Raw genomic sequence first — 288358 nt, 5'->3', positions numbered from 1 at the left:
CAGTTAAGCCATGTTTTGACAGGAACGCCACAGACCCCTTGCATGTCAAGAAAATGCTTGTCTGACTTATAAAGTCCTATTTCAACAAGCCATTCCATTGTTCCATCAAACTGGGGGGAGGAAAAAAAAGGTAAAGCAAACAAGGTACACTTTTGCCCCATCTTTAAAAGAGAAATCCACCCCACACACCCAGCGCTGATTCAGGCAAAACACCAGCTTGGGAGTTCAGTGAATTATCACCTTTTTAGCAGAGCTGAAAAAAATCCTTTCCCTCTTGTATGAGTTGCCCTAGTCCTGCAAGGGCTGGACCTGGCCAAAGAGCTCCAGGGCAAGAGAATCCCTGGGGAGGGAGCCCCCATGCAGGGACAAAGCCACCAAAGGACCACAGCTTCTCCTAGCTCCCCATCTGCATCCAAATGTGGCTTGGGAGTGGGAGGGAAAGAGGGAGGGAAGGGAGGGTGTTTTTTAAGTAATAAATGAATAAATAAGGAATAAAACAAACTTTGCCAAGGGCCACAAGTCAAAAAAACCCAAAGCAAGCTGGAGGGTTATGAAATCCAGGAAGAATATGGGAGCGCTTCCTCCACTGTTTGCATTACAAGCAGCACCCAAAAAAGTTCACACCTGTGCTGGGAACCTTGCCTAAAAAAAGCCCAGCCAAGTATTTGAAACAAACATATTTTCAGACTTTTCTAACCCCAAGGCATTTTCACAGGGATTGCCAAGACTCCGAGTCAAAGCATGGAGAGGAGAACAAACAAAACAGCCCTCAGCCAAGCCCGGCTCGTCTGCCTCGTGCAAAGCCACCCCAGTGGGATGACCGCATCTCGGGATGGGAGCCGGGTCATGCCGGGGACGGGTTTCCTAAAGAAAAGGCTCCTCCAGCGTCCCAGTCCCACCTCCTGCTGTGGGCGTTGTAGGGAGGACTGTTATCAGTTCAGGATCTCCAGGAGGAAGGGAAGAGCACCCTGATTTCAACTGTCTCTGAAGCTGAGTAGGACTAGATAACAACATTGCACAACGTTACCATAAAATGTAAAACCAGGCTTGAAATGATGAGTTGCGAGTTAAGCGAGCGTGCTGCGTTCAGGGAGGTAATCTGCTCACTTTTCAGTGAGGTTTGACAGTAGCTTAGTAACTGCATGTCACCAAAATATTGATAGGGTTTCCAATCTGGCAGAGCCCGCGTACTGCATGGAGACCAACTGTATCAACAAACAAAGCAACCCCTCCGTGCTGCTCTCTGTTTAGTTAAGCGCATCTTCCTAAAAGAAATAGAAAGGTAATTCCTTGGCTATTTATAGACCAATTTACAGCACGAGTCACCGCAAACATCCCACTTGCTCTTGTCGCATCCTGCAGATGCCTGGGCTGTGTTTTTGCAGTCCACCTTGCTCAGCGTGTATGGGTGGCTCCTGCCAAGCGGTAGCCAGACACCCGAGCAGACACAGACAATTAGCAGCATCCCTAGTCGGACAGCTGGACTTTCTGTGTGGTCCTGCTCTTCAAAGCATGGAGACTCAAGCCCAGACCCATGCGGCGTGTAGGAAACGCTCGCAGGTGGTTTGTTGAGAAGACAAACCTCCCCGCCGGCCATCCTGCGAGGAGCTGGACCACGCTGAAAGCTGCTCTGTGCATTTTCTGCCTCAGTCAGGGAAGGCACAAGGAAGGGGAGCTGGCCCTCCCTGCCATCACTCATTCTGCCAGATGTGGGGTCAGACATCCAAGTCGACTTGGCCCCACAACAAATGCTGCCTGTGGAGGACCACAGAGGTTCCTGTGCCAGGCAAACCAACAGCTCTGGCAGATAAAACCTCAGTTCAAAGCGATCCCTGTGATGTGTCGATGGATGGCAGAGCTGTCAGGGCTGGATGTGGGCTCCCATATGCCTGTCGGGGAGGCTTTAGGTTCAGATCTGTCCTCCTGGGGTGTCACCAAGAGCCTCATGGTCCTTTGCAGAGGCTGCTGGCCTCATCACATCAGCACTGCCCACAGGCGCTCTTGGTGGGGATAAATCAGTCACGTTGGCCCCATTCCCCCCAACGGGCAATGCTAAGGTGAGAAAAGACTACTGTCATTACTGATTTGGGGCTTCTTTTTAACACAGGACACCAGGCTCCCTGGGTAAAATCAATGCTTAAGTTACAACCTTAGGATTTAAGGTCAGAGAACTGGAAAAGACCTCTGAATCCAGTTTCCTGACATCACAAAGGAGCTCATAAAATCTCTTTCAAAAGCCAGAAAAGCTCCTTTTAGAATACCAGAGGGTTTTAGCTGTCATTATTCATACCAGGCTTGTAGGAGAAGAAGGTTTCTGAAGGCAGAGCTCAGGCCACCAGCATTCCCCTTTGCTTACAGGGCCTGGATGCCACTGCTGAGGTCCGGGAAAGACGAATGCAGTCAGGGTCATAGCGATCCCTGTTGCTGGGAAAACTCTTTCAGGAAATTTGGAGTTTCACTGCAATGTTTTAGGGGTATTCATGTTAAGGAGAAAAGTAAATATTTCAAAACCTCCAAAAGAAAGTGAGACAGGCAGATTCTGGGCTTGGTAAGCCAACAAACAGCTCTTGCTCCTGGGGATGGCTTGTGTCAGCCAAAGAGCTGTCTCAAGATCTGAGGGTGAATAGCGGAGAAGTAAACATCCTCATCTCCGGCTATGTCAGGGAAGAGACAGTAATATACCACTACACCTCCAGTTTCTAGTTATTCAGGGTAAGGGTTCAAAGACCTTGCTTGAATTAACCAAATCTGTTAGCATCCAGACCCCATCTTCTCCTTTGGGCATGCAAAACCTGAACTCCTAAAAGGGAAGGCACTTAGAGACAACATGGGGATTAAAGGCACTTTACAGATGCTCCCTTGCAGGGCAGACCTGCTCCCACACTAGCCCTGCAGTTTTCAAGGGAGAAGATGACTGCAGTCTGTTGCTGAGCTTCATCCCACCAGCCTGGCCTGTCCTGGCCAGCTGTGTGAGTGGTCGACATAGTGCTCTCCACTGCTGGTGGCATCTAAAGCAACACGAGTTGTGGGCCAAATGATGCCAACATAGGTCTGACTCCACATCTGTACCAATGATACCATCCCGGGGCAGCTCCCTGCACCCAGCGTCTGCTCTTTTTCTCTCTCTGCAAAGTGAAATGTGATTGCATGTTTGTGACTGCTGCACCCTCGCCGGAGTCTCAACAGCTCTGCTAGTGTCTGGGCTCCTGAGGGAATAAACAGAGTGGGGAGAAAGAGCCAAAACACCAGGGGAAACAAGAGAGGAGACCGGGAGCTGCCAAAAAAGACTCCCTCCTGCTTGTTCAGACAAAGCTTGTCTCGCAGCCAAAAGTGGCAGAAAAATGCTGCCCTATAAAAGCAGGCAGGGAGCAAGTAAAGCAGGAGATGCCCCTCACTGCCGGCTAGACACTGGGGTTTGCATGCCAGGGCAGCAGGGCTGGCTCTGGTAAACCAGGCTGCTGGGGAATGGGTGCAGTAGGCACCAGGTCCTTCTGTGGGTGCGTAGCTGGGAGGGTGAGTTGCACCCTGTTGTGAATAATGGAAAGGAGGAGCAGTGAGAGATACCCAACCATCTGTCTTCTTAAAATGCCCCTCCTGACATTAAAGCAGAGAGGGAGCTTTAATAAACAGTCCTTTTTTAAAAGCTTCTGTCTCCATCTTTTCTGGATTAAACTGTGCCGTCTGTCTCCAATCTAAATGTTAAATCGAATCGGCTACAACGTGTCTGCAGAAGCCCCAAGTGGAGCCTGGGATACTGTCTGGGTTTGAAAATACTCCGTTTGAGAATCCCACAAGGTTCGAAGCTCTTAAAGCAGAGCCCACCAGAGTTGCTGATAGACGTCCCTCTCCTTCCTGCGGGCTTTTGGCTTGCTGCTGAGCTGGGACGCAGCAGAGGATTTGACGATAGTCCAGTATTTTGGAGAAGACAGGGTGGCCGAGCAGAGGAGGCGCGCAGCTGCAAGTCAGGAGACCCAGACTGAGCTACCAGCTCCATGACTCTGGACGTGTTGTGTCCTTTCTCCATTTATTGATGACAGCATGATAAAGCCTTTTGCAAAATCAATCATCTTAAAACAATAAAACCCATAAAACAGACCAAACATCTTGCTTCCAAACACATCAGCATTAGTGACTTCAGATCTCTATCAGCTGTAAGTGCGACTTTATTATGATAAAGTAGGCTCTATCAGTCCAATACTCTTAGCAAAGGCTACTTTAATGGGCTGGAGTTTATTTTCCTGGACTACCACACACAGTCTCCACTGAAGAAAACAGAGAGGACTTGATGGGACTCAAGAGTACACATATAATTCTTTGCAACTTTAAAACTGATTTAATGTTTGCACATATGTAACGCTCCTGGATGTTTTTAATTCTGAGAAGTTGCTCAGAGGATTGTGCTTAGAACGTCCAGAGGAAAGTTTTATGTGGGTAATTAAAACACAGAGCCAACCCACCCTAAGCAGCACAGTGACACTGCTTTGCAAAGACTGAACTAAGTATTATTTGGTCTTGGTGGCTATTGCCTTTTCTGTGTTTGGCACCCCAGCATCCAAGCCCATAACAAAGTCAACTTCAACTCCAAGAGTCCAATTTTCCTGCCAGCTGTTATTAAACAATGACCTGATTATTTCCCACTGCATCTTTTTTTCTTTTTCTTCTGCCTTTTTTATTTTCCCTGCATGGGAATGTAAAGCTCAGTTTCTACAAATACTCATGCCAATGACATCCTGGCTTCAATGCTTGCATGCTGCATGCTGCTGCCAGTAAAACCTGATGGACTGAGTATCAGTGAAAAGTGGATACAAAGGATCCCAACTCAGGCAAATTCATGGTAAAATCTCAATGAATATTCATGACATTTTTGTGGCATTCAGCCATCATCAGCATTTTGGAATTCTTTCATCAGTATTGCAGCCAGTTGTGGGGAAGGCGAAAAGTTTTGCTCTTCACACAGAAGTTATCAACCCTTCACTGCTAAATTAGGACCAACACAAATTTACTCCAAATGCTTTGCAACACTTAGCACAGCCTGTAAACATCCTAAACACAACCCTCAATCCCAGACGTGCCCTCCAGTCATCCCTGATCTGCTTTATCCCTGCAGTCTCAAAACACAGGGCAAACACCAACCTCTTCAAATAATTTCAGATCCACGGACTCCTCTGCTGAAGACCAAATGGCAAGTGGGGCACTGCCTTTCTCACAGAGGTTTTACCTCTGCACAACCACCTCAGGTTTGGAGAGCACCTGGCACAGGGCAGAGAGCCTGAGCTCAGCCAGGTCCTCTGGGTGCTGCTAGAAGGCATGCCACTAACAATATTTTCTCTCATCAGCAAAAGTTTTAACAAAATCTGTGGATATTTCTACTTTATTCATGGGAGCCTTGCTGACTCTGAAAGAGAAAGTCTGCTGTGGGTGAAGAGCAAACACATTTCCCTCTGTCAGCTTCAGTCACCTGAAATACCATCTCCAAAGAAACATCTTCATCAAGACAGATAGTATTTACTTTCTGAAGTGAACATGACAATAAAATACATCTAAGCACACTGTAAAAATGAAATAGTACGTCTGTTGCATCACGGCTACCACACTGCCAGGGTTTGTTGGATCCACAAAGCTTTAGCAGGAAAGGCTCTTAAAATTCAGTCAGCTTGTGATTCTGCAAGACGCTGGGTCTTGTCCCTAAAATGCGTCATTTCCGTGTGAAAATTTGGCTTACAGGAGGTTAATAGACCAGCCACTGCTGCAAGCAAGTGATGGTGTCTCTGCACACCACCACCTCAGTGTTCTCCTACATGGATGTGAGGACACTCTTTGAGGTTGGTCCCAAAGACGGTGCTCAGTTATAATTATCACAGCTCTGGCTTGGAGCTTGCTGGGGCTCACACAGACCCACAAAAAGGCTGGCAACAACCCACCAGGCAGACTCCTCTTTGCTGGAGGATGAAGGAAAGACTGGAGAGTCTCGAACAGCTTCTGAAACTTCACCAGTCAATTGAAACTTCACCAGTCAATGGCCGGGCACACTGAAGGATTCAGTGACCCTTCCCAGGTACAAGGTGTTGGCAATGCTTGTCTGCACCAGATATTTACATAGTCCCAAACCAACAGGAGGGCAGTGGTGCCCAGTGAAGGATGTCAGCAGGAGCAAGGGCCTCAGCACCAAACACCTGAACACAGCTGGGAAGCACCAACTCTTTTTGGGGTCATAATTTGAGTTTTATTTCCGGTTGCTGACTTCACTGAGTGCTCTAGCTGACCTTAAATTCAGTCCAAAACCCACTGAAGCCTTTTTCCAGTCTCCTTTGTGGGACGTGATATACTTGTGCTAGTAAAACTGAACGCAAATGGCTTCGGTCTGACCTGATATAGCTCTTCTGGGACCAGTCTGTCTTGGCCAAAGAAAAGACAAATATTCACTCTGCTCACAAAACAAGACAAAGCTGCAAAAAGTTGTTCGACAGCTTTTTGTCATACAGAGGCACTTTCAGAGTTGTCAGGACATGAAAGAAAGCACTATTAAATAATATTTGACTTGAGTATTATGTCACATGAAGTAAACATCATCTGTTGCCCTGATGGCTTGCTTCGGGTTGGAAAACAACCACTGCTGCCAAGGCACCCAGGCAACTTTCTAAAACAGGCTCTTGCCCAAGCGCTCGGAGCAAAGTTTTTCCGGCTCCATGTTGCAGCCGAGCCCTGGCAGAGCCAACCTCCTGGCTGTGGACGGATGGACGGATGCAAAGGACGCCTGAGCAGCCTCAAATCCCATTGGACTCAGCGGGATGAGCAGAGCTGCATCCCACTTGCACCTCAATTCCCAGCCCTGGGAAGAGACGCAGACCTCCATGGGCAGCCGTTGAGGCGGGGGCCTGGTTTCCAGCTATGGGACAAGCCCAACCTGTCGCTCAGATGGAGACCACAGACCTGTAGCCATGGGAAATATGGTGCCCAGTATGCAAAGCCACAGGGAAAGGTAGAGGAGGTGTGCAGAGACTTTGGCTGCAGCAAGGGTCAAGTTTATTCAATGTCATTAGTAGAGAAATGAAATCAGCAGAGGAGCCACTCCAAAAATTTACCCTGGAAACAAAATTGCTTTAAGGGAGGAAAAGGATGAAGGGGGAAGAGTCAAAACTAGAAAGTGACATTTTTCTTGGGAGAGAAATACAACCTGATGCATCAAGGAGAAATTAATTCCAGCCCAGGAAAAGAATCCTTAGGAGGAAGAGCTGCTGTAAAGAGCAGTCTGGGGTGTGCAGAAAAGTTTTTTGTCTCCCTCTAAGAACATTCCCATCCAGGAGATACCAAGAGGTGCAGAAGGGCAGACACCATCCCCCTCGTGTCAGCTCTTTCCTCTCTACAGCACAAAGAGAAAATGTGAGCATGGTCTGCATGGTTACATGGACAAGCCCTTGAGAAAATCAGTCCCTAGACAGTGCGATGAGCAGCATGGTCACCCAAGAAACACCCAAAACATTACAAATTATTATGGCACCTTCGATTCAGGACATAAGAGCACCTGGAAAAAACAGTTTTCTTGGAAAAATTCCAGCAAAGTGCTGTTGAAGTGACTCCACTCTGGGGAGGTCTTGCACATGTAGACTTACTCCTGCATGAAGAATTCACAGTCTTGGAACATGCACAGTTCCCCCAGAGATCCCTGCACCCCAGGATTGCTCAGGGAAGCTGTTAAAATTCTGAGCCGAGCCCAAGACAATGGGGTTGGCTCAGGAATTGCTATGATTTTTACAGAGTGAAATTTGATAGATTACCAAGATTTATTCTGTTTATTTTTTAAGGAAAATGTTTTATGAAACCCAAAATTATTTTGCTAATGAAAATAAAAAAGCCACTTACAGAAGGCTTTGTGAGCCACCAGATAGACAAATGTTACTAAGCACAGTGTTTAAACTGGGATTAGACACAAACATTAAATAGCAAGAGGCAACACAACCTCTAACATGGGAAGTCCCCAAGCCATCAATTGCCATGAATCAAAATGATGCCAAGGCTGGTTTCAGGGCACTCTTGCCTTGTCCTGAGACTGTTTCTCTCAGCATCTGCTCCATGGTCCCAAAAACAAGGCAGGGCTACCTTTTGGTCTGACCCAGAGGAATGGTCCTAACCTACACGCAAACATCCGCCACATACAGGACTCCATTTTGCAGTTGGATTCCAAACATCTCCTGGAGATACTGGGGCTCTTGCCTTTGGATTAAGTACAAAGGCCTGGTGGAGATTTACAAATAAATGTCTTAAAGATAAACGCATGGAGTTTTTGTAGGAAAAGATGTTCTTGCAGGAAGTGAAGAAAAAGCAAATGTGAGCTAATCAGGGCAAAGACAGAACAAATGAGTTCATGGCCAAAAACCCCCTAAATTCATTGCCATAAAAGATAAAAATTGAATGAGTAATGAGAGCACAGCTCTGTCACAGCAGGAGGAAAACTGGATAAAAATGCAGAGGTCTTTTCACCAAGCAAATATCTTGTACAGGAGTAAAAAGGGAAAAATATAAGAAATACAATTATCCATCAAGTGCTTAGCCGATATTCTCTTGGTGTCCTGTATATAAATACAATTTAACACTTTGGGAATACAAAGGGAGGATTGTGCATGTGACCTGACGAACACGTGACGGACATTAGTAATGGAAATTGAAGTCTTCCCAGCCAGGCAGACATGCCCCAGGAAGGGGCCATGCTGTTACTAACGAGGAAAGGGGAGAGCAGGAAAACAGAAAGACGAGCAAAGGAAGTCATCAGTGAAGTTGGGCAAACTAAAAAAAAAAAAAAAATCTCTTAAATTATGTCTGGCCACTCTCCTTGGTGCCTTTGGGCTGGTCCAGAGAGGCCTGGGAAGTCTGAGCATCTCTCCTAGATGTGCTTAAATAGGGCAGGTTGATACCAAACCACACTCCAGAGGGGCTGTCCCAGCTGGGGTCAGCCTCTGCTGGGGCGCAGCCTGCCCTTGCAGCAGACCCCGCACACAGGTGACTTCACATCTGCACTCTTAGATGGTTTTATGGGAAATAACATTTTTAAGGAAGGTAAGGAGAAGCGAGCAGCTGCTAACCACAGCAGAGATGAAGCAAATGGGATGTTGGCCAAGCCAAGGCCAGAGCTGTGTGTCACTAATGTCTGCTAACGCTTCCCCAGATAACAAAAGCGTAGCTTGGTTGCTGCTGGGCTGCCCCAGTGGCCCCCAGCCCCATCTGCCAGTGGGAGACTGTATACAGTCCAAAAGCAAGGAGAAAATCACACGCCTGAAGATATTCTTCTCCATTCATTCATTTGTACAGCCTCCCCAGCACAGTAAATGACTTCCCCAGGTGTATTTTATGTAGCACTTTTCAGTGGTTACAGTTGTCAGATGCTTTCCATGACAAGACACTGGTTTTTCAATTGCAGTTGCCAAAGTCCAACTATTTGGGCTTAAATTTTCCAAGGGAGCATCTGCTTTAGTCTAGATTTTGGGGGGAAAACATCACTTGAAATATGTCTCGTGTTTCATAGAATTAGCTCATGGAAAATAGGGTTGTTTTGTCTACGTTTAATGAAAAAAAAAAAAAAAAAAAAAAAAAAAAGAAAAGAATCCTCTCTGTTTTGCAAAGCAACGTAACATTTCCATACAATAGAGTGAAACATTAAAGTTTGCCGGAGGAGAGAGGCGTTTGCAAGTTCAAAGCCGTAAGGAAAGCATCGCTGCTGGGGAGGTTGAGTAGCTGCCAGGACATTTCCCCCACTGCTCCAAACAGAGATCTGCCATCAGACAGATCCACTCCCAGGACAAACCCAGAACCCCACTGGGACCCAGGGCACATCCTCCTTGGAGCAGTCGCTAGATCCTTGCTGGATGGAGCAATTGCACATGTCTGCATGTGCATATGTGAGGCTCTCCTATTGATGCTTGGCCTGAGCACGGGCTTTTTCGCGGGGCAAATGCAACGTGGTCACGTCTGGAGAGCGCTGCGGAGGCATTTTCAGGCAGGCTAGTCCAAGATGCAGCTGTGATTACATCATTCATTAATTTGTGGTAGAGACAAGTATCCCATAACTCAAGACCAAGAGAGATTTCTAGTGCTTTGACACTAGAGATTAAACAGAAATAAACACATGAGTATCAGTAAAAGTGACTGCAAAATACCAGAAAGGGTAAGTGGTTAAGAACAGATAAAAATCAGTTATGTTAGCCTATATCAAGGATTTAACTGGAAGGAGGAGAAGGGGATGTAGACACCATGACAAATTGACAAGTTCTTCACTGTTTATGAATAAAGGATGCATTTAAGAGAATGAAGAGCATTTTTAGAGAGGGAAGGTGTGGGCAGGAGTATAGTTGTGTATAGTCCATTAAGCTGAGCGTGCTACATTTTAGACTTGTCTATCTTGAAAAATGTCTCCAAGGTATCTTGGTAGCATGTGTTGTTAAACCTAACAGGTTAGTTAATACCTTATTGTCCAAAGCACTCTTAAAGAGACAATGGTGTTTGCACTAGACTCAGTAGCTGTCTCCAAGGCACACATGTATCACTAATGAAATCCTACTGCTTTCTAAATGTTTTGGAAAAAATATACAAAAAAAGGCCCATAAACAAGGACAGTAGCAGTAGATACATTCTTCTGAATCTTTATAGCCTGTTTGGGAACAGTTACATATGGGGTCTGTCATGCACTCCACAAGGGATCGAAGCCTACGTAAAGCAGCGCCAAAACCTTGCAGAACCCCAGCATTCAAGGGATGGAAAAACCTCCATCCCTTTAGCAGGATCCCTGGGACCATAACAGCACTGCCCTGGCAACTGTGCCCAGCAGGATCTGCTAACTCCAACCCCCCACCCTGCTCTGCCCTTCACCCACTTCTTTGGCTTTTTAAGAGCAGAATTTTCAGATGTACTTGGTAATGACCCAACTGTTGTCTGTTTGCATCAGCATTGGGGTGTACCATGCACTTGGAAATAACATCTCCGTAAGCTATGTATCAAACCGAGGATGCCACACCACTGTTTTAGTAACGGAGCCAAGAAAATCAAGAGTTTTTAAGTCAATGAGTAACTAAATAAAATAACTTAAAAATACCTATTAATCTTAAACCAAAAGGAATGTTTCAGGAAAACACTCACCTCTCCTCCCTACCCTTTGAAAAACTTCAAATAAAGTCTTCAACACATAACATCATTTTTCTTGATTCAAAAATAAAATAGTCTGCTTCACTTTTCAGTTACTCAGACTTCTTTTTAACAAACTTTTCTGGTTTTGAAATTTCCTTTTAAAGCTGGCCTAAAATACACTCAAATCTGAAGGATGACAAAACAAAGCATGAGGATTTTTAAAAAGCAAAGATCCAACAAGTTCAGTCTCAGTTCACAAGACTTCCAGACCTTCCAAAACCTTCTTTTAAAAACAAATGTGTCCTTCCCTTCAATGATTCACCTGCCCCTTTGCAGCGTGTTATATGTAACATGACAATAACAAGGCTCAGAGAAGATGCTCAGGCACATCCATGTGGGCACTGTTCAGGTCTGTCTTGAGTCTACAGGACAACATCTTCTTGCTGAAGGACACTTGGTGACACAGGAGCACCCACAGCAGTGCCATGAGTGACTGCCAGCCTTGACATCCTGCAACTTGCCTTAACCAAGACAGCAGTTACCTATAAGCAGAACCACATGCTTAAAAAACCCTCCAGCATTATGCAAAAAACATAAATGCACATAGGCCTGAGGAGTTTCACTGAACAAATTGGGCATATTTGCATGACTGAACTTCTGCAAATTTTTCTATGAGTGTCAAAGAAATGCCAAGAAGTATCTGTTTGATAGGAAAGAGCTCCTTTGCTTGCAGTACCATGGGCTCCACATCCTGAAGAGCTCAGAAAGGATCAGGCTGCAGGGAGGACAGGGACGATTCCCTGGGCTGTTTTTAAAGGGTATTTAAAAAATATGGCCAGCACGTGGAAAAAAATTGGGACCGGCTTTCATAAAAAAGGTTTTGTTCTATCTGTTCAAGTGAAGATATTTATGGTGTCTGCTGTGTCATTCCAGATTTGTCATGGGCCATTAAATATCCACCTGGATATTGCATCATTTAACTACTGGAATGCGTAAGCATTTCTGCTGCTCGTGAAAGAGCAACTATTAGCTGTGTAGAGCATAAGTGCTCTGCTATACTTTAACAAATAAATCAGAAAGTAGAGCAGATAATACAACTGTGTTCAGTTGTGGTAGACTGACAGTTATATGTATTTATTTTTTTAACTGATCATGACAAGAATGTGAGTAGGAGCTGTATATATTATTTCTGGCCTTCCCTTGAGTTTGTTAATCTTCTCTGGGTGTCAGCAACATTTTGGAGATCCATCTGAGGGGGTCCCTTCTCAAACCAGACCCTGCACAAACATGGTCAGAAGGCACCTCCTGCAGCTTCATGCACAGGCAGATGCCTGCTATGGACAGCAAAAAAGCCCATCTTGCTTCAAAAACATGTTTCAAGCTCTGTGCATCTGAAGGTGGAAAGCCATCGCTCAGTCAATTGGCTCTGACCTGTCAAGATCTGGAACAGGATTCTGAAACAGGGTCTCAAATTCTGCTTTTGTGCATGAAATGTCCACAGAAAACCCTAACCTTTTTTGACAACCACAATGCCTCAGAGATGTGTCCGGCCTTAGACTCGCCCCTTGCTGATCCAGCTGCTTCACACTTGTGTTCAAGAACCGCCCACCTCTACTAAGTGTGACTGGTGATGCATGTTGTCCTCCAAGGGGGACTTTTGGGAGACATGCAATGTTACTATGAACACCAGAGCAGTATTTAAAGTGAGATAAGACTCATGGTTACACAAGGCATTGTAATGGATATTTCCTCAAGAGAAAGCATCTGGTGACTTCTCTCATGACTACAGCCTTCTTTGGTGGTCCTGGTTTATCCAAGATTGAAAAAAGGTTTTAATGTCTCATACTGAACTGATGGAAACAAGGTAGCTGTAGTTGTACTGCAGTTGGATGTTGGCACATGATGTACAAATCCAGCCCATGGGGACAGTGCTGGAAAGGGATGACCCTGCCAAATCTAGAGGGTTTAAAATATATTTATTTCTTTCCAGTCCTCAGTGGGGATGGTGGAAAGGAACCTAAGCCCTCTCCAAAATCAAAATATAGATGTAAAGTGTTATTAGAAAAATAAAGTGCTTTCAGTGAGAGAGAATTAGCCAGGCTCAGGGGGAGCTGGAGTGCAGATTTTGGGGCTTACTCTCCCAGGGCAGCCTGTGAGCTGAGCACCCTGCTTGAGGGCCAGCAGCCCTATGGCCTTTAGCCACAGCACACGTCATCTCACAGAGTCCCCGGGGGATGTAGATATTGGGAGCATGTCAAAAAGGTCAGAAAATCTGGCAGGTCTCTGCCCAGATGACATCAGTTTTGGAAGAGCTTTGTAGGAATCAAAATCCTGCTGGGGAGAAAGCAAATGTCTGCAAATCTGCAACTGCAGGGGAAGGAGAAACTCTTTCTGCAGCAGGGTTTATGGGTTGCTCTGCAAGCCACTCAGCATGACCAGGCTCCATCAGATACCCATTTAATGCCTCCTGGTTGTCACTGGAGCAGCAGCTGCAAAGGTGCAGGCTGGTCCCAGGTAAGATGTTCATAGAATCATAGAATGGTTTGGGTTGGAAAGGACCTTAAAGATCACCTAGTTCCAACCCCCCTGCCATGGGCAGGGACACCTTCCACTAGCCCAGGTTGCTCAAAGCCCCGTCCAACCTGGCCTTGAACCCTTCCAGGGAGGGGGCAGCCACAGCTTCTCTGGGCAACCTGTGCCAGGGCCTCACCACCCTCACAGGGAAGAATTTCTTCCTAATATCTAATCCAAATCTACCCTCTCTCAGTTTAAACTCCTTACCCCTCATCCTATCCCTACACCCCTGATAAAGAGTCCCTCCCCCCTTTCCTGTAGCCCCCTTTAAGTACTGGGAGGCCGCTCTAAGGTCTCCCCAGAGCCTTCTCTTCTCCAGGCTGAACACCCCCAACTCTCTCAGCCTGTCCTCACAGGGGAGGCGCTCCAGCCCCCTGATCATCTTCGTGGCCTCCTCTCAAAGCAGGTCCATGTCTTTCTTATGTTGGGAGCCCCAGAGCTGGATGCAGTACTCCAGGTGGGGTCTCACGAGAGCAAAGTAGAGGGGCAGAATCACGTCCCTTGACCTGCTGGCCACGGTTCCTCCCTCCCAGAGCCACAGGAGGTTTTCTTTTGTAATTCCAAGGGATTGGACCCTAACTCTGCCATGTTTTCTCTAATAAGATAATCGTGACAGAGGCCCCCACCCTCCTCCTCTGATACCAGCAGCATGGAGCAGTGAGCAGGCAGAGGAAGGAAACTGAGCCAAATCAAGCTCCCTTGCAGAACAATTTTATCAGCAATTTCAAAGCCGCTCTACCCTTCCCAAGTCCAGAAGAGGCAGGTGCTCACAGTTTACAGTAAACCACAAGAGAATTGTGCAACTCTTACTGTACTGGGCCATATGGATAGAAAATATCCCTCCAGGACAAACATATTTTAAACAAACTCATCCTCAAGACACACTCTAGGATTAGGAGAAAGCAGGTCCTATAAAGTAAGCTCTGTGGCACTCGTTTTTGGAGGGGATGGGGAAATTGTTTTCCTTGGCATTTCCCATCCCTTTTTGCCTCAGCTGCAGACAGGAGGAAAGCAAAACACACGTGGTCCCCAGCACGGTGGTGGGGAGAGGAGAGGGAGAGTTTGCAGACTGGGGTTGTCCTTAGGATGCCATAGTGCTCTGGGGAGCCTCTCCAGTGTCACCCAGCACAAAACCAGCAGCTCACCGCAATCAACCAGAGCAAGGAGCACCAAGGTCTGCCTTTAAAAATAGATACTACAATGCACAGGAAAGGAAAGCCTTGGCAAAACATGCAAGCAGTCTGTTGATGCAAGGCAAAGAACAGGCAAACAAATAATGACACCAAATAGAAAAATCCCATCGTAAAAAAACTATTGTCTCACTACTGCTTTGCCCACTTAGACTATTATCTGACTTTCTCCATCTGACTTTCTCCAACAACCACTAAAGCCCACAGGGTGCTTAAAAGTAGTTATTCCTTTAGTTTAAGTATAGCAACACTCCACATGGCCAGTCATTACAGAGAAAGCAGGAACACTGACAGCAGGAACCATCATAGAGCAACCTGTCCTGATAGCTAAACATCAGCAGACAGCAACAGATAAAAGTCAGGCTGATATTTGCTTTGCTTCTTTCCCAGATCAAGATCTGACTAGTAACAGCTGCCTACTTTATGGCTGTCTCTTTTTATTACTTTATTCCCCTCCATGCCCCCCAAAAAAAGGGGAAAAAAAAAAAAAAGAATGGCTAAAATTTATGGCTAGAAGAAACCGATTACTGTTGGCAAGTGAAATGAAGGGATCAATTGTTCCATACGGCAAAAGCCAAAGAACTCAGGGCTCTATTCACAAGAAAAGACTGATGTGCTAAAGGGCATGGAAATGCCACTTTTATTGTGTGGTGGAGAATTTTCACATTTGAATCCAAATTCCATAGGAAAGCGTGGTATGCAAGAGACCCAGCTACAAGGGCTGGCCAGACGGCATGTGTGAGCAGAGAGCATGTGCGCGGGGAAAGCATAATACCCTGAGCACAAAGGTTCTGTGTTCATGTCCTCCCGGCACAATGTTGGGCTTTCACACAGGCAGGGAATTATGTGCAAAATGCCTGGAAGTCAGCACCAAATGTGCTCTGAAACAGGCAAAGCCAGAGCAATGTTCTCCCCTTTCCCAGCATGGACTGTTAGGTCCATTGCTGGTGGTGCAAGAAAACTTGGTCAAACTCATGAGAATCCCTGTTTTAAGGGTGGGAAAATAAAACCCTCATGTTTCTGTGCTGCAGGAGAAGGAGCAGCAATTCCCAAGCTGAGCAGGATGGGGCCACATGCCCATGGATGGAAGCGGGAATGTGGGGCAGGGTGAGCACAGGCATCAGTTACGGCATGTCAGGAGAAGTCACAGGAGGTAGGACAGAAAGAAATATGAGACCCTTGGCTCAAGGACAGACGTGCAAAATGTTTATGTGTTTGTACAGTGGGGCATGTTGATAGAGCAGTTAAGCGTGATGGATCCGAAGAAGCCAAATCAAGCGGTTTTTTTTGGACGTGCATCAAAGGCAGCTCCCGATGGGGAAGCGGAGGGTTCGAGGCACGGCGCTAACCCACCAGCATGCCTTGGCCACCTCAACTCCGCGTGTCACACTCACTGGGGTGCTGTCCCCAAAGGCTGTTGGTGCTGGGTGCCACACAGAAAGCAGGAACAGTTGACTTCTGCTCGACACAGGGGACAACTATTAATTACCAGATGATTTGATGCGTTCCTGTAGATGGCTGTACAACAGCAGAGTGCCAGATAGGAATTTTGCTTTGCAGTTTTCTCAAGCAGAAAATGGGAGTTGGACCCAAATTTAATAAAGCCTCCAGTGACAGCTAGGTACCTCACTCCCCAAAAGGCCTTGGAAATCACAACCCTTGTTCAATTAAGAGAAGAAAAAAAACCCAAAACCACAACTTTTCAGAACAGCCAAGTACGAATTCTTCTAAAGCAAACGCCAGTGTCAAGATTTCCCAGGTTTTGTTTTGGGATGCTCTGTCCACGGGCATCTGAAACTCAGGGCACACAACTGTTTATGCATTTAGAAGGAGGCTCACGGCTAAATTTGGGCAAAGGTTTGTGAACTGGAGGAGGGAAAAAAGGCACTGGGAATGACTTCAGCCTGTGCTAGCGCAGACCCGAAGATCGGGTTAGCAGCACAACTCCCATCTGGGGCTGGCGCAGTGGGAGCGGGCGGTATCGATGGCTCTCTGGACGGCTGACAGCACAGATGTACTGCAGCTTAGCCTGTGACTAATTTTAACAAGCTGCTTGCACAGTTACAAAAGGCAGATCTGTTGGCATTTTTACTTTCAACCACCTGGTCTTGACAAACATTTTCTGCAAATAGCACATATGTCACGAGGCTGGACTTGGGAGACATGCAAGGCAGGGAGGAGTTTAAATCCCAAGGACGGAGGCAGGGGCTGGAATTGCTCATGGCCAGGATGTGCCACCAAACAGCACAGGTCAACGTAACCAGCAGCGGTCAACGGACTGAGAGAAGACAATGTTCATAGGAAAAGGTGAAACTTTTATAGGACAAACGATGCAGTTGGACAGGTCAATTGCTCATGATGGACACTGTGCCTTCTCCAGGCATGGGCTGAAGTGGGAAAACCCAGAGTGCACTGCTTTCTGTCCATCCCTATTAAATGCCAGAATGAAAGACACAGCTCGAGAGGGAAAAAGCCCAGAAGATGATGCAGGTTTGACCCTTTGAAAGAGAACATACTGAACAGTTTTCATAAAAGGTTTCTCTTTAAAATAGCTTCTTCTGTGCTTTAGCCAGCCAGGGAGGACACAGCTACAGAGATATGGTGCTTTCAGGGGTAATCCTGGATCAGTTCAAACTTTCAAGCTGGATGCCACTGGGCACTGCTGCGCTCCCTTGGGCAAGGCTGCTCTTTTTCCATGAGATCCAGAGCACAGGCTGCTCTGAGGAACCTAAACATTCAGCAACGATGGCCACAATTGTCCTTTTCTCATCCCACAGTAACATCCACCACCAAAATTTAGAGAGGAAGGACTGGCATGAATTAGTGTTAGAAATTAATGTAGCCAAATTCAAGCATCATGACTAAGCACAAAGATAACAAAGGAGCTACTAACGCAGTCACCATCCCTTGACATCTTCACTGGCAGGCCATTATGGAATAAGAGTTATTGGGCTTATCGCCAGGGTGACTGGGTAAATCAAATGATTCATGAAATGTAAACTTCCAGTTGTTGATCTTGTGATACTCTGCCCTTAAAACTAATCCAGCTGTTCACAGAAGTTTCTTCTGATTTCCTGGAGCCTGGCATAATGAGGGAGATGAAGTGCAGGAGAATTCGAGAGGATAAGGTCAAACTGGTGAGGCCATGTCTTGACTCGACTAATTCATAGGTCTCTTTTTGCAGATGGGGGTGGTGAGGGATTGCTAAAAAGCTGGTCTTTCATCAGACGAGGGAAGGGAGGAGGACACCAAATGGTGCAGAAACTATCACAATGAAATCACATTTTCTGCCTTTTAGGAGGATGAAGCTGGTTCTTTCTCTCTGCATCTAGAATGGTCAGGCGAGGAGGGGTGGAGAAGTGGGACAGCCCTGGAAAGCTGCAGACCCATTCTCCTGTTAAAACGTGTCCTGGCTCACAAAGCTGAAGTGTTGTTCCAGCTTGGTTTTGGGCTACACTAGAGCCACTTGAAAACTTCAGAATAAACCAAAAAATAAAACAAACAACAATCCAAGAGCTTATGTGTCAGATCAGTTGAAATGCTGGGTCTCTCCTCCCCAGAAAGTGTTTCATATTTTTACTGCAGTGTTACCAAGATGGGTCTCCACTGACCTATTATATAAAGCTTATAGTCAAAACCAGACCATTACAAACTTTCTGCACACAGCCTCACCCCCAAAAAGGGTCAATCAGGAGTTTCAATCATTGGTAAAACACACACTTTCAATTGCCTACACGACACAGAAACTCTTCACTGCTTGCTTTAAATTAGTCGTGGGACAGCAGAGAGGTATGAGAAAGATTTGAAAAGATGGAGATTTAGTAAAAAGTAATAATTTATGTCTTCCAGAAAATGCAAGTCAAACCTTGCCTGTTCTGGCCCTTCAGCACTCCTGATGGGAACAGGATATGTGTTTAGCATATCTCCAAGGTATTCTCATATGAACATGACAACCGAGTGCCTACTGTGAGGACAGCTATAACAAATCACCCACATTCTTTTCAAGCCAACGCTGCAATTGTTCTTCTCGTCGGATCATCTGGCTTCAGTGTGGGCTCCCTTCAATTTCTAACACGGAAAGTATTTCCAATAGTTGACAGATGTCTTTCCTCGCTTTACACTCCTTTCTTACCCTCTTCAGTGTTAGCCTTACAGGAAATACCGAGTTAATTGGAAAGATTAGGGAAGGTCTCCTACAGCTATTGGAGGAGAAAGTGGGAGCAGACAGAATGCAGTAAAGGGAGAATAATTCCTTTAACATTCTATTTTAGTATTAAACTTTTAATATTAACAGCCAGAGGAAGGGAGGGCTCTAAAATTACGTTGGATGGTTGTTATCACTCAGCGCAAAGTAAAGTGATCTCTCTCATAATAATTTTAAACTAGTATTTTAATTCCTTGCCCACATATAGAAGACATTTTCCGAGAAGCAAGCATTTGTAAACAGTTACTAGAAATACTATTCGATCATGCTGTGCAATACTAGAGCGTATGGTCCAGCTCACTGGTTTATCCCACACACAGACCTCAGGTTTTTTGTTTATTAACTTCTCTCCTGTGGAAGATGCAATATTCATTCTCAGCAGAAAAAAAAAAAAAAAAAAAAAAAAAACCACACAGAGGAATTTTTGGAGTGTGGAGATAATGAAAATTTCTATAGAGATTGTCCCTCATGAGTTTATTGGATTTGGAAGGAGGCAGAGTTTGATGCCAAGACTTCTAAAGTCCTCCCAAAGGATCCAGGAGTGGGATCCAGGTTTTCACTCCACCTCCTCTCCCCAGTTTCATAGACAAAATTATCCTTACGCCAATACCAGTTTGATCTGCTCCAATCTACAGGCTGTATTCAAGTGTGAGTAGTTCTGAAGAATTTTCTTCCTGAAAGGAAACAAAAACCACCCTGTCCCAATTATTTTCCTAAGTGTACTGGAGCCATCCAAGCTGTTTGGACAGCAGGACCTACAGTCGTAACAGAGATATCTAAGCACCACTGAACTAAGTATATTACTCCTTTGGTAGTGCTGTTCTTGCAGTAAGACAAGCACTATCCTCCTCAAAAATAGACTTGTAATCAGAGGGAGAGGGGGGGAAAACGGACACCTCCATCCTGCTGAGACCACCTGCAAAATCCCTGCATGAGGAAAGTGTACCAAAGGAAAAAGCTCTGCATGAACAATGCTGAACATACAGCACTTAGCTCCTTAGGTCCAGTGCGAGAGGATGCAGAGATCGGACACAGCTGAAACATGGATGTATGAACAGATAATAAATTAAAAACAATAGTTTTGTGCTTAGACCTAGATGAGGAAGCATGGACAATTATCAAAGACATGGTAATTCAAGGTACAAGTCAGTGACAGTAACTGCAGGGCTCTACAGTATCCTGGCAGGAAATGGCTTCATTAAGGTGCAGGTCTCTGAGCTGTTACCACCATTACGACTGGTGGGGATAATTTGGGATAATTTTCAAGATCGGTATTATTTGTGTCATGCCAGTCAGCATTTATCCTGCAGGTCAAAACTCAGCACTCATTTAAAAGACATTTCAAAGCATTACCTGCCCTGGCATCTGGAAGTGCTTAGGCATGTGAACCTGTTTGCTATTTATGCTGTTTAACTGTTCCCATGTTAGAGTGTGATGGAAAGTTGGGCGCTAGCAAAGAAAACAGTGAAGTGCAAGACCCAGCGCCATTCCCAAGGCAACAGGATGTTAAAAAGTCCACTGGCAGCTTTGTTTGCTCTTTTGTTTCTCCTTAACCCATGCCTCAAGAGTCCTGGGGAGCAAGTAACAGGGCAATGGCAGGAAAATGAAGAGTAGCCACAACTTCAGATGACAAGGTGCTCCAATGACATCAGGATGAAGACTGCCAAGATCTGATGGGGAACAGGAGCATCCAGAAGGAAATCTGCAAGGAAGAAGGCCTTAATGAAGGATGCCTCAGCTGAGGACACTGAACAGATGGGGCTCAGAGAGGAAGATCTTCTGCCAGGAGCTATAAAGCCTGAAGAAAGCCTATGAGAATTGCAATGAAGGGCTGCAAGAATGCTTCAATAGCACTACTGCACTGCCAAAAAGAAGTCATACACCTGCAAGTCACAGAAAAACTACCCATGGCACATCCCAGGTAATTCTGACTTAAAGTTCAGTGCAGTTTTGTGTTACTAGATCATACCTCTACATGCCACGTGGTGACTGGCAGAAGGAGAGAGATAAATTACAGCAGAAGGCAGGCCATGATATGTAAAAGCTCCCAAACAGCCGTGTTCCAGAGAGAACGATCACCTTATGTAAACAAAGCAATAGGAGCCAAAGTTCAGTGCTGATAGAGGCAAAGCTGTACACGCCTGAAGGTGCTCACATCATTGCACAGGGCAGAAAGGGATCCATAGCATTAAAGCAGAAGGGACAGGGAAGACCTTAGCTGAACATATAGGCATGGTGAACAACATGCTTCAGTGAAAGTCCATCACGGAGAGCGATACGGAGATAAGCAGGGAAGTGCCACTCTGCTACAGGACACTCCATCCCTGGAGGATGCAGGGCAAGGAGGAGTTCAGGGAAGCTGAGCAAACACTGAGGCAAGAAAAGAGTTCTCCTCTGAAGAGCCAGTACAAGTTACCTTAAAAGGAAACAAAAAAGGAAGAGATAAAGGAATCCACTCTCTATTATTTGAAGAAAGCTGATGAGGAATTTCTCTTTTCCTTCTCCCATGACTCCAGAACTGCCAGAGCAAGATCAGTCCAGAGGGCAGCAAAATGCACAGTTTCATGCAACCTCATCACTGGGACGTGGAGGCCACTACCGTAAGAGGTCACTGAAACTGAAGCCCCCACTAACTTCAGGAGACAACTGCAAATGAGATGTGGATGAATATCCTGAATTATCACTCAGGCCCCGGGCTGGACACACATGCTACATCTTGGAATTATTATATAGAGCAGTTTCAGAGATGCTATGCACAGCTCTGCAAGCTGCAAAATTTTAGTGCCTTCCCCTACAGTGGCTCCCCTTTAGGGAAAGGGTAATGTGCTAGAGAAAAAGTGGCAACTTTTCTTCCTGTTCCACAATTACCCCAGCAGCAGGATCAGGCCCCCATCGCAAAGGCAAGGACAGGCAGCAGATGAGGCAGCACTCACCGCTACAGTTTAACGCTGCCTCAGTGACACACGTGCGGCCATGCGGCAACGTGAGGACAGACACCTGCCAGCTCCCAAAGCCAACAAATTCCTGAGCCAGCGGCAGGAAAACAAATAAATACAACAATGACTTGCCCCAACAGCAACTTGTGGAAGGAGTCCCAGCTTGTCTGAAGTATCAATAAATTGTTCTTCGGAAGAGGTTTATCTGCTCTGAGAACACCCACGCAAATATTCGGGGGCACGTATTTCTCCTTGGCTTTGCAGATATATTAAGACTTTGCCTTGTCACTGTCCCTAGGCACGCAGCCCACAGCAGTGCTCCCCTGCCAGTCTGCACCACTCTGCATGCCACAGTGTCCCCATGGGACCTTCCAGCCAAGGTGCCCATCATCCCACATCCAGATTATTTTCCAGCCTGTGAATGGATGTAAGGTGCAGCCACAGCCCAGAAAATCTTGCACTAGCCTGACCTTCATTCACATCATGACACCAGGCTAAAAAACCCTTCCATTTTCACCCTTTAATGCACATTAACATAATTCAAATTTCTAATGTGAAGCTCTCTGTTTTCTTGTTTCGCTCCCGTCGAGCACTCCACAGGGCAGTTGGTCACCATTTTTATTCACCAGGTCAGTTCTTTTGCTCTTGCTCTGCCAAGGCTTATACCCAAATCTCGATTTTCCTTTGAATCCCATCTTGTAATTACCATTGTTATCTAATTCTTTTTCAAGAGAAAGGAATGCCCCTAGGTCTTTAAATCAGCTCAGATTCGTGACCTGACTTTAAATACATTCAGCTGAAAGCCATTAGCAATTATTCAATTGCCTTTGCTGTAAAATGGCTTAAATTACTCAACTTTAGTCCATTATTTGAAGAAAAAATATCAATTAAACCTTCAGGTTTAGAGAACTTTCATTTATATGTTAGAGGCATTTAACAGTATTTTGATTCTAAATTTTTTCCACCAGCTTCAAGCAGAGGCCTTATTCAGAGCACAACTTTCCCTCATGAGAGTCCTGTCCCCATCTGAGATGACACTGGGTCCAAGTGCATCACAGACCTGAGATGATGCTGGGTCCAACAGCACGCTGGGGACCATGGCTGAACTGCCGGCTGCAGAGCACATAACCCTGGGTCCATGCCACGTGCCCTACCCCAGATCTGCGTGCCTCCAACGTACAAAACTCCTTCAGTTCAGTCATGCAGTGAGAGCCTTATCTAACGCCACTAAACACTTTGCCCCAGTGCTGTTGGCAGCACAGTTTGATCCAATGAAAAGAAGGGGGGGGGGGGGGGGGGGGAGAAAAAAAAAAAAAAGAAAGAAGGAGGAAAACAAAAAGAATAAGGGGAAAAAAAGAAGGAAAGAGTGAAATGAATGGTTCGGTGGTGGTGCTGACAAGAGCACCATTTCTGCATACACCCATCCTCCCTGCTGCCTTTTGGCAGTGAACAGGGTTCAATTTTCTTCCCTTCTGCCCTGAATTTGACTCTTCTTCAGGGCCTGGCATGTCAGAATACTCAGGCCCCAGCCATTAAAATCATCAGTCTTATACAGCACACCCATCTGGCACCGATCGCAAGAAAGAGTGGCTGTAAACTTAATGCAATCAATTTGATTTCAGGAATTCAGTTTTTAGTATCTCTAAGAAACCCTGTGCTGTCTTTCTTCTCTATAATCCAGAGGAACAGATATCAAAATTTGCCAAAAGAGGGAGCATTCCCTAAACGCTTGCAGACAGACCATCCCTTCTGGTGGAGGGTGCTCCGTTCCTGCCACCCCCATCCAGCCCAAAGCCTGTGAGGTTTTGCAACAGGGGGAGCTGACAAAAGCCAACAGACAGACACCATCGTGACTACATGTTCCAGCTTGTTAATATTGCAGGGCACCAGGTCATAGCCCCACTCAACGAGCGAAAAAACGAAGCAGGGTCTGCCCTCTCTAGTCAGGTATGAGGGGGCACGGACTGAGCTGGGACCACAGCATGTGTCTGACACCCTGATGGAGACATCCAGGCACAGGTTCACCCTTCGGGGGCAGTTGGGGCTGGGTACAGCTGCTCGGGGCAGCCAGGAGGCAACACGGGGTGGATGCAGGGCAGGGGACCACTGTCTACATGGGGCCACAAGCACCTTCTTTCAAAGAGCTGCTCTGAAACCATGCTGTTTAGATAGTAACTTCCCCCTGGATCCGACTTCAGTGCAGTCTGAAGGCAGAAATAGCCAGTACTCTGAATCAAAGCTGATGTTAAATCTCTTTTGAAATGGAAAAAGGAAAGATCAGGTATAATATCATTACTGATGCCATGAGTTATGTCCCTGCAGAGAAACTCTTGGCTTAAAAGTGTCTAATTCAAACACCAGGCCAAATTCAGATATAGCTTCTCAGTGGCACGGATCAAAGGACATTAAATGTTCAGAAATAAGGAGTGAAAGTTTGAAATGTGCAAAGCTCCCCCCACGCCATCCCGCTAACTCCATCTCAGATATTTTCTTAACAGCATTTTCTGGGGCTGACAGTCACTGCTGCAGAGGAGGCCAGCATGAATCCCTGCACCGCAGCGGTGGTTTGGCAGCTTTATGAAGTTTTACATCACTTTTGCAAAGAACACCATAGCTATAAAATTTGTAGTTTTCCTAAACCCCCAGAATCCATTTAATCAAAACAGTCCGGCGGCCGCACTAGGGCATTATGCAAGTGCATGGCTGCTTCTCCTTCGGCTGCCGGAGGAGGAATTTGCTGACAAGTCAAGATTAAACTTTCAGTTCCTTCTGCTCTCCCTAATCATTATGTGCTGTTAAGAAGAAATTTCAAGTTAATTAATTCAATCTCAGGAGAGGAAAATACATGTAGGATTTCTTTAACATGGTGCAGCTATGGAAGGGAAAGGCTGAGCCTGTTTACTACTCAGCAGAAAACAGTTCATATTCTTTGCAACTCCCTTCTCATCTTCCACTGCACACAGTGTTGTCATGGGGTAGCCTTGTTGGAAATCATTTCACTTGAAATTAATTTTGTAGCCCCTAAATGGATTTGCACCACCAAACCCCTTGATTTCTGAGCCATTTTTTATCGTGCATTTTGTTTTCTTCCTGGGAACTGCTTGTATTCACAGCCCGTAACTTGGCACGAGCAACAGGAGCCGCACCTCGCCTCCTTCCAGGCCACAAACTGGTAGGCAGGCGATACAACCCTATAAAACACAATTAACCTTTTCATTAAACAACAGCTCCCCAAGTGAAAACCAGGCTGTATTGAAAGGAATGAGACTGCTTTATGTTAACAGCGTGTCTCAAACCTTAAAATAAAATATTTGTGCTTACATAAATAGTTGGAAAGGTAAAAGTGTCATAACACTGGGTGTTTGTTATTGGAGCCGGAGCTTGCCTCCTGCCTGCAACAAAATGTCATAACAAAGCCTGCGTTGGGCTTGCTGCGTTTACTCCTCACTGCAGTTGTTTAAAAGTCAAAGACAATCCTGAGCTATAAACAGATTGCGTGATAGCTCACGCAAAGGCTCCTGTCAAAGCGGGGCTTATTTTAGCATGCTGCTAAAATAGGCCCCCAGATGGTGGTCCAGGTCCCAAAGTTGGGCCATGGTCTCAAGAGTGCCACAGACCCAGCACATCATCTCAGGTGGTGCAAAGCTTGCGGAGCTGCTGGGTCCACAGCATGGTTGGACCCAGCACCGTCTCAGATCCATAGCACGCTTGGACCCAGCAAAGCTTTACACCACCTGAGACAACACTGGGTCCATGGCATGCTTGGGACCATGGCTAGTCTGTCAGCTGCAGAGCACCCTGCTGTTCCCCAAAGCCTGCCCCAAAACACGATCCTCAATAGAAAGTTGACTGCAGACCAGCATGCCCTAAAATCTGCTTTTTACAGAGAACGTTTTCAGCCCCAATGCAAGCTAAGCCGGGCTTTCCAGCCCACCCGAGCCCAGGGGAGGCTGGAGGGAGACTTTTATCACACTTGGCCAACAGCAGCAGCTTCCCAGCTGCTCGCAGCACCAGAGGAGCCAGGGCTGAGAGCCGGGAGCGCTCATTGCAGCTCCTCCCTGCCAGCAGGGCCCACCTGCTACAGCAGGATGGTTTGGCAGCATTTCAGGCCTGAAGTCTATTGATCCCACAGCTAGGAGAGGTTTCAGCCACAGAGGAACTAATATAACTCAGGCATGCTGCAGAGGAGATCTGCAGGGTCTTTGTGGATGGTCAGTGTGTCCCCACACCTCTAAGGAAGAGGAACTGGGCAGCGATGGAGCACAAGGTGGACTGCACAGGGCTCCTATGATCAGCTTTGAAGCAGCTCTGCCCCGATGGCTGCTCCAAGGCAAGGACCATCCCCAGCACTTCACTGCCACCCGCCTGCCTCCACCGACAGCATGCAACCCCAGGCTCATAGATGCCTGTGCCATGTGCTTGGTGTCTGGCCCCTTGGTTTCTATGCTTTGACCCACCTTGGTCATTTAAAGCCTGGAAAAGAAGCAAGAAGAAATTTAGCACTATATAATCAAGCCAGGAAAACCCGGCGTGCCTTCTGACATGGTGTGACTGGGCAGAGGGCAGGTAAATTAAGATATCTATGACCAAGTGGACTGGCATCCTTTTTCTTTAAAAATGCCTTAGGTAACCTACAACTTATGACCTGCTTTGCTAGCACAGATAAGTACTGTTCTATATCTTGTGTAAGCTGCATGCAAGTGGACTTGGAGAGCAACTGGCATTTTCCATGAACCCCAAGACAAGGACAGCCCGCACGCCTGTGCCTCACCACACAGCAGAACCTGTCCCTAGGACTGTGCCTGACCAATACACTTCTGCAGCTGTGAACAGCCAAGAATTAACATTTAGCATAAAGCAGCATGATTCCCCTAGAACAGCTGTAGAAATACTTAGCCTAAATTAAATAAGCATTACCATAGCAGCTAGGTGCTTATTTACAAACGAAGAGCTGGAGGCTGCAGCCCGACCTGCTTGCCCCAGTCCCCACAGACCCCCAGAGCCAGGGCAGAAGGCTTGCAGGTTTTGTAAGGGGACTGGATGATGGATTGGAGGATCAGCGTTGTAGGCTGTACTGCCCTCTCCGTAGCTCTCCAGGGTCATTTAAAGGTGGGTGATGATTACCAGGTCCCCAAAGGTTAGGGGATCTTTCCCTTAAGGGCTGAGCCTGTGGCAGAAGCCACCCAGCTGCCCAGAGGCCAATGCTGTGAGTGGGGCTGATGTCTTCACACAAGCACCCCACGGAGAGGGAGGTTCTCCCTGAGCTGAGACATCTCTCTGTCACCCCCCAGAGACCCTCTCTCCTGGGCAAGGTGGCCACCCTTGTACCTGCACCCAGGACTGTCCCCTCTCCAGCTCCCTCTGACTTGGGGACCCCACTCTGCCCCAGCAGCTCCAGACCAACTCCGCCTCGCAGATACTTTCCCACGTCCTTTCCCCACTGGTGCCCTTGGCATATATTTTCAGAAGCAGGTGTCTATCCAGAGGCTCTTAAATCCACATAAAAGCCCCTTAAATCACCCAGTTTCCAGAACCCCTGCCCACTCAGCAATCTGCTCAAGTCCCCGGAGAGGCATCAATCCTGGGTAGCGAGGATCCGCGGTGGAGCGAGACCCCGCGGCTGCAATTCCTCCCTTCAGGAAAGCCCCTGTTTGATTATATGCCCAGTGTGCTCTGCAGCTGCCCCACGTAGACCTGTTTGTCAGCCCCCCCCCGCCTCATGTGGGGCCGGGGAGCTGCTGCAGACTCATCTCTGGATGGGATGAAGGCAAGCAAGAGCAGACATACAGCAGCAAGCAGAACATGGTTGCAAGACATCGGGGGAACAAGGCAAGGTTTCTGTTGCCCTCTCCCACCCCACAGGAATCCAGGATCACGCTGTTCTGACCAGGAGGGGACTCCACAGCTGTCCTCCCACAGGGCTTCCCTGGACCCAAAAACCTGCCTCACTGCAGCAGCTCTTCAAAGAGCTTCACTCCTCACTGCCTGCCTGGTGAAGAGCAGAGGAGCTGGGAGCCAGCGATCCCAGGCTCCAGGTCTTTATTAAAAGTCCCCGAGGGATGGAGGGAAACCTGGATGTGTGGGAACGCTGATGGGTGAAGGACTTTCCTCTTTACCAAGCTCAGCTCCCACCTCCCCATCTCATCACCTGGTGTCTTGAGATTTAGTCGGTGCGAGGCTTCTGGCACAGCATCCGGGGGGCTCGGGGGGGAGCCCCGGGGCAAATGCAGGTGCAGGTGGGCAACGCAGGTGGGGCCGGGGGGTGCCAGCAGCAGCCAGCCATCGCCAGTATCGTGCTGGAATCAAACCCTCTTCTGCGAAGCGCCTCGGCTCCAACGAGCTGGCACTCTCCTATGGAAAAAGTGTGCTTGGAAGCTCTCCAGCCATCGCTGCTCCAGAGAGTAACTGATAACCCTGCTGCCAGCCAGATACCCCAGGATCGTCCCTCTTCCTCCCCACTGGGGAGAACGTTTCAGACCCTATCCCTTCCCAGTCCAGCTTTTCAGTGCCTTCCATTTCTCAAAAGAAATTCCTGCACAGCCAGAAGATTTTACCACTTTGTTCTCAGAATATCATAATATTTTCTTTTTTAATTAAATCACATTCCCCATCTGCCTTGCATACATGTTCTGGGTAGTCTACTTTTGCCAAACATAAGGTCAACATCCATGCTACTAACTTTCTATAAAAGCACACTAACGCTAGAACACTGTTTTATCTAAAACCGATGTTTGTTCACAATTTTGACCGCACCCAGAGTAGGGCTATGTGACTTCACTGCCCCAGATTCCCATCAAGTGCCTTTTAATATGAGTACGCTCATTTAGCAGCGTACATTGTCCTGCTTTCTTCATTAGCAAACTCAAACCTCACAAGAATTAGAATATTTCTGTAACTACGATGAACTTTGGAAAGAGGTTGCTATGCTTGATTTGAGCTGCAAGGAAATGAGCAGAGATCTCCCAGACCTTAGTTTTAAAGTTCCAGAATTGACTGAAACCAAGAGAATTCAAAAGCAAAATGTTAAAGCAAGGGCATTAATAAGGGAAGCTGAAGAGGAGACAGCCAGGAAAAGCAAATCCCAACCTGCAGCATACAGACTGAAAAAAGAAAGTCTATAGAGTTGGCCTGAAAGACAAACCACCTAAATATAGATATAGCAGGGCTTCTGTGATAGATGCACTAAAAAAAAAAAAAAAAAAAAAAAAAGCTTCTTGTCCAGAGTTTCCAACCTTTTCCAAGGAAAGTTGTAACCTCCAACTCTCTCATTTCACAGAACTGAAGCACAAAGATTAATAATTCATACCAGCTTCCATCTATATCCTGCAGTATGGAAAGGACAGAAACGAGCACGCACTGGCCAGTGCATTACACAGGTCCAGAAACTCTATTTAATTCACAGGGGAAGGATTTTGGACAAGAGCTCACCCATTCACATGCTGCTGGGAAGCAGAGTGCTTTCCCTCCCCATCCTGAAGCTGAAGAAAAGTCTGCACTCAGCTATAAATCTGGACTAAGATCTGCAAGGCGAAATCAAGATAAGCATAAAGCAGAATGCCTGCAAGTATAAACTCATCTTCTTCAAAGCATTTCAGGCCCCAGCTGCAAATTGGTTTATTCCGAGAACAAATTGTTGCTCAACTACTTGGAAGCAGTCTTCACAAAACTTCAGGCTAAGCATCTTTGATTGAAAAGAACATAATATCAGTGATAAATAATATCACATGAGAACACAGGAGGAGGCCTCAACCTCCCCCAAAAGTGAGATAATTAACTGCAAGACATGTTCTATCACTTGCTGCTCCATACCAGCCAATAAATTGCCCAAGAGTCTTCCCCCTGGTATCATACAGAGTGTCCTTCTTCCTCTGAGCAACTCATAACAACCTTCCTCCACCAAGATAAACTCACACTAAAGAAGGACAAATAATTCTCTCTGTTAACAGAGGGTTCCCTGGCCCAGGAATTTGAGGTGAGCTTCAAGGATGCTCAGAAAAAAAAAAAAAAATCCTGTCAATATTAACTCTTTGCCAAGGAGAGCAGAGTCACATCTCAAGTACCTAGCTCCCTTTGGGAAAGGAGATGTTACACAAAGACAACTCGGGTCGTCTGCAAATTCATCTTCCTTGTGCAATTGGTGGCACTCTGGCTTCAGCTTCAGAAACATCAACAGCCTCCTGAGCACCTGCACAGGTTTGACTCCGCTTGGGCAAGAGGAGAGGTGGAGACCATGTTTCTTCTCCTATGGTCCTGCTTGGTGTTCTCCACTGGCATCATTTGAACATGTGTGTTTGGAGAATCATGGGGCTGTGCAGTCAGATGGCATGATACTCTCACAGGTTACTGTCTTATTTTTCCTTTTATTTTTTCCTACAGACTTAAAGAATTGCAAAAAGAATATTTTCCCTCCAATATTCTCAGGTTTTTAAGGTGAACAAACAAGTGTCAAACCTGTTCCTAAAAACCAGCCATCTCTTTCCTTCTCTTCCGTTCCACGTGGGGAAAGGTGCATGAGAAGGAGGGACAGACAGAATGAGGGAGGACCACAGGGGGTGAAGAAGGGTCAGCAGAAAGACGATGTGAAAAGGGAAGAAAATAAATAGAAACTCATGAGGTAAGACATCCCTCCCTTCATCACTAGACAGCTCAGCAGTGTCACAGATGACATGAGGAACAAGCCCAGCAGCCTCAACAAAATACCTTCCAGGTTGTGTTAAGACAAAAGACTTCCCCTGGAGCCCATCACACACTTGGGTTTACTGCCACGTTGGGTTGGTCAGAGGTGGTGGTCCTGCTTGAGGGGCTGCTCAGCCATACCCCTCCCCATCAGAGCAGAGCATAGAGCAGACACCTGTGCTAGCACAGAGCCAGCGAGGTCAGGTACCCCAGGCGCTCGCAGCAGGTCCATGCACCAGGGCTACCTGCACGCAGCTTGACATCCGAGTCAACACAGCTGGGCTTGGGCTGGTGACTCCTGGGCAGCAGAGGACTGTGCTGCGGGGGCTCGTCTTTCAGCAGATGTGCAAGATAAGCGGTTTGCAGACAGGACAGCAGCTGAATGAGCAGCCCCAAAAGACAAGGCCTTTCTTTGCCTTTTGCTGCTTGAAGTTTTTTAATTGAAGAAAATGTACGTGAGGCCATCTTTTTAGGGATCAGGCTATGGGAGCTCTCTGGCACAGCAGACCATCATCTCCCTGTAAGTACTTTGTTGCTTATTAGGGAAATGAGAGACACAATGGGGCTGCGAGGTCCACAACCCCTCTCCCCTCAGTGTCTGCATGAGGCTGGGGGGGCCACATCTGAGGAAGAGCATGCACCTGCACTGGATTACTCTTTTGCATGTTGACCTCATTTTGGCTCTCCTGCTCAGCGTTTGAAGTTCCTCTGCAGAATCAAATTTTGCAAGGCCCGTACCTGGGCAGAAAAATATATGTCCCGGGGGCACTTCCTTGGCTGTCCTGGCTTTCATTAACCAAGCTTCTCCACTGTCCTTTTTTCACACCCATTAAACAGCACCAAAGGGAGCTGGCAATACATTTTCCTTTGCCCTTCTCTTTTGTGCTCCTCCTTGATGAATGGCTAAAGCAGATGCACAGTTGTCTTTGAAGGCTCTGGCGGATGAGCATGTTGAATCAATGATGGATTGGACCAAATGAATCACAGTGTGGGAGAAAGCGCAAGGCAATGATTTCTGAGTGGCCTTCACATCTTTACACTTCAGAACTTGCTTTAAAAGCCTGTTTTCTTCTTTTTATCTGGTTCCAGTTTCTGCAGTGCCTTTGCATATGTTGAGGGAGGTAGGGGGGAAGGAGGGGAACCTTTACATATAAACAGAAGATTCCACTTCTCCATCAGACAATAATGAAGCATTGTCATTTAGGGAGTTCAAATAGCTGGGAAACCACTTCAAGGCCATGCAAAACAACTGGGTAGCATCAGAAAGAACAGCAGTTGGCAAACTGAGCAGTGGAGTTTAAAACTCCAGTATAGCAAACTAGCAAAAGAAACCACAGCTGGTTCAGTGGCCTACCTCCCCTTGCTGGGACATAAGAGCTGCTTCAGAAAGTAGCTTTAATGAAACAACATTTTTAGGATACGGTGAATTGCCAGAGATTACTGGATATATAACCACTGCTTCTCGCTCCCAACTGAAACCCTGCGTGCTCAGCCAAGTCCCGTGTGTCCCTCTCCACAGCGAGCGGGAAGTCTCCAATACCCATTCAGAGCATCAGTCATTTCTAGCTTGGCTGCTCTTGAGCCTTCCCTGTGACTAATGACACAACTGTGCTCATCAGATGGATGCTTTTTTCCCCACAGATACACCAGACTGATACAGGAAATCAAAGCCACTGATTTTGCAGTGCTGCTGGAAGAGCAGTGCCACCTTCCTGGGCACAGGAGAGAGGCAGAGTTTGTGGAAAAGGGAAGTCACCTTTTTGGGCTGACAGTGGACAAGAGGGAGAAAAACATGCACACACACACACACACACACATACACACTTTCAGGCTCAGACATCTGACAAAAATCCCAGCAAAACCCATACGCCAGGCTGGGTATTGGGTTTTTATGGTTAAGCAACGTGCCACACATATTCACCTCCAGATCTCCACCACGCTATTCTGCAAAGGCTTTTTGTGCCCAGATAACACTACCATGAGGAGGATGCTGGTGGCTGATCTCTGCCCGGGCAGAGGCCTTTCCACACACAAGCCTCTACGGGATCTGCTTTATGTTACAGCTCAGTACGATGCCGCATGTGGAAATACAAGTGGAAGCTTGTTCAGAGCGCAGAATTTGCAAAGCCTGTTCGCTTAACCAGAGCTAAACACGAGCCAAGGACAGCTTGGTTTGACTTCCTTTATTCTGGATACCCCACGTGAAGTGCTGTGGCTCCCACAGTAGCTCAGAGAGGCTGCGGCAGTGGTGTTGGTGCTGGAATAAACCCATCAGGGAGAGGTGTAGTTGGCACAGATGGGAGAAGGACAAACTCTAAGCTGCTCCCAAGGCCCTTCTCGAAGATTCAGTCTCAGCAGAAAGCAGAGAAAAAGCTGCCCGAGGCATATGAAGGGCTTATTCCTCCAGCATCCTCTTCCCAGTTCAGCTGCTCCTCACTCAGTTGCATTTGCATAGGAGCTGCCCACCCACCTACAGCACCAGCATCACCTGCACCCTGCTGTCTGCCTCCTCGCTAGCGGCACCAGGGAGGGACAAATCCCTCTGCTCCAGAGATAATGGACTTGGATGCATAAACTCCTCTGGAAGTTGCAGGCTTGCCCTGAGCAAGTCACTGCCCTGACTCCTGCTCCCAGCAAACTGAAACTGCCGACACTGCAGGCAGGAACACATCCAGCTGCAGCTTCCCAATAAATATTCAAAATCTCTGTGGCCTGGCAAACAGGGCTCTGGAAAATGCCTACTGCTCTTTACACAGGCAGCGATATTTATGAAGTGCTATGAGGTTTGGAAGTATTATTTTATCCACTGACAATGGAAGTAGGGATGAGCTGAAACACTATTTGCTTGAGAATTTTCCAGCGCAACACCAAGTTTATAATTAAAACAGTGGAAAGGGTTGTACGAGCCTGTCTGTGGCCAGAGGACGGTACTGCAGACACCACCACGAGCGGAAATGTGTGAAATAAAGGTGCTTAGGACAAAGGGAAGTCTGTTAAAGTAAGAAAAGCCTGAATAAACAGTTTTTTCCCCAATACCACTTTCAGCTTCATCCAGCCAGAGCTTAAAGATAAAAGAACAATGAGCTGCTGATTTTCCAGTGGTGGAAAGTCAGCCAATGGCTTCAGAAACACGTTTATTAAGCATTGCACTCGCACAACTAATCTAACAGGGACTCAGGCCCCACGAGGCCAACACAGTCAAGTGTTCACAGGAGTTAATTCTTCCTTGCTTTGCGAACCCCTTAAACATTTAAAGAGTAATTAAAGCCCTCCAGCTGGAAACCCCAGGAGCACCCTTCCCCTGGTAGCCCCGTAGACACAGAGACCGGTGTCAGGACGAGCCGAGGATGCTGCGAGCTGCGCGCTCCAGGTGAAGCCCTGTAAAACACAATATCCCCATCCCAAGGGAGCATTTACAGCCATCCCTGTCATGTTTGTCACCAGTTCTCGGCACTTTCAGATGCATATACTGTAACCCAGCGTGATGCAGCCTCTGCTCAGCAACGCCCCATGCATCTGCTGGGCTTCAGGGCAGCGGGTGCTTTGAAGTTTTGCTCCTCCAGCAAGAGCACCGGTTGGTATGAGAGCTCACATACTTATTAGGGGTGAAGATGATTAATTGCCTCTCCCCCCCTTCCCCTCCGAGGGGAGGCTCCTCAATGTTGTCTCACTGACAGTGATTTTTCAGGACCATATGGCACTTCCACATCCCATTAGTAACGCGCCTGCTGCACCCCGTCCGCTCCGCACCGAGTTTCATCTTTCACTGGGTTGGGGAACTTGAAATACCAAAGCTCTGGCTGAAAACTTCAAGGTCAGAAAGTTTAAGGGAAATATGTTTTGTGGAAAATTAAACTTCTTTTCTGCCATCAATGGTGCTAGAGTCACATGGCACCAGCACTGCTGTGGAGGGCCGCTGAATTCAGCCACCCAGAGAAGTGTCCAATATCCAAAAAGATCTTAAATGGGTGCGATGCTGAGATGCCTGAACAGAGACCCAGCTCTCCCTGGCCAAATGGGCTGGATTTTCTCTGTCTTTACAACGTATTTTCATACATGCAACTGAAAACCATCTTTTGGCTCTCCTCTCTGCCCCCATATTATGGGGCTTCCTCTGAGGCACACGGGGATATTTTTGCTCTTTCTGGGACTGGCAGAAATTGCAGGGAAGGTGCCCCCTGCTCCCTGGGGCTGTGAGCATCGGAACCTACAAACTTTCATGACCAGACATGGTATGGTGAGGCAGTGCCGAAGTGCACTATGCTGTGAATCTACAGCTGTATTAACAGGCAGATCTAGATTAAAATGGCATTAAGTTGTTCAGGTTGTTGCTTTTGGGTTGTTTGGTTTTTACTCTGTGCAGTTCATTGTTTCATGTCTCCAAGCCCCTCTAATGGTGCAGCACTGTGCTCACACCTGCTTGTAGCGGGTGCATTCATCTGACCACAGATATTATAGAGGGCACCTACGAGAGCCAATTCACAGCAAAAGCAATTCCCGTTCCCTGCTGCTCCTTGCCAGGGCCAGAGCACGCTTACAGGGACTTCTCCCAGCTCGTTTGCAGCAGAGCAAAGCACCCTTTGCAGCCAGGCACCTGCAGAGCAATAACGTGGGTGCTCTGGTCCTGGCAGCTGGTGCATGACAAAAACCAAACCCCCCAGGAGAGCAGGTTGTGCTCCAGCGAGCGCTGCAGCCCAGTGTGAGAAAACACACACGCTCAATCACTAATCCGCACTGCACGGCCCCCTTTGGCAGGCAGCGTGGAAAATGCCAGTGCTTGCAGATATGGTCTCTAAGGAGGACAGTTTCCATAACCTAAAGCAAAGCAGGAGAGGCTGCCCCAGAGCCCAGGGTGGCTGGGGGTCAGCACCCACCTCCCGATCAACCAGCAGCTCCCAGCAGCAGAGGACTGTGACACCCAGGTTCAAACCTGGCAGACACTTGCCCTGCAAGTATCTTGCTTGCTTATCGCACCTCTGGTTACTGTTTTTACTGGAGAAAGAGTCCAGCCAACTAAAAAAATAAATAAGTAGAAAAGCCAAGCAGAGAGCAGCTTCCAAATGACATTATTTTACTTGGTCATTTGGTTCCCATCACAGAAGGTAGTTGTTTTTTTTCCAGGGAAGAAGCAGTTCTTCACCTTGGCCCCATCCTCAGTCGCCCCTGCCCAGGAACTGGGCATTGCCATGGCCAGGAAGAGCCACCCACAGTGGCTGCCACCAGCTCTGGGACCCAGAGCAGCTCAGAGCAATTCTGCTACCCCAGGAAGCCCTGCAAGGACTGGGGACTGCTGTGCCCACACTGCCCCAAGGACAGGAGCTGGTATCTACACTGGGATTTCTGCCCTATGGGCACCGGGAGAGCCCATGGCTTCCTGCTCTGGTGGACAAGGACATGGGGTCCTTCTCCTGCCAGGCACCTGGCAATGGGCAGATGCCCCTCTGTCATGATGCTCCCGGTCCCTCCATGGGGGATGCTGGGAAAACCCTCCCCCAAAGACCTTCAGAGCCATGTAAGGGGAAAAGGAGAGAAAGAGGGTGAGGGGAAACCAGATCCCTGCTGAACTGCAGAAGATCCCCGCTGCCGAACCCCAGTGCCCACAGGACACATACCTTCCCCAGCCCCGCAAACATGCCAGCAGACCTTGCCGCTGTCTATCTAATGTATTCCATATGGAGCATGCACCTCCAAAACATTACTTAAAATGGAAATAAATCCTTCACAAGACCTCCGCATGACAGATACCACTTGATTGAATTGCCAAGCGAGGAACTTTTTATTTTAAGGAAAAATCTACAATTAACCTATTGTCACTCCACAGCAGGGGGAAGCAATAAACTGTGTATGTCTGCTTTCCAGCCAAGTCCGAAAGGTTTATCCACAAGCCCTTCTTAGCAAATCTCCTCTGCAAGTTCTTTTGATACCTTATGGATTTGTTAAACATTTCTAACATGAAAGCGAGCATATTATACACACTGCCCTGGCATAAATCACAGGTCTGATCCTCTGTATACACTGGCAATGGAAAGGGGACCTGAAAGGAGTAACAGGGTTCTAGGCTGCAAGGTGAATAATTGGAGAGGTTTCCCTCATCCCTCCATCCAGCACTAAATGCACACCAAGGTATTACGAGAAGCTGGTTCTCCCCCAGCCCCTCCAGTTTTATAAGTTTTACACCTGGGGAAAGAAGAATGAGCAATCACTGTTAGACATCAGCAAGGTGAGCATACAGGACATTTAAGAAGTGGAAAAACATCTGTTTAGTCCAGATAGAAACCAGATGGAGGGGAGGGGGGGGGGGGTGGTGAAGAATGAAGAAACAGTCAAGAGGAAAAACAGAAATGTGGTCAGGAAGAAGGCTGCAGGAGGAGAGAGGCTTCCAGGAGGCAAAAGTCTGAGACCTGCACGTTCCTTCTTAGGGTGGTGGGCAAACAGCAGGGCATGGCTCTTGCTCACAGGATCAGGGTCTGGTGGCCACTCAAAGCAGCTGATTTTGAAAACTCATATTCTGCCCGGCCACCCAGAACACCATGTGGCCACCAACACTAGGAATGTCTAAGCAAAAGTCTCACTGGTGGGAAGCATGATGGATGTGGGCTCATTTCCAGCCATCAAAGAGCCACAGACCTCTGTGGGGGTCTCCAGATTCCCATCTCTGCCATCCAAAATGCCCCAGTGGTGACTGGACCAAAGGCACTTCCTACAGGGGATGCAGAACATACTTTCTACTGCAAGTGCAGGATTTTTAAAAAAGTCATTTGGCACTATTCCCCAATCCTCTTTATCCTCACATTCACAACAGCAATCAAGTGCTTTTCTTCTGCCATAGCACAGCTTATTCTAGGGCTTTCAGAGACACCAGTGTGGAGCTTTTATGGGTGTAGTAGGGGCAGTAAATGAAAGTGATGCCTGTCAGACAGGGTACAGCAAGCAAAATCTAAAAGGGTATGGCACAAGGCCATGGCAAGGGCATGCAGACATTTTGGGAGATGGTTGTAGTGCCTTCAGGCAGAGAACAGCAAGTAACTTCAGCAAGAGGGCTGGAAATCTCCCTGAGCTGAACCACCAGGAGGCTGGGGAGAAACATCATTGCAACACCAGGGACATGTTATCTGTGGATGCATTTGCAATGCAGATGGCCAGGTTGGAAAGATTACTGAAACAAGACAGTGAGATGCACTGGAAGTCACCCCCAATCTAATAAGCTCTGTTACCTTCTGGGTTTGTGTCTGACTTTGCTCTCAGATTCCACTTAGACTGGCAGAGTGGATGCAAAGTGAAGGTAATATTTGTTTTAAAATGGAAAAGACCTCTCCAATAGTATCAAATGCTAGAACTGATGAGTAGTTTCCTCACTATACCATATATTCCCACAGCAAAAAATTGTCAAAACAAACTTTTCTGCAGGAAATGTTTAGTTTTGAGGCCATTTTGATCCATTATTTAAATCCAGTGTCCCATTTCAGGCAAGTGCCAAAATTGAATGTCCTTTTTTATGTCACTGTTCAAAATGCATCCATTCACAAAGTTGCAAGTAGAAAAAAGGATCAAAATAACCTTCCCCCTTACCCCCAAACAAAACCTAAGTGTTTGAACTTCGTCACTACGCAATCTAAGAATTACATTGTTCAAAGGTCTCTAAAATATTCCCAGTTGGGAAAACCATTTCCCATTGCATTTTAAAAGAAATGCATTACAAATGGCCTCAAGCTACCTCTTAGCCTGATGAGATATTTTGCATGAAATGACACCTCAAATGTCCATAAATCATTTGCAAAGAAGTGAGAGTAAATGAGCCCTGTTCTGACCAGGTCCTGCAAAGAATAAGATAGGAGCACAGGACTGGATGAGGTAGAAGAAAGGATTGGTGACTGAATCAGCCAAAAATAGGGAAGGGAGGAAGGGAGGAAGGGAGGAAGGGAGGAAGGGAGGAAGGGAGGAAGGGAGGAAGGGAGGAAGGGAGGAAGGGAGGAAGGGAGGAAGGGAGGAAGGGAGGAAGGGAGGAAGGGAGGAAGGGAGGAAGGGAGGAAGGGAGGAAGGGAGGAAGGGAGGAAGGGAGGAAGGGAGGAAGGGAGGAAGGGAGGAAGGGAGGAAGGGAGGAAGGGAGGAAGGGAGGAAGGGAGGAAGGGAGGAAGGGAGGAAGGGAGGAAGGGAGGAAAGATATAGAGGTACCCCAGAAGATAAGCAGACCATACCCATGCAAAACCTAATTCCAGATTGCTGCAGCTGACCGCTGGTGCCCCTGCAGGCAGGACACCCAGAGAGGTGGCATTTAGGCTGTACTTTTGGACCACAAGCTGGACAAATCTGAGTTCTCCAATTTTGCAGTATTGAACAGGAGCTCACCATACCCAACCAAAACATGTCCCTGCTCTTGTGCAGTCCTTCACTGCGGATGCAGTGCAGCTGTGCATCCATGCCTTCTTTATCAGAGGCAGAGCACTGACAATCTCTTCTCAGCCCTGCTGGCTATTTCCACAAAACCTATGGAAACCTAGTTGTCCTGGAGCCCGGCACACGTACAAAGCTGTTCTCCCGCCAGCTTCCTCTCCGGCCGGCTCCCAATTTGTCTGCAAACCACAAGTTTAATTGGAGTTGGCAAGTGTTTTGACTTCAAAAACGTCTGTAACACCTGGAAGACAACACTCAGGTTTAAGGGGGGAGGAAACGGGATGATATCCAAATGCTATTGTCACGCTCTCAGCTGCCTGCGCTGAGCTGTCTGCGCAAGAAGGAATGAGTAGCTGCAGGGTCTGGTGCGTGCAGGCAATACGCAGGCACGCACACAGCTCTGCTTTCCTCCTGCTTCATAGTGAAGCAGGCTTTTGAGGTCACTTTAAAGCTAGTTAAAAACCCCTTTTGAAAAAGAAATAAATAGACACACCCTATAACGTTTGTGGAAAATTAATTCCAAGAACTAGGAAGAGATGGTGATGTGCCATTCCTAGCCAAAACCAGACCATGAAGCAGACAAATGATCTAACAGCTAAGGGCAGCGGATGGGAAAGACTTCTGCTGAAGGATGCTGGGGTGGGGGGGGCTCCCCCCACGGGCTCCTCCAACATCCTTGCAAGCTAGACAGTCAGTCTGGATCAAATCCACGATGGTGTAAATCTGCACGCTCCATTATCCCGCAGGACGCAAGTTCCAGCTGCCCAGACACCAGTTTTATGGTCCTTCCCGTTACGGTTTGCAATGCTTTAGGAGAAGAGGCATGCAGAAGAGCCCGTCAGCTGTCATGGCTGGAGTTGTACCCTGGGAAGGTGTGCCGAGGGTCTGCCCTCCTGTTTTTTGCAAACTTTCTCTGAAAGACCTCAGTACCCACTGCTTGTTTGACATTTTGCAGGAAGAGAAGTAACGGAGCCAGCGCCCATCAGAGCTGCCCCAGGGTGCTGGTGTACCTGTGAGGGTAGAGTTGGACATCCAGTTTACTACCTTTTATGCAAGAAATGTTTATGGCCAAGTCTTGCTGAGTCTTTTAAAGACCAGCTTAGGAAGAAAAATTTATTGCCAGTGGCTTTTCCTTAGCAGAGGGTGGAGCAGATTTCTCCTCATTGTAGGTTCTTGCAATTCCAATCAGTGAAGCCCTGCTGGTTACTGTGGCCTTTCTCACCAGCAAGGTACAGCTGAAAACCCATTCCTCTCACACAGCTTTGGGGGTGACAAATATTAACCCTTAGAAGAGATCTAAAACAGGATGAAACTGCTATAATGCAGAAAAATTCTTCAGTGACACCATGTTTTATCACATTACGTAGACCTGAGAAGAACATAACCCCCATTTGTCAGCTTCCCCCACCAAGTTCCACCTTTTATTTTCAGATATTACATTGCTGAAAGCCCCACTCATTTTTTCAGAAGGTCAGTTTATCCTTATTTAATGGATATCTAGATAAAGAGCACACAAAGTTTCGAAGTCTGATACCAAAGAGGTGAATTGGCCATTTCTTTCATACAAACAATTTATCAAGCCTTTAATATCAGGCACTAACATATGAGAAATGTTAACAGAGAATGAATGTTTAAAAAAGTAAATGCTTTGCAAGGTGCTCCAACTACAGCCCCAGAGACCACTGTGATTCGTGTAACAGATTTCCTTCCCTTTCAGGGAACCAGTAACTTTTGCATCCTTGCTGCAAAAGGATACAGAGAGCTGCTGACATGTTCCTGGTACGAAAACAGCACAACTAGAAATCAAGTAATTGCTTTATTTTTACCCCATGCCTATACACATGGCATCCTGTTTTTTTTTTCCCCTTCCTTTATACATATACCTTTTTAGTTGTTCAGTATTATATTGAGGGGCTTTCTTAAACCTGGGCAAATTCTTCCGAGCCAGATTTTGGAAAAAATCCCATCTGGAAAATTTGAGTGATAATTAAGATTGTGACACTGGCATGATTGCCACGTGAAGGGATAGACAGTTTTGTTCATTAAAAAAAATATCTCAAGAACTTATGCAAGCAAGAGCAAGTATAACAAAAGCATGCACTGAGCTGTCTCCTATTAACAGCGCAGATCAAATGAGCCAGTGCAACTGCTTCTGCTTTGCCTAAATAAATGCCTGGATCAGTCATCAAAGTAGGATTGTTTTCCACAATACACTTCCTTGAGCAACCCAGATAGCCTTTGTTTTGGCCCCAGTAATGATGTAATGGGAAAAACTTACAGGCATTCTGTCAAAGCCATGTAGATTGCTCAAAATACTATTTCCCAAGGCTCCAGCTTCGCAGGTGCAGACTCAGCAGCCATCAAGACTTGCTATGATTAATGACTTTTTTCCAATGTGTTGCCTTACATTAATACAGCAAGCTAACTTTTATTAAATTATGGATGATCTATTAGAGGATTCTAATCACCTGCAGGCTGCCATATGTAAGGAAGCTGTTGAAACCTATGCAATCTGGGTATCTCAGAGACAGGCCAGTCTGAGCTTTGCACTAATATACACATTGTGGTACATACAGACCTCCTGTCTATATTGCATTCTGCCTGTTTGCCTTCTGCCCAGCTGCCAAAGGAAGACGTTTAGGAGAACTACTACTCCAGTCTCAAAGCCATCAGCCAGAGAGCCAAGAGAAACCATCAGTCCTTATGGAAAGCATCTGAAAATGCCCTCGGCATTGGAACCAGAAACCCTTCTGAGCACATCCAAGACTGGGCTCCGTGCAGAAGCAGAGAAGGTACGTGAAGTCCCGAGGAAACACCTTACACAGAGGCACCAGCTCAAACAATGCAGTAGCTCAGATAGAGTCACCCAGCCGTTGCTAGTCACAGCTGGAGGTGAACAACACAAAACAAGGTTGCACTTCATAAAATACTATTTAACAAGAGAAGCAATTTTCATTCACTTACCCCTCACTTTGTAGCTTAGGACCACCACAGATGTTCCAAGTGTCACAAGGCTCTACCATGCACTCCAAAACATCCAGCACACCCCAGAGACGCTCCCTTCTGCCTGAAACAAGGACAAGTTCTACAGTCAGGAACAAGGAGTCATCTGAAGCGCAGCTCTGGTATTTCTAGCAAAACAGCCAGCAAGGTCATCGTGTGAAAAAATAGTATCCGTTGCCTACCATTTCACCCTCAAGGGTCCCTTGAAAGATAAAAGCTTGAAGCAGTGTATGTGGTGCCTGGACATGAGATTGGCAGTGATAACTCACAGCTGATATTCTCCCCACAGGTGTAGTCCATCTGGAAAGGCCCAGCCAGGGAGCACCAGCTTACAGGCACCCATACACCGCATAAATGCTGGGGACAGCAGATTACCTCTGCTGCAGACAGCCCTGGTTCAAAGGGAAGGGCTACACAGCCAAGGTCTTATGTATCATTAGATGGTGCTGATGGAGCAGAAGGGAAGGTGCTCAACTCCCCTTCCTCCTCTTAACAAGCCTGTGCTTGCCTATGGCAGGGAGCCTGTGTGCAGGGCATGTGGCTATTTACTGCATTGCTGCCAGCTGGATTCAGTAACTGCAAAAACCTCTTCAAGAGTGTGGGGTAAGTAGGAAGAAAGAGTGGCCTTTTTTTCCTTTCTCCTTCCACCTTCTTACTTGGGCTTTCTGTTGGACATTGCCTGTTCTCTAAGCTGTCCTCACTCACCCACTCTCAGTGCCCTGGGAGTAGATGATGTTGCCCTAACTAGGTGAGGAGGTAGACATGGCTGGTTGATATGGGCTTATCTTCAAGGTGTCTGGTTATGGATCCTCCAAAGCAGAATAGAAGATGCTATTGCCCAGGGTAACCAGAAAAAGAGGCTCTGGCCAAGTGAGATGGAAGGGGAGTAATGTAGCCCTCTTGGAGAAAAATATGGAAGCTAAAGAGGAAAAGAAATTCAGCCAGGATTTTTTATCTTCTCTCTAGAGCAACACAGTTGTGAAGCTAAAAGCTCTATGTAGTTTCTTCTAATCCAAGAGATAAATTACATCATATTGGGGTGTTTTTTTATTTTTAAAAGTTGGGTGGCAGGGGGCATGAGGCAACTTGTGCCTTTTCAAACAGTGCTGTCTCCAGATCACAAGTCAATGGATTCAGACTCATTACTTCTGCGTGAGCTCTTGCATTACAGTGTGAATTACTGCCAAGTTGACGGAAACCTCATCTCAAAGGAAAAAGGAATATAATCCTCCTGGGATATAACAGAAACAGTCATTATGCATCCCTGCAACTTCCTGTGGTCGCTCACATCTTGTGGGAGATGGAGAAGGCATATGAGGAATGGGTGACAATGGAGACACACAGAGCTTATACAAATCCCAAATATCTACCACTGCATCTGTGGACAAAGTTGTCCAACTACTGCAATGCTGGTGTGATGATGCTAAAGACTCATTCATATGTCATGGCAAACTCTGAGAGAAGTTTGAGACAGTTCCCATCTACTTGTTTCCCCCCCTGTTTCTAATTAGTTATGGCATTGGCATAAAACAGGATCTGTGTCTATTAAGCCTTCATCTGCTCCTCCTTATTCCCACATGAAGCCATAATCCTTCATGTCATCCCAACTGTGCACTATGGAAGTGATTTAGGATGTTTCAAACCAGAGGATAATGACCTCAGGTATTAAATAGATAGAATAACTGTGGAGGAAACAACCCTTGTGTCACACATTGCTCGTAAGAAGCACATGCATTAGCAGAGGGAGACAGGGAGAGAAGCAGAGGAGAGGCTGATGTATCCACAGAAGAATTTGAAGAACAATCATGAGATTTTACACATGGCAGATGTCTAAGATATTTTAAGAGATTCTTCTCAGAGCCTCTAAGCCACAGCAGGGCCCTGCCACATATTTTGTTCTTCATATAATGATGTTGTGCCATTTGTATTGCACTATTGATGCACTCCTGGGTGGTACCAGCAGGACAAGAAGTGTGGTTAATAGTTGGCTTCAAGGGCCAAACAGAAATATCAGCCTGCAGTTCAGTCCCTAGCCAAGAACAAGGCACTCAAGAGCAAGGAAACAGACTTCTTTTCTAAACAAGGGATCAAAGTATGATGAAGCAGCGGACAATTCCTAATATCTTCCAGCCAGATGAAGCAACAAGAGGCAGTTTTGTAGTAACAGCCCATGGTAATCACACAGGCAGTAACTGAGTACCAATAAAAGTTGTCACAAGGTATCTTGCCCTATTTCCAGTGTGGATAAAGATCAAGTACAACAGTTGGAAAAAAACCTAGCTCTTACCTGCAAGGCAGTGCTTGCTTGCCAGATCCTTCCAAATTCTGGCTGCTGTGGTCATTCTGCAATCATCTTCCTTTCATTGTTACATGGGATCTGGACCTTTGAGAACAGCCATAACTTGTGCAACTTTCAGCTAAACTTGCCTTGAAAATATTTCCAGGCAGAGACCACCCTTGCTGATGGCGCCCTTCATCTGTAGTATGAAGTCTTGACAGTGAGCTATTAAATAAACACTCAGCTTAACTGCTTTTTGAGAGGGCACCCTCCTCTTACTCCATTTTGGCTTTTCCTTATCAACCTTCTGAGCCCACAGAGGTGTGGGTTGTTTTGGGAAGATGTGAGTTTCCTTCGTTTGCTGTGAAAGTCACTGGAAGTCAACAGCCATCAGCAAGAAAATACAAGCTTTATTCTGGAAACACTTTGGAGCCTGTCACTTTTATTAAGCGAGCTGGAGGCTCATTTTTCCACTTATATTGAGGCAAGAGTTTGCAGTAAAATAAAGCATTCACTGTTTTTCAGATGCACCTGAAGTCTCTTGCCCTTTTCAGAGGAGGCTTGTCCAGAATGAAGAAATAGGGATGTTTTGAATCAAGACTACCTGAAACAGAAGTGAAACTCCTCCTTCTCCAATATTTCTAAATCTTTTTCTAATACTCTCTGAGCAGGGGCAGGTGGCTCCTATTTTAGCTGTAGCTGGATTCCAGCTTCTTTGCTCCACTTGCATGATTTCATATAACACATTCCTCTGGGGCTGCAAGAACTTCACGCTTCCATCTCAGCCTAGAGGTGAAAGCAACAAAAAGAAGTTACACCATATAATTATAGTTATTATGCCAGTTAATAGAGCTCTTCATAGCATAAACACTATTAGCGCTAGTCACTGTCGGGAATAGCTGTGTCTCCAGCTCTGTTCTTGCTGTCGGAGGCTCGGCACAGATCTGAGTCCAAGCCCAGATCTGAAGAGCAAACCCTGATACCTGCCAGCTCACGCATGGGGCCAAATCTCTCCCTGGGCTTGGGGAAACTTCTGGATTTTGGATCTCGAGCATGATTAGGGGAGAGTAATGTCATGCTGAAATGTGTGATCCAAGCAGACAGACACTGTTCAAACTTCAGGTCTACCAGTTTTCTTCCTGCTCTTGGAGTTAGCCCATGGCTTTGTCTACAAAAACACGCTTTTAAGCAATTGAGTGTAAGCTCCGGGTTTGTGTACCACAGGTTTATGTTCAAACCCTCACTCTTATCACGCATTTTGCCTATCCAAATGGCAGGCAATCTTCTAGCACTAACAGTCCGTGTTCTCTCCCCCTTCTGTCTTGGCTTTAAGTTGTTGTCATGCTTTTCTGATAGTCTACTTTTAAAAGGATGAGATAAATACACAAACATTTATACAAAAGTTTTATAACAAGTCCTTTGGAAGGGGAAAAAAAGGATCAGAGGTGGCAATGTTGTGACAGAACATGGATTTAGTTAATTGGATCTACCTATTTGCACCATCTTTTGCTAACTGCCTGTGCCAGTCCCGGGCTGGGAAAGCAATTTAACTCATTGTCTGTGAAAAATGAAATGACAGCAGCTACTTGAGTGAACTTTCACATCAACGAAGCATGATCTTGATCAAAGACTTTATGTTCCTGGAGGACCAGAGTTCAAGCACCGGTCTCTAATTTTAACAGAAGAAAAGGCTTCTGTGTCATTGCAAGGCCAAATCTTCAGAGTTTGAACCCAAGCTACACTTTCATGTCAGCATTGTTAGTGACCCTATACTGAAGCTTGCCTTATCATCTCTTCCTTTAATTCTCACTGTCATATGCTGCGTCCTGCTAAGCTGAATTGGCTTCACCCATTATAGCAGTGAGAAGTGATGTTATCGTTATTCACTGCTGCTAGGCGCTTTTGGATCACGTCATACATCTTGCAGGTTGTTCCAACAAAACGAGCTCTGAGGAGCAGGGTTGGGATCCAAGAGAGACAGAGACCAGCTCTGGGTGGCAAGATGCCATAAAATTGCCCTTGCAGATCTGGTGTAACCAGATCAACTAATAAACCTCTGGAATGCTGATGCTTTAGTTGATCTGGTCATACCAGAGAAACCATCTCTTGCAACCCGGATGCTGGGAGCCAAACCATGCAGCTTGGCATGAGCAGCTAATACCAAAGACCACTGTTAACTAGTATAAATGTCACTGTTGCTGCACTGAGTAACTGCTGTGGTCTTGTACACTGTCCACCCAACACACCTCCTGTAACCTTTTTCAGTATTTGTCACCATAATAATATTGACTGACACGTCAGTGCACCAGGGTGACAATATAAGGGATTCTAGTCATAGGTATAGGACATTCTGCATACCTCAGCACCATCAGTGTTGGGTAGAAAGCCATCATGAGCATTATTAGAAGAAGAGAAACATTGTTATAGAGAGATTGGTAGCCCTGCAGATAGAAGCAGCAAGCTGGAGTGAAAGAAAATTGTCAAATGCAAGGATGGTCAACATGAGCTAAGGTCCACCCTTTTCTATTTCACTGCCTCTGACCTTCAGCCTGCCCCAGAAGAAGTCAAACACATCCCTCTCAAAGCCTGACAGCATTGCTACCATCCTCCATCCAGCATGTCACATCTGCTGGGGTACTCTGCAGCCTCACCAGGTCTCCTGTCTCCTGGGTCTTGCTCTGAAAGCCGAGACAGTAATGAAAAGTGACTGTAGATCCTAGGTGGTTAGAAGTTATTTAGAAGGTCTCCTTGCAAATCAAATTACAGAGATATACTTCTGAAGGAACCAGGAGACAGAAAATAAGTTCATGTTGAAGACGAAGGGTGCCCTGCATTCAGGGCTCGTGTGAGTTCCTGGCTGCACCCCAGGTGCGCAGGGTCACCTAAGGTGAGTCATCTGGGGCTCCGGTTCCCCAGCTGTAAAATAGGGATAATACTTCTGTTCTCACCTCAGTTTGTCTTCTCTGTTTAGATTTCAAGCTCCTCAGGGCTGTGTCTTGCTACATGTATGTACAGTTCCTAGCTTAATAGAGTCATGATCCAAACTGAAGCCTCCAGGCACTCCTGTATATTATATCATTACTAATTTCACAAGAGGTTGCAATCAAATTCCTTTATTGGGTAAAAAAAAAAAAAAAAATCCCAGAAAAGAATAAAGCAAGCTATTAAAAACAGAGGAACATTTTTGCTGAAGTGGAAATAATGCTACTTTGTCCCAAAATGTATAAAATATGTATTGCAATTAAATTCTCTATTGGCAAATTGCTCTACAATTAAAAAACACAGAAGCTTGAGTGAGGCAATTAGAATAATAGTAGAGTGTTAATTATAGCTTGATGGATTCTGCATGCTGTCAGCAATTACCTTCCAAGTGTGCACTTCTGAACCGACTCCAAATCCACAAAAAGACACCAGCAGAATTAGAAATATCTTCCTTGTTGGCATGCCTTGGCCATTTTAAAATTTGTTTTCATAAATACTTTTGTAAGCTATTTAATTAGATTTAATGAGGTTTGAGGAAGAAACATCCTCCATGCTGTACACAGACTCCTCTCTAGCAAAGGCAAGGACTTGGGTAGGAGGGAGAGCATGACTGTGAGAACAGTCTCATTTCTTATCAACTGCCCTCGCTGAAATATTTTCAGTGTACAGGACCTGTGCAAATGAGGCAATTTGTACCAAGATCCAGGAGAGCTTCTTGTAGATATCTAAAAAAGGTTATCTAAGGCTTTCAGATCTCTCTCTCCATGGGAAACCCCATGACCAGCCTCTTGTCAAGGGGCAGGGGAAGAGAGGAGGGGCTTTGGGGACGGGCGCTGCGATGGCAGTTGCGTGGTGCTATGCAGGAGCCCTACACTGAATGTGTGAGATGAAATCAGCAGGGTTTGAGGTCAGAGGTTACAAGAAAAATTAAAAAATGTTAAAAGCAATTAAAAAGCTTCAGTGTCAAATTTGAAAACACTGTAAAAGAACCAAAATTTTTTATTTTCATTATGCCTTCCATAAAGGGCCAGAGAAATCTGCTCCATAAAAGTGCCTTAAACTTTGGATTTCCCATATTGAAGAACTAAAGACATATTTTTAAATTGGCTATATATTTGTATAAAACTGCACTATTTTCTGTAATTCATCTACCCTTCCTACCCCAGGTTCCCTCCCCAGGGACAGGAGCTCTAGCTTTTAGTTTGCAAACAGCTTTCAAATAAATTAAGGGACTAAACATAAGGCATTCTCCTATTTTCTCTAGTTCTTGAATGCTGAAATAAGACCCCAAGCCACCATAATGTGAACTTTTTAATTTTTTTTCCCCCCTTAGCATAACAAAAGCCTAAACCCCCAGTTTTGCCTAGTGAAAGCCCTGTCTATAAATAAAGCTTATTGATTTTTCCCGGCAAGGTCTAGGGCTGGCCCACACCGCAGTATCTGCAGTGCGTGCACTGAAAGGTGTGCTTGTCACCGGGGACCCAGCACAAGGCTGTGCATGGCTGAGGGGGAGCAGCGGTCCTGGCCACGCTGCCGAGGGTCCCAATGCTGGTGAGCATCACCCGGGCTTGGCGCGCCAGGCGTTTGGTCCCCGGGAAGGTGTGACTCGGTGGGACGGGATGCCTGAAAGTCCTGGTCACCCCAGTGCTGAGTGGGGAGAAGCCTTTGCAGAGGCTGAGTTTTCCGGTTATCATTAATCTCTGCAACCCGATACATTCAAAGCTGTCCCAAAGGCCAAATAGTTGCTGCGCAGGTGGACTGTCAGGAGTAAACAGAGAAGAACAGGGAAACGCTTTGCCAGTAATAGCTAATGCTGCATCTTGTGGTGTACGGTCAAGGATTCAGGTGGGGGTTCTGAAATCATACACTCTTCATCCTGGCGCAAGATCTTGCCCCATCAATAAACGCAATTGCTACATTTCATATCATGTCATCTTCCAAAGCTAAATCTTCCTCCCGCAGGATTTTCAGGCAGAGCTTCCTCCCCTGAGCGCTCTGCGGGCCACATCTAAACTTGACCAAAGCCAGCTGGATGCTCTCCACTAAGCTCAGAAGCAGCCTCTAAATTCAGTCTTTAGAGCGTATTGATGCTCTAAGGTTAATTTTGCCCGTAATGATCTCGCTGCAGCTACCTAATGAGTCATTCGACCTGTTTGGGACTGTGTGCTCCCTCACATCTGGTGTGTGAGGGGCTTTCAAAAATAGGGGTAAATCTGGGAAGTAGGACCTGCTGCTTAGGTTTGGTGGATAATTAATCCACTCCTGCGACTGGCTCGTGGCGGGACACGCGTGTCCCTCGGGAGTGGGGCCCTGCAGCTGCTTCGTGCCGGGAAGGGAAGGGCATGTAGGGTTATGGGGCAGCCCCCAGGCCCTGGTTTTGCAGCAGATTGTTCACATCTAGGGGAGGGAGGTTTTTAAACCACTTTCCCCGCGGAGGAGCGGGGAGGGAGGGCGGAGGGAGCGGCCCCTTTAAGACGGGTAGTGCGGGGGGGGGGCGGTGGCCGCCCGCGTTCACACCTGGAGTGGGAAAGAGGGGCGGGCCCCGCGCCCCTGATTGACGGGCCGCCGGCATCAATAGGGCTCCGCGGCGCCGCGCCGGGGGCGGGGGGGAGCCCTCCCGGCCAATGGCGACGCGCGCGGGCCCGCCGGAGGCCGCCCGCCAGCCAATGGGCGGGCGCGCGGGGGGCGGCGCGGCTACATGTTGCGGTGTCGCCAACGTGGGTCCGCGGCGAGCGGCGCTCGGGCCGGGCGGGGAGCGGCGAGCGGCGGGGTCGGGCCGGCGGGAGCGGTGGCGGTCGTCAGCGGCTCTCAGCCCCGCGGGACCGCACCGAGGAGGGGGAGAGTTCCAGCGGCCGCCGGGCCGGAGCCGTGCGGCGTGAAAGAGGAGGCGCTTCCCGCGGCGGGGACGCGGACCCGACCCGCCCGGCGGTGCCCGCCCGCCCGCCCGGCGGCGGGTGGATGCCGGTGCCGTGACCGCCCCGCGCCGCCGGCGGCCGAGGCGATGCTGCGGGCGGCGGAGCGGCGCTGAGCGTTCGCCGGGGCCCCGCGGCGTTACCGCTGCGCTCCGCGCCGGGGCCGCTCCTGCCGCCTCCTCCCGCTTCGGACCTTCTCCGGTGCCGGATACAAAATGGCGGTGCCGTCACGGGCGGGCGGCGGGGCGGCGGCGGCGCTGCTGCTGCTGGGGCTGCTGGGCTCGGCCGCCGCCGACTGCCCCCCCGGCTGCGCCTGCGGCGGGGAGTCGCTGAGCTGCGGCGGGCTGGCGCTGCCCGCCGTGCCCCGGGACCTGCCCCGCTGGCCGCGGCACGTGTGAGTACCGGCGGGGGCTCCGCCGCGCTGGGGAGGGACCGGGGGGACGGGGCTGGGGGCGAAGCGGGGGTTTGGGCGGCCCCGCTCCGCCCGGGGTTGCGTGCCGGCGGCTGGGCGCGCCGGGGGAGCTTGTGAAACAACACCAAAAAAGAAACCCTCTAAACAAAAAAACCCCACAAAAGTCAGATTTGTTGTTTTTAAAGCAAAGCGATCTGTACCGCCTTGTGGGCGCCGAGCTACGCGGTGTGAAACTTCTCTCGTGATCTGGTGTCTCTCCTCGGGGTCCCGCCCGAGGCGGGGATGGAGGCGGCGGGTGCGATGCTGGTCCCGGGTGAGAGGAGCCCGGGGCTCCCTGCCTGGCCGGCCCCTCGCTGGGCTGGCTCTGCCTCCCCTCCCTAGCGGTGTCCCGGAGGAAGAAGAGCCGGGAGCGGGTTTGGTCCCCAGCGCTGGGAGCTGCTGGAGATAACGGCCGGCCTGGGCTGCCGAAGCCTTATTAGGACATCCATCCCCCGCCGGCCTGGGGCGCCAAACCGGGGCGCGCCCCAGCCCCGCACCCCGGCACCTGAGCGGGGACCCCATCGACCTGTGGAGCTGCCAACCCTTAAGGTGTGGAACCCGGTGAGGCGGCGAGCACGGGTCTAAACCGAGTCGTGGGGCTCTGTCGGTGCTCTTGCGGTGTTTCAAGAAAAACCAGGTGGTGTTTAGCAATAAAAGCTGCGTGCCTGGCTGCGATTCCCAGGGTACTTGTCTGTCTGTCAGAGTTACTAACCTGTATCACATGTCCTGGATGGCAGCTGAGCTTATAGCCCAGCACCTGGTGGTTAGTACAGCGCTGGGGCTTTTTTTTTCCCCTTAGGAGGTGGTTTTTTTTAAAGTGTTCAGGTACATGCCCAAGTGCGGGATGGTGTGGTTGTGATTTCCCATAAAGTGCAGCAGGTCAGCGCCAGCTGTGTAAGTGCTGCTCTGACCCGGTAAGATCTGAAATAGAACATCAGACACATAAAGTACAGGAGATTTGGAGGCAGAAGTGTGCTGGGCTTTGACAGCTCAATTCATTTGGCAGTGACAGTGCAGGAGGACTGAGAGTATGTGTGTGTGCTCATAAACTTGTAAAACTAAGTGTCCTCAACTATTAGCTAACCTTAGGGGAATAAGGATCCAGAAGGGGAAAGAGAAAAGTGTCTCAGTGCTTCTGTTGCTGGGCCTTTCTGCTGTTTGAACAGATTTATAGATTATTGAATCTATAAAACCCCTGGTTGTAATGGATACTCCTCGGCTTTGCCAGGAGAGAGAACGGTCACTGAAGTGTTGCTGGAGATCATCCAGCTCCTTAATAAGAAGAATTATTAGAGGTTTGTCAGGTTCTCCTGATATTATTCACTTTTGGCTGCAGAAGTGCCTTGTTTTACATGAAATTATCGGGTGTCATACAGAGAGGAGTGTGTGGCCTCTGCACTAAAACCCTGACTCATCCCGTTCACCTGTTGCTGTGTGTGCTGAAAGAGCCTTCCTTTGGCTTTGGGCACCTTTCAGAGCAAGTTTTAATTTTTCTCAGCACAATTCCAGCATCTCCATGTGCCTCTTTAAAATTTAACAACTTATCTTTGTCTGTGTGGAGAAATGCATTAATAGCCCAGTCTGAACAAATTTGTTGTTGTGTGTTTTTTTTCAAGAGTGCGAATACGCAGGAGTGTCTCTCATATGGAACAGATTTTTTTTGAGTGTCTTGAGTTCAGTTTAAATTTTATTGGTGAAGTAATAGCATGTATAAATCTAATGCTACAGACCTGTGGGCTGTTGGTCTTTTAACCACTTAGAATATGGTTTGTAACTTTGTAAATTTTAAACTAACCCAAGAATTGGCTAAAGTGGAAATTTGTGATGGCTTTCAATATCTGACAGTGCTAAATTAAGGGTGTTTTCCTTCTCTGTAGCCACTATAAAAAGCAGACATTTAAGCTATTGAGAATACTTCTGTTTTTAAAGTAATATTGTTTCTAATCACTAAAAATCACTTAAATTGCTTACTTCTGTTTAGATACACAAAGCCGAAGCATGTTTTTCATGCTTGGTAGGATTATAAATGGTCATTTCTGGTGCAGAGAGCTTCTAACCCGTTTTTTTAGTAGTTGTTTAATGTCTCTATAAAAGCACCATGTGCTGGAGAAAAGTTATCTCTACACAACTATCTCATTGCTTTTTGTTTTGTGGTTTTTTTTTTAACATGCCCTTTTAAAGGAACAGAAGGCAAATGTGAAGGTTTGCAGTGGCCCTGGGCTGACATAGGGGCGCAGCCTGGGGGTGCGGGTCCCCCGGCTGTAAACCAGGGTGAGATGGGTGATGTCGGAACTGTGCATCCCTCATCTCCATCAGTTCTGGGCAGGCTGTGTCTCTTGCCGAAGGAGTCTGCTTCCCCGGGGTGATAAGCTTGGGCATGTTCGATTGATAATAGGAGATGAGATAAATCCTGTTTTCAGTGACTTGTGGTGGCTGGGCTTTAACTTCATTAAAGGGCTATTGAAAAATCCCTCCTTAGCAGTTTATCTTTATTTCTAATGAGTGCCACAATGCTGAAGCAGTGCCTGGAGTCAGTTTTCAATCTGTTGAAGATACAGCTTTTGTTTGTAGGGTTGGAAATGTGGCTCGGCCACTGGGGAGGGTTCTGGAACAGACTTAATCGTGCTGCGTATTTTGTCAACAGGACTATCAGTACTGAGGAAAAGCTTTGGGATCTTTTGAAACTATTGTTATTTCTCTGGCACTAGAGCTTGGAGTTGTAATTTCTCTCCCTAGCTTTCAGAAGGCATAACTGATATGCAGAAGGGCTGGTGCGCTGCAGTCGCTCACAGTTAATGCAGCGTGGCACAGATGTGGTGGGTTTTTTCTTAAAAGCAACAGGCAGCTCAATAGTGCGTGCCAGTTGTGTAAGCGTGCAGGACTCTCTAGCTGAGCAGCCCTGCGTAGGGCACGTTGCAGCACTCTGTCATGACCTGTACCATCCTCACCGGAGCCACAGCACCCAGCCGCTGGGAGCTCTGCAGCTGTGAAAAGTCCCTGCTCCGTGGGGGGATGCTGGAGAGTCAAACTCTGCTGGGCAGCTGCTGTGCAGGACTCCTTTGCAGTGTCTCGCTTTGAAACTGCTGGAGATGCTTCATGGCTTTGGTGTTGAAGTCTGAAGTTTGTTTTTACGTTAGAGTGTAATATGTGGCATAAACTTTAGGGCCAAGCTTAACTACAAAGTGCTTCTTGCCCAGAAAAGCCAGGTGCTGGGCTGCAGTAGTATTGGTGACATGGCACATCCCCCCCATCCTCTGCTTCTGTCTCTCCGTGCATCTTAATTTTTGAGGAGTGGTAGAAGAGATTTTGCCTAGGCATCATGTGTGAGGGGCGGGGGGTGTGTGTGTGCTTTTTCCTTTCTAGTGATAGAGCAATAGTATTTTGGGTACAAATTGTAATGGTGAGAAGGCTTTGGGGCTGTGGAAGTGCAGTTGAATAGCTAATTCATTGCTGGTATGATCTGGAGGAATGAAAGGTTTTATTTTAAACAGATGTGTTGTGTGTGTTTGACCCAGATGGCTAGGGGAGGTTTTTTGGGTATTGGGGATCTGTGCACAGACCCTTCTGCCTCTGGGTCAGTGTGTGCCTGACACATCTGGGAACAAGGCAGAGTGTTCCAGTGCCCGGGAGAGCTGAACTAAGAGCTGCTCCCGGTTTCCCGGGGAGGCTCTGGGGTTTGGCTGTATGGATAAGCTGCCCTGAGGCATCAGCTGTGAGGATGTTGGCTGTCTGCACAGTGCTGCTGCTCTCGGGAGAGCTGGGGAAAGCGTCTGGATGCTTTTGAAAATCCTGTGGGTGCCTGTCAATGGTTTTAGGGCCTGGAAGTGCATTTGAACTAGGAGTCAGGAGCAGATTCCTGCTGTGCTCAAGTGTGTACGCACAGAAAGATTTTGTTGAATGCAATGAAAGGGAATGTTTCTGCTCAAAATTACCTATTAAATTTCTTGTTAAACTGGAGTTTTAATGTCTCAGGTCTTGGTGCTCTGCTCTTGTGTGTTAGGGTAGCTTCTTTGCTTGCTTGGTAGAGCAGAGTGGGGCTCTGCAGAAAGCTTGCTGTGCTGCTGCCTGTGTGCATGGTGCGCTCTGGAGATGGACATCAGCTGCTCTTGGATTCCAGAGTGACTTGTGCTCCTCTGCAGATGTTGGAAGAGAAGGTGGTGGTAGGGGACTCTCCTGAGGTGCTGAGAGGGGGGAGTGCTCCTGGCTCTTCCTCCCTGCATGCCCTGCTGAAATAATGGAACAAAGATTAAGTAATCGCCACTCTGGGCTCAGGGCAGCTGTGGAGCCCTCACTGTGTGCTGGCCACCCGGGGGGCCACGGGGCTTGGAGGGCTGGCTTGGGAGAGAGGTATGCAGGTTGGTACAGGTAGCCAGTCCCCCTCCCTCCTCCTGGGGAAAGGGAGTGAAAACCCAAAGAAATTCTGCAAAGCCAGCAGCGGTGGTGGTCCAAGGAAGGCTTCCTGCTCAAGCAGGACGGTGCTGGGAGCTGATGGTGCTTGTAAAAAAAATTCTTCTCAGTTTGCAATGGCACGCTTGGGTTTGGTGCTTCCTGGAGCGTGGTCCTCAGCGGTGGCCTTACTCAGAAAAGGTCTCGGGCCCTGGAGCTGTGGGATGGCTCTGCATCCTACAGGCTTGCAGTTGCTGCTCTGGAGCTTGGCCCAGGTGGGGTAACAGCAAAGCCTCTCCTTGCAAAGCAGTGCCTCTCTGGACCTGCTGCTTAGGCACAAATAGCTACATGTGCTTGCAAATAAATCCACTCTTCCTGTGTGAACATGTGTTGGTGGATTCTCTGACCACCCTCAGCATGCCGTGATATTTATTGGTGCATACTGGAGAACAGCAGTTAACAGCAAGTCCTTTGCAATTGCTGTCTGATTTTGCCACAGCTGGGGCAAAAATGATCTCAGACTAGGATTAGGAATACATGAGAGATTCATAATGAAGCCTGAAGGGAATAAAATATCCCCACCAAGAAGTGTTGCTGGTTTTTGCAGAAGCTTCAAGTGAAAGGCTCTAGGACCCCCTCAGCCTCCTCTGCATATTCCTCTCCTTTTGAGAAACTTCATGGCATTTAATCACTTTGAGGCTTTTCCTCTCCACAGTGACTGCAATTTGAAACGCAGGGGTCCCATACAAAAGGAGCAAGTGCTCAATGGGCTGTGTTAATATTCAGTGCCATTTACAATGGGTGCAGTTTGAAAAGGGGAGAATGGATGGTCTGGGAGCCGGGGGAGGAGGAGCTGCAGAGGGAAAATTCCCAGGGCAGGAGAGCGAGCGTCTCAGTAGGCAGCCGAAAAAACGAACACACCATCAATTGTTCTCTAGGAAAATCAACCATTATTATGTGTTAGATACAGCTTAATTATTTTTTTCTTTGCTTGTGCAAACTGTCTACAGTTCTGTGGGTGTAAGGTTTGGGGGTGGCTGAGCCTTGCAGGAGTTCCTACTTGGAATTTAAGTGATGAAGGAGCAACTGTGAGACTGATTGCTTTCTCCCTTCGCTTGGTGGCATCAAGAGGCTAGAGGTGGTAAACTGATATGTTTGGGAGCCCAGACACTTCAACAAAGTACTTCAGGTACTTAAATGCTTCCTTGAGCATGGGTGAGGTTTTACTTCCCTGATAGAAGTTAAGCTAGTGCTGGAGTGTTGTCTCTGATGAGGATTTAGGCAGATGCAGAAGCACTTTGCTGTGATGGACCTTTAGTTGGCGTGAGTCCCACCTGATGCAGGGAAATCCTGGAGTGCTGGAAGGATGTTCCCCAGTGTGCAGCTTCAGCAGAGCATGCTGGAAGGGTTCAAGGTGGCTTCATGCTGAGGCTCTCCCCCAGGTGCTGGGGAAACCCCTTCCTGACTGTGCATACACCTGGGCTCATGAATATATATATGCAGCTCCCACTGGCTCTGCAGGGTAGCTGGGAATTGTTGAGTGCCAGGAGGTCCTGGTCATGCCTGCCTTTGGTTTCTGGTTGCTTTGATCTCTTGAAGAGGGGTTAAAGTTGTGTCTTGAAGTTCTGAGTGGCTGCAAAATGGGATGATGGCTTTCATTCCTCAGTAGCCCACTCTGATAATTCCTGTATTGTTCCTGACTTGTATGTCAACCGCACCCAGAAACTCAATTAGGGCTCCAGGGCTTTTAATTGATCTTGTTGGCTTCCCTGCAAGACACCTTGGATTGAGTTAGCTCAGCCCATCAGCTTTTAACATAATCATTTTGTGCTGCTAACCTAATCACCCAGTGTGACTCCCCTTGTTTTGCAATGTGGAGCTAGATGGGATCATGTGGATGAATGGAGTAGAGATAATTTAAGCTAATGCTGCTGGGAAGAGCCATCTGCAGAAAATCCTGGCTCCAGGTTCATCACTCTGCTGTTCCAGGGTTGGGCAGAAATTAGCACCTCAGGGCAAGGGGAGTAATTTGACATAGGGCATGTCTTTGGTGAATAATCATAGCCCTCTGGTTGTGGTTTCATGCAGGCCTGGGAGGCTGGGCACCCACTAACAGCTCTCTCCTGAGGTCCCTTGCTGTTTTTTAGCGGCATGTGAAGGAAGGAGCAGTGTGTGAGGCTGCAGGAAGAAACAAAGGGTGAATAAACCCTCTTTTTCCATTTCCTGGTGTGTCCAGCTATTAAATGATGTACTACAAGGTAATTTTTTTTCTGCCATGCATAGGGGCCCAAGTCAAGGACCAGGATGCCGTTGTGCTAGCACACAACATGAAATACCTATTATTATTGTAGCTGAGTCATGCATTAATAGTTAACCAAGTCCTGCACTGCAGCCCAAATCCTCCAACCCCAGCCTCTTCCAGCTTCAGAGCAGGACTACAACATAAGTAATATGTTATGCTCCCTCATTATATTTTCAGCACATTGTTTCTCAAGCCACAACCATATAATTTTGGAGAAGCCTAGAAGCAGGCCCTGCTATTTTGGGGGCACCTCTCAAGGCCTGATGATGTGTTGCATCTAATTCCAGGAACATGGTTCATTTCTCCATGGTTGCATTTTCAGTTTGAGTAAGAATTGGAGGACAGGTCTCAAACTGTAGCCGTCTGCCTAGTTTTTATTAATGTTAACCATGCTGGATGTGCAGGCAGAATGTTATTTGCCCTTGTCATGGCAGTGGCTTTGCATGGGTTTCAGCAGGAAAAGTGTCAGAGACCCTCTTATGGTACAACAGCTTTACACAGAGCTACAGATTTTTAAAATGTATACTCCAGTGTCATGCACAAGTTGCATTTTAAAATGCATTAGCTTCCAAAGTTTTGTGTGCAAGAGAATTTGTCATGTTTTTTGGGGGGTTGATAGGTAGTCTTGATATCGCTGCTCATAATGAGGCAGTAACTTTTGGTTGTAAATCTTCCTGCGGTATCTTTTTTGGACTTTTGGACCCCCTGGGGCAATCTCATTAATTTTGGAAATCTGCAGAGGTGCAGTCTTAAATGCATTTCTTGTGAGCCCTAATGACCTATATGGGCAGTATATTGCAAATGTTTCCCTGTTGAAGGCACTGGTTTTTATTAGATGAATCCTTTCAGATTAAAAAACACACCCCTTGAGTTCAGTGGAAATTTGGCTGTGAAATCTTGAAATAAGATGCTTTTTTCCTAGACCACCTCCTCCAGCTGGCAGCTTGCTCCCTGCAGAAAGGCAGAACAAGCCCTCAGGTGCAAGAAGGAAATGAGAGATGCAAAATGTGAAGTTGGGGCTACACTTCCCCACACATAGGGACGTGGATCCATCCTCACCACCAGTGTCTCTCTCCCTGGTTGCCCAAAGCTTGTGCTTTTGGGATGCGCACCTGCCAGGGTGGGACCCTGTTGTCTTTCAGTGCTGTGAATACTACTCTGCCCTGGAGAGTTTACTATCAACACCAGCTACTAATGAGCCTCTTGCCAAATACTGCCCTGCAAGTTCAAAACACGGTTTGTCCAGCCAGCATAGACTGGGCTGTTTTATAACTGCACTTAAAGTCTGTTTTAGCCTGCCGTGTGCCAATATAAACACAGGTTTACTATGTTATCTATCATCTGAAAAACAGTTCTAAAAAGTATCGGCTGGCCAGTGGGCTGGTGCTTGCAGTGTGCACGGCAGTGCTTGGCTAGTGCCGTTTGATTGCCAATACGGAGGGGTACTGGGATTGAAGGTGTTCAACTGGATGAGCCCAGTTGGAAGATACTCAAATGGAGGTGGCAGGCAGGTTTACTGGGTGTTGTCTTCTGGTCGCTTTTGAGGATGCGATGCTGGAGGTGTCCTGCGTGCATAGGTGGCCCATTGGAAGGGCTTGATGTGGGTGATGTCTCTGTAGGAATGGGGTGGTGGAAGACCTCATGGATGGGGTGTGGGTTGTATCACAGGCAATAAAATGGCTATCGTAGGAAACAGCCTGGCTGGAGGCCCTGTGAAAAATTGCCCCCTAAATGTGTTCCAGTTGTCCAAACATTGGTGCCTCTCCTTCCTCCACAGCGTGCGCGGGGGGAGGCTGGAGCTAGCTCTCCTCCACCACTGCCTGGGGAGCAGCCTTTGCTTGCTTTTTACTGTGTCTCAGTTAGCTGCAGTCCACCCAGGTTTGGGAGCTGTGAAAAAGCACCAGAAGCCTTCCTTTAGCACAGACCTAAAAGATATTCTCTGGCAGCCTGGACAGCATGGGCTGTTTCTGCAGCAGCCCAGTCTGTGAGCAGGCAACCCAAGTTCAGCTCTTCCCCAGCACAAGGTGGTTGCTTTGAGTTGGAGCTGGAAGGTGCATAGAGTCATGGAGTTTCCTCCTTTCTCACTGGGATTTGCAGCCCCAAGGGGATGTGGGGATGGGGAGTACGGTAGGGGTGCGTGCATGGCCCATGTCAGCAGTGACCCCTCTGTCATTTGCAAAGGGTGAGGAGGTATCTCTTGATACGGGTGGCACCTAGATGTTCCTCAACCTCTTCCCTTTCTTATCTCCAGTCACTTCTTCACTCCCACACTTGTCTGGCGATGGCATGGGCAGTGCAGAAATGCCACGTGCTGCTGACATGGGGTGTTTGGCTGGTGCTCATCTCTCCGCTGCCTATGGTCTGGCCTTGCTGGTGAGCCAGGAGAGCATCCTGTGCTCTGTTTTTCTGTGTAACTCACCGTAAACCGTTGTCTCCTTCTGAACCAGGGGGCAGAGTCACATCCACACCTGTATTTCATTTGTTTTGGCAAAATGGGCAGACTTGTCCTGTTTTAGGACATTTAAACAAACCATATGATGTTTTATTTTGAAAGGTGTCATAATACTTTCTACTTTTCCTTTACTAAGCATATTTTTGTGCTGTTCCCATCTATATTAGTCTATAAACAACTCTGTTCCTCCTTTTTCTTCCTTAAACAAGTCTTCTAAGGCAGAAGTCTTGGCGTTGAAGCACATTTGGATTATTTCTAGAGTGGGGCACACATTCTGCATTAAATCAGGAAATAAGAGTGTATTTTTAGACTCCGATTTGGAAGCATTCGTAAGAGTTGTGCTGGTTTTATTGTTTCACATGGTTGTAAACCTCTGATACATATTTCTTCCCACTTTCTGACCTTTGTTATTGAGATGGTGACCACACAAAAGTTGTTGAGATCAATGAAGTTAAGGTGTTTGGGTTATCTCATAAGAGCAGATGAACTAACTGTTCCTGTTATAGTAGGTCAGAAAATGGTTTGATGAAGATAATAAAACGGTGCCTGCGCAAGATCCACCTCTGCTGTGTGAGTGAGCAAGGAGAAGTTTTCTGGTCTGGGAGGAGGTCTGTGGAGCTGAGGCTTCACCCCTGACTTCTGAGCGCTTTCATCTCCGGGGGTGTCACTTGGTTTGTTGCCTGTTGAACATGGAGCCAGCAGCCTGCGTCTCTGGTCTGCAGGGATGCACGCAGGACTCACTTCAGCTCCTGCAGTTTTAGTAAATGCATCTGTTTATCTCTGTGGGGCTGAGTCCAGCTCCCCAGTGAAGTTGCTTGGCTTTTGACTTCTTGGTGAGCTGAACCCCTCGACAAGCTGTGATTTTGTTCTTACTGACCTTACCAGCAGAGACGTGTACTGGTCTTTGAGTTAATCTCCTTGGACAGAAAGCTGTACAGATTGACAAAATGTGTTTGTCTTATACTGTCTACTTAAAACAACAGTTGGCTTTTCTCCCTTGTTTAATAATATCTCTGAGGCAGGTACTGCTTTTTACCCAGGTTTCCTGAGAAAGGAGGCTGTGTGATGGTGCATGTGTCCGTTCTCTCCCCCGGAGCTTTTGATGCTGTTGGCCAACTTCAGTTTGAGGAGTGAACTAAAATTTGACATGCCTACCTCTCTCATAGGCCGCAGGCTGGGGAGAGCGGCTGTATCTCTGCCAAGGTAAGGGAAGCAATGTGAGATTGTCCCATGAGACATCAAAGAATCTCTGTAGGGCAGAGCAGTGCCATTAAACCATCCCTGCAGGAAAAGAGGATAGCAGAGACCCAGCTGTGGGATGGCTCTGCTGAGTGCTAGCAGATCGGTTAAGGGCGGGTTCAGAGTCTTACTGGGGTGGTGCTGGCATTAGCTAATGTGCATAGGTAGGAGAAGAGGGTTTGGTGCTGGGTTACCCCATGCATTGTTCCTGTGAGCAGGGGGTGCTGTGGAGGCAGCACGTGAATCCTGACGTCTTTGGGGTCCAGCATGGTCATTTCCCTGTGTATAAAGTGGTGCCACCCATGCAGTGGGGGAGTGCCTCAGCCAAAGCAGCCAGCCCTTGTGACTGCCGTGGCCACAGCTGGGAATCATTTTTGGCGACTCGCTGCTGCTCTCTTGGAGCAGTGTTTCCAAGAAGAAGCAGCCTCTGTGGCCTGATGGGTGTTGAGCAATCTGCTGTGGGTGGGAAGCAGTGGCCGTGGGTGTCTGCATCTCTCTGCTCCCCAGCAGCACTGCAGCAGGACAGGGACGGCTGCCTGGGGCTCCTGCCTGCTCTGGCCACTCATGGGATCAGGGCTTTATAGCAAGTGTGGGGAGAAGGCAGCCATGCAGCTGGGCAGCATGCTTGGGAGATGCCAAATCACAGCCCAAGCTGTTTACTACAGCATTTCTCTCTCGTGGTTCCTAGCACTCATCTCAAGTGCTACCACTTTGTGGTCTGCTTAACAAGAGCCTGACGGGCTGTCCTTTCAGCTGGCAGGGACACTGAGACTGTGCTGTATCCTTCTGTGTGTCTCCCAGGCTTGCTCCAGCTCACAGGCTTTCCTTTTATTCAGCTGGCACAAGCTTTTTTCCAACACCTTTCCTGCACACCCCCCTGTGCACCCAGTCCTCAGGTGATGGTCCCTTTCAGGAGCCCTGGTGCTGCTGATGAGCCGGTGGTACGTGCAGGCTGCTGGCTGGGCTCCGGTTACTGCTGTTTACTTTATTTTCTTCACTCTCCAGCTGTGAATACTTGAGCCAGCTCAAAGGCGAGGTTTTCAAGCACCCTGTGTGCAAGTCGTAATGCTAGTGTGGGGCTTGCTGGGGAAGAGACTGTGTGATTAAGCCATTTAGGGTTGTCATAAATTTTAAGTCAAAACAACACAAATCCACTTTTTTTGGGGAGGACGAGGTGGCAGCTGAACATTTTTGGGGCTGCATGCTAATTAATGTTGCCTTGCTTGAGAGGCATGGCTAAAAAGAGGAATTCAGCACAGACTTATGGGCATGCACATTTGGAAACAAAATGGGGAAGTTTCCCTGTCCAACAATTTCCAATTGCTTCCTCTATGGTTTCCTGAGTAATTCTGACCGCTGGTTATAAAACAGTCTGCCTCGCCATTGCAGGATGCATCATCCCTCCAATCTTCCTTTGGCCCATCATCTCCCTGGGCGGCTCTGTCCCCTCCCTTCAGGCTCTGTGCTGTTTGTAGCTGGTGGCAGGAAAATTTCCGACCCCCGGGAAGGCAGTTTCCTGACACTGCTGTGTGATAGACAATAACAGCAATAGCCCTTGTGGGACTGGGGTGGGATTGGGAGTGGATTGAAAACGTGCCTTGAAATGTTTTGGGGAGGTTATGGTCTGTCACAGCTGAAAGGCCTCTTGATGGTTTTCCTGCTTGTTATGTTTGAAATGCAAAATCCCTCTTGGGATGACTCAGAGCCACCTGGCCATGCCTGCCCGAGAGAAAGAGAGCTGGTCCTTCTCCTGGCACTCCCAAGGTGTGGGGGAAAGGGTTGCAAAATGCCTGTTTAGGTCTGGGTCCAGGGAGAACAAAGGCAGAGGACAAGCCAGGCAGGAGCCCTCCAACACTGCTCCCTCTGCCAGGCCTAAAGCTGCTGGCTCCTTTGCTGTTGTCTGGCCACCTCCACTGAGGACTTTTGAGCCAAAGTGAACCGACCATATCCCCTCTGGATGTGTGTGTAATACTTGGTGTTTTTGGGGCAATATGTGGCTGTTTGCAGCAGGCTGAGCACGGGTCAGTGGTTGCTTCCCACCCTTGGTCTGCATTTGGCCCAGTGCTGTGATGCTGTGTCCTGCAGCCTTGCAATCAGGAGTCAGAAGCATCTGTCCAGCCTGCATCTTGCAGTATCTGTTGGGACTTGTTGGGGAGCAGGGCAGAAATGACAAGCTGATGGGGCAGCAGCATTGTCGGAGAAACTGGGCCTTGTTTTGGCAGCCACCAGCAGACTGCTGGCTTGGGGAGGACTCCTCAGCCTGAAAATGGTCCTGTAATTAAAGCAGTGAAGATCTCTCGCCTAATGTAAGCCTGTAAATATTAAGCTTCATGGATAAGCTAGAGCTCTAGTTTTCCCAATTTTGTGGAATGCAATGGGTATTTCCAGAGGACAACTCAAGTAGTGTCCCAGGAGTCACGCAAGGAGAAGACCAAGTATGAGCTTGCCCTTTGGTGCTTGTGGACAGGGAGGCATTGGGATGTGGGTGGATCCTGTCTGGGGGGAAGAGACTCTCTGCCCAGAGCTTTTTCACAGCGCAATCATCTCCGTAAAGGCCAAGAAAACTTGATCTGAAAGTCTGTTTTATTTATTCATTCCTAACTCCAGCCCTGTTTTGAGGGGAGCACATGGAGGCCATCAGCCTTGGTAGGCATGCAGGCTGTCCTGGCACAGCCACATTCCTGTGCTGGAAGAGCGTATTTGGCATGATATTTGAAATGCAGCAGAAAACCCACACTTCCTTCAGAGTTTCGACTCTTGCATTTTTTATCTTGGGCAGACTTTAAAGTTTTCTACAGCATTCAAGAGAACATTTGGTTTCCCCTTTACCCACATGTCAGCATTCCTGAACAAAGCAGCCTCAAGATTTGTGGAGCAGATTCTTGAAATGCTGCAAATGTTTTGAGCCAGAAGATGTTTCCAGAAACTGCCTGACCTAACAAAAAGTGTTGGTAGGATTTGGGCACAGCTTAGGGAAAACGAATAAGGCATTTTTATCGCTTTTTAAATTAACATTATTCCAACCAAAACCACCATCCCCAGTCTTGAGAGCTGTTGTGCTTTGCCACCTTGTTGCTGTTAAACCACAGCTGTGCTTACTTGAACAAACCAGATAAAGAAGATATGCATTTTAAAACTGAGGTTTGTTGCCCTTCTTCTGCACGGACTTCCCTGGTGATCTTAGCAATGTCATTTAAGGCTAGATCTGAAAAGGGGTTTAAGATACTTGAAGATGAACTTGGGTGAAAGGAAAGCAAGGGTGTATGGCAGCTTGTGTACCTGCAGGCACTGCACACTTGCTTAAGGCTCCTGGGGACGTTGTTCTGAACATGTCCAGAGGTGATTCAGTCTTGTGGTCACTAACACCCCATAGTTTACACCCCGCAGCACCCATGTGTTGCTGTCCTGGTCTGTTGTGGATGCTCCAAATGTACATTGACGATGTTTTTTGTGGAAAAGCTCAAAGGGAGCTGCTGCTTTTGTCCAGAAATATGGAAATGGAAGTGCTGCCTTTTTCCTGGAGCTGGGTGGCCAGCAATGGCATTTTGAATGGGGGATGTGACAGCAAACTTTGCTTACTGCCTTCCTGTTCTGATTGAAATGTGCTTTTGCTGGGGTTGGGGTTTAGCCATTAGATGTCTCTTTCCATGAGTGTTTTGTTACAGGCATGAACATGAGTGACTGGGGATGGGATGCAGAGTGTCATACCACCTGAGGCAGCGGAGGGGAGGTGTTGGGAGGCACAGGGTTCCTGTGCCTGGGACCATTGACCCATGTATCTCATAATGTTTCTGAAGGTGAAAGCAGCAACCCCAGTGCAGGCCCATTGCTATTTTGACCCAAACAGAAGTTTTGGTTTTGTTTGTTTTTTGCTAGCACATTTCTGGAGTGCTGGGATATTGTGGTATTAACATTTTCTCCTCAGAGAAGAGGTCTGACTTGGACTGAAATTGCTGATTGATTCCCTTTTTTTGCCCTCCCCCTCTTCCCGTTGAAGTCAAGAACCACTTCAAAGGCTCAGATGTGTTGGTGCCAGACGCCATGCAGTTATTGTTAGAAGAATCTGAAATATAATTGAAAACAAACCTTGTTCAGCCAGGCGTATCTGGCTGTAGGTTTTCACTCATGACAGAGATGGGTGCTCAGCCTCTTCTGCTAGATTTGGTGTCTACACACTTTTCATGGCATGTGAATTGTCCATGAATTCTCTTACATCTGGTAAATGTTTGTGGAATCGGGAAAGTGTGTGTTTGAAGGAGTTGTTTTTCCTACCTAGGAACCCACACTGACACTCAAAAGTTAACCAGCATATTTGTGGAATTCCTTGCAGTAATAAAACACATCAAACTGGTCTTGGCAGGCTGATTTCAATAGAGGTGCTCCAAGTCCAGGTTCCTCTGCTTGGCAAGCACAGAGTGGTCCTGCTTCCTTTTTAAGTGTTGTCTTTTCTGTGGGATATAGGGTATTGTTTGATGTAATATCGAAAACATTTGTAAAAGCATGGATAAGATAGATGTCAGCGTTCATTTTAGTTTTATTTGGTGTGAAAGCAGAGGTTGATGTAGTAGGCTTGTAATCCAGTCTGGTTAGTTCTCTTAGTGAAGTCCATGAAGTTGGAGGCTTCTAGAGGAGCCCAGCAGACTTCAGGTGCTTTGCATGTAGCAGCCCTTGCTTGCCTGATGCTGAGGATGAGCTGTTTGCAAACGTAATCTCATGGGGTGTGAAAACATGGTATGTGGTTGCAGAATGCACAGTGTATTTTAGGTTCCTGTTTCTTGTAGAATTTTCCCATACGTAATTTAGAAGAGTGTACCAGGTCTGTCTTGAATCAGAATTTGAGCTGCTCCTGTGCATGTTAACCCAGGGTATTGCTCTGGGATCCAGATGCCACCCCATGCTCTGTGTTAGTGCATGTGCTTCGTGTGACCTCACTTCATGGACATTGCTTTGTCCCTCCTTGTGCAGGTACCTGGATTGTGCCCTCCTTAGTGCTGGGGTGATGTCTGAGATGCTAAAGCCGAGAGCTGGGGAGCACAGCAGGGTGCAGGGGACTGCCTGCCTTTGGAGGTTACTGGTGTAGCCTAACTTGGAGAAATGGCTGCCTCTGAAATTTAATAGGCCCTTTGGCTGAATGAGGGTTACTGAATTTGGTGTTTCTTTTCCTTTTAATTTGCTTCCCCTACCAAAAGCACTAGCCCCATTGCATATGGCTGCCTGTCTGTTGTTTATTATCTCTGTTACACTGTGGTTTGTGCTCACACATGATATTTCTTTGGTTTCAGTACAGACTGAGCGGGTTGTCTGCCACTGGATCCAAAAAATGTAAACTATTTATAAATGAAAAATACTCTCCATTTTTAAAGTGCTGTGTTGTCCCCTCTCTCTCCAGCATGTGCACATTTGGCTGATCTCATGTAATCCCACTGATGTAAATCCAGATCTCTAACAATTTATGGGACTGGGGGCCACCTGGAGAAATTTTGGTGTGACCTTGTGCTCATGGGGGAGAACATGAAGCAATAGTGATAAAAAATAATGGAAAAATGTTATTTGGCTGTGTTGCATTCAGTGCAGATATGGGCCCAAACTTAGATGAACCTTCCTTCAGAGTTCAGGGATTCTTGATTTTGGTTTTCCAGTTGGGCTCATCTCCATCATAAGCAACTCATGAAAAATTGGGACAAACTTATGTAGCTTAAAATGACCTGAAACAACTGGAGTGCTTTTTTTAGTACTTCTTACAATTAAACTGTTTGTTCTGTCTTTTGAGCATGTACTTAGTTTTAGATTGAACTAACAGCCTATGTTTAGTCTCCCAGGGAAGAAAAATAAGATGGGATTTAGTAATGTATTAAGAAAGGCAGTGGTGGGGGTTTTTTGTGCCTGTTTGGAAAGCAGGGCAGGAGGTGAGGCTGGGTGGGCCGGGAGGGGACAGGCTGGACCAGGGGCTGCAATGGGCAAGCTCAGGGGCAGAAGAAGAGACACTGAAGTAGATACAGGGTGTTTAATTGAGGAGCTTGTTAGCCAACAGCTGATCACTTTTGTAGAAAACAACAGGGAACTTAAACTGAGTTTGTTTCTGGTTGGGATGAGCGGTGCAAACTGATGGCCTAGGAGTGATGGAGCTGGTAGGAGTGAGGGGTGTGGGGAGCAGAGCAGAAAGTGCTCCTGAAAGAGCAGAAATTATTTTGATCTATGGTCATATGGTTTTTATGTAACCACAGTGACAGTAAATGAGCAGGGCTGTACTGCTTCCTGCTAAAATCTGGGAGATTAGAGGATAGCTGAAAAAACAGGTGGGATTTTTGGGGAGGCTGTTCACAGCATCCCAGCTAGCCATTGTTCAAACAAAAATGATGGAAGCTTTCTCATCGCCGGTGCATTTAATAAGCAGCTTTTATCTTGTAGCTATGATTAGTTGGTCTGTAAATTGTGCAAAAATTTAGTAGTGTAACTGGGGTGTAAAGAGTAAAGCATAATGACAGTAAATCCAGTATAGTCTCCAAGTTTTTGTCTGGACACTATTTGCATTGATGATGATAATCCCTTGTTCTGCAAAACCCAGTTGGTCGGGATATAGGGTTTGGGTTTTTTAATTTTGGGTATTTAGGAGCACCTGAACATATTTGCACTTCTGTCCCCCACAAGACAGCACTTGCTGGAAAAGGCTGTTGCAGCCTAGCCAGGACTGTGGAACAAAGCCTTTAATGTACTGATTGCATATTAATGAACAGCCAAGCGGACGGGATGGTGCCAAAAAGCAGTGAGTGAGGAAGCCAACAATATCGGGGTGAACTTTGCACTCCGGAAAGTGTGAAGTGATGTTGGTGAAAGGAGTTTATTGCACAAGTGGAACACTGAGGTCCTCTTTGATGCCCAAATTTCTGTGCTAGTAAACTGAGGAAGAATAATCGGCCAGTGGAGCTTGGTGGGTTCCCATTAACCCATTCTGTGCCCCTTAAATGCTCCCCACTCTTAAGTGTGTTTTGGCGATAGCAGTGCTCACTCCTGAGTGTTTGGCGTGCAGTGGCTGGCATACGAAGCTGTAGTACCTCTCGGAGCGCATGGAGTTACTGTCCACATCTGGTTTGTATCACCTTCAGTGGGTTTTACTGCAACCTGTGGTGCTCCATCTGCACTCTTCTCCTTGCCCAGTTCTGTCCCGCAGCATTGGGCAAGTGAAATCCCAGCCTGGAAAAAGCTACAAAATGGGCTGGTGTATGTTTTAATTAATATAATGGCTACTGATACTGGTATGCTTTCCCTAGTATTTGGCAGAAATTGGATATCTTGGCTCTTGCCTCTTCATTAGCCAGGTTTTTTAATCCTGAGCTCATTACCAGTTCCCTGGGATGTGTTTTTAAAGGGCTCTCTGCCTGCTTGGAAGGGGAGGCTGGTCGGTGCCAGCCTCCTGCAGAGGCTTCACCGCAGAGCCCGAGACCTGCTGTGGGCGAGTGCCGGTGGTGGCATGTCCCCACGGGGCAGTTGGGGACGGACTGACAGTCGTGTGCAGTGGTTTGTCAATCGCCTCAATTATGTCTTTCTGCTCCGCAGCTCCCTCCAGGAATGCGCAGTATTTGGCGTGGGGGCTTCTGTCCGCTGTGCAGCCGGGGACTTTTCCATCAGGAACATTGGGAGTATTTAAGATGATCTTGCAAATATTTTAAATTTTTTTTTTTTTAATTGGCCCTAGGCCAATTTTTGGTTGTCTCTGATGCATAAAGTGGGTTTGAAAAAATGTTGTTGTTTCTCCCTCTCCCCCCATTTAAACATTTCAGGAATGTCAAGTCTTGTCAACCTTGGCTTTGCTGGGGGAAAAAAAAAAACCCAACAACCCTTGAGGAGCTTGGGGATGTGTTTTTTATGTGATCTCAAAACCCTGAGGGAAGGTACAGGAGGGGGGGAAAGAGCAGGTCTTTAACAAAAGCTTCCTTTATCCCAAATTTTAATGAGGCATTGCCATTAAACAGCAGCAATCGCACAAAAATTCAACCAATCTGTCTTGGTTCTCTGATGTTTGGCTCCTCCATTTATCTCATGCTCTCACTTTGCTGGTTCCTCCCTGTGGCCCTTTCAGTGTTCCAAGGAAGATAAACCCCAAATCTATAACATAAACCTCTTTGGAAATACAGACAGGCTAAGAGAAGACTTTTCATCAATTTTTTTCTGCTGTACTTACTTGTAATCGCCAGTAATCTGCATGGAAACAGGCACATGAAGTCTGGTTTTCTGAGGATTTTTGTTTCTGGGACTGACTGATGTTTTAATTGACTTCGGCAGAGTGTTCCTGATATCTCTGCATTGCGTTTGGGTACCACCCTCCTTCCCCACCTCGACTGTCTGTGGTGTATTTTGGGAGTGCGTGGGGCTGCCTGTTTACCATAGCAATGGGCCCAGGCAATCCCAAGCCAAGGCAAAGGCTTCGTGTTGGCCCCTGGCCACTCTGCTGCCCACCGCCTGCCCCTGGCTCTGCAGCATGGCAGGAGCTTTCTTGCCCTTCCCAGCCCTCTGGTCTCATCCCAGTTTTAGACTATTAGGACACACATCTGTGGCCCTGTCTTCCTTGGGAGCAAGGCTATAAACAAGTTTCCCCCCATTCCCAATTTTTGCATGATAAGCAGATCTGGTGGCTTTGGTGCATTTATCCTTTCTTAGTGGAGCAGTGGGAGAGATGCTTATGGTTTGCAGAGCCCCTCTTGCATTTTCCAGGCTGGTTTTTGTGGAATGCTGCAGTAGACACCTGCCCCCAGCTTTCCTCTGGCTTCTCCTAGTGCGATGGGGTCAGTGTGCCCTGTCACCACCACCAGCCACCCCTGTGGACGGACGCTTTTGGGGGACTGTTGGAGGTGGTGGGGAGCGTGCCGAGCTCTCTGAGCCCGCAGTTACACCTCAGCCCCACGCCTGCTGCCCTGCTGGACTTTGGAGCTGAGCTCTGAACTAGGAGGAGGGGGGAAACCCCGAAGAAGAAGGAGGAAATGTTTGTTTAATTCCTGACGTAGTGCAAGGTTCAGAGTGAGCAGATTGTGAAATGGCACAGAGTGGGGAATTGCTTTGCCTGTGGTTTACAGATAACATGTGCAAAACAGGCAGCCGATGTGGGGCTTGGGCTGCAGTGGCTGGGGGGGGAGTGCAGTGAGGTTTATTTGTTTGTGCAGTTTGTTTTTAATTTAAATAGCCTTTATAATCCCCCTCCCTCCGAATAGTAAGTGATTCCTTATTTATAAAAGCCTCCCCTTATTATTTGGCCTGAAATACAGGCTGTGCTCCAGGTTTTATGATGGGGATTAATTTTTTTAATGGGCTCAGGCAGGGGGTGGGCAGGCAGGGGGAACAGGCAGCTCAAGCCCCCCCTTTGTGTTTCCTCTGCTGTCGCGGGGCTTTGACTTCTCTCCGTGTGTACCCCGGCCCTGGGGCTGGCTGCCTGCTGCCCTTGTGGCTCTGCTGCTATAAATGAGGCAGCAGTGTGTTCCCAGCTGGAGTGGACGGGTAATTGCTCTGGGCAGGTTTATGGTGGTGAGGTGCGAAGTGCCTGCTGTCTGGCTGCCCCCCATGAAAACGTGTCTGCAGATGGGCTGGGAAGGGAGCGGCCAGGAGGGCAGCGTGGGAGAAGGGATGTTCCCTCGCTGTGGGAAAAGGAGAGCTGGTTAGGGAGAAAGCAGCGGTGTTATCCATCTCTGGAAGGAGGCAAGTCATGAGGTGAGGGGCTCTGAGTGCTTGAAGAAGCAGACTGGGATAGCAAAGTGCATCTCTGGAGTTTTGGACTCTGCTGTCAGGTGGGTTGATGGCACATGAGGGCATCTGTAAATGCCCAAGGTAAAGTTTAGCCGGTGTTCAGCATGCCATAACAAGAGAGCAGTTGGACTGCACCAGGTTGCTGATGCCCCTTTAGGTATGGGACAGTCAGTGAAATGCTTTCTGCCCTCCTCCATGGAGGTGTGTGGAGCATTGTAGAGGGCTTGCTTTTGCGGGCAGCCTTGCAGAGCTTTTCTTAAGTGGCTCGTTTGGGTGCTGTTTAACAGGCAAGGGTGCCTTATGGTAAGGTTTTATTTGATGCTATCCCATCCACTGCTGTTGTGCACATCGGCTGCCTCCTTACCTGCTGCTCTGTTGGTCAAATTTGCCTGATGGAGCCCCATGGGGTGAGTATAGGACAGCAGCAGGTGAATGGCAGAGGAATGGATTCACTGAGGACAATGCCCTTAATTTTAATAGCCAGTAAGAGTATTTTGGGTGTATGCTTTCCTAAAACCTCTTGTTAATGCTTCCTATTTGTCCTCCTCATGCAAACAGTTTTCCTGCTTCAGGCTGTCTGGGCTTAGTGTTTCCTAGAGACCTTCTCTCTGTGGGTTTAGAGGAGCTCTGTGTCTGCAGGCACACACATGCACACATTTGTCTTTGCCCAAGTCCTTCCCAGCCCGGAGTTGCACTGCTCTTACGTTACCTTGTGGGCCAGTGTCCAATTTTGAACACTGGAGAAGTATATGGTTTTGATTCTTTGTGCTGAAAACCAGCCTGCTTTTTCCCTAGCAGAACTGAGCAGAAAACTTCAGATACAGGTACGAGTTTCCAACTAATTTCATAAAGTTATTAGTAAAAAGGAATGGAACATTCTCAGCAGCAGCAACATTTTTAAAAAGTTTGCTTACAAGAAGTTTATTGATCTAGCAAATAGGCAGATAACACAAGCCTGGAGGTGTATGATAGTTAATGTATAACCATTAAATAGACTTATTTGGGCACTTTTTATGTGTTCGCATAGCAATTAAAGCTTATAAACCTGTGGAGAGTGTTTTTATGTGGAGTAAAATGAGAACCTTTATCCCAGAGAAGGTGTTCATGGAAAAGCTACAGTTTATATAATTGTATTCATGTGACTTGACGTAAGCGTGGGGCTGCAGGAAAAAAAAGCAACTAGAGCTAATTCCCAAGGCCGACTGCAGTATCGCTGTGTACTGGCTTCCCTCCCGGTGGCCTATTTGGTATACTGAAATCAGTGTCATTCCGTGGGGGACATTTTACTGTGAGCCTCCTGAACAGAGGGTTATGTCCTTACTCTAGACAGATTATTTTTTGGCTCTTGCCCTTATGTGGGTTTTTTTTGTCTTGGAGCAACTTTGGTGGTGTCAAATTTGCTGAAAAAAGCCCATAAAATGGTTTCCTGCTGGCTAACCTGATCAAGCAGTAAATGTGTCCTGCAGCTTTTGAGAAGCTCTGTCCTTGTTAAAGCAATTACATAGGAACCCAAGCTTTGTGGGAATGTGGAAAAGCCTTGGCTACTTTTACTTACCTTTTTCTTCCCCATACAGTGTATCTCATGGAAAGTGAAGACTGAGATGTTGGGGATTCAGTAGACGGAGTATATATGTAAGCTGTAGCTCCTCCTTTTTGACTACAAGAAATGAAGGCTGAAAACCAGACTTGTTTCAGGTCGCTGAAGCAACACCTTCTCCACACTGAGCATGTGGATGGTGGGGGAGAAAGGATGAAGGGCAGCCTGGCTCAGTTTGTGTGATTGTGATTGCAGAGCTCCAGGCAAATATTGACACCAGATTTCTTGGCAGACGGTCTGTTGCTGAGATGCCTTGGGAGTAAAAGATCATTCACTGATGCTTGCTGTTGCATGAAGCAGCCTCTCCAGTGATGGTAGAGGTGGTGAGTAATGGGGGGGGGAAGCTCAGTGAGTGTTAGTGGTGGAGCTGAGAAATGTGATGCTGGGGGGGGGGTGTGGGGGGGGTGTGTTTCACCCAGAAATACTATGGTATTGCATTATGAGGTCTCTAACAATTGGATGGACAGTCTGACAGATGGCAGAGAGAGATGGGACACCTTGGTATGTCTGCACTGCCAGTCTGGCACAGGTCTGAATGCAGGGGACACATGCATCTGCTCTGCTCTTTGCACCACAGGACAGCTGTTACTTTTTCACATCTTTAAAAAACAAAATAAAACCCAACTGCTAGCCACAGAAAAGGAAAATTGTAAAATTCTGTTTTCCATCAGCAGTTGGCTGCCTGGGCTTTGTGCCGTGGCAAGGGTGTTTTGCAGAGCATGTGTGAGATAACCTGCTTTCTCTGCTGTGGTTCTAGAGAATACACCAGAGGATTGTTAACATCAGCCAGATACCTCTGTAGTATGGCTTTGTAGCATAGTCTGGACAAAAGGTTAAATCAAGCAGTCATTTCTGCAGTGTTATTTCCTATACAACACTCTGGAGAAAGTTCAGTATCACTTAGTTAACTTTTGCAGAGCCATTTCCTGTAGGTTTTGTTAGAGAAAAGCTAGAGTATGTGTTTCTAGTTGCAGTAGAGTTATTTTCCCCTATAAAATGCACTACAACTTATTTTTACACCATTTTCATTGGTTTGCAAAAGGCTTTTGGGGGGGGGAGCCTGTGTTTGGAAGATTCGGAAAGTTTTTTATTTCATACTTTGCTTGCTGTGACAAATTGAGGAAAATGTGTTTTTTAATGTGGCGTTGCTGTAGTCGAGCCAGGCTTGGAATACAGAGTCTACATTAGCGTGTGCTCCCACACTGCCACGAGTCAGTGGCCTGTCTAGCCCAGGGTCTGACTTCTGACAAGGCCCAGTTTTAGGAAGGACTGAGAAAATTGTGCTGCTAACAACCAAGTTGTGACCTGCCTGAAGGAGAAAAAGTATCTCCTTGGTGGCTTCACAAATACGGTAGTGAGTTGCATGGGTGTTTCTTTTCTTCTCCTTGGACTTGTCCTCTTTCATCTCTCCCATAACCCCACCTGTGGGGTGCCTTGGGTTCTCCATCATGTTTCATCTCGGGATTTCTTCATTTTTCGTACATGAAGTGCTGCACTCCTTTTCCATTGCCATCTGTGCTCAGAGCAGCGATGCTTTACATGAGCCCTAAGGATTCTCTTTTTCTGATTACCATGAAATAGTGACATTTCTTCTCCTTATTCTCTTCATAGAGGTTAGTTTATCTACTCTCAAAAGGACATGGTTTGAATTCTCCAAGCAGTGAGTACACCTGTGGTGCTCTCCATGCAATAACAAACCTTGGGAGCACCTTCTGCATTCATGTTTTTCAAATAATTGCTTTTTGGAGTGCAAGGTGTTGGTGTGAAGCCAAGGTGCCTTTTGCCCCACGAGAGGTGCAGTGTGAGTAGTGGATGGTGAGCTCCTTGGCACGGCTCCTGGGCTTGCAAGGACCACTCGGAAGAGCAGAAGGGTATTTCTGTTCTTGGCTTAATTTGTAGTGTTAGTTTTTCTATTTGCAATGTAGCCAGGCGGCCACCCACGTGGAGTTTTGTTACGGGATTTTTATTTTTCAGAGGCTATCAGGCTGTTTTAAAATGGCATCTACATTATGTTATGCCTGAGTGAGATGGGCTCAAAGCAGGAGGGAAGGATTTGTCTGCCATGCAGAATTCATTGTTTGATGTGTCCTTCCTTCAGATGAAGGGGTTCCCTGTGCTTGAAGCTGAGACTGGAGCCTCCACTGGCATATGCACACCTGCTGGTGGGCAGAAACTAAGATAATTACAACAAAAAAATTTTGATCTCAAATGCCAAGTGGAGCAGTATGATTCCAGTAATAATAGTTAAAAGAAGATGAAATGAGCTTATCCAAATCCCTTCTGAATCCAGCAGTTTTGCAAGAGATTGGGTTGTTAATTGCTTCCTGTAGCAAAGGTGTAGGGGAAACGTCCCCTCTGCAACATGGAAAGGATAAAAATCTATAGAAGAGAAAGTTAGTTCCTTGATTCAACCTTAATAATGTCTACCCTCCTTTTGAATTAGCTGTGATGCTTTTAGCTGAGAAATTGCACAAATCTGAGAGAATTTGTTGAATAATAAGGCATCCACCCAGTGAAGTACACCATAGCCCTTTGAAGTAGATGAAAAAAACACTTTTCTGATCTGAAGGCAAAATGTGTGCTCAGCTTTGGCGCCTGACTGATGCTAATGTGGGGTTCGAGCTTAGCTCAAGTGTCCCAACAAGGAGTGTGGAGAGCAGGAGCTAGGGTGGGCTCATTAATTGTCTGCTTCACCTTTACTCTGCCCAGGGTCCCGTTTGCCCAGGACTCCTGAAAAGTTGAGACCTGAAGTGGAAAAAGCTGCAGCCACTGGAAGTAGGGGCTGCCTTTTAATCCTGGGAAGTCCTCAGATGTCAGACTTAGGAAGACCTGAGCTTCTTCGAAGAACTTTCTAAAATTTTATTTGCTATAACTTTTCTGAGTCTTTCTGCAGTTTGAGTGTACTAATAAAGAAGTCTGGCTTTGTGAGTGGAAGGAGTTGAAAAATAGCACCAATAAAAACTGTAAAGCTCTCAAACATTTTTAAAATAGTGCTTCTGTAAAAGATGTGGCATTATATGCTGGGACAGAGTGAAGAGCACTAGTAAAAAAATGTTTATTATACAGCTTAGTCATAAGCTGTACAGCTGTCCCAAACTCTCCTGATAAAGCCTTTTCTACCTGTATACATCACTATAGATGTACTGCCTCATGCATATGTAGTTGTGTACATGTTTATGTGTTTATAGCTGCATATGTGTCTATAAAGTCTCATAATGAAACAGCTGTGTACAAGTTATTTAAGCAAGAATATATGCTTATTTGTGACATTCTGCTGTATGTAAGGAACATGAAGATTGGCATGTAATGGAAAGCTGTAGATTTAACCATCCCCTTGACTACTTTGTGGCATTGTTTGGGCAGAGACTTGAGCACCAGCTTCATCTGCCTTGAAATCCTTGCTGGTATCCCACTGCTCTCCCAGTGGTAAACACCAGTACAGGTGTTACGCCAAAAATGTGAATGCTTGTTCTGATAGATGGTCCTGCTCTTAAGGTCGAGGCAGGAATAGAGCTTTCTATAGCACCTAGTAAAATAAAAGAGCCTCTTCTAGAGGAATGTCATAGTCTAGGTCATACTTAGTGTAATTACAGCGATCGCTTACATGCAGAATCAATGTAAGGAAAGTCTACCATGTCAAACAGTATCTTACCTGCTGGCTTTCTCCTGCTGGCAGGAGGTATGCTGTGGACCACCGTTTGGAAAATTCTGCATCACACCATTGCCTCTGTTCTGCTTCTCCAGTACTAGCCAAAGGAGATAATGCAGCTGTCTGCCATCAAGTGCTGTAGTTTGTGATAAGGTGAGGGTAGAGGAAGCCATCTCTGCTGTTTTCAGGCTGTGTGCAGGGAAAAGAAGTTTATCGAGGAAAATAGCTTTGCTTAGGACCTAAAATATGGAATAAATTAACTTGAAAGTCTCTTGGCTTTTCATTGTTAAGTGAAAGGTAGTTTTATGGTAGATTTATTTGCCTTGTTCTGCAGCAAATGCATTATATATAGCTTGGCTTTTATTTCTCTTGATCTAGGTGGAAATAGCTTCTTTTAAATGCAGCCTTTCCATCTTGAAGGTCAGTTAAAACGGGTTGGAGGTCAGATAAAATAAAAGGGACAGAACATTTGCTTCTTGGTGTGTCTATTTCTGTAATGTTATCAGTGCATGTGGTTTTATTTCTAGCATTTTGTTCCAGGGCTTCCTCTAAGACTGAACAAATTGAATCAGTTGGATGCAGTACAGCTTCCAATTTGGGGTTAGAAATCCATTAAATTGCTTGGTGCTTTATTGGCAATACGAAGTGCCTGGAATGAAAGTGCATTATGATTGGACATTGATTACTCAAAAAGAGAAAGGGTGGATGCCTGTGTAAACCACACACCTCCAGCCAGGATGGCCAGCTTAGGGTTTTTTTAGCTTAAAATGCTGCTCTTTTTTACAGAGAAGAACTATTTTTAAACTGAAAATGGGAGCTGTCTGCCATGTGTTTTTCTCACCTCTGGGGGATTAGAGCTGGCCCTGCAACGTGCAGTGCTGCCAGCCATTGACTGCCCCATAGGTAACTAGTCCTTTAACTGATGCTTTGCAGTTATATACATCATTCATTTCCACACACAGGATCTTTGGATTTGGTCAACCTCTCAATTTCAGTGCAGGGAGTGTCCTTGCTTGGGTGAATTTTAGACTAAGTTCATGGTGAGCATAGCAAGGAGTGCAGTGTTGTAATTCCACTTGGGCTGCTGCTAGGATCAGAAGGGGATTTCTTTCCACTGTAGAAGGCTGTAGAGTTGGCTGGGTGTTTTGTGAGACTGGGATTATTGCCACCAGGTGGGAAGAAGGCAGCTGAGCTGGGAGGGATGACCGCTGCCTCTGTCCTGGTCGGCTGCTTTGGCTCTGGTCAGTTAGCTTTGCAGCACATCTAATGAGATGGAGCTTCAAGTCAATGCATCTGCTGAGATTTTTCTTAGGTGACAGCACAGCAGATGCACTGGGTGGCTGGTGGGGAGCAGCCACTGGTGAAACAGCAGTGTAGCGTGGCCATCCTGGGCTGATGGAGAACAGGAGAGCAGTGGCTTTTCTTCGGAAATGCCTCTTGGCTTTCGCACTGATCCGCTGTGCAGGGGTGGGGTGTGGCACAGCCCCTCTGCGGTGTTAGAAAGCAGCATCAAGTGCAGGAGGGGCAAGAGCAAACTGGTGAGCCCCCACGTCCAAGCTGCAGGAAAAAATCTGCATGCTTTTTTCTAAGACAATTTTTTTATTTTCCCCCCAATTCCTTACCTGACTAGTCTGAACCAGTGCACAGATATTCCTTTGTGCTGCTTCCAAGTGAGTGTGTTTTTGGGGGGGAGATTGGTCCTTCCTGATTAACTATTAATAAGAACAACTGCAAGAAAATGAAGCACTGAGCAAACACCGCAGGAGCGGGTTGCCTGCCCTCTCCCCACCATTAATGATTGACCAGGCTCTGCTCCGATGTGGCTGGGCAATGCTGTGCCCCATGTTGCCACTGGCCAGGGCACAGCCGAGCCCTGCTTGCTGCAGGCTCCGCGAAGGGGCGATGCCAGATGCGTGCTGAAACTTCAGCGTCAGGGTTTGGTGCTCTCCCTTCCCAGCATGCAGTGTATGCAAACATGGTGCTGCTGGTTGGCACTGTGAAAGCTGTGCATGGTTATGTATTTATTGAATTAATATTTCTGATAAACTGTGGTATTGGAGCGGTGGAAGAATGTTTTCTCAGCTAGTTAAGCACTCTGAGCTTACCAGAAATGCTTGCGGACATGATTGAAACCACTTGCATCCCCGAATAGAGCAGAGCACATCACAATTTTGTGTTTTAGGAGAAAATGTATCTTAAAACATGGGTTATTGGATATTATTGAATGATTGTTGACCTTGGATGTTTTCTTAAATTGTGGAAACTTCTGAACAGTGCTCGGGGAGTTTCTGAATTGTCTCGCTTTTCCATCTCCACTTGACTTGTAACCCACAGTTGGATTTTGCAAAGTCATGTGGTGGGAGGGTTAAGCTGCCAGCAGTTGAACGTGTTGCTGTGGGTCTTTCCAAGCATCTAAAAAAGCCAAAGGTTTAACATGGTTTATCTGCTGTGAGTACTTGTGAAACATTGCATAACTTTCAGATGAAAATATTTACTTCGCAGAAGTAGCACTTTTTGAAACTGTAAATAGCACTTGATGCTGAGCTATCAATGTAGTTCTTGTTATCAGTTAATGGGGGCTTAGCAGTTGTTCTAAGGTAGACATGTACAGTAAATTATATAGTTGTTAATCCTCAATAAATTGGTTTAGTATGTTGAATACACAGTGGGGAACCTTAATTGAAAATGTTAGTAAAGAAGTCATGGCCTTTATTGATTTACTGAAGAAACACAGTGGTGATGGAAGCAGGAGCAATTTGTTTCACAAGTATTTTGTTTATGAGCTAGGCCTCCAGCTCTTGCTTCAGCAATTTAAGACACAGGGTGCTTTGCATGGTGGAGGCAAAATTGCCGAGAGAAATTTGCCATCAAATTAGAAAAAGGTGAGTTTGCTCTTACACAGTGGAGCAAACAACTTGCAGGGTTTTGGTTTTAGGATATATCTTTCTCATGACAGTAGGTATCACTTTAATTAAAACAATAAACCCAGAACAAACCCTATGGGTGTCTGGGCAGATGAAGGGTGGAGTTTTACTTGTGGGTTAAACTTCCACATCCTGCTTTTCTTTCCAACTTTTTACCTGTCACAGGTGGCAAACCAGGATTCCTTTATGTTAAATTAAATATGGTTATTTTTATTTAGATGTCTCTGCCCCCTTTGAAATGTGTTTTTGCTTTGAGGCAATCCTTGCAGCTGATGGCTCAGTGTGTTTTGGAGACGCTCAGTCTCCTTCAGGCAGTGCAGCTTAATAGAAGCAGCAAATAAAGTGAAAAATTGCTGCAATTAAATACTGCCTGCTCTAACCCTTGCAGCATCCCCTGTTGCCTGTGTACAATACTGCCTTTGACCAGGCTGTCTTACTAGGAGCAGAGGATCATGCAATCCTAATGGGAGGGTTTGTAGCCTCAGTAACTGCAGGCTCTGTGCCTGCAGCTAGTATTTTTTTCAGAAGCAGAGAAAGAATTGTTGAATACCTTGTCATTCATGCTTGCTTTGTCCTACCATCTTCTGTTGGTTCAGGTCCCTGCTGGCTGCTGGGAAAAGCTGTGCGTGTCCCCAGCCACGAGCGCTCCTGGGGCCGGTGGGGCACTGTGCGGAGACAAGGGCTCACAGTCCTCCCTCTGCCATTCAGGCCATTGGATGATTTTCAAATTACTTCACTTCTTGAAATCTCACTTTACATATTTTTGGAGCATGGAGCAGTTGAAGTGCTGAGAAAAGTCTTGTTGAGTGGACCAGGATTAAGCCCTGGTGAAATGAATATCCTCATGTCTCTCCTGATGCTGCAGAGGCATAGCAAGAGGTCCCTAAGTACCTGGGTTACGCAACTGCTTTGGATGTATATTGTGGTGTACTTGCATATGTGTGCGATTATGTAGATTAAGCTGAAGCTAATCTTTCTTTAAAAAAAAATGATTAAAACATTTGTGGTGTTTGGAGGAGATGGTCTTCCAAACAAAATTTAAAAAAAAGGCAGAAAACTCCACTTTAGTTTTGCTAAGGTTCTTAAAATAGGAGCAAATGGGATCCTAGGTTTTGTCAAAACACATTTGTGTAAACTGAACAGGGCCTAAAATAACCTGACACTGCCCTTTTTGAAGAGACAAAAAAGCCTGTAGGAGTTCCTTGTTGTAGATGTGGAAGCAGCAGCAGCGTAGTGTTACCCAATGCTCCTGCAAAGGACTTCTCTGCCCTTCCTCAGCCCCTGAGAGCGCGGTTGCCCTCCTGTGCTGCCTGTTGGAGCCAGGGAGCTGATAGTGATGGAGATACTTATGTTTGCAGCCTTGTGTGAGCAGACCAGCTCTGGTGGTTCCTTACCGGGCTTGTATGCGCAGGCGTCTTTTTGTGTCAGATGTGTGGTCTCTGCACGCTTGTGAGCGGAAACAGTTGTGAGCACAGAGTGGCAGAGCAGGAGGAAGGGCCAGGGCTGAAATTGTGTCCCTGAAAGTTACTTGAAGATAAGAAAAGATAATTCTCTAATCCCTTGAACCATATCAACCACATGCTAAATTAAATTGTAGTCCAGCACAATGCTTCTCAGTGATGTGGTTTTAATTAGTGTTCTTTGCATTAATGACTGCATGCATCTGCTGGAATTGGTGTGGTATTGATTCTTTGGTGATCATGCTACAGGAATTTCCTTTAGACGATATTGTTGGTCATGACTGAGAGTGATTCATGGTGCAGTTTTCTTGGTGTCTGGATGACCTCTCAAAGTTTGTCTTCACTGTCAAATTAGTTCATATTATGGCTTGAGGGTTGCCCTTAAGTTGACTCCCTTCTGCACATAAAGCCCCTTATGAGCAGGCTATTAACCCAAGCTAATATGATGCTGCTGCTAATTTGAGCTAGGGCATAAGTAAAGCCTGAGTGAGCACACTTGCTTAGCTGCTAACAGGACCTCTCAGTGATGGGGCATAGCTTCACCCACGTGGGTGCTGTTTGTCCTTCCCTTGTCCTGCAGAGTCCCCTTCTCTCCAGAGCACCTTGTCCCAGCTTGTTGCTCTTTCACCTCTCTGGTGCCCTGTGTTTTGTTGCTCTTGCCTCCTTTTAGGAGGTAACTCTTGCTGATGCTTGGTGTGGGACATTTCTGTGCCCCAGCAGTGTCCCTTCTCCTGTAAGCTGGGTGCTTTGTATAGGCAGGCAGGGCTCCTTGGGGTACGCTGTAAAAGAAATCACAAGGGGCTTGGCATATCGTGGCTTTTGTCACCCCAGAAACGTGAGCATCCCAGAGGTTGCGTAGCCCAGTCAGTCCAAGTACTGCTCAGCAGTGTGGGAGCTTGTGCTTGAGACTGGCTGAACTGCAAGACACAGTGTGGGTGCAGAACCGTTCAGTGCGTCCTTTAGCAAATACGGCTTTCGGTTCTTTGTCCTTCCTGACCGTAGGCCTGTTATAGCGAGTTTGGGAGCAATGGAATAGAGATGAGGGTGATGAGGGAGCTGAGGTGTATAAGAATCCGTGGTTTTCTACCAGTTTAGCAGGCCCATTCAAAGGAAACCCAGGAATGGCTGTGGTGGATTGGGTAAGTGATTTTCCCCAAGTCCCAGCTTTGGCTTCTGGCAGTGCATCAGCTACTAGAAAGGAATCTGCAGGAAACTTTGGTTGCACTCAGAGTCGTGGTCAACAGCTCGATGTCCAAGTGGAGAGCAGTGACAAGCAGCGTTCCTCAGGGGTCGGTGTTGCGACTGGAGCTGTTTAACATCTTTGTTGGTGACACGGACAGTGGGATCAAGGGACCCCCAGCAAGTTCCCTGACGACACCAAGCTGTGTGGTGCAGTCGACACGCTGGAGGGAAGGGATGTGCCATCCAGAGGGACCTGGACAGGCTGGAGGGTTGGGACGTGCAAACCTCATGAAGTTCAACAAGGCCAAGGACAAGGTCCTGCACATGGGTTGGGGCAGTCCCAAGCACAAATCCAGGCTGGGCAAGGAGTGGATTGAGAGCAGCCCTGCGGAGAAGGACTTGAGGGTATCAGCGGATGGAAAACTGACCATGAGCCAGCAATGTGCGCTCACAGCCCAGAAAGCCACCCGTGTGCTGGGCTACGTCAAGAGAAGTGTGGCCAGCAGGTCAAGGGAGGGGATTCTCCCCCTCTGCTCTGCTCTCATGAGACCCCCCACTGCAGTGCTGTGTCCAGCTCTGGGGGCACCAACATCAGAAAGGCATGGACCTGCTTGAGCAGGTCCAGAGGAGGCCACAAAGATGACCAGGGGTCTGGAGCACCTCCCCTGTGAGGACAGGCTGAGAGAGTTGGGGGTGTTCAGCCTGGAGAAGAGAAGGCTCTGGGGAGACCTTAGAGCGGCCTCCCAGTACTTAAAGGGGGCTACAGGAAAGGGGGGAGGGACTCTTTATCAGGGGTGTAGGGATAGGATGAGGGGTAAGGAGTTTAAACTGAGAGAGGGTAGATTTAGATTAGATGTAAGGAAGAAATTCTTCCCTGTGAGGGTGGTGAGGCCCTGGCACAGGTTTCCCAGAGAAGCTGTGGCTGCCCCCTCCCTGTAGGGGTTCAAGGCCAGGTTGGACGGGGCTTTGAGCAACCTGGTCCAGTGGAAGGTGTCCATGCCCATGGCAGGGGCATTGGAGCTAGATGATCTTTAGGGCCCCTTCCAACCCAAACCATTCTATGATCCTCCAGAAGGTAGTTAAGGACTGCATGTTGAGTATGTGAAAGCTCCTGACTCATCACTGTGGGGCTTATGCAACTCCATTTAGTGGCCGTTTGTTTTAGGGGGAACTGAAGAATCCCATTTAAGGGAAGGTGTTGCCATGCAGTGCAGCTGTGGGTAGCTGGCACTAGCTGTTTAGCTGCTCTTGCCTTATGGGAGTAGATTTTGGACTTGTCCTATACACAGGAAAAAAAAAAATGGACTAAAGCTGCTTCTGTCTGTCCTTACAGACCATACAACCACCTGAATCCTTTCAGTCTCTTTGATCGCTTTGTACTTCAGTGTTAAGCCTTGAATGTTACTGCTTATGAGGACTCTGCTATCTCTCCGGGAGCTCACAAGCTTGGTTAAAAGAGAAATTTGAGTGTGCTTTCTTCCCTACACAGCTGTATGCTTTTAGTATGGGCAATGTGTTCCCTCTCTTGTTCCCCTGGCCCCCATCCCCAAGCTAATTCAGCTGCAGCCATGCTTTTCATACCCAATCAAGTGTGCATGAGGCCTCCATTCCAGTGCTGTAAAGCCATCTACAAACATGTGGGAAGAGGATGGTGCCTATTCAGTAAGCTGTGGACTAGGCAGCTATCTTTCGACAGATTAGCCAGAGGAATTTCTATTGCAAGGCTTGATTGTTCTGGGCCTTTGGCTCCCTTTTGTGCTGGAGCAATGAAAAGTTGTGTTATGACAATGGTTGACAAAATGTTTAATGAAAGCCACAGTTGGCAGTGGCAGAACTTTGAGCCATCCTCCTTTTCTCCAATGCCTGTCATCAAAAGGTGCAGAAACGCTTTTGACATAATCTTCTGCACTGACAGATAAATGGTTTTGACGTAAGGGTCGGAAACCTTCACCTCACTGAACGGAATTCAGCTATCATCATGGTGAGCAGAGACCAGGAGCCACGTATGTCTCTATTCTTTTGTCTGGCAAGGCAGCCAGTCACCTCTGTTTTTGAGAGGTGGCTTTTCTCTACAGTGGTCAGGGTTCCAAAGCAGAGCCAAAACTTCTACATTGCCCAGGGAGGCAGGATTGGCATCTCATGATTCAAAGAGCTGACTGATCACTCCTCGCTGGCAAGCAAGACTTGTTCTGTGACAGCATTATTACTTTGGGGAGGTGGTTTCAAGGCAGGCTACATACCTGGTTATTTAACAAGGCTTTCCTTTCAGTCTCTGCAATGTTCAGTGATCCACAGTGCCGTTTTCACAATGCTAACTAAAGACAAACACAGCTTTCTCATTTAGAGTCTGGAATGGATGAATAGACAGAACAGGGCCTTTCCCATACTGATTTAACAGGTTCTCAGTTCCTGATCATGGGCACCTTAGAGACATGAGGGGGGGGAAAAACCCTATGTTGTTGGATGAGCCAATACAAGGAAGATTTGAGGTATGCAGTAGATAAATAGTGCAGAGCACTTCTCATGCCATTAAGTCAAATAAAGTTCAACCCCCCCACCCCCCCCAAGATCAGCTTTATTCAACAGGGAAAAAACAGCCTGAACATTAGGGGCCACTCAAGTTGGTGTCTCTTCAGTCTTCTCTGCCATCTGTAGAAGCTTCTGACCTTTGTAGGGTGCTTCCCTGAACTTACAGCCCAGGCAGGCTCTTGTCCAGGGTTTATGTTGGTTGTCTGAATTCTGTTTTCTTTGCACAATTGCCTTAGAGGGACCAAATATCATCACATGAGTAATGTAACAGAAACATGTACCTATGCAGAGGAGCAGGCAGCCCACTGGGTACTCTGCTTTCTGCATGGGCATGCCCACACTTGGGCTCAACTGACTGTGTGTGTGTGTAGATGCAGTGCCCGAGAGACCATGTCTTCGTCTCTTAGGACGAAGACATGGTCTCTTGGGACTGGCTTAAAACACTGTAGATCATGCTTTATAAACTGCTGCTTTGAAGAGATGCCCAGCACCTGAGAGAACTCGGGTGGTTTAGGGAAGTGATGATTTGGGAAAGGACAGGGTTTTGCCTTTGGGTTTTGAGGGCTCTTTTTCTTTGAAAAAGATGTTTTAGAGTACTGGTGGCAGAAATACTTGTTCACCAAGGGGCTCCTCAATAAGGAACATGTTCTATGCTATGGGAGAACAGAAACATCAACTGTTCTCAGTGATGGGACAGCTGTGCCCCCAAGCTTGGCATCTCCAGCCTGCATTACTGGTCTGTTCAGCTTGGAGAGGTCAAGCTGATGGGGCTATTAGCCCCTGCAGTGCTTCATGCTGCACTGTACATTTGGGACCTGTGCTTGGTGGTGGGGGAGCACCACGTGCACCCATGACCTCAAGTTTTGAGTTCCCTTCTTTATTTGCATTACTGGAGCCCAACCAAGACTGAGGCCTCATTTCATCAGCATCGTGCCAACCGAGACAATACCTACCTCAATTTTATTTACAGTCCAAATAGACAAGACAGACAAAGGATGGCTGTGGAAACAAAAGCTCTGGAGAGGTGATGTGACATGACCCGGTCACCCAGCAGGAGATTAAGAGAGTCAAGAATAGATGGAGGTTTCCTGACTCCTGGTCCAAATGATCCATCTATTGGAGCACGTTAATTCTTTCTCCCATTTGAATGCTGTGACTAGCATGCCAAATACTGTCTAGTGAAGGGATCTGAGTTCTGGGAAACACATCTTTTGATTGCTAATGCTTCAGGCTAGAAATTCTTGGCTGTTTTAGTGCAAGTTAAAATATAGCTAGTCTCAGAAATTGAGTAAACTGTTTATTTTGGTGTATCTATTCAATTTCAAGTCTCCTGTTTATTTTGCACTGACTCTGTATTTCTAACTTCCATTTCCCAACTGATTTTGGAATGGTGTGTTGTGTGTTTGGTGAGGATGGTTGGCAGCTGGAGTGGGTAGCATGGGGAGAACTGAAGACTTTGGCATACAAGATGGTGGAGTTCACCTGTATTTCTACAGCAACCATTGGAAACTCTTTTTGTTGCTGGTGTAGGCAAAATATGGCTGTGGTATCTGAAGAGCCAGCTATTTGTGCAGTGACTTTGATGTTCAGACTTCTTGAATGGCAGCAACAATTATCAGAAAGTTGCTTTGGATGATGTTAAAACTGTGCCCATGAAATCCTTTATGATGAAGACCTTTGTTTTTTCACTTGTGAACCTCTGAGGTTCGTGTCAGCATCACTCAGTGCTTGAGCACTAAGACAGGAATCTGGTCCCTTTAAGTGCAGGGATGATCAGTTTGGTGCCTGTGATTCTCAGTGCTTCATTCATAAAAGAGCTTCTTAGCCTATTGCAGAGGAATGTTTTGAGGATAAATATATTACCTTAAGAAATACAAAGATTTGCAGCAATAGAAGGCATAGAAATACATGAAAACAGATGGATTCATGCATGGTCATGACCGTGGTTGCATTTCCCCCTTACAGTTTGTCACTAGTATTTGTGTCAGCTTTATTGTGTTGAGCCTATAGGACGTTACCTGTTGTATTTTCTCTTTTTGCCTCTACATCAGGCAGGGACAAGCTCCAACCTGATCTTGCTGTGTGGTTTAAAAAAAAAAGTAGTAATGTAATCTGTGGGCAAATTACACTTTAATTCATAATTGTGCTATGAATATGGACTTGGCTTTCAAATGCACTCTGAGTTTAAACTGCAGTTTGACTTTTATTTAGATAAATGCCTTTGAGTTCATAGTGAAATGGATATCTGCTGTAGGCTGGTATTGATTTAAAGGTCTCTTGAGTGTTTTAAAAGACAGTAGGGGCTTACAGGACAGCATATTTTAAAACTAGATGCTTGGTTAGGTTTTACACTCCTGTGTAGCTTCACGTCTAGATTCTGTTAAGAGTCAGCTTGTGTTGTTGATTTGTAGAGCCTTCTTTCACAGCAGGTATTGGCAAAAAAATTGAATGTTTCAGTCAAGATGCAAGGAGCTGTCTTGAGATCTGACTGCTCTAAAATGATGGGGAACAGCATGTGTGTGAGAACTAGCAAATGGATCCCGTGTGCAGGGGAAAGCTTTGAGCGCTTCCCAGAAATGCATCATTGGAGGGCAGGTGATCAATAACTGCTTTTTAGCCTGAAAGAGGTGTTTATCGCTTCCTGCTAATTGTGCAAAGTTGATAAGCTTTGTAGTTTTTCAAGTCTTGGTATTTGTAAAGTCGCTGTGGGCCTAGATTTCTCTTTGCATTACCACAAAGTGCAGTGGGTTAGCATGAGCAGTTCAAACAGGAGGTCTCTGTCTATGCTCTTCTGGCAGCTTCCCTTTTTTTTGTGTTCCTCAGCTCTTGGGTTGCATAGCATGGGTAAAAGTTCAGTAGGTGTCTCGGTGACTTAGGTCCTGTTTACCTGTTTGGGCTCCAGACCTGCTCGGATTCTGTGGGCACAGCTTTAAAACAAAGAAAATACACAAACCAGGGAAGATTGGCCAGTTTTCTAGTCAGACAGGCTTGGTGGTTTGAATCAGCAGCTGAATGTTTGAGGGCTTATCTAAAATCAGGCCGTGAATCTTTTGGGTCGTGTTCAGAGGTGCAGTAAGAGGGTGTAACCTCCCTGCAGAGGAGACAGGAGGGTTGAATTTTACCCAGGATAATATCCTAGAGCAGGGTGTGGAGCAGGGTAAATTTAAAGTAGGTCCCCCTCACAATTTCCTTACAACTTATTGTGGTTGCTTTTCTGCTACCACCCATCAATTTGCCTCCTCCCTCTTTAGATTACACACTCACAGGAACATGCCAACACTGCATACATCATGTTAATTAGGCCATTTGTTAATTTCCGCATCATTAGTCACTTGGTCTTAATTGATCTGTGCTCTCCTGGTAAGGCCCTAGCTGCAGGTTTGGCCTGTCATGTGTGGTGTGCTGATAGTGCAGATTTTGGAGGGGGACTTCGCTGTCACACCATATGATGCTGCAGCAGAGCACAGCAAAGCTCTTGCTTGTGGTTTTTGGGGGCGGTACTTTATTTGCATTACTTTGTCATTTGCTGTCCCTAGCAATCCTCGCAGTGTGTTCCTCCCAGAAGCATGTTGAGCTCTGGCTGTATTTCCAAACAGGGATGTCCTGCGAGGCAGGTCTGCTTTCCCACCAGGCTGTTTTCAGATAATACAGCACAACCTATTTGCCATCCGTCAGTGAATAATATGGTCTAGATTTGGACTGTTGGGAAGTTGGAAAGCGTTGGTTGGGGTGTTGAGGACCAAAGTGCGTGCTACTGTGTGGCTGGCTGAAAGCTGTAATCACTGATTAAAAAAAAAAAAAAATTAGTGGTATGCTAATAATATCTTGTTAGAAAAGGTAGAATATATTTTATGTTTACACATAGTAAGTGGACATACCTGTGTGTGTATATTTTGTATGTAACACAGTGGTATATAAAAATACTCCATGGGAATATAGTTGTAAAATATTTAGCAGATAGTTTGATTGTTTCAGTTCAGACTTTAATTTGTCAGGAAATATCTTATTCATCTGTGATTAGTTTTGTGGTTGTGAATAACCAATAGAAGAATAATAAATGTAATTATGTAATAGAAAGACAAATTAAAACCACACTAATGCAAAAGAGGAAAAAGGGAGAGCTAGATGATAACACTTTGATCACAGAACTAAACTTACTCATCGATTCACCAAAAAAGTGCTGTTCTGCTGTGTTTTAAGTACTCATGTTTAAAAAAAACCCAAAAACACCCAACAACAAACCCACCCTCCCAGTGCAATCCAGAATAATTAAGACGGCTGTGTTTTGCTGAGCATGGTAACTGCAGTATGCTGATCCCACTGTCTTTTATTTTAACAGAAACCTGAGCTACAACAATTTGACGGAGATTGATCCTTCTGCCTTTGCAGGGCTGTCGAACCTGCAGGAAGTGTAAGTATTCTTTCAAAGGTTTTAATTGTGTTTTGCCAGGGTGGCTTGTGGGCCAGGAGGAAATTGTATATAGTTTCCTAAGACAATACCTTCCTTTAGCTAAGTTGAATGAGCAGATCTGACTTGGTGTGGAGGTTTTTCTCCATGTTGTACCTGTGCTGTTTTTCTTAAACTAATCAATTAGCAGAACACAGCATCCCCATTAGAACAGCATAGCTGTTATTGGAAATCATTGGAGTTTGCCTCCCTCAGTCTTGTGCAATACTCTGAGGGAACAGTTCAGCTAACACACCTGAACATACACACAAAGCTCCTTGCTGAAAGGATAACCCTGAAGCAAGGCAGAACAGCCTGGATTGTGATACCTGATGCCAACCTAACCCAAATCTCCCAGGAAACAAAGGTGTAGTGTAGTGGATAACAAAGCACTTAACTGTGTCTCCTCCTCTCTGACATTCGTGCTCCTTTTGGAACCAGAACAAATTCTGTTTGAAGTCTGCTAGGAGAGGCTAAAACAGCAGAGCTGTCTTTTGCCTTGGTGGGGGAAGAGAGGGAGCTGGTGAAGGCCTGAGTGTCTGTGCCAGACCTCCCTTGCTGGTAAAGGAAACCTTGTTGAGGGAATCGCAGGATTTCCTAGCTCCTGATCTGTGTAAATGCTCAGCAGTTACACTCACAGAGGAGCTGTGCTTGTTAGCTATTCACAGTGATTCCTGGAGCTCTGATTTTGGGTTTTGAAAAATGAAAGTGACTAAAATTGCAAGCGGTGGGTTGAGGTAATGAGCTTGCATTTGAATGTTGAATTGCTGGCATACTTGAGGTTTGGGCTCTGTTTGAAGAGCTACTGATGCCTCATGGGAAACTGAAAAAACATTTCCTTTCAGAAACAATACTGCACTCTGTGTATATCGTGCATTTTCTCTTGTCCTCTGTCTGTTTTCATTAAGTGTTGGCTCTGGGGCTCGTGGAGGGCCCAGATCCTGTGATTCTTAAATAGGCAAAAGAGTTTACTACAGTGGGAGTTCTGCCTGACTGATGCCTGCAGGATTGGACCATGGAGGGATCAATGTTGCATCTCTCCCTTGGCCTGATTGCCCCTGGCTCCCCTGCTTACACTAATAGTAGAGACTTGCTGGGGATCGTGATTGAGTGAGTAATATGCATCAGGAATGACTGCAGTGCTCTGAAATCAGTTCATCATGATCATCCTAGGGAGCAGTCAGGGAGGGGAGAGAAAGTGATGCAGGTCAGCAAAATGCTGCCTATATAGGATCTGTTTTCTCAACTTCTCTTTAAACTGTGGAAAGCCTTAAATTACTGTGCTTAAAGAGGAGAATTGCAGCCCTGATCCCATGAGACTTTAGAATTATCCTAATGTGACTGTGGCTTAGCAATAGCTTTTATTTGTGGAAGTGCCTGAAGGCATGTGACTTCAGGGAACATGGGGCTGGGAAACATGTATGACTTCCGATTCCTTAGGTAGGGAGCTCCCTTGTGCAAAGTGCTGCACGAGTTGAGAGTGGGACGAGTCCTGCACTGAACTGTCAGCTGCTAAAAAAAGATGTCAGGGTTTGGGAGAGGTAAGTAATGCAGCCCACAGAGTAATGGTGCAGATATGAGCTGCTTGCTGTGTCAGAAAGGCAGGGTTAGGGAGAAGAGAGAAGGCAGAGGAGTAAGTAGGAGGGAAAGGGAACAGTCAGAAATGGGAGACTGGAAGGGAGGCAGAGGTCTGGAGCAGAGCCTGGAAGGCAGGCTCTGGAAAGTGTGAGGGAGAAGCTCTATTAAAAGCCCTATCTACCAATCTTGGTTGCTTTTGAATAACAGCTAAACCACAGACCACTGAAATAAACTGCATTTCACAAAGAGAACCACATCTGTACTGCCAGAGCATCTCCTTTCTGAGGTGTTTTTTTTAAGCACTTTACAAACATTCATGAAATAAGCATCATGCTGTGGCATGTCTTGAGAGCAAGTCAGTGTTTTGCTGTGCGCGCTGTGCTGGGCAAACCAAGTCCCCCTCGGGGAAAGAGATTGCCCCAAATAATAGATGCATTGATAAGACCTGAAACCTCCCATGATGCTTCAAACACGGTGCCTGTGGTGTTCCTGAGCATTACAGATGGGGCTCAAAGCTCTGTATGTGTCTCTGTATGTGAATAATTAGTGTGATATATTTTGAAAACCTTTTGTTTTCCCTTGATTTTAAGAAAGTGTCTACAAACCAAAAGATTTAAACTTCATAGCTTATCTTGGATACTCTTTTACTTTACTGCGATAGTAATAAATAGCTGTATTTACCCCAGACTCTTCCCTTTCCCTGGGTTTAAGCAGTTGTTCGTGGTTTTTTTTTTTGAGAAGCTTTTTTTCATTAAAAGTTTTAAATCAATGGAGGATGAAATTTAATGGCAAAGTGGCCTGAAACCCTGTGATCCCACATGCTCTGAAATAAGTAGCTTTGTGCTGATGGAGGCTCAAGTGGTAGGGGCTGGAGTGGGACATTACTTTCCTTCAGGACACCTATGCTTTCTTTCATCCCCTTTGGTGGCTCCCTGTAATGACAGCCCCCTGGGGTCCATCCGTTTTCATCCCTTGGTTGAAAGGGTGGGATGGAGGGTGTTGCTGTTGGGTAGGCCCTTCGTCCTTTCTGGGGTTTCCTCAGGTCATATGGATCATGGGATCCATGAAAGTGATGGTTGCACGGCTCTCAGGTTTTCCAAGCTCATTTGTAACAAAGAGGTAGTAACTGCTAAAATTCCTCTCCAAACAACTCACCTTTTATTTTATAAAGTGCCTTTCACTGAAAGCTCTGGAGAGCTGTGCTATTTTTGAGCAGGCTCCATTTCAGCTTGACACCAGCCTGGCAACTGGACCGTAAATATTTAATACGGGTGGCCCCCCTCCTCCTCTGCCTTAGCATCCAAAGGCAGCAGGTTTGTGTCGTCAAAGGGGAGGGCTGGGGAGGAGAAAGGAGACTGAAAGTTTAAATTTGTGGAGCCTGGTTGTTCTGTTTTGGGTTTTTTTTCTATTTTTCTTGTTTCTTTACATGGGGGAAGGGGAAGATGAGAGGGAAATCCCAGGCAAATACTGAGCTTGGCTGTCTCCTCTGCATCAGCAACTGGTGCCTGGGAGCCAAGAGAGAAAATGAGGTGGGAGAACCACTTCTGACCTGACAGGAGACTGATATATGAAAATAACACTTACGTCAGAGGAGGGTTTGACCAGTTGTTAGACACTGGTTGGTGTCGGAACTGCTTAACCAGAGCTGACCCAGGCTCGCAGAGGGTGAGCCTAATTCTCCTTCTCCTGTGCCTTTCCAGAAGATGCTCAGTTGGATGTTAATGAAAATATGGCACAAATATAAGCATTTGAATACTCTTTACATATTGCTTTGTACCTTTGAAAGCTCTAGACCTTGCTATAATATGAGCAACAATGAGCTTTTAGTTGCAAAGTGGAGCTCCTTGCTGAATTGCAATGCATCTGGCTTTTTTCCCTTACATTTTAAGGCACGGGTATAATGTCAGAGGCAGAGCCGATGCTAAGGAAAGCTTTTATCCCAGCAGTGCCTGGAACTCCTCATGAAATCAAATATCTTGCCTGCTCTCAGAGGAGTTAGAAGGAAGTTCTGGGATGGATGTACTGCTGTCCTCTCCCACCTGCCAAAAATAGTTTTAAAGGAAAGAAGGAAAAAAAAACCCCATAATTCAGGATTGCCCCAACTCATGCACATGGCTTAGCATACCTCAGTTGCGCTGTGCTCCCCTGCCTGCTATGGGATGCTCTGCTTCTCACACCCTTAATTGTGATATTTTTGAGATCTGCTTCGTGGATCCCCTGCAGAAGGGGAACGTTTAAAGGTGGGCACAGGGGCAAGAGACCCAGCAAGGCTCTGCCTCAAGCAATAGATGATTGGAGGTGGCTGGGGGACCTGGGGAGCTGCTGTGTGCTGCCCTGCTCACCCTGATAGGGGCTTGGCTTTAATTGCTTCAGCATGCGGCGGTGGGGGGGGGGCAGGGAGTGAGCAAGATGGCTAAGAAATTAGGTAATTTTCAAGCAGCCAGACAAGCGACTGTTACAGTAATTAATTGACTAATTCACCATACAAACAAGGGCTCTTTAAACCAAGGAAGACCTGGTCACATGGCAAGGATCTGTTTTCAGTCAGAAAAACACTTCAAACATTAGGCCATTGAGGGGGACATTTTTGTACTGGTGTTTCCAGGAGCAGGGCCCCATCTGCAATTGCCATTAGCCCTGGGGGGGGGCTGCTTGGTGCTCCCCAGCCAGCGTGCTGGAGCAGGTCACCTGTTCTTGGTGACATTACTGCAGCCAGGGCCAGGTTTTTGTGTGTGTGCTGCTGGCTTAGTGGGGCTGCCCTTGCAGGATTTCCAGAGCTTGGCCTGGTGTGGAGAGGAGGCCTGAGGCTGCTGTTCCCCACTGCCATGGCACCCTCATGGGTCCCCATGCCCTGGCCTGGCATGGAGGGGTGAGGGGGGGCTGCTGCTCTGGGAGGGAGTTAAATTCATTGTCCCGACGCAGCAGAACCCAGCTGCCTCATGGCCGTGGGTGCAAACAGTCTCCTATCTTGGGCTCGGCTGCAATGACTGTGTAAGCTCAGGCTGATGGAGGGCTGTGGCACAGTACCTTCCTTGGTGGTGCTTGACTTCGCTTAAGGGAGTGGGTGGAAGGGGTAAAAAACCTTGCTTTTATAAAGAAGGTACTATGGGACCAGTTGTGGTGGTTCTTGTTTATTAAAGGGTTGGGTTGGAAAAATAAGGTGGGACTGTCAGAGAGACCCAGACAAACCTCTTGAGATAGAGGCCTCTTCCAAAATGTCGGTGTTCCTGGAGGGTCAAGGGAGTTGGATAAGGAAGTGCCATGGCTGTCCCCTGCTCCTGCATGCTTGGTCGTAGGCTGCTTGCTTCAACAATTAATTTGTTTGTTGCAGGAGACTCAACAACAATGAGCTGACTGCCATTCCCTCCCTGGGACCTGCTGCTTCCAGTGTCCGCTCCCTCCACCTGTAAGTTACTGCTGCCTATTTCAGTTTTTGACTTTGGGCTGTTTGTGGGCTAGGTTTAGCTGCTACTGACCAAGTGTTTTGTGTGTGTCACACCCACTTCTGACTCTTCAGATTTCATTATCGGGCTTGTTGGCACCTTAATTAAGAAACATCAGCTGGAGTCATGTGATTTGCATGAGGTTGGGCTCGATTAATGTGCTTATGGTCAGTGGTAACTTATGTCAGTAAACTCCAAGATTAGTTGCATATCAAGTAAAATTCTTTTTTCTCATCTGCCTTTATTGTTCCTTTTTCCCTGGCCCTGTTCTGATCATTTCTTCTCATAAAGCCAGAAACTATTTGCATCTTACTCTTTCAGGGAACTCATTCCAGACCTGTTTTTATGGTCTCTTTCAACTTTTTTTTTGAGAGAGTGATTGGTGATTGTAAGGCTAGATCTGCAGAAGCTTTGAACTTTGGTAGTTTAGGTGCCTGCAGAAGTATTAGACACCTGAGAGCCCTTGTATCTGCCACCAAGGATCTCAGGTTGAGGATGCTGCTGAAGGGAATAAAGACATAATATCAAACTTCATAGTACCTTAAGAGTGTGGATTTTTAAAGTTATTTTTGCATGTGTCTGCTTGTAATGCACACCGAGAAGGAATTTTGCTGAGGTATGCGTGATACCTCCCAAGTTCCTGGGAAGGGGAAGTGGTTATAGCTAATGTGGACTCTAGCAAAGTGCTTGAGCAGTTCAAGCGATGGTTTCCAGTGTGCGTGGCCTTGCAGTGTACACTTGCAGGCAGGTGCCCATATTTGCCATGGATTTGCTTCTCTTCATAGTGGAAAATGCCTGTGTCCGTACCACCAGGTGATTGGCCTCTCATGCTCAAAAGGCTCTGACTTACTCTGAGTCAACCTTGATCTGTTGACAAGTACATTCCTATTACTTAAATCAAGGACAGAATTGAGCGAAATGAACTGGCACTGTTCCCGCTCTTCCATTAGGAAGCGTTAAAATATGCAAAGCATAACAACTCCCTCACTGTCTTAATTCAGTTTAAGGATCTTAGCTTCAAATTGGTGTCTGTATCTCACTCCTGAGTTTAGTGAGAAGCGTGTTTAGCTTTCAGTTGAGATACGGTGTCTTTGATCTGGTTCCTGGGTATACCGTGTTCCTGCAGAGCTTATGAAGAGCCGAAGTGCTCCTCTGCTATCATCAGTGCTGGATCTAGCAAGTGTATCTGTTAAATGCATAAGTAACCACTTCACCTCCCGCGTGTAGGGGTGGCTTGTGTCTCAACAGTTATCAGACCTGTCAAATGTCACATGCAGTTGGTGTGAAACCATCTTGTTTGATTTCTGCCTCCTGCCGCAGCCTCTCCCCGCTTGCGTGACCACATGTGAAGTCTGGATGTGTGATCTGGGGGCTGCTGGCTGCAGGGCGGGGCGGTAACTCCCTCCAAGCAAGGTCCCTTGTTTAAAGCATGATCCCCTGACACGAGAGGCCATCTGCCTGCCACTTGAACTGAGCTTACCAGGCTACCACATAACCCAGCGTGTTACGCATTGGGATTCAAAAACCTCCAGAAATCTGATTTATGGGTGGAAAGCTTGCATACAATTTACCATCCAGGATATAGTCCTAGGCCCCCCAAATCGGCTTTTCTTTCTCATGAAGTCTATAAATGATCTGAGTTTCACAAGCCCCTGTTGTTATTTTTGCTATTAATTTAGCCATTGGCAAAGGACCAAATTGCTAGAGCTTTGGGTTTTTTATTCCTGAAATGAAATAAGCAGTTTGGAAAGGAGGAATAATAACTGGTGGAAAGCAGTAGATTTACAGCTCCTCTGAAATTTCAGAGTGGTGCAGAAGTAAGGGGAAGGTACAAAGCCAAATGATAAAAGGACGGTATTCTAAACAGACCTGCTTAGTATCACTTTCCAGAAATCTGTATTGCTTTCCTCAGCTGCTACACATAAATAACTCTGATAGTGGGATTTGTAATGCTGCTGTCATACCTCTGCAAGAAGGATCTCTTTGTTTAGCTTGTTTCAGAGAATGCCACTTCTTTCCCCTTGCATTTCCTTTTAAGTTTTACCAGAGGTAAAAATAATCTGAAAGATGTTTTAAAGTACCTGCTTTAATCAATGTTGCTGACTAGCTCACATTGGAATGATTTGCTGAGGAAGTGAAGCTTTTTCCATCCTTGGGAGTCTTTAAATCAATTGGATAGCTTCCTAAAAGGTGGTCCTTTAGTTCAACTCTAGGTTAATGGGCTTGATACACAAATTGTCAGGTAAAGTTCTTTGGCCTGTGTGATGTAAGGAATCAGATTATATGATCATACTGGTTTCTTCTGGCCTTCAAATCTGTGAAGTAATAATTGGGGAGGCTGCCAAACCAAACCCAGGGTGAAGACTCATAATGAAGACTGTGTACTGAGAAACTAGTTTATGTTTAAGTATATAGTGTTACAGTGTATTCTTACTGCTAAAGAAAAATAAATACGTTTCCTTTTTTTTCTTTCAGTGTTTAGAAATGTGTGAAGTGTGTTTACCTCACAGACCTCTGAAGTAGGTTTTGTGTATTGCATGTGGTTAAGCATTTCCAAAGGGCTGTGAATGTATTATAAAACCAAGGGTTGTATATTTGTCACTCAAAACAGCTCTTTTGAATGAGTTACTTCATCTCCCACTCTTAAACTGGGGAAGAGACTTCTCCTTTTGGTGCTGGGAGAAAATCTGCCATACTGCCAAACTCAAATTTTCCATAAAGGTTTTAGTAATAAGCTTGATTGCTTTGCATTCCGTGGTTTTTTGGGTTTCCCATACCTGTCTTCATCACCTGAAATTTGCTTGACCCCACATGTGAGTGGACCGTGGGCCAGTAATGTATGTAAGGATGTGGGAATCTGTTGGAGAGAGAATTCTCAGGGCTTCCTGCAAATCTTTGGATGCTTCAGGCTGCACATGGATGCAGGCTTAACATATGTATCAAACATGCTATACCCTAATATACTGCCATGAAGTTTAGTTCAGTTAATTATTCCTTGAAGAGTCAGTTTGTTTGCCTTGCATGTTGAAAATACTGCCAAAGTCGTTCATCTCAACGAGAGCAAACATAAGGGACTTGATAAGGCTTTTAATAGAACAGAAGGGAAAAATAATCTGTGTATGGGTTACCAAATAAAAACAGACATTAAATGCAAACATCTGTTAGTGCAAACAAAAGCCAGGAAATTCAGCTGGGAGGGGGAGAGACTGAATCTGGATTCATTCCGAAATTACATCGGAGTAGCTAAGAGGAGAATCTTGCCTGAAATTCCCACAGCATTTGTAATTTAGCTACAGTTCCTAGACTTGGACATTTGGGAGTTGATGGCAGGATGTTTTCACTGACATGCTCTTGGCTGAGGATTTCCCTTCCCAATGTTCTGCTGCAACTCAAGTGTGTTAACTCTGTAGGTTCTCGAGAAGACTCTGTTACGTGATCTGGTGGGGAAGGGGTGGATGGAAGAAACCATTGATTTGCAGCAGAACTGAGTCTGTTTATATCCGACTTCCTCACTAACTTGTGCGGAGAGTCTCTTAGCCTTGCTAGCATGCCTGGTAAAGGTCAGACCTGAGCTGCAATCAGCTCTGCACTGGTCTGTTATCACAGGTTTCTCACAAACCCCTGTGCAGGTGCAAGCTCAGCCCTTACTCTGGGGCCTGCCTGCCTCTGCTTCATCTACCTGCATGTGGCCTGGCTCCAAGGTGACCAGCCTGATTGAGTCAGCATCCACGGAAGCTGGGGTGCCTGCGCAGGCTGTTACACAGCTGTTCAGCTCAGCGGACAGCCTGCTATCCAGACCTCTGAAGCAAGTGTGGTAAACAGAGCACACTCTGCGCTAAGTAGCGCGCTAGGAATTAAGGAAGTTAACAGATTAAACACTTAGAAATAACTTTCGTTTCTTTCACTCTAAGTCTTTTAAGCCCCCAGCCATTTAGGAACAAAAGGGATAGTGACCCATGGTAGTCAGCTGTATGTTAGCAACAGGCAAAGCTGTTTGAGATGCTGTGGCCCCATGATCTTGCTCTGAATGAGCACAGATAAGGTAGTGAGAATGGGGATCTTTGGAGCAAAAGAGTGTGAAATAGGATTAGCTGATTCACAGAGGATGTGATGACACTCTGCAGCATATTTACTGGGGAGAGCGAAATCAATAGGACTACTCTGCTGCCAAACTGAGCATAAAAGTCTCTTGAAGAAAATCAATCTTCTTTACAGGCTCATTAATGTAAAGATCAATTCACATTAAACTGTAATTAAACAGAGAGGGCTAATCGGAGAAGGGCGAGTGATCTACTATGCCACAGGCAAAATAGATCATGTAAAATTTGAAAACTAAATACATGGAGAATTGGAAACTAGGAATGGCAGGGAACATGCTAGGTCTGCTTGAAAGGACTGGTGAGCTCAGATGCTGATGTGGGGCAGTATGGTCCTCATGAAAAGGAGGGTACTCTGGTATGTCGTCTGGACGTCGGGCAGTAAGACAGGTCAAAGACTCTAGCTAGTAATTTCTGCATCAGGAGTAATGTTTCCATTTGAATTGCATTGGTTTCTTGGAGACCTTTTCCCCAGTGTTGGGGATTTCATTATAATTGTAGTTAAATTAGTCACATTGTTAATAACGTGACCCTCGTTTCTTGTCTGACTTCGGCTTTAATTTTCATTGTATCTCATTAGACCTTTGTAGTGGATTAGAGTTGACTGGTCTTGGGAGATCCCTAACGGGGCAGAATTGGCATTATACTATTGATCCTCCTCCTGGAGCTGTTACCTCATGCTTTCTTAGTGAAGGCTTGGGAAAGCAACTGTTACTGTAGTACTGTTTGCACTGCTTTGCTAGTGTTGTCAGTTTGCAGAGCCTCTTTCTAACGACCCATGTGGTCCATTAGATGCTTTGAGCTGCTGTTTTGCTTTCACCCAAGACAAACATGTCTTGCTATGTTAGCTACAACAATGCTAGCAGTCGCTGTACTCTGCCGATCCAAGTGTGATCTAGCAAACATGCCTTTGTTTCTGCAGCCTTTTTCCAGGAGCCAAGGTGGTGATGTTGAGATGTGACTCCAGTTGGTCTTTGCTTTTCAAGTTAAGATGATGAAGACTCAGCTGAGTATCGGGAGGACTGCAGCTTCAGTTCCTGCCATTGGGACCCTCTTTGGGTAACCCGTTAGAGAGCTCAAAACTGCTGCATCTGTGCTGTTTATAGAGAACAGCTCAGGCCTGAGCTACATGAGGTGTGAGCTCACTTCATGTTCTTGACTAGGCGAGAGTAGGTGGTGTTGATAATTGGGAGGTTTGGGCTTAAATGAAGAATTGAGATTTGAGCTACACGATAGTGTAGATGTAGCCTTAGAGGCCATTTGTGGCCTGGGATCCTGCTGTGGCTAATTGCTGTACAAACAGAACAACTGCCTTGACCCCCAAGAGGCTTAGGCTGCAAGTCATCTTTGCTGGAGTTAAAAAAGGATGATCTAACAATTAGAAATAAGGAGAATACGCTGTTAATTCCATCTGGGTCACAGCAAGCGGTTTTGTACTTGTAAGCACAAAATCCAGATGACTCAGATGCAGCCGTGTGCGGGGTCCGGTTGAAGTCAGCAGGCTCTGCTTGTGTGCAGGACGTGTCTTGGGCAGCTCAGACAACCGCGCTGCCTGCCACGCAGCATAATTACTTGCACAAAGAAAACTTCCTCTGGTAAGAAAGGCAAAGTGGTATATGCAGGTGTACATCCATCAGTGGGAGCAGGTTCACCCCCAGCCCCTGCCTGCATCAGTTCTTACGTGGTGACATGTCTACAGGGACCAATTCTCCAGTGTTTACTCGGGCAATTCCCCTCAGGCTGGAGAGAGAGTTGCTTTCTGAGGATTTGGTCCATGCTGCAGACTACACAGCTTCTATTTTTGAATGTGAATATATTGATGTGGAAAGGTGAATAGAAAGAATGCTGGCAGTCAGGCTGTTCAGTATGCAAGTAATGTACAGGCATGAGATATTCTAAAACCCACCTCTCCTGTTTGTTTTGCTCAGGGTTCATAGTAAGGCTCTAGTGCGTAAAGTCTGCTAGTTTTTGAGGCCAAAGACTGCAAGAGGCTTTCCCAGTGGAGGAAATTCTCATTAATCATGTGCTCCCAAGCACCAGAAGAGATGCTGTTTTGACTTCTCTTTTGGGCTGTTGGAACTGTTCTAATCATTTGCATGTCCTCTTTGAGCTTTCAGATATAATGCGAGTGCATGGAAATGGGAAAGGATCTGGGGCTATTTCAGGGAAGTGAGTAATCATTTTTTTTCTAGAAAAGCAACAGCAGCAAAGCACATAGTTCTCGGACTCACAAAAGAGCACCAGAAAGCAATCTGGGCACGTATAGAGCAGTGTAAAAATTGGCTAGAGGAAAAAGATAGTGAAAGTTGGTGGCAACTCATGGAATACCAGTTATCCCTTGAGGCTGCTTCGTTATGTATTTACTAGTGAGGATAACTGTTTTGTGCAGCCGTGGCAGCTTCTTCTGTGAGTAGAGAATTGCTTTTTGCTGGGCTAGGTCTGCTCTGACATCTGTGTGCTTTTTGGCAGGCCGTGCTAGGTTAGTATTTGTTCTGGAGGAAGGAGAGGACACAAGTGGTCTTGTAGGACGGAGTACAAGATTAGGGGTTAGAATACTGGAACAGTATCTTTTCTCTGTGTCCCACACATTCATTACACCCCAAGACCAAGTAAATTCCTGTTTGGGTAGGCCTGCTTCCTCTGAGCTGAAGAGGTGGGGCAGATGTAAACCATCTTCTGGTGCGTTGTCCGAGGGCAGGTGTGTGTTGTGTACAATGCACAAGATGGTTTCCAAGTTCTGTCCCTCTGCAGATCAAGCCTGGATTAGTTGTTAGGGTCATTTCTGACCATGATCTTTTGTTAAGGTCAATATGAAAAATAGCCTCATATTTGAGCCTTAGAATAGCCCAAACTTGCTACTATTAATATCTATGGTAGATTGACTGTCTCATTTAATGGCATATGGCAAATAAAGCACATGTCTACAAACACAATTCCTTTGTTAGTCTTCACAGGCTGAGCAGATTTCAAACATAAATAACTTGCTGAGTTGAAAGTTTTTTTAGCATATTGGAGTTTCCTGCCTAAAAACTGCTGGTAATGGCAATTTAGTTTGCTTGGGGTGAGTAAAAGCAGAGTTGCAGCTGCAATAAAAGCAAGTTAAATTATTTCTGGGTAGAATTCTCTACTCATTTTTCTCTCTGAAAGCTTGGCTGATTCAGTTTTGTAACGAAATTGCATAAAACCAGGAAACTATCAATTAGTTACTGTTTTCATGCTTTCCTCCCTATTGAGATTGCCCTGTTAGTCCTCATTACCAGCCCTCGGTTTATCCTAGTTGTTAGACCAGTTGTGCTTGCTCGGAGCATCAAATAGATGCCTAGCAAGGAGTAAGAGGGGTGAGGGTAGAATTGTGATTTTATTTTATTTTTTTTTTTAAAGTATGGTGCCATAGAGCACTTCCAAAATCTCTCCATTTTGTTTACTTTCAAGTGTCCTGGAAGACTTGAGAAGAGGCACTCAGTGTCTTTTAGTTCCTCTGCATATAACAAGGCTAAAACTGTTTCAGCAGAGGTGTTAAAAAATGAATCCTGCCCATGTGGTTCAAAGCCCAGTGAGTTAAAACATCAGTTTTGCCATTTACCTTCTGCTCTGTATGATGCTTAGCACTTCCATCATTGCTTCCACTGGCACAGTTAGGAATAATGTGTAATTCAGGGTAAAGAAACACTAGTGTAAACAGTGTTCACTAAAATGTGATCCTGCCATGTCTAGGTTGGAAAAGATTAGCAAAAGAATCTCTAGAAAGTTCATTTTTTAAATTAATAAAAGCTGGCTATATACTGGATTTTTTATTTTTAACCCTTGTTAATTCCCCGATTAACTGCACAGATGAACAGTAGAGATCATGTCAAAAGTTACAATCTTACTCTTGCAAAAACAGCCGTGCTGGGGGCATGCCGGGTGGAAAATCTGATTGCTGGTTAAGGCAGATGAGAAAGTGATCGGTCATACCTTTAGATGAAGTGGTCACTTAAAAAGCCACCTTCCCTTCCAAGTGTGTGCATAACTCTTGCTTGTTAACAGGAATTCCGTGTGAATATTGATTGGGAATAAGTGGTTGGGTGAGTACATGTTCTGCCTGTCAAACCATTTAATGTTCAATTGCACATCAGGGAGAATAGCAAAGGCAGCTGGAAAGCGAAATAGGAGTGCAGGGGCGTACGAGTGAAAAGACAACTGTTTTAGTGGTCAGATCTGAGCAGAGAAGAAAGTTGGAGAGGGGGGAAGAATTAAGAGTTGATGGCGAAAGAACCTATAAATGGCTCATTGTTTTTAGATTTAAAATATCTTCTCCTGTCCTATCTATATACTGCAGATCACATGCTGTGTGGAAGCAGTTACTGAACGGAGGAGTGATTAGCCATAAACAACCAGGGAAGGGGGTTGGACTTTGTGTAATTTTTCAGGTTTGGAAGAACAACACCTTTTGGTGATTTTATTGAAGACTTTCTATTTCCCCCTCCAGCTTATGTTCTTGAGACAGTTGTCTTTTTCAAAATAAGCAGAATGAAGAAGTAAATGGTCTTATTAAAGAAGCTTGAACTTATTTGCTAAGTGGTGATAAATGCTTACCACTAATTTTACAAGATCTTCTCTAGGGAAGCTTGAACAGATAGTGTTTTACACCAGCCTGGCCTAGCACAGTTGCAGTTCTACTTCAAAGTTCAAATTCTCTGTTCCCTGGATCTTTTGACACCTTCTGCAGTTTCCTGAAGCCATCCTTCCTACTTGATACACTTTATTAATAACAGGGTGCCTAGACTTGTTAAGAAGAGCTATTTTCTTTGATAACTTGACCATTGCTTTTCCACGTAGGAGCTATTCCTTCTTGCAGGGTGAACGGTCTCAGCCGAGCAGAGCTCCCAGTGAAGTCTGCCCAGAGGCTATTCCTGCTCTGGTGACCTTGCTGACAAGACAGATAAGCCCTTTCAACAGAGCACAAGTGTGTGTCATGTTGGAACAGACTAACCAGCCAGCCTATCTACATCTCTAAAGTGTTAACAGGAGTTTGACTGGCCAGTCAAAAAATGTGTTTCTCCAACTGCTGCCTTCTTCAAGGGACAAGTCTTTTCGCAAGTTCTGCAAGTTCCACGAGACTCAAGAGTTTGATGGTCTGGAGAGTAGATGTATTCAAGTGTGGTGTTGGCTATTTACCTGCCTTAGTGTCAGGATCACAGAGCTCTTGTGTAGCTAAATCCACCTGTTTTCATTGTGCTCCTGTCAAAGGTGGGAAAAGCCTGTGTCACATCATGTCTTTCAGGCACAAACAGTCTGCTTGCAATTACAGTTTGGATTAGTGTTGCAGCATAATGGGCAGAGTCATTACATTTGGTTTGCACTTAAATTGCTTCTCTGCTTGTGTATTTTCCCCTCCTCACTCCTGTGGAGAGACAGAAGCAAAACAAAGCCACCCACAAAACACATGCACTCACTAGGCTGTGGTGGATCTTCTTTACTTTGATCATTTGTTACACAAAGAGAAACTAAAATCAGCATCAGGATTTAAGAATAAAAGTGCCTGCATGCCCTGTGATCCTGGACTCTATTGGGTTTCAAATGAAAATGCTTCCCTTCTTGATTAGAAGCACAAAAGTTGAAAATGAAAAGAGGCTGCAGTCTCTGCTTGGGAGTGGGATAGAGTAGCTGCCCCAGCCTCTGCTCTGGGCTGGTTACACTGATGTCTGGGCTGGATCTGATTCTTAGTGTCTGTTTTTCCTCATCACAAACCTGGCTCATCTTTGAGGCCAGTGATAAGCATGTGGGGGTGACTAGGCAGCAGCCCTGACATGGAGTGGCTCCTTGTGCTGGGGGCTGTGCAAGTGTGGGGCTGTGGAGAGCAGGAACTCACCAGAGCAGCAAACCATTGGGGGTTGAACTGGGCTTTTTCTTGGCTTCAAGGACTGGCTCATGCATTTAATTTGTGATAGAAAATTGAGTTTGGCTGGCATGTATAATCAGCAGAAGAAAGCCCTCAAGGTAAAAGTGCAAGAGGAAAAGCCAATGGCAGAGTAAGAGAGTAGCGGACCAAAGTTGTAAGATGTAGAACATGGAAACACTGACCTGACTGTCATCTGCCAGCAACTGAATGACCCCTTTCAAATACTGATGCCGTCCTTCCTTCAAAGAGGCTCTGCTGAGCCCCACGACCCCATTTAGACAGCTGCTGCAGAGCCATGTGGTTTCCTGAATTCTTGTATGAGAACTGCCATTTACCTTATGTGACTCGTCCTTCTATTTGCATGGGACAGTTCTCCTTAGAGTTCAGAACTCAGCAGGACCTCTCTTCTCAGTGCTTGCTCCGGACTGAGGCCAGGGAATGTGAGAAGATGGAGAGTGACAAGAGCAGTGGTTTGGACTGTTACCTGGAGGAGGAGAGGATGAAAGTCTAGCACAGCTATGAGTGTTCACACACCGGCTGTTTCAAAACCAGCATTGATTATTCTCAGTGACTTAGAGATCCTCTCCCTCCCTGGTGCCAGAGAACTGGCCAAACTGCATTACAAGTTGAGTAGCCCCTGCTGAAGGTCCCTGGCCCCAACCCTTGCAGGTGCATCATCCCTTTGGGGGATGCACATGGTGACTCTGAAGATAATTGCTGAGAAGTTTTGAGGTAGATCTGCACACATGGAGATGAGGGTTGTACTCTGGTATTGAGTTCATAAAAGTTCAGGAAAGCTCCTTACAGAGAAGCTGTGATGATGAAAGATGCTTTGCACAGCCTTTTTTAATGGATCTGTGCCCTTTGTGAATACATCATTTAAAAAGCCTCTGCAGAGTACAATCTTCATGGAACATCTGGTGTAACAAGAAGAGAGCAGAAACTGGTCCTCTTGGAACCACCTTGTTGCTGATGGGGGGACTGAGACTGTCTTGTCTTCAGGAATCTTAATTTGCTTTGATGTTATAACAGGTTGTGTAATCTGCTGAAGTGATAAGACAGCCTCTGTTTTAAAGATGACTAACTTCTAATCCTGCCTGTCCCACACATTTTGCTCTGTTAATGGAATTGAATGCCAAAGGCTTAGAAAGTTAGGTGTTGCAAAAAATATCCAAAATCATATGGTGGCAAGTCAAAAAAGTCTAATGAAAGTAAGTGCAGATCAAAGTGAGGGAGAAAACTTTGAAAATTACATCACTTACCTTAGTGGATCTAACACACAGCATAGTCATCTAACAAGTCAGAAAGTTTACATAAATGTCGCTTGTGCAGAAATATCCTAAGAGAATAAGTATTTTGCCAGATGTGGTGTTTTTTTGGTTACATTAGAAGAAAGTCTTTCCTATGCAGTTCATACTGAACCCAACAAAGGCCTTAAATGTGCATCAACTTCAGGCCCTTACTGATGTCCATCTGCTATGAAAGTCAGCTTCTAAAGAGTATGATGCTTGATGTCTGCCTAACTCTTATCTAAGTGGCTGCCTTACGAAAGAGCTATGAGACTGTGTCTGGCAGGAGGATAACATCTGCCCATGATCGGGTACCCAGGGCCCAAGGATGCTCTGAGGCCACACTTGGACTGCACCAGGGTCAACAGTTGCAGTCTGTCAGGGAGGCAGATGAATTTGGTCCTGTGGGTGGGCACAGAGTAACCCTTAACAGATAGTGAAAACATAGCCCTTAAGCCATGCTGGACTCACATGAATAGTTCTGTTGACTGCAGTGGAACTATTTGTTTGTGTAATAGTTTGCTTGTGGGAATAAGTAGTTCATAACACAGCCCTGTGCAGTATCTCTGACTTGACTTGCAGGTGGCTGCTACTCTCAGGTCCAAAGGGAAGACTTAGAAAATCTCATCTCCCAGACTGCTTTCTGACTCTAAATGTTCATGACCTGGAACAAAGATGCAGTCACTTCACTGTGAAAAGTTGCATTTGTCTGCCCCCCTCCTCCTGCAAAAAAAACAAAACCCAAAACCAGCAAACAACTAAACAAAACAAGAAAAAAAAAAAACCCAAACATGTTGTTTTTTGACCCCCTTGTCTGTCGCAGCCTTCATCTAGCTGTGGGTATTTTGCTTCATGCTTGTCCATATACTAAATGACCAACACAGGGCAAGAAAGTAATCTGATGCATGAAAGCCCCCTGAAATATATCTGTTCTGAACCTGATGTGCAGCAGATGGAGAAATGCCTTTAGACTTTCTGCCATAGTTTGATGTAGCTGGAATAGCTCTGTCAGCCTGTTCTTGCTTTACGCTTACATGTATGATGGTTTTAAGTGAAAAACTGTAAAATGGTCGTGGATTTTGTTTGCTGCATCTTGGAAAGTCTTTTTTTTTTTTTTTTTTTTTTTTTTTTTTTGAAGGAGTGCTAGGGAGAGGGAAGATCCTGACATACAGCCTCAGGCAGAGCATGTAAACCTTTAAGGGAAAGTTAGAATACCTGTAAAAATTACACAAGGGGTTTTTTTGCTCATATGTTGGGTGGTTGGTTGGGGTTTTTTGTGTGAATGACCTGAAAATGCAGTGGCTGCTTGGTCTGCCACTTCTCTGCTCTTGTGCGTGCGGCCGGCACCTGAACAAACAGAGCTGTATCTGCGGCAGCCTGGGACTCTGCCAGGATTCCTCAGGGAAGGAGTGATTCAGAGCATCTGAGAAAAGTGGGGGCTGCTTCCATGCATCCTTGCTTCCTGCCCAGACAATAACCCATGCAGCCTTACTCTGAAAGGACAGTGGGGCTGTTCCCATAAGCAAATACAGCACATGTTGTATTGGATAAAAATGTACATTCTTGGTATGAAATCTTGAGCCTCATGGATTATCCTGGCAAGGTTGCCATGACAGTGTAAGGTGTCAGATAGTGAGGTTTTCCCAGAGCAGTTGGGAGCATGAGGGTTTATGCACTTTGGGCAGGTCAGCCTTTCAGGGAAGGTCTCATGTGAAGAACTAGAGGACTGTGTGCCACAGATTTCCAGCATGTCACCTGCATGTTTACTTCATCTTCTGCTGCAGGCATAGCTTCACTACTCCAAGGCAGATCTTACACAACTTACAGCACAGAAGAGAAATTTTTCTAGGATAAAAGTCTTTGGAGGCAAAAAAATAAATTACAAGTAAAATATTAAAATTGTGTAAGAAGTTCTGCATTGATAAACTGTACAAACTTTGAGTCATTGGGACCTGGACATCAGCTTTGACATTCTCATCTTTCCTTCTTTCCATACATTCATAAGAATCACTTGGGACACATCTTGAGTTACTGGTTGGTTGTTCTGGTCACCTTATTACAAACATTTCTGTTGCTGCTGTTTGTAAACACAAACACATCTTCCAGATTATTGGTTCCCCTTTATCCTTGTCAGGAAAATTGCTTGGGTATTGCCTTCTACTCAAACTATGATTTTTAAAAAACTTTTTCTCTTAATTTTTTTGTGTGTGTAGTGAGTGGTGGGCTAAAATCAGATGGCAGATCACCTAAGGTGAGAGTTTAGGAACCCAGGTCTTGAATCTCTTCAGTGTTTCTAAGAGGATCAATATTAAATCTTTGTCTTCTCTGATTTGAGAAGGTAGAGGAAGAGGAGGGCAGGTAATTCCAGGCATTGGTTAGTCACAGTGTATGTGATCCGTCTCCTCTTATAGTGCCTCTGATCTTGTTCTCTTTGCATGGCCTGTCTCTGACACCAAACCTCGCCTGTCCTTCAGTAACAAACCCCATAACTCTTTCTGGCTCCAGCATTTAGTTTCTTCAATACTTTCCCTGTATGGAAGTATTAACCAAACCCTGAACTTTTTAATCTCTCCATTTCTAGTCTTGTGATCTCCCCCGTATGCTAATTTTGAAAATGTGCTGGCGTATTAATAGAACCCTACCCGAGGTGCGGAGCCTCTCTTTTGAAGCTTGATTTTATTTTTGATGCCTATAACAGGTGTTGGTTTAATAGGTTTGCTGTATTATGGCTCTTTTTTTTTTTTTTTTTTTTGAGCCTAGCCAGCTCTGTAAGCTGACACTACATGAAGGCCAAGCATGTGACTTCTCCCTGCCTTGAGCCTCACTTCACACCAAACATTTGCACTGCAGACTCCCAGCAGCCAAGGCAGCCTTAATTCAAGCTTTGTCTAAACCAGGAGGTTTTGTACTGATTGTATTTAAATCAGACCAACTAAAGCCCCTGGTACATTCCCATCTGAGGGTCTGTTTGCTTTGATTTTCCACTGTCAGCTTTCTAATGGGCAGCTGCTGAGGGGAAGTGAACGTGGCTCGAACAACAAAGGAGCATGTTTGCACTGCTCTCTGCATCGATTTCACACAAGTAGTTTGAAGCCATGGTCTAAATTAAACTGATTAGTGTTCTCCAAAGGACAGGCTTGCTGCAAAGAGGAAGGTGAATTCTTCTCCTATTAGGTCTAGTGGAAAATGTTTCACAGCCTGTTTATCAAATAAATATTCACAAAGACGCTTCGAACTAGGAAACCCACCGGGATTAAAGTGTAACTTTACCTCTAAAATACAAGCTGAGATTCCTGGAAATGCTGCAAGCTTTTGACTTTGTGCCACCTGTTGTTTTCCTGCCACCCCCTTCGGCTCCCTCCTGACTTAGAGCAAACCCAAACACGCTTTGGCTTCCCTGGAACATTTTGCTTGTTTTTCTGTCTCGCAGCAGCCCGGAGGAGCACAGAGCATGCGTTCGCTCCCTGACGTGGTCCTCACGGCCTTGGTTCAGCAAATTGCTGGCTGAGGTTAATCCAGATCTCTTAGAATCCTGAGGGGTCTGTTCAAGAGTGGTGCAAGGGTTTATAGAAGCTGCACTGCCTTGGGTGCGGGCGGGTTCAGCAGTGATGGCTGGAGGGAGGGTAGCTTCCCTCAGCTCTCCTCTCTCTGCAGCTGTAGCTGGTGCTGACCTGAGGGCAAAGCAGTTCCTGAACAAGTGCCATATGTATGCAGTTTAGTGTGAAAGTAATCCATTGCTGACTTGGAGTTACCTTAGTTTGGCACTAAGATGTTACAGTTCAATATCTACATTAGCTGCAAATGAGGTGAGGTTGGGTATGAACTGGGGAGTTCAACTGTTTTAGACTGATCCTCCCATATTCATGAGCAAACCACAGTGTAATTGGATGGGCTCCTTAGTTCCTATGATTTCTTTTTCACTTGAACTGCTTTCACACCAGATTCTTAGTCCTCAGTGAAGGCAGTCCTGCATCATCCTAGTCTGGTAGTATGTTCCCATACACATTGGTAAACCAGAGGTAGAGAGGGGTTAAGAAACTTGCCCAAGGCAGATGAGTCAGTGCCAGAGCTGGGAATAGAAACTAAGGGACTTGGCTCCTGCTCCAGGCTCTGATTGCACAATCTCACATTGAAGCCCTGTCATCGTACACTTTTGAGGTGACACTGGCTGAAGCGAGGCAGGGAAAGCAGTTTCCAGGCTGTGATACCTAAGGAGAGGGGAGAGGAAAAGACTCCTGGAGGCAAATTGGTTGTGGAAGCACCGATAATTTGTTGCAGTTGGTACTAAAATTTGATCTGTCACCTTTGAAGCCAACAAAGTGTAAACTAAGGAGTGAGTTGGGAAAATTCCAGCCTTTTTCCAGTCACTACTAAAGGGGAGAGGCAAAGTCATAACGTCACTGGTCTTTTTTTCTGTAAAACACTCTTGCAATGAGATTGGGAACAAAAGCAGGCGAGCTGAAAGGATCCAAGTAATAACAGGAAGGGTTAAATCCCATTTCAGCTCTTACTGAAAGAATGAAAAATAAAATGTAATCAAGCTAGTAAAGGGTTTGGACTATCTTGCGTTCATGTCGCATGCTGTGTATAGGAAAAGTCAGCTGGGCTGCTTTTGTTTGAAGTGCAGTCCTTTGAGAGGGTGCAGTGCTTTGCAGCGAACTGTCTGACATTCCCCAGCTGGGACTGGCCAGGGATGGTGTTTGGAGCTGAGAGTTACATTTGGAGTCAGACCATGTTTCAAGGAGACGGAGAGAGGGAGAGAAAGGAGCGTGGTTTTTTTTTTTCCTGTGTGAAATAATGCATCCATCTAATCTGCCAGTTGTAGCACATGAAAAGCAAGAGGCAAATGGACAGAAGTCACCTGGAAACTGCGGATGTGTCTCAAACAAAAGAGTTCTTTACTTGTCCTTTTCTTCCCTTCTTAAAGCCTGTCTTCTGGGTTGGTCTGGGAGATCTGGCACGCATATTGGATATACATTGAGCAGCTAAAGCACAGAAATATTAATACTCTAAAAAAATAACATTGGCTTCTGAAGAGCACTTCACGTCCAGACTCACTCTGTGCTCTCAGTCCCTTGCAGACTTAGCTGCCCTGCACAGGGATTGTCAGGTAATTTATAGATTCTCCACATTCATTTGTACAAGCCTTCATTTCCTGTTAATTTATGGCCGATTCATCTCAGCCATTACAGCCTAGATGAGATCAGAGTTGAACTCACAGCCCTTGCTTCAGGAGAGCTCCAGAAAACATGCTTCGGCTTTGCTTTCACTTACGTCTGTAATGAGGCACTTTCCTGAATCAGGGTCACACACCTGTTTAATGGACTCTCTTCTTTTGAGGAGGAAAAAAAGATTGAAATTTTTGAACTTGCTGATTCTACTAATTGAGTTCACTGCAGAAGAAACTAGTCCTTGGGGAAAAGAAATCCTTCTCGCCCATGTGTTCAACTTATGGAGGTCACAAAATTCTGAGTATAGTGAATTTTCCTGTAGTTTAGTCTCACTATCGTATAAATTCACAGGACCTCTATTCCACTGTGTGTGTGGATGTGAAAATTCAGTCTTTATTCCTAGCTGTAAATGAATATTGGTCGTTTGGATAGTAGCCATATCACTGCCTTTTATACAGTTTGTGGTTGCAGAGACCTGTGTGCTTGTAACCCATGGAATAGCCAGTTCGGGGGACGTAAGTTATGACTTTCCTTTGATTTTTCTTGACAACTTTTTGCATCGTATTAGCAGCACACTGCTATAGGGGTGTAAAATTTGTCCTTAATATTTTGTGAGCCTGCACTGAATTAATTAAGTAGCATTTAAACTCTTTAGTCAGAGCAGCATTTCTGCAAATGTTTCCTCAGTATAAGCGAGGGTCACATGCTGGCTGTTTAAAGGGTGAGTCTCCAGAAGCAAATTGTTCTGGGAATGCAGTTTTTACCCTCTTCCTGTTACGGACACCAGCAAATGTGGTGGTGAAACAATCTGGTTTTAATAATAGGGAGGGTAAGGGAGCAGATCACAGTGCAGGGAGTGAGTCCCTTGCCATGTGCTATTGGTATTTTCTTTTGGAGGGAGGGGTTTTCTTTGAAAGGGGCTTGTCTGAACCCCTGGAAGAGCCTGAAATGGGTGTGAGGCTGGAGAAGACTGGCTCCTAGACACCCATCAGCTTCAGTGCCTGGAAGGCTGTCGTCAGTTTTTTTTGTTTCAAAGAGCTGATGCTTTGTCGGGAGAGCTGGGACGGCCTGGTTGGCATTCAAGATGCTTTCACTGGCTGCTGTCTCCTCTTCTCGTTACTCAGTGGGTAGCCGGCCGGATTAAGGCACAGTACTTGTCTGAACCGTCTCTACTATCTCTTATTATTCAGCAAGTTCTCAAGTGTCTGGTGAGCATCTCTGTTTGGAGTGCCTCACTCATAGCCTTGCCAGTAATATCAGTGACTGGTCTAAATTCACATCAGGCATGTGCTCTACTTGTGACTAATGCACAATGTATTTTTTTAATTGATTACTGTTCTCTCTACTGATTCAGGCCACAAAGGAGTCAGAGGGAGGGACTCAGGGGATTTTTAGTTAGACCTTGTTGAGTACAGATGAGGTCTAGAGGTATTTAACTGTTTGATGGCTGTGGAAACCCTGAGGACAGCTTGTAGTACCTTCTCTGAAGAAAAACATTAGATTGAATCCTTCAGGCTGGTGCTGGTAAGGCAGCAAACACAGGTGATCGTTGTAGGGTCTGATCCTGCAGTTGGTGCTTGGGCAGAGCACTGGAACTGCAGAGCTGTCCTGATTGCACAGTGGAACAAAGGTAGCAAAAGGTGAGGAAACATTTGCAAGGACATTTGCAAGCCATCTTACAGTATTTCTTTGTGTTACAAATCATTGTAACATAGTCCAAAGCTGGGAGTTTTCAGAAGAATCCTTAGGAATTAAGGAAATGGTGTTTTGTAAATTTTGCTAAGATAATATTTACTTATTTGTCTGCTGCTCTGAAAATCCCATCTTCTGTGTAAAACATTGGCAGGTTGCTTAAACTGTTGATCAGCAGTCCTTGCCTGTGGGTAAAATCTAGACCTGCAGTCCTTGCATGTAACAAATCCATTCTGGAAGTGAAGGCTTGTAGGAGACCGAGCACAAATTACTGGAAGAAAAACTGATGGAGTCAATGATTCTGTAGAAGGGAAGAGTCTTGTACCATACCAGAAAAAGTGCCTGGAAGCTTAGAAATATCTGTGAGCTAGTCTCTCCAGCCGTAGGAGCAGCATGGGGATTAGGGAAGGTCTCTCTGGTGTGGATTTCTCCTTGGACAGCTGTTGAAGAAGCACCGTAAGTCTGAGTGTATGAACTCAGGGGCCAGCCTGTGGGCCTGCTGTGGCCTCGGATATTCTTTCTGTTTTTCTAAGAGAACTAAATTGTCTCCGTTTCTCCTCCTGACTGTTTCAGGCATCACAACAGGATCCGCAGCATTGAAGCAAGTCAACTGAAGCCCTACGTTACCCTGGAAACGTTGGACCTGAGTTTCAATGACATCACGGAAATCCGAAACGGCTGCTTTCCACAGGGACTTCACATAAAGGAGCTGTGAGTTTTTCTTGTTGGGAACAGCTTTTGTTGAGTTACCACAGCAGAGAAAAGGGCCTCAAACCTTCTTTAAAAAAAGGAGGGGGAATGGATGTAAAGTATGCAAAGAAGAATTAGAAGGCAGCACAGTCTCCCTACTGTCAGGTTATTTTTTGAGCTCTGTGTTTCTGCTTTCTGATGTATCTGTAAAGAATGCAGATTATTATTAATTGTGTTGCATGGGAATATTGCAATAGGGAAAAGGTATCCTGCATCCTTTAGGTGTGGGTGTCTTTATAGCTGGAAACCTAGAAGCCAGAACAACTGTCTGCACCGCAGACCTTTGTCTCTTGCCCGGTGGGAAGTGTATATGCTGTTTCCCAGATCAGCCCATGTGCATCTGGAAGAGGGGAGGGGGAATGACTATTTCATCACGGAAGTGGCTACTGAATGTTAAGAACAGAAATTTCTCATTGGTTATTCAGAGAAAACCAGGGGTTAAGCAGAGTAGTTTGCCTATTCAGAGAAACATAAAATAATCTGTGTTTTAGTTACCTTTGAAGAGGTGCAGACAGATAATCTACTTGCGTTGAAGTTTACACTTCTACCCCTGGTTGTAAGAGGGTATAAGAGAGTGGTGTTGTGGCTGATGTTTGCCTGTTGTCCTGTAAAAACAGCCTCTGTGGCTAAGACTAGGGTACAAGAGTATGGAAGATCCTGGGACAGATGCTGAGGGGAAAAATGGGGAATGAATAGAGTCATCCTGCATTGGAATATTCTCCAGTTTCTGGCTTCCACTCCCAATTGCCTTGCTGAGGTAGGAGGGTTTCAAGGAACTCTTGGGAAGTGTGCAGTACCTCTCCACGATCGTCACCTGTCTCTGGGAAGGGCACTGTGCTCTTTTTGCAGCCAGAAATCCAACTGATTCGAAGCCACCTCTGTAATTTCACCAGCCTGTCTGGAGACCAACCAAATGCTGATAAAAGAAGATTTCTGACAGAGCTGTTCATTTTCTGCTGTGATTTATTCCAGTTACCTGGGGAGCAACAGAATCAGCACCCTGGAGCCTGGTGCTTTTGATAGTCTGTCACGGTCCCTGCTAACACTTCGTCTGAGTAAAAACAGGATCACTCAGCTTCCTGTCAAGGCATTCAGGCTACCCAGGCTAATACAACTGTGAGTAGAAATGTGCATTTTAATTAAGTTCAGCCACGCTTTATGGAGACAAAATGTCCCTGAGGATATACACACCAAATGTCACCCTTCCTCACCTGCTATCTATAAAACTTAGAATACATTATGCAGTATTCCTCTGCCAGCACCTAATAAAACACATCGGGAGAAGGTCCTTTTTGTCTTGTAACTACTGGCTTTTCAGGCCATTCTTCTGATCAGGTGGGAAGGGAGGGATGCTGCACCAGACATCAGCATCTTGTGCACTTGACAGCATAAGACAAATCCATTCCCTTGAAAGCTGCTGGTGTCTGTGGTGCAGGAGAGGTTTGGGAGATGTTTCTATTGTGAGTGACAAAGCTCGGCTACCATGTTAATTTTTCAAGACCACACAGGTATCTTTATGTGGCAATAAAAAAGCAATGACGGAAGGTTGTTAAACTGTGAGGTGATATTTGGGCAGAGAAAATAGCACTCTAGATGAGTTAACACACACATCGTTCTTGTCCTGCCTGCGGTCTGTGTGGCAGGAGCTGCATGGGGGACACATAGACATCTGCAGCTATAAATATGCTTTATGTGTAAAATAGTAACACTAATGGTTTAGCTTTTCCTTTCTGCTGGAGAAATGGGCTCAGCCTGAGGCCCGTTGCAATCTTTCCATCAAATTTGATAGGCAAAAGGTCAACCTCTGTCTGTTAACATAAAGTCCACAAAAGCTGTTGGAAATCACACCTCTAAATGGCAACCTCTTGATTGAGACACAAATCCTTATGCCAAGATGTGTCTAAGGAATGGGTGTGCATCTGTGCTTGCATACATGTAGGATTTATAGCCAGTTTGGGCTTAAACAGTGTGACACAACAGCATATGCATCTTAAAAGTCTGTTGCCTCTCCGTTGGAAGTTACTGTCCATTGACTGAGAGCTTGTAATTCACTGTGTTCATCTGCATCATGTGCGAAACTAATAAAAACAAGGGTCAACTCAATCTGTTTAGGAACACAGTTTTCACTGAAATTTGGAGTAATTGGTACTCTTAAAGACAGTCTCACAGCTGGTTGTTTAACCCTATAAATAAACATGAATGTATTTCAAGTTATACCGACTCAGTGCATTGTAGAATTTGTGTACACTTCTTTTTGTGGCAAAGCGTAGCTCACTGGTAGCCTAGGAAGTGCAGTAAGGCAAGAGACTTTAGGACTGCAAACTTTTTAATTGCTTACTTGACTTTAATTACACTCGAGTGCAAGGTCAGCGTATTTTTTTTAGGCAGTTAAAAAGTAAGCTTAAAGTTTCTACGGTTTCCTTATCTTTTTCAAAACCAGTTCTGATGTTGTAACCTCCACCATTTTCTTCAACACAAACACTGAATAGGGAACTTAGGTTAGTCTTGGATGTGCAGAAAGGTATCTATTTTAAAAGCTCTGTTTTCAGCTTTAGTGCATTGTGTCAATGAAGTTTTCCACTGACTTTATGGAACTGGCGTTTCACCTGGTATGTCTGGGTCTAGTAATCCACAAGACTGTTTGATATGGGTTGGTAAAATGTGCTGTGATGATGTTCATATTGCTATTCAGAAAAAAGGTATTCCTAAAATTTAGGAGTCCCTCCCCACCCGGAGCGGGGGGGGAGGGAAGTTAATGAAGCAAGTTGGAGATCTTTGTATATGCAAAATACTAAGACTGCTTTGTCATTGGAAACAACTTGTTTCATTCTTTATTAGCTTCTTATAGTAGGAGAAAATGTGAAATTTGTCAGGGGAATTGAAAGCTTTTTTTTGAAACTTAGCCATAAATTTTCCTCTTGGGTTCACAGTTCTTATGGCACCCACATGTTTCAGAGCACATTTTTACTGGGCGATTACAAGTCCTATAAAAACAACGGGTTTTCAGGGAAATAATGCTGATCTTTAACTGTATTGGTTCAAATGGTGTGTCTGCTTGAGAGAGGATGAAGTGTGAAAATTGATTAAAAGGATAAATGGCTTAAAAGAAATGCAGAGAGAGGAGGGATGAAGAGGAATTGCTGCACTGTCTCTGTTGTTCCTCTGTAGTGAAAGTCTGTCCCAGGGTGAGTTTGTTTAAGTGATCACACCCAGCTGACTTCCCTGGCTAGCTCTGGGATTGAAAGTTTCCGGTGCGCTTCTGCTGTCTCCTGGGAACCGTTGACAGAGGAGTTGTTGGCATTGCTGTCCCCATTGTATGCTGCACAGATAATTTCATGAGAAAGGACTGGGATTTAATAAACTTGTATGGCCTTGGTGATTCTAGGGAGCTGAACCGGAATCGCATCCGCCTGATTGAAGGCCTGACGTTCCAGGGACTGGACAGCTTGGAAGTCCTGAAACTCCAGCGCAACAACATAAGCAAATTGACTGATGGGGCTTTCTGGGGTCTAGCCAAGATGCAAGTTCTGTAAGTTGGAGAGATGGGCTCTTTTCCCTTAAACAGCCTAGACTTCACCTGCTATCATGTCCTGCTCTGTATTTTAGCAAGGACTCTCATCAGAGACCTGTAGGCACCTGTGCTGGTCCTCATGCTTCTTTCTGTGTCCTGCATGCACAGAGCTCTACCATGCTACAGCAACTTCTGTTTAGTTGACCTACAGTTTACTAAAGCTCATTGCTTAACCACGTGTTCAATAAAAAAAAGTCATTTTTCAAGCTCTGGCAGTATTCTTTTGGAAGTTTGATGGTTTGAACGTTCAGTAAGATCTCAATTGGTCTTTAAATAAAAGCTCATCTGGCTTCTGCAGATTTGTTTTGACTGATACATGGAAACTCTGTGTTGCAGACCTGATTATTCTGCCTCTTGGGATACCTAGAAACCAAGCTGGCCTATCTCAGCGATGTGTTTTTTTCCATACGAGAGAACCAATTGAATAGTCATTGCAGAGAAATGCTTGAAACTTCCAATGTGATGGGCTTTCAAGTGTATTTGCAAGGTCACAAGCGATCAAAGCAGCATGCTTCTGGATTCTGCTGTCACACAACTGAGACTCTGCAAATACAAACTTAAATGGGATGCTTTAAGCCCAGTTTACTCACAGTGGAGCGTACCGCTGCACTCACAGCTCATTCTGGGCATTTCCATTGTGTTGTCCTTGAATTTCTATCCTTTATTTGCACAAGAAATGCCCACACATGCACGTATCCACATGGGTATGTAGAAAGATGTGTAAGAATGGCTGAAATCCCAATCCTTGTTGGAAATTCTTCAGCATTTGACCAGTGCTGCTTATCTGTCAATTCCTTCTGATTTTTCTCCACAGCCACCTGGAGTATAACAGCCTGACAGAAGTAAACAGTGGCTCTCTCTATGGCCTTTCATCTCTGCACCAGCTTCACCTCAGTAATAACTCTATATCTCGCATCAACCCCGATGGCTGGAGCTTCTGTCAGAAGCTGCATGAGCTGTGAGTTGGTTTCATTTGTGGTTTGTTGGGCAGGGTTTGATGCTAATGTAATGTTGGCAGGAAAGGGGAGGAAGGATTTTTCCCAGTCGCAGGACTTACAGCCTCTACTGTATCAACCTGTAGAGATGCAGGACCTGCAGCCTCATAAAGGATGCCCTTATTATTCATGATGTTATGACCTTCAGAGCACCTGGTTAAAATATGCTTGTGCCAGAACCCAGTCTAGAACCCACCAAAAGTATGCAGTGCCAAAAGACCTGGAGAGTTTGTGATCTGCAGCTTGCCAATGCCTTTTAGCTACCTAGTTACAAGACATGCATGGCTTGCCACATGACTGTGCAGCCTGGAGGAAGCTTTGCTTTATCCTCTGTATTTACAAAGAACAATCATGTTTTTAACCAGCAGAGATTTGGCCCTTTAAAGTCAGTTCTCCTTGTTTCTCCTGTTTACACTTTACCCTTCCTGTAGGGCTCAGTTGTTGAAAAGTAAATACATTGACTTTGCACTCCTGAGATTTCCAGCTGTGAATACAGTCTCTTTGATAAATGAAAGAAAGCCTTGCTGCTGAGGACAGCCCCACAAGGGTGTCTTTTGGGTCTGTGGCACTGCTTAATGCCTTTTTGAAGAGACACACATGGATGCGTACAGTATTTACAGAAGTAGCTGTCATCCCCTCGGTGGGACTGTGGAAGGATTCACTTTTTTCTTTGGACAACTTGACACATGTGGTTAGCGGAACTGTAATTCATTCTGCTTGATGCTCGGAAATCTCTTGTTAAACATTGTTAAGGATTCTCCTATCCACCATAAAAGCAGTAAAGCAGCTTCCTACTTTCAGAGGCCTCACTCTGGACTCCGGCTAAAGGTTGGTATCTGCCTACCCAGGTGTGAGTCCCTGGGATTCAGATGTGGATGCAGAGATCGGTGGACATGACACATGTCATTCCTTTAAATTTAGAAGCTGTAGAATCATCCTGTTAGCCCAGTGACCAGCAGTGATCTTCTGTTGAACCCAAATTATTCATTCAGATATGGATTATTTCTTTGGGGCACAAGGAAATATTTTATTTTTTTAGTTAAATACTGTTTAATTACCTAATTTTTCAAATTGCTGTGAAACTGCCCATCCCTAAATTGCTCCTTTGCTTGGCGCAGTGCTGTAGACAGCTACAGTTCCTTCATGTGCATATCCTCAGGTGATACTTTACAAGGTTAAGGCATTGTCAATGGAGAAATCTTTGAGGCAGCAGATCAGAATTGGCACCATGCTCTGCCTGTGGTCTGCTTAAATCTGAAGCATCAAAAAAAGGGGGGGGTCTGCCTTCCTAAAGCACTCACAGTTGGATCCCTGGAATAGCCCAATTCAGACCACTGCACTGTGTGAGTAGCACAGCTCTGGGAACTGTCTGCTCTCAAGGACCCAATATCTGGTGCCTGTGCTGAAGCTTTATTTCAGCCTGGGTTCAGATGGGATGGGTAAGCCTTGCAGAGCTAACATCAGAACTTTTAGGGAGAACTGCTTGTCTTTTCTACCTGACACTGTCTTTACAAACCCTGAAGGTTTAGACTGGAGGTTGCATGCCATGCCGAGTCCTTATTTGTCAGGTATGGATTGGGATCTCTTGCCAACCAGTGGTGAGCTGTCCTGGCTTAGAGGCCATCCTCTGCAGAAACCCAGCGCAGGACTCGCTTGGCCTCGTGCAGAATGGGGTAGATTTGGGAAATGCCTGGTGGTGTGAGGTGGTAGGAGCCACTGGGGCGTGCTCGGCCTGACAAACAGGATTGGGCTAGAGTGTGAGGCCAGAGACGACATTAGCTGAGATTCAGAAGGCGATTATGTGGGTGTTAGCACACATCCCTGCAAAATATTACAAGCTCTTGCAGGTGTTGCCTTTAGGGTAAGGCTGCTGCAGGGAGCCATCAGATACTCCTAACTGAAACTTCCACAGCCAAAGAGTACTTGTAGGAGAGGTCTGCTCTGAAATTGAGGGGTGAGGAAAGGAAGCACTAGATACATCTAGGCTGCCTCTGTGCACTTCTTTGAATGTGTATGTTTCATTCCTTATTAAAAGATCCTTGCTCACCTCCCCTATTGCTAAATCTGCTGGGTTTCAGTTATCAGAAAACACTGCCTGTGGTTGTACAGGGAATGAATTTCAAAGTCCTCGACCACAGAGAGGTGGCCAGACCCCTGTTTATCTGTGCTAAGGAAGGACGTGGTCATCTGAAGGGTGAGTTGTCCCTCCTTCAGTTGTTCGGAGAAAACGTGACGCCAAGGCTGTGGTCTGTAAAAGCTAAGAAGGAAAGAGAGCTCTTGCCTCTTTACGGGTATGAGAAAGGGCTGATTGTATTCACCAGTCAGGTGCTAGGGCATGAACATCATGGAAAAATCCACAGTGGGAGCATAGGATTTCATCAGAGGCAAATGATGACTTTGGGTCTCTCTTTTCACTTTTTTACCTATAGTTTGGTCAGTGGGAATGAAATGTGTTAGATGTACTTGGTCCAGGACTGGCTGGCAGCAGGAGCCCCAGCTGCACAACAGGTTTCTGGTTAACCCCTTTATGTATCACTTCTGGTGTGCTGCTCTCCCACTTCCTCGCCAGGCCAAAAGGGCTGTGTAGACAAACATTTCCACTTGTTCATTCCAGTGATTTCTCATCAGGAGAGAGATGACAAGGTTGGGGAAGCAGCCTGGCTGGTTGCAGCCATTGAGAGAGTCCTTTAAATACTGCTGCTGTCCGTCCATCTTGAGGTGACGTCAGAATGAACAGAGGGGAATGTGCCTTCACCAGTTGTGGCAGGAACTCTTCTGTGTAGAATCAAAAGGAACTATGTTTTGTTCTCAGCCAGGTTTAGGATTACTTTTGAACACTTTTTTTTTTTTTTTTTAAAAAAAGCCAAATTCTTTTAATCGCAGGTGAGGACATAATTTTGACTGGATGCCAGTTCTTCATAACTAACACTACGACCTCTTTAGGAATGAAAGTATGTTGTCCCATACCTTCTTCAAACTCATTAATCTCTGCTGAATTTCTTCCAAAGCTTGCCCTCTGCCCACTCACACAGCTAAAAGATAGGCAGCTCATTTGCCAAATAAATGACACTCTCAGTGCTTCAGAGTATGTGTCTGTTTTGACTTAGGTTTTGGCTTTGCAGTTACTTTCATGCAAGCCCTAGACGGATTTTTAAGCAGACTCATTAACAGGCAGTACTAGAAGAGGAATTTGGAGGTTTGGAACTCAGCGAGATTTTGGGTTTTTTTCCTTGTCTGTACAATGACGGATTTCAGTGCTTGTTCAAAGCCATATAACTCCACTTTATGAAAAGTTTAAGCAGCCCAAACCCTTAAATATTTTGAAGTTACTTGTGCTCCCAGGTCACTAAAGTATTTTTGAAGATCTTATGCAACTGCTGTTTGTAAAGAGATAAGAGAAAATGTGAGTAGTGGTATGTAGCTCAATGCTGCTTTTTCTACCCCATGTGTCAGTGTGCAGGCAACTTAAAGCTGAGGCTGTTGCTGGTCCCACTTACCTGCTGGTAGCCCTGCAGGGCTCACCCAGCTGCAGTGACCTCCAGAGATCAAGAGAAATATACTCGCAGCAGGGAGTTGTGGGTGAATTCTTCAGGCTGAAGATCACCGACTGGTGACTCTGCCTGCTGCTACGCCAGGAGGTCCCTCTTTTGCCGAGCCAAGCTGGCCTTCAACATCAGTAACTCTGTGGTTTTACTGCTTGCATAGAAGGTGGTTGTGTAGTGTGTGAGGTGTCTGCAGTGGCTTGTAGCGTCCCATGGCCTGCCCTCGGCATCAAATCTCGGAAGCCTCATCTGCACCCTGGCTGGGAGAGAAAAACAGCTTTCTTTCTCCTCCAAACTGCAACAGGAGTAGTGCTTAAAAAAAAATCTCCAAAACCAGAGATTATATGGGCAAGGGAAAGAGATGGCTGGAAAACTAGGGGGAAAAACAACCTTCCAATATTCGTCACTTGTAAGTGGAGAAGGTTTCAAGCAGACTGTACACTCCTTGACAAAGGGGAGCAGGAGGGAAGGTGGCTGGTTTAGAAAAGATACCTCCTTCCTGTGCATGAAAGGAAGCTTTCAATTGCCTTGTGGTGAAATGCTCTTGGCTCTCGACTGGGGTGGAGCAGGCTGTGGAGACACCCACACCCAGACGCCCGGGGCTTGCTGTGCACAAGTGCAGAATGATAAGACACCTCCTGAATACAGAAGTCTGGACCCTGCCAAGAGCGCGTGTGAACTTCAAAATCCATCTGTTTGACGTCACTCTCCACCTCGCAGGGTGTGGGGAAGGAGGGGAACGGACTGCTTTATCCTGTAAGCCTCGGAGAGAGTCCAAACTGGAGTGAGGGTTGAATGCAACCAGGACTGATATCTGAGTGTTACCTATATATCTGGGGACTGAGGAGGGGTGGTGCTGCCAGACCCTAACCTATCCATGCAGGAGAAAGAGTAGCTCGTCCCCACCATAACTGACAGCACTTGTATTAGGTAATTGCTCTGGTTCACTTCTGGAGGGGCCTCTCTCCGTGGCCTGTACAGAAGACTTCCCTGTAGCTGGGTACCAAATGCCTCCTGCTCCCTTATGGTCACCCAGCCTGCCCCATGGGTATCTTGTGGGAATAGTTGCAGACTGCAGTCTTACTTCCTACTTGCCAGTACACATCGCCTCTTGTAAGGTGGTTGTGGCAGGCAGGTACTGGTTGGCACAGACAAGTATGGAAAATACTGGTTGAATTGATAAGGGCTGTTCTTTTTCTTTTTTTTTTCCCCCCTCAGAATACTCTCTTACAACAACCTAACGAGGCTGGATGAGGGAAGCTTGTCAGACCTTGGGGGACTGCACGTACTACGACTAAGCCACAATTCCATCAATCATATTGCAGAAGGTGCTTTCAAGGGACTCAAAAACCTGCGTGTCCTGTAAGTTGCTCCCAGCTTTTGTCAGCTAACACCCATCTTCCCTCCACAGTTTGTGTTCTACCAAACTGTTCTGCTTTGCAGTTACTTTGGGTACCTGTGTCATCAGCATCAAACCCCCCTACATACTGCTCTGTTGTCTTCAGCAGCTGTTGTGTTTACCTCATTATCCAACTTGAGTGAACTTGTATTTTTTAATTAAGAGTAGTTAGAGAATTGCTGTTGGACTGCTCAGTGTTGTAGGGTGCTTTCAGAGTAGAGGGCTCCAGAGTAAAATTACAGAAACAGAACAGGATCCTGAATCTAGCCCAGCTGAGCAAAAATCCCTGAGGTTTCAGTCCTTCAGCTAATAGCAGAATTTCTCTTGCTATCATATTGACTAATGATTCCTTCCACTGACACATATCCTCTTAAATGTGCTACTGAGCATGTTTGTGTGCTGTTACTTTATTTTTTTTTCTAAATTGAATAATAAATACAAAATTCCGGGCTAAAAAAATGGGAAAACAAATTCAGAGGTTGGGCTTAGGATCCGATTATACCAGAAGTGTAAGAACACATGAAGCTTCACCCAGTCTTGGGTCCAGTCATGGGAGAGCAAGAAACCGCTGCAGGTACCATGTGAGTAACCAGAAGTCTTTCTCTTTAATGCCAAATTGGGCTTACTTGGGTCATGAAATGTTCTGCTGCTCTGATTTTCATGGTAATCCCTGAACAACAAAAAAGTTGCTATGCTATTAAGAGAAAAAGTTTCATGTGCCCTAATATTGAATTGCAGAGTGTTCCATCCAGTCGTGGTTATGGCCATTTACCAGAGACTTTAAAATAAAAGTCACTGACACAACTGGAAATGAGCTTCCTAGTCCGGATACCAACTTCTAGGATTTTAGGGCTAGCAGAGACCATTAGACACCTCAATCTGACTTCTTCTGGGATGCCAGCTGTAGAATTGCACTATCACGCACTGTTAAACCCAAGAGCTGCATTAGATTGAAGTACATCTGGGCTTGCCTTAGAAACACCAGAAGATGGGGAATCCAGTTCTAATAATTGTCCATTCCTGCAGCTGTGCTGCCTCTGTCTCCCTTATTTGGACCTGCGGGGCTGCTGGCTGCTCTCCTCTCTCCAGGGGCTGTGGGCTCAGCACCTTCATCTGGCACGCCACGAAGTTCTCACAGTCTGTCTTCTAGAACCGTCCATGCTCCCAGGCTGGTTGAGTTCAGCAGGCTGATTTAATTCTTCCTTCAAAAGGAAAAAAACACACTTTGATACTTTTATTCCTCTTCAGAAGCCCATTGTGGCCTGAGTAATTAAAAGGAAATGGGAACAGAGAGATCTCCCCTCTTTACAGTACTTTTTGCATCTTACTCTTTCCTTTATTGAAGTTCACAGTGAAGGAAGTGACTGGAAAGTGAGTTTGAGTTTTGTTTGCCTTTTTTCCTTTTTTTAAACTTAAGCCAAAGCCTTTCAGCCACTGGACATTCAGAAAGGGACCTCTCTGAGGCAGCTGTCAAGACCGGAACTAAAGGTTTCCAAAGAAAAATGGAGGGGAAGGGGAGCTGGTAGTTCTCTTTGCTCTGCAGTGAATGTGGAGCCTCTTTTATGTCTAGGACAGAGGGGGGAGGTGGAGGAGGAGTGTGTGAGCGAGCTCTAATTTAATAAAGAGAAAGGCCTATTGGGTCCTGCACCTGGTGAAAAAGACCCGAGCATGCTTTAATTATGGCCTATTGTTGGGGAGCCTTTGGTGGGTGTGAAACTGCTGAAATGTGGAGCTATTCAAATAGAGGTCAGGCCCAGAGACCTCAGAGCACAATGATTAACAAGGCTGTGAGCATTCAAGCTCAGCCAGCCAGAAAGAATAGGAAATTGGCAACAGGGGCTGGGAGAGGAGTTTGAATACAAAGAGAGCTAGGCCAAAATACCCCACTCTTTTTTTCTCTCTATTTTCACTCATTTGTTAAAAAGGTTTTTATTCCTCCTTTCTAACGCTAAACCTTTGAGTTGCCTCTGGAAGAACAAGCAATACCATTTTCTTTTCCTTTTTCAAGAAAACACAATGTGTGGCAGTCAATTAATAAAAGTGTGTGTCAGAGAGCTCCTACAGGCTGTTCCCACTTGTCTGTCTCTGCCATGGGAAAGGGTTTGCTGGTCCAAAGACCAGTAGCCTGTGGTGGAACTGAAGAGGAGCAATGTCTGAGAAGGGATTTGCCCTTAAACAAATAGAACAACGGGCATTGGCTTGGCAACCATTGGGGAAATGTAGAAATTTAGCTTCGGGAGGATGCATTTGCTCCTGCCCCACTCGGATAGTGCTGAAAATGTCAGCACATCAAAGCATCTCTCCTGGACTCGTCTCTTACGCCACCACAGCATTATGTGCGGCCACACCCCGCGGGGATATTGAGGTTTTTATCCATCCCTTTGGCATAGACCGACCCACAGATCACCCTGACATCCACAGTGATGCTGGCTAAGGCCAGGGTTCCCCAGGGACATGAGATTTGGGTCTCACGCTGAAGCCAGCTGAGAAACAGGAATTGTGGCTTTTGGCCATCTCCCTTCACATCTTGAGTTCACACACCAAAGCTGAGAAACAAGCAAAAACTGCAGCCAGCTTAGGTACTGAGAGCAAAAGTCTCAGCCCTATCTCAGCTGAGGAAAACCATGCTAATAAAACTGGGATTTTTTTAAAATTTCTGTTCTCTTCTTGTAGGTTATTGTGTCTTTGTGCTGCATAGCCCAGAAGCTACGCTATGATGCCCGTGTCTGGAATGTTGCAAAATGCAGGGGACTTTGTTTTTTCTTTTTTGGCCTTGATATTTTTAAACTGGAAGTGTTCTGATAATAATCTTCAAAAGGTGCAAAAGGAGTACCTGAGGGTTCCAGGGGTTATCTGGATGGTTAAGTTTGCTTTGTTGTTGGGTTTTGCTAAGTTTCAAATCAGTGATGTAACAAAACCAACAAAGCCTATTTATTTTTTCTTTCTTTTTACTTAACATTAGAAATGATAAATTTCTGTCTGTGTTTCTGGGTATTCATTGCTAGCTGGAATTAAAGCTAGGAGGGAAGGATTTTTAAACAGACTGTTTAAACAGCTTTTGTGGATCTCATGTTTGTTCTGTGTGCTTGTTTTTCTTCAGACCTCTTTGACTCTTGTAATTGATGGTCAATTTGAAAGCCAAAAGAAGCTAACTCTGAAAGAGGAATTCTTAGTCTTTTTTTTTTAAAAAAGTGGTTATACAGAGAGTTAGGTTTATGTAGGGATGATGGTGCTTTCCTTTGAGCTTTCAAGTTCATTGCCAGAAAAGAATGCAGCTTCATAGAAAATACACCAAATCATCTAACTAAGATATTGCTATAGACAAATACTTGTATACGTTTCAATAGCCAAAGTTATCGTAATTCATGATAGTAGCATTTAAGGACAGCAGTTCTTTCAGTTTAGTTTTGGAACTTGGTTTTCTATTTCCTCCTTTTGTTTGGATGCACAGAATTAGAAAACGACTGAAAGCTACTTGTTAAAAAGCAGCTATCTGCTACTGCTGCTGTTTTGGAAAGAGAGGGTTTCAGCTGGGGAAAAGTCAGCGCTCTTTTTGGAATGCACCATCTCAGCATGGGTCGGTGCAGGAAAAGTGATTAGTGCTGCTTTGCTGCAGGACTCTGGTTTTTCTGATAACTGTCAGGAGAAATTGGGAAGCTCCTCATGTGGCCTCCTCAAACTTTCTTCCATTAGTTTTGAACCATGAGCCTGGGACTAAGGCACTGATTATGAGCTCTCTCTTGTCCTCTCCCCAGGGAACTGGACCACAACGACATCTCGGGCACAATAGAAGACACCAACGGAGCCTTTACAGGCCTAGAAAACCTAAGCAAGCTGTGAGTATCCCTGGGTTTGATGTTCTGCAAAGCAGTTGTGTTGTGTGCCTGTGTGGGGGTGGGTCTCTCCCCTCCAAAACAGCCTTCCTCCCTTTGGAACAAGATAAAAATCAACAGAAAATCTGAGATGTACTAGTTTTGCAGGCTCACTGCAAGAGCGCAAATGTGGTTATCAAGCACTTGTGTTTCCAAGCAGATATGAGGCGATTGTAGACCTTTTAAAGCAGTGAACAGACTGTGCCACGTGCTGTAGTTCAGAGGCACAGGAGAAACTTAAGTCATTTTCATCTGTAAGATTCAGCAGAACTGTTCCTTGCTTCTAAAAGCAAACAGCAACAAAGACGACCCCTTGCAATCTTCAGCGAAGCACTGATTGATGCAGCAAATAACAATAAACAGAAGAGAAAAATCACCCCATTTCCTGTTACAACAGAGGATTGAAACAGGATTCGTTTCTGTGGGATACTCTGTCTGAGAGTGATCTTTTGGGCTCGCTTCCATGTGCAGTGACAATAAAAGGCACCATGGGGCATAGGCTCTTAAAGAGATAAAAAGAAACCTAAGGCAAGCATGCGCCTTGCAAATGTTTATAGCTTGCTTGGCCTTTGCAAGTATTTTCACATTGCTCTGTACTTGTTCGTATTCCATTTGAAATCGGCTCTATAAATCAGCCCTGTCAGAGAAGTCTCTGATGGGTTGTGACAAATCAAGAGTCTTTCTAATCATTACCTCTTGCCTTTGTTTAAGTTCTCAGCACCCCCCCATCATGCTGTCTCTGATGCTGAGATGGCACAGCCAGAGGTGCAGTAAAAGTACCTCGATGGATAGCAGATGGCTAGAATGAGTCCTGGCAGGCGGTATATTGTCACGCTCTCATTTAGAGACTCCTGGGGGAGTGGGAAGACCCATGGCAGGATTCGTGGGGACGTAATGCTTAAACAGAGAAGAAAAATTTGAAGTCACAGACATAGATGTCATTTGATCATTGCTGAGGGGAGTCAGTGGATCCAAGGAGAGGAGAACCAAGTTGTAGCTGCGAATAAAAGTGAGGCAGAAGTCAGAGAAGGACTTGAGAACAGGGGGAGTTAGGGGTAGAAGTGTGGGGGAGAGAGGCCAGTAGGAACTGCTGCGCACGTGGAGTTGGGAAATCTTCCCACGAGTTGCTAGAAAAAAGGCAGAGGAGCAGATGTGGTGGTGGGAGAGTCCTTGGCTGCTGTTGCTGAAGTTTTTGGTTTGTCTGAAGAAACCAGTGAAATCATGTGAGCTGCTAGAAGGGTAGTGAAAACAGAGGCTTTGTCCAGAGGGATTTGTAGGCTGTAGGACTGTGAGTCTGTAGTGCTGCTTTGACAAGGGAGAGATGGTGGAGGAAAGGAGCAGGGAGTGAGCTGTTCTGGTGGGACATCCACCACAGGGCATCCCTCCAACATGACCAGTGGGAGCAAAAGTGGTGGTCCCAAGTGATTGGGATATGTTAGAAATGCTGGGTGCAGATAACAGGAGAGAGGTGAAAAAGCCAGAGGAGACAGCATTGAGGGAAGGAGTTCAGCAGAAGGATTGACTCAGCAACCAGAAGAAATGAGCACTGATGAGTTGTGGGGGTCAGGCAGAGGCCAGGAGGTATGGCAAGGAGCGGGAGGAGGAAGGCAGGCAGCAGAGGCAGCCTTGGGATTGTGCAGGTCGTGTGTTTGGAGCTCTGGGCAGAGCAGCTATTGCTCCCCTGTGGAATAACCGCGGCCTGATCTGATGTTTATCATCCCGCATAAGGAATGGCTTCAGAAGATGGCTGGTTTTGTCTGCCAGTAGCAAAGGATGTGGCAAGGGCTTGCGCAAGTGTAAAGAAGCTGGGTTTGCATCTTTTGTCATGTTGTTGACCTCTGTCTTTTGTTGCACGTGGACTTGGACCAGTTCTGAGTCTGGCTGAACGAAGGGAAGGACATGTGTCTATGGTTTGTGGGGGGCGTTGCAGCGAATTTCATAGCCTGGAAGAGCGTGTGGATCAGGTTGTTCTCGGGCAGACAGGAGTGGCTTGGTTACCTAACAATGAACCTGCTGTGGGGCAGACAAGTTGCTGGGATGGTTCATTGTCAGCCACAATGTAAGGCTAGAAGAACCCTCAGAATATGAGATTGTTTCATTATGTTTCGGAGGTGTTTTGGGGATCCTTAGGAGTAGTCACTTTTCAAGGGATCTGCTCAGGTCTGTTTTAGCTCATCAGCATGTAAATCCCGAACTTCTAATTTTGTCTAAGGCTGAAGTGAGTATCATTATTGCTGGCAGGATTTTTTCATAAATAAAATACCAACCTTTACAGCAAACCTTTCACTGCATGATGTAGGGCCTGTGTTTAAACCATCAACCAGCTTTAAATGCATTAGCATACAAAAATAAATGGGCACTTCAGAGGAGACTTTCCAATGAATTAATAATCACCTCAGCTCTGTGGAGATTGCCTTAAAAGCCCTTTGATCTGGCACAGATTAGCTTCTGAAAGGATTTAGCACAGAGAGAGTTGTTCGCTGAAATGAAGGTGTTAAACTGAGAGGTGGGGAGGCCAGTCACTTTAGCCTTCTCTGAATTATATATGAAGCTCTCCGGGATGGAGAGCACAGGCCTAAATTAAAATGTTGCTTCAAGAAAGCGGGAGTCGAGAAGCACCGAAGCATAAAAAGCATCAGTGGAATCGCTGGGGAACAAGGAGTTTCCTAATTATTCAAGCTGCTCCATGTAACCGGTTTTTTGATGGCTCACTCAGTGACTGAGATCTTCCTGCAGGTGCAAAACTGGCTAGAGGAGAAAATGCCGCTTTCTAATGAATTGCGTGCCTAGCGTGTAATTACACTTATGCAATCACCGGGAGAGCATGCTTGTGCCTAGCTCTGCCCACAGCGGAGGAGCGTTTCTGGGCTGCAGCAGGCAGGCTAATTGTGGCGCTGCATACCGCCGCGTTTGCATTCCAGAGTGCCACAGCCCTTTGAAGGAGGCTGCTGGGTTCAAACCATTTCGGAATTGGAGAAGTGGTTAGTTGAAATTTGAAAGGCGTAATGATTTTAATGAGTTCGCTGGGGCATGGCTTTATTACCCACGTGTTATGTATTTCTCATGTATATAGTCATAAAGTTGTATGCACCTATGCAAGTGCTGTACACATTGTGTATTCACATCCCAGACGTAGTGCTTATCTCTGCACAGATAAGTAAACAGATATAATCGGTATCTTCAATTTTCAAAGTCCAAGATCCACTGTAAACAATAAATGGAAATCTCCAGTTATCAAACCTAAGCTCCAGCATAACACCTAACGTTTAGGAATATGGCTCCAGAAATTAGTGTGTATGGATGCGGCCATATGACCAGAGTTTGCATATAATAAATTATTTACTATATTAATCATTATAGTGGATTTTTCAAAGCCTTCATTAATACAACATCCCTTTTACCAAATGATGGTATGTATGATTGCACACATCCTTTGGTGCTTGGGGTGTTTCACCCAGGGCAAAAAGCCACACACACTCTCATGCAGTAAATAGGACCTCTGATACCCTGGTTTTGGTGCCGTAACAAGGAGCTCAGTAAAGCTCACTGTAGATATTTAGAACAATACTGTTGATAAAGCAGGTTGCAGCTATCTGGAGCCTTTAATCGGCCACCAGCATGCCTACAATAGATGTCTTTATTCTTGCCTCAAATCAAGTAATTAACGAAGGGACGCAGCTCTGAAAATTCAGTGGTAGTTTTGTACTAAGTTAACTCTGCCTGTAAGAAAGGGCTTCAGGCATGTGTCTCACTATGGAGGCTGGGAGGAGGCTTTGCCTGAAACTTGAAGCTCTTGCTTGTGTTTTGCTCTAGAACGGTAAGATTTGTGATTCTGGGGCTATGGACCTTTTGTATGGAGCTAAGAGTAACTGGCCTTTCTTCTTAAGAATTAGAGTGGTGGCTCATCCAGCAACACTACTGTCAGGGTGATTGATTTTCTAAGGACCTACTTGGGGTCATAGTATTGCCCAGTGGCAGGCATACAAACTCCCTCCAAAGACAACAGGCTGCAAGGACAAATTGTGATACAGTCTCAGTCCTCACTATCATAACAGTGTGATAAGTCCCAATTTTCCTTTCTACCTGTTGCAGCACCCACTGCAAAGTGGGCTTTCTGGGTCCCAGTGCTAAGACACCAAATTACCATGACATTTGAAGGGTGCTTTGTGAAAAGCTCTAACAAGCTCCTGCAAATGTGTTTGCCCATGTAATGGCTGCGTATGCTCCATCTTGTACCCCAGCTGCCTTTCTCCAGCTGTTAGCAAGCAGTGGGACCATCGTAGTTTTAGAGCCTTATAATATATGTGATTTTGCTCTGGATGTTTCATTGGCTGCTGATTGTATGAAATGTTATGACCACTGAGAGGATACAGAAGGGTTAGGGCTGCCTTACGGGTTGGGGTGTGTTCCCTGATAAAAGTTCCCTCATTAATGCTCTATGGAGATTTTCCTCTGCAAGCAGTGCAAGCAGCTATAGATTGCACCCTATACTGAAGGAAAACTCAGTCAAATGCAGCACCAGATGTGCCAGTGTTTTACCTGAGGTGTTAGTGATGACTTGCATTAGACACCATGTGAAGCAGGCGGTGATAAAAGATGCACCTGGAAGATAAACCTTAGACAGAGAGAACCTGGGGAAGGAAGGCATTTCCTAATTAATGACATTGGTTGATGTTTTATTAAAACAGGTGAGGAGACTATCCATTTTGCATGAACCCTGCCCCTGACGGATCAGCACTGGTCAATATTTATAGAGAACTGTTACTCTGCAAATAGCAGCTGGGCTGTGATCGCTCCAGCTGGCTGTTGCCTGCTAATAGTCCCCTCTTGCTGCTGCGTAGCACTGTTGCTGATTCGGAGGAATGCTCTCTGGTCACAGATGCAAGCAAGCACGCTCCTCAGCTCTCTACCTTTTCTCTTCTTCCTTTTGCCTCTTGAAATTACCACTCAGCTATTATTTATTACCTTTTTTTCATTACATTACTTTGCTTTTGTATTTATAATAAGCCGAGGAAGGAGATCAGCAGTCACTTCAGTTAGCTGCTCTATAAACCTGCAGCCAAGAGACAGCCCTCAGCCCTTGTGTGTGGATGCCTGTTCAGGCCAAGCAGCCATGAATAAATTACCACTCTTTTACTATCTGGGAAGAAGTCAGAAATGAAAAGTTTGCAGGGAGAGACCAAGATCTTGTTAAACTGTCACTGCACTAAATCCTGTCCACAGCCAGCCTGCAAAGAATAGAGGGGACCTCCTGTTACTCAGCAAGCTGGTTTCCAAGCACTGGAGCAAACCTGCCTTTTTACGTGATACAGCACATTCCCTTTTGTGCTGTCATCACTATTAAATTCAAATACAGATAAAAGGGTTTAATTTCAGGAGCGGGAAGGCAAGTGTACTTCATCCCTCTTAATCTCCGTGCAGTTCAGATTTCCCAGGACTTGCACTGAGCACGTATATCAGATAAAGCCACGCTAATTGTGTTCCTTCTTTTTCTGCCCCTCTCTCCCCATTTTCTTTCTGTTTATCTGGCACTGGATGTTTGGAAACTGCAGAACTCTGTTTGGAAACAAGATCAAGTCGGTGGCCAAGAAAGCATTCTCAGGGTTGGAGGCCCTGGAGCACCTGTGAGTAACCCACCATGCCTCAGAGTTTGGGAAGGGGGGTCTGCCAAAAGTAGCTGCTTGAGAGATCTGCTAGCAATTTAATAGTGTCTTTGTAAACTGAGAAGCTAGTCCATTTGTGGGGGCCACCTGCTTCCTTCTCATTATAAGTCCGCCTCAACTTTGGCCTTTTTTTGTGCCAGGAACAAAGTTATAGAACATATGGCAAATCTGCATGCTCTTAATTTTTTGATTTGTTCTTGGATAAATATCGCTTTGACTTGCACGTTGCTTCTTTGCAGGCTGTTAGCAATGAAAATGTGCTATTTCAGATGTAGCCCTCTCTCTTTCTGCCTTGCCCCAACTTCCTCTTAAATCTAGGCTCTGGCAGTGACACATGTTGCAAATGACTGCTTACGATGCAGGCACCGAACATCCCCATTCAGCACGACTGCCTTAGAGCGATTTGCAAGAAGTAAATTTTGGCTGCTGCTGTGTAATTTTTTTCTGTGTCCCAAAGCTGATGACTCCAGCAGTGATTCATGAATAACTTCCTTTCTGAATTCAGACAAGTTAAAGTGTATGTGATTTTGCTCTGGATGTTTTATTGGCTGTTGATTGTATGGGATGTTATGACCATTGAGAGCATACGGAAGGGTTAGGGCTGCCTGACGTGGGGGGGTGTGTTCCCAGATAAAGGTTCCCTCATTAATGCTTTATGGAGATTTTCCTCTGCAAGCGGTGCCTGTCTGTCCTACACTCTCTTAGTAAACTTAAGCCCTAAATCTGACACTGTCCTTTTACAGAGGACAAGTGAATTTTTTAATTAGTAATAGTTGTGAGGGAAGCTTTTAAAAATACCTTCTTTTTGAAACATTGCAATGGTTTTTGAATGCAATAGTATCCTCTCAAAGTCACTTTCAAATAACTTCTCAGATGCTGTTTAGTGTGAGTATTTGCTTTCTGTATGTTTGCTGAAGGTCTAGCCTAGGATACGACATTCCTGACTATCTTTGGTTATCAAGGGGGCTGAGGAATTTCTGAGCTATGGATGATGGAGGTAGCTGAGACTGAGAAAGCATAGTGAGAAGATGGGGTATGGAACAACTTAGCGATTTATTGGTGTAGTTTTTGTTGGTTGACTGTTGTTCAGCAATGCTTATTCATTATTAAAGTGTTTTGTGGAGAACCATTTCTGTGACTTGCAAGTGCATATCGCCTTAACAAGGAGCTACCACATAACCTGCTACGTTGCTTAAACATGGAGAGGCTTTTTACAGCCATAGTGTCCCTTTTGTTCACGTTGCCTTTGGTTGTGTTCTGCAGGAACCTTGGGGATAACGCCATCCGCTCAATTCAAGCAGACGCTTTTGCGAAGATGAAGAGCCTGCGGCAGCTGTAAGTAATTGGTCTGTACACACCATTAAGGAGGCAGGGATTCTTCTTGCCCTGGACGTGAGAAGTAGCACGTTGTTTCCAATGGGGTGTTATCCACATTACCACTCGTTATTTCCTCCTCCCCCTGTCCTCCTCTGCAGGGTATTTTTACACATGAGTAGATGTCAGGGGAACATCTTGCATTTAATAGTGAGTGAAATTAGATCATCGGAACAGGTTCTTCCAGCAGGTTCGCATCTGTGCAATTATTCATCTCCGCTCAGGAAGTCCAGCCCTGGTCCTGTTAGCCATCTCTCCTTCTCACACTGCCACTGATTTAATTCCCAGTGGCCCATCTGCTCCTTTGCTGTACCTGTGTTGAGGGTTCGCGTACAGTACTGACATTTCAGCGATAAGCACTATTTGAACTGGATTCACTTGTCATCCAGCCTTCTGGTGTAAAAATACGGATGTGTTATCAGAGATGCTGCTTGTGCTCCAGGCTGGGGCTCTGCACTGTTATCAGACACTGTTTCCAGTCTTGCCTGGTTTCCTTTTCTCCTCTTCTCCATAAATATTTAATCCACTGTCAGTGCATTGCTACACTCTGGAGTAGCCCAATGTCTGTGGAACAAGAAATTGCTTATTTGGTGTTTGGGCAGGTTCAGATTCTTCTTCCTGACGTTGGGAATCAGATGGTCACTGTTAGCAACAACATTTAATACCAGTAGCTGGGGAATGAAGAAGATAAATGTTGCATGTCTGTTGTTTGTTTAACTACCTTAACTTTTGCACTGGCTCATGAAACAAAATTGAGGTGAAAGATTGGTCCTGTTAGAGAAGAACTTACGGGATCCCAGATACTGTGAAGGAACTTTTATACCATGGAGAAGGCAGCTTTCAGACAGGGGACAGATACATGCAGAATGCATTCTACTGAAGCCTTAAATACCAAGGGTCTCTCTGACCTGCCCCAGCTAGCCAGCAGTGTTTGTGCCATCACGTGTATTAGGGGCTACACAGCTTTCTAGGACAGCAAAGTGGACAACTTTGGAAAATCAGATCCCTGTGTTTTGTCATTCCCTCCCTCTCCAGTCCATTTCTTTCTTTTCCCCTTTCCTGGCTATTTCTAGACTTCAGGATTTCCCGAGGTGGTCAGGTAGAAAAATTGGAGAAGATTCACATCTTGCAACATAGTGCTGGAGTTGGGATTCTGCTGTGCCCTTGATACCCTGCTCTTGCACATCTTGCAGGATTGCGGGCAGGACTTCTCTGTCTGGGGCCATTTTCCCAGTCTCTGAGGCATCCTCATGATGGATCAGACTGGGTTTCCCTAGGATCTTGGACCAAAGTCTGAATTCCCTGTTGGTGTAAACTTGCAGTTCTTCACTGGCCTCAGAGCTATGCTGAGCCACAATTTGGCCCAGAACATTTAGAAATAATCCCGAGGCTCACCTTTTATTTAGCTCTTTTTCAGAGCTCTTTTTTTAGCAGAAGGTGCTAAGTTACTGTTAGAACACTGAGAAATGGTTTTGTCTTTTGCTTTCCAAACACTGTTTGTATTGGGTTTACACAAATGTCTGTGGTCATTTCTCTTCCACTGCTGTTAACGAGTAAACACAACATCAGCTACACCTCTTATCCCTGACGATGCTGGTGTGCGAGCATGTACCTTACAGCAGGCAGGCAGGGCCTCTCTACTTACTCCTTTGGTGTTGGCCACGGAGGGAACTAAAGATCTTACATTGGGAACTTGGCATCCTCCCACTGTTCAGTAAATCCTGAATTCAGTCCCCACCAAAGATGCTCAAATCACAGAGGCAGAGGAGGAGCACGTGTGGTAATTAGATGTGAGAAATGGGAGCAGGACGAGCTGTACCGTTGACTTGTGCCTCTGCTGCGTGTCCTCTTTGTAGATGATCTGCCTCGGTGTCTCTCACTCAAGCCAGGGATGGCATTGCCTGTCTGTTCCTGGGGATCACTCTGGAAGTCGGTTAATAAATATAAGGTGCTAGGGAGTGTCACTGGAGTGCAGGAGTGGGCTGCTCTGTGTGGAGTGAAATGTTGTTTAAATGGGTTATGTATTTAACATCATTAGTGCCTCGAGGACAACCCTGCAGTCCTTTTTTTCCCCTTCTATCCATGCTGGGAGGGAGGGAGGAATGTGACTAACATGAAAGGGCTGTGAGCTTTCCAGCCTTCTCTCCGTGCGGGACTCACAGCAGGCTCGTGTTGGTTTTGTTTCCCTGCAGCCACATAAACAGTGACAGCTTCCTCTGCGATTGCCAGCTGAAATGGTTGCCCCAGTGGTTAGTTGAGAAAGAGCTGCAATCCTTTGTGGTGGCCACCTGCGCCCATCCTGAGTCACTAAAAAGCAAGAGCATTTTTGCCATTCTGCCAGAAAGTTTTGTGTGTGGTAAGTCTTGCCTGTGTGTTTTGAGGTTGTATGAAGGGTAGGAGTCACTTGGGAAACATTTTCTTTGACTACTAGCATGTTATTATGAGAGGGTTTCTGTTTTGTTTTGTTATTCAATGGGATCAAAGGAAGCCTAAGCCTGCTTTTTAAAAATTTGTCATTGGCTACAATTTATTTCCCACCAAAACCACACAGCGCATTGCTTGCATCTAGTGTATTCCTTACGGGGCTCCCTGAGTATTAAATCAAAAGGGACTAGTGCTTGTTCCACTTCCAGATGGGGCTGCACAGACACTTCCCCAGTCCTCTTGGTTTGATACTACCAAGACTGCAGCTATAATTTTTTTCACTCTGCAGTGTTCAGACCATCTTCTGTGGCTTTGTGTTCTTCACACAGTTCTTCCTCTCGGAAATTACAAAGGGTTAAAAAAAAAGCAGAGGAGAATGTCTCCATCACAGCTCCTTTTTTTGGGCCAGTGTTACACATGAACCAACCAACAGCTAACAGTTGCATTATAATCTTTCTTTTTTCTCCTATGGTTGTTGTTTCTTCTAAACAGCACCTACTACTGTTCTCCCACCCAAACACTGCGGTTGACTGCACCTGAGCTGTGATTGCAGAGCAGCTTTACTTAATACCCAGTACACGCAAACATCTACTGCCTCTCTCGTAAAGAAAAGAAATGTAAATGATCAGAGGAGGCCAAAGTGATGCTGCTCCTGCATCCAGCTTTTGGGTGAAATAAAGGCCTGGTTTGGTGAGGCAAACCCTGTGCTGTGGATCCTGGGTGGAGCTGCACATGGCTGTTTGAAAGAAAAATGAGCTTTTGAAAACACCATGTAACTAAGCTGAATGCATGACTTGCATTGAACACAGAGCAAAAGCTTTGTTCCAGCTGCTGTCCCATGTCCCTCTTGATCCCAGAGCGGTAGGGCTCTGCCTAGGTGGCCTCCGAGCAAGTCTGGGAGGCTTGCTGTGTTCATCTGGAAGAAGAGATCGTGAAGGCTCCATCCCCACAGCAACATCACAAAGCGAAGACAGCTTTGCTTCTCCAGTGCCTGCCAAGTCCTCCAGGCACTAGTACTCCTGGTTCCAAAGGCCTGGCTGTTTAATTAAACCTTAGTCAAATATTAAATTACACCATTTGTAGAAATCTAATAAATGAATCTGCTTGGAACCTTGCTAAAACCAACAATCTTCAGGGCAGAGATGCAAAGCTTTCCACTCCAGACGGGTGACAGGCAAATACAGCTGCTTCTGCTTTGACAGTACGTGCTGCCGTCACCTTGCTCGGCAGCATTTATCCCTAGAGGTGGCATTTGCAGCCCTTTAAGCGTCCTCCTGCTCTCCCCTCCTGCTTCACGCTAATGCAGGCCTGGAGATGAAGGTTTCAGTTCAGCATTGCTCTTCATGCATGGGTTGTACAAGGAAGGGTATTTTCTTCAGACCATAGGGTCTTTCTGAGGTTCAGCTACACTGGCAAAGAGAGCTGGGCATCTTGTAGGTGTTTGAGGTCACTAAGTGGCCATCTCTGTCCTGTGGTTACAGAAGGAACCAGAGGAATGGGAGTCCTAGTTTAGACCAGCTGCTCAGTGGAGTTGTGTGTGGCACATTGCACTGTAGAGCCAGTCTCGATGCTGGAGTGTTTCGCAAGAGCAAGCGGCTTTCCTGGTGTCAACAGCAGTGGATATCAAAGCAGATGTGCAATTATGTCTTTCACTTACATCTCATTTCATCTCTTTGCTTGCTCCAGTCTTTCCTCACAGTCCAGAACTAACTACGCCTCGTTTTCTCTCAGATGATTTCCCCAAGCCGCAGATCATCATCCAGCCTGAGACAACAGTGGCTGTCCTTGGGAAGGACATCCGTTTCACTTGCTCGGCCGCCAGCAGTAGCAGCTCCCCCATGATGTTTGCGTGGAAGAAAGACAACGAGATGCTGTACAACGCTGAGATCGAGAACTTTGCCCACGTGCGGGCAAAGGACGGTGAGGTGATGGAGTACACCACCATTCTGCACCTCCGGCATGTCACCTTCGCCCACGAAGGGCGTTACCAGTGTATCATCACCAACCACTTTGGCTCTACCTACTCCAACAAGGCCCGTCTCACTGTTAATGGTGAGTAGGAAGCTGCTTTCTTATTCCTTTCCTCAGCCTGAGCTGGTAGAATTCTCTGGGACACACTTTTGGAAGGCAGTTACTCCTGAGGGTCCATTCCTGATGGTGAGGAGATCTTAACCTCTTCACAGCAGCTGCCTGCATCTCAGTGGATGCTGAGAAATGCTGTGTGAGGAGCACACGCCAGGCTTGTGATGGCTGCCATCCAGCCAAGCACTTCAGCATGTTCTTAACGGTTTTAGCTGCCTCTCTTTGGCTGTTCCAGTAGAGTCTTTGCCCGATGACATGGTCAAATGAAAACGAAAATACAAAAGGATACAAAGAAGGGGGGCTGTAGTGAATGAAAGTTCTCTGTAGGAGAGATAACAGGGTTTCTTTCCAGGTTAATCACAGAAGAAAATTAGGTTTGATCCCAGCTCTGATGACCCTGAGTGGGGGGTTCTTGGGCACTGCAGACAGGTATGTGCTACAGAAACACAGGGGTAGTCCCAACAGTTGAGAGAGATCCTGCAAAAGCAGCTTGCCACCCTCTTGCCTCTGGGTAATTATTATATTAATCTCCTGCCTAGGAAGGAAAACAGAACTGCGCAGGAGATGGTGTTTTCCCCATGGAACTACTCATCCCTTTTTCTTATTTTTTTTAATTTGTCAGTGTTGCCCTCGTTTATCAAAACTCCCCGCGACGTCACCATCCGGACAGGGGCGATAGCACAGCTGGAGTGTGCAGCTGAAGGACACCCCACCCCACAAATAGCCTGGCAGAAAGATGGGGGCACGGACTTCCCTGCGGCCCGAGAGCGCCGCATGCACGTCATGCCTGATGACGACGTCTTCTTCATTACGGATGTGAAGATAGAAGACACGGGTATCTACAGCTGCACGGCACAGAACTCTGCGGGGTCTGTGCTTGCAAATGCCAACCTGACTGTACTGGGTAAGACGCATTAGTGCCCCGAGACACAGAATCGCAGAATCATTCAGGTTGGAAAAGACCCTTGGGATCGAGTCCAACCATCAGCCCTACTCTACAAAGTTCTCCCCTACACCCTATCCCCCAAGCTCTGGAAGTGGGAACTGGAAGAAGGGATGGCAGTTCAAGCTCCTCAGCAGTTGCAGATACAGAAAAGGGACAAAGAGGCAGTGCTCTGCATTAGTCTTGTTTCATTCTTTTACACTGTAGTTAACTAATGAAAAATGCCCTGCTAATTAAGATAAGGAGCCATTAAGTCATGTTTCCTCTTGTGCCAAGGTAGCCCCTCCAACCACCCTATTTACTGTCTGGGAAAATTACTTCAAAAGGAAATCGCACTCCATCTCTCTTGCCCTGTGAAATAATTCAAGTGTGTCAGCCGTTGCCCCCTTGTCCTTGGGGGTTTCTTTGTTGGGAAGACAGACACCAACTGGTTATGGGAAGGGCTTGGTTGTGATTGTTAGATCTGTTGTGGTTTGCGGCTGCCACGCTCCTGAGCACATGGCTGCATAGAGCACTGCTGTCTATTTGTCTGCAGGAACATCTGTTATGTTCAGTAGTTAGAATAAACCTGTTATGCTGTCCCCAAGATTTAATTTCTGTGTTTATTCTCCTGCAGAGACACCATCTTTGATTCACCCGCTGGAAGACCATGTCGTGTCTGTAGGTGAGACTGTGGCTCTTCAGTGCAAAGCCACTGGGAGCCCATCTCCCCGCATCACCTGGCTGAAAGGTGACCAGCCCCTGATCGTGACAGAAAGGCATCACTTCACCTCGGGCAACCAGCTGCTGATCGTTAGGAACGTTGTCTTGGAGGATGCTGGGAAATACACCTGTGAAATGTCCAACATCGTGGGGACAGAGCGCGCGCACAGCCATGTGAGCATCTTACAGTCTCTCGGCTGTAGGAAGGACCGTACCATGGTGGGGATCATCACCATTGCCGTGGTGTGTAGCATCGTGCTGACGTCTCTGGTCTGGGTCTGCATCATCTACCAAACCAGGAAGAAGAGTGAAGAATACAGCGTCACCAACACAGGTAGCTCTAGTCTCCTGCTGAGGCTTCCTCTCACCTTTTGTGCTGTCGGGCTTCCCACTGAGGCTGAGTCGGTAGCCACACAATCGCCCTGGAAAAGCAGTTGGCTTATCTCGGTGGTTCTCTTGGCTCACAAAGCTGGAACCAGCTTTCACCTGCTGTTGAAGCATGTTCAGAGCTGCATTTCTCCCCTTGGCTTGCTCTTCAGAAAGGTCTTTTCCACTTGGCAGTAGTTCTAGCCATTGCTTTTGCTACTTTGATTTTTTCCATGACCATAAGTGATAACTCTTGAGATGGTCTGGATTATGTCCATGATGCTGGGAACCTGTCTTCTTGAGAATCTGTTCAAAGACTTTATATTCAAAACTTGAAAAATTAGGCTTTGAAGCTGGTATCTCTTTTTCTGTGTTGCCTGTAAGAGCTGTCGTAGCCCAGCTGATGAGGGGTATCCCTCAATTTTTAGGAGAAGTAGTGTTTATTGCTTCCTCCTGATATTCAGAAGGGATAATCTGGTGCTGAAATACGTGTTGCAGTGAGAATGAACTCTCTTGCCCTCAACGTTACGCAGCTTCTGAACAAAGTACGGGAAGAACCAGCCTAAGACTGCCCCACCCTGCTGGGATTTGCAGCCTTCCTGTATTACGCTTAGCTTTAGATATAGTACAACATAGGATTTTAAAGACATGGGCTAGGTAGGAAGTCTTGGATACCATATGATCAGTGTGATGTGTCAGTAGGATTTTCTTTTTCCCCTTTTTCTCAGTCCTGAAAATCTGGGGCTTCATTCCTGCTATAATTGAGTTTCACTTGGTTTTGTGTGACAAGGGAAACTGAAATTGTCTGATACAAAATGGAGAAAGCCAAGGATAGCTATAATGGGTTGAGACTTACTTGCCTGCTTAAGTGAATTGAAGACCCTGTTCTCCAGAAGTCTTTTACACTCATGACTTTGGGAGACAGAGGCGTTGAGTCAAGTGAGGTACTCTGAATTTCAGGGGAAAAGGAAGTATTTGCTTGTTCTGAAGAGTCAGTTCCACCTCCACCTACCTTGTACCGACCATGCCAAATGTAAACACTCAGAGTGGCTTTATCAGCACTCCATCTGACAGCTTTAAGCTTTGAAAAATCAGGAGTGGGGCTTCTGATGGGGAAGTTCAGGAGTTGGGCAGTTCAGTTTCCGTTGCATCTACAGAGAATACCAGTTACCGACCTGGTCCCAAATCCTTCTTGAAAATACGATTTTTACATGCCTTTGAAAACCAAAGCCTTTCTATCTTACTATGAACTGACATTTCTCTGCTCCCATTGCTCTAGATGAGACTATTGTGCCTCCTGACGTGCCAAGCTACTTGTCCTCCCAAGGGACTCTCTCTGACCGGCAGGAAGCGGTCGTCAGAGTAGATAACCAACAGCCGAACGGGCACGTAGACAGCAACGGTGAGAACCCGTTTAATTATTTTTCCTGTGATGCTGTATCTGAACTTGATGTGAGGAGGTAGAAATCACAGCACAAAGTACTTCTGGGCTCGTTATGAGTTATCTGAAAGATCTTCATAATGTAATTCTCTAGCTACTGCATTTATGCAGGACAAGGATCTGTCTCTCACTTCACAGAGCTATCCTCTCCCAGTAATAACAGCGTTCATACAAGCAGACTGCTTCAGAAACTGCTCAGTCAGGCCCTAAGGACTATTTTTTTGCTAATTTTGGATTAGTTTTTTGGCACCCGAGTTACACATAGTTAAGCTCTACTAGAAAATACATTAGCATTGCCTGTCCCTGCCTTCGGGCTTAGAAATTAAATGTTGGGGTTTTACAGTATTTAAACACAGCACATTAGGAAGGAAAAGTTAAGCGTTCTGAACTAAGATTCTCCTAAGTTTGTACAGCATTTACTCTGTTAAACATTAGTTTAAAATTATCTATTATCTCTGTTTTTATTTTTTCTCCCTTTTGCAGTTTTTACACTAGAAATAAGACTAACAGGTCATTTAACTGAGAGCAGATGGTTGTAGTCTTTAGCCAGATGGTTCGTTTGTTACAGGTATGTGTCAGACTGATGCTGGAAGGTGTCCAGATGTTGAAGCTCCCACTGTAGGTTGTAGACAGCCAAAGCTGTGTATCGGCTATAATAAAGACACTTGGAAAACTGAAGACATGGCTGATGGAATGCTTGTTCCAGATAAGACAGGTACAAAACCCATTAATCTGGAAAGGTATTTTGTGTTTGTACAGATCAGAAAGCCCTCCAAGTCAGACAGCATTAAGACAAGAAATTGTTACCTTCCCAAAAAAAAAAAAAAGCCCAGAATGATTCTCAGGTGTGAGCACAGTAAATTTACTTTCTCCTGCTTGCTTTGATCCTCTATCAAGCTTGGATAGTTTGAATTCGAGGAGCTGTCAGAAAAAGGCAGCCTAAAGCTCGTGATTGCCATTCCTTGCTGCTGGCTGATCGCTATTTTGATTTGAGCTATTCCTAAAATGTTGGGAGCACTTTCAAACTTGAAGGTGTTAAAATTTTTCATGCTCTTTAAAGGGGCTGCAAACTTCAAAGCTCAGCTCTTTATTTTCAAAATTTAATGGTAGTTTTGGGCACTACACCTGCCTCTGCTCTTTGCGAATTTCTTGGGTGTTACAGTCCTACTTTTCTATTTTTAGGATGTGTTTTCTGTTCTCATGCTGTATTGTAACATCCACAGAAAAACTGCCAGTGAAACAAATTTTCTCTCCAGGAGAAACTGTAAAGTTTAATAACGGAAAGTTGTCGAGTGCACTAAGGAAATTAACTTTCAATGTTTAGAAACTCCTTCCTACTTGCTTCTTTGAATTCTGCTCATCTGGTACTACCACTAACAGTAATAACCGATCTTGAGATAACAATACGAGTTGACAGTGACCCCTGTAAAGCAGCAGCACAAAAATAAGAAAGGTAACCTGGTATTTTAAAGCAAGTACAGGAAAGTTCCACTTTTTATTTCTACCCTGGCTAGAAAGTTTGGAAAAAGAAATAAATGCAGAGTTTATTTTAAAAAAAGAAAGTTGCAATTTCTGTGGAGTTAAACCTATTAATTGGAGCTACCTTTATGACAGCTACAGAGTTCTGAAAAACGCAGGTGTTTACTAGCCCTGTATAGAACTAAGAAATGTCCGTATTATTTAGTGAGAGATTCCCACACTGCCAAGGGACAGACGAACTAAACAGAGCTGCCTTTTCCTTCCGCAAGTTGTGTGCTTCAGTGCTGACAACTTCCAGCTGGTTAATCTTCATCTGTTGCCGTTTTCCCTTCCTCCCTCACAGGCTACAGCCTGCCAGTTGTGTGCACGGACTGCAGCGGCAGCACGGACAGCATGAACGTCCACATTTACCCCAAGGAGCTGGAGTACTACTCTGAGAGCCTTAAGACTATGGATAATACCTACCCAAGCGCGCTGAGCAGCAAGGAACGAAACAGGAAGAGGGGTGCAGGCACCAGCCTTCTTCATCCTCAGCTGTGCAACGGGATTGCCAGCAGCAAGAGGATGGAAACAGACGGGACCCTCTACCCCAGCAACCACGACAGAATAAGGCCTGTGAGCACGACCAGCCCGCTGCTTGCAGACAAACAAGGTACGTGGTTCTTTGGGGGTGTCTTTCTCTCCCCGGATGCAATAAAACACCATCCGGGTTATCGCAGAGCCTTGTTTTCTCCCACCAGCTTTTTTAACTGGCTCAAGGGCGTGGATGACAGTGGCAGGGTTGGTTTGATGAGGAGCACTGGCAGGCTGAGCATCGACTAACCACACTGCTGCTTTGGGTTTTTGCAGGCTCTTCCCAAGCAGTAGCAAAGCCTTCAGAGCTTAACGACCTTAATTTGGTGAGAGCTTCGCCAGCAGGAGGGTCATTAAAACAACTGAATGTGCTTCCTGAAATGTCCCCAACGCTACTGGATTTGCAGGGCGAGGCAGAGGTGAAACAGGCTCTCCTGTCCAACGGCCACACACCCAAGTCCTGTGACTCCATTCATGAGCTGAACAGATCGCTGGACTGAGAGGACAGACTGCCATGTGCAAATTAACAAACACACTATTATTTTTTTTTTTAATATTTTTGCACAGAGTATATAGGCTACTTACTTCTACCTCAAATCTTGAACTGATGACCTGTCAAAGGCAAACAACTGAGGTATGAGAAACAAGCTTGTATGGGGAACAAACTCCTGTTCGAGCGTCATCTGTTTGTACATAGTTTAAAACTTCCCTGAGAAGTATGAAGCGTTCAAAAGTTGACTTGCATATGAAGCACATAAATGCAAGGGATTATTGTGTAAAGAGAAAAGTATTTGATACAATTGTACATAAGAGTTTTCATATATAAATATATATATATAAATATATATATATCTTTTACAGAGGCTATTTTAATCTTTAGTGCATGGAAAACTGAGTGAAATTTTACAATTTTGGCAATACTGTTTTCAGTATCAGGTTGCTGTTAAACTTTGTGAGAGAAATAATTCTGGTGCCTTAAATGAATAAGCAGAACTTTAAAAAGCCAGACTGTTCCAAAGGGATTGTCCTCTTTTCAATGGAAGTTCCTTTAAGTCAAGTATCAATTGGGTTACTTAGCACAAATTTCCTTTCCCTTTGAAATTTATTGCACTTAACATGTTTCAAGAGAGATCTTCAACTGTTTCAGATGAACTTATAGAACAAAAATAAAACATGCAGTAGGAAATTACATAGCAACCTGATTTTTTTCCTGTTGGTGGAAGAACTTAAATTCCATTGCTTTTCAAAACTGCATAAAAATTAGTATTTGAACTGTGACTGTGTGATACGTTAGTGGACCACACAAGAGGCACTGAATAATTCAGCAACAGTGCAGAGCCCCAGAACATCCAGACAACAAGGCCGTGGCCATTTGTGAGCAGTTGTTACCAAAATCAGTCCCTGGTGCAGTAAATGCGGTAGATTGCACCGTTCACACACGTCCTAGCAGAAGGCGTTACCTGCCCACAGAGGCTGTTCCGGCACTGATCACCTACAGAGCGAACTGCAGACGCTTCCTCTCTGCCCTGGATGCAGCTTTCCCTGTGTGTAAGGTGTGTGTAACGATACACAGCCCGGCCCTGTTTCAAAGGAATAACCCCTGCCACCATAACGCATTTTCACACCCCTAAAAAACCCCACGTCTGTTCTGGAGGGGGGTTGGAAACCATAGAGCTGTTTGTTTTGACAACAAAACTAAACTTGCACTCCTAAGCTGACAGCTGTACTGTTAATTCTTCTGATACTTCTTTTTTTTTTCCTGCAACACAATATTCCGCTTTCTTGTTGAACACCATTACCCCCATCTGCAGCCAGATTCTTCAGACTGAAGATACCTGCTTCAAGTGAATTATGCTGCCTTGTGTAGCTATGCAGAAATATACTCATTTAGAAGGGAAACTCTGTATTTATGGTTGAAAGTACTCTGTTAAGTGGAAATGTCCCAAGTATTTTTATGTGGTCTTTTAAGTTCATCCATGAATGGGGGGAAAAAGAAATACCCACATTGGTCAAACAGATCTTTGTCACTTCTAATGTCACTATGATGCTTTTTATTTATAGAAAGGCTGCTTTCTGTTGGTGTTGGTACCTGTGGATGGAGGACTCCCTTCCAGTTACTTGTAATTTGAGTTCTGCTAACATAAGGTTGCTAACTCTGGTGATGACTACTTTGGGGGAAGGTTTATTAGGGGGTTTGTTACTTTTTTCCTTAGGAGCACCTCAAATGCCAGTTCCACTGAAGCCGAGTCTGGTGGAAATCCACCTTTGCTAGTATTGTGGCTCAAAACAAGCAGCAGAGATAAGGGCAGAAACATTTAATTTTCTGTTCAGATCCATCACCTGGGGCTCTGTGGGGGTTTCACTGAGCTGTTATGTGCTGCCCTGCACCAGGATGGACAGTGCTGGTTTTGTTACAGGCTGGTCCTGCCCCGCTGTACCTTGAGGAGCCGCTGCCTCCTGCCCCCCTGCGCTGCCCCGCAGCTGAGGGCGAGTTTCCCTGCTGAAACCTGACCTTGGTGAAGCAAGGCAGCATTCGGGCTGGTCCCTGTCTGTATCAGCTCCTGACTGTTGATATTTTTGCACTTTGAGACAGGTGGCTAATTATGGTGAGTGCCAAGTTTATTCAAAGCAAAGGAAATGGATGTTAGAAAATTATAAACCGAGCGTAGTTTTCCCTTTACTGAAGGGAAGAGTACGCTTCAGAACCGACTCGCAAGGTGAGAACAGTGGAACCGGGGACACGGGGAGGATGGGAATGATTTAATTGACTCACTTTGGCAGAAACGTCATCACCACTGCAGATACAAAGCATATTTGCCACATTAACATTTGAAAATAATGTTTCTGAATAAATTTAACTGCCTAACGTTATGACTTCCACTAAATATGTGAATTTGCTGCTTCTAAGAGGCAATGTGAAAGAGGAAGTATTACTTTTGTGTACAAAGTTATTTATTTATTAGAAAATTTGGTACAATGTTGTACATTGAAAAACATGTAAGATATTGAAGTGTCTAACAAATGGCATTGAAGTGTCTTTAATAAAGGTTCATTTATAATATTACAGCTGTTTTGTTGAGTGAGCTTTTGGGAGTTTCAGTTGAAAATGAAATAAAATTCTAATCCATTCCTATACTTTTTTTCTGTCTTTCTCTGATGAAAATGCAGACTGCCAAAATACCTGCTTGTGAAATTAGATCCATTAGATCAGCATGAGACTGGCAGCCTGACTTGCGGATGGGGTGGAATGTGGGGGCTGTATTGAAAGATACAATAAAGAACTTATAAGAAATACACTTATAATATATCAGCCTGCTGAAGTACCTGGCAAATACCCTTATCTTGGCACTGAAAGCAGAGCAGAGGGGGTGTGTGCGCATGTGTAAGTATGTAAGAAAACTGGGACCAGCACAGCGCCAGGCTCAGCTGCAGTTGTGAACACCTCCGGCTTTCCCAAACCCCAACCCCACCCTGTATGGAAATTCCAGAGGCAGCTTTGGAGATAAAGCAAGAATTCTTGCTTTTAACTAAAAAAAACTCAATTCAGCTTCTGTATATTAAAAAAAAAATTTAAAAGTATTTCCTCCTCCAAATTAGAACTTTGGGTATAAAGCAGACTTTCTGAGATTACTCTGGTAACTCCTGTATGTGTTGAGGGACTGAAAATTTTTTAAAATGGAAAAGAAACAGCTGTTAAGAGGCTGGTGCCTGGTCTGAGATTCAAGCACTGTTATTCTGTGTTAGTCCAGTAATAGGTTAAAATTAATTTTTCAAGTTTTGGTAAACTTGAAATAATACATTGCTAAAATTCAAGGCAAATGGGGAGAAACAAACACATTTTTATGTCTTTTGCTCTCCCTAGTCCCAAAACTAACATTGTCATGTTCAGTGGGATGAGATGAGTCAGTGTGTGCAGAACAGCCCTGCCCGCCTGCCGGGCTCTCACCTGACCCGGGCCTTCCCTGGGGGTCTGGGATCCATCCCTCCCTCCCCCTGACAGCAGGTTGGCTAAAACACTTTGGCTACTGGTTTGGGTTTTTGGTTTTTTTTAAATAAAAAGCAGCAATGACAAAAACTGATTAGACAAATATTAAGTAAAACCAAAAATCCAGCATTTGGACCCAAAGACTAGGAGGCCTGATTATTTTCAGCTCAAGTAATTAAATGCACCAACTGCAGTGCTAAGCTGCTCATCATGTTTAAAGAGCTTTAAATAGAAAATGTAAGTAAGTTTGCTTTTAAGACAGAGTTATAAATCTCCCCTCTCCACCCCAAATGCCCCTAAATTTGGTTCTGCTATATATACATAAACTTCATAAAAGAGACAACCTTACAAGTGGCAGGAAGCCCTGCTACACCGTGCCATAGGAATGGGCAGAATTAACCAGCCAATACAGGACTTGGCTGAAATTCCTCATTTTAATTGGAGATTATTTTTAAGAATTACAATGTCCTTTGTTCTGTATGTTTTACTTGTTTGCCAATTATTTTCTAAGTTTTGGCCTCAAAGAAGTCTTATTACTATGTCATGGGATGACAGTGTAATAAAACAGCCAGCCTTTGTAAGCCTGGCCCGTGTTTGCGCCTGAGCAGCTGCCTCCTCTTCTCTGGGAGGGACTCAGGCTCCACACTAACCTGGTTTGGCATTTGTTGTCCAGACTCCCCACACGGGTACATTTTCCTAATGAGGAGAACAACCCCAAAGTTCAATTACAGCTCCCCTGGGGAGCACATCATCACCCCCACAACTAGTTAATTAACTCAGGAGCACCATGATGCCCTGGAAGGAGCCAGTGCCACCAGGTTGAAGTCGATGGCTCGTGCTGCCACAGCCGCCCAAGCCGGGTTCTGCCACCCCTCACGCGAGGAGCCCCTCAGCACCCCCCCCAGCACCGTGGCTGAGCCCAGGGCACATGTGTGAGTTGCTGGTGCAACCCAAGGAGGGACTTGCCAGGGCCCACCAAAGGCAGCAGCTTGGCTCTGCCTGCCCCAGCCTCCCCACGCCTCCACCACTCAACATTTTCAAGCACTGCTCAGCCAAGTTGCTGGTGTAAACTCAGGGCCCCCAGACCCTGGTGAGAAGTTTAAGTCCAATAAGGCCTTTGCACCCAGCTTGTCCCTGCACCAATTTGGCCGCTACAGCTTCCATTTCCTAACAGAGGTTTGCTCTGCCTGCCAGCAGCCCCCTGAGAGCCCTCAGGATCCATCCGTACAGCAGCAGGAGGACTCGCACCTTCTCCCTGCCTTGGCCTCCCTCCTGGGCGTCAGCGTTTCCAACCTCCTGCTCCTTCAGCTGCTGAGGGGGGAAGACCAAAAGAAGGCAGAGCTGCATGTCTTTGCACAAGCACAGCTGTAAAATAATACAAGCTTGTGCTTTTTTACTGGAGAAATGTGAGTCTAATTAATAAAGCTGCACTGGCTACCACACAGGAATGCTTGCTGAGCACCTGTACGTATAAACAGGAATATAAACTTCCACAAATACAGCTCAAATCAGGAACAAATGGATTATTGTCTTTTACAAAGAGGTCTCCCAGCCTGGAATATGTTCAGTGCTGTTGGAGGGCAGCAGGCTGTAACTCTATCGGCCCCTTCCCCGATCAGTAAAACCCTCCCCGCGTTATGAGGCAGGTGCCACTGAATTATGAAAACTCGCTTTATTTCAGCCTCCCCGCTCAGCCCACGATCTGGAGGTTTGCAAAACATTTCCCCTGCAGGAGTTCTAATAGCGCCTTTCTCAGCCACTGTAATTAGCTGTTTACCCCCCCAAACATTACTTTTTTGGCATGACTCTCACAATGACCTCACTCACTTTCCATGCAGGAAAATTTCATGTTTGGGAAATTGGATTATTGGGGGATTTACTTCTCTTTTAACAGTGAAAGCGGCGCTCAGCCTGCTGAACAGCTGCTGCGGCAGGCGAAGGGGTGGCGGGAGGAAGGCTGCCTTCGCGGGCGGACTCCTCCTCCAGCTCTTCGGCAGCCACCGGCAGCACGGGCTGGGCTCGGTCAGAGCAGCAGCTGGCGAGTCTTCTCGTATGTCCCCAGGAAGATGAAGCCTCCCAGGCTGATGGCCGCCATCCGTGGGACGACACCTGCGAACAAGCTGAAGGCGAAGGAAAGGCGGTTTGAGGATGAGCGGATGCTGCACGGCTGGCTGCAGGGGCTTCGGGAAACAAAGCTAAGAAAAATTCTCTCTTGCTGTTTCCTTAAATCCCACCCCACTGCTCACTGAAGGAACCTGTCTGGACTTCTCTAACAAAGCACTCCCAAGCCTTGTGACTTTTAACCCCTCTCCACACTCCTCAGGTGCAGAAGCAAAGCTGCAGGAGGCGACGGGCCACGCTGTGGAAAGAGGAGCTCAGACACATCCCCACGAAGGGCTGCAGAGAGGTGGGAAGCGTCCCATCCTCTGCCACCCCCAGCCAGCCTCAGCAGAGGGACCTCCTCTTCTCTGCCAGGAGCTCCCCCACTGCAGAGAGAGCCCCGCTCACTGCAGCGGCTCGTTCCCAGTGACACACCACAGGGGCAGCGGGGAGGGAGCAGGAACGGCTGCACGCTCAGCCGCCACGATTTTTAGGTGCCTGATCCTAATAGTTCTTGGAAGTTAATAGGAAACTCATGCAAAGCCAATTGCTCGACACATCTAAGCTCATAGTTGGTTTAACAACTTCAGGATAGGCCAGTGTATCCTCCCAGAGGATTAGAGGCTTCCTTTGCTGCAAGCAAGGATTAAACATTAGGCTTGAATCTGTCTGGCATCCCCCCGCTGATCTATCGCCTGCACGGCAGGAGCCCTTCGCAGCACACTCTGCCTGAGCTCCGTGGGGATGCTGTCCTCGGCTTTTTCCGAGCACTGCATGGTCCCCGCGAGGAGCGTGTCCACAGCGGGACGAGGTGTGATTCCCGGTGAGAGCTGGCTGCACAGGAGACGCACGCACTCACCCCCGGGGCTGCTCAGGAGCTCTCTGCTCCCTGCCCGCGCCCAGCTACTCACGCTGCGCTGGGGAAACCTCCGGCTGCAATAACTCTGGTTTTTGTTGTAATGAGCTTTGCTAAGGAGCCCGGAGCACACAGGCAGATGGAAACATTTTATGGCTTTACTAGACAGCAATTGGGTCTATTACCATAATGACAGCTTTAAAACAGAGTAATTTGTACAAGGCACGTATGGACAGAGCGCTGATAGGGTAAATCCTACGGTGCAGCATCGCTCTCGAAACGCGCACCATCCCTCTCCTGCTGAATTAGGCAGCCTCATTACAGCAGCAGACATTCATTTACAGAACAGCCCACTCGAGACACAGCTATTACACAAACAGGGGCAGATAACTCAGTTACCCAGAACCTGCATCCCTGGCAACCTCTGTTACTAACCATCACTTCCAAGAATCCTGGCCCTGCTCTCCCCCAGTTTCCCCTTCCCACCTGCCAGCCGATCCACGCCTCCCCCGCGGGCTCCCTTCTGCAGGAGGGCAGAGCTGAAGGGCTCTGGGGCTGCCCCAGATCAGGAGTGCAGAGCTCTGCTGCAGGCCTGATACAAACTGGTCCCCACTGGGCCACACCTGCCCTCATCAGCAGATGAGATAAATTTTTTTTTCCTGCTGGCCCTATCAGAAACCACTCTGGTGGGCACAGGGCTGCAGTCTGTTTGTATTTGCTATCTTGTACAGATTTCACCTGGCACCCTGACACTCCTCTCTCCCTGTCTGGATTTTCCCTTTTGCTTAAGCAACATTCTCAGTTACCGGTTGGATCCAGCACCACGGGCTTCACCCCCGCCTTCAGCCCCTTCACCCACAGCTGCAATACCTGCACAGCATGTTGGCGACTGGCAAAGACCAAATGCAGGCTTTCCAGTACAGACACATCATGCTCTCCCCAGCTGTGTGAGGAACGGCTCGGCAGGAGTCACAAATCCAGGAATCGCATTTAAACCTCAGGGCCAGGCTGGCTGCAGGTGTTAAACCTGCACCGTGTCCCCTCCCCAGTGGTGTGCATGCCCTCTGGGGTGCAGCTCTTCGTTTCAGGGTTCCCAGCCCAGCAATACACCCAGTCCCACGGTCCCAGCAGCCAAGGTGACTTTTTGGGCAACAACTCAGCAACCCAAAGCAAATTCTTTCTCAGTAGAGGCAGAGAGAGAACTGGGGTTGTTTAGTCTGGAGGAGGCTGAGGGGAGACCTCATCGCTCTCTACAACTACCTGAAAGGAGGTTGCAGAGATCTGGGGATAATCTTTAACAAAGTAACAAGCGATAGGACAAGAGGGAATGGCCTCAAGTTGCACCAGGGAAGGTTTAGACTGGATATTAGGAAGTATTTCTTTACAGAAGGGGTTGTTAGGCGTTGGAATGGGCTGCCCAGGGAGGTGGTGGAGTCCCCATCCCTGCAGGTGTTTAAGACTTGCGCTGACATAGCGCTGAGGGATCTGGTGTAGTTGGGAACTGTCAGTGTTAGGTTAATGGTTGGACTAGATGATCTTCAAGGTCTTTTCCAATCTTGATGATTCTGTGATTCTGTAACCGGGACCCCTGAAGTTACCATTTGGAAAAGGCACTGTAGGGCCTGAACACAGCATAGAGGGGCCAACACTGAAAAAGGCACTGTGTGCTCGGCCACAAAACCTCCGTGTTACACTCCAGACCAAAGAGGTGGCCGTGCCAAGAAAAAACACCACTTCTAGCTGACTACAGCTTTGCACCGAGCTTACCCCTGCAAGCAGCTTATGTTTTGCAAAGCAGCAAGCCCTGGGCACAGGGGCTGCTTCCACCACTCGCATCGGTCCCTGCCGTGCCACGTCCACCCGACCTGGAAGCTGATCCGAGGAACAGGACACCTGGGGCAAACCACCAGCTCTGTCCCCAGCTACACACAAGCTGGGACAAGCCATCTCACCAGATTGATCAAATAACCCTCGTCTTTCTCACCAATGAGCTGTGGAGCTTCATCCGTGGCTTTCAAACACCACCACCTCCTTGTGCGAAAAGCTGTCGGACAAAATGTAAACCTGCTTTCACGTGAATGGCTCATCTACCCCGCTGGCAAGAGTGGAAGCACTTGGATCCACTCACCCCATCTCTATCCTACCTCTCGCCGCAGGCCTGGCTCTCCCTGGACAGAAAGGGATGTGAAATTTCTTGGCGTGAAGCAGAGGGATTTACTAGGTGCAGACCAGGAAGTTGAGCCCTGCGCTCTGGTTTTAATAAGGTGGCAATAAGAAATGCGTCTTTCTGCCCTCAGAATTCCTCCTCTTCAAGTACAAGATTTATTAGAGGAGCCATAAATCATTTCATGTTGCAACTGGCCAAAAAAGCCCGACATTTTTATTGTTTTTGATTAATAGATTTATAATTGGCAGCAGGCATGGCAGCCTCTGCGTTTATTTTTCCCAAGACTTTCTTCCTTTTCCTTGCAGCTGACACAGCTTGGCCTCCTTTACATGTTACTTTTTCTCCAGATCGCTTATTGTTTTGATTTCAATTGAATTGTGTTCCCTTTGGTCCTAGTCCACGGGTACTATCTTTAGGCAGAGTTTAATTTTGGGTTGTTTAGAAAAGGGCACTGCTGAAACACCCTGAAAAGAACACAAACATACATTTTTATTTTCTGCTGTTGGCTGGGGAAAGGGGGAGGTTTCCCCACCAAATCCATGCTTCTTCACACCCTTCAGAGCAAAATTGCCATCAGCATCAGACGTGGCCTCACTTCTCCCAGTCCTTTTCAAAATGCCCTAGAGCCCACCAAGCCATCTAGGACCCAAAACTCATCCACCGCCACATCACCTCGTCACCTCAAAGAGCAAACCTGAGACAACCCATCTCTGAGCGCTGCCGGGAGGCACAGCGGGACGTCTTCCTGGAATTGGTGTTCAGGAACTTCCTGCAATTTGTTTTGAATTATTTCCCACATGTGTAGAAAGAGGATTGAACTTTTATTAGTTGGGCGAGCAGAGATCAGATGTTAAGAGAAAACTGTCTCCCGCAAAGCTGCGATGTGCACGCTGCTTTGAGCAACAGTTTACAAATGTTAAAACAGCACCCTGAAAGTATCGGCCACATCAAACGGATTAAGAACCTATGAGAAATTACAGTGAAAAGTCCCAAGTAAAGCTTCCAAAAACACCTCCGTTTCTTTTCCAGGCCAAGGGCAGGTGGGACACAAGCCCTACCAAAGGAAGCACAGGCTGAACCTCATGGGCTGGAGGAGTGGTTTAAGACATATATATTCACTGCAAGTGGGCAATAACTGGTATGAATCACTCAAGGAGGGCAAGGTAGTGTAAATGAAGCAGGTGTCTGTAAAAATCAATAATAATTTATAAGCTCATGACACCTCAAAATCTTCTACAAATGCTAGCAGAGGACTTTTCGTTCACAACACCACCCCAAGGTCAGAAGAGCAATTCTCTGTCTCAGGACTGGGCAAAGCGAGGCAGTTAAGAGACTGGATCAACATCACCCCAGACTCCCACAGCTGGTCAGAAGAAAGCCCAGAACATTTCTACGCTCCGGCCATAGCAGGAAAACCACCGGAGAGTTGCTCTGCAGCTGCTCAGTGGCTGCTCAGACTTACTCTTTGCACTCAAGCCTGTCTCTGAAAACTTACATTTTTGCAACGCCTGCCTCACCAGAGAAATCCAGGTGGGCGTGTGCTCAAGACCAGACCTGATGGAAAGCTCAGAGGACAAGTAAGGGAGCACACAGCTCCCTTCTGCTTCAGCTTGTCCCTACTGCTGGCACCACACTGGCATCGCCTGCTCCCATCACGCTTCACAGTAAGAACAGCAAATAGAAAGGAAGAGGAGACCTTGCTGGTGTTTTCAAATCAGTAGGAAATTGCCAGAAGGAGAAAAACTCTCCATAAGGGACATGTGGCTCCTATGTTGGCCTTCCCTGACATCTCAGGAGGGGTGATTCACACACCTCAACATTAAACTGTGGTACTCACTGCCACAAGATGTGCATGCCTGAAGTTTAAATGGATATAAACGACAAACGCACATGTTCACAGAGAAAAGCCTATCACTGCTTATTAAACACAAACCCACCCTCGCCTCTGAAGCCTGGAGCTAAGCATTGAGATTGTACCACGGATACACTCCCAATAACACCCTGTTTCCAGGCTCTCCCCTGGACACCCAGCCAGTGCTAAGGCGAGGACACTAGGCCTCCCTGGAGGGGCTTGTTCTTATAGCACCTGACAGCTGCTCCCTGGCCCTGTGTACAGCAATTAAACTTTTTCTGTATGACAGTATTTAAATATAAGCAGACCATCCCGCCCTCTCCTGCCCCCCAACACACACCGAGATACAGCACCTGAGATGTAGCACGTCCTTACCCCGACAGGCCTTGTGTCCTCCAGATGCTACCAAGGGCAGCCAGAACATTCCCGCTAGCGTTGCTGGAACCAGCCTGTACCACAGAAAGAGAGAGATTGGAAACTGTTGGCAGAGAGGTTTAGTTATTTACTGAGCTCCCTATCCCTGGTTAGTGCTACACTATAGGAATTACAGACATCCTAATGACCTCCTTACCCCAGGCACAGCAAAAGCTCCTTGTCTCCAGGAAGGAGGCAAAAGGCAGAAAAGGAAACAGAGGCACAGAAGAACAAAATGATCACTCCAAGGTCACAGAGCTAGTTAGCTCAGAACTGGGTATCCAGCCCCTTCTGCACTGGAGTAAGACATTAATAAAAACACACTCCCAAAGCACCAACAAGTGACTTTGCTGCTCACTGCAAGAGGACAGCAGCCTTGAGATTTACTTAAAAAATCCCCAACATGAGTAGTGTATTGCATGTGAAAATTGCCTTAAGTGCAAAACAGAGGACAAACAGCAGGACTGCAGACAATTAAATTACATGTGTGATCTAGTTAGTGTGAGATGACTAATATGAAGATGCTGTTTGAATGGTCTCAGAACACCTCAAGCACCATCATTCCCTTACCAACGCTGACCTGGTCGCTCAGGACAGCAGCAGACATAAATGAAACCCCATTCTTACAGTTTTATCATCCACACTATCCAAAGCTGCAGCAGGTACAACACCCAGCAACAAGAGATACACAACATAGCAACATGGTGAGCACAGATGTGCGTGACTCGGCCGGGGAGGTGCATGTCATCAACGAGAAACACCCCCGTACTGAGGGATGTGAGCAATAGGGTAAAAATCATCCATAGAAACTCCAGGAGGCCTGACAACAGCTCTTTTCAGGGCAGGGAAAGGCTTTAGGAATATCCACCTGCTGAGACCTTTTCGCTACGTGGCTGCTTAGCTCTGCTCTGGGTCAGCGAGATGATGATGGGAACACTAGACTTACTAGCAATTTAACTACTTACCAAACTTACTGATCTTCTAAGCGATCTTCCTTCTGCCCTGGTTGGCAGACATAAACCATCATAATCCCTATGGCTTAAAATTTTAGGACAGAAAATCCAGTGCCAAGCCCTCCTCAGAAAAGACACACACACACACACACACACACTCAAGCCCAACAATTATCAAAACAGAGGAATAAATCCCCGGTGGGCAGTTTAACTTTGGGTGTCTGACTCTGTGACCACTCAATCTGAGTGGATTGAGAACAGCCCTGCTGAGAAGTACTTGGGGGTATCAGTGGATGGAAAACTGACCATGAGCCAGCAGTGTGCGCTCGCAGCCCAGAAAGCCAACTGTGTCCTGGGCTACATCAAGAGAAGTGTGGCCAGCAGGTCGAGGGAGGGGATTCTCCCCCTCTGCTCTGCTCTCGTGAGACCCCCCCTGCAGTGCTGTGTCCAGCTCTGGGGGCAGCAACATCAGAAGGACATGGACCTGCTTGAGCGGGTCCAGTTGAGGCCACGAAGATGCTCGGGGGGCTGGAGCACCTCCCCTGTGAGGACAGGCTGAGAGAGTTGGAGGTGTTCAGCCTGGAGAAGGCTCTGGGGAGACCTTAGAGCAGCCTTCTAGTACTTAAAGGGGGCTACAGGAAAGCTGGGAAGGGACTCTTTATCAGGGGTGCAGGGATAGGATGAGAGGTAAGGGGTTTAAACTGACAGAGGGTAGAAGTAGATTAGATGTAAGGAAGAAATTCTTTACTGTGAGGGTGGTGAGGCCCTGGCACAGGTTTCCCAGAGAAGCTGTGGCTGCCCCCTCCCTGGAAGGGTTCAAGGCCAGGTTGGACGGGGCTTTGAACAACCTGGTCTAGTGGAAGGTGTCCATGCCCGGGGCAGGGGAGCAGAACTAGAGGACCTTTAAGGTCCCTTCCAACCCAAACCATTCTGTAATTCTATGATTTTCTCCTAAAGACACTGCATGAGACGCTGGAGGTCTAGCACAAGCACAAGCCCTTCTCAGAAAGCTCCTTTGGGAAAGGACCATAAGAGCAATTCAAGGAAAGGAACACAATTTCATTAGTTCTGCATACAGTACGTGTTCACATCTAATCCTGCCTTTGAGGACAAGAACTGAAATAATTATTAATAGGTGCTGGATTTCATTTTGTAATGACCATACAGAAACTCTGGAACTACCCAAGCTATTCACCTGCATGTCTGCTGGCCTCCTTTACTCTTACCTTTGCCAACATAATTCTCGTCTTCGCTACATCGAGAGGTGTGGTGACTGCAGCTGCAAATCCACCTGAGCAAATTAAAATACCAAACACAAGTGAGACATTGTTGGGTGAATATCAATGCCACACTGCCTATAATTCCCATGGCTATGGTCAACACTGCTCCGTTATTAATGCCTACAGCATGTTTCCTCACCTCAGAGACCAGGTACATTTGTTGAAGGTCTGTACACAGAGTGTTTTATTCCTGTGTGTTGACTTAAGGAAACAGCTCCATACTAGTTAACTTAAATCCAAACAAACCCATTGAGATTACCATCCTTTTGTTTTGGACTCTGTACATATATGAACATATGAAGGTCGTAAGGATAACAGATTCCACTTCCAACATCTACGGACAAGTTTGAAAGGAAGAACCTGCTTACTCATTTGCAGAGATGGGAAAATAAGCTTGTCACACTGTGTTCTGCCTTGAGAATTAAAGTCTGACTATACAAATACTAGAAAGACAGAAAGAGAGGAAAGATGCTCTACATCTGAAACATACATGCTTCAGGGGCAAAGCTATCCACAGATACAGACAGACTGGATCTGGACTTCAACTGTTAGACCTGGGACTCTGTTTCAAGGAAAAAAGACAAGCCAGTGTTTGGGATGGAGCTCCATCTCCAACAGATTACATCAGCTCCATTTTGGATAACAACAATGTGCAGCTGCCCAAGGTCTTTGGAGACTGTCAGAAGTCTGCTGCCACAAGTGCCATCTCCTTCTCACGGGCATTTTTATTCTCTCTAATCACTCCCAAACTTCACCTTTGGAGCTCATTACTTTCACTTGGAGCTGCCAGCTCAGCTGTAGCTTTCCTCCTGGAAGCCAGAAATCTTCAGTTTATCCATCTGCATGTCTCACCCACAAACGTGTGTGTCTGTCTCCATATTTTAGCCCTGTGGCTACAGTCTGGCCTCTTGTGCTATCTAGGGACCAGCTTTGCTGCTTTTTCTCCCAGGATCTTATTCCCTTTGCCTTATTTCCCCATTCTAAAATTAACTCTAACCCCTCTCTCCTTCTTCTGTTCACATTTCAAGCAAGTAATTCATGATGAAGAAGAGCCAAAGTGAAGGAAACTTAAAATGCAGGAGCAGCCCAACAGTAAGTGCAGAAAGAAAGGGGAAGAAAGAAGAGAGACTTGTTCTGAAATCTCTTTCTTCTTCCTCCCTTTTTTTTTTTTTTCTCTGAAGCTTGTATAAATCCTGTATCTGCTACAGCAGGGAATAAAGCGACTCCAAAGACTGAAGCCTACACAGCACCCAGGGAATAAGCTAAAAATAATCTATTTTCTGTTCCAAGTTTTAGGGAATGTAGAAAAATTGATCTCTCTTTTGTTGGGATGGGAGAGGGGAAAAGCATTTCTTCTAAAATCTGTAAAGTAATGAAAAAAATCCATCTTCCCTGCTAGCTCATGTTTTTACCTGCACACCTCTCTCTCAACCACCTTACCTTCAACGTAATAAAACACTGCTTTATGTCAGAAACGAGGTTGGGCCAGCTGGCACCCTATGCTGACTTCTTACAGTTAATTAAGGAACATCCCATGACAGTTCAGGAAACGCACTAAGGCACATGTGCAGTCCCCTGGATCTCAAACTAGAATAGCAGGCAAGCCGAGCGAGCAAACAGCCCAAAACACCTGGTTTAGGAGCAGCTTCTGCTCATGTAAGGTCAGGCCTATGCAGTTCACTCTGCCAGAAGCTTTCTAGCAGTGATACCTCACTAAAAAGCAGAAAAATGGGTTGTATTCAAGAAACCAAAGCAGAAACTATGAGCAAGTTAAACTAAATTCCAGTCCATTCTTGGACCTTCTATAAGGTCAAAAATCTTTTTATTGTGAGCCAGTTTTTGAGTAAGTGACCCAAAGGCTTTGAGAGAATGGTCTGGATAGAAACTTTGGTACTCATGTCAGCGATGTATTTTTAGAACAGTAAAAATAATCTCCATGGAAAATAGTGGCTTTACAAGTCTGGATGTATAAGCCCTTCCTTTGCCCACAGAACAAGACAAAATTAAACAGTGAACCACATGGCTGTCAGGCCTGTATAAAGCAAAAAAATCTCAGTGTATCACTCAGCTATAGAGTTGACGGTAACGCTTTAGTCAGACTAACTTACTTCCCTTATCAGATCCCGGTAATTTTTCAATGCATTTGTTCCTAACAGTTTCTTATTGGCAAAAGCTTCAAATCTTGGATGATGGAGTGATTAGAACAAACACAATTTATCCTGATACAATGTTCCCAAATTCTTATCTGAAAGGTTTAATCAAGACTGATTGGTTTTCATTTTTTCCCCAGCTAACATCTGGATCTTTCAGACTCTTTGTTATTAACATTTCAATGTTTCTTTGTCCATCACTGGGAAGTATTTGGTACAGATTTACCAATCAATTTAGAATGACAACAGGAACAATAAAATGCTTCATAAGCTCAACAAGCAGCAGGATAGCAGCTAAATTAAATGCAAGTTTGTATATGCTTGACAAAAACACAAGATAAAAGCTAGCATTTGTTGGGAACTGCATTTTATTGAAGGCAGTGAGTCTGACAAAATGAATTTGCTCCAGCCTTCACCTTAAACCTCCAAGGTAATTTTAGAGTGACCTCTTCAACGTTAGTACACGGGTATCCAGGATCAGGCTAAAGCGCTAGCGAGGTCCTGCTCAGTCCCACCTACTCTAGCTGGGTAAAGGAACTTAAAACATGACTGTTTTCAATCATCACATTAATACAACAGATACAGACTAGTACAGCCAGGGCCTACTCATTCAAAATAGGAGGGCTGGGCACCGCACTGTCTAACACATAGTAAGGCCCAACAGGTCTTTAAATCACTCCTTTAGTCTATCCCTGCTGTCACTGAATTCTCCAAGAGCTGCCACATAAGGCTAGAGTCTGCTCAACTAGTCAGCAACCAAGAAAAGCAGGTATCAAAGTATCCGGTGGGCGAGAAAGGCCCAGACACATCCAGCCTTACACTCCAGCTTCTCTGCAGAGCTGACAGCGAAAAAGGCACCTTTGCAGGCAGTCTGCACCCAGACAGACTTACCAGCTCACTCCTGGAGAAGGCTCCTTTCTCCCTTGCCCTAGAAGGACCTGGTGATGACTTGGGCTCAGCAAGTAGGCATAAAGATGGGTTTTCACATGGGAGAAGGCTCTTGGCTTGTTAATACTTCTAGCAGAGTGACAAACTCCTCTACTGGGAAAATAAAAGTTCATGTAGTAGTGGAAAATTCATCCCCTTCTCCCAAGAAATTACAAAGGACACTGTATATTCACATGTTAGCTGAGCAGCTAAACTTTACCAGGCTCAGGGTCTTAAACAGAAGATCCCTCTGCTACTCACACCTTCCCAGTGACCAGCTCTTGATGGAAGCGCTAATGACACGCATCTGTAGAGAATGATTTACCTTTATTTGGCAACAGGAATAAAAAGTCTTGAAGACTTAAGATATTCCCCTAGGTTCCTCCTGGCATTTCCTACCCTTTTTAGCCCTCATTTGCAAATAAAAATTGAGAAGCAACAGAACAGAGTGAAACATTTCACCTGAGAACAGTACATAACCCTAGGTTGCTTGCAGTAAGGTGGCTGCCTGCAGAATCTGCTGCTGCTGCTTATAGGAACATGTTTCACAGGTTGTTTGACACACTCCTCAAATAAGATCCTATGAAGGGAGAAAGACAAGTTGTTCTTCAGTCCCTGTATCATCTTCTTCTATATACCATTTTAACTTCTCCTCACCCTTTCTAAAGGATCCAGGCAACCCTTCTGGCCATCACAGGGGCTCCTCCTGATTCTGTGTTTCTGTCATCTGGCCAGACTGCTGACACACTCTTCTGTAACACCAGCCCCGTTTGGTAGGTCAAGCTTGTTTCAAGAGATAGAAACTTGTGTTTGACTAATGTCCTTGCTTGAATTAGCCCACCTTAGGAAAAGAAAAAAAATCCAGGTTGAGTTGTATTATTGCCTGTCTTCATTACTATTTTCTGTACTGACATCTGAAGGTTACTCAGGACTGATTCAGGATTGAATCCCAAATCCAGGTTGAAAAACTGAGTCGCACAGGTCCAACACTAAACCTCACAGCATCCTCTTACACGGACTGATTTCCAAGCTCACAGTCTTCTTCAGAACTCTTCAATCAATCAGTTCTTATCTGAATTTTTATTTTATTGATATTATGTCAATTTTTTTTTAAGAGGAAGTTTATTCTAGTCATTTATCACTGTGGGAACACCACCTGTCAGGCAAAGCACTGCTCCTCCAGTGATTTAACCAGTTCGGGGTTAGCAGCATGGTCCAAGGAGACACTGCAGGGATATCTTGAGAACTACTTGAAAATTTATTCAGAGCTATAAAGAGGCTTTTAGACAATTAAAGAGGCTTTTAGACAATGTGTAATCTTGTCAGAGTGGATTAGATCAAAGCAAAAGTGATGGGAAGTCTTCCCTATCAATGTGCAAAACACTCTCGTTAGTGCTTTGTTACTCACTAGATTTGCACCTCTATTCTCAGTGACTTTGTCACCACAGAGCATTAATTATTAATGTTAAGCCACACTTTTTTTTTTTTTTGCACACTTTTTGGGAGAAAGAAGGCACCTTTAACAGAGGCAATTTTCAATCGCATTAAACGGACACTCAGGTTCTTTGACAAGCTGGAGATCACCTCGCTGCTCCAGGGCAGTACTTTGCTTTTCCAGCAGCTAACACCCGATGGCAGGACTTCCTTGCCACCCGCCCACTTCCATGGAGGACACAAGAAACCCACCCAGAAGCATTTCTGGGACAGCGTGCACTGATATGGTGCAGGGCTGGGATGCAGTGGTCCAGACAGGCAGCTTAAGACCAGAGAAGACTGGAGCACAAAGTGCAACCACTATCATGCCTGGCCCGGCCACAGCATGGGGACATGCTTCCCTCTTCTGCCTCCAGCCTGTCCCCAAATCTGGGCTGATGTCCAAACAGCTCAGACATGAGGCAAGGTTTGTTTCAAACCTATCCTCAGGCTTAAACTATCATTGTAGATCTACCCTTGGTTCCTCTGCACTGGCTGCTCAGGTATCACCTTCTCTCACTCCCTGACTGTTCCAAACATCTCCTCTATTTAAGACACCAGAGATGATGATAAAGCTGGACAAGGCCTCCAGGGATTAAATTATTAACAGATGAGACTGAGAGTGTTCCAAATCTCTGATATTTATGCTCATGCCTATTACGTTTCTATAAAAAGCCCATGGATCGCATACACACATCTTACACATGTGCGCTCTACAAGGAAGAGCCAGGCCTCTCACAGCACTTTGGCTGAAATCGCTGCCATTTTGCAGGCACTGGGGATGGAATTCAATATATTGTTGCTCTTAGTTCTGTCTTCGCCAAATAATCAATTATGATTTAGCTAGGAACTAACCAACACACACATGTATGTGTGTGTGCGCCATAAAGGGAAGCCAAACAGGACTTTTCTTTCAGTTTGTTTCAGCTTATTACCCTGCCCCTCAGGACCCCTAACATATTTTTAGAAAGTATTGAATTCAAGCAAAGAACACAGGAGAAAAGCATGTCTGTGTGATTTTGCCATCCCCCTACTACCATGGTGGCATTTGAAAGCATCTCTGTGTTTAAAGGTTGTTTTTTGGATAATCTTCTCCTTTTAAGGTTTATAACATGATGATTTTAAATCACTCAGATGCACACATCCATCTTATTTTATTCACAGGATACTGGTGAGGTTTGATTTTTTGTTTTGGGGTGGAAAGAAAGGGCTAAGGAGTTTGGTCTGGTTTTTCTTCCCTCGTTTGAAGCTATACGTAGGTAGTTAATAATTTTTAACCGTGGAATTCATTCTTCAGAAAGCAGGAAATTATTTTTCCACTGCCTCCATTCAGCAAGAAGGCTAAATATTTTCAGTGAAATAGAATGGATGCGGTACCAGATTAGATCAATACAGGGCCTGCCTGTTACACATCTGCAGAGGGAGGCAATGGACATGGAAGGGGAAGGTTCTCATCAAAAAAAGTTGAATCTTGCAAGTTTTGAAGCAGGTCCTCAAAGGACAAATAAGAAAGGAAGTTTAAAATACTGCTGGTGAAAAGGAAAGAATAGGGAAACAAAGAACAGAGAGGGAAAACCAGGCTGGGGGAAGTGAAGCTGGAAGGATAACCCAGAGAATAATCATCACCAATTACAACATGATTACAAAATAGGACCCCAGCTCTGCAAAGATTTGTTTGGGGAATAGAGCCTATGAAGACAGCTAGGGTGAACTGTCTCATCTACCAGCACCATGGACCTGGAAGTCTCTGTGCTGCTCCAGGACCCAGTGTCTCCTCCAACACAAAGTGTTAAGGTCTTCCCAGCATCTGTCAAAGGGCAGTGAAACATTCATGCACAAACAGTGCCTCTGGAAACTCCTTCTGCAGTGTTTCTGCTAGAAACAGGCCCTACTGAGCACCCATCACATCATAGCAAGTCCAAGCACAACGGGTGAGAATCAAGACATACTGAGAAGGAAGTAGAGGCACTGGGCTGGATTTCCAGTTGAGGCACCAAATTGGACTTCAGGAAATTACTCCACAAGGCCTTGGGTAAATCAGATAACCTTTCCAGCACTCTGAACATGCCTGAACACAGTTTTTGTATCAATTTGACTGTAAAGAAATCAGAACTAAACTAATGATCCCCTATCAAGCCTGCAGATGTACAGATTGCATTTTAAAGCATTTTTAGTCTGATAGCTTGTTTTGTTTCAAAACAAAAACGAGCTATCTGCTTCAATTGCTCTGATTTTGTTTGCACTGATTTGATTAAGTCAGTGTAAAATCCAACAGGAGACCAGATTTTAAGCAGAATAAAACTCCCTTCCCATCACATAAACATAGAAAATACCACTGGACAAGACCACAAGAGATCATCTAAAATATCTCCTCTGCCCCAAAATGGAATCAATTCTACCCAAACCATTCCCTCACAGCTCACATGCCTGATCCACTAAACTGTGTGCAGCTGCAGCCACGCTACCTTCTCTCAGTCATGCAGTTACAGCGCCCATCAAAGTGAAGCCTCAGTCTCTGCTGGAATTCTGCTGCTATTAATACTTCAATTCCCCGAACAGATCTTTTTTTTAAAAAAATACACACGATGTAATGGCTCTGATTTTGTAAGTCATCAAAGAACAAGCTTTGCTTTTGATAATCTCTATTTCAAGAAATGCTATAATTTCTCTTTAAACAGGATTTATTTTTTCCACATATTCTGTTACTGGTTTGGAATCTCAAAATGTATTTTAGCTCCTTGGGGAAAAGCTCTGGCTATCCATCTCTTAACTACTAATCTGTTTTTTCTATTAAGACAGTTGAGTCTCTCCTCCCTCAAACTTGTCAGCTATACTGATGAGTCATTAATTGATTTTTTCTCTTTTTTTTTTGGAAACAACTACAGTAGGCTAAAATCAAGCAAGAAGCCTACTGAAGAATTCAATTAACTTCTGGCTTGTTTGGTAATAAATAGTGCAGTATTGTATTCTGCCACTCTTTATTCTTGTTCTAGTGTCTGGAGATTGCCCAGATGTTTCGTCCTCGGGTTTTTTTTTTCTTGCTACGGAAGGCTTTTGCCTCGGGGCTGTGCAGGGCTAGCCTCTGCTCTCCTGACTCTAGTTAATCTACATGGCTGTCAGAGCTGTCACATGAATGGTGAATCATGGCCTCTCACTGCAATCACTTCAACCCCTGGGGAAGTGCTCAGAGCAGACAGCTGCACAAACCCCCACCCAAGCAAAGTTTCTCCTGGATGAGGATTTTACAAATCAACTTTGAAATAATTGCAAAGCCTGACTGACAGGCCCCTGGTTTTTAAATAACAGAAATTTGTCAAAAACAAATTGGTTGTCTTTCAAACAGACACCCTGTTTGAGTCGGGTTTTTTTTTTTCCTTCTCTTTCCTTTGGTGACTTTCCTATTTCCAAACAACTGGATCCGTTTTCTTCTAAACAAACTTGAATTACAAAGGAATGTTGTTCTGCTATACTTAATAGATTTGCACATTTTTCCCTTTCTTCTTTAGTCTTTCCCAGTATAACATATAATCCTTTGCACCTGCAAAAGCTCCACAGACTGCTGACTGCCAAGAATCCACCACGTGACCCTGCTTCCATGACCAGAGATCCTGTGTTTAAAGAGAAAGGAAAATAAAAAGTTATTAAATGTTTGAATCTATCTGATCCCCATGTGAGTTAACTCCAAGGATGGGAACTTAAGTGAAAAGCTATTTTTGTGGCATTTTTGAGTGATGTAATAAGTGATTTTTCCCAAGGAACTTGTGTACTTGAACGAGCAGATGGAGTGAGAAAGATGTCTGGAACTGAGGAGGGCTTGAAGCAAATTGCTTTCAGGGATTTCATATGTATGTATTTAAGCCTGTGGCCATGCAACTTTGCAAATATTTTGTGAATTTATTTTCTTTTTGGCAGATAAAACAATGCAAAGCAAAACACTGAGCAGGGGGGCGGCATGCAAGAACCAATATCGGTTCAGCCCAGATGTACCAAACACTCCCATTTAAAATGAACAGTCCCCAGCACAGCAAGATAGAAGTCCTGTTTGCCCCCCCTCCATTTCTGAAACCAACCCTTCCCCTCACACTCCCAAAAAACCCCCATCATTAAGAAATTACTCTTATCACTCCCATTATATCCCAAAGCAGGTGTGTCTGTTTTTCACTTGGCGTCATTAGGGACCACACACCCTTCTCCCCTCCACTGCTCCCACACACCATGTTCCAATCCATTAACTCACAGCATCATTTAAACATGCTCATTTAAAAACACCAACAAGAATGGTGCCTTCTGAAAAACACCTATCAAGAATCACGTCAAACAGTTTGATGAGTCCGATCAGTATCAACAACAAAGGCCAATGTGTGCTGGGATGGTTTTTATCATGCCAGCTACAGTCACTTTGTTCTCTCCTCCTCCACCCTGCTTCATCACCCCTTTCCCATCTCCTGAAATGCTTAACATTGGAAGTTTTCTGGAGGAGAGGTTTCTGCTTTATGGTGTGAGGATCAGTGCTGAGCAAAAAGGAATGGGATCCATGGTCCTTCTGAGACCTACCGCAGAGAAATCAATAATTTTATTTTATAGCCGTGGCACTATCTCATTCTTTTTAAAGCCGTATTACTTCTATACTATAAAACTTTCTTAAAAAGCAACCCGATAGCTGTGCTAGGCTGAGATACTGCGCTTGGGCTCCTGGTCTGCAATACAGCCACTTTCCACTGGGGCACAAGAACTTGTTTCCCTCATTTGCTGACTCTTCATTTAACACATTGTCCTTGTGACTCGCTTCTTCCAACTTGGCTGGCGGTTATATTTCAGTTGAATGTTTTAAAAATCAAACTGTTCAAGCAACAATGGCCAGCCACAATGTTGTTTGGTATCCTGCCATAGCTAAATAGCTGCAGCTCCGCTGTACGAAAGCACTAAAGGGATTTCAGTCTCTTTAATGCTAGCCATTCTTTTCCTGGTGTTTTCAGTATGGGCTTCTATTCTTCTGTCACCCACAGCAGAAACTGATTTTCATCTCTTGAATAAATAAATAGGGATTCATAATTCTTGAAGCACATAAGATGGTTTTTTGGAATAACTTACACTCTCTGGACACACAGTTTTCTTGCAACTCAGTCCTGCTGGATGAAGGACGCCCCGCAAGACAAAAGGAGCGACCTCCAAAGCATCTAGGTATTGTCAAAGCATAAATCCAACCTTCAAAACCCATTTTTAAAACACTTCCGGTGCTTAAGAAACCTCAAATTGGAAGTCAGAGTTTAGAAATTTAACTGCTGGAACCACTTGATAAAAGCAGAATTACTGTATTGTTTCAGTAAGCGTTCTCCAAACATCTATACATCTACAACTAAACCCAAGAAGTTAGAAGTTACTGTCATGCAAAAAAAGCACTATGGAAGAAAGGAGAACCAGCACACCAATACAGACATTCATGGCTTTGCCAGAATCCCAGCCTATTCTCAGTCATGATGGGGTTTTATGTTAATGGCATTGTCCAAAGTAGGAAAAGGTCATTCTTATTTCTTGGCACGTAGCTCTGAAATCTAGTTTCTGGTAAAGCCTGGCTTCCCAGTACTGTTCTGCACAAAGAGCCTTTGCCAAGCAAGGCAAACGGTGCTGAATTCCCATCCGTTATGTCTGCAAATTGACAATAGGTATTTGCAACAGTCATGCAATACGGAAAATTGTTTAGAAGGGTGGAGCCAGGAACAGTTCAATTAAATTAGGGAAAAGGAGAAAGGAGGCTGGAGAACAGGAAGAAAATTCCCCAACAGTGAGGTCTACTGAACAGTGGAGCCAGCCTCCCCAGGGAGGAGAGGAAAGCCCTCTCCTTTGAGTCATTTAAAAATAGACTGGAGAAGACACTCAAGACGGTACTGTGGGGAATAATCCTGCGTTGGCGAGGGCAGGATGAGATGACTTCATGCATTTCTTTCCATCTCTGATTTCAGTGATTCACCCAGAGCTCCAAACCTGAACATGCAGAAGAGAGAGAAGAAGAGTGAGAGAGAAGCGGGGCACGAGGACATCATCCCAGAAGAAGCCAAAAGGAACAAGTGTCACACGGCCAAAAGCACCAGCAGGACTCTGGTCCAAATTCTTTCTAACCACACTCACGCTGTGGGCCAAGCTGACGTGCTGAAGGTCACACATGTTTTCTCTCATAGCCCACGGACCCACTAATTGACAGGGCTTTGTGGTAAATTGGGCTTGTAAGTTCTTCAAAAACATTGCCTTTGTGCTGCACTGAGCATGGTTTTAATACTACTAACACAGGGCAGAACACAGAAGCTATTAGAGGCTTGTAGATCGCTGTAAAACCAGGGCCTTGTTCCCGCAAAGAAATACAGGATTCATATACATATCTCCCCAACTTTGGACAGAATTACTGGTTGTTTGCAGTGATACAGCGCCTAGATCACACTCCGCCATCCTGGATGCTGCACAAATTCAGAAGAGCCTTCCACTCGGGAGGTAACGGTGAGAGCTCAGGTCATGCAGATGCTGGGTGTCAGAGGCAGGCGAACCCACGGGTCATGGCTCCCTGCTCAGGGCCTCCAAACAGGGCAGAAACGCCTGTGTAACGCCTGCAGAAGCCCTGCAAGTACACTGCTTTTTCTACACATGCTCTTGAAATATGAAACATAAACCAGGAATTATGAATACACAACTACAACAATTGGATCAGCCTGGTTTCCCCAGCACCATCACCAAATGGCTCCTACCTGCTTACACTGCTCTTCCTGCAGAAGGCTGCAGGAGATAACAAGATTTTTCCAGGGCAATACCCATTCCCACTAGTATTCACAGCCTAGGAAAGCAAAATGACAAGGAGCACATTACATGAAAGCAGGCCGCCATGCCAAGCCTGTGTCATGTGTATTCTATTAAGCTGAAGGCTGAATAGAAGACTTTGTTTTCCACTTCAAAGGACCCCATCCCAATCTCTCGCTCTTCCCTTATGAATAACAAATTGGAAATAAATCTTCTGGCTGAAGCGCATGGAAACTCATACAGTTGGGGCCCTCTGCAGCTTCCCAGCTCAATCACATGCTAATTTTTTTTGTAAACACTTTTATGTGATATATATGTAAATCTCGCTGTGCATTGCTGCACCATGTAAAGCAATACAGCGGGTGTGTCCTCAAGGGATGGGACACAGTGGGAAGCCTGAATGCAGATTTCCAATTATTCACAGGGATAATGTTCACAGAGAAGGGTCAAGTTTTATATGTGGGCAGAGCCTTACTTTTCTTCCTAACGATCCCATTTCATATTGTCCCATAGGCCAGTGTCCTCTATTTCTCACCACAAATGTTATTTAGCTCTTTTAACACTTAGAATACAAGGACACCCCATTTTGCTGGGTGAAAGGCACATTGGAAAAGTCACTCTTAGGATATACCAAAGGCTTTTCAATCTAAAAAGCAAACAGAAAAAGAAAAATATTACCACTGTCTTTAAATACGGGGGGGAAGTATATGGTGCCCACAAATGTGGGTTCCTCACATGTTGTGGACACCTGGCCTCCAGATGGCCAATAACCTTTGACTGGTTCACACAACTCCTGAGCTGTGCGTGCCTGTCACCTCTGCCGTACATCTGTGGTAAAAGTTTGAGGCAGAAATCATCCGTCAGCTTTGTGCTCCCAACACAGTTGCGTCTTGGTGGCTTCTGGACACCTAAGTTATGGTGATCCTGGGAAAGTGCAACGCTTGCATCTCTCTCAAACCTGATGACCAGACCAACACCCCAAACGCTGCAGGAAGCATTGCAGAGAATGAGACTTCTCTGCCTTGGCCTTGTTATTCTTCAGGCACTAAGAGGCAAGCAGACCTCATGGCATATACTAACCTTGAGGCCTGCAGCTGAATAAATATTACAGTTCACTCCAGTGATAAGCATCTGTAGTATTTCTACGTACCCCTCTGTTCAAGGCAGTGTTCAACTTCATGATAACAGAGGGGAGAAAAATCTCTCCGAATTAATCACACAGATCTGTGTGCATGTGCAGTCCTGCAGACTCAGGAAAGAAAAGCAATTTTCACATTTGCCTTTGCTACTAGGTATTTTACTTGCAACGTGGCATTCTGCATGCCTGATCCTTACAGATGCATGGCACATTAGCTACAGGAGAAGCAAAAAATTCATAAGCTGATTGCAGTTTCTATATGTAAAGTCAAACATAGAGCATAGAGCCAAACGCCCTCCCCAGTGAATTTTTATGTACATATGTGCAGCATATGTGCAAGTACATGTGTACATTATCTTGCAGGAAACATGCAAGCCCAAACATGGGAAAAATTCAATGATCTAAGTTCACTGTTGACATAAACGTTGAGACTCCATTTGCACTAATGGAGTTGTGCTCACTTATGCCAGTACTGGATTCAGCCTTAGAATTAAACCCACCCAAATCCTAGATAAATTAAGAGAAAGAGAACAAAAGTTGGCCTACATGCAACAGCATATTTTTCATGTTAAAAGCATTTCATTCCCTTTTTCTCCCCATATAATACTGCATTGATGTCTGTGACCCATTTGGATGTAAATCAAAATAGATGTGCTAAAAGCCTGGTTAAAGAAAATGTCTTCGAAACAGTGTTCCCATGGCAAGGCAGAACATAATAATGCCAACTACACTCAGTTTCCATGGTACAAAGGGCCATATATGTGTCTAGGGAGGAAAATGCACTTCTGAAAAATCACTTCGAAGTTAGGACAGCTTTCCTTGAGCATCTGCACTGCTACTACCTGCTAATAAATCTGTGCTTCATGAAGGCTTGTGTGAATAAATTACACAGAAGAAATACATGAATCTTTTAAGGCTCTTCAGCAAGAAACAAGTGTCCGAATCAAATGGTGAGCCCTTCACACCGATTACTTCTGTATTCTACCAAACGTCCCCAGATGTCACTGGCAAGTTCAGCAACTTCTAGAGAACTGCTTGCGGTCTAGGCAAGACCAAGAGCATCACAATCTGGCTCTGTATCTACAGACTGCGCGAGTCTGTTTTACGTCTGCCTTTTTAAATGCTGCATTGATGATCCAAGACCATCTGACTTTCTCAAACGTGTCTCTAGTACTGTAAGTAAAGATTGCATTTGTTTCTTTCTCTTTGGTGCAGATGGCATATAGCATTCCTTCAACTGTGCTTCAAGACTGTGTGAATGACACTTATTGTGACACTAATAAAGCGAGGGCTGTTTGTTGAACAGCTGTTGGGTACATTGTTCTTTTGTGAGAAAAATGCAGCCGTTATGCTAATGGCATGCACACGCCACATTGGTCACAAGTTACATCACGCCTCGAAACGCCGCAGTGGAAATCTGTTTTCCCAATGCAGCACCTAAACAAATGGCAGACACGTTAGCGTTATTTAACAATTAGGACTTAATCCCTAAATCAGCCCGATCGTTACTCAAAGAGGGAGTGAGGTATGGTAGAACACTTACTACGCTGCCTGCAAGGAAATGGGTTTAAAGCAGGGCCTGGGTTTCATTTACTCTTGACTTATATGCAGCTGAGCACAGCAGAAAAGAAATACTAGACTGCTGCTCCAGGAAAAAAGGAAAGCTGTCACCTACCTATAGAGCAGGGAAAAGGCCATTTTAGGCCCAGTTTGGCTCCATTCCTCTGTTTTCTACTTACCCTGTTAAACAGCAACAGATTTGATTGTAAATTTTAGGAGGGAAATAGCATGTGGTTTATTGTTTCAATGGTGGAGTTATAAACACGTATTACTGCTGAGAACCCCAGCTGTCTGGGCAGAAGCGTTCTGTAAACTTTTCATTCTTATTAACTTTAAAAATCAGGTGCAATGTGCTTCAACCAAGATTAGAGTCCTCACTCCCCATGGAAACCCATGAAGCAGTCTTTGCACAGCATGCTTCGAGGTATGTATCAGAGGTACATCTGCACTGACAACTACAAGCAAGGCTGAGCCCATGCTCAAACCAGGCTTGTTCACACCCTATAAGGCCTATAACAGCCCCCAAAAGTTGAGCTCTTTGGAGGGAAGGAACCAAGAGAACCAAGTGAACAAGTACACATGCCAATGCCTTCATGTAGATCTATAGTTCAGTCCACCGGCAGATTTCCCAAGCTCTGTTCCTCTCAATACAAGAGCCTTGTGCCTGCGGTGACAGTTGAACCTGGACAGAAAACAAGGGACCTAAGGAAGCGTACACCAAATCCTAAGCCTGCTCTCCATCGTGTGGACAGAAATCAGTTTAGGAACAACATGGGGAACTTCTCTTCTGACCCAACATGGGGAACTTCTCTTCTGACCCAACCAACCTTGAGATACTGCTCAGCCTCACAGGGGAATGGCTGGACTCTCCCCACTCTCTTTACTACGATGCCCTGCTTATTTCACAGGGTGGAAATGCACCTGTGTGTATTCCTCAAACTATTCTCTTCTCCTGAAGCCACCAAAGCATTCCTCTGCTTGTTCAGCATCTTACAGCACTAGCACATGCCACCACAGTCATTACAAAATCCCACGAAAGAGACCTGCCCATGTATCTCATCTCCCTGTCTCTAGCTACTGCCTCTGAAGGTCCAACCAAATACCTCTCTTTGCAAAACACCTGAGAGACTTACAGATTTGAGAAAATTATCTTACTGCTAAAGCCAGTGACAAAAAAACCCCACGTGTGTTCACTACAGCTGCAGAAAGTCTAAGAGTTTTAGGTTTTACCCAGCACTGAGACAAAGAGGGAAATCCTGGCCCCACTGAGTGACAGAAGAACCAGAACACCACTTTGAGCACGGTTAGTCTAAGATTTTTATCTTGCCTTGCAGGTCCTGGGCCAGTGGAGCAGCAGAGTCTGTGCCAGCCCTCCCAGCAAGGCTGCATGTGCAATAGCAGGACTCGCTGGGGGACACAGTCTGCAGGGCGAAGTCAGCCTTACCCCGACGTTATATTGTCCAAGTGTCTCATCTTGGAATCGGACATGTCTAATAAAAAAAGACAAAAGGTTCCTGGGATAGTACAAACAAAAGCAAATAAACAAAAAAACCCCTTGTTTTTCATGTCTACTCATTTGAGACCTGTATCCTCCTGTCCTGCCTGTTCCTTCCCTCCTCACTGGCTACCAGAGCCTTTTCTCCAGACACCCAATACATTTGGTCTATAAAGAGAGCATTCTCCATGTACAGCTGCGTTGGAGTAACTCTCAGAGGCTCTGAAGCGCAGCCAACATGCAGAAATATAAAACCCAAGAGGACTGAGTCTTGTTTCACCTGAGATGGGTTTATCTTACACAGAGCACTGTTCTCTAAGAGAGCTGACCATTTCCACTCAGCCATAAGAAACAGACATTTCTGACAAGATGTTTCTGGACTCAAACCTAACCAGAAGCTCTTGATTTTGTGGGGGTTTTTTTAAACTTCATTTTGCTAAAAAAACCTGAAGCCCTGTATTTCAGCAATGTCCCCACAGCAGAAATTTTTTCTCAGTTCCAAAAGAGAAAAAATATGGATTAAAACACAACACGAAACAAATGATAAATCACTTATGTGCTGTTGGTAGGTACTCAGATACGATGATTATAAGTGCTGAATAAAATTCCTGAAGAGAACAGAATAGAAGATAATAGAGAGGGGATGAGCTCCACAGTGCAGCAGGATGAAAGCAAGAGAGCTGCTCTAGACTCCCTGCAACCCACAACAATTTCATGCCAAATACATAGCCCTGTAATTTGAAATTCCCACAATGAAGAACACACATATAGTATTTCCAAAGCAAGTTACAGAGTCATCCTGGAAATACCAGGGCAGCGCACAAGGGGACTGTATCCTACAATGTTATTCCAAAACCTGAACTAATACGGCAGGCAGTGTGCTTGGCTGGCATTTGGGAAGCACACCACATCTATGTTCTGTGGCCTTTCTTCATGGCCAGCTGGCTTTGAGATGGGATCAGAAGCATTAGCCCCACCTAAAAGAACCCATATCTGATTGAACTGCCACAGTGGTAATCAGCCATGATGCTCCTCTGAGGGCTGGTGTAGCAGAGGGTGAATGAGATTTGAAATGCCCTTTCTTTCCCCGAGCTCCAAGAATTCAAAAGTTGTTTTAGCTGTAAGGCTTGGGCTAAAAAGACAGAGAAGGGCTACACTAACTCACCCTTGTAGAGAATTACAATGTCTGTCCTGAAATCTGATACAACACAGGACAGTTTCCTTCTCCCCTTTGGTTTATATCAATAATCTGTGCCTAAAACAAAACATGGAAAAATGAATTGGGAAGAGAAAGGACACATGCATGCATTATAGCAGTGGATATTACCTACATCCAAAAAAAGGAGTTATTTGGTGGGTTTTTTTAATTAAAATCACCATCATTTCTTTACTGTTGTTTCTTAAGTCATTGTGAACTAAGAAAGGAGTCTATTAACTGTTTCTAAATTGTGCATTCACCTGAGTAACTGGCAGTAAGGCTTGTATTTGAAGCAGTATCTGTTTCTTGCTAATGACTGCAATACTCCCTTTGCCAGTACACATAGCGTATGTAACCTTATAGTTTAGTAATTTATACAGTGCTTTCTCTTCTTCTTCTAACTTAGTTTAGTGCATGATATGCAAGTTTACTCTCACATAGGACAGCTGGTCTACATTCGCAGACAGAAGAAAACTGTGCATGTTAACTACGTGGCTAAAGCCTGCTGGAAGCATAAAGAATAGCCAGAGCAGCTTGGAACAAAGCAGGTAGAGAAAATGGGATATAGAAACACCTGGTCTGATACCTATGACAAACCTTTATTAGGGTTAAGCTTAACATCCTGCTGTTGGCTAGAGCCAGCACATATGCAAAGGAAAAGGAAACTCTCTTCTTCCATGTGCCTCGCTAACTGTCCTTTACAGTGGAAAGATATTTTTCCTCATTTTTATGGTGATTAGCTTGTTCAGAGAATTATAAGACTGAGTCTATATTCCATCAGCTTATGTAACTAATGGTTTTAAAAATGACACAGCCACAGCACTTGTCTGTTCACCTCTGTGAGATGATCCATGCATATCATACACAACTGCTCCTGCATTTACTTTCTCAAGTAATCCCATTAGCACAGCGCAGAATAGTCCCTCAGACATTATTTCAATAACTCTATGTTCATGCTTCGTGCCATTTGTCACTTGTCCTTTCCACTCCTACCTCTTCTTAATTACTGTCTTTTCATGCTCCCTTCACACACCCGTGAGAAGCCCTAGCCTGAATCGTACTCCTACTGATGCTACTGGCCACATCGCAGTTGATGGGACCATAATGTTTTTTGTCCTTTGTTATACTGTCAGGGCAATTTTTTTAAAGAGCTTCATTCAGATAAAAAAAGTGTATTCTGCTTTCACTGCCTGGCTTTGATGTGACAAACCTTGAGCTCTCTTCATGTGCTGAGACAAAGTGACTGGAGCATCCAAGTCTGATTTTTGCAGTTTTCTACTCTTGGTTCCACAGTCAGAAGAATCTATTGCAATGGGTTCATGGAACAAACTGACCCAGCTTTGTTTCTCTTCAGATCTGCACTGACCTCTTTAGATTAAACGTGATGTCTCATCCTAAGTGACTCACTCCTATAGCTAGCTAAATTCAAACTGTTCTCTCTAAAGCCTGCAATCTAAACAATACATTTTATTATCACAGCTACATGGACATTAGTTAAAACAACTTTACATTCTGAAAACAACTACATGATGTTGCTGTTTTATGTGGTTTTGGCAAGAACATCGCACTTTTTCTCTTTAAGCACTGTCACCTCTTGCTCCCAAACACGGCTGCTGCACTAACAATTAGCAGGTCAGGCCAGTAACGCTGCCGAAGAGTTTACAGAAAGCCATTCCTAGACACTGGCAGGGAAACAGATTCCTAATAAGGCAGCCAAAGCTGCCCTGTGCAACGGGATGATACCCAGACACCACATCAGGCCGAGTTCGTGAAGTACCTACAGAATCCTCTATGAAACACAGCTCCGTTCTGTGAAAGCTCTTGATGTATTTCATGCTCCTCCTGCCTGTGGACTCCCCTTTATATTTGACTCCCTGAAGCCTCTAGAAGCAGACACTCACACTGTGGGCTTGTCCCCCAGAACTACCCAAGCTACTGGCACACAGCAAGAGGACAGGCTATTGTCCCATCCCAGCATACAAGGGCCAAGGAGAACATAAGTCCTCCTTCCTAAACAGAAGCAGCAAGGGACATGGAAGATCATCACCAATTCCCACCCTTCCAGTACTCTCTGCCCAGTTTGGGTCTCAGTGCCAAGCTTGCTCAGAAGTCCAGCACCCTTAACAAGAAGTAAGTTACTCTCTCTCCAGCTTCTCTCTTATAAATACTGTATTTTGCTACAATGCTTTTAATGATCTGCAATAATTCTCTGTGCTTCCAACCCAGGATATCAAAGCACCCAAAAAACCCTTTCCTTCATCTTTTGTGGCAAGTTAAAAGAAAAACAGAGGGACAGAGAAATTACATGTCTTCAAATCCAACCCTCTGCTCAAAAATCTAGACCCTGACTCTGTCCACGATAAAGCAACCAGCTGGTGGGAGGACAGCACATCATTCTGAAAGACTGTACTATTAAAACATCATCCACTAACACCTTTTCTAAATGACCTTTGAATAAAGTATACGCACCAACCAAAATAGCTTGTCAGCAATGCACTGAGAGTCCCTCCCTGTCTACAAAACCAGGCTCAATCACCTTCCTCTGTCTCATTCGCAATTTCCTGTTACCTTGGAGAGAGAAATGCTAAAAACATTAAAATAAAACAAAAAAATATCACACAAGACAGTTCCCACTCTTCTTTAATCAGCTTTCTGGCATGCTGGGGAGTAAAATTTAGACTGCATGCCACTTACCAGTGGTTAGATATTCCCTGTTATTTTTCAGATATTCAGGCAAATGATCTTCACATGCATAGGTAGTCCGGTACATACTTATTGATTCTTAGATATGCCCATAATTGTGATAATCAAGTTAGATGAGTTACCATGGAAGGCCTTTGAGAAATGTATGACTTATATTTCTATCATTAAAGAGGACTTACCTTCAAGGACTCCCAGAGGGGAAATTGTACCAGAGAGAAAGGAATCTGGAGAGGTGAGAAAAGAACAAAACCAACAACATAATGTTACAAAAAGCAAATTAGGTTGGCCTGTTCCTCAACTGGCTAAATTAGGAACAGTTATTGTTCACTCAGTGAACTGCAGCTTATTACATTTACAAATCTTTACGGACACTTTATGTACGCTGCCATTAAATGACTGGTTTCACTAAAGCAGTTTTACTTTGTTTATCACATTCCCTGTTGAGAGGTTAATGTATTGTTACCAGGGTGGCCTAGAAGAGCAATAAGCAGTATGATCTAGTGCAGGGACATTCTTGGTTTGACGCTCAGCCAAGAAAGCCATAAGGGTGGTTCAAGAAACACGTTCCCAAGGCCAGGAACACAGCTTGGCAAAAAACGATCTTCAGCAAGACACACTCTCACAAATGCTGAGCTGAAAACAGTTGTGCTCCAACCAGGGCTTTGCAGTTGCGCATCAGCTGTGGAAGCTTTCCTGAACATCTCCTAGTGATCTCACATTAACAAGCTCCCTTGAGAATTAAAAGCAGGTTGTGAAGAGCTACCACAATCCAACTAAAACCCAAGGGAGAAACTTGGTGATTCTCTTCTCATCACCTATAATGAGAGGTTCTTCTGTCCAGCAACAGCCTGTCTCTACCCAGACTTATTCCTTCTGTGTGTCCCCAGCAATGCCTGTGAATTTCCAGCTTCTCTGCAGATTTTGCCCTAATAAACGCCTCACGATCTTAACACTAGGGGAAAAAAGCAAACATACATCTCTGTCAGCTCTGTAGGCTGTGCAGGGCTAACACATGTAATAAGTCAGTTTTCACCATGAACAGAGCAATTCTTTGCAACAAGAGACATCACTTTCCAAGGTTATGCCTTCTCTTATAGTTTCTTCCTCCTCCAATCTCTCTGCTAAATTCTTCTGGCTCTTCCTCCTCCTTTACCACTGTGACAAGCCCTGTCCAATATCCACCTCTGGTACCGACCCTGCCTTTGTTATCTCCAGCCCAAGCAGCTGTCTCAAGATGTCTCAGAAAAAGCAGTCCCTATGAAAATACTATCCCGCACTAGAACTGCCCTACAGCTGTATCTGTAGGTCTGCTTTGCCCCGTCCTAAATGCTTCTCCAGTTATCTCCTCCACTTCAACAGCCAGTCAGCCCCAGTTTCAAATCTTCTTCCACGCATCTATTTTATTCACCTACACTCTTACCTTCCTTCCCCAAACATGATGCATGCTGGGTTAGGTTTCCCCTTTATTTAGGCTGATTTTGCAGTTTGTGCATCATTTTAGTCTCAGAAAGTACTTCTCCACCTTTTGGCATGAAAAGTAGTAGACACTCAAAATGGGTCACATTTAACTAACATGTAAATATTTGCTTTTTGTAATGTGGGCAATTTCAGGTTAAAAACATTCACTACAGAGATATGAACAGCTTATTAAACGCAAATTCAAGCTACACAAAGGAATCTGAAATGGTACATCATTCAACATCACAAGAGTTAAAGAGTATTGTCTGCTTCACTGTGTTACAACTAATGATTAATAAATGAGTCTATTAAGTTAATCTGCCAGGCAAAACTAAGCTTGACAGACACCTGCCACAGAAAATTTGTTATCTATTCAGGCAGGAAATGGCAGTGAGAAGAAATCAATGTCACTGCTGTATACTGAGCTGACAAACTGAAATCTCAGAGGAAGTTTGTCATCTTCAACAATGAGCAATATCCCTGGTGGCATCTCAGAGCCCCACAATAAAGGTCAGACATGACTCTTATTTATCAGGGCCTTGAAACTCTAGTGTAGCAATTAAATTTCATTTTTAACACTGGGTAAAAGAAGTCCAGCTATTTGACAGTAATGTGTGGTAATATATTTATGACAAGATATATATATCCACATGCTGCTGCATCATTGTTGAATTGGAGTTAAATGGCATCATTTCTTTGCAATGTAAAATGAAAAGCAACATAATTTCTATTATCTAGGCCAAAATATAGGGAAAAAAAACCCCAATACCCACTACATTTGCTTCAAATTTGTTAAAAAAGAGAAAAGGAAATTCTCTGTATCCAGCTGCACACCAAACAAAACAAGCTTTCAAATACAGTCTCCAAGTTTTGCTTTTTTACGCTTGTGAATGAGTGGCAAAATTATGCAGCTGTTAATAAGACAACAAGGGCAGCTTTTGACATAAACCCCTTTTTATCTCCTAGCTAGAAGCTTTTCAATCGAAGAGGAAGTTTGTTCACAACTGCTGTTTGATTTTTGGTGTTAGTGGTGTTTGCTTTCTGTGTCCCACTCAGCAGGGACCAGAACTGGATGGGGATTATCGATTTCACTTATCCCTGTGCACCCCACGAGATGCTGCGATGTGCAAGCTTCCAAAATGCCTGAGAAGATTTCAGATGTGTGTCAGTCGCACTTTATTAAATAGAGTTTGAAAATTTGCAACAAACAAACAAACTAGGAAGCACCACCAAGAAAAACAAGCAGAGCAGCACTTTTGCCTGCACTAAGAAGATCCTAAGGAGACATCCTCCATATCTTACAGTCATCCATTGAAGCCTATTTGACAACATCCTGACTTAAAAACAAAACCTGCACAAGTGATTTCATGGGTACTGGAATGAAAGGGAGTCTGGCTTCCTGTGGATTTGTTTTTTGTCATCAGATTCTCTGAAGTCAAATAATTTCCAAGCTGGGTTTGGCGATCTTCCCATGACAGGGACTCCATCACATTTCACCTCTTCCACAGTGCATAGTGCATGTTGGAAGTTCAGTTCCTATTGCAAGCCTTCCCTCAATCCCCTTAATCACCTTTATTCTCCCCTCACACACATATTTTCAAGAAACTTATAGGAGCTCCTGTTTATCTTTGCAGCCTGTGCCTTTCCGCCACATTTCCATGCCAACATGTCCAAGGGCTGCGCAGGCTGCTGTGCGTTCATGTGTGCATACACCCTGTTTGCATAAGCCTTGTTTCCCTAAGAGACCAGACTAAACAGCTCACACCCAAAAGCAGGACTAATATATGCAAAAAGAAATAGAAATAACTCTGCAAGGGTAAGTCATCCAACAATGGAAAAGCCTTTAGATGGCTTATTGCCCTTTATTCCTCTACCATGACAGATGTGACAAAATCTCGCAGTCTGGGGATACTTCTTAATTTGAAGATTTACAGCATTTCATTCCTCTTCATATTTTGCTTTTTAAAAGAAAAGCTCTTCAGCAATGAACAGAATCACACCCTGCCAGGGAGTGATATTTATGCCTGAAATAGGCTAAGGCAACAATAAAAATGTGGTCCACACATGTGGGTAACTTTCTGCCAGCAAATACGAAACCCTGGCGAGCTCCACCAACCTCTCATTTGACGTTAATATAAAATAGACAGAGAGTACCAGTTCTCATGTCTGGCCTAATGTTATATAACTGTGCTGTTTGTTCAACAGAGTAAACTCTTACACACACAAAAAAAGAAGTTTAAAGCCCCCAGACAGCTGTAAATCATTATTCTAAAATGTTTTATAGGTTAGTGAAATTATCATTTACACTGGTCCCTGTAGTCCTTAGCACCTGATGCCTAACTTAATGTAATGAACGTTACAGATTCTCATTTCTACTGATCTACTTAATTCCCCTGATACAGAAGGATTTTAAAAGATTATTTGTAATAAGTTACTTCTAGAAATAGTTGTACTTCACAGCCAGGGCAACAGATACACACAGCTCCACTTTTAAAAAAATACCAACCTGCAAGTACTGAAGATTGATGACAGAGCAAAAGTCCTCCCACCAAATACTGTTTAATTAAATAAAAGAAATTTAAGGAGGAGCTTAATAATACTCTTTGTAACTACAACAAAACATTTTAAAGAAACTCAAAATTCACCAGTTAATATCTGATGCTAAATTGCAAGCTGACATTGTCCCGAAGGAAACACAGCATGCTCTCCTTGCTCCCTGGCTGAAGAAGTGGCAAAGAAGGGGGGCAAGAACCAAAAGGAAAAAAAAAAACAAACCCACCAAAAAAAACCCCAACTCAGCAGCCCCTTCAGAACTGGGATTCCCTTCCAAATATGAGAATTCTTTCACACAAAGAGGAAACAGATGTCATGGCCGGAATTTGCATGTGGCTTTATTCTCTTCTAGGATACAATAAAACTACTCTTCTTCTCATCCTCCGAGCTAGAAATTAAACAGTGGCATGTCATGCAGAGTCCAGCTGTGCCTTCTACCTCCAACCTTTATTAGCAATATATTTAAAAAGAAGAAGAAAACAGAGAGACAAAAAGAAAGGGAGAAACTAGAAAAGCATAAGAAATGAAAAAGTATGTGGTATGTGTTCTCAAAACAATATAAAACCTACAGATGTTCTTACTAATCTGTGGCACATGTTTGTTTATTCAGGTTTTCCCTGTCTCCAGTTCAGCGAGCCTTGCTGTCCAGAAGAGCTATCTGTTTTTACAAATGTTAGAGTAAATACTGAGGAGAGATTGGTGTAAACAACCAGATGAGGAAACAGGCTCACCTTGTAAGATCTTTCTCAATGTCCCTGAAACTGTACCTCCGTCCCAGAAACTGCTCTCACCCATACCTCCACTGTTCCCTACATTAAGAGCAATGGGAGAAAAGGCAACAGTTAAGAGAATCTGGACAGTACAAATATCACAAAGGCCAACAGCAGGAACATCTGTTCCCTTCAGGGAGATCGTACTGCAGTCATCACAAAGTAGTTCTCAAACTTGCACCTAACCTGTCACTTGCACACACTTTGACGAGGCTCATGGAGATGCTCTCACTGTTGAAGTCTGTATTTACAAGGAGTACTCCACCACAGTGTCTGAGCTGCAGGTGCCAAACTGCCTTCTCTGGTGTAATTACAAAGAAAAGTCTAATAACTCACTTCTGAGTATTAAAAAATACAGTTCCAAGGATACATAAACCACAAGTTTCAGGAAAACAATCTTCCCTTTACCTAAGTCCCTTTTACGTTCTTCTTTTTTTTTTTTTCTTTAAATAATCAACTTCTTTATAAAAGATGGTTCTTTTCAAATAGGTTCAAGTTACTGCAGAATAAAGCAACCCTGTCTGCCCACTGGGGTTAATACCAAAACATTTCTGTTAATAATCACAGTAAATCTGGTTCAGTGTTTTGTCCTCCTAAAATTCTTCACACGCTTGCCCATTATGATAAACTGATGTTCCAGCTATAAATACACTTTCCTCATGATGGGATCTGAAAGGACAGCATGAAATGAGGTAAGCCTCTGCCCTGGTCACGTCAGAGGTCATAGCCACCGACACCATTCTGAAGACCGGTAGCTTTCCACAGTACTGACTGCAGGTGAAGGTGTAGAGGAGCTCAGCACAGGCATCATTGATGGCATACCCTAAAGCTGACAAAGTAAACTTATTTTCTTGCAAAGCTTCAATTAATACCACTTCCCAGATTCTCCTTGATAAATTGCAGACGCCACAAGGAACCTAATGAAGGTAATTTGTAATCTTAACATGAATGAAAGACTGTCAAAGCCATCAGCCATGTTCCTGCAGCTCTGAGAGATGAAAGGTGTGAGCATTGTGAAAGAATGGATGTTTATACGTTAAATAAATGATGGAAGGCTTTGTTAATAAACACTGATGCAATTAGAAACAAAATTCTTCAAGCAAGTATGACAATGCTGGTATAGCAATGACCAGAGAAGATCTTCTCTTGGCTCTGTTCCTTAAGGGACACAGTTCACATACAGCACCTTCCTGTAAGATCGCATGGAGCCAAGGAGAGGTGAAACCCCATGGGAAGCTGGACCATCACAGGTAAAACTATCAAGTTCCATCGGCAACAAACAACTTGTCACAACTCTTTGGTGTTGAATGTGTGGCTCTGCAGCACTGCCAGAGGCAAAGGAATGGCATTTAGGGTGGTAGAAATACCGGTCTCAACAGTGCCAAGAGTATCATCAAAACAAAGGTTTCAGATCATGCAACCAGCAGCCACCTGAAGTAATCAGCTATTCCCTCATTTTCAAGCAAATAACATTAACCCTGTGTGAGCTGGGAGATAACTGCAAGCTATAAATAGGAAGAAGTACAAAATTCCTGAATTATACTCATTATTCTGTTTCAAGCATCCACTAACCCTCAAATATTTCAGCCTTGCTTCCTCTGTTTCCCCAGCTCTAAGTCCAAGGTATTTCCGCTTGTCACCTGCCATATGTGAATGTTTGGAAGTAAATTCCTTTCTGAGATAAAACATTATGTGCCCCACACAGTTGCTTAATTTGGTTACAACCCATTCTCATGGATGTTCTTTGGACCTGTGTGGCAGAACTTCACATACAACAGAATTTTCTTTTAAACAGCATCACACGCTTGTTATAAAAGCAACATATGAAGGATGTTATGTAGAGACAGATAAATACAAGGAAAAATCTATCCAGTCTTCCCTCCACTAGAAAAAGTTTTTATAAGAAAAAAAAAATAAGAAAAAAGTTTTTCTGGAGGGGCAAAATTGACCAGTGAAGGGGAAAGACACAGTCAGAGATGCAGCATGACTGCGTGTTCCCAAAACATGGGAAAAAAGAGAAGCACTGAGGCAGATGCACAGACTCAATGCAGGCTGGATTGATTTAAGAGAGCCTGATGATCACAGACCACTAACTCTGCACACACGAGACAGACCATCATTGAGATATTGAAGGCTCTTTCCTCAAAGAAAAAAATATTAACAGCCTTCAAAACCTCCCCGTTTTGCACCAGCTCCTTACTTTGCTGGGAGGACGGAATAACTATTAGAAACCGTATAATGTTGGCCACAGAAGTCTGTCTTATTGTATTTGAAACAGGAGCTGGACTGACCAACCCCTAATTAGACAAATAATATCCATGTTGTCCCATTCTCCAACAAACAAGCACTAAAGGAGATGTCCTTCTCAAAAACAACATACCAAAAAAACCCTCCATAAGAAAATGAATATGCTGACCAATTTGTACATGCTGGTTTTCAAGGTGCAGATAAAAACCTTGTAGGATAAAAGATGAGTTTAGCAGCTCTAGAAGAATGAAGGTATTGTTTAACAGGAAGCAGATGTATGTCAGATGGCAAACTCATTAAAGTGTCCCATCGTTAAAGGAAACGGGATAACAACGAGCCATCTGAAAAAACCTGAACTGATCAGGAAATACACAAGCCGCAGCTAATCTCCTATTTATTGGTAGGTAATGCCTTTAAGTCATGCACATGCATTGAGTTTAGGACCATGAAGGCCTAATCTTTGTTCTCATGAAAAAAACACAGGAGCAGAACCCTAAAGCATGGAGCGCAGCATTTCTGGAAAAAGTCTTCTGAGGAAAAACCCTAACATTTGGAGAAACTATTACATCAATACACGGGCACACACACACGGTTATGCGCTGCTGTCCTGGCAGCACATCAGTTCGCTAACTTTGAAGGCATTTTAATGTACATTTTACATACATGTAACATTTTAAATGTAGGTATAATTACAAAAATATCTTGTGAAAGGCACCTATCAAGGGAGAGCCTCTAGATACAAACTTCTAAACTTTAATCAAAGAAAAAAAAAATTTATAGGCAGACACTGGACTGACAGATTTGCAGTATCAGAGTTGAACAGTTCCTCAAATGAGAGTTTTGCAGGAGATACAAGGACCTAAGCACAAAGAATTAAACTAGCAGCAGGTTTGATTCACAAGGCAGGTGGATCTATGGAGAGGAGAGTATTGCTTCTTCCAGCAAATACTCAAAGACACCTGACAACAGTGCAGCTGTAATTGCATTGACATCAGCATAGGAACTCTTGTCCTCAGAGTAACAGCCACAAAAAAAAATTAACAGACTGGGAAGAAACATGTGTTTCTCCCTTCCTGGATGTATCTCAACCTATAGCAGTTTTGTTACAAATGTGTTGTTACTACATTATGATTACAAATATAACACAGCAGCTCTCACCATAAAAATTAAATACATCTCTCACCAGGAGATTTCTGAATGTCACTAAAAAAATTTCCATGGGAAAACCCATCTCTGCCTTTGCATATGGGCCTGATCCAAAGTTCCTTGAAATCGCTGGGAATTTTGCACATGTGGCTTCGATAGCTTCTGGATCAGGACCCATGCTCACGATGGAGAAGGGAGGAGAGAGCGATGCAAGGGTTCTAGCATACAGCACAAGGATCAACTAATTCATATCCTACCATGTCCTTCCCAGGATGCACAGACTCACACTCACAGTGAGAGCAGGATCTAGGATGTGCTCTTTTTAACTTCTTAAGCAGGAACTGCTGCAAATTCCCTGCTTTTACAGAAGCGTACACAACGGCCCTACACGTAGCTGTATCTGAGCCCAAACCATGTACATTTAAGTACAACTTAAAGTCCCAATAAAGTTAATGCAAGCTAAGCAAATTCTTTTGAATGTTTTACCAAATACGAACTTTGGTGTTTTGCTGCATCAATAGCTCTGATTATTTGGTAAGGGTATTCCTACACATTTGCCTTTTGGGTGGGGGAGACCAACAAAAAAAACCCAAAACGGAGCACGACAAGTAACCAAATGTTGCTTTAAACAAAACACCCCACAGATACTATGAGAAAATTACTCCAGCAAGACCAGTGCAAAACCAACATTAATGGAACAACTATTATAAACCACCAAGTTGAAACTTTCTTCTTTGAAGTGCATATCTTACACCATTATCTCCATCATGTGGCAGAGAGGAAAAATGCAGATTACTGTCAAATTTAGGAAATGCTATTCATGTAAAGGTATTTTACTTATCTTACACACATGTATACACACTTACAGGTATACACATTCGAGATTTTTTGCATATCTCACAAAACGGGGCATTGCTAAGCTTCCTTCTGTGACTGCTATTTTCAGCTATTTAGGAAGAGCCATATCTGCATTGCACACCACAGGCAAAAGGAGAAATAGCCTTGTTCTGCAAGGTGCTTGCAGTCTCACGGGCAGTGCTCTGATGGGTGCCAATGAAACAAATGCTCAGGGGAAGAAGCTTCAGCAGGCCAGGGTGAGCAGTCCATCATACAGCAGCCTAAATGGCAAGTCAGTTCAGGTGGAGTGAAAGGATTGATCTTCACAGACTCCTTGAAAGAGTTTGTTTGCCACGTATGATCTCTGTTGGTGCTAGCTGAATACAAGTTGGTTCTGCAAAGCACTGAAACACATGTCTAATTTCCCACCTTTGTACAGAGAAGCAGTTAAATATGTCCTTAAGACCTGTAGTGAATAGTCTATCCTGTGTGCCTGAAATAAGGCTGGACTATTTTCTCTCTCTCAACTACCTTTTTTATATTTTAGCAAAGAGTTGCATTGCTTTAGCCCAACCACAAGACATGCATGGTCTTGCAGAAGTCACTGAGTGAAATGACTTGCCAATGTTACATCTGGGGACCTACTAGCTTATGACAATGATCTCTCCTAGCTTATATGTATTAAAGCATGAGCTTTCCTGAACTGCAGCTACAGTTCCACAAACTTTAATCTGATTCTACGTTACAAAAGCCCTAATCTAAAACTCATTAAAGTGAATTGAAAATCGCAATAAGCATTTGATCGAACCCAAGTGAACAATGCACATACAGATACAGGAAGGATGGTTCCTTTATTTTTTTTCTTTTACCCTCTATAACTTTTTTTTGACAGTTTAACCAATTCTGCAGACACTGTAACTATTTAAACAGGAAGCCCCTGGACCCAGCAGACCTCCCTGCCTATGCAGCTGGAGAGCTACTCTGTTCCTAATGGAGCATTTCTTCCACCCCCACCCAAAGGTAGCAGCTGTACGATGTCGGGTCTGACACTGCAGGGCCACCTGGGACTCACTGCCCTCCCAGGTGTGAACTTGCAGACTCGTCCACAGCAATTGAGCCCCTGGGAAAGCTGTCTCACTGCCTGCATCCCCCAACTTCCTACCTGTCAGCAAGCTGGGAAAAAACTTTAGACAAGGCTGGCTGCATACGCAAATCCAACATGCAGAGAGCAGGGAGGGTTTGCTTTCAAGAACCTCTTGCAGGCTTCCTCAAAGGAGTCTAACCCTGCTTGCAGTGACATGACCATTATAAGACCTGTGGCAATAGAAGTCATGACTCTCGATGATTTGTTTTAATTCATTTATGGAGAAGATGCTTTCACCATAAACCTTTGAATTCATTTGCATGTCTATACAGCCACCTCATTTCCATCTGCCTTGAGGATCTATCATAACCACAATGTTAAACCATAAAGTTAAACCAAAACAATTTCTCACACTCATTTACCCAGCTTGGACATGAGGAAAGTGTGCCAAACTACCAGAGCATGGGAACATGATCCAGATGAACAAGGGTGCTTTGGTGCGGCAAGAACTAAACAACTGGAACATCCCAGATGCACACAAACCCTTATCAACTTCAGTTGCTCACCATGGAGGGCTGTCCACACACCCCAGCTCTTGGTTTGGGGGCTGTCTTCGGTGCCTGATGGGAACTCAACTACAGAGCACAACGGCAGCTAACTCTTGTTCTATGGAGTCCTGGCTATAGCAGCGATCAGCAAAGTAGACACTATTAAGTTTCCACTTTACCAGTATAAATCATTCCCTCCATGCTTGGAAAAACACTTAAGCACACGCTTAACTTTCACTATTGCTGAATAGGAACAAGATTATGCTTTAAAAACACTAAAGACCAGACCCAAACAAGTTCTTAGACTCCATACTCTTCTTTACGCTCCCAACTTGCCATTAATCTAAAAGTTCTTCCAGAGTTGGAGCTGGGCCAAAGTGTTTTGTTGAACTGACGCCTAAACAAAGTTTTCTGCTAATTTGGGGCTGCAACCAACGTGGTGAATGAAGAGAAAAGCCAAAGAAAACAGTCTAAACTTTTCTGTGGATTACTTTAGATATACAATAAAGAACTCAAAATGACCTCAGACACCCAACAGAGGATAAACCGAGGTTACAACACAACCGCAGCTCTAAGAGGTTTCAGCATCACAACTAGCAGCAGAAAAATCCAAGCAGTCAACGTAACTGCCAGAGTCCCATGACGGGATCAGATCCCACCATTTCCAGCATGCTCCTCTCTCACACAGCAGGTCTGAGCACAGCATCTGTTGCACCGATGGTCCCTTTAAGAAACGTACTTCTGTGAAAAACATTGACACCAAAAGGAGAAAGCCAAATTGCACGCCCACTGCAGCGTGGCCTCTAGAGGGAAAGGGATGGGAAATGCTGCTCTCACAGCTTTAATTCATTGAAAGGCCATTTCACATCCAGAAGGTTCCACTGAGATGATTTCTCTTCCTCATCGGTTTTGCAGCCATGTCAAATGCCCATCACAGCCAAGTGGCAGATTTGCCAATTCCCTGCTGTCATAGGTAGATTCATAAAACTCACAGGCTTAAGTTGTGTTGCCTGGTATGGGCTTTTGTCTGTGATACACAGCAGTGGATGGGATTTACATATATATACATGATTTGAACCATAGTCTTCCCAATTGTTTTCCAGCTGACAAACAGAAAATCAGCAATGAAATAAATTTTCATGCTAACAGGCATTACTTGAGGGGAAAGAAAACCAAAACCAAAAATGTTGGTTGGGGAAACAGCCAGACATTCCCTAACCATGAGGAATCTCCAGAAATTTTACCTTTTCAGTGGACAGTATTTTAGTATCTGCTTGAGAAACCTGCCATTAGGCAGGTCTCCAGAATTGTTTCTGTTCCTGACAGCATCTGGATGCCTTATTTTGGGTGCCACTCACAGACCCCATAACTCATACATAATGCTCCTTTCACCTGAGGCTGACTGAGATGTACCTGTCCAAATTAGTTCAACAAAACTGCGAAGCTGCATCTGAAGAAAAAAAATACTGATCCTGACCAAAGACATGGTATCCCTGGGCTTGCACTGCACACAGCTGGACTCAAAGAACGGGGCAACAGGCAGTGCAGTACAGAAAAATTAGTAAGCAAGTTAAGGACAAAAGAGAAAAGGAAAGACATCAATGCTATTGCCTAATACAAAGAATGTGCTGATCTCAAAGCAAATGCCTTTTCCAGTGTAATGTTCGTAACCTTTTGGGTTGAAAAGGAACAGACTGGTGTTAGCAGCATATAATACATCCAGGTGACTTAAAACAGGATTTTTTCTAACGAGATTAGCAAGCTATACATTACAATTCCCATAATGTTTCAACCTCAAGGCATTTTAATTACATTTTTCATTTATCTTCTCTGGGATTTTCTAATTTGTGACAGAATGCTTTCTTCACTTAAAACACAATTTTTATCTCAGCACAAGTACTAATAGACCACTTCAGACAAAACAACCAAAATCTGAAGAACTCTTACAAGAGCAAAAATCAACTCTGGCTTCCAATCAAAAGATATAATACCATTAACACCTTTCTTTAAATAGTAGTACCAAATGCTAGTAGTGGTCTTTGGGATCATGAAAAGAGTTAAGAAACCTGCAGAACAGTGTGCTGATTCTGTGTTCACACACACAATTTTAAAAGCTCAGCTGATATGATGCCAGTAAATGCCCTGACTTCATTTGGAAGTCCTGCAGTGAGTATTATCACTGTCTTAGGCCTAGGACTAATCTGGGGTGGAAATGAGGTTCCCAAATTCATGCTGAATGCTGATAGACATGGTGAAAACATCTGTTATGCTGGAGGGAAATTTCCAGTAGACTAAGAATGAGAAACTGAGACAGAATGAGCTCTACCTTTACCATCTGCTTGCACTTCCCCTTCCAGCTGCAGCTGTGGGAAGAGGGGTTGGTTACCACTTTCATCACAAGCCCTGACACACATTACTGTCCCCATCCCTCCCAAGTGCTGGTCTGGCTCCTCACATTACTACCCTGTCCCCACTTCATGCCAAGGTTAAAGATGGCAACTAGCAACGGTGGGCCGTAACCTCTCCAGCCAGCTGCGCAGCCAGAAGATCTCTGAGCATGACCTAAGGAACAGGCAATATTGGCTGATTTCACTCTCAGGCTTAAACCAAGGATGAGCTATTTCCACCACCACCACGGTGTGCCCAGCAGCAGTCATCCCAGAAAAGACCCTGACTTGATGCCCTGTGCCCACAGACCAGCTGATAAGTACCCATTTGGAAAGCGTAGCTGAACATTGGGAAGGATCCTACCCTGAGTAACAGTCGTTACAAGATGTGCTGATTGAAAAAAAAAAAAAAAAAAAAAAAGGTAAAGAACTCATGCCTTTGCTTTGCAACACGTAGCAACTCAGTAAGATAAATGACAAAAGCCTTTACTGTGGTGGAATAGTTAAATACAATCACAATAAAATTCCACCTGTCAGCTCCAAAAGCACCCCACATGTAGAATTTACACAAGCTGAACTGGAGCTGGTTCAGGGCATGTCATAACAGTTAGTCATTTCTGCACTGTGCACTGTTAAAATTGGCCTCAAGATTAATTGAGTGCCTGTAAAGGGCAACCATATTTCAAGCAAACCAGGACATGCTCAGGGTAGTTGGACTACCCCTTCAGCAGCATTCCAGAGCGTTTAATTTTTGCCACTCGGTTTTCATGAAAAAATATTTCCAGTACACTTCCAAAAAATTCTACAATCCAGTAAAAATACTTTGTGGTAAAACTCTGGAGAAGAAGGAAGAAGAAAGGTATTAGTTTATATTGAAAGGATTTTGCATAGCATTATTCCAATCTACACTCCTAAGTGAAAAGTAAGAATCACAAGTATTTTTTCTCACACAAGTTGTTCGCAATCTGTCGGTTCCCATAACTAAAATATTACATTCCCAATCTAATAGCATCACATGGGGCTTTTTGAATGGCAGCCTATTGTGTTTGTGCTTTCCAGCAAAAGCCAATTCTGGTGCAGGAGACAACATTACTAAAATGTAAATAAAAAGGGCACTGTAAATTGTTTCACTCTTACTCCGTTTTTTCTCAAGGGGCTTTAACTCAAGAAATCTTCGCACTTTGTGCAACAGCTTTTTGAACCACGCCAGTGGTGCTGAGCACCCTCATCCCTTTTTCAATTCAACTTCAGGCAAACAAGTATGGAGGAAATAAGCAGACATGGCCCTTCCCAGAAGCTGCGTATTAGAGAAGTCAGTCTGACATGAATATAAATCCTCTTGGGCTTTCTCAGAAATTAATGCACCAATAATGTAAGATTAATATGTAATAATGAGACAATTTTCTTCCATGTCACACAAACTACATATACTGTATCGGCACACCACGTGCACTTTGAAGCCAGCAAATTACACTGTCAGCAACAAATACATTTCAGATGTAGCAACTAGAACAGTTGTTAGTGGCAATTCTGCAGTGAAGGCTGCAGTGCCCGTGTCACCCACACAGCTGAAATAAATCTTCAGATGCTCTGGTGCACAGGTCAGACACTTTGGTAACACATTTTTAGCAGGGTATTTGCTCAATTTTGAAGGTGAATATTTTAGTAAATGATTCACTTTTAAAATGTTGTTATTCTCATATTTCTCTGGATTTAAAAAAAAAAAATTGCCCTCTCACAACTTCCAAAAATAGATCTCTCAGGCATCTTTAAACCTGTATTATTAAAAAAGAGAGAATCAGGTATCTTGCACTTCCTCTTATTCCAGGTAACTTATACCATACACAGTCCAGACAACTAGTTAAAACTTCCTCCCCTTTCTATTCCTGATGCTACAAGCACCCAGTTCTCAAAATCCACTATTTGGAGAGATAATGAGAAATGTGAATGACAAACTGGGCTGCACAAGGTTTGTGGTGTCCTCTGGGGAGGCCAGAAGCTCTTCCAGGGATAAGGTTTTGAGCAGGGAATGATGGGGCAGCAAGAAGTGATCACATTTTTGAGAAAGAGAATGTGGAAAAGGCAGCTATAATTTTGTTGCAGGTCACTTTTGTACCAAACATTTCACAAACAACTGAGGATTCACCCCAAGACCTGCAAATATGGGGAGGCAAATGTCATTGCCTAATTCACTTAAAAGAAATGCAGTACAGATGCTGCAAGCTTAAGTGCCACTTTGGTGACAGTTTGTTCTTGATAAATAAATCATTTATACACCTGACACAGCTCGTTTCTTCCTTTCATGATAATTACAGTTTTAGAAGCCTCATTTAACGGGTGCAAATTAATTTCCAAATTCCACCTACTGTCAAAGAGTGTATTTTATTAGGTGATTAATTACCTGCAGGAGCACTTCAGGAGACACCTTGGAGGCAAACAAGGATTGCTGTGACAGCTCCTTTAAGATATGGCTCCGCTCCTAAAGCCCGATGAGCTCAAAGATAAAATAACTGCATACAGGTGTTATCTTCTACAGCACCTTGGGATGTCTGTGCTTCAGAGAAGTGCATTTCCCCTCTAGAACATGCAAATATTTGCCTTGATGCTATAGACCTTACTTTGTGAGAAGTCCCGTAAACTGCCTGGGCTTGAGTCCACTTCCACGGTGAGGCAGAACACAAGAACAGCCATGGGGAACTACTCTTCCCTCAACCGCAGTGTGTTCTTGAAAACCTCTACACTCCCAAAACACAGACCACTTGGCCTTCTCCAGCTTATATGTCCAGACGACATACAACTGGTTTCAAATTTCTGGGCCAAAAGTACTTTTTGTAAGTTTGATGTAAGTTACAGAGGCGGCAGGATTTATAGCAAATTTTACTGCATTTCCTTGCTGTCATTTCAGACCTCGGCACTACCGGAGCTTCCAGCAGACCTACACTCCTCACAGTGCAGTGAGAAGATCTATACACGTGCCACATAACTCTTCTTTGCAATCAAGTTTGGTACCCAGAGATCACAGTGAGAAGAAACTAATGCAGCCCAGCATGGCTTATATACACACCTATGCACCAAGTTCAGGTACCTCTACACACCACAGTCACATTGACACATCATTTAGATACTGAAAAATGTCCACAAAGAAGAAACCCTTCCAGTAACACAAGTGGAGAAATGCAGAATTTAACAAATTTTATAGGCTTTATCCACCTTTTCTACCTAAGTCTCTTACTCCACACAATACCCAAAGCACTGCTGTCACAAGAATAGCTCTGCTCCCTTGCATTTCTTGTTTGCCTTTTCTTACAACCATACCTGCCTTTCCCATGAATTGCTGTATTATGGAGGAAATGAGATCCAAAGGCTGTTGACCAAGGGCAGGGCCTGTTCCCAACATGTTTGTCTAACCTATTTTAACAGCCTCTCCTGATGGACGGACTGCACAGACGATCAGCTCAGGTGCTACTTTGTTGGATAGTTCCCCAGAGCAATTTAATCATTACTACGTCACCTTCTCATCACAGGCATAGGAACAGACTTTTCTTTTCTCCTTTGCAGAAAATTTTCAAGTACTTGTCTTTATCATTTTTCCTCCCCGTGGCTTTTCCAATGCTCTTCCTCCCTTTCATGCACAAGGACATTAGTCTCAAAGACTGCCAAATGCAATTCTCATTGTATTTCGTCAGCAAGCTTAGGCCAGACTGTTAGCAAAAGCTGGTTAAGTCTAAACTGACATTAACCCATCAAGTTTGGGAGCAAAAGAAAATACAGAATCAAAATAGTCTAAGAAAGATTCTCTCATCTGACAGCAATAATAAATTTCTTCTTCTGATTTCAGGCTAGTTGGGATGTCACAGTCTCTCTTCGGTATGTATTTAAGAAGAACATCAGAGCTGAACGTGTCTGGGGTGGGAGAAAAGAATAGAAAACCAGATTTTGAAAATCTGAGAACTTATTGCTTTCTAACAAAACAATAATGAAAGACACAAAGTGTTTTCCAAAGCATTTTGCAAAGCTGAGGATACATGGTGAAGGGAAGGATTGCTCTAGACTCTGAAAAGACTACCTGAAGCCAGAATGTATCTACAGTAGTTGTAGTTTTCCAGATGTGGATGCCTAATATGACTTTCTATTAAAGAAGTATAAGCCCTTGACATAACTCTCTGCTAAAACAAGATCAGAAAGCTACTTGCTGCACTTTCTCTCAAAAAAAAAACCACCCCCAAAAATCCCAACAACCAACAACAGCAGCAGCAAAATAAAAACTCCAAAAAACAACACCACCACACAAACTCCTCAGAAAAACAATCAAATCTCAGTGAAGATCAAACTCAAGCTTATTGCTCCAAATCTGCCCTTGATTAAGTATGGAGCCTTCCACCACTCAACAGTTGTTACAAGGTTATAGAGAGAAGTCTCATCTAAAATGTCATATAACCCAAAAGTAATTAACCAACTCTGACAAACACTGTACTACAAACCTACTTCGATTTTAACCCATATCATATGCTGGAAACTTCCAGTCGAACATTCTGTATTTTCTCATTTGCCCACATACGCTTGTTATTAAAACCACATGCAAGCACTGAATCATTTCATGGTTCGTTTAGAGACAAACATGCAGAAAATTGTGGGAAACAAGTATAACCCTAAGAGTCTGTGCAAGCTTGTGTAGTCTGAGGCATGCTGTGGTGCAGAAGCTTGAGCTACAGGACTATGTTATTCTGGGGCTCAAAAGTGAACTGGAGAGAAGTCACCATATATGTACACTGAATTTCTGAGTAGATCGTTAGCAAAGTCAGCCAGTGTGACAGTTTCAACCCTCAGCGCCTTGCAAAATGCCATGTGTTTGCTCAACTGTTAGTTCACAACAAAAACCCTTAAGTGAGGCAGTAGGATAGTCTTTAATTTCTGAAACTAGTCTGGCAATGAGGAGAATTCCACAACTGCATAGGAAGTTAGAAGCATAACCTCAGGCAAAGCACTCAATCTTTCTGGATCTGACATCTGGAAAAAATGGCAGCCCTTCATCTTGTCCATTGGACTAGAAGGTCACCAGCTCAAAGATGACCTTTCACCAAGAGGACAGTCAGTAAAACAGTAAGGCTTTGCTTTTGATCGGGTTTGTATGGATTATTCATACATTACAGCAGTGGCTGAAGGACCCAAATATAATGTGCCAGCTCAGATGTGCAATGATAACACGCATGAAGTCCACCTGAGAACACAACCTCTTTCCATTAACGATTACTGTTGCATTCAGAAGCATAAATTCCCTGAAGGGGAAAACTTCTGGATAAGGATTTTCTATAAGAATACATCTCACCTATGGATCTTATTCCCCAGCAACACAAGGGACATTCATATTCTGTCCACAGATCTCCAATTTTGCTCTGAAGCCTAAAGCAGCACGTAAATGATCCAGGTTTCTTGTTGAGCCTTCTATCAGTATTGTAAAAGGTCAGATCCTGACATTGTAACACAAACATTTTTAGTAGCTGCAAGTTCTCAACTTTCCTCTCACAGGAGTGCATGTACACACATCCAAGAGATTTTCCATGGAACCCAAATGCTTCAAGATAAAATTAAACCATTAAATGATGAGGTCTTCCAGGAAATTCTAGGGGAGACCTCTCAAAGTCAACTCTGATCAAATGGCAGTCTCCTAGAAAGCTTCACAAAGAGGTCATTTGTGAAGAAAGACAAGGAAAATAAATGATAAATCTAAAGCTCTATAAACCATCTGGCCAGATAAAGGGCACACATTTCTCACAAGAACACTGGCTTACCTGTAGCTGTACGAGGACAGTAACAACACTCAAAAGCACTAATGAAAATCTCAGGCCTCAGTCTACCACTAATATTTCCACCTTGCTTCTATTAATGTAATGCTATAAAGTAGGACTTCTAACTGGTATTAATGAGGCAGTAAACATCCCCTTTCAGAAAAGGGAGCTGTAATTTCAGACAGCTGCATATGTAAAACTCTATCTCATACTAAATAACTGATTCCTGAAGAGGGAAAACAAAGAAAGCCCAGACAGGTTCCTATGACCGAGACTTCTGATACTTCTGATGGATGGTTGGAAAGGTGAAGGAGAGGGGGAGGGAGGGTCACAAGATTAACAAGCATGTAACAAACACAGAAAAATATCCATCAAGATGATGATTACTGCAGTCATTTCAGAACTAGGGAAAGAGATGGCTTTAGTACCAAAAATCCTAAGTATATACTAAACTTGGTATTTTGACCAAGCTTTTGGGGTAACAGGAACTATATTTGCTGCTCTGTACTGCTCTAGGAAGAACTGTTCATTCCCACCCCAGTTACAACACTGGTGAGCTGTGGACATAGGCAATCCTTTTCTCCTGGGTGTTTCTGAACAGAAACAAAGCTTTTTCCATGAGGAAAATCCATATCTCTGAAGGAAAGAACTTTATAGTGCAATCTAAATATTCATCAAAGCTCTGCTTGTAACCGCAGGAACTTAGCACAGGGAGGCAGGTGGGGTGAATAAGAATTTATGGGATGTCTGTAGACATATTAAATAGCGTCAGTTCTTCAAAGCACAGGTAACACTGAAATTGAGTTTACAGACACAGTTGATTTCAAATATGCACGGTCTCAATCTATACTCGATACCTTCTCATATTATAACACATTCAGAAGATACCATCTGCTCTTTTATAGGCACTGGTAATCAAAAGGTTTTCTGTTAGTGTAAGCACAGGCATTAAAGGATATATTGGGGTAAAGCTCATGTTGAAAAGGGAGCAGTGCTCTCAACTCTGCATTCTTTCCTCCAGAGGTACATCTGTATCCTTGTTCAGAAAGTTTATTCAAGCTGTGACATCTGCACTGTGCCCATATTCATAATACTTCAGTTTCCAAAACCTGAAAAATACTTTTGGTCAATGGGATTTTCTAATGTCGTCATTTCTTTATTGTCAAAGAACCATTTGATCATTTCTCTGTTAGGCAACAAACTTCTTTTATCTCCCAATTATTCTCATGGAAAAATACAAGAAGGAGAGAGACAAGGTACTAGTAATTTCCTGTTAATTCAACATGCCTCATCAAGTAAAGAAACCAGGATATCTTCCATCTAGATGCCTGGAAGCAGCCTGACCCTGCAGACATCGCATTTAAGAAGTTCACACTTAAGTTAACAGGATCTTGGAGAGCAGAACAGTTCTTAATACACAGAAAAGCCAACAGTTCTATTTTATTGTGATTTTTTTCTTTACTGTACTAAAATACTTCAAAACACACTTGTACAAAAATCTTTTCCATTCCAGTAACATGGTATGCTAAGATGTGATTGAACAGAAAAGCTTTAGCGTCACAGAATGCTATCCAATTTTACTGTCTCTGATCCAAACTGTAGCCTGGGTATCCATTTTCAAATAGAACTAAAACACATAGGGAGCTTTATGCTCTCAGAACTGTTACTAAGCTGCACTGTAAATTTAATTACAGAAACACCTTTGACAGAATTAAATAGAAGTGCTTGTAGTCAGAAACAAGATCACCAATGGTAGAAATAACATTGATATATTTACATAAAACCCAGCTACCAGTGCTAAAGCTTCAAAGCAGCCAAGTACCAGACATCTCAAAAGAAAAAGATTTCTAAGCCCATTCAAGTACCTGCAACAGTTACCTGGTATGGATACAATTAATTGAAAATAAGCCAACAAGGGCAAAACTCCACCTCTGCAAACATACAGCATTTGCAAGTCTGATTCATGATGGGTAAGGGCCATTACAACCCAATGCACACACACACCACCATGCAATTCTTATAGCCCGGCTTTAAACTCCCTGATCCTCCTTTATAGGTGCTTTTTTTTTTTTTTTTTTTGCTATTTCAGGAATTTCACTATAATAAACTATGGAATTCTGCTCATAGAGAGAAAATTCCATAACTAAATCTTCAATTAAACAGTCTCATATCTACCAGGAAAAGGAAAGTGGTACCTCAGACCTGCATCATTGGTTACTTGCAGACTATCCATAACAACTACCGAAAGGACACCTGCGCTGATGAAGTTCGAGGACATTTTGCACCAAGAAGTATTGCTCATTTTTAATACCTGAGTGGTTTCAGGAGCACCTGAACTAAACCTTCAACTTGCTAATCTCCACAGGTATTTGGACTGTAGCCCATGTATTTTCAATGGGTACCTGAGACATGATAAATGACAATATTTGGTTAGTACAGTAAAACTCAGTGCCTTTGCTAATTATTAATACCATAACATGGTCCTGATTCAAATTTCACCAGCATTGTTGGGTTTTGCCTTCCACCAGCTCCAACTACACAATCTCTGGATGGTAAAATTCTAGTTAGTCACTTGAATAATAATACTTAATCAGTTCTAAGGTTTCCATCTCCACCATATGCTTATAATCTGGCTCCAAAAAAAATTCTTTCACTTCTGTACCAGTAAGTAATGGAACACGAGCTATTCAATGGGATATTTACTGACATCTCATCTCTGACTGCATAGAGGTGCATTTTTAGACTGGTTTGCTACTGAAGCGGTTCATGAAATTGCCCTCTTTTTCCCTCTCCTTAGCTTTTGAACTCATCATCTGATTTTAGGCAAATAAGACAGAGGTAGGGACAAAGCTCTTAAAACTTCTGTGAACATCAAACAAACATCTCAAAACACATCTGTGAGCACCTCGGTTGAGCCCAGAGACTCCATCTGGCAACGTCATTTTGCAGGAAAGGCTGCAGAAGGAGTTCAATAGTTATCTGCGTGGTTGTTGACCAGGCAATACGTGGGTAAGCACAGGCAGGCAACCAGCTTCCCAGCATCTGCTATCACCTCAACCAACAGCTCAGGGCTGTAGGAGGGAGTTTTGGGGCCATGAAAGCAGAGCTTGAGTCAGCACAATAGAGAAAGTAGAGGTGTTGTGGATTACAGGTCCATAGGAGAATTTGGTTCTGCTGTTCATAGAACTACTTCAGTAAAGAAAAGGTACTACAGCCTTGGGAACAGGATGCTGGTCATGTGTGGCACCATGTGCAGAGATGACTAGGTGAATGCACCGGGAAGGCAGTACGCATGCAGTGAAACAGCCTTTCAGAATTTCCTACACAAAACAGAACCATCCAAAACACAGCAGGGGAAAACCACAGAAGAAACAACAAAGAAAACAAAAAGCCCCTGCAGACCTGTGTAAATAAGTGGTGAAGCTGCTTAAACCCCAAGGATTTCTGGTTTGTGGTGCTGGATTAAAGAGCAAAGCAAGAGCCTAAGAGATTCTGCCTGTATTCTATTCTCAAATGAAACATAATGAACAAAAGAAAGATTGGCAGCAGAAAGAAGATCCAGTGTTTGGGGATCAGTGTACAACTATTAAAGCTGAAGTGCTCTTTAACAGGGTTCTCCAACATAGAGCCTCCGTGGGGAAGCTCTCGAGACCATTTACAGAGCCCTTTCCCAAGCTCAGGGAACCACTTGGTCTTTCTTGGCCACAAAATGTTATCTCTGGCTGTTTAGGATGTGTTCAGAGTCCTTAGTCCTCCCGAAGAGATGGGGAAATCTGTGAGGCCAACAGGCCAGCACACATCTGAGGAACAGCTGCTGAGAACTTTAGAAGTTCCAAGGACCTTAAAGTCGATTAAAAATAGAAATAATTTAATCAAGGTCACATTTCTCCTCAGAAAGAAGGAATTCTCTTTAAATACACAGTATTTTGTTACATCAAAAGTACTCCCTGTGTTGGCAATTCATGGGCCTTGGGAAAATAAATACTTTAAGTCGTTCTAGGCCATCCCATTTCAAGATCGTCATTTCCAAGGGGACTGAGAGATCAAATATCAACCTTAGCAAGTGGTCCCATGTTTCAGTGTCTGCCCCATAACCCAGGCAAGATCTTCCAGCTACCTACTTAGCATAAAATTCATATTGGATCCTTGAGCTGGCTTATTCCTACCAATATTACCCAGCTCTGCTCCCTTTTTTAATTAAAAATTAGGGGAAATTCCAGAGAAAGGAAATTTAGGAATGGGAACAGTTCTCTTACACACACACGAGACATTTCCAACTCATATACTTAATAGTTAAAGAGCTAAAGCAGATTTAAGCACTTAAGCAGCCTTATTTGTTTCTGGAGGTACTAAGCTCCTTCCACACTCTTAATGGGAGCTCTGCAAGTCTGCTGGGTTTTGGGAGAACATGAAAGTAAAATGAAATCACTGGTGAGAGGACACATTCTTTTCAGATCCCTTAGTCATACACAGGATTCCTGTGGCCTGAATTAGTTAATTCCTGAACTGCTGGGACTGTCAAGAAAACCTTGTTTTTGCATTCCCTTCTTTATGTTCTCTCCTGTTGAAATAAATTAACAAAAGAGGTTAGTTTGTCAAACCATGGATATTCATATGCTTAGCTGAGAGTCATCACACTAGGTGGTCTGGAAATTTTTAGAAGGACACAGAACTAAACATGAGCTGGACAAAACGAGGAAAGGTACTTTTAGTCACTCTGAACACAGAACACAAATGGATAGACTGAGGTTTCCTAGCATTAGCCACAATAAATACATCCCAGGGCATGAGGGTTGACAGAGCAGTGGAACAAGGAGGTATTCTTGACTGATTTTAAAGGTTTTGTTTGTGCCCAATGGCTTAAGAAATTTGTTCATCCTTCCTTGAAGACTACATTTGTAATGCTGTACCATTGCCGGGGTGAGTCAGAGGTTAAGTTACTGGACGGATAAATTCCAACAGCACAATTTATGTTCACCTGACCCGTGGATCTGTGCAACATATTGACTCAGATATTAGAGTAAAACAAAGGACTAAAGACCTTTTGCAACTTGCCTTTCACCACTCTGAACAAGCCACGGCCCTGTAGGATCTCACGCAGAATTCTCTCCCCGTGGTTTGCCAGCCCTAAACATTTATTTTTAAGTATTTCTTCCTTACTCAAATTGTTGTTGGTTTTCCTCATTTATTTTCTCTCACAGGCATCTGGAATATCTAGGCAGGGTGAGTTTACTTTCAGTCACCATGCACAGAGGCCACGGCAGTTCACCAGCCTATTAAATCACACAATTACACTGCCTTCTTCAAGCAGCCTCCTAAAATTCTGAATCAAGCATCAACAATCATGAAATGGGCTCTAAAAAGTACAGGAATGAAAACAAGCACATCAGGGCTCTTTTGTTAGCTGGTGTTTGGAACTTCACCATAGCATCTAGTTCACTTCTCAGACATTTTTTTTCCATGGTCATTAGATGTATACACACTTTTGTTTTTTAAGAGCAGTTTATATTTTACATATTCACATCAGTCTGAAAGATGTGGATCATAAAAGGCATGGTGAGAAGATGCAGTAACATCCAAGTTTATCCAGAGAACATTTATCCACCAGGCACATTCATACTGTCTCTCAACAGAGTGTATGACATATATCATAACATCAGGAAAGAGAATGCCTCAGTGATTTGCAGAGGCACCGTGAGCTTTATTCTTCTTCCAGTCAATGACAGTTGAGGCCAGAAGTGCCTGACCTGCCACAGAAATTCCTGGGCTCAGTTTCTAATTGCATTCTTTCAGAAACTACATGTTCTGAAAATAGTGGTTAGTACCATTAACCATTCAGAATAAGCATCTCTCAACTATCTCAAATTCAAAATGAACAGATTAAACACACATCTAGACTTACAACCAAAGTGAAAAAACAGAGAGCATCAGTAATAGAACTGTGAATCCAAAACAAAATTCCCACTCACTACTTTAAGATGAAGTGTTAGCACTCATAGAAAACAAGCATATATTTCAGAGCACCAAAAAGGGTAAATAAACTGGGGGAAAACAAAGAATAACTAAAAAATGCATAAAATATCATTCTGTGGGATAAAGTTTTGATACAAATACTATAGACAGCCAAAAGAGGAATAACATTCTTCAGAATCTAATTCTACCAAATCCCAGGAGCTTCAGCTATTAATTTACAAAACAAATCTTGCTGAGATTCAATCCCAAAGCCCTCACAGAGGCACCTCTTTTACCTTCTCAGAGTAGCCCTCATTGTCCTTTTGCTCTTCATCATACCTCCAAGCCAATTAGCAGTCCAGCGAGCCCATTCACTTCCCAACTGGTCAAGCCAAAATCTTCAGCTTGAACAATCAGCTGTGCAAAATAAAAATTAAGTAGCTCAATGATATGAACTACTCAAGCTAAAGAGCACAATTGCACTGGATCATTTCTCTTCGAAAATGCAGAGTCTATCAAAACTTCTGAAAGAACTAAAAACACAAAGACAGATGGTCCCTGCAGTGGTGTTCTCTTTGTTTTTAAAAGCCAGTACAGAAACCAAAGGCCTTTAGAACTGGCAAGAAAAAAAACCCACCACACTGAAAGCATCCACAAACATTTCTCACATTGAGAACTACATGCGCTATCCATTTTCTTTCTGCAGCGTGTTCCCTTTGCAAAACACAAAGCCTTACAGCCAGCCAGGGCACGTGACAAGAACCCTCAGGTGTCCATGAGCGAGTGCATTGCTCCCAAAGGGAAATCAATGGAGATAAGAAAGCACAAAATAAGCTGAAAACTCTTCCTCCCATTGTCAGGTTTTGACCAAGTCTGGAATTAAACACAAGACCTTACACAACACTAAGAGCACCAATTACTTTAACTGCAACTCAATGCCACAGCTCAGATTTTCCACGTTCTCTGCTGTTGTTTTCTTTTTAGTGACAGCTCCAGCTGAATTTTGATGTCAACTCTTTCATATCACACTATATCTATTTACCTTAGGGTTCTTTAGATGTGTACAGCTTTTTTTCCCACCCCCGACATGGAAGTGAAATTCCCTGCCAAGCGCGGCAGGTGTGGGATGAAGTTGTTCCAAGGCTGCCAAAAATTCTCATGGTGAGAATTTCTCTGAAACATCTTCTCTGCCCATAGCTTTGTTAGCTACTCTTCTGGTTATTAGTTTTCAGACAGTGAACTGCAACGTTCAAAAATCTTTGCAACAAAGGTGAGGGATCACCATGTAGTCACCCTGGAGAAGCTTCTGCCACCCAGGTCTGGGTGACACACGGTCTTGGGTTGTGCCCCAACTTGTTGGCCCACAGTTCTCCCAAGAGGGAAGTCAGCAGAGAAATACTGATGGGAGTATGATCTGGCTCACATAGATTAAAAGTTTATCTGTGTAAGATGATGTTTGGCAAGGCAGGATACAGAAGTAAATAAGGGTGTTTTGAAGGAGAGTCTTGAAGGAAAAGGTAAATGGGGAATAAGTAAGAAGGATCATTTGTTTTCCCAGATAATAAATATAAGCTGCTCCCCACGAAATATCAGTCATTGGTGTAAGAAATCTGAGCCGGCTGCATCCATTTAAAAGGGTTAACATAAAAGTTTAGGATTTGTAGTACCTACTTGTACAGTCGTTTTTGTTGGGGGTGCTGGTAGGAACAAGGACTCACAGAAGGGAGGTTGAATGCTTGCCTTTTAACAGCTGCCAGCTGTGAGCCTGAAGCACAGCAGGACACCTCTCTACCTCCTGACTTCCACAAGGATTTCACATCTGGCCCCAAGGAGAGACAAGATACTGGACTGGACAGAACATGGGTCTCATTGCGTCAGGCAAAGTCTAATGTGCCTCCTAGGTTTTCTCATCTGCCACCCACAGAACTAAATGCTCCAAGTGTGAGGTATCTGGCATCTTATCAAGGTATTACAAACAGAAAAGGGACAGGGCTGCTTAGAAAAGAAACTTTCAGCTAAGTTTCAAGCTTATAGGGTTTTTTGGGGGGGTGGAGAGTTGCAATGAGTTTTTAATGGGTACAAAGCTGTATATTAGGGGTTGTATAGTACAAGAACTTTATCTCAGGAGACCCCAAAACACTACAAAAACAACTCTTAAGCATTTGTGTACAACTCAGGTAATTACACTAACTATGCAACAGAAAAAAAACCCAGTTGCACTACTGCTGAATGCTGAACTTTTCTAAGCAAAACACTGGGAGATAAATTAGAAGCAATGCAGTTACCCAGTTGGAAAGCTGGTAGTAAAACACTGAGAAGCCATAATTCCCCACATTCCTTTGCTACCAAGAAATCATACAGCCCTTTCATAACTAACTGATAAGCCCAGAGGTAGTGCATTTAACAAACTACTGAAAGGCAATGTTGCTTATTGAACTAGGTCAGCACCTGTGTATATCTTTAAGGAGTAACAAATAGAGCCTGTCTGGTTATCTCCAGGGGCTGTCTGCTAGATGGCACATCACAGTTCAAACCACCACAAAGCTCAGAATCAGGAAAAAGGCTGCTGTGTGCAAGCTACAGCAGGGAAAGGAGTTACTGAAGTTACTGCACAGTGAAAATAAACCTTTGGTTCACTTGTTTTATACTGCTAAAAGAGTAAAGGAAGACATCCATTGCCATCAGGTTGTAGAGGATCTGCAGTACAAGAGATGGTTGCTTTTGACTTCATAAAGCATCCATTGATGTAGTCTGGTGTGCACAGAAAGACAGAAGTGTTTGTTGCTGCTCTGAAAACACAAAGAATGAAGAGAGCTATCTTTGGTAGCTTTCTCTATGAAATCTCAAAACATTAATAGCTTTATTAATCTGATTCAAAACTGTAACTAGAAGTGAGGTCTACACGTAAAAGCAAAAGTCATGAATGCGTTTGATGTATTTTAAGTAAGCACTGAACTGCAGTTGTTATTTACAGATCAAAGAAGCTCCAGCAGTGTCCTGAAACAATCTAAGTGAGAAATGCCAAAATCTGATTTCATCCATGTCCATATGTTGCTTTGAACTTGTAATTCACAGAAATGGTCACTATATTGAACTAATTATCAAGCTTAACGCTTGCCAATTTTGATGGCTGTTCTCCCTTATAAAAAAGTCAGGTTTGAAGGGAAGCAGAATGATATATTGGAAGACGTGGAGCCTTTATTAAAATCTGGGGAGGAAAAGCAGTGAACATACAAAAAATACCCTCTCTCCAAAAACCAAACATAATTTAGTTTTCTAAATGGTTGCGATTAGCAAAATAAATAGTTTGCGTTAACCAATACATATAAAAACTAAGTGGTTAATTCCTCCTCCCTCATAGCAAAAGTTTCTTGTAATAGTTAAGTGGAAAAATATCTGCGCTATCTAAAAATCTAATGAGGACATATATTGTACATGAAAGCAAAACTAAAACAGCAATTTCACAGCACAGTCTAATACATTTAAATTAAAATAATAACAGTGAAAAGAAACACTGATAAAGTATTTCTGCAGGCAGGAATACACAAGCAAAGTGTTTTCTGGTATCAGTAAAGACTTTAAAAATTACTTTTTTGCCAATTAGTTACAGTTTTTGGAAATGACCGCAAACATTGGTTTGCCAAAGGAGTGATTTCAGGAATCACACAGCTTAGGCTATAATTAAAAAGCAATCTATGGGAAATAGGTTATTACCAGTATTTAGCAGCTAATTTGTTAGTTAATGCCTTAACAAAGCTCTCCTTTGATTGCAGAGGAGGGGGGAAAAACTTCAAGAGGATTATTTGCTATTAAGACTTGTACTCAATTATTGAGAATGCTGATGGGCTCCTGCAATTACAATTGCATAGCAGTCACCAGCAAAGCTAGATGATTCAGCCTGTGCTGCAGCCAGCAATTCCCACTGCAGAGCAGAAGTCTGGCCTCTGAGTTTTAAGGACAATTAGCAGAGTACCCCCAGAAATTTGAGTGTTTGCTAATTAACAGAGAGGTGCAAGCTGAATGTTCCTTGATGACAATCCCATATTTTATTTTATTATCATTCACATCAATGTGGAAATTTTTTTCTCCTATATTCTTTAATTCCATTTCTGAAGGAGCAGTCACGTAACTGCTGGAGTCTCTAGATAACATTTTTCATCAGGATAATGAGATACTAATTTGTTTTTCCTTCTGACAAAAGTGACAAAAGATATTTTCTGTTAAGTTTTATGAGTACCATATTTAAGTCCTATTACTGGAGATAAACATAACAGTAACCTATAAATATATTCCATGTACTGACAAGTTATAGTCGACTCAAAGCTACCATCACTTGCTACTATCTCCAGTTACTATCCTGCTGATAGGTGACAAGACAGAGGGAAAAAATCCAAACTCGCCCATATTTATGAATTACTTTTCCTGCCAATACTACGTTTCCAGACTCTTACTACTATATTTCAATTGCAAAGACTTTGCTATAGCAAAAGCTGTGAATAAAAATATCTTCAAAAACATTGAACCTGAGGCATACTTTCTATGTAAAGGTTGGTTTGGGGATCTGGAGTTCCTCTGATGCAGAATCTCAGGAAGCCTCCAGCAGCAGAGCAAAGCAAAGAGGCCCATTAATCATATTTATCAAGATTGTCTACCCTGGCTTTCATGCAGTTAGGGGAAATGTGCTATTCTACTTCAGCAACAAGGAGCAAGTCTAAAACAAACTGACCTAACTGCATGGGTCATTTCCAGAAATAGAAAGTATACTGGCAGCACAGCTGTACAGGCCAGAAGGCAAAATGCTGGGAGGGTTGGAGAAAAAGGGGAAAAAATACCCACCCAAAACTTGTGAGGTATGTATCCAGGGGCAAAATTAATACTGGGCCAAATTTTGCTTTAATTGGCATTTGGTACATTGAAGTCAGCAAGACAAGATTCAGTTAAGTGCCTTACGGTCTTGCATTTCACAAGACTCCTAAAATGTTTTATTGTGCTTCAGGATTTCATATCAGCAAAAGCAAGAATAGAGCAGATAACCTTCCGCTGAGGTACACGCATATTATTTATTCTGATACGCATGGATACTTCTTTATTTGCTCTTCTCTTTTATATTAAGACACCGTCCAACGTCAAATGCAAACACAAAATACAATGTACTAGTTGTTCTCCCATGGGAAAGCAGGGGTAGTATCCTGGCTTACAATTCTCTCTCTTCTTTTGCGGTTTGTTCTGTCTGAAAGAGCATTGAGATGCCTCAGTTTACTCATGACAGAAATTCATCCATGTTACACATCACTAGCAGCCTTTAATTGGGAAAGACTCAAGCCTGGGATAGCCAGATGTGGCAGAGTGACCCAAGCACTGCTATAACTGCAGCCTGATGCCAAAATGTTCAGGCCAAGCTCTGCTTTACTGTAGCTAGACCCGCTGGCTTTGAAAAGAACACAATTTTCACATATTCAACCCACATAAAAATAAAATTTGCAGAGCTTACACTTTATTGGCTTCTATAAAATTAACAGAAAAATAAAAGTGAGATAAGAACCTGGTTTAATAACACTATTTCCATCTGCAGTATACACACCAGGCCTGCTTTGCCGATATTTCTATAAAAATAATGAAAATCACGTTGCCACCCGTCTCTCCTGTTCCATCCCCCACACGCATTTCCAACTACATACACCATGCAAGGGATTCCCAAATTAAGGTGCACACCACATGGGGATTATCCCAAATATTATAAAGCTTATTGTATTTTTCTTAAAAACAGATAAGCTAAAGAAATGCAGAATCTTGGAAAAAACTGATGTTAAAATAAAATTTATAGCAGCTTACTACATAACCTGTGAGGTTTCAGCATGGACACTGTAACGTGTCATGATCATACAACCTCCTCTCTCTTCTTTACGATCACATAGACATTATTCCACTGGGCAAGAATACACGGTGAATGCTACAGACCTATAGACCTTGCACAATCAATTCATATCAAATGAAAACCTAGTCAAAGTTAAAAAATAGGAATCCATAAAATCATTTCCAAACTAAATCTCACTCCATTTACTCACACAAGTTAGTCCCAGGAAATTCAATAGGACTAGTCCCCAGAGTCAAATAGAATTAATAACATTTCAAATTTCATGTTTCCTTTACAACTGGGTTGAGACGAGATTAAAGCAAAGTCAATTCCAAGATCCACAGGTCATTCTAAAATTGGATCCCTTGCGATAGGCATTTCCTTGGGCTGGTATTGCAGCAAGCACAGGCATTGTGTGCCCTCTAGTGCATGACAGTGTATCACTGAAGTCAATATACCCATAGCAAGGAAGAAACAGAAGAAAGGTCACTGTGCTTCAATTTTTCTATTTTTTTCTTTTTTTTTTTTTTTTTAGATAGAAGCAACAGTCCCCATGCCTGAAATTAACTTCTCTTCCCTTAACCAGCCAAAATGTTTACTATAAGGATTGCTAGTGCACTCCCAAGATTCCCCTTTGAATAAGCTCAGAAAGTTGTTTCATCTATTCTATCTGCTACAACCAGCCAAGTCTGGCCCTTAAAATATTCTGAACCTAGGTATGACTTTCAGTATTTTTTTTTTTTAGCGGTCACTTCCCCTACACTCAAAACAGTGGAATCCTTATTTCCTGCAAGATAAGAAGAAGGTAGTCTTTCAAATAAATTGAAGTATGATCTGTATTAAGCACTTGGAAGAACTGCTCTTGTAGCAGACTCTCACAACTGCCTCACTAGTTATGCTTCCAAACATTATCATAACTGTGATAAGTTACATAAGCTCTCTGCCGCAGATCTGGTTTCTTTTTCACACCTTCACCATAACCTTTGGGCTTCAGACTCAACTTTTCAGTTTCATATTTCTCAGTAGATGGCTAATATTTATATATAAACATTATAAGTAATGTACACAAGTAACAGAAAGTATAAACATAAGTGAAAATATATATATATATATATATAAAATCTAGGGTAGGGTGGAATTATTTATCGTCAAATGAAGGCATGGTTTCAGCAGCAGCAGTGTCAACTGAAATCAGTTTCCTCTCTCCTGCATGCTTTAGCTACATCCCTTCACATCTGCTGTTGTACCTACAGATGGAAGATCATGGTCACTACCACCTTCAAAAACCCGCACAAATGGTAATTCGAGCACCAAAGGTCCCACCAGAACCAGCACCACTGACCAGCATGTTGTTATGGATACACACAGACCTGAGTTTTCACATTGAGGATATGGATGACAATCTTACCATCATGCTGGGATTATTTAAGAGGAGGTCTTCCCCAGCTGCCTACCTCACCCCACTGTCAGGTTCCTTACCCTGTACCAGAACAACCTAGTATATGTCAGACCCTCCTTTGACCTTCAGCTCAAAGCCCACTGCACTTCCTCCTACTTTAAGCTACAGAGGTGCTAACCCTGCAACAGAAAGGAGGGGACTCTCCCAAACCAATCACTAGAGCTCCTGTTTCAATGCCCTCAGACCTCCCTCTTCCTGAACTATTTCAACAAGCTACAGAATATGAAAACATTGTTTTCCTGAAAATGAGAAAGCAACAAAATGTCTTTCTGATAAAAGAAAAGCCAGATGACAGCTACCACTCAATTAGTGGCTGGAGACTTGCAGGGGCTAAAGGCTCTCAGTTGCTGTCAGGGCCAAGGGAAAAGCAGCAAGCAGACAGCACAGGCTCCTGGTCCCATGCCAGCCCGGCTCCCCAGAACTTCCACTGTGCCTTCAGGTCCTGAAGAGCATCTTCTCTTGACCAGAGCAGACACTCAGGTCTTTGTGTTAAAGCAGAACTGCTGGTTGAGATAACATCATACAGGAATTTTGGGAAAAAGCTTTTGATCTTGGATTGATTATTCTTTTAACTGTGCTGCTGGCTTCTAGCAGATGCAGAGAAACTAGGTAGTAGCAGCTCAAGTATGAAAACCAGATAATTGCTATTAATACTGACAACAGTGTGATTCTGCCAATGGAAGTCTTCCACTGTAAAAATCATGTTTTGGTCTACTTCAGGCAAGAATTTCATCCTTGACAGACAGTCCTGTACTTTTAGAAAATTGCTAAATTGCTTGTTGTTCCAGACCAATCACACACATTTAGTAGGACTAGTTGCTTCAGAGAGTCCAAGACCCTTGACAAGGTATTATTAAAAACAGTATCATATTTTATATGTACATGCATCCATATGTCTCTTTGTACAGATTTTATATAAACAGATACACCACACGCATGTATCTTTTCAGGGTTAGAGAATTACCTGCTTCAGCAGAGACGTACAGAAATTCCTTCACCCACAAACAAATTGTGGTCTTCACTAGATACAGCCCAGCAACTCTTCAGCCATTGGCAGGATTACTCTACAACTTAGTAAAAGAGGAAATCTCGTCTCCCACTGAGAACTACAGAAAGGATTTAGACAGACAAAATACAGTTGCCCATAGTGGAATGTAGCTGTGGAATTAAAACTAAAAGCCACCATTCAGCCAAAGATTCCTTCTTTTTTGCTTTTAAACAGTCACAAGTGTTAAGGGCAACCAAATTTTACAGAAGTAGGCACAACTGTCTAATCCCATTAGACATGTAGTGACTCCTCTGACTTCAGTGTCATGATATCAGGCTACAACAACTGAAGATTCAAAGTTATTCCATTAACTCTAATATTCTTAGTTTGCCCTGGAAAGCTTTAAAGATGTTACTCATCCAATGACACTATCAGATAGCTTTTTTTAAAAAAAATACCCCTTATAATCACTTTTATTTGCTACTTACTGCTTTTACTATTCTAAGCCTTTTCTCCTCCTTTTACAATGTGAATCCTATCTCTTGGTGTCTGCCCTCCCTCTTGTTACAGTCCCACCTTCTCGTCAGGGAAAGGGATGCTTTTTGTGTGTTCTTCACGAGGGATTTGCAACCATTTCCTGATCCTTTGTCACAGATAATTTTATTTAGGGGGGAAACACAGTAGGGAAATTCACATTCTCCACTGCAGATAGCATGTGGAGTGTGGTCTTCAAATCATTGTGAAACATGTAAAAATCAAAAGCAGCCAATGTAAAGAATACTGTTCTTAGATTATTTAAAGAAAAAAAAACAAAACCACAAAAAACCTACACAAAAACCAACAAAGAAACAAAATTATCACAGCATGACGAAAACCAGAACAAAGTTAGGCATTTTCTTCTTCCCAACTTGTTCTTGCCCACAGTGTTGCTACTGACCCACAAAACACATTCCTACACCATGAATGCTGCAGAAAACATCATTTGCAAAAATGCTTTAGTAAGCTGCTTAGAGAATGTATGGAAACAGTAGCTCTATTTTCAAGCATGTGGTAGAATACGCTTCCTGCAAGACATTGCTTGCATACACGTTCACTTGGAAAGAATCTGCATTATCAAATCACATAAGCCGTTTTTAGAGCACACACTTTTCAAAGTGTTTTTTCTGTTCAAAGACCCTAGATGCAAGGCTATAGTTTTCAAAGTACAGAAGCACTCTGCATACATGAAATTCTTTTCATCTGAAGATATCCACTGATGTCAGACAGATGCAGTAATTGTATGCTCCAGTGGTAAACTGCAAATCGATGGCAGCAAGGATGGCTGCATTCTGCTTCTAAGTATATATATATGGATACTACACCTCGCCTGAGAAAGAGAGAGTGTTCAACCGGAAAATCTGAGACGAGTGCACATGCTTGACCAAAAAAAAAAAGACACCCCCACCCCCAGACTTCAACAAGGAATTTGCCTTAGGTCTCTGTCCACCCTGGTCAGTTTATTTGCCATTCAGGCATGTCACAAAACCTACTTCCCACAACTGGTAAATTAGAAAAAACAGGGTTATTTTGTGGTCTGTAAAAGTAATTTATAAGTGCTTTTTGAGATCTCCATTTTCATTTCCAAGTACTATTCCAGCATTTGCAGGGTAATGAGCATAATCTACAACAGTCAAGGACAGTTATTCCTTTTGTGCATTTATCAGTGTTCCAGGTCATGAGTGAGGATGTGCCCGAGCTTGGACTTGTCTCCTGCTCTTACTCCACAACAATTACCCTTAACCCTTATACACCTTTCAAAATGAAAATCCCTTGAATATAGATATCTAGAAGGATACAAGTGTACAAGTGATACAAAAGCTGATACAACTCCAGTGATAGGCTTTCCAAGACAGAGCAGTGTTAAGGGCGGGGAGAAAGCAGGGACTTATTTTTCAACTTTCCTCCCATTAATCATGTTGCATAACTTCTGCACAATTTTCCACATGGCAGGGACTAGCTAGTTAATCCATTATACAGTTCCTATGCCTTTCATGAGACTGTTGTTGCTCTACATGGAAACACCCAAGTCAAAAAAATGCTGGTTGCTCTGTAAAAGTCAAAAACCCAGTGTTACAGATCCTTGCTGGCAAATTCCTAGTTAAACCTAACCCATCTAGAATCGCAAAATAAAATAAAACCAGATCAGTTTTCCAGAAGGTAACAAAAGACAGATACTGCACATATTTCATTAAGGAGGATGTTTATTTTTCCAAATATTGTACTAAGATAGCGTCCTGTTTGCCTATTTCTATCGACATCTGCTCTGCAATACAGAGAGTATGATAGAAGATCAAAGTTTTAATTGTGCAAGTAAAAGAATGTATTAACAACATTCTTTCTGTCCTACTGCAACAGAGATAAACTTAAAAAAACCTCTAACAGCTAGGAGAAAAGGATATTTATATAAAGATGTCCTAAGAAAAGCATGCAAAACTACCTCTAGTGGATAAACAAACCAGGCTCCCTGTTTGCAGACTGTTCCCTATTGAGCTCAGAGATCCCCTCCCTCCCTCAGTCAACAGGATCAACGTATCTCAGTTGGGTTTCACATTTTTATAAAACCCTTCTTAGCATCCTTTGTTCACTGACCCTTTAAATTTAGGAAAATGCAGCAGGTGTGCCTTTAAGACCCATTCTTCTGCTAGTTGTTTTAGATTCCCTCTCCCAGGTAGTAATTTAAGAAGGGTTTTTTTGTTGGTCTTTTTCTGCTAGCTCATTTTTCGTCTGCATAGGCTGCACTGCATATCCTCCATATCGCTTTGGATACACACATTATAACAGAACATGAATTCTGCAGCATACATACAAACAGCACGTCCCTCTCAGGAGACATTATCACTTTTTGGCTTTATGAAATTGAGAAGAGCCTTAATTTATTGCCTGTCTATCACACTGCTGCCACTCATTAATGCAACAGCATACTTTGAACTAGCTGTCCTTTTCCTCCCCAAAATTAATACAGCATGAGGCGCTCTCTCCCTCCCAGGACAGCAGTAGCTGCCTTTGTCCACACAGGGCTCTGACTTGTGTACACTGAAGGGAAAAAACCAAAGAGACCCCAAACCAACCCACAGCTGTACTAACTTAAAAACTGTGACTCCCAAAAGTGATGACTAGGCCATCTCACTAAGATCAATAGCATGCTGTACAAGAGTGGGTTCAGATTTATCCGTAGTTTTCTTTCAAATTCAGAGCTCTGAAACACCGTTGTGAAGCAAAGCATCATTACCACCTCTACCTGAATGGAGGTCACCACAAGCAGAGAGCCTGAATTGTCTCAGAAAAGTCAACAATACCACACAGAGGACAGGCTTAGTCAGGGCTACCTGCACAGCAAAGGCTGACATTTGAAAGCAATTCTCAGTCTCCTTTCAAGACTTCTGAGAATTATACAGAGCCAGTCATTCTCCAACCCCTTTCTCTTTAAGGAAGAGTTTAATATTAATTTTAGCTCCTTTTGAATCTACTTCTGGGCTAGGGCCCAGTCCATCTGCAGTATTTTTTAAAAGTGACAAATTAGATTAAAAACACACAGAACACCCACTCAAGACTCACTCAGTTTTTCCAAACTGTGGTAACTCACGACAGAAGGGACACTACAGTTAACCGTGGCACTGCTTGTGCAAAGCTGCAACCTGCACACAGACTCACAGAGGGTGAAGTAACTCATTGTACAGCAAGCTACTGTACACAGGGAAACTGGACAAGGCACCTCCTTTTCTTTTGTGTTGTCCTCTCATTCATAATAATCTCCTTTAAGACATCTGCTAGAGTCCTGTAACATTAATGGAAATGGAAAAGCTCCAGCGGGAACTCAGGGGTTTCTCTCTTTTTCCCATGAACTGAACATTATGGAATTTTAACAGATGTTCTACTTAGTCATAGTTAATAAAATGAATTATGCAGGAATTAAAAATCTGGCTCCATTTCCTTATATGAGATCTCAGCAGCAGAACTACATTCCCATTAAGAAGTTCTAGAGGATTTACAGTGGATTTATAGTCTGCTCCTGCCTTGTTATAAGATGGCTGGAGATTTTACAAATAAACTTGTCTCTGTTGTAGAAAACAGGAATAAATTTACCTGTTCACTGACTATTCTTAGTAGCATGATCCACTTTCCACACTGATACACTACAACCATAGGAAAAGACAATTCTCACTTGGATTTCCTTTGGAAATGACATCATGGGAATTCCACACCGTTTCACAGCCTCTGATTTCTGCCATTTATTCGAAGTCTCATTCAGCAACCTAATAACCATACTCCCACTTTGTGCCTTATCACAAAAGCTTTCCTCTTGGAGCAAGGATGTCTCTTTCAGGCTACTACTGCCAACAGAACGATGCACTGTACCTCATGTCCCTTTTGATTTTAGGATTAGTTCAGTGTAACTACATCAAAGGAAGATGTAAAGACCAAAACGTAATGGAGATGTGAGAGAAGAGCCACCAAAACAGAGGTAGGTGAAAGAGCCATAGCCAAAACTTCAAGCACTGAGGTTCACTCAAAGAAAGTTATTTCCAAAAGCATTACATATTTAGCCATCTTTTTTCTCTTCTAATATTCACCTGTACAGAAAATATTCTGATGAGAAGATAAAGGGGATAAGTGAAAGACTGAAAATCAAAAATGAGGGATGAAGCAACTACCTTGCACCAGAAGAGAAGCAGCACAGCAGCTAATGCAAATTACAGGGAGCAGAGTAAGGCTGTCTTGAAAAGATCTACTATGCTATAGTAAAAACATGAGGTTTCAACATTGCACTCCCTTTATAAATAATCAGGCTCATTTTCACTTAAGTCCAAGCAATTGGCAAGCACATCTCTGTCCAGGCACTGAAATCTGCTTTATGCAATATGCAAAATTTTATTCCGATGTAACAACTAAAATTAAATTAAATTCTGGCTCAAGAATTTTGCTAGTGCAAGAGTATCATCTGAAAAGCATCAATATTCCCAGCTTCTTCCAATTATTTTTTTGTAAATGAAGAATCATGCATTGAAGCCCCTCTATCCAAAAATCCTACTCCACTGTAACTAAACAAAGAGGTTTGTGTAAGTCAAGAACGAAAGCAAGTAAACAAACTCTGTAAGTATAAAAGTAAGCTGGAATTAAATATCAGTCTATACATGCTATGCAGTTACCTGAATGTGTCCAATAATGAATTAATACAGATTTTTATCTGAAAATAAAAAACTTTCCCTAAAGGAAGAAGTGTACTTAAAGAGAAGGGAAAATACCAAGATTAAATGTCAGGCTTACAACAGTTACAGCTGAAGGTTCAATATGCTGTTCTTACTCAAGTGGACATTGCTTTACAATATTCAGTGTCAGAAAAACTCAATGGTCTTATCAGTGTTAAATTCAAAGATTTTTTTTTTTTAAAACATCACCTATGATTTGTTTCACTTTGAAGAGAAAGCACATTTCATTTGGTAATCATTTATTTCTCATTCTATTGGACAGATTCTCCCAAAAAGCAATACTTCAACTGAAATCAGTTCTGAAGGATCTTTTATGAATACACATAATGAAGAGGACCCCCATTAAATTTCCAACAAAGCGCTGCCATTTTGAGTAAACAGAGTTATCTCAGCAGGGTCACACACTATGCCATGAATATAGTCTGCAAATTAATTACCACCCTGACATATGTCAAAACAAATTTTAAGGAGAATAGCACCCAGTAGTAACCATGTGTTTTAGCTACCTGTTAGTATGCAAAAAACTATATTCAATGGGATCTAAATTTATTCATTTATTCAGAACCCCTCAGAGAAATCAAAATGATTCGTTGGCCTTTTTTGCCCGACTCCAAATGAAATCTGAGTGAATAACATGTGTTTATTGAGCCAGAAAATAAGTACAGGACGAAGCTATGGTGGGAGTTACATTTCAGAAAAGCAGGTGTCATCTCTGCACAAATAACTAATTTTTTAAACACTCAAAACTGCTAAAATAGCCTGCAGTGCATTATCATTTGTCAGCACTTTAAGGAATACTAAATTGGGTATTTCTTATTTTAGGTAATATCCATCTTTATTCTGTAATTGTAAAAAGAGCTGGCTAACATAACTGTCCTAAAAACAGTTTTCAGCATGAAGAAAGGCTTTTAAAAGCAAAGCTATTGAATGAAGGCTTAAAAAGCCTCTGCAAATGGCTTTATTTTCAATGGCAAGACAGCCAACAGACCTGACCCTGTGTTTAAAAAACCAAAAGAATCAAAGATCCAAACCTAGTTTACTCAGTTGAGTTATATAAGGAGGGGATGAATGCACACATATCACACTGAACATTGGAAAAATAGCTGTTATGTTTTCATAGGAATCAAGCCTCATCTTTTTATTTGAGGTACACAAAGTGCAACTTCTGCTTTGTCAAAAGATGACCTCCAGGGATCTGATTCTGAAACAGTTTTAGGCTGGGAGTTCATCAATATGTTTTTCTACTTCTTCTATAATCTGCCTTCAGTTCACACAACATATCAAACACTTCCATGACACTAATCCTGTAATTCAAAATACTTTTATGAAGAGATTTTAGTTTAGGAACTGTTTTCTGCCAAGCAGGCCAAAATATTTTTAGCTCCAGGGTTTTTTTTTTTCCAACAGTGAAGTATTTCTGATTTAGAGTTAAGTAATGCCCTATCACATCTACAGACTGGATGACTAAATGCATTTCTTTCACACATTCAAAAAAAAAAAAAGAAAAAGAGAGAGCACAATCCTCCCTATATACAGATGACAGATAATCTCTTGGCATCTGCTGACAAATATATTTAAAGAAAGCCTAAATCTGTCTGTGCCAAGCTTGGGCTGATGCCACCAGTTCACCATTGTTGGCATACATACTTCACATGATGCAATCACAAGACTTGAGGAAGTTTCCAGTACTTTATTTTATGGTTTTCATCATGTTAACATATACATTTCCATCCTTTAATGATTTAGCAGCAACAGAACTGAGCAACAGGATGGTAGATGACTTTTTCCATGTATCACAGGTTTTCTTAGTGCACATTATCAACATTCTATTTAAATTACAGACTAGTAACTTACCTAGAATTAAACACGCTAGGATTTAGAGCTTATGGTTAGAGCAATTGATCTCAATTGTACTACTACCTCTTGTTAGAAAACAAAGTAAGGCAAAGGAATCAATCAAAAAAAAGAGAAAGACGAAGTGTTTTACCTCTCTTAATACTGTGCTTTTATAACCCCGATAAAGTCCTTGAATACCCTGTAAACCAACAAAAGAAAGCATCAGCTATAGGGAATTAGTTTACCAAACACCACAATTTATTGGTGATTATGAGGCAAGCGTTACAGCCTTACCAAGTGTCAGACCTGAACTTCTTGCAAATTGACTATATTGATTATAACCTTGTATACTGTATTCCATGATTTACAATGCCAAGGGTTTTTGGTTCATCTCAAAGATCATTTAACCACTGTTGAGAATAATCAGTTATAGACAAGAAAACATACCTTACAGTTAAAATTAAAATGGCAAGAAGGCACAGAAGCACATTACTTCAAACTCTACTTGCCCAATATTTTGACCTAGAAATATCCACTATCTCATAAATATTTTGAAACTACTACTCTTCCGTTTATATAGCCCATGCAGTATGAACTCATAGGAAGACAGCTTTCTATGTCCACCTTATTAGCCCTGATTCTGAGCTTTTATCAAGAAAAATATTTTGTATTTTTAACCAGCTGATAACATGCAAAACAATTAAAATTTTATTTTATAAGTGCATATAAAATTATGTTTAATATCTTATAGGACAGTTTAGTCTTATGGTTCTCCGGCCTGCTACAAAGAAGGGGAAAACATATGGTTTTGAGAGCACCAGCTTGTAGAGCAGAATGACCAAATCACAGAAAGAAGTTCCAGTGACCCTCTTGTACACTATGCACTCTTGAAAATTATCACAATAGTTTTCATTTACAAGCAAATAAAAATCAAGTGGATCATTTAAAGGTCATATTTATGTCTTCCTTTTCCTGGCTTTTACACTCAGAAATGTGTATAATATTTTTCCCCACCAGAGCCACTTTCTCTTATGAAACAAAACTTGAAAAACACCCCTTGTGAGATCCAGTAAAAAACATTGGTGAACAGGTTTTTACAGGAAGGGACAGTATAACTACTGAAAAAATGACAAAAGCCCTTATTTTTTTTAAAAAGTCACTAATACTGGATGAGCATTCGTTTCCAGAGCTCCTTAAGAGCCTCTCTGAAATGATGCCTTTAGGACATCCCCTTCAAAGCCTGCTTGAAAAACTGGAAACCATTCACCAAACTCTAGATACAGAGACTCAGTGGTCTGTTGTCCCAAACAAGGACTGTTTGCATAAATATAGGTAGAGCTTTGGAAACTGGAAAGTTAAATCCCTTTTTTTTTTTAATGTAGGTACCCCATATAAAAAGAAGGGGAAAAAGAGTTGTTTAGAGTGTGCATGTAAGTGCATGCACATGGGGGAGGTGGGGGTTTGGTTTCCTTAAACATAACATGCCCATTGCTTTTAACAACAGAAGAATAGATGGGAAAGTGCTGAGAGAGCACAGAACTGGAGCAAAGTTGTAGGAATGCTTCTGGACATGTATCACACCGAGTGGGAAGAATGAAACAATTTCTCTGAAATTTTGCTCTGAACTCACCTCATGATACAAGGTGTGGGAGAGAATCCGGAGGGTACTCGAGGAAGGAGAAACCTGGGCCCTTTGCTTGATAACCTCAGATGGAACCCGTATGAGGCATGCAACCTGCAAAAGAACCGTACATTCAGAGAGCGATTCCTTTTGCTGCCTTACTCTTCACATAGACACATTTGGAGATTGTTGCAAGTACAGAAACCTGAGAAAGAAGGAAATAATTTTTGTAATTCTATGAGTTGAACTTAAAAGCTCTTTATGAGCAGCTTATGTATTTGCTGAGAGCTATGTACTTCCTGAACACAAAATTGTACTAACAGAAAACTGAAATTTTTAATCTCCAAAACAGAAGTAGATTTCGGTGGGAAAAATCACCAATGAAACCAAAATTCTGAAGCCATCCTGTCTTCTGGCAGCCACAGGAATTTCCCCCCTCCCACTGTCACAGATCTGAACTTAAGATTCAGGACTTGAAGAACAAACTTCTTTCCTAGGTAGTTCCTTTGTGCCCTCTAGTGACTGACAGCAAGAGACACTCCGGTTAGCTTTAGATACACACAATATAATCAGCGTTTACCTTGAAACCCACAACTGGATTTCATTCAAGGCGAAGCACTGGATTGAGTCTTTCCTACACAAAAAATTTACTAGGCAAGAAAAGTCCCTGCAGCTGGATGTAATGATGCAGCTGCTGCCACAAAACTCCAGCTTTCAGAAGCAGCCAGAGCTGGCTTTAAAACGTTCATGTGACACTTCAGCTTCAGGTAGGAATTAAGCTTGTGTGCACATAGTTTTGAGGAATGAGGACCCTGAAGTGTCAGAGAGTTACAAGCCTCTCATCTCTCTAGAAAAAGCCTGTTTATCAGCACTTAAATTTTTCTTAAAAGTTTGTCTTCAGTTAGTCCCAGGGATACTTAAAGCAGTGCTGGGACTGGTGGCAAAACTCTGGAGACACCGTGGGCCTTTGCCAGATTTTCAGCCTTCCCCAATCCCACCCTGTACTGGGCTCAGGAACACACTGTGTAGACATAAAAGTGATCACTGAGTACTTCCAGTCAAGAGCAACCTAGGTGAAAGCTGTCCAGCTCAAGTGGCAAACCAAGATGCTAACTCAGAAAGTCACAAGTGACAAAGAAAGTTCAAGAACTCACTGTCAGGATTGCACAGAGACAGTAACTTCAGTGGCCATTTGTGGGTAACATGGTACAAGGTTTAAGTTCCATTTTCACAAAAAGACCCAAGAAAAAGTCTGTTATCCTGTTGCATTCCTACAGGTTTACCAGACAATATCCAAAAGTCATTACAAACAGATCTAACTCCATGTGCTCTTCAATTCTCAGGGTCAAAAATAACAAGTGACCCCAATCTGTCAAGAAAATAAGAACTGTCAAGTTTTTTGATAGTTCAGCATAAATATTTATAGAACTTCATGCTTCATAACACTCCATGTCCTTATATTAGCTTTTTATTCCTTAAAAATATGGAAGCAGAAGGAAAGCTTTAAAAAGGCTCGGATGAAAACAATCTAGTCAATCAAGACCAGACAAAGAGCGCAGCGTGGCTTCCTGACATCTGGGGTGCTGCAGTTTTGGCAGGAGAAGGGTGGCTACAAAGTAACGTCTCCATTTTCCCCAGACAACTTGGGGTGCATTTCATTTCAAATTAACTTTGATGTTTCTCCCATTTGAATTTGCGCTTACAAGGGAGCCTGTGGCTGCACAAGAACAAAAACAGTGATTACACTGTGCTGTTATGAAAGGAAATAAAGGCTCGTGTCACCCAGGCTGAACTGTCAGATTGGCTCCATAGGGCACTTCTGGTACTAAAAAAAAAAAGCCACAAGCTGCAGCTGCCAACATCCGACTGAACCGTGACATTTTCGCTGAGCACCTGAACTTACAACATGTTACCTGATTTGTTCCTACGTGTGTACCCTACTACCAGTAACAATCCAAGCAATCTTTTGATGTCAAACGCAGGTCTCTAAAGGGAAGTATGCCAGATTAAGTTTACATGTATCTTATTAGCCCACAAGGTTAACAAAAAAGTAACAGCCTGGGACAGATGGGTGCAGAAAAATCTCTGATCTATTATGCTCAGATCTCAATCACTGCAGCGCCTTCCAGGTAACATTGCCAAAGTTAAAAGAACACACCACAGACCTCAACGGTTTGCTTTCTTAGCTAAATATGTTCAGGCAGCACCAGTATGCTAATGCTGCACCAAGAGAATTCATACTTAAATTTTCAGACCTCTGAAAGCTATAAGCAAATTGCCCGAGCGAGGGTGAAAGATATAATTGTGCAGCTGCTCCGCAGTAACTGTCCATGTATATGCTGTTACTTGCATCAACTACTAGATAAATACACGAGAGGCAATAATGTGACCTCGCACAGCAAGAGCCCATTCACCTCCCTAATTATCAAGATCCCAGGAAGAAATTGCTTTTTAATCTCTTGGCTGTTCACATAGATGTAGCCAGTTGCTTGCCACAGAAGAGCACAATACAGGCTGGCAAACCATTCCTGGTGCATCCTACCAATTCTAGGGATGACCCCGTGACAAATCAGGTCTCTGTCAAACATCTGCATAGCCAGCCATGGAGAGGGTACAGCAGTGGACCCTCAGCTACCTCAGCCAACATTGAAGTATCAGACAACAGCACCCTGTTGATAGGGGCCATGCTCATCTTTCCAAAAAAAGCTCTGGAGCCCAGAATTATTCCCATCTTTTGACAGAAGCTGAAAGACAGAATCAAGATCTACAGACCAAGTTCAGGGGAAAAATGGATGTTGCCCTATAAGCTCCTTATTTACCAGGTCAGGTAATACAATTTTCCAGTTTTCAGACTCTCTCCCCCGCACCAATGCACGTGTATACATACCATAAAGCAGAAAGACAATAACACTGAAACAAAAGGCTCAAGGATATTTAGATTTAAGCTTTAACAAAACCTGATTTTACAGCTACAGGCAAAGCTATTATTAGTTTACAGAGCAGGTATGCAGAAATTACAATATTAGCACCTATTATCTTTCTAGACTTTTGTTACTATAACCACTTCTGAACAAAAGAGCATTGAATTTCAAAATCTTTGTGTTAAATCATTACCAGGTCAAAGGGTGAATCCAGTATTTAGACACAAACCTAAGTGCATTTTTAATTTACTGACTTGCATTAGCCAGTTAGGGACAAAAGCTAAAAATAGGTCTATTTTGTTAACATTTATCTGTGTATTGCTAAGACAGTATATCTTCCAATTAAATGAAGGTAATTTTTTTCCCTCTGTCAGCTCAGGGAAAAAAGTGTTTTAACTTTTGGCTACTCCTTGCGTGCATCAATGCTGCCATCTCCTGGACAAATTCGTGCTGGAACCAGACTTCCCTGGTTCTGACCGATGAAGAATGACCAGTGCAATTAAAGTCTCAAAAGCGCCTTGAAGTCAACAGAAAACCTCTTTATATATAGACCGATTTAAACAGCTTGATTCAGTATGTCAGAAACCTGTTCCTATGTGACTGTAGCTAACGGAAAATAAGATCTGTTGCAAATAGCAGCAGGAACCTGCACAAAGCCTTTGGCACAGGCTGACCCAAGTTTATTGGGAACACCTTATCTTAAAGCACTAACTTCTGCATAGGGGCCAATCCTACTCAAAGCTGGAGCAGCTGTTCAGAATTAGGCAGTACTCACTTAAGTCATCAGCACAAGGCTACCAAGCATTTTTCTCTAGACAGTAACACAAGACACATAATAAGAAAGAGCAAAGAGGAGAGCGCCCTGCTTACAAGGGGGTTTGGTACATTAGGTCATCCAGGCCTTGATGATTCAATAGCCAGGGAACTGTGAAAGCTGCAAGATACATGCAGCTCACTGCTCATTCAGGGAAACCAGCAGCAAACACAGCCCACTGAAAACAGCTGGAAAAAACCTCGCAACCCAAAGGAGATAAACGATTTTGTGGTTAATGTGACAAAGAACGCGAAGTAGCTGCTTGGACTAGAAAGGACCCACTGCATTGCCACTGCAAATTCTGGAGTAAGCGCTTACCTGCAAACCACCAAGACACCACTCCTAGCTCACCAGCAGGTCCCTGATCCTCTATCTAATATGTTCTTTAGGCAAAACCAAACATAAGACAATGACAACATCTTTAGAAAGGAGCAAAACTCCTCCTGGTCCTCAGAGCTATATTATTATCTAAATATTAACATAACCCATTTAGATTAAAAGCCTTTTGCTTCCATCCCTTGTGCTCCAGGCTAACCATTTTCTACATGACTGGTTTTGTAGAATTTAATAGAGAATTAAGGATAACGCGCACTTGTTTTAAGGTACCTAACACTACAGTTGACCACCAACCTTGCAGGCATGATCTGTACATGAGATGTATCCAGAAACATTCCAAAGAGGACAGAGCAGGTGTTACAGTTGCTATTAACGGTTTATGCTGGGTATTTAAATCAGGTTGAGGCAGGGCAGGTTTTTCTCAGAATCAGGGACACAGGTGGTACAACGCCATTAGCAGCTTTGGACCTCTAAGGAGAGCAGCTTGAGAAAGCATTTCCTTAGGCAGCCTGGCATGCACCTTGCACATCTGATGATCTGTCTCACACTCTTAAAAGCTCCCACAACCATACAGTCTAAGCACTTCTTATCTTTAGTAAAAGACAGGTATTACCCATGCTCTTAAGACAGGCTACTGAAGGGCAAAGACTAAGAGCCCATTCTGTTAAAATCCTGGCACCCAATGTGCTCCCGCCTAGCGAGCTGATCTATTCTCTCCACTCACCTGGGCTTGGGTGAGGATAGAGACCAAATGTGTTCCACTTAGTAATTAGCCAGCTATTCTGCTACAAGACAGAAGACAAGTCTGAGGACAGAGAACTGTTCTGGAAAATGATAGTGGCTGGTGATTTAGGAACCTGCACTCACTGACTCCGAGCATGTCTCTGGCTTGCATAGCTAAGCCTACTTTGAAAATTGGGTACAGAAACATGCTGTAAGCACCAAAAAAGTTTTCTGTGCTGCAGTTTTAAACCCTTTAAACAATTTCTAAAGGATTTTAATTTTAAATTTCCCAAGCAGTGGGTTGGTTTTAATGACTTTACCTCAATGTGCTGGGAAGGTTTAATTGATGTTCACCATATAAATATAATTTAATACTTTACACAGAACTAAAGGAACATACCTGGGGAGAGTTACTCTTAAATGTCATTTGCATAAGTTTATTCTTAATCAAATAAGAACCTAATTTATGGCACTATACCATTTTGTGTCCAGAGAGCAGAGGCTTTAAACTAAAGCTTACAATACCTGTGCAAGATAATCACTAACCTGTTTGGGAGAAAAAGCTGCTCAACAAAAGTGACAACAAAGAGGCTATGACTTATCAAAGGACATATGTTTAAACTGCAGTCAATCTGGTAACAAAATCCTAATCTCTCACCCCATTCTTGAAGGTCAGAAGGATTGCCTGCTCCAACATAATGCAGGAAGAGCAAGAAAAACAGAATCACTCTAAAACCTTGTTCAAAGAGAAGCAATAAAGATGTTTCTGGTGTTTTGGGTTTGTTGTTTGTTATTTTTTAAAGTGCGCTCTGCATTAGTCCTGGTCATACTCTTGTAGACAAAACTACCTTATAGCTCTGGTTTGTTGTGTCGATGGTTTCTTGTCCAGTTCTTTTATACAAAAAAAAAATACTGTTTCCCAAAATAGGTTAATAAATATGACAAATCTGAGCATCTCAATTTCTATGTCAGATGATCCCTTCTAAGTAGGAAGTTACTATTTTTAATCTGAAACATGAAAAATGTCCTTTTCCATTCCTTGGATAACTGAATGATTAAAATAATAGGCAAGTCTAAAATTAAGAGATCTTAAATTGCACTGATTTCCTTTGGATCCTGAAAAAGAAGGGGAAATTCCCTTCTTAGTTCAGGTCAGAGGCTCTCAACAAACCTCGAATTCAGCACTGCAGCTTTCCATGCCTCTCCAAACTCTGTAAATTTATGTTTGCTTCTTCACATCTCACTGGAATTCCCCTCTCCAACAGAAGAGAAAAAAGAGATTTTTTTCAATGCAATGTTATGAGATTATCAAAGTATTTCATCCTCCAAATAACTGTACCTAAGCTGTGGTCACAACTCTTGCATTGGGCATGTTCGATAGTGGGGGAGGTGGGAAGCATGAGATGTATCTGTAGACAGAAGATGAACTACCTCACCCTTTATATCACCAGGAAAATTAACAGAAAAGCAGAGAAACATGAAATACACATTTTGTCATTTGGTTTCATATTTTCTTTGAACAGAGAGGCCTGAACTGCTGCAATCATAGACCCATAACAGTTCAAACACCAATAAACCTTCATCTAAATAATTGCTGCCCTTTTGACCAAGGTAGAACAAAAATATAAGTTTCTATGGTCTGTAATTTGCTGTGAGTCAGAACTCACGTTGTGAACAAGTCCTTCCACACGTGCTTGTCAGCAGGCTGTGCTACCTGATAAAGCACAACTGAAGTGGAGAACTGAAGCATTAACACCTATTTTAATGAAGAAATTGTCTCCAGAGATGACAGAAATGGTACTGTCCACTATCAGTTTCTGCTTTAAGTGCCAGTCTCAGAGAAAAAGTGTTCATCTTCAAAATAAAACCTCAGTATATGCTAATCTTATTTTCCCCTCCCACACTCACGCACAGCATGGATGTGCCCTTCCAGCATAGTTAAACTCAGTCCTGTGCAAAGCTGCTGGGGTCATGAACAGGTGACTCCACTCCTAGTTTAAACCCCATGGAGAGAACAAGTTTTGACTAATGGGCTCTGGATGGGAAAGTTTAGACAATGCCAAGCTCTCTGTCCCATCTTTCTCTCTGACTGACACAATAGGGCCTTCATTAATTTAACTGCAGCTCCCCTGTATGCTGGCAGGAAACATTTCTTCAAAGAGTAATCTCACCCAGCAAGATCCCTCAGATCTCAGCGCTTCCCAGAGCTTAAAAACATACTATATTTCAGAGATGAGACCATTCACAGGGACCAAATGTCACAAGCATTGGGGAAACCAAAGCTTCTGCACAAACATTTTCAATTTCCTCCAAGTTTCCACCTTACATGACTTCACCTGGAATCTGCAGAGCTGTTTCGCAGAGTGTTATTTCATCCTGTCATTGTCAAACCTAAGTCAGCTCCTTATTATTGCCTTCCAGAGCTCACTTCTTCCTGCTCCAGAGCATAATCTGCACCACCACACACTTCTTCCTTCACAATGGCCATCCTGGCTGAGCCTTTTCACCTCAGCTTGCTCCTTGTCCATCACTTCAATAGCCCTCTCAACATGGGCTTCTGCCCCTCTCTCCGATTTCCTTTGCCACATGTGGCTCTTCAACTGTCCCGCTAAAAGCTCTACAACTCTTGCTGTGGGTTCCCTGCCTACGACTCCATCAGCCATGTCAGATACACCTTGAAAAACCTTTGTCCTCAAACAGTGGAAATTTGTGCTGAGCTTTCTTCACTGCAAGGAGAAACTGTTACCCAAATTATATGAGTTAACAGGCAAAGATCAGGAAAAGTTTGTGAAGCTGACAAGGCTGACACTAAACACTTCTTCACGGAAGTATTTCTCACTGCAGATGTTCTGAAAGTTTGTGCTTTGAATAGCTAAATTGGTCTTTCAAAGTTTAATCAATGTAGAGTTTTGTTTCCTTTTTAAAACTGAACCTAAAACTTACTGAAAGTGGCCTACTGTTACGCACATCTTTGTACTCCAGCACAATCTAAGTGCCCCACAGATTTTGAAGCTCCTCAGTACAGTCACAAGCAGTTGGTTTAAACTCGAGTGGCAAAAATCAGACAGTTGAATAGCTTTAAAAAAAAAAAATCTTCCTTAACCCAGTTGATGCTTGAATCATAAATTACTACCACATTTAAACACAGAAAGCCTTAAAGCCAAAGAAGAGTAGACCCTTAATTCAACCTACAGAGTTGTCTGCATGATCTGATCTATCCCAGCAACTCTTCCACCACTGAGAGTCTGTTAAACTTATTTTAAAATGCTTAAGAAACTAATCACATCCACCAGCCAAACTGTTCTTTCAGCAAAAGTAGCATGGTGCATCCCATCCAGCATAAAACTGTTTCCAGCGAGCCAAGTGGGGTCAGGCTGTGTTACAGGAGGACAAATGTTAATGAGATTCCAGGCAAGAGAACACAGGCAATATTTTCTGAAAACACATTAAGTCTCCTGTTGAAAGATGACTAGTATTTTACAATTTGCTCAGCCTCTTGGGGTTACGTTGGCCCAGAACACGGAAATTTCAACTACGTTGTATTTTATCAAGTATTTTCCTTTAATTGATCCCTTACTCTTTCCTACAGCCTTTTCACTTAAAGAATTACAGGCTTGTCCACATACAGAGCTATTCAGAAATAGTTATTCCCGACAAACCCTGTACAGAATCTTAGTTTAAGGTAAGTTTATTCCAAAGTATCTCAGACATTTCCAAAGCTGACTCTGACAAAATATGTGGCAAGCCAGGAAATCCATCAGGAAATACTTTTAAATTATTTATTTCTCACTTACACTCTTTAACCCAAATTAGCTTTCCTCTATGGACACTTTGAGCTACAAATATTTCTTGATCAGCTGAATATCAGCCCTAGGAGTGAAAGGAAAGAGATGACAACCATCCGGCTTCTACTCTTTACTGCAAAGTAGCATGTCCTCCAAGCCCTGAATTGAGTAGATAACACGAAGCAATCTAGGAAGGCAGCTGATGAAGAAGAGCCAATACACCCAGTTAACATGGAAGATACAAGAGAAGATCAGCGTGGGTGGCTGCTTAGGAGTTTGACAGTTCTTAATTTGCTGTTTCAGCCTTTAATTGTATGATGAATTTGTTGGCAGCATTTCTGGATTCATGCCTCCATTCATCTTTATTTACAACCAATTTTCAGCTGCAGCTCTAATTTGAATTTCCATCCGCTCTACATTAGCTCTCAATGGCAGCAGCCTCACCTTCACAGCCATCTTCCAACCACTGCTCAGCTACGCTTCTGCATACCGATTTGGCAAAAATCCTGTAGCCTCCGTATTGCAGACCTGATCTCACCTAGATTAATTTATGAATATTTCAAAATCCACCATGATTAATTCAAAAGACCACCTACGCTGCTGCACTCCCTACCACTGCTCACCTTGCCAGGGTCGGCACGTTCCCCTCCTTAGTGTCTACATGCACCCAGATACGCACAGCACAAAAGACACAGTCACACCTAAAATGGTAGGCACTGATCAATGGAAACAGCGAAAGAAGCTTGAGTACTGTGGAAGAGGTCCTATCAAACTTTGACTGCTGTCAGATTTTGGATATTACTTTTAAATACTACGGTCTGCCAGCACATACTACACTGGTTGAGAGGAGATAGGATGCGAAGCAGAAAATGCAGCTTTTTGTTTTTAAACAGTTTTGTTCACTTATTAGTTCTTAGAAAAGGGATAGTTAAAAATTCAAAGTCATTAGCCCAAATCCTAGACACAGTAAGTACTACATCACTTCTTTGTTGCAGCAGACAATTGTTGATTCAGAAGCAACTCTCCCTAGAGTGTCCAGCTTCCCTGTTGAACTGAAAAGCCACATCTTCCAACGTGCAAGTTTTAGAGTTTCAAACAGCTAAAATCTTAACTCCATGTCTGATGTTAGCAGCTGTTTCATCTCTGTTAGATTGGGCTCCTGCAAACTGATCTTCTAGGGCTTACCATGCTGCAATGTCCTGACCAATTATCCTGCTGGAGATTCTTTCATGATATTACTCTGTGGATTCATCTGACTCATGCTTCTGCCTTTTCCTCAGAACAGGCATTAATAGCAACGTTCTTCTCTGACTTAGCCAGTTACTCTCATGGAATTCATACCAATACACTAGAAGAACAGGAGTCTCCAAAAAACTGAAACTAGTTAACTGTTTCAAAAGATACCAGGGCAGAGGAAAGGGGCTGATTTCTGGACAGAGATAGACAACATGATTTTTGTCTACCATGTCTAAAATGCCTTTTCTTCCCCCCCAGAAAAAAAAAAACACCCAAGCCTAAAATAATATCAAACATGGACTTTCCATCTTTATTTGAATTAAAAGCACACTCAAAATGCTATTGTACAGAATCATGATTTGTAAACTGTAACTTGCATTTGGGCTTGCTTCTTCTAAGAAACAAGTTAGGACTAGAGAAAGCTAGCTGAATTCCCCAGAAAGATAATTCCTGCATTAAGAAGCTTTTCTATTTGACATATCCCAACAGCAGATAAAAAAATTCCCAAGTTATTAATACTGAGGGTCAGATGCTAATCACAGATGAACCACACACTTTGCTCTTATCATAAAAGTATCTTAAGTGGCAACACACTGGAATACACAATTGAGCTTGGAATTTCACCTTGAAATACCCATCCTCACCTTGCCCTGTGGAGCCACATGATCCCCTCTCCCCAGTGAAGCGACAAACTTTTGGATGTTTCCATTCAAATCAATTCAACATCCCTCCTGTCTCAAATTTTGGAAAAAAGTTAAGTATCAGGCTATGCCAAAATCCTGCTTGCTGAGGACAGCCAAGCCTACCATCTTCAGAGGGAGCAGTCCCTACCTCACCATTCAGAGCTCTCTCAGAACACAGCCGAGGTTTCCAGCTTTTCCTACGAGGTTCATGTTCCACCAAATCCTAGTAGGTAGCCCAAGTTTTACAATTCCTGCAGCCAGACCAGAAACACCTTCCTAGACCCATGAGCTTGGTCCAGCATTTATACAACTCAAGGGACCACAGTGCAGAGACACTGAAGCAGGAGGAAAACAAGCCAAATGAGGAACCTAAAGTATCATGGCTACATCAGCTTAAAAATTTAACAGGACAAACGAATGCAAGCAGTATCACTAATACGACTAGGCAGCTTTCAGGATCTGAGTTACCCTGCCTGGTGCTATGGCATACTCTGCAGACACACCACTTCAGTGCAAGTAACCTGGGATCTGGTAGCCCTGGGGATGCACTGCACAGTGTCAACACATCTCCAGCACTGTAATCATAAAGTACTTTGGAAGCTTACACAAGGACAAAACCAGCTCAATAACTTCAGCTGGTAATCTATTTCCAGAGCATGGTCATTACTGCTGACTGCCAAAAGAACAGGACATCTACCTCCCATCCTGGTCCTCAGTCCTCCCACACACTTTCTCACAAGTGAGCTGAAAGTCAAAGTAGCTTACTTTCCTAGCAGGAAAAAAAAATAAAAATAAAAAAAGACATCACCAAACACAGCCAATCAAAAATGTCACAAAGATAAGAGTGAACATGATATTTACAAGCAACAGCCCAAAACCTTCACTAAATATCTTGCAATGCATAGATTGTAACCATAACAATGTCTAAATATTAGATGGAAAAGGCTGTTGTCAGCTAGCTTCTCTAGAACATGATCCAAACGACTTTATTCTCACCTCCACGGAAAAGCCAGCAGGATGTAAAATTAACCGTGCTGAATCCAACCACTTTGGCACTCACGAAGGAAGCCTCATCGGTCAAACTGGGACAGTCTTAAACTTATCCCATAAAATCCTGTTTGCAGGAGGCTGGTGGGGGAGGCCCAGAGGGGGACTTCCTTTTATCAACACTTTTTGTAATTAATAGTATACACTGTCATATTAAACTGACAAAAAATTCTGTACAAATCAATCTGAAGCTGTACAACTAACTCTGGATCTGCAAGATGCACCTGGTTACTATTTAAAATGGGCACTAGGAGGTTAAAAATTCTGCTCCTTCTCAGAGTTACTTACACTGCTTTAGTATTAAAAGTAAAATTTTAGAACATCTGGTTTTCCTTTCCACTCCCTATGACATCATGTTTTCCAAGTACATTTGGCAGCTCACTGTAAAGATACAGGCAGACTAAACATACAGGGCAATGTAGAGTCAAGATGAAAAATTCCAAAGCCCTGGATACAGCAAGTGTGTTTCCTATCTCCAAATTTCAGTTACACAACCGGTATAATAAGGGTTTTCCCCTGCTTTTGTAACTCATGTATTCTTCAACCTTATTCTTCCTTGATGAGATGAGATGCCATATATCTGCCCTCTAGAGTTTTGGCTGTGTCTTTGTAAGTAATTTTTCATGTATTATGGGATATTCAGAGTCCCTATACAGCAAGATTCAGTTATAGAAAAAAATAATTATGTTTAACAGGGTCAGATTTTGTATGTACTTTTCTTTATCTCACTCTGGGAGATGAGATTAGCCTTCTATATTCCTCCTGCCTGAAAGGGAAAAAAACCTAACAGACCATGCTACAGCCTCTGACTTTTTACTGCTTGGTTTTGTGCCTCTTAGCCTGGAACTGGGAAATTGAACCAGACCAGTTCCAGGCAAATGCGTTTCCCATGAATTTACACAGGCTGTAACAATACAAAAAAGCAGCTGTTATAAAAGCTAAGAGCTCTCATTTGACCAATTTCTCCCATATATTTTAACATATCTTGATGCAATCTTTGCATTTTTTTCCTCTTTGTCTATTTTATTATTTTTACTGGGTCGCATTCAAAACACAGATTAGTCAGCATTAACATATCTCTAAGCTTAGCACATACTCACATTTTATTGATGCACAAGGAGGTAGCTGACTCATTTATGCTCACCAGTGAAGGAGCAGCAAACCTAGAAATCCACTGTCAGTTTCTTGCTCTAAATCTTAATTTCTCCATTTTGTAAAAAGAGAGTTTGGAAATGCAAAGAGGTGCTTTGGGAACCCTAACATGACAGAGTCTTTGGCTTATTATTTCATATTTAAAAGCGATTTATAGCATAGTAATTATTAAAGTGTACAAAAGAGAAGTACGTATTAAAAAAACCTGCTGACAAAATACTAGTCCCAGTGGTTATGCCCTGATTAAAACTTAATGACTAATCAATAACACTGTAATTATAACTTTCACCCTGATGCGATTTGGGATAGTTTATATATTTCTATTGATCAGCTAAGACTTTATGTAAAACAAATGTGAGAAGATCTTGCTTTGTGCTATTTTTATTACAGGTTTGTTGTAGCAAACCTCTAAATCCCTATCTCAATTATTTTAGAGCTTAGTTCTCCCATCACACCAAGAGGAGAAGAAAAGCTAGCAAAAAGCAGAATCTTACGAGCTGAAAAATGGCTGTTACAACACCGCAGTTTCCACACCATAAAGTCAGATTGCCATTTCAATGGCTATCACTGCATATTTCTCTGGCCTTAGAGAAGCAAGAGCCAAGCAGATGAGACAGCCCTGAGCAACTCAGTTAACTATGCTGCATCCCCATTTGTCAGCCCAAAAAATGATTAAGTGCCTGAACTGTAAGGGTCACAAGACTACAGACCACCTTGGAAAAACAGGCAACAGGTTCTGTAATCATGTAAGGAGTCATCTGTAGCCAACTGTTCTTTGTCTGCTGATGACTGAATTACCCTGTTATAGTTTTCTCACAGAATCCTCACAGGCAGAGAAAGTATGCTATAAATTACCCACTCACAAAAGAAGAGACCTTTCTTTTCAGAGGAGTTTATCACAGAGCACTTGCACCCCTTCATGAGCCCGATCGTCATTTTGCTTGATTCTGAAACAGCACTTGAGAAGCTTAAAACACCTCTTGGATCTGCTGTTCCATGAGATGCCAGGCAAACAAGGAATTTAAGGGCTATGCATTGCTGTAGCGGTGAAGAACCTCACGCTGATTTCTAACAGCCTGTATAGAATTTCCATGGCAATGAGTTCTGTGCATTGCCTTAAGTCAGAAGTCACAACTTGACAGCACAGGATCTAATCAAGACCAAAAAGGATCCACCTGAGGCAGCAACACAAACATATCCCACCCAGTCCTAAATCTATCATGTTCTATCTACTCAGGCCTATAACCACTACCAGAGTGGTTAGTAGGTGCTGCATTCACCTACCTTCATGTGTTTGGTATGTTAAATTAAGTTCCCTGGCTAAGTCCCATTCAATCTAATCAGCATCATTTTCACAGAAGACTAAAAGTTACTTGGGAATCAAAGCTGAACCCACAGAGAGCAGGGAAAGCTGAGCTGCTTCCCGTGGGAAGTAGTAGGCTATGCTGGTGCAATAGCGAGGCACCTGGTGGTAAGCCAAAATGGCACAGATCCCTCTGCACCCCTGGTAGCTTGGGACCAACCGACAAATAAGGTAAGCCTCCACGGGGAGTACGAATACACAGCTACCTGTGATGGAGAGGAAGAAGCCAGTGTCACAAGAGATTTAAAAACTAAGTTAATAAAAGCAGAATATGGAACCACAGACATGATATATTTTTCTGCCCCACATCATGGGCTAAGTTGCAAAAGAGCCAGAAAATCTCATTTCCAACAGCCCATTCTTCTCCCCCACACTTGTGGAGACACAGCAATTCACACCCCATTTCACCACTGCAGTGCCAAGAAACACCCAAGTGTGACAAAAGCAGGAGAAAGGAGGTGGACAGCGCTGGTAGGAACAGCAATGGACTGTTTACAGCTGGACACCCTGCCCCGAACACTGCCAAGGCACTGTGCCAGCTCTGCAGTTAGAAACGAGGAGTATCTGGGGAAAGAAGGATTTTGCTGAACCTAGAATAAATTTGATTCAGCTAACCCAAAGCAACTTTGCTCTTTTTGTCTGCAAATAACCTTGGAAACAGTTTTTAAAAACACAATATTCAAGCCTCTAGGATAAAGCATCATCACCTATAGACAAGTTTGTGTCTGGATCACATAGAAATGGTCATTGATCACATCCAGAAGTGTTCTCTTTCAACACTTTCTACAGTCTATTTGCACAGTTCCTGTTACAGAGTGTCACGTACTAGCTCTTACCAGAGCTAAACTTTCAACTCTGTGGATCTACAGGTTGTCCAGTCACCCTGGCATTACAGGCTGGCAGCAAAATTAATTTTATGGTCTTAAACTGGAATATAAAAGTCAAAGCCTTGACATTTCCTTAGTACTGAAAACTTTTCCTTCTCTCAAAAAAAAAAAAAAAGCTAAGGAGTGGTTAATATAAGCTGGGAAACAGCCTAGATAGATTGGAAAGTCACAAGGGCAAGAGGTATTTTGTTACTTAAATTCAATAGGCTAATGCTATTTCATTTGTAACTTACAGTATAAAAAACAAACAAAAACCCACCCACTCACACACACAATTAATTCCTGCAAAGTCCATGCTGTTAACAAGCCAAGGGCAACCTACACATCAAAACGAGAGGCTTCTCTTGTGACCTTCCTTAACGATCATCTAAAGTGTTCAACAGAATATGGTCCCAATTATTCTGGGTATTGTATAAACCCAGGCAAAGCAAGCCATTACCTGCAGCTCCAGAACCTGCTGTAAACAAAGTAACGGATTTAATGGATAAGAAACACAGCAACTTTTTCAAAAAGTAGGAGGAGTTTCCAAAAAGCTTGTATATAGAAATTATTTTCATTATTCACATGTATGTTTATCCTGCAATAACCCAACCAATACACTAAACTAAGGGCTAGAACTATCAGAGAGACCCTGTGAAAAGCTGTCACTAAAACATACAGATGTTCATCCTGAGGGAAAAAGCTTCATTAGATTCCCCATGACACCTTCCACCGAGACAGGCTTCATCAGGAAATCACTACACATCATTTGGTAAGTGAAGTTACACAGCCTCCAGCTGCCCAATCCTGTCACATCACTTTGTACACCCACTAAGAGAGCCTGCTTGTAAATGCAATAAAATACTTTGATAAATGGCGTTGGCTGAATGGGAATGCATGAAGGGAAGGAGGAAGAGATACTGGTTCTTACACACCAAGGTGCATGGGTTTCAGGTGATGGCACCTACCTACTTTACATAAAACATCATTGTCTTACGGTTATTTTAAAAACAAAAATCCTTTCCATGACTACCCCACATGAAGCCGAAAGGCTGTAAAACCCTTTCCTGAATGTGAACACTGACACACAAGCACTACAATGTGAAGGTGTATTCATGTTTTGGAACAATCCACACTTCCACTATCTACTGACTTAGCAAGATCAGCCAATAGGCCTATTAAGAATTGTTACTGACTCGTTTATTCATTTTGAAACGATCCTTACAAGTGCCAACACTTAATTAAAAAGTAATATTTTAGTAATCACTGTCACAAGTATAAAGATGGTCAACACTCAAAAAAGTCAGATAGGACACCAAACCTGAGTTTTCATAATTGAATGGTTTCCTCTCTCCCCACAGACACACAATATGTGAACTTCTTCCTTACCACTTCCCCAAGGGAGGCAGCCATCATGTGTGTTGCTGGAGTCAAGTAAGATGCAGAGCCATGGTGCAGCACAGATTTCACATTCTCGTAGGTGATAAAAAATGCAGCAGCTGAAATTCAAGAATACATGCAGTCATTTAACTGTTCCTCCATCACAGAACTAGCACAAATACATTTAGACGTGGATTTTGTCATTTATTATTCTGCAACTGTAGTTGAAAACGGGATATTTTTGCCCCAAAAGAGTACAACCATATCAACACAATCTGTGGGATAACTCCTTCAGAAATTCATGCTCCTGGCTATCACTGGCAAACCTCCCATTAATTTCAAAGGTGTCAGGACTTATGGCCATATTTAGTATTGAGATAAGGCAAGATGTGTTAGTCATGAACGTCCAGTGGGTTTTGAAAAAATAGTATCTTCCATATTCATAGATAGGAAGGGTAAAGAGGAGGTTGTTTGGTTGAATTGGATGGATGGTCTTTATTTTTTAGAAAAAAAGCAAACAATCCAAACAAACCAACCAGTTGATTAATGGAAAAGAAAAAAAACAAGGCAACCCAGAAGTCATCAATACAAGACTGCTACCCTGCAATGCGCAAAACTGTTTCAGTAGCAGTTATTAATAACTTCTTCCTAGCTACCATCAGTTTAATATTTTGCACTTTAGCTCCATAAAAAAATTCTTCCAAGCTTATGAAGGACTAGTAAAAGTCCTGTCCAGTGAACAAGAAACATACAAAACTAAACTGAGCATAGCAACATGAGCTGTGTTTATTCACTGCAACAGTCAACTACAAAGGCACTTGCACCTTAAGGGTTACTCCTTTTCCTAAAGGTAATTTCTGTTCTCAGTCATATGTTGGAAAGATAAAACCACAGTTCAGATTTTGAAGATGTAAATCCTGAAAAAACTGAAATGTCTTGCGGGGGAACAGATTTTAATTGTAAAGAAGGGCTATGTGAATTGCCTTCTGCTAATCAAAAGATGCTTATCACCTCAAAAGGAGATAACAGAGCAGACAAGATAAAGAACTGAATTTTTTAAAACCATCTTAGGAAGGACATCAAACATCTGAAGGTGTCAGTGGATTTGTCAGCAAAGTTCTCCTAACATTTACTACTGACAGCATAGCTTGCTACTTTTTTATCCCTCCCTACAAAGACAAAATGGACAAAGGCATTAGGAATTTTAGATGCCTGCAGGGACTACAACCATTTACTTTTTTAAAACTTCAGTTTCAAAAGTGTTCCCAATGTCTATGTGCATTGTAAATGTAGTTGTTTCTAGGAAGAAAAAGACCAGCATAGCAATCCCAGGGCAATTAGCTCAGAGACCTCCAGTGCTCAAGCACTTGGAATTTTGTTTCATTTCCAGCACCATGGAAGAGTGGGTCATGACAAAAGTGTCCAGGGCAAGCAAGACTCAAGCCCTCTTTGGCACCTGGAAATGCTTTAGGGTGCCCCTTTAAGTAAGGACAGGCTTATAAGACACATCCAGGAACACTTCCAAGGTGTAAGCGTTGCTTTTCAGAGTAAACATGCAGCAGCCTTCATTCCAGGCTTGCTCAAAGCGTTTGTTCAATACTGTACAATTCTAGAAACTGCTTTTCACAGCTGGACATGGACTCACAGAATTCAGTCACCTGCAGGAGAGGAAGCCACAGACATAAATGGCCTATACTGTGTAAGTTCCCACTTAAAGAAGACAAAGCATAAGCCAAAGAAAATTTACCATTTGGAAAGGATCCTATAGCAGTGGAAGGAACACCAGCATAGATGCCACGAAAACCACCAGCCTTCCTAAATCCTTGAGGACTCTGCAGTCTTGTTTTTACAGTATCCAGGGGAAAAAGGATCAAGTCGACACAGACACCAGCAACTCCACCGGCCTTTGAGACAAAACCGTGGAATAAAGCGCATTAATATTCATAGAGGTGAAGCTGTGGTGCTTCTGTGAGTAACTGAGACATGCCTAAACTAAAGCACTACTGACCATATCCTTTCTGAGGTCAAATTATAAACTGATACAGACCTCAATAGCTTCTATAGCTATACAAGGAAGCTTCAAGAAAAGAAAGCAATAGATATTACAACCTTTAAACCATTTTTAAGGTATTTTCAAAACAATCTCAGTGGTTTGAATAGCACAAGCAAAGCAATGCAACACCTTCCCACTACACATAAAAGCAAGACAGTGAATGCCACTTATCAAGATGACACAGCGAAGAATGACCAGCACCTCTAGGAAGTTGCGTGATAAGAGTGATAAGATCGGGGAAAGACAGAAGCAATTCTGCTTCCCCTGTAATCATCTCTAGAAAGCACATTGACATTTGTCTAGCAAACTTCTTCACTTAAAGTGTTACCCCCCTATTTCCTTTGTTGAAAAGCCTGAAGTAAAACTGCTTTATGTTCTTTTGCTGACAAAAGCCTGAAACAAACCCCCACATATTAAATAAAAATGTTTTCAAAGTCATAAGGAAAAGGGGAAGGTTTTTATCCAAAGCAATTCTTAAAACCAAACCCTAAAAAAATCATTCCAACTAAAGCTCAATCTTTATCAAGTGTCTGTGTTTCTACATTATTTTCTTTTTTAAATTTCCCTAGGACATGGATGACCTGTAGAAAATAATTACTTGTCAAAAAAAGGAGGAGGAAACTGAAATAAATAGAAAAACTAATTTTAAAAAAAATTCAATGAGACATTATTTAGATGCACTGTTACTCAGAACAGAAAACATAGTTTGAAGTCTACCTCATATAGAACAGCACAAAAGAAACAGCTGCACAGATTTTTACCTCTGCCTGAAAACAAATCACGTGTCTTACTCTGGTCTTTTTGTCAGGGCCAACCAAGGATTCAGAGAGGTGTTCACTATCTACTACTAAAGTTTTAATCAATAAGTTAATTACTCTTTTAATCTAGTTGGCTATTTTGCATGCATTGATTTTTCTTCACTCTTTTTCATCAAAATCCTTATCTGCTCAAAATAACATTGATCAGATTTAATCAGATTTAATCTAGCCATCTGTTAAAACATGAATCAGAAGTTACTAATTGCTTCTTTAGTTTTCAAAGTTCTGTATCTTAAACGTCATTTAAATTCATGAAGCAGATAATAGAGCACCTGCCAGAGGGCGACAATACCTGTGCACTTACACCATCTGCAGAAAACAGTAATGATTTTTAGATAATAAGACAACTAAAATGCACCTTCTCCTTCACCTTTCAGTAACAGTAGCATTATCAGAAGCTAAACAGCTGAAAAACCTTTACCAGGAGTTGGACATGCCTATTAAACTTAACCCTACTGAAACGATTAAACAAAACCAGGACCTAATTCAATTGCTCCGAACCATGATGTTGCAGCTGGCAGCCGGTTGCCCCTGGAGTATTTGGGGCAGGGAGCTCAACCCTCCCAGCAGGCGCAGGGCCCGCAGCTCCCCCTCACGCTAGTCCAGGGCACCATGTCCATGATTTTCCCCACAGAACCCAGAGCGAACGGTGGATATTTCCAAGGAGGCCCCCGGCTATGGAGACTGGGGGCTTTACACCCCCGCACGCGACGCTGCGGAGAGCACACATGGAAAAATAGATTTTTAGGGCGGGAAACGCAGCGCAAGGCACGCGCTTCACAGTGCGCCCACCCAGCAGCGCCGCGGCCTCTCCACGGCCCCAACACCCCCCGCCCGCGGGTGGCTGTTGAAGCCAAGAGGAGACGAGCCCAGGCGCGCTCCCGCCGCCCTTCAGCGCTGCGCCGGCAGCCGAGGCCGCCGCGTCGCCTTGGCAACGGGCAGGCCCGGGCCCGCGCACTCACCGCCAAGGCCGCCCAGGACTCCCGCGGCTCCATGCAGGGGTGGCGATAGCGGGTGGCGACACGGCGCGGCACAGACCGGCTCCCCGCACCGCGGGACGGGACTAAACGCCCCGCTCTAGCCGTGCCCCGGGCTGCGCACGGGCGCAGCCATGTTACTGCCCCTGACCCGTGGTCAGGCGGGAGCGTGACGTCACTGCGCCTGTGCGGAGCGCTGCGCATGCGCACAGCGGGCCGCGACGCCGCTGCCTCAACCCCGCCCCTCCCTCTGCCCTCAGCGCGGCGCGGGACGGGGGAACACGGCAGGGCCTGAGCCTCGCACTAAAGCGTTAGCGCTGAAAGAGCGAAAGCACACGTTAGTTATCACCAGGCATTAATTAGTTATTACTTAATGGTGATTTGCTGCGCGCTAGCAGCCGTGCCGCTCCAGAAGAGGGGGGAAAGAGGCGTTTTTGCTGCCCCTGCTGCGCAGCTGGGCCCAGGTGGCCCTGAGATGCTGGTGGCTGCTGCAGCGGCCGGTTTCTTCCGCCTAGGGCTGGGATCTCTTTAGAAAGCAAACCTACCTTCATAGGAGAAAAAAAGGCATTTTTGACGGGCAAACACTTCTGAAGACACTTCGGGTTTTTCATCAAATCATGCCTGTAAGCGCAAACATGGTGCTGCTGACACCGTCCTGCGCAGACTTTCTGTGGGCCGTTCCTGGGAACAGCAGGTCAAAGCAATGTGCAGAGAAAATAATAAAGCCTCCTGACAGGGTCATTTCTTCTGCCTGTTCCCAGAAGGTGTGTTGGCTCTCCCTGGAAGGGAAAATGCCATTTTTGACTCCCATCCCATCAGAAATACTTTTGTATTCTGCATTTGTGTTTTCCTGAGGCCTCTCCCCCTCTCCACAAAGGGCATTCAAATCAGCAGTGGTTTCAAAAGTTGCAAAAAAGATTTTGGCACAGAATCCTCATACAATCCTCACCCAGCAAGAAACCACACTTGAAATTATGGGAAATACGATTCTGAGGGAGGGAGAAGGGGTAAATGTTGGAGAGCACTATAGTTCACGCAGAGAACCAGAAAATCAGCAGGCCTCAATTCAAGATTTCCTTGGCTGCAAGCACATCATTTGGGATGATTATTGGATGTAGCAGCTGAGGATGTGACGATGCCTCACATTCTCAGCATCAGTAACTGCCTTCAGGCAGCTCAGCTCCTCTTCATCAAACTGCTAAGGGTGTTTGCAGGTGGGAAGCACCCTGCTGTCCTGTCCTGTAACATCTGGATGCAGCAACATAGTGGAGTTGCCAACTCCAGCAAATTTATTACAACTCTCCTGCAATTCTGTGATTTTTTTTTCTGAACTGCCTCAGTCCCCAGAGACAGACAGTGTTAGAGTAGTGTTCATTGCATTTAGTCTTCATTTTCGTTTGAGTGAAAAGCTCAAAACTCTGCAGGCAAAACCAGAAAGAACCTGAACATATTATATTTTTCAACCTCCTTTGATTTTTAAGGCAGGTCCTTGATTTTCTGGTCCTAACTTAGTATTTTTATGATAATCTGGTGGGTTATCAATATTTTAGTTTAGGCTTTGTCATGTTTATTGAGGATCACTTCTTGTTTTCATATCAGGACATGATCAAACAAGTGGACTTCTTTGACATTATAGCACACCTGTCCCCAGCATGGCTGGCTGACCACCTTTCTTCCAAAGCCTGTGATGTGCATGAAGCCTAAGTCAGGCCAGTTTGCTGTCCTAGGAATTAATTCCTGAAAACTTTGATTCTGATTCCTGGAAGAAGCAGGAGCCACAATTACATATTTCAGCTGTAATGCATCAAAGACTGGACTGTGAGTAGTTATTATAACACCCAGCAGAGTACCTGGCTTTCTGAAAGAACCCTGCTATTTAGACAGAAATAAAATTGATGTGAAATCTACCATTTCCAGCTGGTGTTCTGGTAAATGACTAAATAAACACAAAAGCTGAAAGTTCCTCAGTTTCCAAGTCCACGTCTGTCATTAAATTAGGTACTTTGGAGCGATATTGAGGGAAAAATTGGACATCTGCAGTAAATGAAGCATGCTTTTAGAGTTACTGCCCCATACAACCCACTGATAGCAGCACTTAAAACGAGACCTTATTCCCCACGTGTGCCCAGGAAGTCTCTTGATGTAAAGGTTCTTGGGGTCACAGCAAGAATTTTTCACATTGTTCAGTGCAAAACTTTCAGATACACTCTGTGGCAGTGACTCTTTTTATTTATCACCTTCTGTCAGAAGAACTGCTGCTGCATCGGAGAGGTCACAACCTCCTATTCTTCCAAGCCACCGTCTGTCTTAAATGAACAAGTTCTGCTTAATGCCGCAGGCCAAACATTAATCTTTGTGCTAAGTCCTTCACAATGGACTCCCCCCAAGCTTGCAGAGTAGATTGAGTGAAGGAAGAGACCTGTTTTCTTCCGTTGTTTCTTCCTGGCGGGGAAACGCCGCAGGTGCTCCCCAGCATCTCCACTGCAAGTGAAGAAGATGGGCTGAGCAGAAAAACCTAGCCCAGGCACAGGAAGTGCACTGCACCTGACCGATGGATCTTTGTGATCCCATACCTTCGCTCAACCCTGTTTTCAGCTCGTTCATTGTCCTGTACCTTCTCCCAAGCCTGTTTCAGCTGCGGCTGAAGCTCAGAGGCTGGGGGGGTGAGCTGGGGAGACCAAGGAACAGCCACGTGGTGCTTCACGCAGGCACTGGGGTTCAATACCCTGTAGCAGAGGAGAGACTAGACACTTGTGTCCGTGCTGCTGCCAGTGCTATCTCTGCCAGCACTGGAGCAGCTTGGTGGCTGCCAGGTTTTTTGCTCAGCCCGTCCTTTCATCTCCTTTTTCATTCCCTGCTCCTCTTTCTTTGCCCTTCCCTGCCCATGGCTGCAGGCTGGTAAGAGTGCTTTTAAAAATGACCATTATGCCTACAGCACCTCACCTGCTTCCCTCAGCCTTTGCAGCACATAAAAGCCTTGGCAAGAGATGAAAAGCCTTTTAATTACAGTATGATAAAGAACATATTGCATCTGTGGATGCACTGAGTGGGATATGAACTGCCAAGAACACAGCAATCCTCTAGCTTATACTCTGCAAAAAAGAGAGATCCTAGGGAATGAGTATCGGCCACTGATGGGTCCTCTTTGTCAGGGCTACTTAAGCACCATTTTGAATCGATTTCACATTATTAATCCTTCCGCTGGCACAACAATGCACATGTACAAAAATGTCTGTATGTGTATATCTGTGTATATGTACGCTGGTTTGCATGTATTTCCTCCCCCAGCTGCTATAGGACGTCTGACACCAGCCGCAGAAGATATATTGATCTGGTCATAACATATTAAAGCTGCTGAAGAGCAGATGTTAAAAACAGATTTCTTGGCATATATCAGCCCCTGGCGGTATCAGTCGCACACATGTTCCAGTTTATTTATTAAAACAATTGCTCTCCTCGTTCTGTTTATTATCATTCTCCTGGGCAATTCAGGCATATTGGAGCCAACCCCTTCCAGTCAGTCGGCCCTTCTTGGATTGTCCTTTTTGCTTCAGCTCGGACAACACCCTGCAACTCTTCCTTCCTGAGAAACCAGGCCTGTCCCACTGTTCTTAAAAGCAGATGGAAATTCATCAGCTGCAAAAATTTATCCTGACATAAGTATACTGAAAATAAAGACTCAAGGATCCTTTTAATTTGATACTAAGCAGGTAAATAATGGGGCCAGGGAGGCCATCTGAAGGGGGAACGTTAATGATATGGCCACATATGGCACCCAAGAGGCTGTGACACACCACAGGCAGAGAGGGCCTGATAATTTGAAGACTAGGAACTAAACGTAACTCTTTGGCCATCAAAATCTTGTTTGTCCCATTTTATGACAAACAGCTGCAGAACTGTGCAATTAGTGTGGAGCAAAGGGCCTTCCCTGAGATCACATCGGTGCATAGGAGAGCGGCGTGGCTCCATGCACCGGAAAGGTGTGACACTGGTCCTTCTTCAGGAGACAGCGTTGTCACCAGCCGCCTTGAACACCCAACGTGCACACACTAAGGCAAGGCCTCCTGCCACACTCTTGCAGAAGCACAGGCTTATATTCTGCAGTTTATTTCTGCCAGGGATGGGGCAGCAATGCTCTTGGCCACAGCTTCAGCATAGTAAAATCTGAGAGGCCCCGTGGCACCAAGTGGCCAGGGGTTAGTGCGCAAGGAAGCAGAGTCCCGTGGCCAGTCCATACCCCCAGGACTGATACTTATCTCCAGCAGCCACCCCATTGCCTGGTGCCCTGTAGCCCCTCTGCATGCTCAGTAGCTGAGCTGCGGACCTCTACCCGCTTCCCTGGCTGTTGCATGTGCTGCTGGAGCTGCCTCCTCCAGAAAAATGAAAATTAATTCAGTATTATCCTAATATCTAGCCAGCAGCGGACAGCTGACCTGGTCAGGCAGCAGTTTTTCCAGCCTCTCCTCATTTTGTCAGTCTCCCTTTTGCTGCCTTAACTCTTCTGCAAACAACAGGGAAGACTGGTTTAATGTGGATTTTAGGTCATTTTTTGCCACTCGGACACCATAAGCTCCCCCTCATGCTTACAGTAGTGTTCTCTGTTCTTAAGAAATCTGGCAGGTTGTAGAAATTTTGCTGAAATACTAATTGCAGTAAATTTTTGTGGAAACAGATGGGGGAACCAGACAGCCAGAAATTTAATAACTCCTTTGAGTACTTAGCAGCAGAAACACTAGTCCCCAAATTCATTAAGAAAAAAAGTGATTAATGAAGATATAGATTTTGCATAATGATAGAAAGCCTTAAACTGTACAACTTTCTGATGATCCTCATTTATTCTGTCTTATTGGCTGCCTGGACAATTGAAGATGAACGGTCTGGGAAGGACAGAAAACATGCATTTTAACTACTGGGTAAAGTAAGTGAAATAATGATCCAGTGGCAATGTAGTGACCTTTTCCATGTGAACACGTCTTCCAGAGACTCTCTGCAGTTAGTCTTACAGCACAGCTGAGTTAATCTAATATTTCCATTTAGCACATAAGAGAAATGGAGAAAAATCTTAATTATGCCTGCATTTGTGGTTATAGTCCAAACCCCTGACACTGGAATCACTCACATCTGTTCTCAGCTCATTTTGTGGGCTGATGCAATGACTTAGTTGACTCAGGAAGCAGAGTTAAGAAAAAATTTGCAAGAGGATGGCCCTAAGCTGCCCAGACAGTTGTGCATTTCCAAACGGTCCTGGAGGAGCATCCCTGACATTCCCACAGAGCGGCTGGAACCAGGACACTGGGTTCCTTCAGCCACTGAATTGCTTGAGTCATTCTGGTGATTTAGTGCTTTCCTCTCTTTAAAAAAGAGGATTAACAGACCTGGTCTCTTCCAAAGGCTGCAGCCAGTGTTAATGAAGCATGGGGTGGGTTGTCACCTCCTACGAGAAGAAGTGGGTGAAAGATTAGTGCTGGACCCACCGTCCCTCCCCTTCCAACCAGTATGGACCAGCAGGAGACCAAGGCCATCCTGGTGGAGGCCCAGCATGACCCCTCAGGCTATTTTGCTGGACCTTTGCAAGGAGAGACTCAATTAAAACTGGATTTCCTTGAATTTCATGTTTTTGGAGAGCTGGACATTGACCCCTCCCTGTTCCATGGAGATACATGGATCCTCCATCCCGATGTCTTGGCCTGGCAGTGCCCTGCAGCGATGGTGGCCCTGGGTCCTGGGGGAGGTGTGTGGCTGCGGCTCAAGGATGACCCTCACCTCCACTGCTCATCTCCATCAGCCTCCTGGCAGAAATAAATTGCAATTGTTTCTGTACAGACAAGGAGCAATATTTTAGAAAATTAGTTCATTGCCCGCTGTTTGCTCAGCTCAGAGTTTTCATCAGCTAAATTCTTTCTCCATCTCCCAGGGAGCACGGCTGATAGGAAGTGCTTGCAATGACATATAGAGCAGCCACCGCGGCCAAAACAATCCACCTATTGGGAGATGCCACTGAAGAAAGGAGCTTAAGGGTTTATTTGAGCAGCTGAACTTCAGCATGTAAACTACAGCTATTTTTTAAATGTAAACAGTAAAAATAATACAGTTTGCTTTAAAAAAGAGTGCTGTGTGTTTGGCGCTGTGTACTTGATATAATTCATTTTTAGTATCATTTAATTCAAACAAAAGTCTTTCTCAGTCTGTTCTGGCTACTCACAGAAGGACAAAGAAACCCAAGTACATAAATGACAGCGTAGGGACAGGGAACAGAGGGCTGAATGGAGTACAGACTCTCATAAGGATTAGCTGCTGGGGCACACGTTGCCTGCCCCAAAACTCCTGCACATCTCTTCTTGCCACCACTCCACACTGCCACCCATGTTCTGTAAGACCACATGAAGTCCTGCTTCATTTTCCCCTTCTGCAGGGCCAAGGATGGCAATGGAGTGGATAGAGGTGACTGATCTACAGAGAGTCCCATTCCTAAATCCAAAACAGAGTCAGGGTGTGTGTGCTGCCCTGTCCCTAAGGAGGAGGTCAGCAGTGAGGGAGGAAGGCTGCCTAACCTCAGTCTTCCTTTTCCATTTTCTAGTAACTAAGTCACTGATTGCAAGTCAAACCCACAGCAATGCCCCTGGAGGGAGGTGAAACAGCAGCTCCAGGAGAGCGGGGAACAGAGCTTTGTCCGCAGCCAGCTCCATTCAGCCGGTTGTCCATACACCAGAGGGGTCTGCTCACAAAACCCAAACTACTCAACATTATTTGTATGGGTGAGTGGCTTTCACAGCTTGGTAGCTCCACTACATCTTTCCAGAAGACTTACCGTGTCTCCAGCAAGCCAAAGTCTCTGACGGGACATGTGTAGCTCTTCCACTGGCTGAGGACCCTGCAGACCCAGCTCTGCTCCTCGCTGCTGTGCTGTGTCTTGTCACTTTAGCTGTCAAAAAGCTGCTGTTGCTGACAAAGAGACAAAAGTGGCTGATGTTACTCAGGGACTGGGTATTTTGCAGGACTGTGGTTGCATGAGGTTTTCAGCCAGCAGCACCAGCGTTTGAGTGGTCTGTCAGAAGAAGCTAAGACAAACAGGGTTGTGGATAGCAGGTTTAAAAACACAAGACCTGGAAAAGCTGCAGATGTCCATGCATTGAAAGGGGTTGGAAAGCTCCGCATAAATGTGTTGAGGGATTCAGTGCCCTTTAATGCTGTTGGATGCTCAGCTGAACTCTTACATTAGTGCAACATCAGTCCAGCATAAATTATATCTCACCCTGGAGAAATGCAAACCCCATCTGTATGCAATGCTTGATTTTTGGATTATTATCAAGCACAAGAAGTGACTAAAACAATTGTGGGCCTAAATGTCGAGCTAAGGTGTTAATAGTCAAATGAGGCTGGGATTACAGTGAGACAAAAGTGAGATAAAACAGGATCTTGGGAGTCTCAGTAGTGCCTAAACATTTTCAGGTTCATAAATCCTGTTTACTGCAGAGGCTTAACTTTCTTGGGCGTTTTAGACAATCCCTAGAGGCATCTATGTGCATCTGTAGACACCCAAAGCCCTGGACCATTGCTGTAATAGCCACTGAATCCAGCAGGCAAGCCCAAGCCCAATAGTCAAGAGGTGATTTGCCATCACAAAAAGATGATGTTTTATCCCAATAGCATGACACCTCTGGACAGCCACGCTGCTGTTCTTCTGCACGAAGCTCCTACTGCCCTCTCCCTCTATGCACCTCTAAATCTTTACTGAGATACTTCAGTCTCATCTCGGTCCTGGCTGCAAGACATCTTCTGTGTTTTCTTTGACAGTGTGGAGCACAACCCTTTGGTGAGAGGCAGCTGAGAGGTCCTTCCCAGGAACAGCGGAAGGAGGCTGATGACAAGAAATTCTTGTTCACCCTCCTGTGACTTTCCAGGGCCCTCTTCCTTTTCCTTCTGTTTTGCAGCAATAGACTTGCCAGCATTTCTCCTCTCAATAGGATTATCAGAACTGGCTTCTGATGTGAAGTTTCCCAACGGTGAAAGTTTCTGATCATTTCTTCATATCGTGCCATCATGAGACACATTGCCATTCCCAGCCGATAACGTATCATTCGTGTTCTGTTTCAGAAAAGCCATTATCTAAGGTAAACACAAAAGCATGGGAACACCGCCTGTTTGTACATGGGGAAGGAGAAGCATATGACATGTGAATTTGCCAGATGTTACCACTCTGAATCTTACTAAAATATGCCCTGTACTGACTACGGCTGCTTTATCTGTACATGGAAGGAGTTGGAAGATAAGAGGCATTTTTACTGACAGTGCTATAATGGCCTGACCAGGCAGTCTGGGAGCAATTCCCTGACACAGCATCACAATTTCGTGAAAATGTACAGGCTGTTGACCTGGGTTTTGTGTAGTCCTGACCGCGGCTTCATTTGACAGAATCCTTCCTTCGTGTCTATTCAGACTGAGACTGTTTTCCAGAAAATTACACCAGCTCCCAATAAGTATATTTGGTTTATAAAGGGACCTGACTTTTGTCCAGCTCAGATGATGCCTCATGGCATGTCTTAATGCTCTTCTGACAGTGTCTTGTGTTTGTCTAGATGGAAATATTCCAGGTGATTCAAAAATTACATGCTGCTGCTTAAAAATCTATTCTGTATATATTTATTTTGCATATTTTGGCTTTAGAGAAAGCTGTTTAATTCTCCATCCCTCCTTTCCTCAGTCCCTCCCATTTCACACCTAGAAGTGCTTTGGAGCACGCTGTGGGGATGGAGAAGCATAGAAGGGCTTGAGCTCAGCCTGCCCACACTTTGATCTGGCTTGGTCCATGCTTGGTCAACTGCAGAAGACTACAAGCCACATCAGCTCCTCCATGGCCACTCCTAAGGCTGTACTTTTTTGTGCACAGCACCCGGTCAACAGGTAGGGAGAATTAATGTCTGTCCATGCTTCTCTATTTGCCACCCCAGGGCTAGTTACACTCTCCAAAATGGTTCACGTCTACCACCAGCCCAGGCTCTGGAATAGATCTACAAATCTTTTTTAATGCAGCTGCAAGTTCAGCTCCCTCTTCTAGACAAGCCAACTCTTCTGCAGAGCATCCACTCTTCTGCAGAGCATCCACCCTTCTGGTGCAGGCAGGGCCCATGCACCTGCCTGCGGGCAAGATGTGCCGGCTCCTGCTTGGAGATGCCCACACAGCTCCCCCCTTCAGCTCCCGACTCAAGTACCTCCAGGGCAGATATTGCAGCTGCCAGACCTCCAGCAGCCAAGTCTGTTTTCTTTTTGCAGGGGGAGATCTGAATCTTCCATGCCAAGACTTGAGCCCAAGCTCTTCTGAAGTCTGCGAAGCCAGAGAGTGCCCTTAAGTGGTGCCTGTTTATTCCTTATTGCCTTTTATTCTTTACAGGAAACAATATGGGGAGGCTGTGCCAGAAATACAGATATTGTAATTATTATTTTTATTACTATGGAGTATGCACAGGAGCTTATTATTTTTAAGTCAGGTCAACTCTGTACCCTGTGGTGCCTCAATTTGGAAGTTCACACTTGAAAGGAGAGACAATTGCATCCATACTCATTGTCTGTCCTTGTCAGCAGGCGCGGGGCTGCACTGATGAGCTCTAATCACACACGTGAGTCCAAAACAGGGAGCGGCGGCATTTCTCTGTGCACAGAATAATCAACTCTGAGTTAAATGCAGTGCTTTAAAGTGATTTGTATCCATTCTCACCCCCACCTTCTCAGTCTAATTAACTCCTCTAATAGAATTAATCAGCACGCTAAATATGAGGCTCACTAACGACTAAAAAAAAATACCACTATCTATTCCAAAATACAATTACACTGACAAACTCAATTACATGCCTCAGTCGCTTCTGAAATTACTCACTGATATTGGACTGTGCACAATTTAAGTTTCATTGTTGAAAGAAATCATAAACACTTTCTAAATCGTACAATGTTTACAGAAATACACAGAAGCACAGCTTTTATTACCCATGTGGCAAAATTAATTTGACACGTTGAAAGCAAATGAATAGAGCTGGAGGACTCTATTCAAGTGGTATTCTTCCCACTGATACAATTTACACTGGGGGAATATCTAACACATTAACCTTATTAGACTCTGATGTAGGTAAATAGCATTTCAAAGGGAGGGAGGAGGGATCTGAATCAAAATCCTTCCTGCATTTGGATGAGAAACATCAATTTCTGTATTTCTAACTGTTTATTTAGTACAAAAAACCCTTTCACTAAGTAGGGTTTTGCTCTGAAGTCAGGAAAACTTTTGCAGCAGGGGCAGTCCACAATATGCAATTATGATCTTGGCTTTAGTCTTTTAAGTCTGGGGTAAACTCTTCATCTGAAAATAAACTCCAATCAGATTTGATTATGCGAGTTTAGCTGAATTTGCAAGTCAAAAGAGGAAGAAAAATGTTGCTTGTTTTTTTAATAACCAAGTTTATCAAAGTTCATCTTGATCTGAAGATACAGAGAGAGGCTTCCTGAACTTTTTCTTTGTCTAGTCATACACAACACCTGCTTCTCAGTTTAATTTCTTTTCAAACTGTGATACCAATGATACTAACATTTCTAACCTAAGGGATGGAGCTGCTCTTGCTTGCAATTGGCCACAAGTACATAAAGATTCGAGCTCCAGGCTGGCGAAGCATATGTTGAACTTGAAACACCCGTATCCTATTGCAAGAAAAAACCTCTCATACTTTGCAAGAGCTTGCATCCTTGCAGAACCCATATAACAAACTGTTTTATACCTGTTGAGCCTAAAAATTGCAGTGGCACTTGCCTAGTAGGGATTTCTCATCTCAGTAGAGTCAGTTACTGAAGGAGCTAAGGATTACTCAAAATTCCCTTAGGGGGAAAAAAAAAAAAAAAAAAAAAAAGTCCAGCGTTTTAAGGAGTGCTCCAGGGAGGCAAGGAACATCCTGCTGGGTCTCACATTCTGCTGAACTCGAGGGAGACCTGGGATCTGTCAAAGAGATGAGGGATCAGGAGTCCCAGTTTTAACCAGAACATTAGAGGTGTTAAACTTTGGGCAGATGCATTCAGAGATCTAACACCTGCTCCACAGGCTCTTTTCTTCTGGCACCGGGTTGATAGTGGGAAGTTGTGTTTGTACCTGCATGTTTGAATGAACTGATCTCACATGCTGTGCTCTGCTGATGTCCTTACCTCTGGGCTTCCCCACCCACCCACCCCATCCCCTGCTCTAAAACAGAGGAGAAACCAAAACACAGGGAAGGAAGATTGTTAAATACAAAACGATGATTGGTCTGTGTTAGTGAAGATGACTTTCTCCTTTCATTTCCCTTAAAAACTATTGATGCTTATCATATGCTGGGACAGTAGCATTTTAGGGGTTGGACAACAGAACAGGAAGGGATCTCCAGAGGAATTCTGGGGAATGTTTGTCGTATTTTGGCTTTTTGATATGCCCATTTATTTCACAGTATCCCAGTACCCATATCCATGCCCTACTCCCTTTCCTGTTAGAGCTCCCTTTGCGCACAGTCTGCCAATTCACATCCATCTCTTATCTGTTACTCCCTTCCTCTGCTTCAGATATTTAAATGTAGCAAAATATTAAACCAAATTTTATTCTAATCCACGTTTGCAACCCTATAGCCACTCCTGTTAGAAGTACTATAGCATGGCCACACAGTTTCACAGCTGAAGATGCACGTTGGGATAAAGACAAATCAGCGGTATGAAACTGGGGCCTCGCGCAAAAGGCTTCTTTTGCTGGAACTCAAGAATAAGACTCACTTCGTGAACTAATAGATTTTATACTTTCATCAGAGGAATATCATTCATCAAAATGAAACCTTTCAGGAAGATTGGAGATGGGTAGCTATTCCACATCCAGGCACCTTCTTTATTAATTCTGCACATTTCTGCAGTCACCAGTGATGCATTAGATGACACTTGCAAAGGATTACAGACCTGATACAATATTAGATAAAAATTACAAGTGAGAAGCTATTTTACTGCTATTTATTTTCATCAACTAAGCATTGCTCTCCTAAATGCCATTCTAGTTTGGTCGATATTGGCTTTTCAGGCTGCTGAGAAGTTTTGTAATTCTTTTTTGTTCGTAGCTTATGTATAGAAATCAATACTAGCTTGCAATTTGTTGAGACCAAAATGGTCATGTTAGGAGTAACATATGCCTGATTTCTCCTTGCATTCTATTCCCAGTCCCTCAGCAGAGTAAGAATTGGATTCATTTCTTAGTCAATCTATGATATCTAATAATTAAAACCGGTTATTTCCACAACCCACACACATATTTTTTTATTAACCTCACACTGAAACATAACTGAACAAAGCAAGCACGAACATGGCTGTGAGTCTTCCTTAACATCACTGGTGTCAAAGGGAATCCTTTCTTTGATTCAGGGAAAGCTGAAAGAAGCTCCATCCTCAGCAAGCACATCTAAAATAGCCTGAATATTGGTCAGTGGGGAATGAAGCCAACTAAATCTTTGAATTCTTTGTATTCTTCTGTTCTTGAAAGTTTAATGGTGTACGTGGATTTTATTTTTTATAAATATACCTGCAGTAACTGTAAAATAAGCCTTAAAAATTCTGACTTTTCAAGGAAAGAGAAGCAGGTGAAAGGGAATGTCTTACCGAATGTTGGGGCTTGGCTGTGGAAGATACAAATTAAGGTCTCTAGCCCACCTCTTTCAAGGAGGAGGCTTGAACTGAAAGCATGCTGGAGCGCTAACAAAGAATGCAAGTCAATGAGTACTTCATGATTTGCGCAAAATAAAAGATACCAACGTAATCACATATGATAAAATTACAATGGCTTCATTCCAAATGTGAAATAGGACAACTTCACATAATAGCCTACAGGCTAGGACACTCAGGTGACACTTGCTCATACATCTGCTGCAAGCTAAGGGGTGTGGCAGCGGAAAAGGACTAACATGTTTTCCACATCCCATTTACTCCAGTCATTGAGATACCTAGGGACTGTCTTTCCGTTTTGATCAGAATTTGTGCTCACACCATCAGAAATAGATATTTCACCGGTTATCAGATAGATCAGTAATGGTTAACTACAAAATAAGCAGACTCGAGATCTCCTTTTCTGAAAATCAGCTGGGAATTGCTTACTAGCTTCAAAACCTAACCACAAAGAGTTCAGCTTTGAGTAACGTTTCCACATCACAACTGATTCATCTCAAATCTTATGTTGCAAGGAGCAAACGCCACCGAAACAGTCACAATTTTTGGTCACTGCAGTGTCAAACATCCATTGAAATTTTCTGGACCGAGACTACCATCTAGTGTCCTGATGACAAACTGCGGGTTCTTTGCGGGGAAAAAAACCGTACAATCCACTTGTTTGTTCACTTCTATAATTACATTATCATAAATAATTCATCTCCTGAGACACATGTACAAACAGAAGAGAGACTGAAGGCCACACAATTCCATCTCACTTTCCCAGTTGAATTAGAATAGAAAAGTCAACTAGGCTTATGATCTTGGAAAAAAAGCTCTGAGCTGGTTTAATAATAGCTCTCACAGGAAGCCTAAGTGGTCTGTTTGGTTTCCATATTTTTCTTTCAAAGGTGCTGTAAAACTGATAACACATTAATGCTCTGATTAGCACACCTGGGATATTCCAACAGAACTGGCACAGATCAAGCATGGAATCTCAGTGCCTCACAGGGCATCTCTTGCTGCCTTGGGAGCATCTTCAACTCTCCGTGGAGAAGCTCATGACACAGGTCCACTGGACCAATCATGCTTCAAGAAACTTCACAATTCCTGGTGCAGGGGTGATGAGCATGTTCAGAACCTCTTCAGGATGCCAGAAGAGTTAGTTTTCCTCTAAAATGGGTCTCCCAAATCAAGAGCCTTCTTGTAGCCCCTGCTCATCTGCCATGACTGCTTCAGCAAGGGGCAGGTGACTTCAGTAGTATTAACCTAATTAAGTGATAGTCTTTCCCTGCTGTGGCCATGCTGCAAAATCAAGTCCAAAGAGATATCAAGTGATTCACCAGACCTACAAGGCTGCCTGAAGGGGAAGAGGACTCTGTTCTGGCCAGGTTGCTGCAGGGGAGACTGGAAAACACAGTGGAAGCCACTGAAACACTGAATGGTTTAAAAAAATTAAATGCCTTTTCCAGCTTTTGACTTTTCTTGAATTACCATTCACTTTCTATTATACTTTCCAAAATAATTTCAAAACAAAAACTACAAAGAGAAGTTCCCCTTTGACCTACAAAATCTCTTGTGCCTTTCCAAGAGAAGTTGACTTAAAATCCTCCCATTCCCCCACTTACAGTTTCAGTGTGCTGCAACAACATTTTCAACTAGAAAAATATTGCATTAGGGACTGTTAAGGCAGCTCGGCTTTATTGCAGATGTTGAATGGGCTGTGACAGACTGCACCATGCCAGGCTCATTTGGTCTTCCACCGAAAACACTGTAGTTCAGAGAAAGCCTTTAACCTGCTGACAGCAAAGAAGAGTCATTACTCTTTATGCTAAAGCCATAATGGTATCTTGTCTTCAAATTATTGACAACTTCACAGTGTTGTAAGAGGTCTGGACATCCTCAGGCTGAAGGTATCAATGCTCTTGAACCCTTTTTAGAGTGCTCGCCTTTTATTTTCAGCATTCTTAAAATATGCTCTCCAGCAGACTGTGAACAAACCTCAGATTTGTCTTGCAGCTCTGATGTCTGAGCTGTAATCCTCAACACACCTGATCATCCTTCTCAGACTGATAAAATCATTTGAAAATTAAAACTACGTAGTAACATGGGCCAAAGTGAATTTTGCTACCCCAGGACGAATGCTGAACCATTCCTGCCGTGAAGGTGTAGGGGTAGAGCGAAGGCACAGGTCACTGGATTGCAGAGCCCTCTGCTTCTTTGCAGCGAGGGAGAGGATAGAGATCATTCCGGGTAGAAATCCCCTGCCTGCTCCCTATGCTGGAGCCAGGGCAGGCCTATAGGCAGGAAATCGGGGCAGATCTCACCAGAGGCCTGAGGAAGGCAATTGCCAGGCAAGAACACAGTGTCAGAGGACAGCAAAACTCTCTGGTCAGCCAAGAGACTTTTCAAAGCAAAGAGGGGCAGAAGCAATGGCCCCTCTCACTTCTGGTCTGACCAGAAATGTGACAACAGGGAGAAATGACTCAGGACTGACACATAGGCAGATAGAGGAAAGCCTCTATCATTGAGCTGACACTGTTGACATCTAAACCTGATGGCTCTTTTCTCTCTCAATGTTAGATGTATGGCAACAGCCAAGAAATCCCTTTTAGAGGAAAGTAGGTTTATTGATTTAAGAGAAAACCTTATTTGACAGATTTGTCACCAGCATTTTCCCTTGTCACAGATATCCAGCAGAGGAACCCAAGAGGCCATTCACAAACTATTTCCACCAGCCTGGGGTTGATATCAGCAGACTTTTTCCTGTCCTGTCTCTCTCCTTCTTTCTACCTGTTAGTGACCTTGTTACACAGACCCAAACAAGACCCCACTCCCACAGTTCCCAGTGCCCCCCCAGAGCCACACAGTTGCACAGGTTAGGCATGCCAGGAGATTACTTCAGAGCTTAAAACCAACAGGAAAGCTCAGGCTGACAATTTAAGAAAATTGATACAAAGAGGAATGAGAGCACACTAATCCACCTGTGACAGCAGAACCCCCCTGTGAAACAAAGAAAGCAATTGTGCATTTGCTATACTACATGGAAACTACCTCCCTGACATAACAATACATGCTAGAGTTTTTTTCAGAACTTTGAACAACGTACAGGAAGTCTGGGATGACCAGTGTTTGTGTCTCAGGGTAACTCTAGAGTCACTAGGACCAGTATTTATGTTCATCTTTGTGTTTAGGCACCCATAAAAATGAGGAAACAAAGTTGCCTTATATGAGCAACCAAGCACAACCCAGAACTTAAACTGCAGTCCTGGTTGTTAGCAGCCTATTAGAACATGGGCAGCCTTTCAGCTAAAAAAACCACTCAGACAAGGTTTAAGATCAACTTACTGTGCAAGAAAAAAAATCAATACTGTGAGCTGAGCAGCACCCAGCTGCTTCATCCTGAAGGCTAATCACTGCAAGAAACAGAGCCTTACTGTATCTTGATCTTAGAGAGCAAAAATAAAGTGAAAGTTCACCTATTTATTTCCAGCCTATTTCATTGCTGTGCTCTAAGAGCAGCATACTGTAGCAGTAATTTTTCAACTCAGAAATCTTTTAGTCTAAAACAGAAACTGCTGTAGTTCAGGCTAGTAAACCTTCCCTGGGTAACTGGGCTCAGCTTTATCTGTGATGGAGCACTGGTCCCTCCCTTTCTCAGCTGATCCCAGTCATCCAGGAATCAAAGTCAATCACTGACTTGGCTGGGAGAGACAATCCTTAAAAAGGCAGATGGGAGAAGCTTGTAGGGGAATGACTGTGTCTTTCTTTTTTTTCTGAGGGGGAAATAGGAGAGAAAGAAATTATTCAGAAATCAGCTGGTTATTACAAAATAGGTACTGAGTTAGAAGAGCAATATGATGTAGGCAGAAGGGAAGGGAAAGCTGGGGAGGATCCTATGAGAAAATAAGATAAAGGGATAGAGCAGGAAGGTGGGAGGGCTTTTTTGCTTTTTGATCAAATTTGTTATTTATCTTAATTAGGAAATGCTATGGGATGTTGCCTGACTAGAATCACCTTTGGTGAAGGTATGCTGCCTGTAAGGAGTCTTATTGCATGGAATCTTTGCTAAATTAGCATCTAGTCTAGGCAGGAAGAGTACTGAAGTCCATCTGTTTGGAGTTCAATAGAGCACTTACTTGATGTGTGGCCAGTTGGACAAGCATTAGCAGAGCTGATAATACAGAGGTGAGAGGAGGAACAGTAATATGGTTTGTAAGTTCTTAAAAAAAAAAAAAAAAGGTACTGGTGGTGTGGAGAGGTCAGAGACACAGGTTTCCTAGCAGAGCCCTAGGAGCTATTTCAGCTTGAGATAACACTAGAGGATGAAGGCTGGAGCAGAGCTAGGGCAGGGCCAGCAGCCCTGGGTCAGGATAGCCTGAAGTCCCTGGCCTCAGTGCCCATGTGCTGCATGAGCAGATAAACCCAAGGCACTGGGAGGGGCAGGCAGGATGATACTGCCATTTCTGCTCCATGTACAGCTGCTCACCACACTGCAACTATGGTTCAGAAGAAGCCACCTGTGTTGATTGACTTGTGAGTTATTTTTTTGAAGCTGCCGGGTGGGGTTCAGAAATGCTGTTCTCTGAATTTGCAGCTGGAGGGCTGGTGTTAGGGTTGAACCTCTGTGGTGCATCTTTGGGCTGTGTCTTTACATTTGCTCCTTTGGTGATGAGTGCTCCTGGGCTCTGCTTTCTCTCTGCCTCTTGTAGGATGAATAGATATAGAAAAGCAAAACAAGTAATCTAAGCACAAAACCAGAGAAGGGGAAAAAAGGTCCTGGCCAAATAGCTATAGCAAACCATGTTAATTAGGATTGAGAGAGGATCTGCCATGCACCACTGCCAGGTTTCTAAAAGCTGCTATAGGAGAACACTGAACTCTGATTGAGTCCTCCTTCTCTGGCTCTTTTAAGTGGGTCCCTGTTGAATAACAGGGCTTAGGCAGGCAGCCAGTAGCCCTGGTCAGAAAGTTCCTGCTGTGAGTGTGGTGAGGTAGGAAAATCAAGTAGCAGCACCTGCTGTCTTGATCATGGTGGGGAGGAACCGGGCACAGGCTACAGGACTGGTGCTGGACAGGATGGGACTAGAGTGGGCAGGAGCTTCAGGGATGGAGCAGGAGCAGCACAGAGAGCACCTTTCTATCGGGGGTGAGGGCTGAGAGCAAGCCAGACAGTAGTGAAAGGCGTTAGGTGGCCCTGGAGAGAGGGGGATGCTAAAACTAGCCCTAAAATGGGGTGTGGGGATGGAAATTGTCCGTGGGTTGGGATTTTTCTGCATTTGCTCCATCTGCATTATAAAAGGAATATAGTTGTTATGGTGGATCTATAGAGATATATATGGCTCTTGAGGTCTTTCTATGCTGCTGTGAATTTCCCCTTTTCAGTTTCAGCTCCCCTTGTCTTCTTCCTTCTCTTTACAATGATGCATAGCTTTCAGCTGGACTAATTTTGTTTGGATGGAGATGCCAGACGTGTAATATTTACAACCATGGATATTGCCCTCACAAACTGGCAACATGCTGTGGCACATCCCTCCAGCCTGTGCCCCCCAGAGCTAACTCTGCTGTCAGTCAAGGGCAAATTACGGAAAGTTTTGCAGCAGGTAGTGCCCAGGTCTTGATCTTTGAGCTCACTGAGTACTCTCAAGAAAGCCCTTTGGTGACTTGATTCAGAGTTTCAAGCACTTTGCCATGCTCTAAATGCTGAAATGGGGGGTGCATCAGGTCCTCAACATGTTTAAAATTGTATCTGAGGTGGAGGGATTGCTTTAACTTTCATAGTGAAGACTTGGAATAGGTAAGAAGAGCAATTATATGTTCCAAGAGCCAGAACTAGGTGTTTTGATATTATGTTTCTTCCATCATTTTATTTAACAATCCATTGCCCTGCAGTTAATAGCCTTCTCCTTGATTAGCCTGAATAAATCAAAATTTCACAGCTTTATCCCTGACACACCATGTATTCTGAGTTGAGGGTAATGAATCGTGCCGTGGGTTGATGTACTCTGCCTCCTGTTTAGAGAAAAAGTCCTGCATCAAGGAAACACCTTGGCTTTGAAATTGAGTTGTCAGTCTACTGTCAAGATTTAGTGGAGGAAATGCTGAGAATCCTAATAACGTGTAGCCAGGGATTACGTAGCCCTGAGCAGAATATGAAGCTGCAGAGGCTCACTTAGTCCGTGTTGTTGGCCTTCTGGGTGTCTTGGCTAATGCATGCAACTGTCCTGCTCTGCATTTGCTGCCTTTCTGCCCCAAATCCTCTGGCCACGCCGCCTTGTTTGCAAGTGGTGCAGACAGCAGCAGCCTTTTTTTATTGCAACTGATCCCAAAAAGGTGGCCGTAGTAGCCTCCAGGCTCCGAGGGCTGCCTGCAAACCTGGGTCAGGAAGGCACTTCTGGCACCTCCCAGATGAATGCTGATTTAAATGCTGAGACTTCCTAAGGCAGGATGATTGCAGTTTGGGTCCAACCTGGACCAGCAAGGAGAGAAGCGCTGGTTCTGCTCCTGGACACTTGGTCATTACTTTTCTTACCAAACTGAACTGCTTCTCCAAAGAAAAGCACTACTTTCCTTGGCCACTAGATGCAGCTCATGCTGCATTGCAATCTGGTTTGGCATCATTCTGTTTTTTTGCTGGGCCTTGCTGTTCAAAATTATTTCCCTTATGTTTCTGGGTGTCTGTGTATTTGGAGGGGGGGGTTGAATCTTTATCATATAACCTTCCTGTTTCACTGCCAAGTCTCTCTCCCCCAAATTTCTTCCCTGCTGCATAAACTATATCCATTTTGAATGCCAAATCATCATTCCTCCTGTCTCAATACGGAAATATATTCAGCTGTGATGCTTTGATGGCCCTCTCAAAGCTAATGGGGAGGGAAGAAATCAGGTGAGTGAATGGGGAACACACTGATTTTCAGCCTCAAGCTGAGTACAAAATTTTACACTGAGCTTTCTACCCCCTGCAATTTCATTTTCCCAAATAGTTTTTATGCTGCAGGTGTTGCATGTCAGTGCCGCCAATCAGTTGACAGACTTCCAGGGGAAGGAGCCTCCAGCTCTGGGAGGTAAACCTCAGCATAGGGCCTGGGAGCACACAATGGGGACAGGGAAGAACTAAGAGCTGGTTTTAAGTCCCACCCTGCCTAACACAGCAGGATGAGAGCGAGTGTCCTTGGAGAAACAGGGAGTCCACAGCCAGCAGCAGTCGGAGCTGTGATTAAAGGCTGTTTCAAGTTGTCTGAGAAGAGCTGGAGGAGACCAGAAATCAGGCTGCTGTTGCAAAAATCAGAATCACTGAAAGCTGAGGCTGGATATCAGAAAGGCAGAAGGGCTGAGGAACTGGAGGAGCGAAGCTGCAATAGTCCCTTCCCTTCCTATAACTTCTAAGCTCAGGATTCACACATGGTGTAGGGGTAGCAGTGCTGGTGAAAGGCTGGCCAAGGCTTTGAAGCATCAGCTTTGCTCTGGCTGATTTCTGTGGCAACATGCGGACTGTGGTGAGGGAGGAGCATCACTCCCCCCTCACCTGCCCTAGCACTGCCTCTGAGTGGTTTTTCCAGAATTACATAAAATATTTCCTATTATCCTCTGCTTAAATGTGTTTTTATTCTTGAGGATGTTCTTTGCTTCTCCCCCCTGCCCGCTTGATCTGGATGCTCATTCCTTCTGCTCAGCCCAAGGGTGCAGGAGAAGAAACAACAGCTTGAGGAACAATGCGCTCTCTTGCACATTTGAGCCCAGCTTGGTTTGCTTGCTGGGTTTTTAGCTAAACAGTACCTGCACAGAAGGAGCCCCATCACCCCCAGGTGACAGATGGGTGCCAGCCCTGGCCACTGTTGAGGCTGGATCAGCTCTGACTCTCCTGGGATGCAGAGCATGATACTGTGGCTGTCACTGTGGGATCAATTCCAGCTTAGTAAATACTATTTTCTTACACGATGAGCTGGTTTGCAATGATGATATTTTTGTAGCTGTGACATATAAGCAGTCAGGGTGCTAGAAATTACCAGCAGCGGCTGTGGGCACTTGCAGAGAACAGTTGGGGAGGAAGACCTACAAGTCTGGTGATTTTATTTTTCTCTGAAGGCAGAGAGATGTTCCTATTAAGCAATTACCTCCTGGGAGAAGCAGCAAGGTAGCTGTGCTATTAGTCCTGGGTTTTTGGCTTTTTTTTAGGAAATCTAAAATAATTTCTTCGTAATGCACCAGACGAGATGGCTCAGGCCTGCTGTGAAAGAAGCAGGAAGTAATGTTTACAGTTTGCAATATTTCTTTGAGCTTCTGCTTTTGCACTAAAAAATAGACTTCCTCTCATTAAAATGCTTTTAAATGACAAATCCACAGATGTTCTCTCCAGCTTGCTTGAACACAGTAAACTCAACTTCATCTATGTGGTGGCCATGGGCTGACCAGCATCTTCCTCCCTTGCCAGGGGCACAGGGATGGTGCAGGCAGCTCCCTGGGGCCTCTCTGAGGCCAGTGTTGCTGTCCATCGAGCTCTCCTTTCCATCACAGATGAGGCTGAACCAAGGGAAAAGCTTCCTGAGACTGAGCTTTGGGAAGGAGAGGGCAAACGTGTCCTCCAGTGTTACCTGTCTGGGGAGACTTCCCCATCCAGACCTGCAGGACAGGAGGGTGAGCAGCAAACACCACCAGCTTTTGGGGAGCTGAGCTTTAGGGCTGGAGACAGCCAATAACCCCATCCATCACAGCAGGGGAAATGGAGCCTGGCTTTTGGAAATGGAAATCCAACGGGGCTGGTTTGTGCAGGTACCACCAGTCCCTCCTGGTGGAGCCGGATCCCAGCCCAGCACCCAGGCTGTCAGCACAGGGCCGTCCTGCCTCTCCTCCCTAACAAGAGTTTGATTGGTTTCATTTCCCATCAAGGAAAAATACAGCAGAAAAATAGAAGCAGATGTTTTTAGACAATGTCTAGAGCTCCTGGAGCTTCAAAGAGCTTTTTGATTGCATAGGCTTTAAAAAACATATAAAAGAGAGCCTTTCACTGTATTTTCACTAGGGCAAAACCCTCTTTGAAATTTGTACAAGGAGAGATTGTCAGACTGAGCCAACATGGGGAAAGTCTTATTGCTCACAAACCACTTTTAAAATCCTTTTCACTATATTTTTTTTTTCATGTGCTGGCTTGGAGGCACATTCAGTTCCCGCCTGCACTAGCCATTACAGGCAAAGGCAGGAGGGCTGGCAGAGGGCTTGCGCCCCTCTGAGGGCCACGGGTTGGGCAGTGCTGAGCTCTGCCTGGTGCCTGCCGGGAGCCACATCACTTCCCCTCGGCTGAATCTGGCAGAGAAATTGCAGCTCTACCAGGTACAGCATCTTGGTGCTTCCATCTGCGCTTCTTTAACCATCTCCTTCAGACCCACAGGAAATTATGGTGACGGGGAAGTCCACATTCCTCTGGCTGTGAGTGCAATTTTCATCCTAAACCCAACTGGTACAGATGCATTTTGGGAAGGTTGTTTTGTGTCTGTAAGAGCTGGAGGACTGTTGTTACTGCAGAGAGGACATGCAGAAATATATTTCTCTGCCTGCTGAAGAAGTCTAGGAAGTCTTTCAGGTTCGTGTTTGAAAAATACTGTTTTCTGACTATTTTGAGAACTTTTCTCCTACCTATATGGGGATCTGAAACAGCTTTGAATGACAGAGCAGGCATGGGGCTGTCACGTAAAGCCCCATCACTGTGCATGAGCAGAGACAGATGACCATCAGAAAATCCTTTCATCAACTTCAGATCACTTCTCTGTCCCATCTGCACAAATCCTACTTGCAGTTCCACACATCCTGCATGTTGCAGGGACCTTCCCAGAAGTTGCTTGTAAAAGCCTGGTTTTCTTTTTCCATGCCTGATAAGGAGGAAACATTTCTGCTTTGATTGCCTTAAGCTTCCACTTCTTGCAAAGAATTCTCTAGCAAATGGTGGTTTTTGCAAAGTTACCTTCTGAGTGAGTTTTATTCTTTAATAACAGTTATTCTATCAAAACTGAGCATCTTTATTTGTTTTCTAGAGGCCTTGGACCATGCCCTCTGCCTTCGGAGAAGACTCATGGGAAGGATGCTGCTGAAGTGGGTAACGTGGATGAGCAGTGAACCTGGCCTAGTGCCTGGCGTGGTAGATGCCACCACTGTGCCTCCATTTGTGATCTCTAAACCAGGGATAATGTTAACCTGCCTGCCTCCTTACCCAGACACATCAGCAGGGAAAACCACAAGTGGCTCTAAATTACTGTCTCTTGGCCACCTTCCTTTCTCATCATTTCTCACTACAGCAGCACCTGGTGCAAGGAGAAGCCTTTGCTGGGGAGCAGATCACATCCCTGGGCAGCCCCCATGCAGCTGGGTCTCACCAGGCAGCTGCTGCTCTGGGGAGCTGTGTAGGATGAGGAAGGCAAAGCTGCTCGGCTCCAGCCGTGCTCCTTTTGAGGCACACTCAGGATAACCCATGCCCAGAGTGACACTCCTCCATTTGGGGAGCTGACTGCCATTTTCCTCTCTCTTCTGGGGAGGATGATAAGCAGTGTGATGGTATCTTGTTCAAGCTCTTTATCGATGAGTTAATGAATAAATGAGCTAATGAGTAAAGCATTGTGAGCGCTGCTGAAAGCCCTATGTCCCCAATAAGTGAGCTGGAGCCTTGGGGTTGAAAAGTTCAGGTCCACGATGGCCTTTCTCTCCCTGGCCACCCCAACAGCGTAGGACACCAGCAAACCAGGTCCCAAAACCTGCTTTTCCACCTGCTCCAGCTCTCCTGCTCCTTGGGGAAGGGGCTGCGTTTGTCTCAGGGCACCCCCAGATGGTTTCCACACCATGGGGCTGGCACATGGCAGGGGTACACTTGGCCACACACGCTTCTCTCAGCATCACTGTTTTTTGTGCTCTGTATGTGCATCCCAGGCAGAGGACACGGGAGTCAGCCAGGCTGGCTTTTACCCTGGGGAAAGGTCCTGAGTTTGCCTCGGCCGTGGGAGCCTGTCCCTTAGGTCCTGGGGAGCTTTGCACGCACATTGGGTTCAGGGAGTTATTCTTGTGTCTCCCTGAGCTCGTAGGCAAGAAAATGGACAGAGATCTGCCCTGCAGCAAGTGTGAGGCTCCCAAAGGCACCCCTATTTATAAAAGTCACGTGTTTCTGCAGCCAGCTAAAGGCAGACATTGTATAAATGCTCTCACATGTCTCACAGGGCTTTCTCTACCCCTTTTGCAGAGCCACCTGACACAGCTCTCCCGCAGCACCGGGGGTCCAGTGAGACCACAAGCCTTTCACAGCAGATTGCAGCAAAAATGATAGTTTGGAGGTTTTTCACTCTCAGCACAATTTCTCACAAGCGTAGTTTTTAATTTGATTTCTTCTTGGCTTGTTTCCTCCTGTGGTGTACACACATCTTGCAAGCAATGAGGAATTTGGATGTCACTTCTCATTTCCCCTCAGCCTTCCCAATCCAAGTCCTGGTTATCCTTTTTCCCTCAATGTGGAGAAACAGAACAGCATGTTTGGGACCAGCTGTGAAGTTCTCAGCCAAAAGCTGAGTAGGAAATATCTTGGGATGAGCACTGGGTACAATGTGCCATCTCTTACCCCATTGCCAGTATATGCACCAGCAGATGCCTTTGGGTGCCTGGGGAAAAGAAGTTGGCTGTGTTAGCTGCCCTTTCTCTTTTTGTTGCATTCCTGGGAAGAGTCACCAGCCAGCACACTTGTCCCTCCCTTTCTGCAAGGGAGAGGGAGTGGCATGCATGGCTTCCCAAAGAGGAAGGCTTGCTGGTCCCCACATTGTGGCTACATCCCTGTCTTCGTCTGTGGGCTAGCAGTGTGTTCCTTCAGCGCAGTGGATTAATCTGCTTTGTAACTGGCTGCTCTGAAACCATGGCATGATTTAGCGCTCCACTCCCTGAGTGCATTCTCCCTTGCCCTTCCTCCTGCCCCATCTCCTTTCCCTCCTGGCAGCTGCCTATGTGCTACATATTTTGCAGCTGGAAGAAACTGGTAGGAAGCCACTCCTTGCTTGTACCTGTGCAAAACCAGCCCTGGCTGCAGGGGTTGTTTTCCTGAGAGCGGAGGAGGGCCCAAGGCGAACCACTGCTAAAGACTGCAGATGAGCTCTGCAGTGTCAGTCTAGCTTGAACAAGCTTACACTGCTGAGCATGGGGATTATTACTATTCCTGCATGAAACGTTGCAAAGAAAGCTGAATCTGTGTCAGACATGAAGTCAAAACTTCCAGAAACCTATTAACAGCTCTTAGGATGTGACCACAGTCCTCTCCTTGTGTCCCCCTTGCAGATCTCCCCTGCTGGGATCAGCTCCCAGGCTGTGCTCTTGCTGCAGCATCTTCTGGGATGCCTGTGTGAGGTGGGCGAGTATTTCTCAGCCACATGATTTTATATTTTAGGGTTATAGCAAGTTATGTAGCCTTAGCTCCCAGGAATGTCTCTCCAGTCCCGTGCTTGTCCTGGCTGTGTTTTGGCAGGCCCAGGGGCGCTTTGCAGTCAGGATGGGAAGCGCTGAGCAGCCGGGCTGAGAACCATGGCCGGGTGCCAGTGCCACGCACACGCCTGGCTTTGCCTGACGCCAGGAGCAAGTAATGCCCAGAAAAATGTTCTCCGTAAGAGCTCTCTACTGCAATCTTAAAAACACAGGGGTGTTCAAGGAGATATAGTGTCTAAGCGCTGGTACAGGGAGTGCACAAGGTGATTAAAAAAATTCTCCTCTCTACCTCACTTAATAATCTGGAAAAAAACCTGGCATATTCTCAGGGACTGCAGAGAGTTTAATATCTGGCTGATGATGCTAATTTAATTACATGCCAGCAGGTGGTGCCCAAGTAGAAAAAGGAAACAATTTAATACAGTATTCTCACCCAATGTGCAGTAGCGAGTGGTGTTTCATTCCCAGCTCGAGTCATGCTCGACAACATTTAACAACTCAATATTGGCTTTTTCTTTTTTTCTGCCTCATCCCATTGCCCCAGGCAGCCCCCAAATCCTCATGGCTTGTGAGAGGGTTGGGAAATAACCAGTCGATACCAAGGGAAACAGTTTTACATGCACACCCAGTCCGAAGGGGCTGCTTGGTCCCACTTCAGTTGTAACTGTGGGAGGGGAGAGGTCAGTCCAGATGGGTGTCTCATGGTTTGTAGGCTGCAGTTTTTCCCAGCTGCAATCATTGCTTCTAGAGATTTATACCAAAAATGTGGAAAATAATGAACTTGGGTTCTGTTGAATGTTTAAAGCAGGAGAGAGAAGTGGCTTCAGTTGGCCTTTTTTTAAAAACACAAGGAAAGGGATTTTGTGTCATCCGCTTTCTTCTGCAAAAAAAAGACTTGAACCTACTCAGCTGGTTCCCACTAACAGCACATACTAAGCAGATGCAAAAATATCAGGTTTATGTGTTCTGTAGCTCTGGCAAGTTGCTGATCTGAGTGGTTTTTGCAGGTGCTAAAACACAGAACACAGGCACTGCCTCTGCAGGGCTTGCAAGCTCTTTAAAGGAATATACAAACCCCTGCAATTCCTTAACTTCAGTGAACAATGAGAGCAATTTCTGTCTGGATTAGGACAGGAAACCTGTAAAGGGCACTTTCATGATCCTGTTTCCTTGCACCGAAAATAGCGAGTCAAGCTCTGCCGCTTTGCTGTGGTTGCACTGTTTTGTGTGATATGAAGATGGTCGCACTCGGCCCTGCCTGGGCAATGGGAAAAGCAGGACGATATCCAGGCAGCACCAAGCACCTCCCAGCTGAAAATCAGCCTTGTTAAAACGTAAGCCGGACGCTCAGCGGGAGGCAGTTGCAGCCTTGTTACTCCTGAAAACGAAGGCCAAGGTAACTAGGTAATGCCTAGGAGAGACTTTTTCCTCTGATCAATGAGGGTAAAGGGCCTGAGCCCCCCAGGAGCAATCTCTGCTGCAGGAGATTTTCTGCCAGTTGGAAAGCAGAGTATCTCCTCTGCCTCCTCTTGTTGAAATTCCCGACACGAGCAGACAAGCCTGATTAGAGTCAGTATATACTGGTCCTTTAGGAGCAGAGCAGACAGGGAAGACTGTCAGGGAAGAGATTGCTTCCACTGGTAATTTATGCAGTTATTCTCCTTTTTTTTCCCCTATGGAGAACATAAAACACTTCTGCTAGAGAGGAGATGAGCCACTTCAACCATCTGCAGAGATCACCAAACACGGATAGCTCGGAGGCCTTAGAGCAGGTTGGGCCCTTTGCTGGTTGTGGACCTACCTGCGCACTCACCACTTTTATCTTGTCGGTGGGGATCTCAGTCATTTCATCCTCTAGAGAGCTGAATAAAATAAAAGCCAGAACATCACAGGGTCCAGATTCATATCCTGGAGAGGAGGTGAAAAGACAAGGGTATTAAATGCTGAGATTTTTTTGGTTTACTCTTTGGTAAGCTGGTTTTCTGATCCTTGCTGAAAATGCAGTTCTCTCATGGATCAAGCCTGATTCATCAGTGCTGCAGATGGTTATGCTGCTTCTCCTGCTGTATTAATGCTGACAGTCATGTATCACTGAGAGGCTTGCAGAAAAGATCCCATGTGTTATGTGTTTGCACTGGAGATCCAGTGCAGGAGCAGCAGAGAAAGCACATGAAGGTCTCGTAGGCCATGGTTAGTGCTGCTTTACTGCCACACATATACATACATACAGATACCAAGAGCATAGTTTCAAAGCTCGGTGGTGAGCCTCAGCTTACCCCATGATGTGGTCTGGACCTCACCGAAACCCCAGGTACTCCCACCGCTCGGGTACTGGACGAGCCCAGGTGTAGTCCTCGGCATCCTCTCAGAGGCAAAGGGAGCAGTGGGTAAGTGCTGCAGAAAGGCAGAGTGGCTGGGTGGCCCCAAAGAGTGCCAAATTCCCCCCAGTGACAAGAATACAAAGTGCTGTCCCTGCCATCGCTCAGCTGGTGGCTCAGGACATGGCAGTGTGCTCCTGTGTCAGGTGGCCACGTGCCAATGGGAAGGGGATGCCTGCCAGGTGCTCATCTTCAGATCCCTTCTCAGACACCATTGCTTGCGGTGGTAATACACAGACAATACCTCCAAGGAGATAATTTAATCATGTCTCAGAAGGTACCCTTTCCACTCCGTTATTTCCCATAGAAACAGAGGCCAAGTGTTACTGCACAAGTCAAGACAACCGCACAGTGTGTTCGGCTTATCTGGGAGATAACGTTTTATCAACATGCCAAGAGCTACAACTAATGAGGCACAGAGCAGAGGAAGCCAAGTGTAGTAACTGGTATGTACCGTCTTTCCAAACACTGGTAGCACTCACTTGCAGGGAAGAGCACACAAAGAGCTAATGAGTAAATACACAGGAACCAGGCAGAGCCAGCAGCATCCCTAGATATTTGGTCTATTCTTAACAGACCCTACAAATTGCTGTTGTACAGTCAGTTAGAGCTTACATGGCATCTCAGTCTCCTGTTTTAATTTTTACGTAAAATTTAAGGTTTTCTGAACAGACTGGACCTTGAGGGTTCCCAGCCGCAAAGAGAGATGCTGGTGGGACCATGAGCAGGTTTCTGCTGTCAGCCCGAGTCCTTTTCTTCTCAACCTTTCCTTGGCCCTGCCAAAGGATGCCAGCAAGTCCCTTTGCTTGTGGAAATATTAAGAGCAGTGCAAATGGCCAAAGCATTCACAGGGAGCCAAATCAGTCACTGATACAGGGGGATTAACACATCCCAGGACACACCACTTGCTTTTGAGAGCAGTAAAAGCCTTGACATACACTAGGAAATTTCTGCTCACTTCAGCCTCTTCTCCCAGGGCTGCTCAGGAGGGGCAGGGGTTTCCCAAAGGAAAGAAGGGAGCTCCAGCGGGGCGCAGGGGTTACCTGTGAGGCTTGGAAGTACCGGCAAGCGGAAAGCCTCAGCCCAAGAGCGGTGTGTCCTTGTTAGGCAAGAGGGAAACATCTGTTTCTGTAGGAGATTCCGCTCTTGCCAAGAGCAGGAGGCTCAAGCAAGAGAGAAGAAAGTGTTATGTGGGCAGTGAACTAAAATGTTTTATAATGCATGCCTGATAAGGAATAGGCTTAAGGTTTAAACATGAGGCAGTAGAGCCAAGTCTGTGAAGAACCTGCTCTGTCACACCAATAAACTTCTGGGTGGGCATTTGACTCCTTAAAGCTCCTGGGTTTTTTTTTTAGTGATGTTATCTAAGAAGAAAAGAAGAGCCTGATCACCCAGCTGTAGGTCCTTTTTTTCTGGTTTTCTGGTTAAGAAATAAATTATTTTTATTTATTACCATTGACTAAATGCTCTACTTCATTAGTGGCTGCCATTTCTCACAAAGAAATAAAGCTGAACATTAGCCATAATTTAACCAACTGCTGCAGGTTGCAGTGCTGAGGGCAATTAAGCCATGCAAAGCAGTCAATCCCTTCACCACTTCCCCAGCAGCAGGGCTAGGCCTGGTGTTCAATGCCGAATCTCTTCCCAACCTTGTAGGGCCAGGAATCAATGCAATCCACGGTCTCCATAGCTGCTCTGCAGAGAGGTTTAGCTCCAACTTTAAAGCAAATGTGAAAGGAGCGCTGTATATCTTTTTGAGACACATTTTACCTTGTCAGTGACTATAGCATTAACATTGGCAGCTTCCCAAGCCCTCTCGCCTTTCCAATTTAAATAAAACCAGAACAACAGCGATGCTGGAACAAAAGGCTGGTGCTGTCAGTCTCCCTGGATCGCACTCTTCTGTCAAGGGTCAGGTAACCATGCTGATCAAATCACAACCCTCCTTCATCCCAAGGCCTCAGGTCACATTTTTTGAAAAATCCAAGCAAATCTTTGCACAATCCATCACACCTGGACTCAAACTTTTTGTAAGGAATATATTTTGTATTAATATAACACATTTTCATGGACTTCTTGCCCCAGGAATTCTTGTTGAGGCCAAGAATTTATTAAGAAGCTTAAAAAAAAAGGCATTTATACCCATAGGAAGGATATCCAGGAGAATAGTCAGCATACACAAGACTGCAGACTTCCAGAAAGGATATAAACCCACTCAAACATTAATAAACAATAAGCTGCTCTCGGTCTTTGCTGTTTCTTTCCTGCCATGCCTGCTGATAGGAGGTAAAAGCTTTCATTCAGGGAATTGGGACAGATGGTTATTGCTCCTAAAAAGAAAGAAGGAACACCAGTTTCTGGGAGAAATTCAGATAATGTCAGAAACATTTGCAGACAAAATTTACCCTGCTGTAAGTAATAGAAATCTTGCCTTAGAGATAGCAAAAATCACAGAATCAGAGAGTGGCTGAGGCTGGGAGGCAGCTCTGGAGATCGCCTAGTCCCTGCTCAAAGCAGGACCACCTACAGCAGGTTGCCCAGGACCATGTCCCACTGAGCTTTGAACATCTGCAAGGATGGAGACACCACAACCTCTCTGGGCAATCTGTTTCAGTGTTCAACCACCCTTACGGAAGAAAGTTGTTTCCTATGTTTAAGTGGAATTTCCTGTATTTCAGTTTCTGCCCATTGCCTCTTGTTCTTTTACTGGGCACCGCAGAAGACTCTGGTTGTGTCTTCTTTACTTCTTCTATCAGGTATTTATACACACTGATAGGATCCCCCTGAGCCTCCTCCAAGTTGAGTTGCCCCAGCTCTTGCAGCTTCTCACCATATATCAGATGCTCCAGTCCCTTCATCATCTTTGTGGCCCTTCACCAGACTCACTGCAGCATGTCCATATCTGTCTTGTACTGGGGAGCCCAGCACTGGACCCAGTCCTCCAGATATGTCTCACCAGTGTGAACAGAGAGGCAGGCGCACCTCCCCTGGCCTTCTGGCAATGCACTGCCCAAAGCAGTCCAGGAGACCGGTGGCTCCAGGGGTCACACTGCTGGCTCATGTTCAACTTGGTGTCCACCAGGACCTTCTCTGCAGAGCTACTTTCCAGCCGGTCAGCACCCAGCCTGTCCTGGTGCCTGGGGTAATTCTTTCCCAGGCACGGGACTTTGCATTTGTTGGCCCATGTCTCCAGCCTGCCAAGGTGTCTCTAAAGGGCAGCACAACCATCTGGTGTAACACTCCTCCCAGTTTTGTATTGCCTGTGAACTGTCTGTCCCATCTCTTCCCTTAAGCTCCTAACATCCCAAACACCCTCATTTTTCATTAAGAGGGGACATCCTTAATGTGACTGTGATTGGAAGAAGCTTTCAACAAACCATTTCTCAGGTGCTGCAGCTCTTGTTCCTCCCACAGACTCAGCAGTATTCCCATGTTTCATCACCCCAGGTCCTCTGAGCTCTGACATACCTGTCTGATGGAAAGACAAAACAAGGAAAAGAAAAAGTGCAAGAGCTGTGTAAGCAGAGAGGGAATTTGGAGAGTATCTCTAATTAAGTTATTGGTGAACAAAGCCAAACACCTTACAAAATGAAAAGATCATCTGTGAAGCTGGCACTGAATCCAGTTTCTAAAATTAGTCCAGAGAGGAAGGACTGATAGATAAAACACCAGCCAAGGAAAAGCCGTTAATTGCCAGGACAGGCAGCTGCTTTCTCTACACTGCAAGCATTAACTGTGGTTAGAGACAGGAAGAGTTGGATTAAGGGTACCAGAGATGATGTGAACCACCATCCTTGAACTGAGATCCCAGGAGAACCAAAAGACCTGGAGGTGAATTATCAGCAACAAAAGGTCTTTCAGCCTGCTGGGCCATTTGCTGCTTTGATGAGGCTTAGGAAAACCAAGAACACTTACAATTAGGATTAAAGACGCAACCATGGAAGAGGAGCTCTTTTGCATAGCATTCAGTCAAGTACCTTCTTCGACCATGATTCCCAAAACCTGTCTATGAGATAAGCTCCCACTTCTCTTCTAGGATTTGGCAATGCAGCTGCTTCCAGTACAAGCAATATGGGTAAGGAACACCAGATTAGTGACTTGCATGTCAAAGCTAACACTCACAAGGGAAACAGGTGAACTGCTGACATCTTCTACTAATTTATTATTTTGCCCAGCCTGGAAACAGGGAGGAGCGCAGATTATTCACTGCTCTGACCCTGCATGAACCCATTTGCCACCAGGGTCAGCATTAATTCCAGTTTCTGGAAGCTGCAGTAGACTTATATCTAACCATTAATTAGGGGTAGGATGTGTTTGTCCTGTGTTTTCCACAGATACCACTGAAGTTTTGGGCTATACAAATGAACCTGAGATTAAGCTTGTTGTTGGCCTGTTCTTCACAAGTAAACCATGGGAAAGGGACCAACATCAGCAGTACCAGGTGGGTGGAGTAGAGTTATAGCCTCTCCTTATAGCTCTTGGCCAAAGCAACCAAAAATGAGCTGCTGCTTCCCTTGGGCAGGGTATGTCAGCACTGGGTGAATGCTGAGCTACCAGCTGGTCCACACCTTAGTCACTGCGGCAGGGCTCAGCAATACCTGTTCTTCAGGATGAAGAGTGGGACTGCAAGCCAGCTCAGTGAATACTTCCATTTACAGTAACCAAAAGATGAAACCTATATAATAACTTTCCTACAGGTCATTAACTGAAGATAAATGGCATGCAATTATGAATATATCTGATATTTATTATAATGGCACTGATCATAATGAGTTAAATCAGTGTTTAGGTGAGTTATGTCCATAGGTAATTTAATGTAAGTTAAATTTTCCTTTACCAAATCTGTTTTAGAGCCCATAACTTTATCTTTAATGCATGATGTATCACTTAATGACAGCTTTTGGCCGTGCATTAGTGAACTCCAGTTGATACAATATTTCTTCCAGATAATTTTCCTAGTAAAGGAAATACAGCATTTTTACGTAGTTTCATGCCAGGTCTTGAAAGAGGGGCCGAGAGTGAAAATATATGTATATATTTATCTGTGAAGGAGATGAAGGTGAATATTTACAGAGCCTTTAGAGGCATTTCCCCAGCCATGTCTCTGCTTGCATGTGGTCAAGGTCTGGTGGATTAAAGACCATGGCTGTATAATTGTGCTGAAGATAATTCTCCATCAATGTCAGTGGTAGTGGTGCTCATATGCACTTTTATGAAATGTAAATACCACAGAGTGAAACCATGAGGATGCTCTTATATCTATCAGAGTTCAAGAGAGTCTGAGAGAAGAACAGGGCTCTGTGACCTTCAGAAAATAGAATTAGTTCAAGATTAGTAACCTTATTCACATTATAATTAAACTGCAATCCAAAGGATCATCAAGAAGTGATGTAATACTTAAAGTATATAGTTGAAAAAATGATCTCTCTTGCTGACTACTGAACTTTGGTGAGACAGGCCAAAACACTGGCTAGGAGCTAGCTATGCTCTGGAATTGAAAATTAAAACATAAAACTGAGACTCTTCAAAGAATAACGAAGAGGACATTTAGGATGCACAAGCACAAAATAGGTGCAGAGCAAGGGCTTCAAAAGTCCTTGGAGGGCCTTTCTGGGACTGCATAGAGAAGACACTTTTTCTGACTCCTGCACACCAATATTTAAGAATACTGGTTTGGTTGAACATTTTCTAATGCACTTCAATTTCTTTCCTATCAAGACAGAAATGTAGTTAAAAAGGATTGCTCGGCTGCAAATGTCCTCTTACAAAGAGATCTAAAATTTAATCTTTTTGGAGGAAAAAAATTAAGCTTTTTAGCCTCTGAAGTTACTTTCTAAATCAGGGTGCTGGACCTCCAAATGAATCTAGTAGAGCTAAGATTTGTACTTGCTGCTGAGCAGCAAATGCCAGCAAGGCAATGCATTTTGTTAGGCCCTGATGACAAGAACAATCTATTAGGAAACCTGGGAAGGTCAAATGTGACATAATGAAACCTCCCAGCATGTCATCTTTTTGCAGCCATAATGCTTCTTTCTACCTCTATGCCGGCGATCAGACAGGCGGCGGTGTGCCCGGGAGGGACGGTGCTCACATAATGTATTCAGAGATGGTGTCGGCCAATCTCGACTCCGCAGGGAACTGCAAGTCCCCTTTTCATAGTGTCTAATGAATAATAGATATGATGAAAAGCGTGTTTCAAAATTGATCATGGCCATGCTCTGCACTTTGGGGTGGCCAGCCCAGAGGTCAGGTTCAGCTGTTTTACCTGTTGGTTTGATTGCCAGCAAGGCGTCCTCTGACACTCTGCCTAGGGCGGGTGGGATGCTACAGCTGAATCTTGTGCTTCTGAGCTGCTCCTCTTTCTCTGTACCTGGGCTTTTCAAAATATCTCAGACCTTTTGCAAAAGGGAATTGCAGTGTCTTGCCATTAATTCGTGTAAGTTCATACAAAGCTCCTGATAACATAATGCCTTTATGGAATCATACTAGTCTTACACAGAAAGCTTATTTCATTAAAAAAACCTACATGGACAATGCCACAAAGATCTTCCACATGGCTTGAGTTCTCGCTTTGACTCTTCTGCAGAATCATAGTCTCAGTACAACCCTGACAATGGCTGAAGTATAGGCTCAGCAACAAGGGACCACATCATGATGTAGCTACTCTTTGGAGTCAGACCTAGTTTAACCACTGCACTGATGAGCCTGCATTAGCTATGCTGTTTATTGGAGCCGTGTATCCAAAACAGATTATATTTCAATACAAAGACCACCAGTCACTGTGGCAGTGGTCTGCGCTGCTTCTCTGCAAAATGGTTCCCAAGTGATTTCTTTACAAAAATCTCACTACCTTCTTTACCTGAAATCTTCCCTCTGAAGTAATCAAGGAGGTTTCTACACTGTGGCCCACCATCATGGGTAGTTTCTTGCTAGGAGTCCTGATCAGCTTTGGGTGTAAAAATTAGGATGACTGGACGGTAAAACAAATGAACAATTTTTAACAGTGTAAAAGATTTTGAGTTTGCTGCCAGACGGAGCTCAGCATGTTTAATTAAGGTGTGTGAGCTTGAAGGAGGCTAATCTTTACTGCTGAGGCTAATTTTTGCTGGTTTATTAGATAATACAGTAAAAGACAGATTGAGACTCCTTTTTTCCTGTTTTCTTTTCCTTGTCACCCGCAGTAGGGGAGGGAGATAAAATCCCTTCACATGAAATCATCTTAATGAAGGACCAGGATCAGTACAATTAACCGGAGGCACAGCTGTACACCTTGCTGTGCACGCCCAGGTCCCACTCTCCATTTCCCTGGCAAGGATATTTCCAGAATTACTTCTTGGGCTAAAATTCATAATTAAAGCTGTAAATCTTGGCTCACTGCTAAATTTGCCTACACAGAGAGAGAGAGAGTAGGAGGGAAAGGAGGAGACTCTATCTCCCTCCTGGGAAGCCTTGTTTACTAGTATTTTGTAGGTTTTCTTGTGCTGGTGGTGCTTATCAGGCTTGCAGAGAGACAGGTACTGAGAGCACCCCCATATGGAGATTTTTTGGGGACCTGACAACCATCAGCAGTGCCGGCTGGTTTCCCTTTGGCAGCAGAGCCCTGAAATACAGAAATATCGGTGGAGCCAGATGTCTTCACACAGGGTTCCCACGCCAGCAACAAGACTTGGGGGTTGATCAGGGACGTCCTGCTGCCATGAAGCACAGGCGAAAGCTTCAAAGTGAAACTCTTCACTGTGCAGTGAATGACCCCCACTGCCGCTCTTACAGCAGCGTCCTGGGAAGAGCAGAGTAGCAGCGGGTCTCCTAGAAAGACCTGATCCCTTAGGAGGTCGGAGGATACTTATGAATGATTGCAGCTTAATTCCAACAAGTAATCTGCTGCCTGTAATTAACAGCTGCAGTTGCATGTGTTTTCAGCATAAAACTGGTGAGCAAATCCCTGCTTTCTTAATTCCGCAGTGTGTCCTGGGACTAGATGGAGCACAGCTCCTGCCAGGGATGGCCCCGCTCACCCATCACATAACCCAGCGCATCCCCTGCGGTGGGCAGAGCTCTCAGTCAGCCCTGCAAATCCTCATCTGGAAGTATCATGACATGCCCCAGTTATAGACAAAATGAAGTACTACAGCGAATACTAGCAGCTAGTGTTTACCACATTTGAGGGTATAATAGACTTTCTGACAGACCACCTGAATTTTAGATTTTTCCCCCAGAGGAAATGGCATATCTAATTTGCCAGAAACTATGATCCTCTCTCACATACTTCTGATGGGGTTGCTTGTATGCAAATTCCTCCTTATCGTTTGTCCATAATCTGTCTAAATGTGGCAGAATAAGGTTTTATTAATAATGTTTGCATGCCCATGGCACGGGGCTGAGTCACTGCTTGCAGTACACAAAGCAAGACAAAGCTGTAGAGCATGTCTATTAATAAACATGATAAATCCATACCTTTGTGAGTAAAAGTTGCACATCTCTGCTGAAGAGACAGCCCTTTGTTGAAATAGTGATTTATTGATATTAAAATTGTGTGATTAGCGAAGCTTGGAAAGCAGACCCAGAAAATCTCACAGCTGCCTACTCACATGATGAGTTTCACCAAGCACGGAAGTGCAGGAACATTTTATCAAGTCAGAACTTCGGAGGAAACCATTTAATTCCAAGGTCAGTTCCTGATGATGCGGTTGTGGATTTTCAGTCACAAAATTACTACATGATTAATAATGAAGTTTAATTTGAAATGCTGAAAGATTCAGACATACACCCCCCCCCCCCAAAAAAAAAAAAGTAAGTCAGAAGAAATGCTGTGATAAAGCCAAATTATATGGCATCATTCAACCATCTGTTGTGCACTGTGGTTTCTAATGATCAAGGTGAAAACTTTGGTAGGCTGTAAAAATAGAGACTTACAACATGCACTCTCCCTGCAGTAAACACTTTAAGCATAGTCATCATGAGATAACATACACTGGAATTAACACTGAGTTCAGTTGTATCGTGAACAAACCTGAACACCTGATAGCCAAGGTGGGGCATTCAGCCAGGAGACATTATTATCTGTGGGTGCACCAGGTAGAGCTCTGTAGTGAAGATCTGATGAGTTTTGGAAAGGAAGGGAGAATCCCCTACATGAGGGTGAAAACTGTCCTCCTCCGAATAACCCTGCCTAGCCCTGGAGCGTGACACATGCTTTCTGCTAATATTTATGTCCAATAGTAAAGGAACTTTTATTTGGAGCAGGTCCTTTATGTCATCACCCACTCTTTGCTGGGTCATTTTATTTATCTCAGACATCTCAATAACAGAATATTATGACCCCATCAAACTCCTGATCTAATTAAAATTCAATGAATTTAGGTGGCTACCTTCACACTCCCATTTTAAAAGGCCTAAAAGGCGATGTTTTCTTTACTTTTCCTCCTAAGTGTATTTTCCTTGTCACCTGGGCCAACTCAGAAGATGTGTTTTTTTTAGAAAAAGCTCTATTTCAAAACAGTTGCTCTCACTGCGTCTTCTCACCAGGGCTGAGCTCATCATTATGGTTCCTTCTTTTGGCCTTGGAGAAGTGAGGCCACCCAGGCTTCCGAGGAAGGAACCGGGGCTTGTTGGTTCATAATGAGCAACCCAGGCTTTCATCTTCTCCATTACACCTATGGAGGAGCAGGGAGATATAAACTATGCAGTAATTACTGGTATACATGGCCAGACAAGGAGCGGAGGAGAGCTTTTGTGCAAAGATGCAGCTGTTTTTCATTTGCCTTTTCCATGGATGATCTTTTCTCTTTTTTAACACAGGATGCTCTTTCTCTGTGAATATCTGAGAAATGCAAACAGAAATCTATATGCTGATTACACGAAGATCATCAAGATGCACTGGATGGATGATATACCAGCTCTTAGAAAAAGATAGTGATGGATCTGCTAGCCCGTGCTCATTTGACATGTTGCAAGTCTTGGGGCCAAGGTCAGCAGGTGCAGGCTGGGTCAGATTTCATGAACATAACTGATTAAATCCTGCCAGGCAGCCGCCAGCCAGAATCCTGCAAGAGCATGCTCCTCGTGCCAACTTCTCTGCTTGAAAGCAGATTGTGAAGCATAAATCTGAACCCACAGCTCTGTGATAGATTGAGCCCATTTCATGGGGTTCGGCTCCAGTTGCCGGGAGAGGTTGCAGTCACGGGGTGCTGGGCTCACCATCTGTGCCATCACCCAAAAAATAACAGACTGTTACTAGTGCAGCCCATGGTATTGCAAAGGCTGACAGCCCATGGCTCCACAGCATCCATAACCTTGTGGCTGGTGAAGGCAGAAATCAAGACTGAGGAGACTGTACTGTCTGTCTGTCCCTCCCCTGCCCCTCCCCAGTACCTGCTGAACCCACTGCCCAGCATCAGCCAAGATGAAGAGCAGTGAGGAGACCTCAAAAGTGTTAAAGAATTTAGGTCTTAGGCAGAGCAGAGTAACCCAGATTACTGCAACAGGAGCGACCACAGCAGGAGGCCAGCAATTATCTGCTTAATTTGGCTTGGGCATAAGCAAACGAGTACGGGCTGCCAGCCAGTCAGGGAGCACATTGGGGCTGGCGCAGCCGCCCCAGCCCGACCTGCTGGAGGTTAGAAGATGGGGGGAGCTGAGGGTTACCACGGTGGAGGGGTGCTGGGCAGAGGCTGCATTGGTCCCACTGCTCGTGGGCTGATGCACCCCAGGGCTTGGATGAGGTCTGTGCCAACGTGCCCCGTGATCCAGCGTGCATCAAGGTAATCCCGAAACTCTCTGCTCAGAGGAACAGCTGAGGAAGGATGCTGCGCTGGAAGAAAGAGAGAGGCAATTGCTGTTTGATCAGTGAAATGCCCCAGGCTTTCATCCCCATGGTGTGCTTTGGTTTCATCGTTGTTTCTCCTGATACCCTCCTACGCGGGTGAAATCAGACCGAGGCAATCAAGCAGGGTAGCCTCACTGTTTGGCTCTCTGCTCTGATCCCTTCTGTCGTGCTCCTCAGCATGCCCTGTGCTTACCCCTTCACAGCTTTGGGCAGACGTACAGCACAAAGAAGTTGAGTCTTACCCCAGTATGTGGTGAGATGGACAGAGGCCTCTACATTTCTGTCAGTGTGGAAGAGCATCCTCCGAGTGCAGCATCGGCATTGGAATGGACTGCCCAAGGGAGGTGGTGGAGTCCCCATCCCTGGAGGTGTTTAAGAGTCACATTGACACAGCACTGAGGGATCTGGTGTAGTTGGGAACTGTCAGTGTTAGGTTAATGGTTGGACTAGATGATCTACAAGGTCTTTTCCAACCTAGATGATTCTGTGATTCTGTGATCCCAGGATCTTAGCACCACAGAGCCAGGCACTGTTTGGAAAGCCTGCAAGATGTTAGATTAAAGGCAGATGCCCCAGGAACAAAGAGAGAGGCAAACAATTATATTACTACTTCAAAAGGAGATGATTCTGCAACTAATTACCTGTTTTTCAAGTGATAGCTGGTTTTTATTTTTTTTTAACATACCCGTGAAAGCGTTACATTGTAAAAGCGCTGAAAATATGTCCAGGGTTCATGAGCTGGCACAGAAAAAGTCTGCTCAAGGTGGGGTTTGCTGGTGGACGGTGTATGGCAACCACTGCGCAGAAATGCAGCAGAGCACTGTGCTGCAGCAAAAGACAGGCTTCGGACTTGGAGCAGTGCTCAGATCCATCTGTGTGCCCTGAGCTTCCTCCCGGTCTGCGGTGGGGTCGTATTTAGTGGCAGACCACCAGCTCCATGGCCAACAAGCAGCTTGTGGCTGGAGGGCACAGTGGGCGCTTGCAGGAAAGATGAGCCGATTCAGCTGTTTTCTAGTGAGTAGCATTGATTTGGGGACAGAAAATCCCCCTGAAATCCAGCCGGTACCTGGTGCATGGGCCAGCGAGCCAGTTTGCTGTGCAGCGGTGAAGCCCAGAGCAAAACAATCTCCGAGCGGCTCGGTGCAGCCTTGCAGTCGTCCTCCCTGCTGAATAACAGTACAGGCAGTCTCCCAACCAAAAGCCCTAATGATGGAGCTGGTTTTTTAATGGTCCCCTGCACAGCCATTAGTTCTTAAAGAGGATTTACATTACAGCCAGCTGCTATGAAGATATTTTATTGGTATAGTAAATACAGAGAGAGGAATGGTGGCTTTTAGTCTGCTGGTTGCTTGTGCTTTCCTGACTCATAATTCACAACTCTTCACGTCAGAGGCTAAAATCTATCCCGGTGCTCTGAGGTGTCCCCTTGCCCCCCTCCCCATGCTTTTCCAGACCAAAACCACCCTGAGGTGCTTCCCTCCCACTGGCTTCCCAGATCTCCTGCTTCTGGGCGGTTGGCTGAGGGGCAGGGGGTGCTTGTGAGAACAGAAGGACTGCAATGGAAACTGTGAAACACACGGAAGCGGTGAAGTCTCACTCAGCGATCTGTTCGGACGGGAGCCAGAGGGAGCACAAGAAATGCCACAGTAGCAGGCAGAGGCGATCCTTTCCCGAGTGCCTCTAGAGAGGGCACGTGCAACAGCAGGGCTTAAACTTACGTCTTCTTGCTTTGTTTTGCTTTGTGGGTGGGTGAAGGCTCAGTCTTTCCACTGCGTTTACCCACAGAGGACAAGAAGATACCTTGCTGAATTCATGGGGATGTACCCAGGCACAATGTACCCCAGCAAGTGCACATCACATGCAGTCCCAGGAGTGCTGCCCGCTAATAGTAAATGACTGTGAGGGCACTAACAGTAACACAGCAGCATATGGGCTTTTCTCCCTGCCCAGCCTCTGTGGCTGTCGTTTGGCACCTGAACCAGAAAGCTTGGCCTGGGGTGTTTATCGATGTGTGATGGGAAGCAGAAGGAGGGTCTGTAGTTGTTCCCCTTCCCCCAGGGTGTATATGCAGAGGCCATGAGGCTGCGATCACTGCGGAGCATCGGTGCCAAGCCTGCAGGTCACACCGGCACCAGAGGACTTCATGAATGACCCACAGACACTGCACAGATGAGGGGAGTCTGAGAGCAGAAGCAGAGCTGCAGAGAAATATCTGCTGTGTCTGCCCACTGAGGTGTGAGCCATTAGAATTACACAGGATGTTATTTTCCCTCTTGCAAGTCATGCCTGAAATCTGGTCTCATAAATGCACTTGTTTTTATTAGAGGGAACTTGCCTTTACTGGGTTATAAATCTGAATGTGAATGCTAATTTTATTGCCCTGCATCCAGAGGATAGCAGAAACACAAACATTACAATCCAGATAGCACAACCAAAAGCACAGACACTGCATCCGAGTGTGTTCCTGAGGAATTTAAAGCAGGACATGAGCACTGCCTTCTCCCTCCCTCCCCAGTCAGCTGCTCTAGAGCTGGTGGAGACAAATGGGACCTGTCTGGCAGAGCTCACAGCACAAGTCGGAGTTAAATGGTGATGAAGAATCGGCAGCCTTGGGTGGTGTGATCCCATAGTTTGGGTATTTTTTGGAAATTCCTACGGCACTTGCTTAGGGTCCAGGTTATGGCAGTAGGGCAGATTGTCTCTCATATTCCTCTCTGCTGTAGAAGAATCAGCAGTGGCTACTCAGCTCCTGGCTTCGGGCGCAAAGTGCCATGTATGAACCTACACCCAGCACCATCCTGCTGCAGGGAGCGAGCCTGGCGAGGCTCGGGAGGAGGATGGTGGCGTTAGCTGCCTCACGGCGCTCTGACAAGTTGTTTCCTCATGCACAAATTAAGTTGCTCATCTCCTAAATTATTTATTTGGAACATTTTCTTCAGTGCAGAGCTCCGATGGAGAGGCTCTGGCTATATAAGCAAACAAGAAAATTATGTGGTGTCAGGGCACTGCAAATAGCACAGACTTGCAAAGGATAAAACCTCTTGGAGGTGCCTTGCCCACCTTGCTGAGAGAAGTGGTTTCAAATGTAGCAGATTACTCTGTCCCCAGTGCTCAAATTACAGCTGCGTATACACTAGAAACTCTTCCTGGGAAAGCAATAAGAGTTTAGAGTTTACATTTTTTGGCCAACACTTCTTTGCTGGCAAAAGAAATTTTATGCTGGCATAGCTGGATTCACATGACTTTTGCTAGAGTAGAAATGTCATGAAAAAATGGTATCCCTAAGGAGCATTGCTGCGCTGGCAAAACTTTTATCTCAGTCACGGAGATAATTTGTGACTGTAACTAGAGTCAGTGTATTTTTGCTGGTGTAGCTTATGTCATTTCTTTGAATAAACTAAGCCATCATTTCAGAGTTACCTTGGCAAAGCTTTTCAGTGCAGACAGGACCTATGTGTTGATTAAGAACAGATACACGGGCACTCAACACAAGCGTTAGAAAGGTATTTTTGTGATGAATACTAAGGACACTGATCAACTCTCTGCTGGCAAGCATTAAAGCTGTGAAATGTGCTGACCCTTCTTCTGGGCAGGTACCTCAGCAGATGCCACAGATCAAAGGAAGGAACGGACTTGTTCAGTGGCTTTCATCACTGACCATAGCAGGCAGCAAAGTGCTGCATTGCCCTATATGGAAGGTGGCTCAGCCATTAAACAGATTTGTAGTTCTTCTGTCTCATGGTAATTATTTCCAAGGCTGGTTTTAAAAAATAGCTTATTGAAGTGACATTGGTTCTTTTGATATTAACTTGGGGAAAATAAAGAATGGATATAATCCCTGCAAACAGGAGCTAAGACAGAAATGGCTTTGAGCGCAGGCATGGTGTTGTTGAACTCCAAAAGCAGCCTGAGGAGTATGGATATAAGGTAGGGGCTGGCTGCAGGTTTGTGATGGCCTGATCCTACCCACTCTGTTCAGGGAAAATAAATCTATGGTTTTCAGTGAGATGAAGGTGTCTGAGATGTTATCACCAAGACAGCTTGTTGCTTCTGCACTGTATGTTCTCATGCTGCCCCTGCATGCAGCTCGTACATAGGGTACCTACCTGGCACGTGTGCACTCGCTATAGTCCCTCATTCCCAGCGGGCTCTGGAGGCACAGCGTGGTCACGTGGGAAAGCCTGGATGGGCAAACTAGATGAAAATCTGTTCATCTGATGATTCAAACAAATTCAGCTACAAATTGGCAAGATGCGGTGCTGCAGTGAGGTTGTAGTTAGCTGGGGTATGTGTCACTCAGCTACTCTAAAGGTTTGATTTTCTTTCTGGCATTGTAATAGGGCAAACTTGATGCATGTTACAAAGCTGTTCTCACCATCTGAATTTGCTATGAGGAAGGTCCTCTTTTTCCCACTAATATACCCCTTACAGTTCAGAGATGTGCATTGATCCAAGGGATATTGGTCAGGCCAGCTGCAAGACCCCAGCTGGTCTTATAGGGCACTTCTTTTTTTGCTTTGAAGACCTGTGCAAAAGTGCTAAACTCAGCCAGGAGAGAATGATCTGAATGTACCACTACAGTTATGTAACTTACCCCAGAAACCCAGGAGAAATGATTTACACTTCCATTTAGAGCCTATTTGTACCTTCTTGTCCAGAGGCATGTCTAAGCCGCCTCCTTCCCCATCTGCACTTCAAATGTCTCAGAATGCAAAAGTGTGTGGAGCAAGATCTTCCTCCCAAGACAGTCCTGAAAGCCATCTTAAATTATGGTGCTTGTGTGAAAAATGAGTCACTAAGAACCACAACATACCCTGCTTTCTCTGAGTAGTTTTAAGCCAAGTTTTCATAGTATTTTTTTAAAACTTAATCTGGAGATTTGATATGCACTTATTAAAATGATTGCCCTTTAAAATGCTGTTTATGCTCATCCCCAGACTTTAAATGTGTTTGAGGGGAGAGGGTTGGAGCAGATAACTATGATCTGAATATCTCACAGGTTAATAGTGTTAACGGCTTGATATCTTTATGTGGCATTTTCTTCTAAAGCCTGTAGTCGAAAGCAAGGTTCCACTGTCCAAGACAAACATCACACCAGTCCTTGAGAGCTACATGGTTGAGTGACAGCTTCCATCCCCAGGTGCCTTCCCCTTGCTGGAGAGGGAGAGCAGCGATTCCAGCAGCTCCTGACTTGGCTGCTGAACTACTCTGTGGCTTCTGCTCACCCCTCCCAAGGACGTACCTACCCTTCCCTGCATAGGATGGGAAGGACATGCCTTGCTCTCTGCAGGTGCCCAGTTCAGCCCAGTTGTGGTGGGTTGACCTTGGCTGGATGCCAGGTGCCCACCAAAGCTGTTCTATCACTCCCCCTCCTCAACTGGACAGGGAAGAGAGAATACAATGAAAGGCTCATGGGTGGAGATAAGGACAGGGAGAGATCATTCACCAATTACATCATGGAGAAAACAGACTCAACTTGGGAAAAGTAACTTAATTTATTGCAAATCAAATCAGAGTAGGGTAATGAGAAATAAAACAAATCTTAAAAACACCTTCACCCCACCCCTCCCCTCTTCCCAGGCTTAACTTTACTCCTGATTTCTCTACGTCCTCCCCATCAGCAGCGCAGTGGGACGAGGAGTGGGGGTTGTGGTCAGTTCACCATGCATTGTCTCTGCTGCTCCTTCCTCCTCAGTGAAGGACTCCTCACACTCTTCTCCTGTTCTAGTGTGGGGTCCCTCCCACGGGAGACAGTCCTCCATGAACTTCTCAGTGTGAGTCCTCCCCATGGGCTGCAGCTCTTCTCAAACTGCTCCAGCATGGGTCCCTCGCACGGGCTGCAGTCCTTCGGGCACAGACTGCTCCAGTGTGGGTCTCCCCCGCGGTCACAAGTCCTGCCAAGAACCTGCTCCAGAGTGGGCTCCTCTCTCCAGGAGGCCACAGGTCCTGCCAAGAGCTTGCTCCAGCGAGGGCTTCCCGTGGGGTCAGAGCCTCCTTCGGGCACCCCCCTGCTCTGCCGTGGGGTCCTCCCCAGGCTTCGGGTGGAATCTGCTCCTCCAAGACCCTCCCTGGGTGCAGGGCACGGCTGCCTCACCATGGGCTGCACTGAGGGCTGCAGGGGAAACTCTGCTCCGATGCTGGAGCACCTCCTGCCCCTCCTTCTGCACTGACCTGGGTGTCTGTAGAGTTGTTGCTCTCACATATTGTCACTCCTCTCTCTGGCTGCAATTGCTCTACTACAGCCTTTTTTCCCCTTTCTTACATATGTTATCCCAGAGGCGCTACTCAGCCTTGGCCAGCGGCAGGTCCGTCTTGGAGCCGGCTGGCATTGGCTCTGTTGGACATGGGGGAAGCTTCTGGCAGCTTCTCACAGAAGCCACCCCTGTAGCCCCCCCGCTACCAAAACCTTACGATGCAAATCCAATACACCAGTGTTGCCTTCTGCCATGGCTTGTAAGGGAAAGGGCCAAAAACCAAGGACTGAAGCCCACCAAAGAAGCAGTCAGACCACCCTGTCGCTGGATCTGCCAGATTGAATTAGGGCATGGGATCAGTCAAATAATTCCTCCAGCCATACAGGCAGGGAGGCTTGTGGTCCAGAAGTCCCATCTCCTGCTGGCCGGCTCCATGTGCTAGCCACTGGGCCACATCATCTGTGCATCTAAAACATCTGCTCGGGGGTGGATGATTCTCCAAGTTCAGCCGTCTGTTCTCAGCCCTTGTTGGCATAGAAACACCCTTTCCAATTAACCTTCTGCAAAATATACACATACAGAAATATTCTGCAAACAAATTATCTTCTCTTTTCTTTCTGTCTCTCTTTCTTTCCCTTTTTTCTTTTTGCCCTGTGAGAATAAGGAGTCAGGAGAAGTGTGAATCTGGGTCTTTTTAATTTTGGAGCATTTCAGGCTCTCTGCAGACTGTTGCCAGGCTGTGTATCTGCTCCCTACCGATAGTAACAGTCAGACAAAATACCAAGCAATCAAATTTTCCCTCTCATTCAGCCCTGTCCTCTGCATGTTTTAGAGAAGAGAATGAGAGCTGGGCCTAATAACTATGTAAATTGCTCAAAGCAGGAAACAATCAAGTGAGGATTAGTACACCCGGGGCTTTTGAAAGGTTGGGACAGATCCCTTACAAAGGGACCTGAATTGCTGCCAAATGCCCCAACCAATTTGGAAAGAATGAGTCCTGCATACCTGTCACTGCCCATCAGTGACAGACTCTTGATGGGCTCATATTGCCTTTGCCAAAGCTGGAGGAGGAGGGCCAGCTCATCCCTTGCTGAAACGGGCCTGCCTCATCCCTTGCTGAAACTACTGAATTCAGAAGACACAAGGGCAATCCCTGGACTACCCACCTCCTCTTCTCCTCCTGGCTGTATCCAACCCCTCGGCAAGGCCCATCCCCAAGGACTAACTATGACATTCCCCTGGAAAGAAAGGGATTATGATCCTCCTCCACATACTGGTGGAAAGGAGAAGCGGTCAGCTCCCAAGGCTTGGCCTGAAACCCATTAAGGGAAGGGAACACTTTATCCTTCACCCCAGCATCATGTAGCCTTGTTTGTTCCTGTATCACATCAGTCACACAGCTCCTCTTTCAAGTGAAGGCTGTTCCTGCTCCCAGGATGGATCTGGACACAAGCAATGTCTTCAAGATTCACAAAGAGTTGAACCAACAGAGCTAAAGTCTAAACCAAATTTTCCTAGAAGAAAGGAAATAGTAAGACAAGATTTGCCAGGAGATATGCAAAACAAGTACACTCTTCTTATTCCTTCTGTGAAGGTTCGGGGAGGTTTGCGGAGTGCCTAAAAGGTGGAACAGAGGACAAGATCAGTGAAGAACATGTTTCCAGCATGAAGGCTAAAGATGTGTACAATGAATTCCAGTTCAACACATTGTTTTCTAGCTGGTGTTAGGTATAAAAATATATGCATCAAACAAGACTAGTTATTGACTCTGAGAAAACGAAGCATGCTGCACTTGGTGTCCCTGCCCAATTAACTAGTAGAAAATAGGGTGAGTGATAGCTTGTGTGGCATGAGGGGCTTGAAATGCCATCTGGGTGATGCCAAATGCAATACACAGAGTGACTGACGGGCATTTTTAACCCAAGTACCTGCAGACAGAGTGCTGACTGTCTTCAGTACCCATAGAGGGGTGTGAAATTATAGCCCCTCATGGAGGTACGATGACATTCCAGCATGCTGCCATTTTCATTGCAGTCTGTGTCAAAAAGATGGGTACAGGTGCTGTGTACTGTTCTTGGTATTAAAATAAGAAAGAAAACTTTTTTTTCATCTTCTGTTCTCATCTTAGCATTAGCTATCAGAGTGAGCCATCAGTCAGACGACAGTGCTGATAGATCTTCATTTTCACTGTATGCTTTCACTCACTTTTGTGACAAAGATTACTAGACTAGAAAATAGTGTGCCATTAATGCATTCCACTGGCAATATTAGGACTAAAACGGAACAGGGGAAATGGCACAAGATGTGATCTCCAACGAACAAAGATAGCAGCATGAGGGAATAAAACGACTCAAAATGAAGCAAAGTTTGGCTGGGTGGTAAAATCCAATCAATCTGTACCATGCTGTGTTCACCCGTAGCCCTGCTGTTTGGGTCCATTGTTTGGAGTCTTGGCTCTGTGGTTCTTGCACCATGTCCAGCACGATGGGGCACCAACCCAGGGTGCGCCCAAGGTTCAACTGCACTGTAAATGCTGAAAATAGATCTGGGCTAATACGTCTGAGCAGGTATGCCTGTGACTCAATGGGGCTGGAGGATCTAGCACGCCTGTAAAATGCCTTATGGCAGGATTTGAAGAATGTGTGAATACAGATTGTGTCCTTCCTTCCCCCTTTCCACCGGGGACCTTCTATGCCGTATTTAGCAAGGTTATCTGTGTTTCTTCACTTCCATCTCTTCCAGGGTATCGTAAGGCAAGAAAGTACAACATGAAACTGCAGCATCTTTGCAACATAAAAAACATTTCAGCCAGCAGCTCTAGTTAGGTGCTACACCCACCCGGTGTGTTTAAGGCACATGGATGAAGTAGACAAAAGCTACATTACAGCGTCCATGGCAAACGTCATGTCCATCTGCCTTCGTGCCTCCAGAAAGGTCAGATGTGTGTTCAGCAGGCTGACTAGGACAGGCAGTCAGCAGGGGCTGGGATAAGGCCCAGGCAGAGCAGGACACGTCAACTGTTGTCAGCACACCCTCTCCCTATGAAGTCTGCAGCAAAGAGTCTCAGAGCTATAAAATGTCATTTGGCCGTTACCAGCCTGTCACGTTAGCTTCCTGATGGTACCCAGTTCTTCTCATCTCTCTGATCTTACAGGCCACTTGTCCTAAATCATTCATTTAAATACAGAAAATGTTGATTCTAATAAACAGAGGGACTGTGAATTTTTGAAGAAGAGGGTTTTTTTAAGCCTTAGGGCTCATATCAAAATATATGTGATTGAGGAGATCTTAGGTCCCCCTCCTGAGGTCCAGGAATAGTTAAGGCATGGACTCTTAACACCCTAAACAGTAAAAGACTTACTTTCTTCTGAAGGTCTTTCTGCTCATTCAGTCAGTCACAGTGCAGTATCCATGTCTCTCTCCTGCTGCTTTTATAAACAATAATGAGGTAATAATATCACTGTCAAATAATAGATCATTACACTATATTTGCAGGGAAAAAACAATCTTTGTAAGAGACAATGAGTAATGCCATTGCAATATAGAATGTCTGAGCTAGAGATAAGTGTGGCTGAGAAATTCATGTGTGGGCAGCCCTAAACTACAGCATCAGATCCAAATTCAGCCCAGATGTTCTTCTGTGATTTCGTCGGGATGTTTAGCCCTGAGATCAAAAGACATCCAGCTCTGGGGACAGTGGCTGTTGATCCTGTTCCCCTGCTGCTTTCTGCCTTGTGCTGCCTCCTCAGCTGGTGTAAGTCCACTGAATTTGGTGAGGAAACACTAGAAAAATTGGATAAGAGTTTCCTTTGATTTGCTTGTCTGGCCACCCCCTTTGCTGTCTGTTGAATTGTAAATACTGGGCGATTTATGGCTCGTATCACCATCTGCCACTCCAGGAAGAGGTAGCTCCCAGCTACTCTTAAACTGCAGCGTTGCCCACCCTGTCTCTACCCAATACCAGCCCTAGTTTTGCCCCATTGACATTCTAAGTACTGCTGAGTGCGGTACACTCCCACCATGACTGTCTGGAGGAAAGGAGATGCACCAGTGTCCTTAACACATTCCTTTTCTGGGTCACGGGAAACTGCCTCCGGAGCTGCAAACTGGGCAACAGGCTCTCTAACCCAGATAATTCATGCAGAAGCTGGGTTGAATGGCTGAAGTTTGGCCATCTGTCATGTCTATCTTCCTCTAGCCACTCCATTTCCCCGCACTGCAGGAGAACCAAGGGGTGTTCAAATGAGGAAGGGACTTTTTGCCAAAGTCTTGATGCTTTTTTCTACACAAGATAGGTAGGCCAGCCTAGAAATGGGTGGGGCCATGCAAAATATCTGTATGTTCCTATTTCTAGACTCCTTAATATCAAAACCCAGCCCACCAAGTGAGCCACCAGACACCTTTCTCATTTGCAGATCCTTCCTCCAAAGGTAAATCTCTATTTCCTCATGGGCATTGCTGTTTCCTTCCCTACCTGCATCTACCCTATTGCATTTTGATTCTTTACCCACTGAAATCCAATTCTGAATCAATCATAGAATCACAGAATGGTTTGGGTTGGAAGGGACCTTAAAGATCATCTAGTTCCAACCCTCCTGCCACGGGCAGGGACACCTTCCACTAGCCCAGGTTGCCCAAAGCCCCGTCCAACCTGGCCTTGAACCCTTCCAGGGAGGGGGCAGCCACAGCTTCTCTGGGCAACCTGTGCCAGGGCCTCACCACCCTCACAGGGAAGAATTTCTTCCTTACATCTAATCTAAATCTACCCTCTGACAGTTTAAACTCCTTACCCCTCATCCTATCCCTACACCCCCTGATAAAGAGTCCCTCCCACCTTTCCTGTAGCCCCCTTTAAGTACTGGGAGGCCGCTCTAAGGTCTCCCCAGAGCCTTCTCTTCTCCAGGCTGAACACCCCCAACTCTCTCAGCCTGTCCTCACAGGGGAGGTGCTCCAGCATCCTGATCATCTTCGTGGCCTCCTCTGGACCCACTCAAGCAAGTCCATGTCCTTCTGATGTTGGGGCCCCCCAGAGCTGGACACAGCACTGCAGTGGGGGGTCTCACGAGAGTGGAGTAGACCTGCTTCCTTGCCCTGCAGGCCTGACTTCTCTTGATGCAGCCCAGAACACAGGTGGCTTTCTGGGCTGCGAGCACACATTGCTGGCTCATGGTCAGTTTTCCATCCACTGATACCCCCAAGTCCTTCTCCTTGGGGCTGCTCTCAATCCACTCCTCGCCCAGCCTGTGTTTGTGCTTGGGATTGCCCCAACCCACGGGCAGGACCTTGCCCTTGGCCTTGTTGAACTTCATGAGGTTCACACAATCCCACCTCTCCAGCCTGTCCAGGTCCCTCTGGATGGCACATCCCTTCCCTCCAGCGTGTCGACCGCACCACACAGCTTGGTGTTGTCAGGGAACTTTCTGAGGGTGCCTCAATCCCACTGTTCATGTCCCCAACAAAGATGTTAAACAGCACTGGTCCCAATACCAATGAAGTCAGTAAATTTCTATCAGCAGCCTTCAAATCAACCCCTAGGATGGTACAGTCTCAGACAAACAAGTTGGAGCTTCATTCTTTATTTTAATGGACGTAAACTCTGGCAAATTTCTAAACTTTGCTTTTTTAAACAGAGAATGATAAGAAAGGTTCTTAATGGAGACATACTTGCACACCTTGCTTACACAAAATCACCCATTATGATCCATTAGTATGTTACCAGAGTGAGGACTGAAGATCTTGATCTTGTGTCACTTCTCATTTCCAAGCTAACCTATAAGCTTCTCTAGAGATAATTTTGTAAACATGCATGACAGATTGCTGAGAATGTGTATTCATTACTTAAATCAGTCCATTCGGCAAGCAGTCCCAAGCACAGAGCAGGGAAAGGCTAGCAGATTATGCTGCTGAAAGCCTTGTGGGATTTCTCCAAGCTCGATGCATTTTATGTCAT

At 44.6% G+C, this 288358-nt stretch overlaps 2 protein-coding genes across 10 annotated transcripts; one reads left to right on the top strand and one right to left on the bottom strand.

The window, feature by feature from the left end:
• The first annotated feature begins 50012 nt into the window (after positions 1–50012).
• On the top strand, positions 50013–146068 carry LRIG1 (leucine rich repeats and immunoglobulin like domains 1). The gene is given in 24 exon segments (XM_074879087.1): positions 50013–50144; positions 50147–50185; positions 50188–50283; positions 50286–50329; positions 50331–50379; positions 50381–50652; positions 88501–88572; positions 93518–93592; positions 112333–112470; positions 113482–113625; positions 115895–116038; positions 116895–117038; positions 121836–121979; positions 125772–125852; positions 131441–131512; positions 132815–132886; positions 135118–135281; positions 137081–137401; positions 138054–138335; positions 138991–139410; positions 140722–140844; positions 141452–141598; positions 142706–143014; positions 143212–146068. Coding segments are annotated over 24 exon segments (3708 nt in total). The 3' UTR covers positions 143436–146068.
• Positions 146069–148577: 2509 nt separating this feature from the next.
• SLC25A26 (solute carrier family 25 member 26) lies at positions 148578–238064 on the bottom strand. 9 transcript variants are annotated; one of them, XR_012630239.1, is made up of 13 exons: positions 237881–238064; positions 235795–235951; positions 234057–234166; positions 217751–217855; positions 216272–216319; positions 176149–176193; positions 164631–164700; positions 160277–160460; positions 160082–160199; positions 159814–159926; positions 159584–159730; positions 156489–156553; positions 154321–154344 (listed from the first exon to the last, which is right to left on the bottom strand). XR_012630239.1 is itself a non-coding variant. In XM_074879088.1 (10 exons), the coding sequence occupies exons 1-10, from the start codon at positions 237911–237913 to the stop codon at positions 148944–148946; spliced, it is 804 nt and encodes a 267-aa protein (XP_074735189.1). In that variant the 5' UTR covers positions 237914–238064; the 3' UTR covers positions 148578–148943. The 9 variants fall into 9 exon arrangements, 3 of the variants coding, with proteins under 3 accessions (XP_074735189.1, XP_074735190.1, XP_074735191.1); XR_012630238.1 differs by having other exon boundaries at positions 159840–159926; XR_012630237.1 differs by having other exon boundaries at positions 159584–159926.
• Between the last annotated feature and the right edge of the window lie 50294 nt (positions 238065–288358).

This window comes from Strix uralensis, chromosome 10, assembly GCF_047716275.1.
Source record: "Strix uralensis isolate ZFMK-TIS-50842 chromosome 10, bStrUra1, whole genome shotgun sequence".
Lineage (NCBI taxonomy): Eukaryota > Metazoa > Chordata > Aves > Strigiformes > Strigidae > Strix > Strix uralensis.
The sequence above is the reverse complement of the archived record's forward strand: the minus strand, read 5'-3'. Positions and strand labels throughout refer to the sequence as shown.

What these genes read in the sequence shown, in the direction of transcription:
- SLC25A26 (XM_074879088.1), bottom strand. Translation starts at nt 237,913, where the DNA reads ATGGAGCCGCGGGAGTCCTGGGCGGCCTTGGCG. An exon ending in AGTCTGTGGAGCTTTTGCAG is followed by an intron (nt 156,554 to 164,630) that starts GTGCAAAGGATT and finishes TAATTTGCTCAG; the next exon opens with GTGGATTTGCAGCTGCAGTC. An exon ending in AGGACACAAGGCCTGTCGGG is followed by an intron (nt 149,041 to 154,270) that starts GTAAGGACGTGC and finishes CTTCGCCTTCAG; the next exon opens with CTTGTTCGCAGGTGTCGTCC.